At 37.7% G+C, this 208,517-nt stretch overlaps 7 protein-coding genes across 22 annotated transcripts; 3 read left to right on the top strand and 4 right to left on the bottom strand.

The window, feature by feature from the left end:
• Positions 1–39,218: 39,218 nt before the first annotated feature.
• NLN (neurolysin) lies at positions 39,219–78,335 on the bottom strand. Of its 3 annotated transcripts, none has more exons than XM_072860844.1 (13): positions 78,319–78,335; positions 65,388–65,644; positions 62,755–62,903; positions 57,246–57,353; positions 55,642–55,744; positions 54,753–54,913; positions 53,151–53,286; positions 50,592–50,958; positions 49,023–49,224; positions 45,711–45,897; positions 44,270–44,398; positions 43,641–43,777; positions 39,219–40,274 (listed from the first exon to the last, which is right to left on the bottom strand). In XM_072860844.1, the coding sequence occupies exons 1-13, from the start codon at positions 78,324–78,326 to the stop codon at positions 40,140–40,142; spliced, it is 2,079 nt and encodes a 692-aa protein (XP_072716945.1). In that variant the 5' UTR covers positions 78,327–78,335; the 3' UTR covers positions 39,219–40,139. The 3 variants fall into 3 exon arrangements, with proteins under 3 accessions (XP_072716945.1, XP_072716946.1, XP_072716944.1); XM_072860845.1 differs by lacking the exon at positions 78,319–78,335 and adding an exon at positions 78,061–78,274; XM_072860843.1 differs by lacking the exon at positions 78,319–78,335 and adding an exon at positions 78,167–78,312 and having other exon boundaries at positions 39,220–40,274.
• SGTB (small glutamine rich tetratricopeptide repeat co-chaperone beta) lies at positions 78,304–124,367 on the top strand. Of its 2 annotated transcripts, none has more exons than XM_072860855.1 (11): positions 78,304–78,549; positions 79,818–79,944; positions 85,008–85,111; positions 85,890–85,959; positions 89,841–89,940; positions 92,304–92,408; positions 95,289–95,427; positions 95,515–95,577; positions 97,678–97,715; positions 97,962–98,045; positions 123,888–124,367. In XM_072860855.1, the coding sequence occupies exons 2-11, from the start codon at positions 79,845–79,847 to the stop codon at positions 123,901–123,903; spliced, it is 819 nt and encodes a 272-aa protein (XP_072716956.1). In that variant the 5' UTR covers positions 78,304–78,549; positions 79,818–79,844; the 3' UTR covers positions 123,904–124,367. The 2 variants fall into 2 exon arrangements, with proteins under 2 accessions (XP_072716956.1, XP_072716955.1); XM_072860854.1 differs by lacking the exon at positions 123,888–124,367 and adding an exon at positions 99,516–101,302 and having other exon boundaries at positions 78,306–78,549.
• On the bottom strand, positions 102,969–128,227 carry TRAPPC13 (trafficking protein particle complex subunit 13). Of its 6 annotated transcripts, XM_072860852.1 has the most exons (14): positions 128,092–128,211; positions 124,282–124,360; positions 121,294–121,362; positions 120,304–120,403; positions 119,727–119,811; positions 118,860–118,987; positions 118,650–118,722; positions 115,524–115,568; positions 111,933–111,950; positions 109,576–109,709; positions 108,232–108,430; positions 105,627–105,727; positions 104,568–104,718; positions 102,969–104,473 (listed from the first exon to the last, which is right to left on the bottom strand). In XM_072860852.1, the coding sequence occupies exons 3-14, from the start codon at positions 121,358–121,360 to the stop codon at positions 104,369–104,371; spliced, it is 1,206 nt and encodes a 401-aa protein (XP_072716953.1). In that variant the 5' UTR covers positions 121,361–121,362; positions 124,282–124,360; positions 128,092–128,211; the 3' UTR covers positions 102,969–104,368. The 6 variants fall into 6 exon arrangements, with proteins under 6 accessions (XP_072716953.1, XP_072716949.1, XP_072716950.1 ...); XM_072860848.1 differs by lacking the exon at positions 124,282–124,360 and having other exon boundaries at positions 128,092–128,227; XM_072860849.1 differs by lacking the exon at positions 124,282–124,360 and having other exon boundaries at positions 104,568–104,715; positions 128,092–128,227.
• On the bottom strand, positions 124,602–128,232 carry SHLD3 (shieldin complex subunit 3). 2 transcript variants are annotated; one of them, XM_072860857.1, is made up of 2 exons: positions 128,092–128,232; positions 124,602–125,709 (listed from the first exon to the last, which is right to left on the bottom strand). In XM_072860857.1, the coding sequence occupies exon 2, from the start codon at positions 125,681–125,683 to the stop codon at positions 124,934–124,936; it is 750 nt and encodes a 249-aa protein (XP_072716958.1). In that variant the 5' UTR covers positions 125,684–125,709; positions 128,092–128,232; the 3' UTR covers positions 124,602–124,933. The 2 variants fall into 2 exon arrangements, with proteins under 2 accessions (XP_072716958.1, XP_072716957.1); XM_072860856.1 differs by having other exon boundaries at positions 124,606–125,817; positions 128,092–128,228.
• A 312-nt stretch (positions 128,233–128,544) lies between these two features.
• TRIM23 (tripartite motif containing 23) lies at positions 128,545–156,945 on the top strand. 4 transcript variants are annotated; one of them, XM_072860847.1, is made up of 12 exons: positions 128,545–128,750; positions 129,646–129,808; positions 141,858–141,979; positions 142,875–143,153; positions 143,793–143,975; positions 144,518–144,733; positions 145,798–145,932; positions 151,257–151,386; positions 151,504–151,614; positions 153,061–153,185; positions 153,538–153,740; positions 154,937–156,943. In XM_072860847.1, the coding sequence occupies exons 1-11, from the start codon at positions 128,649–128,651 to the stop codon at positions 153,715–153,717; spliced, it is 1,746 nt and encodes a 581-aa protein (XP_072716948.1). In that variant the 5' UTR covers positions 128,545–128,648; the 3' UTR covers positions 153,718–153,740; positions 154,937–156,943. The 4 variants fall into 4 exon arrangements, 2 of the variants coding, with proteins under 2 accessions (XP_072716948.1, XP_072716947.1); XR_012042388.1 differs by lacking the exon at positions 154,937–156,943 and having other exon boundaries at positions 152,861–153,185; positions 153,538–153,562; XR_012042389.1 differs by lacking the exons at positions 153,538–153,740; positions 154,937–156,943 and adding an exon at positions 152,861–152,989 and having other exon boundaries at positions 153,061–153,186.
• Positions 156,946–157,672: 727 nt separating this feature from the next.
• Positions 157,673–172,432, bottom strand: PPWD1 (peptidylprolyl isomerase domain and WD repeat containing 1). The gene is made up of 11 exons (XM_072859783.1): positions 172,090–172,432; positions 170,891–170,993; positions 170,120–170,220; positions 168,716–168,836; positions 165,665–166,112; positions 164,895–165,085; positions 164,210–164,399; positions 162,632–162,813; positions 159,884–159,965; positions 159,113–159,295; positions 157,673–158,042 (listed from the first exon to the last, which is right to left on the bottom strand). The coding sequence occupies exons 1-11, from the start codon at positions 172,415–172,417 to the stop codon at positions 157,899–157,901; spliced, it is 2,073 nt and encodes a 690-aa protein (XP_072715884.1). The 5' UTR covers positions 172,418–172,432; the 3' UTR covers positions 157,673–157,898.
• On the top strand, positions 172,344–197,461 carry CENPK (centromere protein K). Of its 4 annotated transcripts, XM_072859787.1 has the most exons (11): positions 172,454–172,690; positions 175,066–175,167; positions 175,273–175,340; positions 177,217–177,273; positions 181,286–181,358; positions 186,658–186,704; positions 188,150–188,232; positions 188,353–188,451; positions 188,733–188,874; positions 193,229–193,282; positions 196,292–197,460. In XM_072859787.1, exons 4-11 carry the CDS (start codon positions 177,232–177,234, stop codon positions 196,448–196,450), a joined length of 699 nt encoding a protein of 232 aa, XP_072715888.1. In that variant the 5' UTR covers positions 172,454–172,690; positions 175,066–175,167; positions 175,273–175,340; positions 177,217–177,231; the 3' UTR covers positions 196,451–197,460. The 4 variants fall into 4 exon arrangements, with proteins under 4 accessions (XP_072715886.1, XP_072715888.1, XP_072715887.1 ...); XM_072859785.1 differs by lacking the exons at positions 172,454–172,690; positions 175,273–175,340 and adding an exon at positions 172,344–172,418; XM_072859786.1 differs by lacking the exon at positions 175,273–175,340 and having other exon boundaries at positions 196,292–197,459.
• The last annotated feature ends 11,056 nt before the right edge of the window (positions 197,462–208,517 follow it).

Raw genomic sequence — 208,517 nt, 5'->3', positions numbered from 1 at the left:
GGGGGCGGAGCGGGAGCCGGGGCAGGGGCCGGGGCCGGGCGGAGGCGGCCGCCGCGAGAGCGGAGAGGCGCGGCGCTCGCGCCCCGCTGGACGCGACGGGAGGGGGAGGAGGCCAGAGGCGCCCGGCGGCGGCGCTGCCCGCCGTCCCCTCCCCGCACCGGTGTGGGGCTGAGCGCGGGAGGCCCCGGCGCAGCCAATCCCGAGCCGGGGGCGTCGTGAGGGACGGGCCGCCGCGGCCAATGGGGCTCGGCGGGGGGTGGGAGCGGGCTGAGGGGGAGAGGGGCGCGGTGGGGGCCGGGGCGCTGGCGCGGGTCGGGGGCCGGGGGGGGGAAGGGCGCGGGGCGGCCCGGCGCTCCGCGGAGGGGACGTACCCCGCGGCCGCAGAACGGGCCCTCCCGCCTCTGCCCGATCTGCGGCCCGCACCGGGGACCGGGAGGGGGCCTGTCCGCGGGCCGGGCCGGGCGCGGCGGGTGCCTGCGGAGGCCCTTCCTGACCCGGTGAGCGCTGGGGATTGAGACCCCCGCGGTACGTGTAGGTGTCGCTGGTTTTGCCCCGCGGTTTAGGCGTAGTTTGTCTTCTGCAGGGGCACGTCAGTTGCCCAGGCAAATTCGGTCCCGAATGATAAAAGTCTCCTCGGGCGTGAGCAGCTCAGCTTCCTAATTTAATAATTGCACGTTATATCCAAATCGCTGAAACGATTGATCACGTATCAGGCGTTCACTGTCTTAACGTTCATGGCCGTCCCAGCAGCTGCCACTCCATCGCGCCTTACACTCCTTGACTTTCAGTTACCAGGATCTGGGGGAACAAACGCATCTGGGGGAAAAACTAGCAACCTCCACCCAAACATAATGTTTGGAAATGTTATATTAAACTTTGATGCAAACTACAACAGTTAAAATAATGCCGCATATGTAGTCACACTGTTTCACATGAACCCGAGAATACCGTTGTATTTTCTCTTCAAGTATTTCAACACCCTCGGTACAATATGATGGCACTGAAAATGCTGTTAACTGTAACGTAGTCGTATACAAATACGTTTGAAGAGCAGCCAGTGGGTTTACTGTAGGTCACACGCCTTCGATATTGGTGTTTGTTGGACTGCAACAGTACGTTAATGGAAATGTTTTTCTGTTTAATTTCCTTGATTGTTCAAAATGGGTATTTGATAACATGTTGTGTGCACAATATGCCATTTTAACAGTCCTGGAGCCTGGAGTTCTGCTCAGCCACAAAACAGTGCACAAAGCTGACAGCGGGGTGGATGTGTACATGCTGCTCACCTTATGCTCCTTGTGTTCTGCAGAGACCATGTCTAAGGACAGAGGTAGTTTTGTTTTCACGCCCGTTTAATCCCTGGCTTCTCTACTGGGACTGCCACCAACTAAGCTGGGATAGTGTTTTATTGTGATAATCTGTTTACTGAGTAATGGAGAAAATGCTAAAAATGCCATTTCACATGAGCCACTGAACAGCAAAGGAAAATGGTATGTCAGGTTAGGACTGACCTGCCCCTGATTTTAGCATACAACTAGATGTGAAAAGTCCTTTAAAGCCTCACCAGTCCCTGAAAGTAACTCCAGTTGATATGTCCCGTTCAGTATCATTAGTTGCTTCATCCAGTTTCTTACAGGGCTTTGGATGAAGAAGGTTTGATCTTTAGCAACAAAACGTACGGTTGATCACATTTATAAAAGTCCACTATATTTAACAATACTGTTATTTATTTAAAACTTCTTAGCTGTGTATGGGAATTGTATGTTTGAGTATCCAATTTGTATCCAGATATAGAAAATAAGCATGCATTTCTACTAGGGTAATAATACTCGCTTATTGTTTCTTTACTTTTCTGCAAATCCTCTCTCCATCCTTCCAGAGTCTACAGTCCTCTTTGGGGACTACATCTATGCCTAGATTTAAATAATTACACTGAATTAAATACAACTATCAGAGTTTGTAAAAAATAAAATTATATACGTATATAATTTTCCCAAAACATTAAATCACTTCGATTTCTTCTTGTTCAGATAAGCCATTTTCTTCAAATGAGTCAGCTTTGGACTAAGGCCAAACATGAGAACTTCACCCCCCCTGACAACAGATTTAGAATTTCTCACTGTAGTGCACTACACTGGTGCTTTAATAAAATTACTGATTTTTTAATCTCATGTGAACAATTGATCATTCATGTCTAATACCCAATAATGCATCCTTATCATAATTAATATGAATGGCTCTTTGTAACTGGTGCCCTCCATCATGAACTCTTCAAGGCACCTCTTTTATGCATGAATTATCGTAACTTTTTTAATGTGGAAATGTTCTTTGGCAATGTTTACTGCAAATTGCCCAATGCATTTATTAATGCAGCAAGGTAATAGATGGGTGTGGAAAATTTATAGCAACTGTTGCTCCCATGGTGAATCTACCATAGTTGTAACGTTAGTTTCAATGTAAGATACTATTTCACTTACAGTTTTAGCCATCAAAACCAAAAGCCTACGCAAAGTCTGCTGAAACTATGGCTGGCTAGACCACAGCTCCTGAAGACATTTTACATAGACAAGATACAACTATCTATACAAATTAAGAAAATACCAGGAGTTATCCCAGGTATTTAAAAGTGCTATATATATCAAGACGGTATTTAGATTACAGCTTCAACAGAATCCCCAGCAACATTAATTCCCAGAGTTGGTATCCCAGTTACCAAATAATTACAGATTAAGTGCACAAGGTACAAAATACAGAATTACATGAGTCTTTCAAGTGAGACTACATGACTGATCCCACTGGAAGTTTAAACAAACTCTTTACGCACGATTTCACGGTAGACACCAAGCCCAACTCTTCTCATTCAAATTTCTATTTTTATATTTGAACAGGGACACTAGTAAATACTGCAACAACATGCAGCTAAACTGAAAGAACAGTTGGTGAAACAGCCACCTCTATGTTTGTCCCTTTCAAGAGTTCAGTGGTCTGAAAAACGTATACATAGTTTTTCAGGGTAACAGGGTTTAACTGCAGCTTTTCCCTATTCTTACTACTGTTGTTTGTTACGTTCATGCATTTCCACTTTTCCAAGAGCTAGACTGAAAGGCCCCCAAGGTAAGCACTTCTGCTTATTAAATGCTCAGGTAGTGACTTGAACGGTGGATTTTAACTTGATTTGAATTGGGACTTCTGGACATCATTGCAATATAGATATTAAATAATAATTACTGGAAGTAATAACTGCCTGAAAGACATAAGGAGACAATATGTAACCTTTTCTTTAACAAGTATGTATTGAAGTTTATCTTAGACACTCCATAATTTAAATTTCCACATGGTCCATTCAAAATGTCTTACTGTAACATTTTCTGAATTGATCTGATTCACAACTGGATTACACCACATTTGTGCTGGTGAAATCAATACAAAACTGGTATAATTCAGTGGCAATTAAGTCTTAGAAGTATATTGTTTTGAATTCCTAAGTGCATAATGCCTATCTACTGTATTTCAAGAGAAGCTGAGTAAACAACCTCTGTTCAGTCTACTTTGATACAATCCCAAATTTACACTGGTCAAGTATTGCATTTACGCCATACAAAGAAGTTTTCTCTGTATTTGGTTGCATTATTTTTCCAATAGTAAAATCAAACAGAGTGATGAACGTAAATGTATTGTGTGGCTAAGTTTTGGAGTATTATGCAAGTACCAATAGAAAAGCTTGGTAACACCGCAAACTATTTTGTATATGCTGTATTCTAGAAATGGTTAGGAATGTTTTAGAGTTATTTTTAAACATTTTATTGTGACTTTTTGTTTGTATTTCTCTTCCTTGGTTACCATGGGTGAGCTCCTGAATTCTGACTGAGGAACACTTGGCACAGCGTTTCGCATGGAGGAGAAATACAAAAAGGTGGTGTTAAGGCACCTTTACTCTTGCCTGATTGGGACTGCTTTGCTCCCAGACAGTCTCCTTAACACTGACTTTAAGCTATGCTGCAGCCTCTTAGCCTAAGAGCCTGTCTTGACAGCTGATGCCCCCACATAAATCTTGCACTGATCAAAACAAACGGAAAGGAATGAAAATGCAGCCATGCCGTGTGAGGACATGGACATCTGCAGATCATAACCATCAATCTGTTGCTCGCAATGTCCTGCAGAACTCCTTCTGGCCACACTGCAGACAAAGAGTTAAACATGAAGTTGGCAGAAAGAGCCAGCTATGAATGCTGGCATGCCTAAAATAAGCCATGTGCTCAGTATTTTGCCTATGCACGAACAATGGTTTTCGACTGCCTTTGGTAAGGTTCTCAGATCCAAAAAGGGTGACAATGAATGCTGCTGAGGATATTTATGTCCAAAAAGCAATCCTAAAACAATACTGTACCAAATTCTAATCAGATCTGGAATAGCTTTTCTAGAGGAAATCAGTTAACGCTAGCTCTATAGTAGCGCTATAGTAGCTCTGTACTGGTCATATGGCTCTTCAAAGGTCAGTAATTAGTGCTGCACCCTGTAGGAAAACTATCAGTCCTCTATCCCTCCACTGGTAGGAAAGAAGAATTTCTGTGGCAAGTTTGTTTAAAATTAATTATGGTGGGTTTTTTAAGCTGATTAAAACCCATGAGAATGTGTTCTGGAGTAACAAGTTCGTGAATAGGTGATGTGTAAATACACACTGTAAATATATCACAAATAACACTCCAGAATTATTCTATATAGGCACATTTATTATGATACCCATCATGCTAACCATTAAATATATCCAGATTTCTCTAACTCTAGGATGAATTGCATTTATTTTACATTTCATGGCTTCCTTATCTCTATTCTGACTATTAATTTTTCTTAGAAAGGGCTAACGCTGACAATCCAAATATCTTCGTTTTTAGCAACACTGTGGTATATGTGCAGGCTTAACAAATTCCCTACTTTTTTCTTGTCATTTTCTGTGAATAATGTCAGTCATGTAAAAATAAAGACTAACAATATGTGAATTCCTGGCTTCGGTGTTGGCTCAATGATTTTTAAAGTTGAATTTCTTATGGACTACCAGGTTTGGAATCACAGGTTAAATCCTTTTGAAGCAAGGAGATCCAGACAGTCCAGTGAGATGAACTATCCTGTCTCTAGGCCTGTTACACTAGTAGATTGTACCTTAAGTAAAGAGTTTTTGATTTGTAGAAAAGCTACTGTGGAACATTTTTAGGAGAGTTCAAAACCCAATCCTTTCGACTGTCCTCCATCTGCAAAATAGGGTTCACAATAAAAGATTACTTTAGTTTGGGGAAAATAATTACTTTTTTCAGAATCTGTTAAAACAGTTGTAGATTTTTTTCATCATATAAGAAATCCTATTTTAAGTGCAATTAAAAAAGAATCAGTTTGTCTTCCCCGTTTCTCTTCTTCATGAAGTCTTCAGTTCTCCTTTAGTTATTTTTTCCCTTTCTTCTCCCCACTCAACAAATATAAATGACATAGTTCTAACTGCTAAGAAATGTTCTCCTTTTTTAAGTATTTTATCCCTTCTCCTATGAACAAACAAAATATAAAAGATTGTACTTGTATGACTAGCATAACTGAAAACGATTATAGACATCTTCAATTTTCCTTTGACAAGAATGGTCTCAGAGTGGCTTTTTAAAATCTAAAATAGACTTTTTTTTCAGTTATATCTGTCCTAAGTTCTAAGGTATGGTAGTGGCAAAAAATAAAGTAATATTTTTAATGTTTTAATTCACACTTTTCATCTGCTGGTTTCCTCCATCAAAAGGATATTTTAATACAAGCCTGACATGGCAGATATGAGTATTATGCTACATTGGTAAGGAAATAGTGACTTTCCAGGCCACAAAGGTGAAAAAGTTGTGTATTAACTCATTTCCATACCTGCAAACAAGCAAAAGCTCTCAACAGAGAAAGCGGCTTTACCATGTGCTTTGAGAAGTGCACTTTAGTCTAGAGCTGTAATTACTCTTTATTATGATTTCTGTAAATAAAATTTTTAAATATTTTACTTTGTTAAACTAAGGTTGTGAAAATGCATATATTCTGATTAACCATGCTATTAGCAATGTAGCAGAGTTTACAACTGAGCATCATGGCAGCATCAACTCAACACATTTCATGAACATATTTCAAAGTGTTGTGATTAGACAGCATACGTTCAGATCAAACAGACACACAACTTCGGCGAGAAAGCCCCCCTTTGAATTTGCACAGAAAAGATTTAATCAGGACAAAAAATAGCCTTGTTCTTTACTGTTGGTGAGACAAATCCACTTGAATCTAAATGCAGGTGGCACAGAAACCTATCAATTCATGCAAAAACATTCAGTGTAAAATACAGTTGCTCTTATGAGGCCTTTAGGGCACTGTTTTCTGACCTTCATATAGTGGTCTGTCTTTAGCTGAAGTTAAAATTTATTGTATTATTTCCCTCCTCCTCCCATACCCATTCTGTTTGCTGTAAAAGTAGGAGAGAAGTCTTTCAATTAAAAGTTTATCTCACTTCTGTGCATTTTGGGAGTACAGTTATGAGGCCATGGCTATTACACCGTGTGATACAAATGAGACAAGGTTTGTAGAAGAGGTGATATCTTTAATTAGATCAACTGGTAGAACTGGAGAAAGCAAACAAACTTTTTGACTTGACTGACGTCCATTAATCAGACCTGACAAGTAGCAAAATCCAAACTAAATACAAGTGGGACGTGATTGTTCTTGGTATAATAAAATTATTTTAATCAATTCAACCACTGGAGAGAAAACAGTTGCTAACGTGAATGTACAGGGATGAATCAGCAAGAAAACTGTAAGCTTTAAAAACAATGTCATTACTGAGTCCACAATTTGTTCATCCACCGTTAAGAATTTAGTTCCCAGGATTATTTTTTAAACATGACTTGTAGGTCCCCTGTGAGCACCTGGACTGTACAAGAGATGGAATATTTTCTTTATGAAAAAAATATTCTCCTATCCTTTGCTGTGTTTTGTGCTCGATCAGTTATCTGTGTGAGTTCATTGTAGTGAATAATGGTTGACTAGTTTCATGCACGTAATTCTTATGTGGGTATGTGATGTGTTTAGTGTAATAGATCACATTTTTAAAAGTGTATGAAGAAGACCCATGGAAATTAATAGTTCTTTTGGGCACTGACATAAATTATGTTAAATACATTGGTATTCATTAATTTTACATTTGCTGTGCCAGCAAGGTTCGGTTCTAATGAGTGTTTGTTAGTACAGAGGAAATCTGCTTTGGATTGTGTTTAATACTGCATAAGTTTAATACTGGAACTGTTGTTTGAAAAGAGAGGTAGAAAAGGGCTCCAGGAAGAACTCTGCAAGGATGTGTTTTAGTAGATGCTGTAATTATTCAACAGTTATCTGTATATATACCAGCATCGAGTAGTACATAATAGACAGGAAGATACTGTCAGTGAGGGTTTCTTTTTTGCATTATTAGATTCATAGATGGTATTTGGGTCGTTAATTCAAACACAGCGCCTGCTCCTTGCAGAACAGTTCTAGAGACTTTTTTTCTGGTGTTTTTTGCATGCTGGCTGATTTTCTGAAGAGTTTATTGATTTGTGGTTTCCTCTACAGGGTAATTTGTATTGTCACTTTTTGTCAGCCATGTTATATAGAAAGGTGATGTTCATATCCTAGTACAGGAAGGGCAGTAAATATTGAATTAGCAGTGGAAATCGCTGGAGAAGTTCAGGTGATAAAGATGTGTATCTTTTAGATATAGAGTAGGTTTGGTGGCACAGTTCTCTCAAACACCTTCCCATAAGTAGTTCACGAACAGGCTGCCGTTAATGGTGTGAGGGACACGTTTTAAAATATTTTCAAACTTTGGTTGCCCCGCCCTACTGATTTGCACAATTCTTCATGAGTAGCAGCCACCTTCATCTGAAAGACAGCAATTTAAGTGTATCAGCATTGTATTAAATGAGAGAAACAATTGTACTGTTTTTCAGTTATTTCTTTACCTTTGACAGAAACTGTCTTGAATTAAGCCACTGTACAACCAAGTGGCCCTTGGGAGCGAAATCCTCAAAGATGTGAATATTCATAAACTGCTTTTTAAGACATTCACATGGTAAATGGCACTGTCCTTGTCAGGCTGTTTAGCATTTTAGATCTGCACAGATGTTTCCTTATGCCAGCTCTGAAGAAACAGGAAATTGCCAGGGTATGGTTGCGTTCTTTTCCATCACATATCTATTTTTACTGTATGAGCTATTTTGCTTGCAGTTCAGCCATGTATTTATATTTCAATACAACCATTAATAAATAGAGTTCTGGATGTATATACACACACACACACACATACATTAATCTGCTAAAGCCTAAATCTGAAACATGATATATGAGACGTACATGTATATAAATCATATATGTGGCATACATATGCACAAATATTTAAGTGATAAGCATTCACCCTTATAGTGCAAAATGCCCATGGCATAAGTTTAATTACTCTTTCATTATAGGGCAAATAAATGTCAATAAAAATATAAGGACATGAAAGTTATGTGAATCATACATAAGTTTGGAAAAAATGAGTGATGTCCCAGAAAGTTAGGTAATTTAACAGGCATGCTGCTGCCACAGAGATTTAAAACACAAGGATCTGCTTTTTCAAATGCAGAGATATTTTTCATATGAGTAAGCTTATTGCCTTCACTGAGATTGCTAATAGAAATAGAGTTGTACACCTGACTTTAGATCTGTGACCTAAGGGCTTGTTTACACTAAATCAGAAAAGTACACTAAATCTGCGTACATTGAAACACCTTAATTTTATGTGATACAGTTTTAGTACATACTAGCTGTTGAGATAACGTAAAGCCTATGTACCCATTTGAAGCTTATGAAATGAGACACGTGTAATGTTTTACTGCCTTCCCGCCCTTCCCAAACTGAGAATATCCTGGAGGGATTAGGAAGCCCCATTTGCCGCTGAATTCTACTTCCTCATTACAACATCGGAGACTCACGACACAGCACTGCAAGCTCTTTTTTTCATCTCCTTGCTCCACAGAAATCAGATACAGAGCTTCAGAGAACACTTATGGACCCTCATGACAAACACTCCCCTCGTACAGCGCAATGTGGAAGGAGCGCAGACTTTCTTGAAATGAGGACCACATCTGTCTCTGGCTCCATAGACAACTCACCACACTTGTCCTGCTGCTCTATTGCTGTGCCAAATAAAATATCATAATCCACTGAAAGAGAACAAAAAGTAGATAACCAGCAATTCTCCTTTCACCTGGATTTTGTCATGGAAAGACGTATTGCAGTCAGTTTGCTGTAGACAGTGTTGACGCTAGTGTATACAGTGAGCACTCTGAGGCTGACTCACACTGTTGTGGAGAAGGCTCGCATAAAAGCCAGGACCACTGAGTGCCTGACTGAGAGCCTGAGTGTCAGCTGGGTACATCCAAGAGTACCAGGATGGGTGTTCAATTTGCCCATCTTATCGACTACTTGGGCTGGCAATCCTGCAACAGGAACATCAGCCAGTAAATCTCCTTGGTTTGCCTGGTTAATATGCCATTAATGTGAAAAGTTCCACAAGAGGTAGCACTCGTGTAGTTCTCAGGTGAGGGAGTATGACTTGCAGTGTTGCTGTGGGCATTTTACATTTCTCTGCTCCTAACAACAAGCTGCACCTCTGCAGACCTCTTCTTTCCCTAACTGCTCATTTCGGTTGCCTTCATTTGTAAGTTCCAGGCAGTGACCATGCCAGAAGTTTCAAGAGCTAGTTAAAAATAATGATGTCTCAGCAAATGTAATAGTTTACTCACTGTCAGATGTTCAGTGGAAAACACTCCGTTCTTTCCCTTTCTCTCCTTCCCCACCACACACATTTTCTCCTTCCTCACCTCCCCCTCAACTGCTTGGGCTTAGAAGGGAGAAGTCCTGAAAATCGCAGTATTGCAGCAAACAAGTCAATGCTCTCTGCCATCACCCCTCACCAATAAAAAAAGAGGCACAAGCCACTGTTAGCTACTGAAATTTTGAATAACCAAGCTTCACTGGAAACTTGAAGCATTTCTTAGGGGAATAAAAATTGAATTTAAGATGCCAAAATTATTATTTTACAGCTGTCTTGTCCCTCATTCCAACACTGAAAGCGATGCCTTCCCAGTCATATGTGACTATGCTTCCAGAAGAGATTAGACTGCTTCTGTTCCACCATGTACAGGAAACAGCCTATGAATTCTTTCTTCCTATAATGATTGCATGAAGAGGGGAATCACCTGGAGCACAGTGCTGCATTCTGTCTCCTATTTATGGGACTGCAATAAAAAGGAGAGTGTTTAGCCACTACTGAATACTTAAGACCTTCCTCTCTTCCTGGAGCTGAATGAAATAGTTCAGCTGACCTTCAGAGACAGACAGGGTGAAAGGTGTCTGTCTGTCTGTTTGAAGGGTGAAAAATACAGTGATAAACAGAGGTGTTTTGGTCCCAGGTGAAGAAGAGTGCTGCCTTGGGAAGAGCAGAAGGATATCCAGTGGTCTTCTCAAAGCCTTGGGAGAGCAGAGAAGCAGTTGGAAAAGGAAATGAAAGGAGGGGAACTAATTTTCAAAATTAGCATAGTCAGATATGGCGGGGAAAATACAGGCACTCTGCAAAATCATTCAGCAGCATAAGCAGGGAAATGCAATTAGAGTGAACACCATGCTAGGCAGAAAGCTGCCATGTCCATTTTCTTACCGCAGTGGCAACAGTCATACCACCCTTTCATCAACTAGTCTGTCTCTCTCTTCAAAGTAATTTGCCTTTTTCTCTTCTGACTTTATTGAAGAGCAGAAGTGATGGTCTGATGGAAAATGAGGTAAAGACAAACAAAGGATTGGGAGAAGAGAGAAGTCATTACGTCTGTGGGTGAAGACTACAAAGGAGAGGGAGACTAGTAAACGAAGGGATAGAGAGGAGGGAAGGGTAAGGAGTGGACAGAAGACATGGAGAGGTAATAAAATACCCACTCTCAGCCCAGCACATCACTCCAAACAGAAAACCCCAGACCTATACAAATATCATACTCCACTTAATGAAATAAATGCATATGTAACATCAGGTCTCTGGAACTTCTGGCAAAAGATTTAAATGTGATTTCAGTACTTTCCCATTTTCAGCCTTACACTGCTCTGCCAGAGCCTTGTGGTTGTTTACAGCCACTTGAGGATTAAAGACTGAGTATGTATTAGAGACTTTTAAATGAAAGGCTAGAACCTAGATCCAATAAACATATTTTGGCATTTAATTCCATTTGTTTTAGGGGAAGTAAGATTCCTAAATACTTCCTCTGATGTGGGCTGGAGTTCTTGCTCACACAAAGGGCAGTTACAATGGAGGTCCTAGGACTCCGTTAATTTAACTCACTTGGTAATTCTCATCACAGATGCAGGAAAAATCGACTGTGTCAGTGCCGTAGTGCAGCAAACACAACCCATCTAAATTAATGATATTTTGCTTGTAGTTAGTAAGATATACTCAGAATATGCTTTGTTAATCCAGTGCCCAGTTTAAAGAATTAAACTGGGATATATTTTAGTTGTCTCTAATGCTTGAAATTAATTAGTCAGGTAAATATAATTTCTATTTGCTGGAAGTATAAAGCTGAGGCATCCAAATGAATCATATTGCATACAACCATTTTTTTAATGTAACTTGCAGCCTTTTAGATGACTGAAATACTAATCATTTTGTAAGTATATAGATGCTTATACTGGTGACTGAAGTACTAAACATTTTGTAAGTATATATAGATACTTATACTCGTCATTTTTTATGATTTGCATACTTTTTTCATTTCTCCTTACTTGACTACTGAATAATAAAAAATGGAGTTTCAGTTCTTGTGAGCTTTGCTGTCTGATTACTTAAATTTTAAACAGCAAATGATTTTTTTATATATAGGGAGGCATTTATTCACTGTCTGTTTTTAAACACAAAAGTGTGGAAATACTCCTTTTTGTTAGTTTTTTTGGCTGGTTTGTTTTTTAAGGAACATTTTCATATATATTGAAGCTGACTGTTATGCCTTTTTTAAAGAACAATATCTTTTTGAAGAAGGCTGCTAATGCTATGTAGTTGACACCATAGTAAAATCCATCTTTTATGCATACTCTTTGACATACTACTACTACTTGTTAGGCTTTGTTAATAAAAATATTAAAAGAGTGGACAAGTCACACTGCAGTTAAAAAATGACCTGGAACAGTCTACATTTGTCATATAAGTTCGTCATTTCCACTGATGGCAATTTACATAACACAAACCTAAGTTAAAATTAATTCCTTGTGCTGTTTTGGGAATAATAACACACAGAAATCCTTTCCTGTTTCCCTCTCCCACAGTCAAATATTTTTGCATAGATTTCAGATTTCAGTTACAAAAGGACAAAGTAAACACAGCAGTGAAAAAATGAACTCGATTTAATCACGCTTAAATACAGCCTGTCCCCTTCTTTTTTTTCTACAATACACAGCCATTATTTTCCAGGTGGGATGTCCCACAGTAAAGAAACACAAGACAAACATCCTATCTGTGTATTTATAGAATATACCAAGCTAGCTTGAGTAAAAAGATAGCATTTCTAATGGTACTGCGTGAGATCAACCTTCTGTTTATCTACAGCACAGACTGTTCTTTTACAAAAAGTGAAAGAGAAAGCTTTACATGTGTCAAGTGAGTATAGAAAACGGTTACTGCCCTGAAGCAGCTTGACAGCATAGGGAAAGAGAGGCAAAGGCAGAAGTCTAAAAGCTATCAGTTCTGCTAAACACACTAGAACAACAGTCAAAGACAGACTTTTACTGTATGTATACATTTCTGTCTCTTGAAAATGTTCTCAAAAAAAAGTTCTAAAAATGGCAGCCAGATCTCATTAAGAAACAACTACGTCTCCAATGCAGATCGCTTCATATGGGAAAGGTAGTAGAATGGCCTACTCTCTGAACAACATAAAGTCATCAGAAGATTCTCATATTTTCCAAAATCCCGGTTAAAAACGTTTTCAGTTACAAAATAAATTCACTGTTATGAGTATTACATTAGTCTTCATCCAGAAAACACAAACCCAATATGCCTTAAACTATCATTAACTTCGCTTTTTATATCAAATATGAGATTTAAATAATTTTATCTTATGTTTTCCAGCATTTAGGATTTTGTTTCGAAAAAGGTGTGCTGGATTTTCTCATTTAAACCATGCTCCTGAGATTCTGAGCAGCACCTGTTAGTGCTGGGAATTTCCTGCTAACTTAGACCTCAAATTAAATTAAGAATTATAGCAATAAGAGTCTATGCAATAAATAAGACAACTCTCTAAAACCCTATTACTACTGGGAAAAAGATAGACTCATTTAGATCTCGTACTGAAAATGGATGTTTAGGTTGTAAAGAACTCGTTTTCTTCAGGCTAGGATGGAGAAGGAATGTGCTTTTTTAGTGTAATAAAGCTAAGCATAATACAGTGAAAGTATAATTACATTTGTTTAGAGTTCCTTTGTGTGATGCATTTTGACTATAAAATACAGGCTAATCATTCAGAAGTTAGGGGTGCTAAATGATATGCTAAAACAAGCAGAGGCAATTAATTAATTCAATTCCATTTGTTGGTTTTGTTACCCAAGATCCAGTACTATTTTCTCCAGTAAAATATTTTTCTGGATGCATGTACCATTTCAACAATGTTTTATCTGAAGAAATTCAAAGATAATTCTTTCACATTGGCTAAAGTACAGGTTTACGGCGTGTATGCTAATGCAACTTAGATAATATGGTAAGAACAGGAATTCCTTTTTTGATCAGCAGAAGAAAGAAAGCAGAACAAGTAAGGGTTTCTTTTGTAATTACAAGTAATCTGATTTCATAGGTTATTTAGAAAGAAAGGTTTAGGACACAGGAAAGCCGATTTTAAGATTAGAATAAACATACCGTTCTGTTCCAAATCTGAAGCCTGTACAGTAGTCATTCCACGTATCACTTGTGGAAAATGCTTTAAGGACTAGCACTATTATGCTGTGGCATTATCACAGATATAAAAGACATACTAGCATCTTTTTCTTCAATCATTCAGCTCCATTAAAGTACTGAAAGCTCACTTACAAATAAATGCTAATATTTATTGGCTTGAAAAATATCTATCAACAGTTTACTACTTCTCTTGCCTTCAGTTCAGGAAGGACTGCAGCACTAAGGTAGGCAGGTCATCATTACTTTTATTACTCCTCTGTCTTTGGGCACTGAGAATTGTTTTTTCTAAACCATCTTTCTGCTTGCTTAACTGCTAAGTGGGATTGTATCGTTTCCACCATTACCTCCACCAGTGGTGCTGCACTTAGCCTCCAAGAAAAAATTGCAAACTTTTGCAGAGGCCTTAGAAATCAAGCAAAAGACAGTGATAAACACCCAGGATTATTGACCATGTTCTAACCATATTACACATCACTGGTGTATTTTGTTGCTTTTGTTGCTTTTAGCACACCCCTTCTATGAGGGGTGCGCTAAAAATGAGTATTCAATAAGCAAATAGCCAATCAGATGAGAATAGTCTGAATATATAATTAAAATGGGCTGAACCGAAGTGGCTATAAGATTTTCTTGAGTTCATGGAACTCTTAGGCTTGTTGATGTTTTGCTTTTCCTAAATACTCAGGAGGATGCAAATTTTCTGAAGTCAGACTGGTAAATATGTATTTTTAGAGCTCTGCCTATTTGTAATACTCCTACCCTGTTGCTTGTTAACCTCAGTTACTAAACATTCTTGTTGTACGAATTTATTGTGAATGTTGACTGTATATCCATTTGCTAGATAATGTCAGAAACATATTTTAACTTGTTTTAATTTGATAGCTAAGAGTAATATCTTATGAAATTCCCACTGAACTTTGGTCCTGGCATATGTGTTCAGCTCTAAAAATCTCCCATTTTAAATCCCTTATATCTTTAAAATAACTAAGGCTTTTCTCCCCAGCGTTCATGTGCCATTTTCCAGGCAGAGAGAATGTAACAAGTGAACTGAAAGCAAAAAAAGAATGACATTAAGAATGTTTAGACCAAAGCACAATACAGAATTGTCAGACAAACATGTAGGGTAATGTAAGATTCAGTGTTAATACCATGTATAACAATGGTTTGGAAAAGAAGTAAAGAAATTTCATGCCAACGGTTTATCCAGTCATGCAGAATCAAAGTCTCCCCATGCAAATAGTTCTATAATGAGCATAATGAGGCAAGACTTTAAAGGTATATATGCTATATCACAAAATTTGGCACAAAGACTTGGCTACAGTAGCAGAATCTGAATACTCTTGTGTCTGTAGATTCACAGTTTTCAAAGCTAAAACACCCTGTGGAAAAAAAAGGAACCTTTTCCAATCCTCCAGTGCAGGCAGGCTTCATGCACAGAGCGTTGTAATGGCAAGAGGAGCCTCTCGACTCCAGACTTGGAGGAAGACAGCCGTCACCACGATTTACACCCTAGGTTAATTGTGTTCCTGGGACGGAGCTGCCAGGATCGTGAGTGACTCAGTCCCGCCGCACAGTCAGAGCCTCCGGCATCACGGGATAAGGAAAGGAACAGGCGTTTTCTCCCCGCTCCCGACCCAGGCTGTGAGGTTTGCACTTTGGCCTGGCTAAGGCGTGGGCTGCAGCACAGCACACAAGTGACATTTATTCTTGTTGTTAGCCAACAGGCAGTGACAGAGGCATGGAACAGCCCAAGGGGAGGGCTGAGGTTTGACAGCTACTCTGCTGGACCCCGATCCTGCGACATGTGCAGCAATGGGCTGAGGGCAGTAGGATGACTTGCAAATCTATAAAATCCCTTCCCGGAGTAAGGACATTCCTAAGGCAGTCTAGATATTGTATATTTCTGATTTCAACCTACAGTGGATTTCAGACAGCCCAATTACAAACATCAGGAACAATTAATGGAATAATACAATATAAATGTGGTTTAAACACTTAAAAATGGATTTCAATGGGAAAGTGGGAGTTCCTTACTCTGGGACTATGGTAGCATTGGGAGATGGCCATTAACCATCAGTATGGCTCTGCTTTCCCTCATCCTCATTGTCTTCCTGAGTTTTGCTGTAGATGCAAATCCTGCTAATAAGCCAAATGATCCAGAAATGCAGTACCACAGAACTGGGCTAGGATGGATTGTTATTATTTAATTTTACTGGATAGCATGGATGTTCTTTCTCAATGTGACAGATACTGATGGGACTGCAGATCCAGTCCTGCAAACATGTTAGATAGTTTTTCCACTGCTCATATTCTTAACACACAAGCTTCAAGCGAACACATCTACAGTTAGGTCATCTTTTCTCCCCTCCCTCCTCAAGGGTGTGCTATGCAGTCCTGGCAGCTCCTGGGCACAGCCACCCTTGCAGTCAGAAACGGGTGTCTGGAGCTGAGATGAAGCACTCTGAGACCAGGTCAGGCCAGCAGAGCCTTTTAAGGAGACACGGGAGGGACACAAGGACAAAGCTCCTTCCACGGCATGTACTGAATTTAAATCTGAGATGACTAAACCCTTCATAGTCTCCAGCACAAGCTGAGTGCACATCCAGCCATATGACAGGGGACAGTTGCTTTTGGCCCCACAAAGGGTACACAAGTAGTCACATGGCAGGATATGTCCCCCCCTACACACACACCAGGCAACCAGAGGGTATGCTGTTGTATGATATTAACAGATACCCATCCACCATGTTCTGGGGTGAGGAGAGGAGCAGTCTGGGCACTTGCTCCCCCTGACAGCTCTGTCATCACACTGAAGTGCTGCCGTAGTTTGAGCAAAGTGTGTGGGAAGGACCTGGATGGAGGCCAGACCCTATGGGCATCCCCACACCACTCAAAGACATACATGTGCTGCAACTTCTTTACACCTGCAAGAACCTGGTCTCAGGGGGGCCACTCTGTTGCTCCACCCTCAGCAGACCCTAAAAATACAGAGGCTGCAGGTGGCAATATTGCAAGGAGGAAATAAATGGGTCTGTTGGAAAAGGTGGTGAAGGGGAAGGAAGAGGGGAGGACAACCTCTGCTGCAGGAGAAGCCAGGGAAAGTGTGTGGCTGGATTTTTGTGAGAGATCAGCTGAAGTCTCCTTTGGGTGATGGGCTTCTTTGCCAAAGATATATTTTAAACGTAAGGTTTGTCTGTGACTTTTTCTTTCCCTGAGACAATTCATTATTTTGGCCTGGCTTCATCTAGTACTTCTTCATTCACTTCTGCTTGGGCGTAAAGCAATCCTTCACACAGACAGGTTGTAAACTTCAGGAAAGCATTTATAATAGAAATTCGGAGACCAGCCTAAGTGCCCAATGGTGGGAACTGCTCTGCGGTGCTGCATGCACCCAGCCCTTTGTAAGAAACCTGGCCCATTAAAACTCTTGTTTATGGAAGACCCACCTGTTCTGGCTGTCAGTGGCATCTAGGACGTCAGCAGAGCTGCTGATCAGGATGAACTACTGCTTCTAATGCCATTAAGCAGAAGACTTCAGCATGGCAGTGCTGTGTATTTAAGTACCGGGACATCTGCTCTTTCATGGAACAAGTTATTTTAATTATGAAAGTATTCATAATGTCATGGGAGCTATTAAAAATAAAAGACGTGTCAGTAGTATAACTTTCAAACGCCTCGCAACTGGCATGTGACTGTATCTGTACAATTAAGGTGGCACTTTACCATCAGAGTTGTGGGTTTTTTTTTCTTAAGTATACATGCAGTATAAAATCTAAATGTTTTACAGTTTCAGGCAATTTAATGTAACTGCGTTTTTGGGTGGCCTGCCGTTATCAAAATCTCTCTCAATCTTGTTTTCAGAGTGAAAGGATAATCTTGTTAATTCGCTGATCTAGGATTTAGAAGCTCTGAACTCTGCATCCTGGTCTGCCACAGACCACACGTAGCAGGAGTGCCGTAATCCCTCCAGCTTTGGATGGTACACAACCCGGGAGAGGGAACCTCCCTTATTTAGTATTTGCAGCACTTGGTACGCCATTGTAATACAAATAATAGGTGCTGTGGTGTCAGAGGAACCTATCAAAGTCGTTGAACTCTTCTTGGTCGTGTGCCAGTATCTGCTGAACCGCCGCAGGAAATGTGACTGACAGAAGCAGCTCGGTTACCCAGCACGGGGCTAGGCTGCAGCGGCACGCCGAGTCTAGCCACCGCTTCTGTCGGCCGGGCTGTCTGGTGGCCACTGATGTGACTAGCACAGTGTGACCAGCTGCAGGGGGACAGAAATAGCCATACCTTCAGCTTCTGGGACCTGAGGAGCGAGTCGTCCAGAACTGCGGGCCAACAGCGGAGCTGCCGTACTGTCCCCCTCCTCGCTGCTGAAGGCCCCAGGCAAACCACAAACTGCTTACACCTAGCAGGGAAACAAGAAGAGATAAATCAAACCAGAAGGCAGTTCAGCTTGATTAACCAGATAACTTTCTACACTTGCAGGGTCATGGCATCTAAGTATTATGATAATAGCTTACCGGCAGAACAGCAAAAAAATGATCATACATGTTTTCTTTGGCCGTTCAGAACTCCAGGGCTGGCACAGCCCTTGTGTGGACTTGGGCATGCCACTCGCCTTACGGAAGTCTGCGGTGCTGCTCTTCGGTGGTCAGGGGTGGAGAAGGGCACGATATGGTTGTGTTTTGCTGTTTTCTTCCCTGCAAGCCAGCCTCAGGCCTATGAGAAGCAAATATTTTGCCAGTTTAGCCTGCCGATAAGAACAGGTGGTTGCACAGCTTCCTCTAAAAGGTGCAAAAAGCCACGCAGCCAAGGAAGCACAAAGGGAATAAATAAAATTGTGTGGGGACAAACTCAAGGGCAGAAGCAGCCCAGGTGAATGGTTTTGTCATCAGCACAATACAGCTTCAGGGCCTCATTACTGAAGGTACAAATGAAGGCAAATGCAAACATGGGAAATGCATGTCAGTGGGATATGAGCTGCAGCATGGGCAGCGCGGGATCTCTCTCATCTGTGATCAGTCGTAACAGCATTTTTCAGTTTGTTTCCGCAAAGTGGACTTAAACACGAGTGCCAATATATGGAAATGGTTCTCCAAAGTGCTGATTTGAGGCATTTGCATCATGTGCTAGGAACAGGTCCTACCTTCTCCCACCCCCTGTCCCGTAAGCTTTTCCTCTTCACTAAAGCACATCCATATTTGCTTTTCACAGAATTCTCTCTCCTGCTTTACCACTTTTTTCCTTCCGTCTCCTCTACTTCTGCTTCATAAGAGTTCTGCTTTAAACTACAAAGACTTAGAATTAAGTCAGTCAAATTATTAAATATTCTGCATGTAAATTTTAAGTGTCAGACGAACCAGATCAACCATCCATTTCTCCAACCCAGCAGTCTGCAGGCTTGCTGTGTTAGATTCCCCATCTCCAGATGCCAGTTGTTTGCTGCTCTGCAGAATGCAACTGAAGATGAGCAGAGTATGTTATTATATATTCATAACAGCTTTTCTTTCAGTTTTTCAATTTCAGATCATTGTTGTTTCTGTGTAACCCAATTAGGGAAAACATCCTTAACTCTGCTATTTTTTTATGTAGACATGTCTAAGTATGCTATCCCTGGTTTACCCTAGATGCTGGGTCCAAAAGTTCTGTTAAATTTCTCCATGAGGGAAATTCGGATGACAGTCATCGCTCTGCCAGGATGTACAATAACATCATACGCTCTCATTTAGCCTGCTTGTTTTCCAACTGCGGATAACTCTCTGAGTTTTCAGGAGATGGGACATCAGGGTCTGTAGCTGGTCTACTTGGCTGCAGAGGAGCCTTTTTGTCTTTGCAGCTGTGGAGATTTATAAAGAATCAGTTTTCCCATGTTTCTCTTACTGGAAGATTTCTTTAAGGCATTACGACAGAGACGAGCAAGTGAGATACCTCCTCTGCTTCAGTCCAGCTCCTACGGGGCTGGAACATTTGTCAGACAGGCGTGTCCCACGTGACAAAGTAATCTGTAGCTAATGCACAACCACACAGAAAACACAGGAGTAGCACAATGGCCCTTTAACTCCCGGTGTAAGGACTTTAGTAAAATAATAAGAAGCCGAATGAGGACAAGAGAATGGCACAAGATGTCTTAGCCTCATACCGTTGGCTCCATGTAAACACACTATCGAACTTTGACACTCAATAACATGGTTTGTTTCAGTAAGTGGAAGGATCCAAGGAAAGCAGGCGGGCTCTTCAGCATAAGCATCCTGAGAAGAGAGTATGTCTTTCCCTTTCCCAGCACTAGTGTTTTGCTGGGAAACTAGTCCCAGGGACTAGCTGTGGTTAGTAACCATGTCACTTGTCCGTAAAATAACAGCAACACTGTATGAATGTTATTATCAACAATTCTTTCTCCTCCCCCTACCCCCAAGTTTGCTAGCCATCAAACCCACTTTTTGTTTTCTTTCCTGGAAAAGGTAGACCCATCACTTTGAGTTTTATCCCTTGCTAGTACATTAAGGGTTTTGCTGTTCATTCAGTTCCTCCTTAAATTCTAAGGCACCATATATTATTTATGATTTATCTATTGCTCTTATTTCTTTCTTTTAAATAAACAGGATAGGTATAATCTCACTGTAGACAGCAGACTTGCTCAAGAGTGAAATTTGATATCAATTGCAGAATCAAATAAACTTTATTTAGGTTAAATAAATAGAAACGTATTAGCTAACAAAGAATTTTCTTTTAAAATGTGGCAGTGCTAATGACAGAAAAAAAAAATATTTCTAGATGTTAATATTTCCAGAAGCACGGGAAAGGAATTGATACTACAGAATCCTTATGATCCTTATGGCATTATGATGTCATTTTTTTAAAACGCCCTATGGAGGCACCTGTCTGTAAAGCCAAACATTTTGCTCTCCCTGTTGAAGCGCTCTTGTTGGAGCTTGTTCTGAGCTCTGAAGCTCACCCAGGCAGAAGGTAGGATACCTTATGATTTTCTCTCGCTCTGACTCCACTCAGATCACTTCAGAACTTTCACTCCAGAGCATGGAAATATCACGCTTGGCTTTGCTGAGCACGTGAATAACCAGGCACAACAGCCTGGAATCATTGCTGCTTCATAAAGAAAATGTGAATGATTCGCATTTACAAGTGGGGAGATACCACAGTTACGTGCTAAAAGCCTGAATATCTTGGAAGTTGCTGCAGCTGATGGCAGCCTAAGTAGGTTTAATGCTGACTGTAAGTCAGTGACATAAACCACTCCAAATGCTGTCTGTTTACAATTTCAGACACGCTCGAAGTGCTGGTGGGAATGTCTTCTTTGAAATTTGCCTAGCAGACAAGGCCCAAGAGTCAGGAAGTGGCAAAGCTGTTGTTCTCAGCCCAGGAGGCTGCAGAAAAAAAATAGTTGCTGAGTCAGACAGAATTTCCCCTGAGGACTCTGGCTGCAGCCCAGCCTTTAGAAGACCTGCTAGCTCACCTAAGGGTAAAATCAAAGCTTTAGAAAGCCTATACAGCTCACAAAGAGGGAATCTCATTTTTAGGACAGCTTTTTGATATTTTAAGTTAGATCTGTGGCAAAGAAATCTCTGGAGTCTTAGAAAATCTGTACGCGAAGTTTGTGTAGTATCTTTCCAACCTCAGCTACCGTGATGTAGCCAAGAGCTCTGAGCCGCTCGGCTGGATGCTGCTGTACCTGCTCCTGTTACCATGGAAATGGACACTGGCAAAAGTAGGGTAAGAGCTTTAAAGTAATTACCAATATAATTAGCACTTTCACCTTTTTGGAGATTGGATCCCCCAAAAGCCCCCAAATAGTGAAACCGTCCAATCCAGACTCGTCAAAACAGCAATTAGTGTCTAAAGAGGCATCAGTTAACATGATCAATGAGGGAATGACACACAAAAGGAAGGCATTGTTGGAGCAGGGAAACAGTGGGTTCCTGTGGCCTTCTTTGCTTATTACTAATAAGAAACTCTCCTTCTTTGCTATGAGTCACTGTTCCAGTTTCACCCTTAATTAATTCAGAGTCAAGAGAAAGGGCGCTAATGTGAAGGGAAGCTCCCAGTGATGGCTCAATAAAGTTTGCAGAAGAGGAGGAGGGGAAAGAAGTCATTATAGTAACAAATCTCGAGGTAATAGAGGGGAAGAAACCTCCACAGACATGCTGTACAGCAGCCATACTGGGAAATCTAAGTGCCAGTGTTTTTCTTATTACACTGCAAGTGTCTGAACGCAATGCATCAGACAATGAAACGCTCGTCAGAGCAGCGCTACCCAGCCACTACGCACACCTCGAATCTTTCATGCAGGCAGCAAGTGCATGTTAGTACACTGTGATCTGCATCAGTTTCTACATTGCAAAAGCCGTCAAAGGTCTCTCAGCTTTCCCAGCAACATCTCCTTTACCTACAGAGGACTCAGAAGGGAATTTTGGTTTCTGATATATAATTTCACACTTCTTCGCTAAGAACACAATAGCCTGCTTGTATTCAGGTTGAATACAGAACTCACCTTCAGTGCCAGTGAAGTGACTGCTTGCATAATTACTACTGCTTCTAACAACATTAACATTTGGCTGGATGCAGCCTGAAAGGTTTTGGCTATGGTTATTTAGGAGAAAGAGATGCGCTGTCAGAAGAAACTGATGAATGCTCTGAAGAAAGTTAGGGCAAGATAGTAGGTAAAATTTTGTAGTAGATTTCTTGGTTTACTAGTGGATTTTGACAGTCTCTAAACACATATTGTAACGAAAAAATATTGATACTAATTACCTCTGTTCATCTCACACTATTCTTTCAGGGCCTCATGAGACTGTGGGCTGCCTGTGGACAGGGCAGGGCAATGGAGCCAAGCTCCAGGCAGAGCCATCTGAAATGAAGCTGTGTCCCTGGAGATGTCTTTCGTGCAAGTCCTACTCGCTTGTGCATCCCTCCCCCCCAACCTGTTCCCTCTGGAGTGTCTTGTTACTTAAGTGTTGTCACACAGCCTAGTCACTGCACAGCAGAGCAAACAAAGCTTGTTTGTACCTCCCACCCTCATCAAAAGGTAGCAAGATTCAACAGCACTAGGTGATCTTTTACTTTGTTAGCTAAATACTGGGTTTTTTTGCTTTAAGCTATGTATTGTACAGATGTTTCTCATGCACCTGGATTTTCAGGACCCTTTAAGACAACAGGTAATTTTCTCTTTCATACTTAGTGCAGGAATTTTTCTTAAAGACACTGAAATCCAGAGCTGCTGTTATTCCTCGTCAAAATACTGTTGAGATGAAAGATTATATCATCCAGATGCATTTGTCATAGTCTGTCTCCCTGCCTACCGCTGTTAAGTGTTTTCAAATGAGTGTGAGGGTTCGGCCAAGTTCTTCCATTAAGGGCAAAACATTGCTGTGGGTGGAACACTTCTCTGCTTTCACCATGACGACATAGACCTAACTGGCTGGACAGCTTCCTTCCAATAGAGAGCCCTTGAAATGTTTGTGCACAAGACACACATTTTATCATGGTTCTTTTCAGGCGAGACCAAGGGTTTTTCCCACAAAGAAAGGTAGGTAGGGGCAAGAGTGGTGAAGATCATCCAGGTGGAGAGTGCTGGAGGGAACCGCCATGCCACGTGACTCCAGCAGGAGGTGGCTGCTAGGCACTGTGTTTTGCTCCAACACTCAGTTTGGACAATTTCCAAAATGACGCTATCTGCTCCAGATGCTCCGAGAAGCTTCCAAGATTCCTGGGCTCCCTAGCTGCTACCCTAAGCTCTCCTGAACAGCTCTCATTCCCCAGAAAAACGAGCAGCCAAAGCCCTCAGTAACGGCTTTACTTCAAAGTCTACTGCCAAATGCCTTCAATAACTAGCTTTTAAGTTAAGCATATACAGAAAACCCACTGATGCTTGCATTAACCAAGTAACTGTCTTTAGCAGTAAGAGGGGAACAGCTGATGCAACCATGGTGCGTTTTGTAGGCCAGCAGAGCTACACCAGACCGAGTTCCAAGGCAAGCACTCAAAGAGTTAGGAGGTGCTATAATGAAGGTACATAAGGTTAGGAGGTGCATAATTACGTTCAACCATAATTACACCCACTGGTGACTGTGCTTTATGATATAGTCTCCAATTACATGACCACCTCTTTTCTTCTTTTCCCTTGGGGATCTTTGCCTGTGTCAGGACCATCTCCATGGCACAGCACTGCAGGATTGCCCAAACTGCCATTAAACATGCTGTTTAGGGCACTGGAAAGCCCAGTAGCATTTGCATTGCACTGTGTCCAGGAAAATCAGTCTTCGTGTGAAGTTAGGCTTGCAATAGAGATGTCTGAGGCATAAGAAGTCTGAGCTCACAACTTAAAATGTTCTCATGCAGATTTGCCAAAATTTACAGATTTGCATGTCTGGCTTGCATATTATTAAAGTCTGTATTTATAAATCTCTGCTGATATGCAGCATCTTTATGACCTGCTTTCTTAACTATACGATAAGAAGCTACTTACCAGGACTGAACTTTTTCACACAAAAGGCCTTATCCAGCCTCTATTTCTGTGGTAAAATTCTTACTGACTAAAATGGGAGCAGGATCATGCCTCTGGTACCTGCTATCCCGCCCTGCTCCCGACAAAGCATTGTTCAGTTCACCCAAACCAACAGGAAAAACTCTGCAAGAGTCATTTCTCAATTCATAGCGCAAATATATGCACATAGCATGACAGACTGAAAGGCCATTACTGTTGCTTAGACTGAAAAAGTGAGCTGTTTTTTCACAGATATACCTAGCAAATCTTTGTGTGCATGCTGAAAAGCAGAATGGAGGACTCATCTTTTACAGGCACTCACATGTCAGCATCATGAAGAAGTATTTACACTGTGAGCAGCTAATAGCAATCTTTCATAATTGCTGCTTATTAACATCTCCATACTTCTGAAGCATTGTAGAATCACAGTTTCAGTGATACTTTTGAAATAAGTAATGCAATGGCAATACAGAAATTTAACTATTAATTTGGACTTAGGCTGTCTGTCTGAAATGAGTGTAATCTATATAGCAATTACATTGGTGGTACTAAAACACAGTCCCAAATGACAGCTAACCTAAATCTGATTTTTAAAAAGATACCATTAAACTATATATTTCCTTATAATGTAAAACTAGACAACTAAATCATGGAGCTTGGTCTATAATGCAAGTGTACTTCAAAATACAAGAAGATTACATGCACTGGGTGAAGCATATGAAGACCTTATTTTGGTTTAATAAGCAGTGTTTTTAACCTCTGAAATAGGAAGAATTTAAAAAGAAATTTGAAATATGCATCTACCAGACAAATGTGCAAAAGAGGTACACACTTACTAAGGGAGACCAAACAAGAACGGACCACAGATTTCAGAATTAATTTATTTTTAATTTGCTGGGATCAACTTGGGAAACTATTCTATGAAATAACTCAGTGAGGGTACTTGCCTTCCTGCAGCAGACCACTTGGCATGGCATTCTTGATCAGCACCACAAAATCCATCAACAAAATCTCAGCAAGATTTTTTGGCAGCAGGAACAGAACTATTTCTACCTTCCTTTAATCACACTGGACAACCCAGACCTGTTATGATTCAGTGCCCCTGGAACAACTGGAGAAGGTTATCCGATATATTAAATTACACTGGGATAAATAAGATTAAATATCTTATTATATATCTGGAAACAAAACAAGTGTTTCAATAAAGTTGTATTCCCTTCCTCCATCCTCCCACAGTAATAAATATTTTTAACCTCAATCTCTTATTTATATCCTGTTTATACACACAGTTTTCTTACCAACATCTCATTTACTGTAGTTCATATACTCCTGGTGATATCTTTTCATGTTTCCACTTTTAAAAGTTAAAACATCATGATATGAGATTTCACTATCAAAGAAGGATTAACTCTGAAGTTGAAGATTACAGTCACCTTCCTGTTTATTCCTACAATTACTACTCCCTCAAGTGTCATCCCGCTTTTAGTTTCAACACATCTTCCAATGACGTACACATTGTTGTCATTTGGCAAGTTGCTTTCCTGCCGTTGGCTCCTTTCTTAGTGTGTGACATCTACATTTGCATCTGTCAGCCTGACATCCTTTTATCCACATCTCCAAGCGCTAGACATAGAAGAGAAGCCGCATGGATATATAGCCCATTTTACTGGCAGTAGCAGTCTTGTCAATAGTTGTTCTCATCAGTAACTGCCAATTCTGGCTTTAATGTCTTGTGTTGTGGGTTCGCTTCTGGGAGATAGTTCTAACATCTTCATTCAATCTTTGAGCATACCATTGTTTGAAATAACTGCCTTAAGTGTCCTTAGCTGAGACAGAGTATCTCTGTGTCTTTCAGGCTTTTGCTTTACAGCTGTTCCCACAGTGTGAGATTTCAGGTCTAATTGAGAACCTAGAGGTAGTACTAATACATATCAGTTAAATAATATGATGGCTGAAGTAAATCTATCCCTTACACAAAACACAGTATTTTCTCTTTTTAGAGCTAACCAGAAAGTTACCTTAGCAGACATTTACATATTTGATGATCTTCACAGTTCATTTATTCTGTTAATGCAAGCTGACTAGACAGCTCACTTAACATAGCTCCACTGACTTTTAGCAGACCTCTATCAGTGAATCCCTGCTAAAGATTAATTTCCATACAACAGTGACCTGAAAACACATCTTATGCATGTTGGAGTAGAACTTAACTCTAAACCTGACCATTCTATAAAACCTCTGCTTTTTATGGAAAGGAATATTTCTGTAGGCATCTCAAATAAAAAATTAATAATTTTCTCCACTAATATTTTAGTGAAAAGTCTTAGGGAATTTTTCAACAAGTCCTACCACTGACCAAAATCTAAATGATACAAAAACATCTGATGAAATAAATGTTGGGAAAAAAGTCATGTTACTGAAATCCAGAGCTCCAATTAAAAATAGATGTCAACATTAAAAATATTAAAACATTTTAACCAGTACCAACTCTGACAAACTATACCAAGAAACTCTTTCTCCCCCTACTTTTATAAATTATCTTCTTACACTTACAAGTTACTTTCTACATGTGGTAAATTATAGTTTGGGCTTGTAGACCTGCCTGCAATTCAGGTTGCCCAACTCTTCCTATTACAATAACCTGTTTTCAATTGCTTTTAAATTTGCCAAACTATAACTGAGCTGAAACTCTCCATGTTGAATATACTCCCCAGGCTGCTTTTGGTGAGGAAAATTTCAGCTGAATTATTTTGGCTGCTTCTGAAATCAAAGCAAGGTATTATACATATTATTTCAATAATTAAAAACATCTGGTATCCATGCTTTAGAGTAAGATTTGAAATTCAGCAGAGAAAAATTTTGTTTTGAAATGTCCTTTTTGCTGTTCTCCTGAAGATGCACCTACATTTACCCAGGTTACATACCTCTAAGAATATGCTGTTCAGTAAAAACTTGCTGCGGTTATATACCTAAAAATCTCTGAAATTCCTTGAAATGCCTGAATCTCCCACAGCTTAGAGTAGGCTCAACTGCAAATGAGCCATTTTATCCCATGCAAGAGTTCCCTCCAGGCCACAACCACAGGGCTGAAGTTGGGCAGACTATAATAACAACTGCTAACCAGCTCAGGCTACAGCAAGATAAACCAGCGGAACTGTGGAAGTGCAGCTTGTTCCTCATGTGCCCTCAGTGACCGATTTCGTGGCAGCAGATAAGGAGGTGGGAGGGAGCTCCCTGATGCTAATGCAGAAGGAACAATCTGCAAGGGGGCTGACTGAACAATTTTTCTAGATCTTAAATCTAAGACACAAACTGTAGATTGTGAGCTACAGTAACTTGTTGCACATAAATCAGTGTTGTAGAAAAGATTATCTAGATAGTATCTCATTATTTCCTTTATGTTCCAGTGGACTATGCATATATAATTAAAAACAAAATGTACTTTGTGCCCTGTGTTTCCTAGTGTAACTTAATCACCATGCCCTTATGAAATGTATTTGAAACAGATATTATTTCTCTCCATGTCAGGGACATTTTTTTTTCCTGAAACTGATGATCTAGTCCCTCACCGGCACCAGCAGCAGCACCAGCACTTAAGATCTGTGAAACGAATAGCATTAGTGTGTGTATGCCCAGCATAAAGGGCCCCAACTCTTTTCACTCAAGCTCATCAGCTTCTTTGTTATAAGAAAATTCAGTGCCAAAAGCAATGAATTACAAGGCTTAGAATTTAAGGCTCTTTAATCAGCAGAGCATTTGCTCAAGTGCTCTCAAAGTAGGGGTGGACTTGAACACGTGTTGGTGTGCGTGTTGAATCAGGCAGAGAGCATGCAAAGTAAATAATTCTTTTCATAGCAATTCCTTTCGGGCATTTTGGTCACTGAAATTGTACTAGTCAGCATAAAAGAGTCTGAAATATTGGCACTTCCCCCATATGAAAATTACTCCAGTATTTTATATGCCTCTTTTTATAATAGGTACTAAATACTGACCCTATTTTTATATTTTTGTGTATATAATAAATGATGCATTCATATTTGTGTTTTCTGGTGAAAAGTTATAGCTATACAGTTCTTCCAGTGAAGGGAAATTTTATCATCGTGTTACTGATCTCTCCCTATTCATATTCACATCTCCTGCAGTCATACCAAATATCTTCCACTTTTCTGGCTGAACATTATTCACCACTCCCACCCCCCCCCAATTAAATCGTTTACAGCACTTGAATACAGGTTCTCTAAAGAAAATGGAGATGCCATCATCCCCAATAAGTACGGCATAAGGAGACAGGCATCCTTGCTTACATTTTCAAATCTGAGACTCATTGTTTGACAGCTGCCAAAATACTCACCTCAAGGTCTCACTTTTTTACATGTAGAGAAGGATATTCTTATCCTTGTTATCCATTCTGTAAAATGCTGTAGACAAAAAATGGTCAGTAAGAGGAGATAAGAAATTTTAGATGTTGGGCAAGTTACCATAGTATGATTTTTCAGCTCCCTTAACAGTGGCTCTCATTGAGCTCAACAGTTCCTCATTCTCTGAAAATCACCTTCACTTAAATAACTAACCTTGGGCTCTGTATTTTAACATGTAAAATTGTAGCCATAAAATGCTGTTAATAAATACAGGTTACACATATAGGAGTTGTACTTTGTGCTTGGGGAAAAGTCAAGTGGTTATTTAGATTCACTCCCTCCTTTTCTGCCAGCAGAATGAACAAAGTACTTACAAACATAAAACATTTCAAGGTGGAAGTAGCCGCAACACAGATAAAGACACTTCATGGAGGCATAACTGCTACCAGAAGACAAGGCATAGCCAGTACTTATGAAAAAGACATGAGGGGAACTTGTAACCTTCATGCTCAACCTGTATTTGCAATTAAAAAAGATTCAGTTTCTCTAATGACAATCTGATTAAAAGTGAATACAGAAATGTTACTTTAAACTACTCTCCATTCTGAAGGCTCTTTTAGATGTATTAAAGACATATATCAAAAGAATCATAGATTATTCAAAGGTGTGCTGTTGCTTACACTGAGGTATCAATTTGCAAGTCACGTACAGACAGTTTTCAAACACAGGCAGAACCATTTCAGAATTCACTAGCGTGAAGTCATGATATTATCCAATTATTGATAAAACTGTGCACAGCCAAATATAATTAAACGTCAAGAACAAAATTATACTCTCTTGTACTTTCTTTTAAATGAAGGCAATTCTTTTTCATTAAGTCTATAAGAGAAAATTAAGTCTCTGTTATTTTCTTAGACATCTTGTTGATTTTTATTTGTATGACATACAGCAATATTTTACAAATAAAGTCACTATTTGTTTTATATAACAAACTGAACAATCTTCCTCAGCCAAAATTTCTCCTTTGAGGATAACTAGCCTAAATCAGAAAAGAAAAAGCCAATATAAAATGTGTAATGCCTCAAAATTAGGTATCATCATAGCAGTTAGATGCTAAGCTCTGGAATAAAATCCTGAGTAAGACACTCAACACTAGAAATGATTGAGACAGTTATTCTCTTACATCTAAAATTTTCCTTCTGAAAAGTCAGATTCTGCTGCTGCCTAAATTTATTATCCTTTATTTTTATGTTAAAATCTACCCTTCTTATCATAATGCTTCTGCACAAAACAAAAAATGTCTTCTTTTTAATGAAGTCAACAATATCTTTACAGCTTTGATGCCACTTTCCATTTTAATTAATGTTGTACATAATTAAATAACAGGAAAGTTATATCAGCAACTGAAACATCTTTGTTACCACGAGGAAGTAATCTAGAGAGGCATCATTTTTGCTACAGATGTTGGCCAGCAATAAAAAAGTTTCAATACCCATCATTAATGTTCTAGCACCTTTGTTGATAACTAACAAATGCTACTCTAATAGACATATTAGGGATTTATTTGGCAAATCATTCTACAGTGGCATAAGAAGTCATTCTGTGCAGCTTCCCAAACAATGTACTAAGTTACAGAACTGAGCCCATATTAATCAAATACGTGTATCAGGCAAGTAGGATTTCTACTCTCCAAGGCTTTTCCAGCCCAGAAAGCACTTAAAGAAGCTTGAATTGTCTCTTTTCCTCTTTTTGTTTTGAGATAGTCAGTCTCAGTCTCTGCTTTGGGTGTGGACTGTCCAAAGCAAAAAAATTTGAAAACACAAAGCTACTCCGTCACCTTTTCAAGATCGGGGGACCCTATCACCTTTGGATACCAACAAGAAATGTCACCCCTTCTGCTGCAGAACCAATGTGTCTCTTGGATCCTTGTTTGTGATCATCTTCTAATTTCAAGGTGCTTAAGAAGGTGATATGTGAGATAGCAAATGTAACTCTCGCCATTCCAGCCTGGGCAATTGTTATCGTTTGAGAATTTACTATGCCCAGACCCTGTCCCAGGCTTTACACATGCTTTTGCAGAACCCGGGTAGGATTTTCCACTTAAGACTGACTTTTTTGCCTTGAAACCTATGTGTTATAGTATATCTGTGTAACCCTCTGTTATAAGGTTACACAGTTTGTGTGTAACCCTATGTTTATGTTTATGTGTAACCCTGTGTTATAGTATATTTGCTTCTGTCCAGGAGAAAGTCCATGAGACACAGTTATGTGACTTAACTGGCTCGATTTTTCTCTGGTGTGCAGAGAATTCTTTCCCTGTAATCAAGGCCTCTCTCCCTGTGATCCTAGACCATGTCTTGGAATTCTCTACCCAGTGCTCTGTGTTTTTCCAGTGATCACCATTAGTTTTCTGTAAAGACTATTTGAAGGTGGGTTTTGTTTTTGTTTTTTTTTTTTTTTTCCCTTCACAGTTCCTATCTCATAAGGGGTTCTGAATTTTGTTTTCACACACCTCTGGGGAACAACCACTTTAGTAAGATGTCATTCCCTCCCCACAGCAAGCTTACCCTTGTACACCAAATTTGTGTTTTACCTAAGCAAGACTATCACTTCCCATAAGTTCTCTCCTAAAAAACCTGACCCACTGCATTCCAACCCAGACATCATGTTATCTTTCTATATAGGCTGAACAGATCATTTAGGAAGACCTCTTCCCTTTTTGTCTTCATGGCAGACAGGTTCCTAGGTACAGCTCTACTGAGAAGTAATCACACTGGATAGCAGATGGTGTGACAAGAGTGCCAAAATGAAACCAGTGCATAGATTCACGCTTGCTCAATCCTTCCCTTGCTCACTAAGTTCCATAAGAAATGGTGGAGGGGCCTATGGCTGGCCTTACCCAGGGTTTACCATGCTTGATGGGAAAGAGAACGTGCACATCCCTGTACTAATAGATAAGGTATAAGCATACTTGGGCATAAGCACATTCATAATGTGAATATGTATACAGACAATACATCTACAACTCCTTTCAACTTCTGATGATTTTCCTTTCCTGTAGAGAATGTGAGCTTATTTGTATAAAAATAAAATTTCATTCTAAGGGGCAAATGCTATTAATGCCATTAAGTTAAATTGCACTATATTCATTAATATTTTACAGATAGCTGATTTAAACCCTGTAATCTCTATGGGTCTTAATTCTGAATTTTCAATAGGATAAAATTCTCTTACTTCTTGAGTAGGCTTGAAATATAAAAATACACTTTTAAAAAATTATCAAGGTGACTAAAATGCGTTCTTCTCAGTGCATCCTCTCAAAGCACCATGTGCCATATACGTGTGCTTTGCGACACTTCTCATTAATGTTTTAGGCCAAAACTCTTTCATCTTTAGGGTACAGAACTGATTAGTCCTTGTAAAAACCTTCTATTACTGACAATATTCATAACATTTTATATATTATATGGTTGTATAAATCTGACTAGATTTCTGATCTATTGCCAGATTTTGATTGTAACTTATCTTGGATGTTGAGCCACGACTGGTTCTTAGCAAATAAAGAGTTTAATAAAAGAATAAGGAGAAATACAAATTGCTCAGTTCTTTGCCAAGTGCTTCTCCCAAGTTTAAAGCATACATCTCAGCTAATGGGTTGACCAAATTCCTGAAGAGAGCAACACTTTAATGGAGAGGTGAGGGAAAGGGAGGGGGAGAAGGTAAGTTTTTGGTGTGAGAGTGAGTTCAACCAGGAAGTATTAGCTCTGCAAAAAGAAGTAATCTGTTAAAGCCTAACTGAAATCTGGAAATCCAAAGGTGACAACTCAATGAAGAAAAAGCAACTAACTTTTGCTAGGTAAAAGTCCTATTTGTAACGATAACTTGGGAATAGTATTCAGTTCCTACTTTCGACAGAGAAAAATACTGCCTTCTTCAACCAGAAATCAAAGGACAAGTTTATCCTCTATCATGTGAAAAAATATTTGTCTGCTCAGTTTTCTTATAAAAGCTTATAAATCTCACAATTATGCAGCTAAAGAAAACTATTTCAGGTTAAAATGTTTGCTTAATTTAAAAGTACTTTCTCCATTTGTTTTTGCTTTCCATTAGTGGTTTAGAAAGCAAGTCCTTGGCAGTGAATTACATTGGGTAGTTCTACACCACTGCCCTGCATAAACATGCAACAAACTTTTTTGCTAAGATAAGATTTATGGAATTGTAGAGTTTTAAAGGGAAAAAGGCCCACGGAATCAATCTGATTTGTATATCACCAGCCATTCCATTTCACTCAGTTACTCTGAATGAAGCCTAATACATTGTGTTTGGTGAAAGCATATCTCCTAGAAGAGCTTTCACTTGTCTTGATTTGAAGACATTAAGAACTGACAACTCTACCAATCTTCTGAGCAGTTTGGCCCAATAGTTAGTCTCCTTCACTGTTAAAAATGCTGTTATTTTCTCTTTGAAATGACTGGCCTCAGCTTCCATCTGACATTCTCCTAGTAAAGACTAAAGAGCCTTTAATATGTAATGGCAATAACTAGAGACTATAATTAACTCGTCACAGAATCTTTTTCTTTTTTTGCTAAGCTGAAAAGATAAAGCTTTAAAAAATCTTCCTTTGAAAGTTCTCCAGCTCTCAGGTAAGCTCTGTGGCAGCTCTCTTCTGCTCTTTCTCTAGTTTCCATACTGGATCAAATGGCAGGTTGATCTGATACAGTATCATATCTCTAGCAGTCGCTAAAAGCAGATGCATAAAAGAAGTATGAATAGGGCCACCATATATGAAATTTCCTTCAATATTCTTCTGATCTCCACCCTCTACTTTGCAGGGACTTCCTGAGGATGAAAAGGGGTTTATGTATTTAAATACCCTCCATTGGCTTCTCTTCTAAGACTGCAACTTCTTGAGTCTTAATTTGAACTCATGTAAACCCATTGCCCCTACAATATCCTTGGCAAGGAGTTCCACAGCTTAACTCTATTCTACATACAGAACCGCCTGTGTTTATGTGGAATAACAACTCCTACTAGCCCCAGTTAGAAATCAGGACATCAAAATTACATGCAATTGCTGTGCCCATTTTACTGCTATGGTATACAGAAATAGTATCAGTAACCTGCTCTTATGCAATATTCTTGCACTCATCTGTCTTGAGATTGCTTAACCATTTTTGCTATAGCCTCATAACAATTCAGATTGAACTGACTACTATAAACAGCCTGTAGACACTTTCAGAAGTCAGTACTTTCTAGAATACAGTCCACCAAGCTGTAGTTTTAACCTACATTTTTAGTTATGACAGGCATGTTACATGTTACTTTGCCCACGCTACAGAAATTTTTAGGCTGAACGTCCAAAGCTTTCAAACAATCCAAAGAATTCTGTGTGACTGCTTTTTTTGGTCCCTTGCTTACAAATTCTATCACCACTGATTTTATATTACTGGCCTCTACTGATCCCTGAAGCACTTCGATCATGGTACCCTGTTCAATGGTAATTCTATATCAACAAGTACTCTCTGAGAACAGTTAGCTGTTCTTAATCCATTTTACATATTCTCTATTGATAACAGTGTTATCATCAAATGAAAATATACAGCACTAACTCAAATACCCCTTATATAAATCTCTCTACAATCACCTTCATCAGGCTTGTAATGACTATAAATTATTGTATCAGGCTTGTCTGACAAAACTTGTTTTTCATAAAATCATTTGCACTGTATGAATTACACTCATTTTTTAATTCTTCAGCAACAGAACCATATTTATTCTTTCCCACTGTTTTGCTGAAGACTGATTTCAAGCTATGTGAGCAAGTCATCTATTTGGTCTTTTCGAACACTGGAACTCATTAGTACTGTTCTAGTGCAATGGCATATGCCCAGTATCCCAAGATTAAGAGCTCTGGGAAAAAATCCCCCACCACCAATTCTTGTAGGTTTGTAGAGTGCAAGTTATTCAATCCTACTCATGTAAAAATGTTTATTCTTAGAAGGTGTTGCTTAATATCCTCCTCATTTAATAATGGACTGGAAAGTACCCCATTGTTCTCATGATATGATTACATCACGTTGCTTCTTTCTAAATGCAGATGAGAAACAGTAATTAAAAATTGTCTTTTTTGTAATTTTCAATATTAGTATTTCCATCTACTAAAGGGTCTGTAACACAAATGCAACACTAATAGGTCTGTAACACAAATGAATTTATTAGTTCTTAATACATTAAGTTATACATCTTATTGGCTATAATCCTTTCATCCATGTTTTTTTTTCTTGACAGTCTTAGCCTTCTTTATCATTTCTAACACTTTACCATTCCTCATTTTATAACTATTTCCTACTCCTGACCCCCCATTTCTGTTTTGTTTATTTTTAATTGCTGTTTTTACTGCTGAACAGATTGGTTCTTAGTCAGAATTGTTCTCAAAAATTTTTAAGTTGTGAAATTCTGGGATTTTGGCCAACTGAATTTTAAAGACATACCACTTCTCATTCACAATTTTTCTTCCAATAATTTTACTCATTGGTGCTCTTAGTGCTGGTATCTTTAGCCTTTATAATTTATCAGGAGTATAGTGCAAGCAAGTATTGGTTGAGTCTATCCTCTGTTAGTCAATACTGAACAAAATTAGGTCATGATTATTGGTTTCTAGGCAACCACTAACTTCCAATTAATTTAATTAATTTGTCTTTATCTATCCTAATTAGGTCTAAAATAGATTGGTTGGTTTTTTGGTAACATGTCTTTTGTATCATCTACACTTTTTACAATGGCTAATGATGATTGGATTTGATATAATAATATACTATAATATTATATTCTATAATAATATACATATATAATCCTGAATACAGGATTTCCAGCATAGGCCCCACAAACTAAACTTCCCCCTAACATCGCATGTTTTTCCTTCCACCATGGGAAACTATTATTTAAAATATATTCATGAAGAAAATAGTGGTGAAACAAAAATTAATCTCCAGATGTCAGGAAGAAGCACAAGTATTCAAGCAACAAGCTGTTGCATAATCTCATGTTCTTTGGCATGCAAATAAAAAGATAAGAAATCTATTCATAGGCAAGCATGTCTTGTTTTTAATTCATAAAACAATGAAAAGCATTCAGTAGCCTTTCGTAAATCAGTATGCATTCAGCTACTGTCTTTTTCCTGCCATCTGCCTCTGACATCCACTCCAACCCTTCTACAACTATTGTCAAAACACCCTTCTCCAACTTCATCCTTCCACATACTGCTTTCCTTCCTTTTCCTTTGACTTGTGCTACCGCATAACCTCTTGATGTCTAGCCTCTCTAATCATGCAACCAGCTCTACACTTCTGTAAAACCCCTCCAGGAGTCTCCACGTAACTCAACTACCGCCCACTACCTCTGAAGGTATTTGGAAACTCTTTCATTTTTCAGAGAGGAAGCTGAGATGTGGACCTTGTGATTCACTTGTTGCAGTAATTTTACTTCTCCCATACCAAATGACTACAGCCATTAGAATTAGTTGCTGCCTGATTATCTGTTAAAACAGGATTTAACAAAGTTGTCAAACAAGTCAGCAGCTGACTGACCCTGGTTACTGATTAAAATGCGGAAGTTTTTTTCTGCAATGTTCTTATACGAATAATAATAACATACAACAGAGAACTATTTGTATAGGAAAACCAACTGTAGTAGTATTAGAAGCTCAAGCAACAGTCAATACTCCACCTGTCTCTAAAAACACGAACTCCCTACGTCTTAATGCTCTCTTTATTAAGTCAGCATAACAACCGATAGGCACCACAGCTCAGAGAGCAAAGTTTAAACTTTTTTTTCAGACTGCTTTTACCATTTAGGTTTGACCACGTGACTTGCAAGCAGTCCAGAGACAGCCTACATGCTGGACCTATGTCAGACAACCAGCAGCAGGGGCTGCTGAGGCCATCACCCAGTTATCTTGTGACCCAGTTGCATGGCCAACCCGTTCTATCTTTTGCAGCGAAGAGGCAAAATGAGAAAGCCATTGCCTATTATCCACTTACGGAGTGGTTACCGCTCTCTCCCTAGTCTGCCATTTCACACTTTCCCTTTCATTTGAAGCTTTTGTTGTGAAGCCAGACAAAGTCCCATTTGAATTTTTGACAGAGGAAAAAAAATTAATCCTAAATACAGTGAAATTCTAAACAGATACATTACTATCTTGAAAAGGCACCTGTTTGTTACAGACTAAGATTACAAGTTATTTTTTTATTTCTTACAGTGAATACTTAAAGTTGGGTTAGAATAAACACAGGCTTTCACTGTTTTGAAATTTAATTCAGTGGAAGCATGGGTCTAGCAACTCTAGAGTAGGCTGGGTTTTGCCAGATACCTACCTCTTCGCATGTTTGAATGTACGTGATTGCTTCTGTGCAGTGTCAAGGCAATTAACTCATTTCCAAACTCGTTTCCAAAGCAGAAGTGTTCCCTGTTTTCTTGAGGGACTTTATGTCACAGCCTTGGAATAGTGTCAGAATAAGTTGTTTCCTATACAGATGAAGTTTCATGCATATGATAGAGAGCTACAAAAACAGAAAAGATGTCTTTCTCCAGGTTATCTTTTCCATCCCAAGATCAGGTCTTTACAATAAGAAATGTGAACATGAATTTCATAGAATCATAGAATAGTTTGGGTTGGAAGGGACCTTTAAAGATCATCTAGTCTAACGCCAATTTGATTCAGAAGGCTTCATGAAGGCAATATAAAAATTAGCAGACAAGTTTGATATGTTACCACGTTAAGGTGTTTCAGAAGCACTTCAGAACATACCCATTAGTCTTCTGTGTTGAGTGCAGTTTTAGCCATAAGATGATCTGCCTTAATTATTTCCTGATGCAGACTGAGGGAACTGGCTTCTACAAAAACAAATTACAAAAAATCCTATTCTTTGGGACAGGTATAGAACATAACACTTTCATTTGTGGTCGCAATGTGGTTTAGGTTTTTCTCCTCCCTACACACATGGATATCCAGCTGATGCTAACATAATGGAGGCATTTTCACATACATGTAATAGCAGACATTCTCCTGCACTTCAGTATCTTAGTTACTATATACTGTACAACACAAACACTCTAAAGAAAGGAAAATAAACAAGTCAATTAAATTGTCATCATTAGCATCAGTACTGTCCTAAATCTAACTTTTAAATCATCACATAACTTTTTATCATCACATATTTTTGTTTATAATTACTACATTTACAATTATCTAGCTTGATCTGAGACTGCTGGTTTATGCAGAGAAAGGTCTCCCTCATGTGGAAATCTGCCTACCAGCTGTAAAACAAAAACTGCATTTTGCTTCTTAATAAGGGTTCCATTACTTAGATTTGCAGATTCATTTTTGGAAAGTATCACTTTGTATACTTTTTACAACATTTTAGTTCATCGGAGCTATCATTACAGTGTGAAAGGAAAAAACCTTTGATAAGATAGGATCAAAAGAATTTAAACATGTTTAAAAAGAAAGCAAAATACTTCAAAATCCAGTCAGAATGTAAGGGAAATTAATCTTGGCAAAATTCACAGGTTTAGGATAATTTTGCATCCATCAGTTTCCTCAGCTTTCCTTTAGAGCTGTTCTGAATACCATTCAAGTTGTTCTCATACATGTGATTGTCATGTATTGCCTTTTCATGACCCAGCAGAACTGGGGTCTAAAACTGTGACTGTGAGAGTTAATTAGAACTGAGTTAATTATGTGGTCTGGTAAGACTACATAGTTAATATATTTTGGCTACAAATATTTGTGTTTCCTCACATCCGTAACTAGTGTGGCTCAAAAATAAGTCCTGTCAAATTTTCCAGTTCAAAAACTAATTAAGCTGCTTTTCTTCCCCAGTTTAAATGCTTTAAAAGAAAAACACACAGAAATAAAGTTTCAACTGAACATTCACAATTGTGGGTTTTTTCCCCCTGAAACACATAGATTTGACCCAAAGTGAATGCTTTCAGTTTTCTTTTGCTACAAAAAGAAGAAGTCTTTTGAGATGACCAGGCACATCCTCTTACTTTGTGGTTGAACATACAAATAAAAATACCAACCATGTTTACAGCTATGGTTCAAATGTATAAAATATATTAGCTAGTAACCAAAATTAAAGTTTGTTCATATAGGTGTTGTAATACCAAAACCAAAGTAAGGTATGATACCTAAAGACAAGAAAAGTGCACTTGGATTAGCAGTTTTATTTGGATTGTAAGAGTCATTTTTCCTGATCTTGCAGAAAAATTGCAAAATAATTTCTCAATTACTTTCACACTCCCACAGCTGAAATCATTAAATCTATGAAGCTTTTTTGTAGCACCTCTGCATGCCACACCAAAAAGGAATAGAAGAATCTTGGATTGACTTTTACCATTCCCATTGGGGACATCTTGTTCCCTTCCTTCCTTACAGATATCTCAAAATACTTCACAAACCAACTGAAACCATTATAATTGCTCAAGTATAACTTTTCAGTGACAGTGTTGATATACATTTGGAAAACAGAGACCTGATTTGAACATCAACAAAAAAGAAAAAGTGGTGGAAGAACTGTGAAGGTCATAGATTTTGGCTGGTTTTCCTCAATGAAGGGAAGAAAAGTGGTAGCTCAAATGATAGGTTTTTTTTCTTTTTAGTTATACTGCATAAGTTTATAAATGATACAAGAATTTAACATGCATCAGAATGAAGTCTAAAAGTATCACACAAGTAGCTCTGCTGTAAAGCTGTCTGGGGCAGGTTCTCAAGTCTTGAAATTTGTCAGGAAGCTAAACTGAACCCAAACCATGATGAAATCAAACATGCTTCCTCTCCATCAAAGACACTGGTGAGCCATCAAGACAATAGAAGAATGCAGAATAAGAATGAATCTGTTTCTTTTATTGCTGTGAAAAAAGTGTCCTTTTTTTCCCCTCCAGTTTTAAAATTCGTTCACAAGACATAGTTTAAGCGCATCTATGAAAAGAGAAACATGGCATCAACTCCCCATACTGATTAGTATTATTTCATAACAATTCAAAAAAATTACCGTCCAAATTTCTCAGCTTCTGCACGTCTCAGAATTTTTTTCCCTGATGTGTTGAATTTTGTAGTCCTATGCAATTTTAGAAAATCCACATTTTTATTTATATAATTAAAAAAAAATCATCAAAAAGTGACCCTATTTCCCTAGAGTGATACATAGCTAAGATGTGAAATACATTGACATTTCCAGCTCATTCCATACTTATATGCCATTACAAAGGAACCAGCATTTTACTGAACACATAATCCCTTACTCAGTAGGAAAGCTCTCTGGCTTGGTTTACGCTCCAAGAAATTTTGTAGCATTTCCATCCCATCCAAAGATCCTCCAGGTTTCAAAATGAGGTTCCTGTATTTCATCCCAGCCTGATAAAAGGTAAAACAGAATGTTAGTATTTCTTATCTTGCGAACCACCTCTTTTCTGTATTTGTTGCATATTTAAAAACCTGCTCATGATTAAACATCTTCCCTCCTTCCAGCTTTTCTTAATACGAAATCAGGATACACCAGAAGTATAATTTAGATCTGCTGGAAGAACTCAAGAGAGCAGAAATTTAACCTATTCTTGAAGAAATAATTGTTGTTGTGGTTTTACATTGTTTTGGAACCTACAATCGCAACTTGTCTGGAAGACATTCTGTAAAGCGTAACACATGCACAGTCTCCAAACAATCTTCAGTGATGAATTATCCCCATGACTGACTGGCTGGAAAAGGGAACCTAACATCCATTCTCTCTTAATCGATGTTTTCTCTTTCTTTAATCTCTGTTTGGAGAACAGAGATGATAATTCATAGATAGATAGATGTAGCATTGAGGAATGACATGCTGCATACACACATATTATATGCATAGTAGTATATATAATACATACAAACACATCTAACTCCCCTATTAAAGTATCTTAAAGTAACAGAGACTTAACTCGGGTTTTATTTTCAGGAAGAAACATTATTACTTCAGAAGGAATGGACTCCTTTCAAAAGAATGAACCAAGCTTCTGAGACAACAGTAAGTAATGAGGACTTTCTTAACAAGAGGTCACATTTTAAAGAACCTATCTGGAGAATTTTGGGCTTCCGAGACATGACTATCAATGAGAAAATATTATTTTTCATGCAGATGTCCCAGATGCTTCTGATATTGAAGAAAACAATGTTCTTCCTTTTAGTTACTGTATGTACACATATATACTTCCCCCACACGTCAAAGCTATGAGATTACAGGATCAAACCACTTCCTGATAGCTGTACTGAAAAAACAAGCATAGGTCTTTTTAACTGATGGACTTCCATTACTTAATTGCATTACCAATCACATTGTCTGAATTACAGCTGGAAAAAACTAAAATGCAAAAAAAAAAAAAGTATTCACTGAAGCATTACTTATACTTCACTATTTGTGTTAGTTTCCTGAACATCAGCAGCAAATAAAGATATTGTTCCTTGTAGTTTAAAAATGTTATTTGAGTAGACTTGAATCTTTGCTGTTGTCTCTCCAGAGCCAGCACATTTGCTCAGTTCTAGGGAGACCAGAGGTTATTTCAGATAATGTGCAAGAATTGAGGAGTCTGACAACCACTAAGTTAGAGATAAGTGTTTGCTGAAGAATTTTTATAGATACAGTCTCTGAAACCAGTTTCTATAACTGTTGCTCAAAACAGGAAGAGAGGTTTTATTCTAACAGGAAGAGGTAAGCCAAATTTCTAAAAGCCCTAGTCATAATACCATAACCGTTTTCCTTTCCTGCTGTTCTGAGGACTAGTCTAAATCTAGATATAACGAAATATGAGTAACTACAAAAATCATACTGGTATCTATTATTTGTTTATAAAAGATTGTTGGTCCCATCCTGTGGAACTCTATTACACTTACATGGAATGCACATAAGGAAAACAAGTTGAAAGAGAACCAATTTGAGAAGATAGCATTGCTCCGAAGAGGGAAGGAAAAATCTTCACAGAGTTATCCCTGAAGTTATATTGGCATTCAAGCAACATGTGTGTGTGCACACATATGCTAGAGAGCAAGTGACACACACACACACAATAATTTTTCTTCCTCATTTCTTAGCCTGGATAGCAGGCTTCACATTAAAAGAGGCACTAGTTGCCTTTTAGCTGACCCATAGCAAATATTCACTCCTAGCATAATTAATTTATTCTCAAAGCCTCCCATACACAGACAAAGAAAACAAAAATCTCCACAAAAAAATCAGAATAAAAGGCACTTTCATCCCTCAGAAGAAGTAAAGGCCACAGAGCAATTCTGGCAAACTATAGCTTAGGGTTTTGACTATACAATCACTCAGTAAAGAGTTTTGAGAATAGGGAGTAAAGCTAACAGCAAAAAGGTCTGGAGGGCTGTGCACGTGTCAGAACAGAGAACTGATACAAAGTCCCACATGTCTGGCACCAGCACCCTTATCCATCCCTCCAAACTGCTAACAGTTTAAAAAAGTCAGTAAGTCTGACCCCTCCCCAAATGCCACTTTTAAGATCCAATATGAACAGCATTTTATTAAAAAGTTGTTTTATTCTCTCATTTAACTTGCCATTTCTTCTCTCCTGTTCTTCTTTATGAGTGACATTATTCCCATTGAATAAGCAGGTATGCTTATTCTCACATGTACCTGTCATGAATCCCTAGCACTTCAAGATCAGGCTTGACCTCCAAACTTCATCACCTCTCCTCTCAAACTATTCAGTTTGTTGCTTTTCTTCGTAAAACCCCTTTTGGGTTTTTTTAGCCTCTAGCCCATCTCTGCTTTGGACTCCTCTCTTTGTCCAGGTCAAAGTCTAACCTTGTTTACTTTCTCCACCCTCTAGAGGGAGGGACAGTTCTAGAAGTTCTGGTTGCTGTGATAAGGAAAGGGAGGAATGAAGGCAAATTCCAGGAGAGGAACAGGAAAGTCAAGCACTTTCTACTCTCTACTTCTCTCTTGTATACGTTTACTGAAGGGAAGAACTAGTGCTGGCTGCTGAATTCAGAAGACAGATAAGAGGATCAGGAAAACCAAAAACTCTTTCCCACCATAGAACTGCAGCATCTCAACTCAAGTCTAATACTATAATCTCTGAAAAATAAAAAAGGTTGCCAGAATTGGCAGGACTACTAACCACATCACTAACTATAGTTTCTTTCTGCTGGAGGCAGAAGAGGCTGGAGAATGACACAAGGGAAAAAAAGCCCAGTAAATCTAGAACCTGTCAATGATTTGAACTTCAAAAGCCACTTGAGAGAAAAACCAAAGAGGAGAAAATTTGCGAGTTGTGCTGTGAAAGAAAAAGCTCAAAATAAATTCAGTTTTCTAAACAATAACTACATAAAAGTACCACATACTTGACATACTATTAATGGAAATAGAGCACCATTATCATACAAATTTCACAGCAGAAGAATATCCACCTGCTCTTGCAATGGAAGAATATGTTTTTTCAGTCTAAAATTAAAGAGGGAGGCATTAGTCAATGTGACACAATGTCTTAAAAGTGTCATAATTTAATATTAAATCTATGACTATGTAAGAATTGTATTAAAATCCAAGTGCTCTTGGAAATTTTAAGATGATTTTCTAAAGTAATTATGTATACACCTTTTTTTTTTGTTGATCTGAACTTGACGGGTACAGAACTACTTGAGATGTTATACCTATGAATCATGATTGCAATTAATGTAGTTTCAGAGACAAAGAGCAATAAAAGTCTTTAGTAAAAAGTATTCATCACCTACCTTTGGATTCATTATTCCTTCTTGCTTAAAGCAGCTATAAAAAATGTCAATGGAAAACACTTCACTCCACAGGTATCCATAGTACTGACCATCATAACCACCTGCCAGATGTCCAAAAGTAGCTGGCATGTTTGTTCCTTGAAAGGTAGATTTAAATTAATTTATTTAAATCAAATGCAGTTATTTCTTTGATGTATACAGTACTTCAACTTTAAGAATAAATTAATAAGGAATTTATACCAACTACTTTGAAACTTCCAGCATAAAGGGTCTGAGTATGCCTCAAAGTATTGGCCATATTCTGTTGACTACAAAGGAAACTCAATTTCCCATTTTAGGCTAGTTGCACATCCAACACAGATGTTACAGAACATCTAAAGTGGTATTCACATCATGTCACTCTAAAATATAACTTGCAAAAGGTTAAGTTTTATATTTACCTTAATCTTCCTTCAGAAGAGATCATTAAGATCACCCCAAGTTTCAAAGTAATTATTTCAGCTTCATAAAGTAGATTATTTTATAAACAACAACTTGTGATTTTTTGTATGCCAAGCATTACTGGGAAAGAAAGGCATGTTTAATCAAACCATTTGGACATGCTGTATAAAAGCTTCATGCTGGCATACCTGGAGTGGCAGGAATTCCTAGAATCTCCACACAGTATTTACCATATTCATCTGCTGGGTCAACAGATGGCTTTGTATGCAGTGCCTGGTCAACTTTGCTCAAAACAATCTGACGGAGGGTTAAAAGGCCTAATTGGATAAGAACATTTAATTAACTAGCATCAAAGTAGCTGGAGTGTCTTTAGCACCTTTCATTCAAAGATCTCAACATGCATCCTAAATTATCAGAATTTTAACCATGGAAAAAACTTGGAGTTATGTCATTTCCACCTGAATTGCATTGGTTACAAGAAGCTGAGAGGCATATTTTTAATAAAGAAATTGTCATTATAAGCTCCATCTTCTCAGATGTTATTTTCCTCACAGATCAAAACCAGAATAAAGCAGGTATTTTAAAAGCAAATTTCAGTATTTAAAATTATGTTTTCAGCTGTTTTCACTTCCAGTATACCATTTCATTCAGGGCTTGCACAGATGGTATTATCTACTCTAAGACACTTCAAAGAACAACAAGAACTGCTGCTGCAGCTGCTGTAGGCTTTTTTGAAAATGGTAGAAGATATGAACCTTTACTCAGACAAAATGCTTATGTAGGTACAGTACCGGTACAAGCCAGAAGGACAAGGACTTCTTGTTCAGGATAGGGGAGCAGTATGAAATAAACAGCAGTGGCTTAATGACAAATTGTACCATAAATGGGTAAGACTATGATATTGGGGGAGTCCTGATTACAGGGACAGAGGGGTGAGACTGACAGAATAACGAGATGATAGGTAATGACATGAGATTACAGGCTCGGTTTGGAGATACATGTGAGGTGGTACAAGATGTGGAAGGAGAAGAGACCTTAGTTTGGGAAGGCAGTATATCTGCTGGGAAGGTAGAGAACATGGACTTAAGGTTCTGCATTGAGAAGTTAAGAGGCTGTTTGAGCAATACAGGGCTACACCACTTCTGTCTGGGTTATGCTATGTATGTTCAATAAATTTGCAAACAACTTTCATGTCTGTCAAATGTCATGTGCAAATCAAATGTAGACAATACATGTAGAAAATCTGATACTGTATTCGTGCACGGTGCCTGCCCTGGGCTACTGGAAAAAACATGACAGAAAACCCAGGACCTTTCCCTCCCTCCCCCAATTTTAAATGAGCAAAGTTGGTAGGTAAAAAAGTCACAGGGAGAGGAATGCAAAGGTATTTTAGTCCTGTGGGTAACCTGGAAAATCAGAGCTGCCACTGTTCCTGCAAATAGTGGTATCTGTCATCATAGCCTTTATTAATGGTGGTACCCATGCAAATAAACCCAGAAAGACAGTGATAAGTGTACACACAGAAGAAATATAATGGACATCTTATGTTTGTCTTTAATGTTTCCCCACCAATTTTTTAAATTATATATTTTTACACATACACTGTGGGGAGAGAGGGCAGAGAGATACCTGTATTAGCCAGTCTAGAGGCAGCAAGTTTCTCAAGGAGAGTGTCTCCAACATGGCTTTCATCTTTATAATGTCTTGACATTTGCTGTAGTGGTTCTTTTTCCCATACCCAGTTCTCAAACATTTGTGAAGGTACCTCTACAAAGTCTGTTTCCACATTAGTTCCACTAAACCTAGCAAAATCAGTCTGAAAGGAAAAGCCATTGTATTAAATGAAAATAGAAGCCAGGATTTCTAGCAGAATATAAACTTTTAGATGCCAAAATTTCAGAGTTAATCACAGGAAAAGGCATAATTTGAACAGGTCAATAACAATAACAACATCAATAATGGTAATAATAATAATAATGTGAATTTTAAAGAAAGGAGGGCAAAAATTCAGATATAAGACTATCACGAAGCAACAAAATAGATTACTCAGTAGTTATTTACTGCATTCTCTACTGGCGTGAAACAGTACTCCAGTTTTCTTAATATTATTGATTTTTACCTTTTAGCTTATGACAGCAATACAAATGTTTCTGTGCTGTCTTATGACAATGATATAATTTGTAAATTGTTGTAAAATATTGTTATATTACCCCAAAGTAAAATAATAAACTCCAATTATACACTTATAAAATAGTTTATTGTATTACAGTTTACCGCACTGATTCAAAGATTTTACTTGACCAACTTATCCTATTAAGCTTTGTCCTAACTGTCTTCATTCATAAAGTTAATATGGTTAACATACAGCACAATTTTTTGAGCCAGTAATACATGGCATGAAATAAATGAATCCTAGCAACTTTATCCATGAAAGGTCTCAAAATCTGACACTCAATCACTGATAGAAGAATCTTCCTTCTGAAAGCCAAGCACATTAGAGCTTTTTATTTTTTACTTCAGTATCATCAATCACTTCATGTTTAAAAAGCACCCTCCAGATACTAATTTTGAAGAAAATTTTTGTACAGTTAAAAATCTTCATTAAAATATATTCCAAACCCAAAATATTTCTAAAAAGAAACAGTCATTTTTGGAAGACAGTTGTTCAAATGCCAACAGAAATTATTTTGTCTCACTCTACACTTGCCCTGTAATAAGTCTACCTCCTCTTGCCAACCCAATTTTATTGTTCTTCCCTTCTCAGCAACATTCTAACACAACATTTCAAGTGCTAAAAGAAAAAGAGAATTCTCAGTTTCCCAAACGCCCTCTCTAAGAGCTGTAGATATTCTTGGGTTCCATCCTCCACTGGGGAATATATGCCCCAGGAGTACTGGCTTTTGAACTTACTTTTTTGCAGGATTACAACAAAAAAAAAGCATTTATAATATAGGGCATGACAAAGAACTGACAGCTATGTCATGTTCATATATCTTCCTCTCATGTCTTCAGAAGAACAACAGAAAAGGAGAAAAACATTTGCCTTCATTTACACTTGTGGGTTGCTCAAATCCATAGTTGTAACAGGCTGGACCTTCTTACTGTACTTGCTGAATAGCAGCTATGAAGAAAAGCCAGGAAGCATCAGCTGGGAAGAAATGGTGATAGAAGTGGCTAGAGCAAAAGGCAAGAGGAGTGCAAGAGTTTGTTGGCCTCCAGATATCCTCATTTACCCATACACAAGTGCACCATGCAAACAAAAACGCTAACAAAAAAATATTAAGACATTTGGTTGAAGGTTCTTCAATAGCTCTCCTTCCCTAACAGCATAAACAGATCCCCTCCCTGCCCTGATACCTCACTTTCCAGCAGACTCCCACTACATTACAAAGAGTATCACACTCCAAAAGCTGACCTTTACCAGCAGCTCACAGATTCCCACCCAGTCCAATCTCTGCATACCCTTTAAATGTCAAGTTTTAACATGCTTAAACAAATCATCGTATGAAACAAGGTAGTGCTTTGCACACACAAATCCCAGAGGACAGTATGTTCTTATGTGGGACTAGGAAGTTATGTGCAGGTGTGCAAATAACAATTTACATAAAATACAACAGCAGTAAGCACAGTAGCTATGCACACAGAAAACACCTCAGCAGTGGGAGAGACAACTGGAAAGCAGGCCTCCCTGATCTGTGTGCAATTCCACAGCAAGTGAAGTACATATGCATTGGTATTGTTGGCTTGGGCTGCCCAGAAGGGGCTCTGCAACACCCAGGCACATCCTCATTGGTTATCAAAATGTTGCAGTCAATTTTGTACCAATGCTGAACGTGTCTCATTCATAAACACCTTCTAGGTAGTTTAAAAGAAAGAACAGGTTTTATTTCTCAATTTTTGAGCTCAGAAACACCTGTCTTATGGGGAAGATGATCAACTAATCATTGTATTTTTACCTTTGACATGATACAAAAATATCTAAGCAAGTCTAGCTACTTGTTCTGAAGTTTGCTTGAATGTCATTTGTTTAATTCTAGATTTAATATACGGATTTCTATGACTTTGTTTCTTTATTCTGCAGTCCTAGTCCTAGGATCAAGGTCAAGAATTAAAATCTAATGTGTGTCATATTTCTCTGATTTTATTATTTGGTACTTGTTTATAAAGAAGATGAAAGCAGTGCTACACTAAGTCTGGATTTGTGTATTATGTGAATATTTTGGTTAATGAATACTGAGACTTGTCTCTCTCTGAAACATAAAATTTTCATAAGGCCAGTAATAAATTTATAATCTAGCAGAATCAATTTTACATGTAAGTAAAAATGAAACCAGCACTTTTACAACTTTATTGTCATCTTGATGCATAACCTGCAGACTAGCTTCAGTTCCTTCCGGTCACCGTGAGAACCCTGACTGTCAGATAGGAGAGCAGAAAACACAATAGCTCAGGCAAGACCTGTTTTATGCTTTTGATGTAAAGAGTGATAGCTCTCAAGAGTACTAAATGCCAACATGCTGGAAACGATCTGGACTCACAAATCATTTGCATTCATAGGTACAGCAACCTTTTTTTGCTTCTAATACCTAGCATGCTACTAGAAGTAATAAAAAGCCCTCTGACAGCTGTGACAGAAGCCACCACTGATCACCTTCTTTACCTCACACATGGATCTATTTTACTCATCACAGGTACCTGCATGGTGCAAATGCATATGTTCCTATGAAAATGTTTTTCACAAGAAGGTGTATTTATTGCTGTAGTTTTAAATAAAAATTAAAACAACAACAAAAAAACCCCCAACCTGCCACTTTGAAAAATAACCAGAAAAAGTGCATATGTACTTTACTAAAATTAGAAACCACCAAAATAGACTTATACCATGCTTTGAGACAGTGGAGAAAGAAGTAAGTCTTACACTGGAATTGAAACATCACTAACCTGTGCACATATCTGATGCATTACATGACCAAATTCATGGAAGTAAGTCTTTACTTCATCATGTCGCAGCAATGATGGGTGATCTGATGCTGGTTTTGTGAAGTTGGTTACCAGAGCAGCTACAGAGATCATTCTGCTGCCATCAGAGAGAAGACAGCCGGGTTGGAGACCAAAGCATGCTGCATGCCCATACTTTCCCTCTCTGTATGAGAAAAGATATCAGACACTATCTTCAAATCACAAACCTGCTCACCAGAATGGCAAAGCCTATTCAAGAACAGGGACAATCAGTCAGTATCTCTTTAAAGATTTACACAAAGAAATTACATCTTTTCATGATGTCTAAGACTCACTAAGTTTAAGATCCTGTTAAGAACAAAAGGGGAAAAAACCCCAGTGCTTAAACCACATCAGTTTAAGATTCACAGCAGAATTTACAAGAATCTGATTTTTACTTAAATACTGGAAGTATATATACTTTAGATGTCAATTCTATTCTGTAACAGGAAGGACTAGGTTCTGTCCTCTGAAGCTGTATTTTTTCTTTCATTACAGGAGGCAAAAGAATAGTTTACTGCATTTTCAGTGTGATCCAAAAGTTTAAAGAAAAATGATTTTGAAATTTTTTCCCTAAACCCAAGTAGTTAACTGGGTAGTTAAGTCAGAAGAGCCTTACTAACAAATAGCTTCAGCTATTTGCTGCAGCTTCAGCAATTCACATGATATGCAGAAAGGGGGGAGCAGGCAAACAGGTGAAGGAGATAACGTGCCTGTCTTAAAAAGAACAATTTATGTACTATTGTATTGACTAACTTAACTTTCTTGACCCAGAGAAGCCTTAAATCAATTTATATTAAAAAGGGTATCAGCCAGTTTATAAATTGCTAAAGAATAATTAAAAAAACCCCAAAACAACAAACAGTGAGAAACAGTCAAAAAGGACTAGCTAAGAATAAAACCTGTCAAATCAGTCTAGTCTCCTAATCTCTGACAGAACACAGATGAAGCTGTAAATAGCTACAAAGAGAGCTGGAGAACTACAGAGATCAACCAGGAAGTACATTTCAAGGTGTGCTCAACAGGAATCTGTTCTTGGTCCTGATATATTTGATATTTTCTCTAGCAGTCTCAACAACAGGGTACAAAATCCCGATATAAAGTGTACAGAGGAACTGGGAGAAACTAGGAACACTTGGCAGATAGGGTCTAAACAGACTGGAGTAACAGTTCAACATAAATGAAAAGTAAACCACAGTATTACAGTTAAGAAGGAAAAAGGTTCATAGAGGCAAAAAATGATGGACAACTGACTAGATAGCAATACTACAGAAAATAAACAAAGTAGTAATGTTTCATAAACTGAATATAAGCAAGAAACGCAGTAGTACTGCAAAAAAAGAAAAAGTGTAAACAATCTGAAAACAGTCCAGAGGACAATTTAATGAACACAGTCTTGTCAGTGGGACAAATATTTACTTCCAAACGCATTTAATTTCAATGACACCAGCAACCCACTAAGAAGACCAATTCCATTTTAAACACATAAGTAACACACTAAGTCATAATTACCTGGGGTAAAGGTCCAAATAGAACTGCCCTAACATTTCTCCTGTTGAATTATCCTTTACTGTATAAAGAGTAACGCTGTCATGCCAAACATGAGCGCTTTCTACTTGTTCAAATGCAAGTCCCAGCAGCTTCTGGTAAATATTCAGTAAGCCCTCTGTAACAGCCTCAATTGGGAAGTATTCCTTCAGCTTTTCTTGATCTATGGAGTACTTCAGCTCTTCTGTTTTGTTCATATAATAATGAAGATCCCATGCATTGATTCTTCCATCATAATCAAAGTTTCTTTCTTTACACTCCTTTTTCTTCAAATCTAGAATGAATTCTCTTTCTTCCTCAACCAATGGCTTTAGCTTCTTACTCAAATCATCTGAAACAAAGATTGCCTTGGAATCAACTTCTGTGCTTCTTACTATAATGTGTATTCCTATAAAATACTCATAACTTTAAGCACATGCCCCAAGAGTGGATGCTAGTTTTCCATTTGTTGACTAACAGCAAGCAAACTGTCTGCTTTCTTGTCTTAATGAGTTTTAATTGCAGGCATGCTACAAACAATACAGGAATCCATACAGGCCTAGCAGTACTGTGAAGGGTTTTGGTCAATTTAGGCTTTTTCAAAGACATCAGAAATGGAAAGTAACGCTAGACGCTTTTGCTTGAAGCATTTGATTTTACCTCATGTAATCTCATGTTTCTGCAGAAACAGCCGACTGGAAGTGAAACACAAAATTCAAACAGTACTTTTTTTTTCCAAGACTTTTCAAAACAGGCTATGACCTACTTCTAGCTAAAGTCCTATGAAAGAACAAGAGACTAAAGAGTTCTTGCCTATTTGGTGGCTACCTTCTAGACTACTGAAGCCACTGGATATTAATCTCTGTGATCCCAATTTTTTCCAATATAGCTTTTCTTGGACAAGAAAGGGTCATAGCACTATGAATCCAATATGTTGAATATAAAATATTTAAGCTTACTGAAACTCCTATAAAGTACATACTGTATTTATTTTCTTGTAAGTATTTCTGGACTACCAGACACTTTTTTCTTCCTTAAGAATTCAGGTTAATGTTCACTATTGGTATCTAGAGTGTAAAATTTAGGAATTGCGACTCCTGTTTCTATGTAGGCTTAAGGCACTATATGCATTTACATGATTGAAATACTATCTGCAGCTTGTGTTATGCTAAATTCAAAATATGTCATAGGACAGAATGCTTTTCTTTGTAGCCATAAGATTGCCTTATGAACATTGATTTAAAACATGAATATATATGAACAAAGCAAAGCAGATCATACTGTCATGCTTGTAGCTGAGGCTATATCAAAAGAACTAAATTAAAACTGACAATTAATTTGATGAACATTCTCCCTCTACGAGAATTACCATGAAACATGATATTTATGAATAGAAAAGAATATGATCTTGTACTGTAAAAAGTTAAAGTCACAACAATAACTGCTAAGTTATGACGTGTCAGCTTCAAAACAAATGAAAAAATACAGTATTATAAAAACCCATTTAGAATTACAAAAATATAATGGAAATAAAAGAGTCCAAACTACTTTAAGTACACTTAAAATAAATTGGGTAATTCTAACATTTAAATATAAATCAAAATAAAGTGTAAGTTCATTGGCAAATATATGGATAATTGGTATTGCCAAATATGGAGCTGAGCTCACACCATAACAGAAATGTGACAGAATTACAGGTGAAGGAAGAGGCGCATTTGAACTTTATTGATGTAAAAACACAAAAAAACACTACCACCAAACAGAGTTCATTGCTGTATTAAATTATTTTGGAAGGTTTATTTATACAATATACAATCTTAAGTGGTGTTAGGACACATTAATAAACAAACACGTACTATTCTGTAGAACTACATAATTCCAGAAAGTAGAGGTTAACTCTATGCACAAGAGTGGGCCCAGTGAGGTCAACAGGATGACTATAAATTCATAAACTGCTCAGTTTAAAATTTTCAAGATATCTCTGTTTTCAGATCAAATTCCATTAGAGGGCTTTTGAATTCCAGATTTAAACTGTCATTCCAGATCTAAGTTTTTAATTCAGCTCATGGAAGTTGCATCATCACATACTGTAATCTTTCATTATACTTAATGCAGTTGTATCAGAAAAAGACACTAAGGCTGCAGATGCACAAAAAATTGCAGCTAACCTAATTGAATGAAAAGCTGCAACTGTGACGCAGCCTCTTGAACTGATAAAATTGCTTAGGCTGCACATGGTATTCTGGTTCTAAATTAGGATAACTGCATTTTGGGGCAGAGAAAGACATAACTGCTTGCCTACATTGGCTGTCACAAAGCAGTTATTTTCAGATTTTTGTCTTGTGATTCCCTGTTTTGGAGCAATTGCATTTGTACAGCTATGGTCTAAAAAAAAATATATGCCACAACAGAGGCAACAGAGAATTCCTTTTCTGTCTAAACATGATGGACTCTGTGACCCAATTATGCATTTATATTTATCTTGGCTGAGGAGTCATGTTGCCACACCAAATATAGAAGTATTGTTTATAAATAAGAACAAACCTAAGAAGGCTGTTACGTTATCTGTGCTCTTTGCAGTGTTTACCTCCAGCACAAAGTTGGCATGTGTATTATAACCAAGAAGCTCTGCTACTTTTGCCCTTAGTGGAAGCAATTGCTGAAGAATTTTTGTGTTCTCCTAAAAAAAAAAGAGGCGGCAAATTTGTAAAGTGAAACCAGAAAATGCATGTTATCAAAACAATTATCTGAATAATATCTGTAATGATAAGAAACAGCAAACATTTAAAATGAAACACTCTAAGATATAAATATAGAATAATGTAAGTTTAGCTAGATTCCTGTAATTTTTTTGTCACAGCATTTGATTGCAGGTAGCTAGTTTTCTGGTCAATCTGAGTCATGATTCTCCCTTTTTTAATTTATCTGTTTTAACTAACCAAAATTTGATTAACCAAAATTTATCTGTTTTAAGTAACCAAAAGATATCCTTTTAGGATAATAACAAATCTTTGACTGTTGCAAAGAGTTTATTTCCTTTATCAATCATTTAAATGTGAAAGATAACAGGGAAATGGCTGGCAGCAGGCTTAACTGCTTGTTAGTGGTGAAGACAGACTGCAAAACAATTGTACAAATATTCAAAGCTTGTTTGCAAATTTCCCTCTTTTGCCATTCTGACAGTAGCAGTCAGGGAAAGAGAGCTGAAACACAAAAATGCCAGGCCCTGACCTAAATGTGGTGGAAGATCTCTGAGAAGCTCAAAATGTAACTGTTTTAGCCTCCAGTTCTGGAAAAAGTGAGATTTCTCAAGGAAAAAACTTTTTTTCAAGCACTTGGTTCGAATAATGTCCCACAGTTTTAACAGCAAGTCCCTTTAAGTGTGCTGACTTGCAGAGTGTTCAGTTCTTGGTGCCATTTTATCTTACCCTGTACTCTTCACATTTGCCAGCACTTCAAGTACAAAAGCTCAACTCTGCCATTGTTCTCTAATGAATGGTTGGTACAATTGTCTGAATGACACTTCTTCTATCCTTTCTATCCTTTTCATTATTTTTGTACCTGTCTAGGTGCCTGGACTCATCAGTATCAAATAAATTATTTGTGAAATTATTTCTTCTTTTTATAAGGCATGTTTCCAGCTATTTTTCAGATAATGAAATGAAACTTTTATAAAAATTAGGTTTTTAAAAAAATCTAATTAAAATTCTCATCAATATGCAATGTATTAATTTCACATTTAATCACCTGTATTTCATAATTAAAACGTGTGCTTAAATAACCCCTCTCATTCCGAAGAATCCCAAAGTACTACAGAAGCTACAATCAGACGTCCTTCTCTGGGAGGAAAGTGCCAGTAAGCAGCTGCAAAACACTGTAGGGAAATTTGGCAAAAGATCAAAATCCTACTTCTATTTACAGCACCACTGAAACTTTAAGATATGTACACACACACAGGGGGATCATCAACTTCTAAGGTCTTCAGACATCAGAATAAACTGGAGCAAGGAACTGTTAAAGATCACACTGATAAGTTGTGATTTCGTAGTACTAGACAATATATAGAAGTAAAATCTAACATTTAAATGTCCAGCTCCAATTTTCAACTCTGTCATTACCCTGTAGAAAAGTCAATATGCAACATACCTCTTTGCACCTCGAGTTAAAGGCAGATTCCATTTTTCTCCTGGTTTCTGAAATGCAGCACTTCTTCAAGACAGGAAAATAGTGGGGATACTTTAAAGTAATTTTATATTTGTCTTCCTCAGTCTTCTCTAAACTCTTAATAAAGTCATCAGGAAGGCCTTCTATAGAACATAATTGAATAAACAATGTTTACCAGAATTACCTACTCCCCTCTCTTTTTGTGAGATTGTTGCATTTGTTTTGCTGCAATCTAATTTGACATCAGAAATCTCCATGGAAATAACACCCCTCTTTTTAGAACTATTTGCTAAAACTTTTTCAAATCACAACCAAGCAAAATAAAAATTGGAAATGCTTGTGCGCAGAAGAGAAATATATGTAAGGCTACCAGATAAAAACTGAATATGACATAAAAAATGTTCTGGTGTTATTAAAGTACATTTTATGCCATGCCCTTCAGATAATGAATCCCCAAATTCTGTCACATGAAATCTCTAGATCAGTTTAAATGATTGAAGTAGGCAAAATATATTGCAGGACAGAAAAGTTTTTCCAATAATTGCAATGAATATAATACATGGGATTGCCTGATAGTGGAGAACTGAGAAAAGAAGCAGAGGAGAGTAAAGTTATGAAAAAAAAAAGTAGAACAGATATGCCAGCTTGATGGAAGGCAAACACTTCAGGAAGCACAAATCTATTAAGCGATCATAAACACCTGCAAAGCGTAATTCTAAACTGACTTTGGAGAAGGATTAAAAAGGAAGCAGAGAAGATCAGAAAACAGTCAGAATTTCACTTGATCTAACCATCATTCACTGGGCCAAAAACAATTACTCCAGTAAAACTGGAAGGTTGAAGAAATGGAAAGAGCAAGCATACTACTCACCAAGTTCTTCCTTAGAAAATATAAGAAATGTGTTTTCCTCATTCAGGTTTTTGTTAAAGTCTATACACAGCTCACTCAATTTTTTCTTCATCATCTTTATTTCCTGTATGGGGTATAAACTGAACTTAGTGGAAAAACAAAAATCAAACTTGGCAGTTGCTATCCTCCACATGAATAGTATTTAACTTTTTCCAGCTAGGCTCTCTACTAGCTGACAGTGAATACCAGCATTGAGCAAGTAACACACTGCAGGTAGCGTCATACTTCACTCTCCCTCAGCTTCCCTTCTATCTTTCTTTTGGTCCTGAGCAATATTGTTGCCAATGAACCCTGAGTCAGGGCTATCACTCCGACAACATTTCAAATGCGTTCTCAACTCAGGCGCACTGAACACATAAACACATTCTCTGAACAGCATTGTGTGCTAACATTCAATTACTTTCTGCTATTTGAAAAGCCTAAATTACAATTTTAAGTGTAAAAATATCCACTAAAATCAATGAGAATCAAGGGATTAAAAATGCGTGCAACCTACGAAAAAAACACTCCTTTGGAATTGTTCAGGTATGGCAAAAAGAAGAAAATATCCACACAAGACAAGACCATTCCAAAACCTTTTTAAAAATCCTGATATTCACCCATCTGAAACATTTTCTAATATATCTCATAGCATGTCTCTACTCCTTACTGTCAAGTTCACATAAACTTGGTAGTTACCAGTAGAATACACACCAAATACAAAACTTGGCAGAGACTATCATCAGTCAAGTTTTTACTTAAATATAATTCAACTATTGTCTCCTTATAAAGTATTTCAAAATTCCTTTAGAGGCATCCGTTGCCTTTAAGCAATGCAAATACACATGAAACTGTTCCCACTAACTGAAGGATGTGGATGAAGAATGATTATTTTCTACAAAGGGTAAAGTCTATTCAAGAGTCATAACTGAGATTGTTATACAACATCACTTAGAATTTAAAGAGAATTATGTCAGGATCTGAGATGCTGACAATTTTTCTTCACGATTTTCAGAAGTGACAAGTGCTTTTACATGCTTGAGTAAATCCTCCCTTAATGGAGCCAAAATTCTCAGTGTGGCTTGTGCTCCCTTTAAGCTACCTCAAGTTTTTTTAGTCAAAATGCTAAAATCTTGGACACATTTTACCACATTGGTTAGTAATTGAAATTAAAATAGCTGTGTCTTTGTAACAATTACACATACTTCTGAAGCTTGGACTCACAAATAACATTTTTGAGAGGCCTCTTGGCTAGGAATCTATGTAATTTAGGCATTCTCTGTAATCAGAATATATAACAAAGCTCTTCCATATAGGCTTCTTTTACTCTGGAAGGCTAAGAGAGGTGATGCATACCACCTCTATCCACTGAGTACTGTGGGTGTCTAACAGATCAATTTAAAAACCTTAAGGTGATTGAAGTTTAAAGGATGAATCTGGAACTAAGAACAGTTAAGATGAGAGCAGTAATTAAGCAGGTCCAAAAGCACGAAGTTCAAATATATGCTTAGTACAGCTATACAACCATAATATCATCCCTTCAACAGTTCGTCACCTTTGTTTATAAACTAATAGTCCATATTTACATTCTGCACTTCTTTAGGAAGATGGAGTCCGTTTCTTTTTCCCACTTGAACTGATTTCTCTAGATATCGCTTTGTTTCAGGCTTTACATTTTCAAGATCGCAGGTTTGCTGAAATGACAGTATAGAATAATTGAATTTACAACATGGTGTAAGAAACATACCAAGCATTAGAAGGGTCTGAACAAAGTTGTTCTTTAGAACTCCACCACAGTAAAAAAGGAACATCCCAGATTTTAGTGTGAAGGACTTTCCAAAAACAGTTACCTTATACAATAGTATTCTTATGTTGATGTAGCATGGTTTTAAAATAATTTTCTTTTACCAAGTATCTCAGCACATTTACATGCTGTCATAATGGCAAGCCCTTTTATTTTATAGTACAGTGCACTTAAGCTTTTTCTGTAGAGATAGCTTTTTTACACATATTTGAAAATCAGCGCTATAAGGTAACACTGTACCATAAAACTTAGAGGGATTAAAAAAGACCCAAAAGATTAGATGTGTCTCTGAAGGTTATCAGATGGCATAAAATTTGAGCATATACATCATCTCTTTCAGAACAAATCTATCAGTGACAACAAATAAAACAGTATTTCTTTGTCTGGTTATGCCATTACAAAGATCCTTGAATGGTCATTTCCTAAAGCAACCAACATTAAGAGACAAGATACTGGTTGTAACAGAACATAGATCAGTCCTGTGAGGGTCTTCCTTCAAACTGACTACAGCATAACTGTTTAATTCAGAAACTTGCCATTTTGCCCTAAATTGAAAATAATGCTGTACACATTCTAATTTTATCTTCTCATCTAAAAGTGAACATTTAAAAAAAGGTATTAACTTAGAGTCCTTGTTAAAAAGGACATATTCTGTTTAAGTTCACCTTCAAATAAGAGGCTGTTGGAATTAGTTCTGACTTGTCTGCTTACCTACATACAATTAATTCTTGACTAGCACCTCTGAAAAGTAAGGACGTTGAAATATGCAAATTTTATGAAAGAGTTACACAACTGTGTACAGCTGTCAACTAATGACCTGCCAGTGCAAACTACCTCTCTTCCTTAAACAGAAAAAATAAGAGAGAGGAACCTAGTTTGTATTCCAAGAAAAAATAAATAAGAATAAAAACTCCGAAACAGGTATTTTCCCAACTGTCATTTAAAAATAATCCACACAACAACACATAAACAATGTCTACTCCCACCAGTGCCCCATGTTTTGTTTTTACTCTGCTTTGTTTTCACTCTGCAAAGTCACAAGTCCCAGTAGCATTATGCTACAGCAGGACTGCTAAGCATTAGTACAATTGTGTCTAAACTCTTATGCATATACCAATAGTTTATATGCAAGAACTTCTAAGTCCAGTGAAAAAAATTACAACAATCACTTCACTTTGTGATAAACTAACTTTTCTAAAGCAACAGGCAGATTTAACTTAGTTTATGAATAGCGTCATTTGATGAATGATGAATATTTTTTCTGTTTAATACTATCTGTTTACAGGTAATTTTTAAAAGAATCCATACACTCATGAAAGGATGATGTAACTGCTATAGGTCACCACACAGTTAAAGTCAACGATGCTTGAGCCATGTGATTGCATGGTGTACCCTTCACCATGGCTATGATTTTTTTGCAGCACTTGGCCATCACTTTTTTGGTTTTTTGTTTGTTTTTAAATAAGAGGATGTAAATGGTGGAAATATCCTTTTGGGAGGAAAGTAAGTAAAGAAAATCATGCCCTCTGTCCTCTCCAAGTCAAACCTCACATCTCCATCCTCATTTGTGATAAATGCATAAGGCAAGCCACACAGAATATTTCCCAACACAAAGATAAAAAGAATGCTATTACCCTACTCCCTGTGACACTCAGGCTTCCTGCTCTGCTTCTGGCAAAGAATACTCCCTGAAATTCTGCAGCTTCATGAAGATCTTTATGCTACCAAGCACTACATCAAGGATATTGAGTACAAAAATATTTGTAACAATCAGAATTTTCACATATTGTTTTTCCATGGGCAACCCACAACACCAGGGTTCTTTTTTCTGACCTAAGACTAGTGTGATAGAAAAAGCATGACTTCAAAATTATGGAGGTGAAAAATGCAGATACTGTCACTACATTGACATTTATATTGTGCTAACTGTGCTGCAAGGGTCAAAAATAGAAAAGCTGAGAAAAAAAATTGAGTACTCTAATCTCTGTAAAAAGACACTGCTTTTATTACAGTAACAGTTAAGGACAGAGGATTGTGAAAAGTCTCACTGAGTTATTTAGGCATTGTGGGGATGTCCCAGCCCCTCCCATTGAGCATATGGAACTGTCATGCTCCTGAAAATCTCTTGGGCCCAAGCCCAGCAAAAATTTTAGGTAGAAGGGAATTCACAAACACTGATTTTAAGCCTTTAAAGCCAGTGAATATTGGCTCCTTCTAAAGCTAAGGGAAATATTCTTTTGGGAAAAAGGAGGAGAAACCTAAGTTAGTGTTCTTCACCCTTTTCTTGATGACTATACATCTCTCCATACACTTCAAAATAAATCAATGTTAAATAGCTTCTAGTCTTAATATTAGACTTTGTCAAGTTTATCTGCATCACAGACATGCTTAAGATAAACATGATACACACTCAAAAGGTCTTTAAGGGTAAGCAAGCATATAAACGCTCACAGACACAGGAACCAAGGGTGCTCTGTGGTCATCTCTGAACTTCAGTCTGGTCAGGATGGTCTATGTCATCTTGTTCTTCTTTGATGAAGAATTTCCACAACAGAAGTGCTAATTTCAAATATACTACACACATGAAATTTTGGAACTTTCCAGAGGTTTTAGAATGGTCATGGTTGATGATTTTATATACCATTTCATACTTGTTTTGGACAACCATGCTACCTTATTCCATGAAGAAATCTTCAGGCAGAATAAGAAACAAAACCTACTTAGAATATCATGAACAAAAACTGCAGCAGCTGTTTACATCAGGCTGTTTCCTGAGGGCGTGTGGGTGGAGAAGATAGGCAACATTCTTAAGCATGCCTCTGCAAGCCAACATGTGCAGATGTTAGGAGTAATAAAATTTAAAATGATAGTTTCACTACCAAATTCACCTTTATTTCAAGTTTCAGACCCCAAAATAAAAGTTTTCCAAATAATAAGATCTGGAGCATATTCAACAACATGAATTTATGCAGGAATTTTTTCCCCTAATGTGTGGGGAAAAGAAAGATACTAGATTATTTTTAGTTTGTGTTTTTTTTTTTAATTAAACACAAAAACCTCACATATCTTCCACCATCAACAGTTCTTAAATAAAGCAGAATTTAGAAAGAATACTAAACAGTTGTTAACTTAGAAAAGTTTAGTTCTCGTTAAAGGGAGCAAAAACATTCAGGATGTCACTGAGATCAAGCAGATTTACTCATCTTTTAGTGGACTGACTGTACTGTAAATAACATGGCAGTGTGAGGGCCCTCGTTCTCCTCATCGCATTTTAATCCAGCCCCTGCGCAGGATCATGAAACTGAATTCATATACCTGAACTATTAAATCCTCAGTGAGGCCGTGAAAAAGTCTGATTTACTCAAAATGTTTTACTGGCTCATTTAAACTGATAAAATGATTTCAGCAAAACATTTCTGTTTGTGGAAGTCCTGTTTTTTATGTGCTTCTGGAACCTGACTTTTCAACTAGGAGTTTCTAACAGGAGAAGGCATTAGAAATTTAGCAAAAACTAACAAGAACGTTGTGATTTGGAAATAGCGAGACTTGATCAGTCTGGCACTATTGACAATTTCACATCTGTTCTACAGCAAAAACTGCTACAACTTTCGTAGTTATTATGAAGTTGATACATGCTTAGAGACTGCATCTCTGGAAAACTAATATTAAAGCATGCTTGCATGCTGCAGTTAAGCCAAGAAAAATCTCTAAAAAAATTACATGGCAATTTAAGCAACAATTGTAACTGTTATAAAAGCCAAGTATTGCTGCAAAGGAAAATTAAGTAGGAAAGCACCAAATGAAAAAGATTTTTAAAAAAGATTATAAGAAAGTAATACTAGTGAATAACAGCAACTGGTTTTCACTAGCTACTATCAGAAATTCCTGTAAATTAAAAATAGATACACAGGTATGGCAGATTAGGCCTAAATGCATCTGTGTATACTATACTGAAAGGTGGGAAAAATCACAGCAAATAATAAATACATATCAAACCATTTAATTAATAGCAACAGAGCAGGGGAAAAAAAAATCAACATAAGGCATGGGGGGGGGAATCAACATAAGGGACTATCTGCCAACACACAACAGAAGGTCCTCAAAATGGGGCTACTAAATACCTCCACAAACACATAAACAACAATACCCAGCTAGAGGAGAACACTTGATAATGTGCCTAGAAAACACATCCATAGAAGACAATGGTATTGGAAGGCACTTTAATAAGGTGCTGCAAATATTCTGCAAATATTAGTCAATGCTGCAAAAAGCACAAATAATGACTCCAAGAAATAGGGCTCCAATATATTATCAGCATCACAAGAAGATTAAAAATCGGTGGGGTTGAAAGGGAAGATTCACATCTGAAGCATGGACAAATATACATATTTCAGTTTACACATTAGATGGCTTCCTTGCATTATCTTTAAATTACACTTTTGGAAAATTATTAAATGTCACTAGATGCATTTGAACAAAAACAAATGTTCTTCCTGTTTTGAGCTACAAAATAAACAGTACAAAAGAAGAATACAAGATACCTGTACGTGCTCAATTAGAAGGGAACCTAAACAGAAACACAAAAGGGATAGAAACTAGTTCAACAGTAAATGGTTTAATTTAGTTTTATTTTGAGGGTTAAGCAACATATGAGGAGGAGTATACAATGTAGCTGTCTAATTAGCAGATTGAAAGAGGTAATTTTGGAGGTCACTCCCAGTTATGTGTTCTTATTAAATTTCATAACTTAAAACTCAACTTTAAAATTTAAAATGCTCAACAACCTCAGTAAACAACAATTTCGGACACAAATTCAAAAGCAGTATAAAAGCCAACCAAAATCCATTGCTATATTGCCTCTTTTCTTTGTCCCCCTTGGAGATGCTCTGGGCAAACCAGTTCAGGGAGCTCAGCCAGCAGAAAAAAAAAAATAAATTATTTTTCCTGATGGGTTTCCTTCTGCTAGTTTAGCTTCCTTGTACCAGCTCACTGGAAGATTACACAAAAGTCAAAGCTATTGCAATGGAGAGAGAAGGATACGGACCCCTAGACATGAGAGGCAAAGAATGGGAGTGCCAAGTTACACTGGCGTAAGTTTTTGTGGAACCACAGCCTTTTTGTATAGCTGTGTCTTACTGGAAAGATTTGACTGGTACAGACACAGGGGAAACACACACAGTGATGGGGATCTTGAGAAGCGCTGTGGGTACTAACTGCTTTACAGAAAAGCTTTTCACTGCTGGAATTTTATCTACATTTCCACAAGTTACGCAGATGTCATTGTGATTTACCTGCAAATAAACAATCTTCTGAAACACATCTTCTCTCATGCTCATCTCCACATCAAAATTAGAAAGCTTTTTGTCAGCTTCTGTGCTTGCTAAGCGTACCTCTTTGTCAGGTGATACATGCTGGGGAAAATCCAACATGCTTCTTTCCACTGTTTAAATAAAAGACAATGAACAATTACAAAGAAGGCTAGAAAGGCTTTAAGGATAAGTAATTTCCCCCCTTCTGATATTTATAGAAGACGTAAGAAATAAGAACCCAAAGCATTGTGACACTTCAGATCAGGCTTGAAGCAAATAAAGTGATTACACATAATGCAAAAATGAGTAGGTGAAAGGACAAAACCACACACCATTGTGACGAATAAACATGTTACAGAAACTGTCTATTACCCAAGCCTAATTATCTCATCTTACTTCTACAAAATCAACTGAAAGGTATATAAATACGATACATGATTTTTGAAAAATGAACCATTTGTAAGTGAAGACTGACATTGTTTCATGGCTGGCACAGATGCTTCCATGTTAGCATCTGAAGTGAAAATCTCTGAATCTTTCAAACAGGCCCATCTGTCCTGAAGTTATTTTTACATTGTTATGAGAACAGTGTCAAATCCCCATCTTCTCTTCCATGTTTAAGGAGAAAAAATAAGGCAGACACACAAGATGCTGTCTATGTATTCTGAACTTCTAGAGATCAGAAGCTGAGTAATACCACTTTTTTTAGAATGCACCTTTGAGATTAAGTAAATCCTTGCTTATAAAGGAATATTGCATCTTATAATGACATTGAATAGAAATGCTAAAATAGAAAATAATCGTTATGACCAGCTGAATTAACTTAATTCAAAACCAATTATAATTTCACTCTCCTCCACCTCCCCAAAAGCACATTTTAGAGTAACACCATTTTAGGATGATTTAAAGCTTTGTAATTTTATGTAATCTGAAGTTGTTTTATCAAACTCTGAGATACTCTCAGCCCTTCAGAAACCTTTGGAATACAAACATGGGCATATGGTTCTTCTTGAAGTCCAAAGGAAACTTCCCCCCACGCCCTCCTGTCCTCATGCCAAGATGTTTCAAAATGATAAAGTGAGTTTTGGCAATTTCCAAGTGAAATGTAAGGCCTGTTGTCATCTGTGTCTTTTCAGATAACAAGTTCCAGTTACTGGGGTAGTCTTTCATGTACATGTGACAGGGACACACAGGCCTTACAAATCCAAGGTTCTAATGGAAGTCTTGCTGTGGTAATACATCCTTATCATATGCCATGGGCTGTTTCACAGGTAAATCATGCTAACTTCATATACAGCTTTGAAGATTAGCATTAAAAGCTTAAATATGACCCACCACTGCAGTAGCATGTAGAGAAAAAAAGTACATCTTGGAAGATGCAAGTCTTGGTGGCTATGCTGAGGGGCTGGTGGCCACTATTTTCTGAATCAAACATAGATTTTCCTTCTAATTTAATATAAAGCAGAGAGTTTTATACCTTGGTGAAAAGGCTTACAATAATTATACCAAATACATTGGTACAATTAAAACTCAATCTGACAGGAAGCTGTTTGGATGAAGATTACTCAGTCCTGCCAACATCAATTCCAGTCAATTCACTGGATGTGCCTAATCTGTAATTCTAAGTAATGAGAAAGCCAGACTATATTACAGTACAATCATTTGAGCTGCAGGCTGCTCTTTTTTGCTAGGCAAAGATTTTGCTCCAAGCCAGGGTGGCCGTTTTCAGCATTTCTGTTGCTACTGCAGATCTTTTTTAGAGAATTTAAGACAACTTGGTATTTTATTACACTGACTACTTTTTGAGAGTCATGCAGCCACCATCTGATAGGTTTTTCAAAACAAAGCCACCCAAAACACATTTTTATTTTTCCCCATCTCCTCTGATTGACAATTATTAACAAATTAACTGAATGACCTGTGTTTGGCCATTAAACTCCATTCATGTATTGGTATGTCTTCATAACTCATTCAGAACAATCTAGATGTGACTGCATGACCAACACCTCTCCCTGGACTCTTCCAGGCCTTGCAGGCCGTAATATAAAAGTGAGCAAGTAAAGCAGTCTTCTCTCAAAAAAGCATTCAAAAATTCCCCCATTCTCAACCGTCACATTTTCTCCACCAGGAGCTTCAACCTTTCCATTATTCCATTTGACTTGCTTGTCTCAGATTCTGCAGTGTCTGAAAAACGCACTGCTTATCAGATTTGAATGTACTATGCATACCACAGAAGCTGTAGTCTACACTGTTGCACATTGTCCCCTAGCGGTTGTACACAACTGGAAAAGAAAATGTAACTGCGTGGAGCTTCACATGCCAAAAGAAAACAGGTAACCAATGCAGTTCTCTGGATGTGTCAGAGATCAACAGCACAGTTCTGCTAATCCTTATTTTCGTCTCTAGAATAAAGCAGGACAACTTTGTAGCAAATCATGTTACATATTGCTGAGAGGTCCTGAAAGATTATTATGACCAGAGGACCCTTGAGAGGCCTCTACACATTCTACACAAGAACAGCATGGATCAGAATTGTAAGCAACAGTGTTTCTCAGTGTTTCTTTATGTGCAGATGGAATGCCCTACGGAAAGAATCACAAAAAACGTGCACTAACCTGCGTATTCCACTTCTATATTTGCCAAGGCCTGTACAGTATTTTCATGTGTTACTTCTCCAATATCAAGCATCCCGACACTGTCATACACATGCTTTGTCTTCTTGATTAGTTCTTCTGTTCTTGTTCTAATTTGCTCTGGTGACAGGTCCCATCTCAAAAGGTTTTGGCCTGATGCTATGTATGAAGAAACCTTGAGCTGGCTAGTAATTTCTGCTCCTAATGTCATTCTCAACACAAGCCGTGGCCCAACGGACCTGGAAGTATAAAAATGGTCTTTGCATAGCAAGATTCTAGTTCAAGAGGTAGTTTATAGTAAACATTATTAAAGGTCTGTTCCCTTTTTCTTAATTACAGAATATTTTTAGAAGCAAGAACAAAGTCCTTTCTGAAGCCATAGCTTGTCCAGCAGGACCGTACACAGCCTTAATTAGCCTATCAATTAAGGCTAATTTTAAGTAAATCAGAGGTTTGTCTTCTACCTTTTCCATCTAGAGGATGACTAAGCGCGGACAACAGAAAGAGCAGAAAAACAGAATTACAGTTACTGAAACTCTACAGAAACAGACAGTATTTGCATTTTTGAAATAAGGAATAAAACCCACATAGTGATTTGTAGATTATGAAGACCAAGAACTGCAAAGATGCACAAAACAAGACACACACAAAAGTCATTTGGTCATATTCATTACGACAAATAATTTTATATTTATACAGGATGTCTGCCACATAATCAGCCACGGGAGGAAAACTTCTAGTTGTTACTCACTTGAAAATTCATTCCTTTAATTGTTGTGCATTTTAAATAGACAGTTTCACTCTATTGCTGTAATTTATGTACTATTAATCCTGATTATATAAATCAACTATATTTCAGCTTTAGCTAGCAGGAAGGTTTACATATGTAACTGATCTTAGTGTGCTGTGCAATCAATGGCTGCCTTTTCACTAATCTTTTTGACAATATTAAAAAAAAAAGTTACTTGGAGCAATGAATCCAACTTTTTAATCAAGTTAAGAAGATACTGGCTTCAGAAATACAGGTGTCTACCCTCCCACCATAACAAACCAACACTCAACTTGGTTGTATAAAGGAGAAGGATACAGACTCAGGCAACTGACTGAAGTGGGGCTAATAGAAACCCACACAGTCAACAAGATGTCCACCTGGCGACTACATTAATAGCTGAGTTCATATATGAAGTAGTTGCTGAGGAAGATTAATAATTTGATAGTAATTAAAAGCTTTCATTCAAGGAGTAAAACTTGCTGCAGTGTTTCATATCATAGGAGGATCATGGGAGCATCATAGGAGGATCTCTGGCTGGCAGAGACTATCTGCCTCCCTATATCAGTTGCATAATTAAAAAAAATTAAAAATCACATGTTGTTATGGTAATAATGACTACTTAAAATTTTCAGCCATAACTGAAGAATACAAGAACACACACAGAGAGCTTGCTACTAAAACGGATGTTTACTTACCATTATTTTATATTAAATACCTTTTTCTCTTAATGCTAGCCTCTGTACCTGTATTAATTTTATTGCAAAACCAGTCTGGTATGTGCATAAGTGCTCAGACAGGTTTTGGCATACAATGCAGGGAACATACATAAAAGGATAGGCAATTTTAGCCTGAAGGAAAAACAAAGAAGAGTGAAATGCCAACAATCTTAAAAGAGCCGCACACAGGGCTTCTGTTTGAAGGCAAGACTTTTTGTTAAAAGTCTCACTCATCTATAAGAGGAATTCTCCAGAAATGGCCTAGCCAAAATTATTTTTATGCAAGACAAAAATGAAAGACAACATTACTGTCTATACTTTATTTTGAGATATTTTTTTTTCCTTGTTACCACTATTTCTTTAAATTCTCCCATGCCAGTGTAGGCAAGATGTTTACTTTTGCCTTCAACTGGCATACAGAAACATCAATGTCCAGCATATTGATGATGTAACTCTGAAAATGAAGCCTGTATAAAGAATATTCCTTCCACCTCTGTTCTACCTTTCTGATACCAACTCAGTTCTGACATTAATGCCTAGTAGCTTCTTCACTGGACTAATGAAACTTTGAATCTCAGAAGTTTATGATAAATGAAGCTGCTTTCATGAAAGCAAAAGGTTAAGTTTTAACATTCTCAGAATGCATTAGTTTCCCATTCCCCAAAACCACTGAATTCTACTCTGAATCTACAAATCCATTAAAGAACAGTACTTCATTAAGTCATGAACAGCTTCCCACTGGACTGCCCTATGTCTAGTTTTTCACATATTGCTAGTGCAGCTCTGGTACAACCTCATGGGAGCTGAAGGGGAACCTCCTCAAAAGTAGGTTCAAGGCTCTGAACTCTACCTCCTCCTCCCGCCCCGAACATCAGAAAGAATACGAAATGTGCCAAATTAAAGGAAAAATAAAAGTAAAATAGAATCAAAGGAAAATAACAGCCTGAACAATATAAAAGCTGACAACTATGCTAAGGTGCAGGATGTGAAGCAGATACTCTTTTTTAAAGAGAGCATACAGCTTTCTGGCATTCATTACCTTTACCTAGACATGTAGAAAACACAGCCCTGTCACTGACCAACCACGTATTATCAGAAACAAACACTAAAATAGTCACAGCACCAACAGATTATATTAATTTCAGCCTGTCCAACAAGTTTAATTAATAATTAAACTTGGACTGATTTCATGAACTTGAATGCAGGGTCCCTGATTACTGCAGAGCACTACTTTTAAATACCAAAAAAAAAAAAGCCACCTGATTTTCTTCGTATGTTGGCTAGTTGCATTGAGGAATATGCATACAAATTTGACAGCTGCAAAAACGATTGCCATAAATGCCAGCAAGTGTTTATCTACCTGTTAGAGCCAGGAAAACACAGAACTGCCTAGTTTTGAAATGCTGATACCTTGTCTCCTCCTGCTGATACAAGGAAACAGTCATTTACATAGATTAACAAAGGCAGTACAAACTCAGAAAGACCTGTAGGTCTTTCTAACTGACCAAATGAAGGTGGGCCTTAAAAAACTGTAACATAATATTTCACATAAAACCAATCACTGCATGCAACTCTCCAAATAACCACTGACAGACATGTGTTGTTACCTTGCTACCAGTCAATCAGATTGTCCTTAGGGCCAATGTAACCGACATCACAGTAATAAAAAACAATGTGCAAGTAAAAATATATGCAGAGGTGAAATCTTGGCCATTTCTTTCATGGCTTAGTGTTTCATATTCTTTGTCTGCATAAAACTGTAAATATATAAATTCCCCAAACTCCATGTATCATACTGCAATAAAATTGGTAATTTACTAACTTTATCTTATTTGTTCAAGAAAGAAACAATGCCAAAATTCAAGATTAAATAGACTATAAAGAGACAAGAAAGAAGAGTATAGATAAAATAGTATGACTGTTTCAAGAATGCTCTGCAACTACACCTGTCCTGTTATTAGAGAGAAAATATTACAGTAAATGGTATAACTGAGGGAAACTTTAACTTCCCAGATATAAACTGGAAAATAAATTCTATTAATAATGGTAGGAACCAGATGCCACAAACAAACAGCTTTCTTCAAATAGCAACTGAACCAACAAGATGCAATTATTATTTTAGGCTTGCTTTTGGTAAATGGCAACAAGAGCCAACCATTGCTTGGACTAAGCAATCAGAAGTTGATTCAGTTTAAATTAGACAGAAGGATAAACAAATGTAGGTCTGTAAATAATGTAATGTGTATATTGCAATTATTACATGTGGCCATGGGTAGGCTGTTGCTAGTGGCTGAACTGACTAGTTCAAAATTTTTCACATATTACACTCAATTTTCTGCAGTGCAGTGTAGAACAGTAGATGTATCTAAACAAGCCTGGGATAAGAATAAGGTTCATGTCCAGCAGCAGTATTGCCTTAAGATATTCTTCTTCTTTCCCGTTCCTCCCTCAGCTGCTCATTCCTGTCCCTGTACACTACTCTGTCAATGACAGCAGCATAACTGTTGGTAGTGTCATATCTCGAAAAAAGTCAGGGCAGCATACAGGTGAAAAATGAAGTGGACAGAAAAATGCAGGGGGGACAGTGTTTTTTCAGCTTATCAGTTCCATCATCTATTTGATGTGTGACTTCAAAACAGTTGTGCTGGCCTAAATGAAGGATTAAAGGTGTCAATAGCCACCTAAGCCTGCACTACTGCTATTAACATACATGAAATGCATGGATTTAGTCCAGCAAAAAAAGTCTCAAGACGATTGCTGTCATTAAGCATACCATTTAAATGCCCCAAAGTGAAAAGAACTACGGATGCTAAGAGGCAATACTGACATAAGAACAAATGAGAATAAATTGGTCAGGAATACATATAAGCTAGAATTTTAAGCAACGTTTGTAACCATCAGGGCAGTGAGATTCTGAAACAGCTGCCCAATAAGCACCAGGAAGTGAAAACACCTCCATTCATAACATGGAACTTGACCACCTTATAAAATGGATTATATTACTTGGTTACCTAAGGTAGCATAGGACTAGACTTGATCACCCCAATTGTCCCTTCCAGTCCCTATGTTCCTGTGAGGTCCTTCAAAATTAAAGCACCTTTATTTACGTTGCATTTTTACTATGAGTATCTAACTGGCCTCTGTTGGCAACTTGCACTGGCCTTTTTCTTGGGTGAGTCCTGTGGCATCTAATAATGTCAGTGGAATGATGTACAGGGCAGACAAAGACATTATGCATTTGTGCACTGCTTCATCCATCTATGAGAACTTCAGGAGGAAAGGCACAGGTTTGGTTTAAACTTTCAGCTACAACAAAGAGTATTATAGAAGCAGCTGTTTTCACAAATTATGGTATTAATCTGACAGTCCCAAAAGCAGTAAGGATGATAATTTCTACCAAAAGCAGTGTGGGTTGAATAGCCACTTAAAAGCTTAGTAGCTACTTCTAAAAGAGGATTTTTAAGAAGAAAACAAAGCTTCTAAGTTACAGACTGCAATCATTGCTGTTCTTGCTAGAATGCCAGGTAATTTATTTTACCAACAAATCTACAATTTGATTACTTGCTGCTTCTGGAAAACATAAATTTGATTTTATTTTAGAAAGCAGAAGGACCTTTATAATACTCTATTACAGCAACATAGTGGCCAACATAACTGCTGCAAAGACAAACAAAGCAATTGAATTTACAGACTGATTTTTAACTTGTGCGGTAAGTATTTTAAACATATTAAACATTTATGTAAGCCTGGTTTTGTTTAGAAACATTTCCTGTGACTGGAACATGCCAAGCAATCCTTTGTTGGCATGTTCCATTAACGCTATTAAAATAAAACAAGAAAGCCACAATCTGTGAAGCAGAAGCAAAGGGTAGTACCAGCTTTAGAAAATATAAACACAAAAACCTGCAAGTCCACAATGTGCTCCTACTACTGATAATCACTTTATAATATGGTCAAGATTTAAGCCTGCTGTCTCATTTAACTCTGATTACATATGGATAGCTATGACTCCATCGAAGATTCTTTAATGGTACTTCTAGTTTTCAAATTAATTTTCACCTAAGCAGTATTAGTTGCAATGGAAAGTATAATTTTACAGAATAAAGTGTATTAACAAATGTATTTCTGGGAAACATATACAGACCAGTTTATTGTACTTGCTAATAGATCTGACAGTTCCATGTAGCCACACAAAAATCAGAGTATATGGAAAACTATATTCTCTGCTGACAAAAGATCTGGGATAACAGCTTCAGGGGTAAAGTGGGAGACAAGACTTTAAAAAGAAGAGAGAGAAAGACAGAGAGAGAGGGGTCTCAAATTCAGATAATTTAGTCATCTTCTAGTTTTTAAATACGCTAATGGCAAATAAATACAATTAAGTTTTCCTTGCTGCACCTTATGTATACTTCAGGGGACATTTCTACGTATGTAAGTAAGAGCAGATTTGCAAATCACAATGAACACAATGAACAACTTTTTCAATCAGTAATTTACTGTATGAAGCTTTGTAAAAGTGGACAATTTAAAATTAAGAACAACAGTAAGACCATTCTGGTCTTTTTATGTTTTGAAACGGCAGATCTTAAACAACACTTCCTCATCTTACAGGCTGCAGAGAACCAGCGCTGCATGCAGGGAAGCCAGCATTGTGTATGAGAAGACCATACTCATCAGGTACCTGCAATCAACATTCACAGGTCTCAGGGTTGTGATTCCACCTAGTGGCCTTGTTAAAAAAAACCCCTAGACACGTCCCATTAAGGCAATAAAAAAACTGACAGTTTGCCTCAGGACAAATTATTTAATACTTGAATAACATGCCATATGTCAGCATTTCCCTGAAAGTAAGACTCAAGTGCTACCAAACATATATAAATGATAGCAGACAGGCATGGTTTAAGCAAAGCTTTATAACAGTCAAGCCTCATATGGAATGGAATACTTTTTTTTTCTTTATATGAAGAAGATAAAAAGCATTTCAGAAACAAACCACAATGAGTAGCATCTAATATAATGTAAGATACATTGCAGTTGGTCTGTGTTCTCAGGATGGATTTTAAGACAGAAATTTAATAGGCTAAAATCTTTGTATTATTTAGAGATCCTTAATTCTTACTTGAATTTTAAATGTATCTCGATACCATTTCATTTTTGACACACAGCTTCGGACAAGAAGTAATCGTATATTTTATAGTACAGCAAGGACAAATGAAGCAAAGTAAGCATAGGACCGAGTAACCTAAGGCAAAAACAAGATGGGGGGGAGGGAGGGGAGCCCAAGACAGAACAAGCAAAGTATAGTTAAATTGCTCAAAGCTAATGACAGGGCAACATTACTTCAATTGAGCCAAAGGAATGAGACTACAGCCCCACAATATAAGTCATCATTTTTTCCTGCTGGACAAACATATTTGAAGTCCTTGTTACACTTCACTTCTCAGTCCTTTCATCTGTTTGGCTCTTGACAGTGTATAGAGCGGTGAATACATGCCTTGAATTCCTGGGCCATTTTCTTTAGAAAAGTACTTGGCTCTGTGTCATGACTGTGTTTGGCACAGACAGATCTCACTATAGGAAGAGGATAGCATGTTTAGTACTTCCTAATTTAAAGCTCCATAACTGCCATTAGAAACTGTTTGTTTTCTTAAGCTGTATTTGGAGGAATAGAAGAAAGTCTAGCACCTTTTAACACTAAATCATTAATTCTGTCACTACATCTTTCAGAAAAAAAGGATTATCTGCAACTTAATTCACTGTACATGCTACATTGATTATACTCCTGTAATAGATTTACTTTTAGCTCTTTAGACCAATGTGAGCAAGTCAAAAAAGCTGCAAGTTATATAAACCTTTTGAAATCTTTATTGGTACATACATTACCCTCAGTGCTGGTTTTGTGACCTTACTATCTGGCAACAACTGTCTACTGATTTCTCTGACAGAATTAACATCAACAGCAAAGTAACTGAAAAAGGCACTCTGTGGCAACTAACAGAAAATCCAGATCTTAAGTAGGAACTCATACATGTGCACAAAATTACAATTTACTTACATCCTCTCCTTTTCTCCCCAGCCCCCTCCAACAGTCTTTAAACAAAAGGAATTTGGAAACTGGTCTCATTGACTTTCATAAGAGGAGGTGATTTCCACACAGTAGTCTGGAGTGGAACACGTAGAAGCATCACGGTACTGTTTCTACAGAGTGTCTGATGTCTAAAATTATGGTATCCATGGTTCTAGAAAAAAAAACCCCAAATAACCAGGCAAACCCAAACCAAACCCCAAAATTACTAAGACTGCTAAACTAGGCTTCAAGGCCATTCTGTGAACTGAATCCATTCTGTGTCACAGCAAACCTCCATCACAGCACAATTTGCTTGGAGGATCTTAGGAAGGAAGTTGAGAGACTTTTCAACACTTGCATGCAGACAGTAAGTGTGCTACCCTGAATTTGATGCAGAAGGTGCTCATTAAGGTTATCTTATTGTTTGGTTCTACCACCAAGTGAACCAGGGAAACACAGTGGAAAAAATACTGGTTTTAAGGCCCTACAGCTCTGCTGTGTAAGCATCTATCATATGTCTATCATGCCAGCGATACAAACAGCAGGTAAAGTGCATGCTATTTAGTGCAAACACCACACACTAGTACTGCTAGGACACTTCACTACTTGAATGCAATCAGCTAATGCATGAAAAACAGCTTGTTGACTCCAACTAAAAAAGAAGTGGTGCTGCAGGACAGAGAAAACTCTTGAGGAGCATTTGTAAACACAAAAGGTTTCTTTGATTTACACTCACAGTTAATTAGTTCAGCCTGTACCATGGAAATACCCTTTGACTTGCCACTGATCTTAAGTCTCATACAGTCAAAGCGATGAAAAATGTTCTTTGCCATCACTAGTTAGTTGGAAAACTCTATGCCTTCATGGCAGATGATGACCTAGTCTCGCTTACTTGCACCATTTTAAGTCACTGTTCTTCTTGGGAAGACAGTGCATTATAACATGCCATGATTGTTTCAATGCTTGCAAAATCCCAAACAGCACTCTGTGCTACAGAGTGCCTGCTCAACACCATAAACTAGGCAAGCACATGAAGCCTGCCTTCTGCTCTGGCATTTGAGTGAATAGTGACTTAACAACACTGAGTGCTTCCCCGGCTGGTTCCAGGCTATGTGAAAGATTGTTCCAGAATGATAAGTATGGCCAAGAACTTCACTCATTTAGCACTCTACAGTAGAAGTAAAATGTATCTCTGTTAAAGACGGACCTTTCTTAGAGATGGTATGATGAACAAACACACCCAATCATATTTTGCTCAGAGACAAGTGTAATTCCCCCCCATCCTCACCTTGCCTTCCCTAAACTAAATACATATAACATGTACTGGAAAAGAGTCTCCACATAAGGAAATCTTGACTCACAAATCTACTGGAATTCTTTGAAGCAGTCACAATAGACAGAGATCAGTTAATATAATCTATTTGATTTCCAAAGACTGTTGACCAAAAGGTCCTAAAGAAACCACGCTACTGTGTGATGAGAAGGGAGATCCTCTTATGGATAAATGGTTAAAAGCTAGGAAAGAAACAGAAATGGCTGCTCTTTTTTCTGAATGGAACTAGGTGACCAGTGGAACCCTGCAGAGTTCCATGCTAGGTTCGGTATTCTTTTACATATTTATACCTCATCTACAAAAAGGTGGGATTAATGAAGTGACAAAATTTACTGATTATAATGTACTGATGATAATGCAGTATGCTAAAGGCAGTCACAAAAAGATGTGAAAGAATGTCACAACACTGAGTAAAGTTTAAAACCACTAACAAAGTGAATTTCAGTCTTAATAAATGTGAAGTGATACACACTTCTGACTTTATGTCCACAGTGATGAGCTGTGAGCTGATTTAATCATTCTGGAGACATAACAGTTTAATGAAAACATCAGCCAAGAAGCAGCTGAAAAGAAGGAAATGATAGGATTTCGTAGAGGTGGAACAGAGAACAGAACACAGAGATTCATTACACCACTCTGTAATAACATGAAGCACACACGTACTACGTGCAGTTCTGATCCTCTCAACAGTTATAAACTCTCTGATCTTCTGTTCTCCCATTTGCCAAAACCTTTTCCTGTTCTACCAAGTCATCGTGAGTTAGTAACAATCAGCTGCAGTGAGCAATGGACTCCATTCAAAGAACAACTAACTAAACTGGGATTCTTCAGATTGGGGGAGGGGTGGCGAAGGACAACAGAGGAAGTACTTCAGAGATTTACATCAGGAGTCAGGAAGATGGAGAGAATGAACAGGGATCAATTTTTCCCCCATCGCCTCCAACATAACTCAGGAAGAGATCACACACAGTTTTAGGATGCAGTTTCAATGTAAAATGGTATTACTGGGCAAATTTTTGTACAAGATCATATGAAACAACTGTTTTTGTGTTGGGAAGTCCACAGTTCCTAGACTGTTCTGAAAAGATAGTACTGAATGTTCAACCTATCTTACATGCTTTCCAAGGTACCTGACCCTGGCTCCTGTAGAAGAGACAGACTTTTGAACTAACCCGAACCATTTAAAAGAAATCTTTCCAAGACAGGCATTTCTTCCTTTACAGAGAGAATGATAGAACAGGTATGTCCTCAAAAGACATTAATTGCATTGCTTAGTGTGGTCCATGGGTCAAATTCAGTCCACAAAATCTGAGCCCAACATCTTTGTCTCAGCCAGTCCAGGGAACAATTTTGTTCTGGAAACTCTGTCTAACAGACAAATTGTTAGTCTGGAGCATGCTGTGGTTAGAAAGGTGGCAGCTGTTGCTTTTGACCACAGGAAAAAATTGCTGCTGCAGTACACAGAGGAGGTTGTGCAGTCCATGGAGCACAGGGAAAGGGAAAAATGTTCCAAGTGTCCTGTCTGGCCCTTGCCATTGCTGAGGTGTTGGACCTGATAGGTTAATGAAAGCATAGGCACACGCTATGGTGATAAGTATGAAATAAGAAAGTGACCATAAAAGTTCTTCCTGTTTCTTTGCCTTCCAATGTCATTCCTCCTTCTGTCTCTTTGCCCCAGCACCAGTTTCTTGCTGGTTTACTTCCTCATCGAGAGAAAAGCCAGTGTTCAGAATTTCTTTCCAGTGATGGAAATCTAAAATTAGATCTTAAATATAAATTATAGTTTTTCCAGAGTCCATGTACATACATTTTCCTACTAAAAATCCTGATTTTTAAGATTTTCAAAGGAAGTCTCCAGAATTCAAGAATCATAGAGAATTATTTTAGGACACTGCAATTATTTAAATCAGTGTGTCTACTTTCATACAGAATTTTTTTTTTTAATTTCTAAGAATACCCTCAAAAAGTAAACAGGCTACTGTGCTTAATTAATCTACATCTTAGCTTGCCTTTTTCCATGCATTTTGTTGAACTAAATATTAATCTTGGAATCTTTTGGATTCCAATAGGAAAAGTATTTAATTGGAAATAGCCTCCCTCCCAAAAGATGCCTGTTTTAACCAAAAGAATCAAACACTTAATGTAGTTTTTTTCAACGTATGGCATGATACTTGGAACTTGCTAAGAAGTGTCACTTTTATCTCGTTAAGATGCCCTTGGGAAAAATAGAAGCTGAGAATCTTTGCTATTCAACATTTCTGTGACCAATTGATTAACTTCTGAAAGTTAGAGGTCACTATTAGGCATTCAAGATCACTCTCTTTCGTGAAGCAACTATTTGGGCACACACAAATGATGAGTGGGGAAAAAAAAAAATCACAATTAACAAAGTGCAGTGATCATTCCCTGCTGTACTTTCAAGTGATGAAAAAAATAATTTAAATCAATACCCAATCCTTTATTATTACTTAAGAAGGAGGTATCTTTACTTTCCAAATGCAAATTGCAAACAAAGACCTTAATCTTTTAATTTTTTTCTAAAGAAAAAAACTTCCATCCTTCTTTTCCTTTCTTTCCTTTCCTTCCTTTTGTTGGAAAAATCTGTAGGACAAAAAAGGACTGTCAACACAAAATACAGAGAACAGTGAAAATGACTATACAAAAAGAATGTAAACATATATCAGGAAAAGAAAACAGTTGTGCACTTTATTTGACAAAAGTAAATTGGTCAATTAATTTACAACAGCAGAAGACTTATGAAGAGAAAAGATTCTGGATCTTATTTTCTTACTGCTAGTACCCCTCAATCCTAATTCCACCTGAACAAAGGCTGTGAAATACGACAAAATTGGTATGTTTTATGCAGCAAGCACACAACTGTCATTTCACAAAAGTCCACAAGAGGTAACCATCTTCATTTTACACTTGCATTCAGCTCCATTCTCATTGCCACAACGTATTTACGTTGTGACCCTGCTACTATTTCCACATTTCCTATTAAATCTGGTCCTTCGCTTATATTTTTCTGCCCTCTCAATTTCTCCAGTGATGGTCATTTGTCTAGTTCATCTAGAACCGCCTACAAGCCTTCTTCCACACTGGCTTTCTGGGTCCATTTAGAGCTGGTATTCATTAAAGAGAAAATAATTAATCCCTTATTTTAAAACGCTTCAATAATATATTTGTACCCGTCTCACCACTCATATAATGTGAAATAGTAACACACCTTTTTATAAAGCTATCAAAAACACATTGTCCCGTCTCGCTTCACATACACATTGCTGAAGAGCCTCACTGCTATAGCCTTAGTCCTCACTCTATTGTTTTCCTGCCCGTTTCTTCTGCAGTACGTCTGATACTCGGTGCAAGAACTACAAGGCAGAGACCTCGCCTCGCCTCGCCTCAGCCGCCCTGCCCACCTGGAAGTTGTGCATAACGGAGGTTATTTCAGGGAAGGCGGACTGCGGGAAACACGCCAGGAGCTGAGGCAATAAATCCCACAGGCTGCAAAGTTTCCTGCCCTATTGTCTCCCTGGCCCCTCGGAGCACGCCCCGCACACCTGCAGCCCACCGCCCGCCCCGCCCGGCAGGCGAGCGGGCGCTTCTCGCCTCAGAGCTGCCCGGCAGCTCCCCCCTCGGCCCGGCCGCACGGGGGTCAGCCAGACCCCACCGCCGGCGCCACGCCAGGACGCCCGGCCAGAGCCCAGGCCCAGCTCCCCGAGGGACGAGGTCGCCCCCGTCAGCCGCGGGCGGCTCGAGGTTCTCACACCTTCCAGTCAGGCGGCCCCCACACCGGAGACCGCCCGCCGCGGCCGGCCGTGAGGCGCCCCTCTCCCGGGGCGCGCGGCGCCACCTTCTCCCCTCCGCGCCTACCTGCGAGCCGCGCCCGCGCACAGCGCCAGCATGGGGAGGGCGGTGCGGGGGGGGGGGAGGAGGAGGAGGAAGAGGAAGGGCCGGCTTCACTCCCGCTGCCGCCCCACCCTCTTGCCGGTCGCGGGCACAGCCCTCAACCCCGCGCTGCCGACCTGCGCATCCGCTTCCGTCGCCGCCTCTTCACGCCCTTCCCGCCGCTACCGAGCTGAGCGCGCGCCCGCCGCAAGCGCGCGCAGCCACCGCACGCGCCTCCCCCCTCCGCTTTCTTCCTCCCGCCGCGGCGGCGCGCGCGCCCGCCCTCGCGCCCCTTGTCTCTCCCACCCGGCGGCGGCGCTGACAGGGACGGGGACGCGTTTGCCGCGGGGCTCGCCGCGTCTCGCACGGTAAGGGCGATGCCCTGTCTCCGTGGCGAGCACGGCTCTGCGAGGACGAGGAGACTGCGCGCCGCCTCCTCGGAGCCCCTTGTCCCCGGCGCTCGGGGGTGGTGGGGCGGATCGGGCCCCGTCCGGGCGTTCGGTGGGCCCGAGGCGGTGGGAGGGGCCGGGCGGTGCGGCCACTGTCCCGGCGGTGCCGAGGGGGGCCCGCGGGCGGCGGGGCGCCCCGCTTGTGCGGGGCAGACCTGTTCTCCGGGCCACAGCGAGCGGCCCCGGGCCTGCCGCGGGACCGGGAGGTGGGCGGGGGGACCAGGATCGCGGCCCCCGGCCGTGCCGGTGGCGGCGCGCCTCGGCCGGCGGGACCCCGTGCTGCCCGTCCGGTGGGGCGTGTCGGCGGCCGCTTCCTCGGCCATTACGTGCGGGGAGCCCGAATACGGCGGACGCCGCCGCTGTGCAACCTCGGCAGCCGCCCCTCTGGCGAGGAGCCGCCTCTCCCCTGTCCCCGCGGCGGCGGTTGCTCGGTGCGGGTTTGGCTGCACATCGGTTTGCTCGGGGGTTGTGGGGAGAAAATAATTTAGCGAGGGTTGGCCCTAGTCTTGCCATTCATTTAACGTCCTTTTTTAACCTGCTTCCCCTGGCGACAACCCTTTTAAATCGAAATGGTTTAAGGAAAAATAACTTGGAAAGTTGGAACTAAAATTTTCCTCAAAGTTATGTAACTCCCAGCTGATGCTGAATGCAAATCAGACTGAGCCAGTAGTGTCACTAATCACAAGTGTGCACTGAGGTCACAGTGTTCTAGTTTTTTGTCCAAAGTGAATATAAACCATTCAGCAGTACAATGTCAGAGAATAGAGTACCTTTTATTAAAGTGTGTTTCTTTATGTCATTGTATTTATCAATGTGGCTTTTTAATTGATTTTGACTTCAGCATGTGCTTCTGCTTCCAAGTGTGTATGTCTTAGAAATAAAATCCAAACTATTTAAAAAAAAATTAAAAATAAGTTGCTAAATTATTTTTAGCCTCGGTGAACTCTCCCGCAGGAATGAATCTGAGGAAATCTGGGCTCTTTTGCTGATAGTTAGACTAGATGATTGTAGGAGTTCTCCGTAAGCCATGCAATTTAACCACTTGTTTCAAGGCATCACTTTATTGGGCTTTCTGTTGAAGCCAGAAGTTTTTGTCTATTGTGTGTACTTCTTACTAGAGGTCAGCGGGAGGTTGGAATACTCTAGGAATTAATTTTTCTGAAATAAGAGATCCTGTTGTTTTTAAGACATAGGAGAAACTCACCAATTTCAAAATGTCATCAGTCAAACGCTTGGTTTATGCAGTCATCCATTTCTTGAGAGAGCAGAGTCAGATGGATACTTTCACTCCAGATGAACAAGAAAGCTTGGAAGGTAAGTGATAAAGGTGCTAAGAAATCTATATGTATAATACCTACCCATGTGTTAAATTGCTTGATGTATATTATCATAGAAAGTAACTGGAGTGACCTGACTGAAGCTGCCACCAAATATTATCTGTGAATAAGATCATGATCTTAATGTTTCTGAGATTATTAATTTTAAAACATCTCTCATTTAAAAAATGTTCTAAAGTTACATATGTGTACTACCTTAATTTTGAGCAACAGATACTTCGAATCACATCAAGTTAAGCAGTGCTATAATGCAGACTATGGTAATGATTTGTGTATGTGTCCCACAAATTTTTGTCTGCTGATTCTTTTTCTCTTTACTTTTACGTTGGGTTTCTTTCTGTATTTTGTGTCTGATAGTAGCTGTGCTGGCCAGGCCATGGAGGAAGTAAAACAATTGTTGGTTTTGGTATATGGGAAGAAGTCCCGTTTCATACTTGCAAGAATTCCATGCAATTTATGAGGGAAGGCTAAGAGATCCTAAGAATACGGAAAATAAAATAAATGCTTTGCATTTCTTTTTCACTTGAATAGTGATTCCAAAGAGCACATGGCAGTGAATATTTTCAGTATAGTATAGTTTCTGTTATACATCCAAGTCCATCTATCTGTAGACATAGCTACAGAAAGATGGACTTCTGTGTGTATTCCTCTGTTGACAGACATTCATTAAGTCTTTGTAACTTCATAGTATCTGTCTTTCTCCTTCATACTGCTTTTATTCCTTTTCCCTAATTCCTGGAGACTTCATGGCAGGTGGTATCACAATGTGGAAGTAAGCAAGAGAAGAACAAAAAGTCTTAATTCTTCAATGAGCTTGTCATAGCATCTATTTAAAAGACCTGTGCGCTGTTTCAAGCAGTCTTTGGTTGTATCACTCAACCAGAGGAGGAATTTGGAGGTAAGAGGTGGAAGGCTAGGACTGGCAGTGCAATAAACAACATCCAGGCAGTTGATCACTGAGTTACCTGAAATCTGAGGTGTGGAGAGTAGGCTTTCGTGAGGTGCAAAGCAAGTCCTGCTTCTCAGAGGCATAAACTTAAAAAGAGAAACCTGGAGTGTTCTTCCTGCCAGTGTCTTTTGGTTTTACAGTGTAGTTCTTCACTAATGTAAGCAAGAAAGGAACATTTGTATCATGATATTCAAAGGATACTCCCAAAAGAATAAAAGCTGAAAGATCTGGTTTTACATCAGAATCGGGAGCATTTTGTACATTTGAAAAGTGGTAGTCATCTATGAATTTAACCTGTGTCAGGTTATGATGATGTTCAGCTGATGAAAGAAAGCAATGGTTTTGGAAATCATATAATGAGAGAAGAAGAGCATTTCTTTTGTTTTTATAATAAAACTGATAAACATTGGGTTATGACTGAAAGTATACCTGATAACATGTCTTGGAGCAGGCTTAGCCAATGTCTAGATGAAGGAATACATTTTAAGATTCTGTTTTCTGAACAAAAAATATTATAAAACCTCAGTTGTGCTTAAATGCTGATGTAAAACTTACCATTTTAATACAGATATGAAATCCTAATTTTAGAGCTGTACCCTGCCAAAAGCAGGTACCATATGCTATGTGTTAGAAGACAGGAGGCGGGCATTCTGAGTAATTGACTCATTTTAGTTGTGCAAAATATGTTCAGTGCATGTAGAGTAGCAACAGCCCAAGTCCCACCCATTGAAATATTTAATGTTAGGTGGAGACATAAGGGATGAAAAAATTTGACTGATGTTTTTCATTGGGCCCTTATGTACCTACTTGGTGTCTATGAAAAGACAAAACACAGTATGATTAAGTGTCTGTGCCAGGAAGTAATTGAAACAGTTCCCATTCCCCACAAAACAAAAAAAGAGCTAGAACATTACAAATAAAATTGAGACTTTATCAAAATAGAAGTCTAGCATGTATTCCATTTATATTGATAACCTGCATTCTGCATGTTTGAATTATATAGCGATGTCAATGATAGTGTATATTTCCTCTAGGGATTTTGTACTTGCATGATGAAGAAAAATACCTTATTTTGAGAAAGCAGAGTAATCAAAAGGTAGACTGGAGAAATATACTCCCCTACAACCTAGGATCTAGAGCAGTGATATAGATCTCTGGTGGTTAATGCTCAACTGTATTTTATGAAGTAGAAACTTCACTTTTTCCAAGTTATATTTTAGACAGTGTGTTTGAATGGCAGTTATTTCTTTTTCCTGCTTAAGGTTTCTATTTTTTTTTCTTGTCTATAGCACCTATTTCTGTGGGATTAAAGCAGAAACTCTCTACAATGTGCACAAGGCTGTGATTTTTTTTCTTACTTCTAAATAAGAAATGTACCGCAATGAATTTCTCTAAGGCAGTGTTTCCAAAACAGTGGAATGCACCCCTTAAGGCAAGGGACGCATGTAGTTCTTGAGATGTGGAAGGTTATGTGTAAGATGAAGCAAGATGATACCGAGTACTAAAGGAGCCTCAACAGCCCAATTAATATTCATTATTCAGTGATCAATAGCCTGCATGTCTGCTGTGATGCCTTGATGTTGCTTGCAACTTGTGCTTGGACAGCAAAAAATGTTGTCAGGTAGTAGGTGTTTGTTGTGAGCCCCAGCTGTTCAGCAGGGAGGTAGGTATCTGTGCTGGTTTGCAAGGTGGTCATTCAAGCTTCAGCAACTGCCTAGGCCTCTGAAAGTGTGTTTGATGATGGAGATAATAAGGAGAACAGATAACTTTGGCCTTTGAAATCAGTCAGGGGAAAAATCTTAGATTAATAGCTCATGTGGTACAGCAAGTCTATCCCAACTTACTGATGATACCGAGCTTGTGGCAGTTGACAGTGCTTCACTTTGATAATGGGATAGTGAGATGCTGGCAGTCCAGTCTCTTGAGATACTTTTCAGACAAAAACAAGTCTTCACTCCTTTAACTTTACTGAGGTCAGGTTTTTTGTCACATTAAAACAGGGTAGTTATTGATCTTGTCACAACTTAATACGTCTTCTGATTTGGAAAAGCTTCTGTTTTGGCTATGTTTATTTTTACACAGGTTTCTATTGTTGGCTTGCTTGTTAACCAGTGGTTATTATTCTAACCTATGGATTCATCCCATAACTAGTGGGATTCTAAGCCATCCATTCATCCCATTTTGTTATACCTGTGATAGATAGATTGTAAGGATTATAAATTCAATTTTTCAGTTAAAGGAGAAATGTGGGAGTTCACTGTAACAACTGATTATCTAATGGAAATGCTTACTAGTAATAATACTATACTCACGATTATTTTCTTTAAGCATAATTTGCACTGCCGCACATTGCAAAAATCTCCTGTATGATAGAAAGTTGGTGTCACAGACTTAATGCCTTGAGTAAAGAAGAGGGGTGTATTTTAAATTCATGCAAAACTACAAATGAGGTGAGGAATTCAGGAAAGGGAATACCTTTAGGTGAAAGTAAGTTTGAGAGGAAAATTGGTAAGTATACTATGGCAAATGGCTTCCTGTTAAGCCATATAAGGAAAAACGAGATGTAATGCCACTGATTTTATGATAGGCCTGGTAATAAGTACTATTAATATATAATTCAGAATTCAGCATAATGAGTGCTTACTTTACACGAATTAAGTTTTTCCACGTAGCAGGAGACAAAGGAGTTTAATCTGAATCCTTCAGCACTCTTACTGGGTAATTTAGAACACAGCAAATTGATAGACTTTTAGCATTTATACGTTATAGGAGCAAGTTGTATGCATATTTAGCAATGTATTCAACTGTTACATGTTATCAACATTAATTTGGTATCATACTTGACTTTTTCTGAATAATTTATATTGTATGTTATCAGAGTTTTTTAAAAAATTATATCTTCCAGGTTTTACTATTTATTTTACAAATCTACTTTTCCCCTTTTTCTCCTAGCTGTGATGTAGAAAATAGGCTCCTCAAACTGGCCTTGCTGTTGTTAACTTTCAGTAATTTTACTTTTCTGATTTTGGGTCAGTGTGTTCATTATAATGCAAATAAGAATTCAAATTATATTTATTAACATTGGACTGAAACTCAATTTAAATTCTAAGATTCAGTTTTTACTGATACTTAATTTGAATTCAGTTCCTCCTGGTTATCTACAGTTCGAGTTAAAAAAGTAATTTTTCTGTTCAAACCAAGCTTTACAAAGACTTTTGTAAAGTATTCTTTGTTCCTCCTCAGTTTTCAGTCTAAAACATTTAGATGATATACCTTAATAAAAACGTTCTACTAGATTCTCAAGATTATAGGGAAAATAATTATATCATTTGAAATACTATAATTAACAGGATACATATATATACAGAATTGTATATAGCAATTGCCATTGATCTTCTTTTGCCTAAAAATATGTGAGCACATTTAAAACTTCAGGTAGGTATTTGGCTCTACTTTTTTTAGAAATGCTTATTGTGAGTGTATTTGCTTTATTGCAGGTTTGGGAGGGCCATTTCATCCTTACAAAACAGAACATGTGGAAGGATACTGCAGATATATTTTTTAATATATTAAAGGCTTGTGATTAATGAAGCATTTTATTAATAAACAGTGTCTTCGAATGAATATATTTTGTTCCAAAAAAAGATAAGAGTAATAAGTATCTTGTATTTATTCTTTACAGTAAAGATGAGCCATTTTCTTCCAACTATTGTGCCACACAAATATATGGCAGTTGTGGTGTTTTGAGGTGGGGGGTGTGTGTGGGTATGAATTGTGGTGCTTTTGTTAAATACTCATATTTTTATGTTTTAAAAAAAAGATATTAAATGATTGAAAGAATTGAAATAAAAGTTTTAAAGCGGTTTGAGAATAATGGCTGAACTATGTATGGATTCTGTATAGTTATACTATTTTTCAGCAAGTCAATTCTATGGGAATCAGGTAGCCTCTCTTTATTTTGTGTTATGTTCCAAAGAGCTGCTTTTACTAGCTGAATAAGGAAGTGAATCACAGCTTTATAAATAAATTAGTGAAATTACACTTCTACTGAGAAACTGGTGACTTACTTTTTTTTTTTTTTTTCTTGTAAGTTGCAATTCAGTGTCTGGAGACTGTGTTTAAGATTAATCTGGAAGATACTCATCTTGCACCTCCACAGCATTTGATAGAAATGTTCACAAATTCTTTTCACAAGGTAAGAACTTCCTTTAGATTCTAGAGTTATTCTGCCAATATGTGCTTAGATTTCATATTGTATACACAACCTTAAAGTGCTATATAGGTCAGAATGATGTGGAAACTTAAGGAAAATATGAAAAAATTGAAATTTCCATAAAAGCTAGCAGAATGAGAATCTTTTGGGGCAGTGGGAGGAATTAATTTCAGCTAGACAAGGACAATTCCATATAGAATATTACTAAACAGTGGATGTCTCATTTGCACTTGAAAGATTTTGTCCTTCACTTAAGCATTTTGCAATTCCCAGAGATAAATGTCTGCGAAGTGCTTGAGGTCATTCGTAGTTTGCTGATGCTTTTCACTCCCTTCTGGAAATAATTTAGTTGTTCAATTTTAAAAACATCTCCATGAACACTAATCTTAAAATGGGAACTTCAAAAATGTGTACTAATAATATGTGTTATCTGGGATCCCCAGTACAGGAAGCACAGGAACCACCAGGATGGCAAATAGGAGAGTCAGAAGTAAGAAAACCAAGAGTGTAGAGACATATCAGCTCTCTTCCCCTTGACTTCCTTAAAATGTGTGGTGAGCCATAAGGTTTTTTTAGTAGTAGAAAGTAAGTTATCTTTCTCTTTTAAGGATGTTTTAGTGATGTTTAGTTCTTTCATACTTCCTGTGCACTACAGAAAATCTGGTTGCTTGTTGATACAACGCTGCCCAGGATGAAAGAAGTTTTTAACAAAATCAGAGCTTATATTTTCATGAAAAAATCTTGGTTTGTTTGCATACAGAATGACATGCTGCCTCTCTCAGATTCTTTACCAGAGGATGTTGAAAAGGCTGACCAACTGAAGGATGAAGGTTTGTAATAAACATAGGAATAAACATCTTAGGCTTTCATTAAGATTTTAGGTTATCATGAACAGTGATATTATAGCAACTGGGTAACACACACCCCACACAAAAACTTAAGCTTATATTCTCTGGTTATTGTTATGTTGTAAGAGGGCTAAGTGATTTGCTCCATCTGGGGTTCAAGAAAATATAGTCTATTCTCTCCCTTGCTCAGGAGGTTGCTTAAAAACTACGGGATAACATGTTAAGTCCTGGGCAACATTCCTGAGTAGTAGAAGATTTAAAGAATGAACAGTTACTGTTTGGCATATTATAGATTTCTCTGTCCATGGAATTGCTATACAAGTTTCTACTTTATATTGAAAAGGTTATGTGATGTCAGGGATTATGTGCTAGCTGAATATTAAAACATTGGTAAAAAGCTGACCCAGCTGAAGCCAGTGGAAAAGTTCTTGTGAACTTACTAGGGTTAGTATTTCACATATGTGAAATAATTTGTGTGCTCTATAAAAATTGCAGAAAAGCCAGTTGTTTATTTTCCCTTTGATAGATATTTTTGCTGTTATATAAGGAAAAGCAGCTGTACCACAGAAGTCTTCACTAATGCTACCCAAGAAGGAATCCGTTTTATTTCCCCCAAAAAAGAAGGGAGAAAAAAAGGCATGTAGCACTGATAACTGGTATTAATTGTTATCAGGTGGACTGATGCTTTAGAAATCACATTTTTTATGACCTGTTGGATTTTCAGATATTTGAGTTTTACAGAAAAAATAAGTAAGTTTCTAATTGCAAGGCAGATGTAATACTCTGAAAAATTTCAGGATAATGATGTGGAAAAAGTTCTACTGTTTTTGAGAATGAGTTCCATGTCTGTCTTATCTTAAAACTGGTCATCTGTAGTCCTGAATGCAGTCCATTACTGGCTCTGAAAGTAAGTTTTCCTAATTGTTGAAGCTGATCATTAGCTCTTTAATTCTAAGGATAAGAGCTCAAACAAGGTTAGGTCACAAGTGAAAATTAGTTTGTAAGTTGTAACATACCTGCTATGCATGCCAGCTTTTCATTTTGCTGTCAGTTACTGCCAGCTATGGAAAGTGAAGAATATCTGTAACACTCAGTATGGTTATTGGCCTGTAGGGATATTCAGCACTTTCCAGGTGTGGGTGTTATAACAATGCCTGTTTTAATCTGACCCAGCTGAAGCCAGTGGAAAAGTTCTTGTGAACTTACTAGGGTTAGTATTGTGAACTTACTAGGTTAGAAGACAGATGAGTGACTTCTGTCTTCTCATCTGTCAGCCCACAAGGGTTTGTGAAATATACTGAGGAAATGAAATTAAACAGTTTAATTTATGTGTGTTAACTAACACTATGTGTTAGTCTTTGAGTGGTGTTACTAAAGCAATTCCAAGTCTCTACTGAAAAAATTTAAAGGGTCAAACTTCAACAAAGGGCCATTTAAAGTGTCAGCTATCAGGGGCATTAGTAAGCAGTTTGAAACTGCTTGAAATGCCTCTGGTTGATTTCCCACGATAAAATTAAAACTTCGTGTGCTGTTTTCTAATGCTGCTCTGTCATATTAATCCTCCTCATTTTCACACACATAGTATCTATCACCACTATCATGCTTTTCAGTTATGAGTATTTTCTGCCCTGAGTTAGGGAGATAAATTAGATAACTTGGGGAAGTCCATTTGACCCATATCTTCTATAATACTGTAATTCTATAACTGTCATTTCCTCATTTCTATCTATATGTCCTTACCAATGGAACAACTTCCCTCACCTTGTGGCCACCAGCCTGCTCCTCCTCTGCTCTCAATCCAGTCCTAGTACCTGTAGAAACTGGCTAATGAATGGCAAACCAAAATGAGATAGCTGAATTTTCTTTCTTGGTTGTTATAAAACCAGGAAGTAATATACCTTCCAGACTAGTAAATACGTGAATTTACTTGCTTACCCTTGTATATCACTTGACACTTTGGCTTAATGTAAGCTATGTAAGAGCACAGATTATGTGCAGGTTTGTATAGTGTAATAGTGGCTTGATCCTAAAAAGATCTGGGTATTACCATGGTATAAATTATAACAATAGGTAGTATTTTTGTTATAGAGGACACACATTCAAAAGTATACCATTTGTGGGGGGTTTTTTGTCTTAAGAATTTTGGTCTGGCGTTAAAATAAAACATTACAGTTGCTTTTCCTTTTGTCCTGAATTGCTTAATCTCAGCAGAAATAGTAGGTCTCGCTATTTTTCTGTTTCCCTTTAGCCGATTTTGAGCTGGAGAGAGAGAGAGCAAGAAAGGTACCCACTGATACTAGCTCCAACTTAGCACTGTACCCCAGGTCATCTTTAGTTCAGAGCCATATCAGAAATTTCAACTTTGATAGTCATTGATGGCAGGTTTTTTTTAGAGAAATGTTAACTGCTGCAATCTCATTTAGTGCAGCCAACTTGCAAGTCTTTTATCTGACAACAGGATTTAGTGCACAGACCTTTTACTTTAGATCAAAGGAAAGATGTGTAGATGGTGGGCCTGTAGAAATGAGAGAGTTATGGTTACATTCTGTGTATATTTTGAAAGGTATACATGAAATTACAGTTTCAGTTTGCCTTCGCACTGGCAGGGATTGCTGACAGTCTAGTATATCACTATTGGGAAGAGGTGATTTTGTACTACCTTGATGATACTTAGTTACTTAAATTTGGTTTTGTTTATTAAGCGCTCCCTGTTCACAAATAAATGCAAGTATAGTTGTTTTCAGTTAGTACAGGCACCTAGGACTGCTTGCTCCGCAGACTTTTGCCTTCCATCAGAGACAAAATGTTGCACTGACTGAACTTTTCCAGCCTTTGCTTATGCAGTTACCTACATCTGTAGTAACCTGTTGACCTATGCCTTCTCTTGCTTATTTTGGGAGAAGGTTGAAATATTTTGCCAAAATACAAGGAAGTCAGTGGAAGTCTATAATTTTCCTGACAATTTCTTGACATTGCTGGGAAACCAAGGCTTCTGTAGGATCTAGCAGGCCAAAGATCTGTAGTCGCAGGACTAGGGACAACCTTAAGCTTGGGCACTCTGAACTAGGACTTTTTCTCTATTACTCTGTCATCAGGAAAGAAAGAAACTACCAGGACTGCCCTGTGTTGGGGAGGAAGGAATGTGTAAGGTATCTTTTTTTTTGAAAGACCTTACTCCAGAATTTTCTTTCCATAGAAAAGGTATATTTTTCTATTTTTTTTCAGTGGACTTAAAAAATATGAAATGTGAAACTTTGTTATAGAGTAGAAGTTCTGAGCTTTGTTGGTGAGAAATGTTACCTCTGAATCATTTTAGATTGCCTGTGCTATACATACTTTTCATTATCTTAATGAATGAATTATGTGGCATCACAAAAGTGGGGCTTATGTGCTTACTTTTGCTTTTGTTTGATTTTCCATGTTACATGGATTGTTACAAGCAAGTTGTTGGGACATGTGAGAAAATGAGACCAAAGAGGAATTATCATATAGCCTATTGGATTGTGAGGCTTTCAAAGACAGTTAAGACTGATGAATATATATTACAGTGGAACTGCAATTACAGTTACACTTCTCAACAAAGTGATTTTTGTGTAACAGCAGAAACTAGCTGGAAAGTGTGAAATAGCAAGATGAGAAGGGAAAGGTTTATGTGGTGGACTACAATGTACATAATAAACTTTACAGACATAGTACATATTTTTATTTGCATTATTCCATGCCAGTTCTATTTAAAAGAATGTATCTTGAAACAGTGCAGTCATAACTACCCTATATAGATGCTATAATGTGGCTACTCTATTTCTTTCATACATAGCACTGTATCTTTTAACTACTTAATAGCTTTTTATAATTTATTTCAGGTAATAATCATATGAAAGAAGAAAATTATGGTGCTGCAGTGGATTGTTATACTAGGGCTATAGAACTGGATCCAAACAATGCAGTCTATTACTGCAACAGGTAAAACCAAAATAATACACACTTTTCATTCCCGAACTTTATTAACATTATCTTAAAGATAAATTGTGAAGTAGATCAAAACAACATGAGGCTAGAAAACTCCACTATTCAGAAATTTATCATGTTACATTTGTAAAAGATCTAAAGCGAAAGTGAGGTCATTCAGCATATCTGTATCACTTAAAGGTGTAATATGGACTTTAAAATTACTCGTAACACTTGAGATCAGGTTTTTGTGAGTTAGGTTGTCTATATTAAATCATAATGTCGGCTGTGATTCCCAGTCTGTTGAAAGTAGTAAGAGCATTTATTTTTGGTGTCCTTGTGGCTCAGCTGCCATCTCTATCTCCCCTAGTATTGACTTTCCCTGGAAAAAATACCAGCAATGTGGGAATACCATTTTGGAGATTTCAAGCTTTGTATAAATACTCAGCATTTTTATGCATGACCTGTTGAAAAATAACAAGGCTGTTGTTGTAGTTTCGTTGTATAATCTGTTCTTCAGCATAGTGAAGACATAGTGACACGGGAGCAGATGAAGTCTGGAAGTGCACATTAACCCAGCAGCAGAAGTATGCTCTTTCAGTATACTGCCCAGAAGACCAGCAGCAAAGGCAGTACAGTCTATGAGCCCTACTGCAACTAGCCTGCCTCTGGAGCCACTCTGCTCTAAACTCTTTAGTGCCTCCGTTACCAGAAGGATATATTAACTTAAGTGCTGTCAATCTGGCCTTGTGGCACTGTAACCAGTGGATTTTTCTATTTTGGGAGCTACACTTCCATTACTCCAGAGTTTAGTTTGTGATAAATACAAGTGAAAGACTCAGTGTTCCATAGCAAGCATAAAGAGGAAGGAAATACGCAGTTTACTAATATTTTACATCTTTAAGATGGCAGTTCGAAGTGTAAATCATCTATTTTCCTTGAGAAAACAGATAACATAAGTGATTTTAGGTATAAAATGGAAATACAAGACCAGATTCAAAAGCCTCCCAAAATCACTGAAAGTTTCCTCAGTAGAATGGGCTTAAGCACCAAATCTGTAATTTGCAACAGTAGAAATACTTAACTTTGTGTGTTACATCATCACGTATCACATTTGGGAGGACCAAAATGAATCTTGATGTCAGTAAGCACAGTATTGTATGAAGTTATTTAAAAGAAGACAGGCAGTTGCTTGGAGTTTTGTGGGTAATGTGGTATTTGAATAAATGTAGGCCTTATTCTTATCTTTCTTAAGCTAGTTTGGGAGCAATGGAGACATGTTGCCTTCACCAGTATTGCTTTTTACTCACAGCAGTGAGAAAAAGAGAGAGCTGAGATGCCCTCGAAGTTTTAAATGGCCATATAAATTTTTTGTAAACATGGAAAAAACATTTTCTGTTCAAACACATGAGAGACTAAGCATTGTCCCCAGCTTTTATCCATACATTTTCACTGGCATCTGTGGAGTTGGACAACTGTTATGCAGCCTAAATATTTAAAATATATAAGTAGTCCCATTCAGAAGAGATTTTTATCAAAGTCAGAAAAAACATGCAATTTGGAGGTTATCACAGGAGAAAGGATTGAATGTAGTGATGACTGTAGCATCTTGCATTCCTAATAAAAAAGAAGAATGCTTTATGCAATTGAAATACTGTCATTTCTACTGCAGTTTTTTAATCAAGGAAGAACAAATTAGAGTGTTTTGAGACCTTTCAAACTGGGGAAGTTTTGATTATTAATCTGTTGCAATGTCCTTTTTAGTTTGGGCAGGTCTTTAATCTCATTGTACAAACGTCCACAACGTTTAGTATTTCTCTGGTGTAGAGGTGCAATTGTAATTTAGTAATTTAGTGATTATTGAGAAATGTTACCCCGATTTACCTGCAAGCATGAGTTGCCTGCTGAAAAATTGAGCAGGGAAGAATCACAGCATTCCTTTGAATGGCAGTAAAACTATACTTCTTGCTGGAAAACACCAGTTGTATAAAATACTTTTGCTTAAACAATGATTCTATGTAAAATACTACTCGAGAGTTTCACTTCTTGTAATAGGTTTTGTGATGTATTTTGTGCATAGTCATATGCTGGATCTAAAACAGTTCTAGAATTATTTATCCTTTGTGTCCTCAAAGGTGAGTGTGTGTTCTCCAAAACCCTAGTCTAGCAATGCACTTAAGCACATACTTAATTCAGAACATTTGCTTGTCCTACTTAATTGAGGAAAGCTGAGGCATTGCCTGAATAGTGAATGAGAAGTCAGTAAGACCAAACAAGTCTGAAGTTAGTCATGGACATGTGAATATCTAAGCTTGGGTTTTTTTCTTTTATTGTTTTTTTGACAAAGCTCTCTCCCTTCCGTCCCATCTTCTTCTTAGGGCTGCTGCTCAAAGTAAGCTCAACAACTACAGTGAAGCAATAAAGGATTGTGAGAGAGCCATAGCAATAGATCCAAAATACAGCAAAGCATATGGAAGAATGGGGTAAGCTAATACAAATCTGAGTAAACACTGAAGACCCAAGTGTAAATCACCATAGATTTTCTGAAATAAGTGGAGCTAGATTGTTTTACTTAGCTGACATTCTTGTTCTGAAAGTGTAGCAATTTCCTGAAGATGACCCTGTCAGGCTGTCAGCTTCAAGTTTTATATATATGGTTGATCTCAGCATGTTCATATCAGATTTCATCAGTTTGCATTTTTTCTTCTTTCAGTTTATAAACTTTGCAAATTTAGTTTAGAAAGTCATGATGTGGGTTTTTTTCTACCTCCTACCTAGTAATGAGTAATCAAAATTCTGCAGTTGGAACAGTGAATCTGTTAATGATGCTGTTAGAGAACAGAATCCTAAAAATATTGGGGCTTCACACTAGCAGGAATAGTGGCTTAATTCTTCTGTTCAATAGCTCTTTGGAAGCAGATATTTTAGCAAGACTAAGCTATGTCCTTTTAGTAGTCTTTCTCAGTCATGTCTGAGATTAACAGTAGAGCCTTTTTGGGTGGTGGGTCTGATTAAATGCTACCTGAAAAAAATGTCAGGAATGTTCTGAATGGGATATCTGCTTGAGTGAAGGGCCATTCTTCCAAGATGTGTAGCTTTGCATTTTCAATAATCAAACATATTGTGGGTGTGGGCTGAATGCTGCATAAGGCTTTTGAGGTTACATCCATACTAGTAAATTAAAAAATGCTTGGGATTGTTTGTTGGGTCAGCTGGCACAAAATGGCCCTCTCCATGTTATTAAAATCTAGTTTGCAATATGGAGTGGCCACATCCAAACTGCCTATTGCTAAATCAAGTTGGCCTGTGTTAAATTCTGAACCATGCTCCAAAATTGTCTGGGAATAATGCTTGTTGGCCTGGGACAAAACCACGCCAGGGGGCATTTATTTAAGATCAAAGATGATGGAATTCTATCACTTGAAAACTTTCCATGATACAGTTTATTTTACTAATACAAATGTTGCCTGACTGGCTTTTGAGATGATTCGTTCACTTTGAAATTTTAGGGACTGTTGAATTGGTATTGTCCTATTTAACTCTCTTTAGATCATTTCTTCATATAGCACAATCCAAGATCCCCTGATTTCAGTGAGATGGAGGGAAGCTACAGGCTGATTTAATTGGAAGTTGGAGGTTATTTTAGAGTTTTGGATGTAAGACCAGTGTGCCTTTTGATACACAATGTAAGTGGGATCATTCTCGGGCAATCAAGTTTCCCTTTTTTTGATTGTCTTGTTGTTTTGACAGAGGATATATTTTGAGCAATAAGCCATTGCTTAACTTAGGAGATTGATATAATAATACATTTGGCACAGGCTGAATTAGGAAACAGTGCTTGTTTAGTAATAACTGAAAAAAACAAGTGCAGAAACCACCTTCTCAACCAAAAGTCCTTATGAGAAAGCTGTGTTTTCTGACTGCATTATGCAGGCATATCAATTTTTCACAGGATTTGAGAGAAACTCTTTATACGTCACAGAAAGATGCAGAAGTGCCACAGAAATATGCACAGATGGGAGCCCTGTAGGCAGTAAAAGTGATACTTCCAGCATGACCCTGAGAGAGCGCTTGTCTGGGTAGGAATTGTGAGCAAAGAAACTGTTGCCCACTGTTCTGTGTTCCAAGAAGCAGAATTTTACATACTTTCTCTGTAAAAAAACACAATTGCATCACAGAAATACCACATTGCATTTCTTGTCTGTTCAGAAACTATTTTGGCAAGTTAATGGCCCAAAAGGGAGAATGTTTTTTATGGGAGTAACTGTTAAGAGAGAAAACATTAATATTGTGTTGGTTCCTCCAGGAGCATTACTGGAAACTCCTGGAGTTTCATACAGTTATTGAGTTCATCATCACTGAGAGTAATGACTGTGACTGATACATCCAACACACTGACCTCTCTTGCCTGAGATAAAATAACAAGGTCTGTTAGTAGGTGTTAGCACAGGCTTATCAACCCAGTCTGTGTAGCTCAGCAAATACTAAAGGGGGACTGGAATATTAAATAGCTGAATGTGGATTACACAGATCTTTCACAGATTACACAAAATTTGGAAAAGATCCGTTTAGTTTTGTAGTCAGTATAAATTGAAAATACAGTAGAAGATAGAATTGAAACTGCAAGTAGATGGACTTCTGGACAAGTAGATGGAGCTCAAAGAAAGATTATGTTTTAAATGTGGTAGCTAATTGAATTTGAAAACAAATACTCCTTCAAAAGTAGTAGATCTGTCCTGTGCTTTCCTGAGCTGCTGGAGGAGAATGTTTTTCAAAACATTAAGCAGGCTTCCCTGATACAAGGGTTTCTTACAGCATCTTAGAGATGCTACTACTATCCTGTATAACCCATTTGTCAAGCTGTTGAAGTAGATCTGAAAGGAGAACCTTGCACTGATCCCAAGACAAAAATCTATTATGCTGAAACTTGTGGTTCCAGTATTTGGTTTCTTGAAGCTGCAGACCTCGCATTAAGAGTATCTTCACCCTACTTACACCTGAATGATCTTTGGATCAAAAGGACTGAGGAAATGCTTAGAGGAATTCCTGAGCTTATGCAAAGAGTCACGGATGCTGGATCCAGCTTGTGCTCTCAAATACAGACTAAATCACTTGATGATGCCAAGGAGTTGACTTGCGTATATATGGAACAGACAATGCAAGATGAGTTCTTGAGGGATCATCTCTTCTGCAAAAACAAGTGCTTACACTAAGCAATAGTAGCACAATAGCAAAACTTGCTTTAACTTAGTGCTCAAGCTAAAAATTAGTTGTGAGATACTGTTTTACTTAGAACAGAAAATGTATCATTATCTTTTGATGGTCATTTATGTTCTACCCGGGATTTCTTTATTTCACATTAGGTTGGCTCTGACCTCAGTGAATAAATATGAAGAAGCAGTTACCAGTTACCAAAAAGCACTGGATCTTGATCCAGAGAATGACTCTTATAAGTCAAATTTGAAAATAGCAGAACAGAAACTAAGAGACATGTCCAGTCCTGTAAGTTAGCTTTATATCTATTTATTTACAACAGTTTTAACTGGGATTTTCTAGGTAAACTTATCTTCGATTGCAATTTGTTTGTAGACTGGAACTGGACTGAGTTTTGACATGGCAAGCTTGATAAACAATCCTGCCTTCATTAGCATGGTGAGTATACTTCAAGCTTTACATTATAATGTTTATAAAACTGAAGTTTTAAGAACACTTCTTGTTTAATAACACAAGCAATTTTAACGATTATAATGGCAATGGTTTCATTATAGTGAATTTAAACTTTTCTAAGTCATTTTATACTCAAAACAAGAAGTGAAGCATAGATCTCCTATAATGCCTGTCTTATTTCCAGTTGATTCTATCTTACTTATGAACAACAATGTGCTTCGATTAGCTATGCTGTTTTTATAGATGGCATAGTAAAACACTTGTCAACAGCATGGTGAAAATTTATTTTCTATTCTCCACATAGCAGTTAACAATGAATACAAAGAAATAATCTGTCAAGTGAATAGCAGTTGATTCAGATGCAGTCTACCCAAGGCTAAAGTAACTCCACCTGGGGAGACCTATCCAAGAGACCTTTCTGTTCTTACTCTTTCAAATTACCCCTGACATCCTTAAGTGTGCAAAACTTTGTGAGATGTGCAAACAATGAATATAAATAACATGTAGTGCATTCCTTTACTTCCAGTACAATGGCAAATTGTGCTTTTGTCCCTCAGTAGTTTTTCTCCATGCATGGCTTTCTTAGCTAAATGGTATTAATTAACTTTGAAGAATGGAATTTGGAGAAGAAGAGAAAAAAATACTTATTTCCTTTGAGAACTCAGTTAAAACTTTACTGCCCCTCTGGTAGCTTCGTTAGGACAGGACATTTCAACCAGTGCTTCCGTGTGGAAATGCACTGCATGCAAGAGAGCTCAATACATCTGGTCTTATACTATGGTCCAAATAACAGAGATGGTAGGCAAGGAAGAAACGAGTGAGTTCTCCGATGGCGTTAGTGATTAAATAGCACTGGAACCCTGTGTACCACTTTATTGGCCACATGACTTACTCAGTCTGCATCTGTTTAGAGTCAAATATGTACTCTTCAGTATGGAGCTAACTATGAGGAAAGGATTTTTTGCATCATTTCAGAAGATGCCTTGTTGAGTGGATAGAACACAGGGCATTCAGCCAGGAACTAATTAATTATTTTCCTGTGGTGTAGTTTTTTGTTTTGTTTTGAAGGAAAAAAATTGACTCGCTGTCTGACCTTGAGAAAGTTACTTCTAGTCTCCATTTTGGGCCCCTAACCTAGATCAGACTTGTTACTGATGGAAGAAAGAAAAAAAAGAAAAAATCCTGTATTACCCACAGAATTGACCTGAATGTGGCATTTTATATCTAACTGTAGGCTAGAGAAAACAGTTGATGTACTTTTGAGACATATATATGGAGATACACTGATCAATAAAATGAATATTGTATATATCTGGTTTTTGTAGTATGTTTCTTTAATAAGAGATACTGCATTGTGCTTATTGGTCTTGTATTCATACAGACACTGATTTCTGTAGGAATTATATTACTAACTTTAAAACATCACCTGGTTTATTCTATAGTGTCTGTCCATATACACCCTTATACTGTGGTAAACACAATATAATTTTTGAGGTATCTTATGACTGAGAAATTTAGATAACCTCATGCTTACTACAAAGTAAGAAGATATGCAATTACCACAGAAGATGCATGTTACCACAAAACCATGCTACAAAGTAAGTCCACACTCTGGTTTACTCTGCAGTATTTTGTGGCCATAATCTTAACAGTTTATACCCAGTAGTAATAGTAGTTGCAAAGCTGACTGGGAATCAACAAAATACAGACCTTTCTCCAAAAAGCCCAATAGAAAACCTTTGTCCTTGGAAGTCTTAAACTTTTTTTTTTTTTTTTTTTTAAGTTTTCTGGTACTGGGTTTTTTATATTTAATGTCTTCTTGTCATATTTTTCATGTCTGAATCTGAAATCACTATTTTTTATCTAACATGCAACAAATTGTCTCAGCTTCATATCCTTGAAATACGTTCCTGTAATTATTCTGTTTGCTGGGGACCATACATCTCTGTGCACATAAACTTAGCTTAATTTTGTAATACAACATAGAATACAGCATGTGTTTTGTTGGTGTTTTTTCCACATTTTCCTCAGTGATATCTAAGTAGTAAACGTATTATAATTTCAGCTATATATTGTCTATTCTAGGCAGCAAGCTTAATGCAGAATCCTCAAGTTCAACAATTGTAAGTATTAAAATGGAGTACCATTAATGTAAGTGTCTTTAGGGGTTTGAATTAATAAGGAAAAAGGTGGATAGTACTATATTCCTGAAAATGTAATTTTATTTTTGCTTACTGTAAATAAAACTACTGCAGTTTCTTCCTCTTGCAGCTTATTTCCTCACAGCAATTTAAATAAGAACTATTGTTTATTGCTTACTGTAAAGGTCCCTGCATACCCCAATGCCAACACTGTGCTAACTGTTCCAGGATGTCGGGGATGATGTCAAATGCCATTGGTGGCCCTGCTGCAGGTGTTGGTGGCCTGTCAGATTTGTCCAGCCTGATACACGCGTAAGTAAGAATTGCATAGTTTTAACTGTTACATTTGTAGAAGCATCATTGTGCAACATCTATTTAAAAGGGATAGTGTCAGGCCAATTATACTGTGGCCTGTCCCCATTGTATGCCTGATTATTATTAAAACTGAGAACTTGAAGACTTATTTTCCACTATCTTGTTTGTTTGCTTTGTACATTTCCATCAATTGAAATGACTGAACTGGGTGCTCCGTTTCACTTTCAGGTTCTCATACACTGTTTACTTTCTAAATGCCATTTACTAAAAATGCTCCTTTAAATCTTCAAGTACTTCTACATGTGCTTTCAAATTGTGTTGATAAATTTACTGCCTGATATCTCAGACAAGTTAGAAAAACTACAGATTTACATAGCACAGGTTGCAACAAGTTCTGCTCTGGCATCCCTCCATTTAGACTAGGAAGGCTTCAGGGAACTCAGTATAATGAGGAGTAGCTTTTACAAAAACCAGGACCCAAGTCTTTTATAGTATAATAATGATAATCTGTCTGGAAGAGTCTGCACAAAAACATGTCATTTGCTTATATGGCAAGACCTCTTAAAGGGCATACAGTTTTACTTTGTTTCAGCATTCTAGGCTGTTTCAAACTATTTTTAAGTTTTGCCCGTTCTGGGCAAAAGTACTTTATAATTCACATCACAGACAGGAACGTGCCCCCACAAAATCAAGGGCTGTTTTCACAAAAACCACGTACTATACCTAGATCTATGAAAATGGTGGCTTGCCTTCAACCTGCACTGTGGTTTAAAGGAGTCTTAATAATTTGCTACTTGGGCAAAATGCAGATGTTACAGAGAAGCCATGCCAGGCTATTAATGAAGTAATGTTTTACTTACTTGCTTTTTCTAGTAAACCAGTGTTATGCTTATCTTTTACATGGAATTAATCTCACCTCTTAATTTAACTCTTAAGCTACAGCTGTTATGGAGATGGATCTGTCAGTACTTCAGTCATACAAGACATAAAGGTGTAATTGTATGCTTGCTTTCTGCTAATGACGTCTTGCTGACAAGTACAAGTTGGCAGCCGCACACTGTATTTCTGGAAAACCTAATATAAGGTTGCACTTCAACTACAAGAGTAGTTACCTTAAAAAACTAGAATGGATCCTTTCAAAAAGAAGGGAGCAAATCACTGGAGCAGATGTGTTGCTAAATGTTAGTTTTACCAAGTAAGGCAATACATTTTTCTCCATGTTATCAAGTAGAAGTAATAGTCCTGAAGAATGAAAATGAAGATCTGATTGTAATGGTGTTTGGAGAGACTTTAACTAGATAAAGCCATAATACTACAAATATCTTCATTAAGACTATACAGCAAGTTATCTTTAGTTTTAACTTTCATATAATGCACCTTTCAGTTGTATTGGGATATAGTTTTCTTACAAATGCTGCTTGTCAGTTTTTTTCACTTGTTGATTTTACTTAAAACTGTTCAACACAGGGGGCAGCAGTTTGCACAACAGATACAGCAGCAGAATCCAGAGCTCATAGAGCAACTGAGAAATCATGTCCGGAGCAGATCTTTCAGTGGCAGCACTGAAGAACATTCCTGACTTAAAGGAGGCATGTGAATTGGAATGGTATATAACCCCAAAATGCATACCATAGTTAGTGGCAAAAGCACCATTGCAACTCTTCTGCTTGAATAGAAGACAGAAAATTCTTTGTGCGTGTTTGCAAACAAGAACAAATCTGTTAAACAGATCTACTGCACATAACTTGGAACGTATCATTTCTGTATACTTACTCCTCTGAAACTTAATACACTAAATGGGTGGTTTATTAAAATCCCTAAGTACAAGTCATTTTCAGTATGTGCATTAGATTGATCTCCAGGGCTATTCAGTAGGGAGGAGTTTTGTAGTGGGCTGATCTTGCATAACAGCTTAATTCTAAAATCCTAGTGTAAAAGGCACATTATTCTTATGGTGAAAATCATTATGGCTGTACTCCCTGTCAAATATTGAAACAATAGGCCCATCTGATGTACCCTTTTATAATGAGCATAAATCAGTGTTGGAGTATAGAGTGTACTTAAAACTAATGCTTGAAAAGTCTGTTTCTTTAAGCCTGTGGAGGGGCCATCATTAGTAACATGAAATATTTTTCAACTTCATTGGGCAGGTGGGAGGGAGATGATTGCATATGAAGGACTACCACAAACTGTAGAGAAAGAAGACGCTGATCCTGAGTAGGATAATACACAGAAACCAAACCAGAACTTGACTTGGGAAAAAAAAGAGTATAAAGAAGTTTTAGGCTTTTCTACTGCCATGTATACCCTCAGAATATGATGGTAGCCCTGGAGGTCAGCATTATAGCACTGTTTTCCTAGGCATGGCAAACTGTATTACATTCTGAAGTATGCAGTATTTAACATAAGCTTAAAATTCTTAAGTGTAATAAGCTAAAACTGATCCTGTGACTGTACAAATAACTAGTACTAAAAATTTATCAAAAAATAACTGCCTTAGAAAGAAGGATTCTCTTTCTATTCTTGTGTGGCAAATCACTGGACTAAACAATTAAGGATTTTTTTTAAAGTTTCACTACACATATCTATTTTAAGTGATGGTTATAGGGCCAAGTTGAAGATTTTTCCACTCTATAGCATTTCTGTTCCTACCCTGGCTTTTCTTGCTCAGTTAATCTTAGTCTTTCAAAGACCACTGCTTTTGTGTATTCTTATTATGTTAACTTTTTTATTCTGCTTACTGTTCACGCTGCTTTCTGCTACAAGGTACACTTGTTTTTATTCCAGGGAGGTTCTCACCACTCACACTTTCCTCTTTGTGTATCAAAACTAATTTGAGGATCCTGCTTTGATTCCTAAGACAAAGTGATCTCTTAGAACTGGCCAGTTAGGCTGGAGAAGGTATGTGGAAGAATAACAATAGACTGAGAAATACAGAGGAACTCCTGGACCTCAGACATTATATATCTGATTCATCTTGTGGTCAAAAAAGAGCACCTCAAGTAGAAGCAAATGCAAAATTTGAGGCTAAGTCATGTACTTGACTCTAACAAATGCTAGTTTTGCATCTATTGTATGAGTTTTCCCCTGCTAAAATGGGGGGGCAGAAAATGCAGCTGGATCCAAGGAGAAATTAAAAGAACTGGAGAAAATAGGAAATCCATATTACCATCTGTTGAATAAAGAGGTAAAGTGTAATAAAGCAACTTAAACAACTTTAAGACATTTCATACTTTATTCAATAGAGCTTGCCTATACACAGCATTAAAATGCTTTTTAAAATTCTCTGTATGTTGCTGTAGCTGCCTTTTTGAGGCTGTAGATACTTAAGCTTTACATTAAATACATTTCCAAGTAACAGCTTCTAACTTAACATCTGATGACAAAAAAGAAAATCCCTAACAGGATCTTATTTCAGAGGTAGTTCAGATCCTGAATCTAATCTATTCAAGAAAACTGCTACTTAAGTTCAGTTACATCTAATAGGACAGGACGTTTACAAGAAGGATCAACGGAGGCTGTAGGTAGGCTACAACTACTGTACAAACATTGCTTGGAGTAGTGTCTTGTGTCAGGAGAGAAGCATTGCTCCTAGCATATCTCCTGTTAAACTTCACAGTTCCTCTTAGTTCTCCCTTTCATATTTTCAGCTGCTCAAAGTGAGTTTTACTAACTTTGATAGGAGGAACCAATAAATCCAGAGTGGATGGGACAGCACTGCAATATCTCTCACACTTAATTTATCCTTACTTTGTGACAGCAATCTTCATGTGGTCAGTTACCTTTCTACTTTAAGACAGAAAGAGTGTCAAGAACCTCTTGAGAGTTCCTCAAGAACTACAAAATATGAAAATATGCAAAGACTGGCTGTAGAAGTTGTACCATCAAGTAGAAGTTGTACCGTCAAGTAGAAGCCCTATAGCTTACTGGATTTATGGGAGAACTATCCCCAAGGTTAAATGGAATGAAGCATCAGTTAGTTATCTGAAAACTACTCTTGAAGTCATCTTTATAGAGTGGTAACGTTCATGTCACATACTACAATATTGTCATGTTTAGGTTTTACTCCAGTACAGATAATATGTAACCAGAGTATTTAGTAAAACATTTATGGCATTAGCTAACCCTTTAGGAATGTGCTACAACTGGCACAACACTTAACTTGTAAACTTTCTTGTTTCTTGTATACTAAGAGAAAGGGCTTTATAGCCTAAATAAAAAAAGTGAGACCAATAACAGGAGCTGCATTACATGCTTTTCCCTTGAAACCAGGAACAGAGGGATCATTTATGCTAAAGTCTATTTTGCCTTGAACAGGCTAGATTGTTTCACAGAGTCATGCAATATGTCTTAATCACAGGGTGAGGAAGGAATATTTTCCTGTGTAATAACTGCACTTTATTTTGCACTAAAATTTTTCATCCTGCTAGATCAAGTGGTAAACCACAATCCCTGTAAATACAGCTTTAAGGTCAATTGCAGTTTATCATTCAACTGAGCAAATATGCATTTAACACCTAATTGTTTTTGTACCATTACTGTTCCATCAGCATTTTGTAAATGTGATAATTGTTAGAGAAGAACATGTTTTGCACTCAAATTGTAAAATCCTGTAACCTGCTTGCATGGAAGCATATTCTTCTAACTATGCCTGATCATAAAGACACCCAATGAAATAATCAGCTTACAAATTGTTTCAGTTGCACTTTTGGTTTTGTAACAAGTACAAAGTAAAATCCCTCGTGCATATTGAGAAAGAACAAAGTCTGAAGCCTTGGATTCATACACTGTTTCAGGGCTACAGAAAGTCATACTGGCAAAATGCAACTTGTCTACCATTTCTGTATGTCTCCTACCTCTTACTACCATACCGTTACATCTCCTTCAGCTTGTGTCAGTTTAACTTGAGAATAGGTTATAAATAAAGTTATTTACATTTTTTGTCTGGATAGTTGTGGTTTTACTGTTTTAGTTTGTTGATATATCTAGAATAACAGGTAAATTGCATTCTTTAAAATATCTGTTTATGTTGGTTTCTCTGCATTTTATTAGATGTGCAGGATATAGTTTTAATTTATTTTTTTTCCTGTATGGATTCATTCCCTCAATTTAGTAAGCTGGTCCTAAATTTATCCAATATTTAAAAATTGAGTTCTACACTTAAAGATTTTATACACAGGAAGGCCTTAAGTAAAATACTGTCAAAACTAACTGAGGTTGCTAAGTGCCAATATGGTTGCTGAGAAACATGACAAGCCAGAGTAGAATCTTGAACACTAGTTTAAACCAGTGTTAACTAGGAAAGCCAGTCACCATTTTCTGTATTAAATGGCTACCTTTGGGTGACCTTAGATATTTCAAGCCAGAAGTACTTCCATCTTTTGTCACAACAAAGCTAGGGAAAAGTACATTTCAGTGCTTAACCAAGTCCTGAATTCCTTCCTGCATATGCTTTGGAGAACTTGATCTAGGGCAGCCATGCAGGGTTTTTAATCCTCATTTTCCTAAAAATCTACTTAAATGCCTCTGGGATGGGAAGAATAATTTGCACCAGCTCAGTTTAACAATAAAAAACGCCCAAGTTCTGCTATTTTAGTTTTCAATTCCCTACTAATTGGGAAGTAACATGCCTGTTCACAGCATGCCCTGTATTGCAGGTATGCACAACTCTGCACAAGACTGCAGCTAATTGGGATAGATTTGCTGTATTACTCCCTTTCAAAGACTGAGCTGCAACCAGCACACTCTTTGGCTGATACTCTACTTTCTAGCTGCTAGTGCCTCAACAGTGCCAGCTGCACTCTCTCATCTCATGCCGTGATCAGGCTCTCGTTCTTATGGCTATGTGTGTACCGTGCAAATACACTGCCAGGCCAGGTACCCCGAAGTATTCTTTCAGGGGTTTGGATTCCAGGAACTTGTCTGTAAAAGGCCAGTTCCTTCAGACTGAAGCAGTTTTGTCAGAACCACAATTTTAAAACTGTTTAAGTTATAAAAAAAATTTAAAGAACAAAAATAAGTACAAAGTGCTGCTATTTCATATCAATCTCACCCACCCACCCCAAGGTGACATTAATGCAATATAATTTGCTGGAGCTACACTTTTTTCAAAGGCTTTATTTTCAGTAGATAAAATGCATATGCATGTTTTTAAAAGATTTTAAAACATTCCAAAAATGCTCAGAGAAATTAAATAAGCGTAGTTACATTTATAGAGATATAGGGATTCGGGGGTTTTTTTGTACACATTTTGATGTGATTCGGCTGCAAAAAACATCAAGAAGTTGGTCCAAAAAAGCCCAGCAGAAATAGTTTTTTCTTCAGCTTTGTTTGACTTCTGAAGAAACTACACAGACTTGTGCAATATCATCATATTCATATGTTCTCTTCAAAAACGTGTCTGTAAGTCTTAAGCCAGAGACACTCTAGAAAGGGGAAATATTTAGAAGAGTTATTAGAAAAAATTACTAAGCTTATGAAACAGCTATTTTATAACAAAACTATGCTATAAATACTTACTTGCAAGCCCTGCACTGAAGACAACAATGTAAGTGCAAGGTGGAGGGATGAACTTGGGTGCAGCTTTCCAAGTTGCCTTCCTGAAACTCCACACCAATGGATGGCATTAGTATTGCACATTTCTAAAACCAGGTCCATAGTCCTTTCACTGCTAGAGGAAATGGAAAACAAGAATAAACCTGTGGGCTTTTTTTAAGCATTCAATGACAGCAGACATGTAAAAGCTTTATTACTTTATTGTTCAGGTTACTATTAATCAAGCCTTTATAAATAATTATAAGGCGGCAAGCAAGATTTACTGTGATGTGCAGTAATTCAGTTGCATATAGCTTTGTATGACACAAGCATCCTGTCATGGGTTTAGCAATCCTGGATAGCGTAATACTGCTCACATTTTCGATGGAGTATAAGATTTTAATGAGAAGTATCTGCAGACCAGATACATGCTTTAGTCCCTGGTTTCAACTTTTATTTAGAATTACTTTATTTAAATGTCACTCTTGTAACCCTTTTATAAAGAGCTACCATAGATCCTAGTGTAAACACAAATCAAGTCAAAACATGGATAAAGATGTACAAAAGACAACGGTGACAATGTGTAGCAGGCATTCTAGCAGTGGTGCAGAACTAGCGGTAAAATCAGACTGGATACAAACAGCATTATTTATTCTGACAAAACTACTTGTAGTTTACAAAATCCTATATACGCACTCATTTTGTTATTAGATTAACTAACAAGAACTAAGATGATTTGTGCTTTACATATGGGGTGCAATCTTAAATGATATTGCAGCCAGTTCCATGGAATTCCACTACAGATTTTTGGCCACCTCCTCGTTCAAATAGTATTAACAATCATGATAAAAAGTTTTTTTGTTTCTTTGGGTTTTTAAAAATCACTGTAATCCAAAAGATGTGTTTCAAGTAGTTTCATGTTGCTACAACTCACAGTAAAGAGCAGGTTTGAGTTGTTTCAGGAGAAAGTGTTAGAAAATGAAACAAAGACAGCCACAACTTGCCCTCTCAGGAAAAAGCACAAGAATCACATGACATCATTACCTGCAATTTGTTATTTTACATGTAATGTCAAAAGGTTCTTCCAAATTTACGGTGTCTGGTATTGTCTCCAAAGAAAGCCTTACATCGCCGTAGCCAGGAGCCTGAGAAGGTACAAGAATGTATATTCTCAGATGCTGGATAGCAAAGCTGAAGTTTTTACTACTCAACTTTTCATTTACTGCAACAAGCTTGGAATAAGAGGAATTTGAAGAAAGACGACCAACTCTTTGTGCTTTTGATTTGTACCCAAATCACAGCAGTGCTCCATCCACTACTGATGACCACCTTTCTTGATATGTTTAACAGTTCATTAAACAAGGATGATCTTAGATTACTAAGTTTTTCAGATAGTTCATATCCTTAAAGTTTGAACATCCATATACAGTTCCTGAGATCAGCTTTATTCTAAGACCTCCCTGTTAGGCAGATAACAGATACACTATGGACAACGTAAGTATAGTTTTCCTAATTATCCAGCACTGGAAAAGTAATTATCCAGCACTGGAAAAAAGCACACATTTTCAGCTGTATTAGCTGACAGGAAGGAATCTACTGGAAAAATTATACCCAGTTCCCTAAACAACAGGTAGTTTGCAGTAACATTAGACTCTTCTTTTAACAGAGATGCATTAAGAAAAAAAAACAATAAAAGCAGTATTTCATAGAATAAACTTTGCAGCAATTGACCAAATCAAGACAGGATCAGAGCAGATGAGGTGGCCTAAACCAGTACATGTTGGCCTTAATGAGACACCTGCAAGAACTGACGGCTAAAGGTAAAGGCCTTCCAGTAACACCAAAAGGAGGAACATAGTTTTCATCTAGAAATGAAATAATTGCTCAGAGTATGGAATCGACTAGACAATTCCTTGCTTGTGCTACTCAAGAATAATGTTATTTAACTTTGAACTGATTCTAGTCTAGTCCTGGATTGAATGCCTGTGAGCAGGTGGAGCACCCTTGGCATACTGTGGACATGCATCTGTCTGGTTTAATGTCAGCCCAAAAGAATGTAGTTGTGAATTCCAAGACCACTCCACAAAAAAACCCAAATTATGGTATGTGGGGGTGATCCAGGATACTGGTTTCACAAGTGCATTCCTGATCTGAACCAAAACAGTGACAGAGGGGCACAATGCAGGTAAAATTGTGGGCCTGTGGGGGAAACAATGGTTATAGGACTAGTAAATGGATTAGGAGGAAAATTATGGAAGGTGAAAGGAGCCTAGAAATGAAATAATCTAATAGCACTTAAAAGATGAGAACAAGAGAAGGAGTTGCACTGCAACTCAAAGGGGAAAAAAAAAAACCCAAAACCTGTTCGCTGCTTTTCCAAAGACAGATGTTGATCAAAGTACACAAAATACCTCATGTTTGTCTTAATCACCAACACAAAACAATGATGGACAACTAAAACTAATCCTGGAGTGTGGAGGTGTGTTAATCACCACCGTGTTTCAAGTGCAATTCTCAAAGGTTGAACAAGAAGGGATGCAAAGTGAGAGAATACTGATTTAGGGAGGGGGGAAAAAAATCTCTCTAAAGAGAAATTATAGGAAAGGTCAGCTGAAAATGAGCCAGTTTAGTTAAAAAACAAGCAACAAGTTTCAAAATAACAGGAGTAACTAACTTTAGAAAAAAAGGGCAGTTTCTAATTTGATGGAGTTATACAGATACTTAACACCTCAACTAAAAACAAATAAAAGTTTTAGTGACTTAACTGTGAATTGCACACCTAGTTCCAAGTGAATGTGATTTCTCTACAGAATTGCTTGATTTACTAGAAGATGGGGGGCAGCAGGGGGAGAGACAGAGGCAGAAACCCAATTACAAGCTTTGCAAACTCAGACTAAGATTCAATTATTGAAGCTTTTTTTAGTTCTCTCCCATATTACACCATCCTCAATTCAAAAGATGCAAGTCAGGTTTAGGCATTAGACTAGACAGGCTGGGCAGCTGACTTCAGCAAGCTAATAATTACAACCTAAAATTAATGAACAAGTTCTAAATCAACCAGAATAGAATAGATTGAACCAAAACGGTGGACATGAAAGATATATATTATCCTATACATAAAAATTGTTACTTGAAGCTAAAATGTCTGTATGAATTAGGGAGCAGACTTCTGCGTCAACAGTTAGCATACTTAAAGTTCTTTTGCCAGTGCTTTTCGGTTTGTTGCCAAATGGCATCCAAGAAATTAATTTTATTCTAACCAATGTACTTTGCTACATAGGTTACTTGATTCTGGCAGTTGAAGTGCACAATCCATTAAGTTATGTTATTCAGTGCTGTGAAAAAAGAAAGAGGCATGTTACATGCCAGAAAACAAATCCTCAAGAAAACAAAAAATATTGCCATTCACATGACCAAAAGGAAAAAGAATGCTTTTGTTCAGCTACAGTCCCTTGGAATAGTGTTTTTTCCACACTTCACTGACCAAATGTATTAAATAACTTTCTCAAATACATATAGAAACATGTGCATTCAGAACGAGGTCCAGAAAGTAAGCAGCTTGAACTTTTCCTTCGAGTCATTACTAATCATTCATTGAGTTGCCTTAAAAATGGATGCTAAGTTAAATTGATGCTTAAGTTAAACTTACCATTCTTTGGAGCTGGCTAGTTTGCAGCCTTCCTCGTTCACCCAGATTAGTTTTCCATACAATGTCTAGTTTACCAATCACTGTTACACCTTTTATTACTCCAGCTTTCTCTGCAAATTCTTGCTTTGGTTTTAGGCAGTATAAGTATTGACGTGTATCCATAGGTTGTAAATAAGTCCTTGAGCCAAAAGTAGACTCACTAAAAGAAAAAACATTGGGTCTTAATTTAAACAGTTATTTTCAGGAAGGCTTAAGAACCCAACCTTTTTTCCCCATCCCTCACCAGTCTTACTCTGTGTGTGTGTATATTATTCATGGCAAAACACATAGAATTTTTTTGTGTTTTCACAACAGAACACAATTCTAGAATTTATGTAGCATCAAGGACCAAGGAGAAAAAAAAATGCTTCATCTGAGCCAGAGAGAACCAAGGTGGAAATCCACTTTGCTCCATTATAATTTGTTATCTGGCATCTTAGCATTTAAACAATGCTGGTAATTTCACTTCTGCGATTTGGTTCCCTCCCAGTAAATCTCAGTGTCATGAGCCTAAGATTCCCATTCAGGACAAGAACCATTACAGCGGATGCAAACACTTTAAGAACAACACTTCACTACACGGCAGGTGAACACTTCAACAGGCGAGGAGAAGACAGAATTTTAACTTCAGCCCCCACTGCAGAAGCACCCCAACATCACCTCCTCCAAAAACCCAAGCAACTGCAAAGCACAAACAGTCAAAGTTAACTTCTACCCAGATATCACATGCTTTTGTATCCACAACAGTTTACTGAACACAGTAGAAAATTGTTCTAGTATTTGGTGTTTTACTAATTGACACTAAATGACATTTAATTTATTTCAGCATGACAAATTTTTATATTTTAAGATCCTATAAGGGTGTTCCGTCGATTCACCTTGACTGCTGCCTTGCTAGATCTTGATTAGAACAACTGAAAACAGTTACCAGTCTACTAGAAGGAAGCAAGGACAAGTCAGATGGGTCCTGTAAGGCTAAATATGTATCCACAGATCAAGTCAGAACCAGACATGGGCTAAATTTTATATAGGAGATACTGAAGATGCAGTATGGTTTCCTTTTACCATGTCATCCATGTTACCAATTATTTGAGGATTAAGCTGGGCATTTCTGCACTAGGTAGAATTACAAAATTTTAAGAATAGTTTCTATAAAAAGAAAAGAGTAACAACTTTTCTAGCTGCATACATAATAGGAATTTGATCTTTTTAGTCATGCAAAGAACTCACTAACTGTAATGCTTATATCTCATGAAATAGTAATTCAAAGAGTTTCAAAGTCAAATAGCCTGATTCTGAACATACCTTTCCCCTGCTGTGTCAACTGTGTTCAGTTCTGCAACATTGTACATCATAGATGGCTCTAAAGAAACCTTCTCCATAAACATTGGAGAGGTAGTGATATTCTGAATCTGAGCTTCCAGAAACACTTCATCTGTCTGAAAAAAAAAAAAAAACAAAAGTGCAAGTTCATGAAAACATAATTAGTGTTATTAAAAAGAATAGACAGTCCTATTGTTAAAAAAAAAATAGTCACATGTGTTTAGTTCATGCCTGCAAATCAAATTAATTAATGCAAGAAAAAACCTTAATCCCAGTAACAATAGGAGCAAAAGTGTTAGTCAACAGGTATCTTGCCAAACAATGGATGTGGGATAATTTCACTATGTTCTAGCTATTGCTTATTTGTAATGCATCAGATCACCACTTCCCAAGACTTTCATCAACTCAATAGCAACTCAAGTTTTAATCTGTATTATTAAAAAATAAAAAAATAGAATAAATGGTAAGTAATTGCAGTGCACAACACCATGCCATGCCAGGTTACTAGTGCATCAGGCTGTATAAAAAAAATTAAAATAAGTGTGTGTGTTTTTGTTTAACTGAAGTAAAATAATTCAGGTACATGCTCTGAGATTCTATTATTATTCTGAAACATTGACGTACTGGCTAAAAACCAAAACCAGCCTCCTCTCTCTCAGCTGCATCATGCCAATGGTTACCAATATTATATGCATCCAAAATTTAACTGGTGCTCTACCTTCAAAACATCCTATAAGACATATCTGTTAAATGAAGCTAATGCCTGAAGATGGTCTATAAGGACCAATTCTAGTACAGGAATGAAAGCTACAGACTCTAAACTTCAGAAGCTAAAAAACCATGGAACTAGAGGTGGTTTTGCCTCACTGCTTCTGTGGAATTACAGACCAGTGAAGTCACTTTGCAGCTCTAGAAATCTCAGGGTAGAATAATTACGGAAGGCTCAGTCTACTAGAGATATGAGCCCCTGGAGAAGTGAAAAACAAAACCAAAGAATTGCCAATTAAAAAAAAATAGCGGGGGGGAGTGTTACCAAATCTGCATTTACAAGAGAGTTACTGATTCAGGCAGTTGGACTACATGATTGTTGTAGGTCCCTTCCAACTGAAATAATCTATTCTATAAATTCAGTATGAAGCAGTTTAGGTATTTTGTTATGATAAATTTAAAAAAATATGTATTTTTATGGGGAAGGTGGAAGGAAGCTTACAGTTTCTTTTTAATCAGTGTAAATAAATGACTTCATTATACAAATGGAGTCCTGCTTGTAAATTACAAAATAGAAGTGGGACAAAATAGTCAAAATATTTTTAGTCTCAAAAGACATTGCATTAGAAGAAGAAATACAGAATGGTACTGGAACTGTTTGTTTTGCTTTATAAACAGGTTAAACACAGACCAGATGATAGCATATATATAGTAATGAAAACTGTGCAAGCTCCATAGCTTATGGACAGGCCTCACACTTGCAGAAGGAGCTAGAAATAACCCCGACTAAAACATGGCTCTCAGTAATCATTACTACTACCACCTGACTCACTTAAATTGATACTGTTTATATCCCATAAATCCATTGCTCAAAGTGTCCATTTACCCAAATTTTAGTTGTTTTCAATGCAGCAACCATAGGCAGCAATTTAGAAAAAGCTAACTTGAAAGGGAAAAGAAAAGTCAAGCAGCATAATGAAAAAGCAAGTTAGTTGTGTTATTCCTAAGTTGGTTTAATATCACATGGTTTTAAAAAAAATATATCCTTAAGTACTTTAGAAGAATGTTGTTTATTTTAATAAAAGACACACCTTAAAGTGAAATCAGACTGCAGAAGTATCATACTGACTCATCAACTGTTACATGCAGTTAAAAGTTGGAAAGTGCAGTTCCAGCTAGCAAAAGGAAGGAAGAACATCCAACTGCTGCTCTCTCCTCAAACCCACTGTCTCCACCAGCCAGATGTGAAAAGTTCTGTCACAGCTTACACAAGCAGTGCTGTAGTAAAACCTATATTTCTATGGGTCAAAAGCAGGAAAATTTTAGAAGGGATTAACTCCCATTCTCAAATAGTTAATCTAGTCAAATTTTGGTGAGGTATTTTACGGGAGGACCCCCACAAGCAAGAGTCTGTAATAATCAACTTCTAGTTTCAACAATGGGTAATAAAGAAAGAGCTAACCATTTAAATGATTAGCTGCACGTATAAAGATGAGAAAACATCAGTTCATGATATGCAGTACAAACATTGCTTTTCCATTATGTTTTTAAAAGAATGTCAACGACAAGCACAGAGACAGAGAGGCAATTAAAAAAGCATACATATTTATAAAAAAATAAATAAAAGTTACCACAGAACTGAGGTCACTCTAATGGGAAAATAAAAAAAGAACACATTAGAGAAATTAGGGTTAAATGTTAAAGAAAAAGGAGGCTAACTTTCAAACAAAATGCATTTCTGCATTTTTTTGCACCATCTAAACAAGATAGCATTAGTAAGACAGAAACGTAAATAAAAATGGATGCAAACAAAGATGACAACTATATTTCTAGTAAGGTATAGCTAGTATGGTTACATGGTTTACTAACTTTGCTTCAGAACCAATCCAAAGTAGAGCCTAATGCACGCAAGTCACAGATAAGATATGGTAGAACAAACTGACCCAAAAAAAGAGTTAGTTTGGAGCAAGTTTAAAGTTTGTCCTGAATTTAAATCCATGCAATGGGTTATATATGAAATGGAAAAACAATCCTTGTCATTTTATAGATAATTTGAAGTATCCACAGATATAAGGTCTCAAAATAAAAATAATGTGGTAATGTGTTCTAGCAAAGCTACAATACTGTAGCTTATAACAAAATTTGGCATAAAAAATTCTTTTTTGAATATCCATCATTCCAAAAGCCCAACCTTAATTGCAAACTTTGTTTTCTTAAGTGTCTGCATATTTGTCTCCCTATGCACGTTTACAGGAACAGAACCTTTTACAGAGCCTTTTCCAAGGCACACCAAAGCCAGTGAAAGACTTTCTATAGACCAGGGCAGATAATTCAATCTCAGGATTGCAGCAGGTTAGGGCGACAGGGCATGCGTTCTATGCACGAATTTCAGTGATGAACTTGATTTGGATGCTACTGCAGTACGAGCAACAAGCAAGAAAATTAAGGTTCAGCGTCATTCCTTGTCTTAGAAAAAAATTAAATTATGGATTATAATTTCCAGTAGAAAATAATTTTAGTGACAGACTTTATGAATAGATAGCATCATATCTGTAATATTAGTGTAACAGTTTAACTGGTTAGTCAACCTTTAAAGACCTTTATTTAACTAGTAACTGACTGTCGTGGTTTAGCCCCAGCCAGCAACTAAGCACCACGCAGCCGCTCGCTCACTCCCCTGAAACCAGGACACTGACACATACCAATTTTTTTCTCCCCTGCTCCCAAGGATAACAGTCTTAATATTCAGGATGAAGGTCTTGGTGCTTTGACAGCAAAGCAGTATCACATACAACATCTAACCAAAAACTTATTTCTAAGTTTTTTAATTTTGACTTCTGTGGTCATAACACATAGCAGCACTTCATATACTTTCAGAAATGAAATATGAATGGTACGATATCAGTTTGCTAGGCAAATGAAAATTGCTCAGTTAAATCCAAAACCTTAAAAAAAATTTTTTTTCAATCAATGGTAATGGGAGTTGCATAAATTCCTGAACAGGAAGAACAAATGGTATCAAAGCAGCCTTTTAAAACCTTTGCGGGGGTGGGAGGGGGAACCAAACCAAACCAAAACACCATCTCAGACACCAAAGCTTCTCATAGATCTTTGAAAAGCTCATAGATCATGAGGAATTGGTGGCTAATTGAGGAATGGAGTTTAAGTCCCTTATCAAGGCCAGTCAGTAAAACAATTTTGTAAGAAAAGAACACTTCTGACCTATATGAAAAGTTTGCCCAGAATTTACCTTAGAGGTTTTTATTTCCATCTGTTATGAAGTGTTTCAGCACAAAACAAAATTTACACGTGAAGTATAGAGAGAGAGCAACATTTAAGATATCTGTCCCTCTTTCCCCTACCACATATTTTTTATCTGAAACAATAATATAATCCATGCACAAAATGGTGGTTTATTTTGTTCCCAGAGGAATTACCTAGTTTCTTAGGATTACTTTTGTTCTTAAATCACAGCAGGAGACATCTCCAGTCATTCCCATTTATGGGTAACAACAGTTCTATAAAGCTGCTGACCAGTGATATGTGCTTACGTTCTGACCCTACTCAGGTATCATACATCTGGTCAACCTAAGGATTGAAGCCTGTGGCCTAGATACACGTACCAAGATATTTTTAGGAAAATGTTTTTCTCTTTTCTTCTGTACTATGATATTTAAATCACTTATGACCTATGCTTTGATTTATCCTCCCCTCTAAATAAATTAGATGCTATATATTAAATGTCTCATAATTTACATGCTATTCATTCACAACAGAGAGAAAATCTTTATGGAAAGTTTCCTGCACAACTCTGAACAACACAGATCTTTGCATCTGGAATCCTCATTTGTAGAGCAGAAATTCTTATCTGTTATTTCCCCCTTCTGTTTTCCCTATTGATACTGTCAGGAAGGGAAAGAAATATACCTTTCACACCTCTATAGCCATAATCTTGCATGATGAACCCCAGATGTGACTATGATGGAGATTAATTAGAACAATAGACTTGGAGACTCTCTGCTTTTCTACATGCAAATTCATAGCACATATATCTGCTTAGTTAAGAACAAACAGGGGGCAAAATATTTTCTGCTTAGCTTAACACAAGTTATTTTTCAAATTGCCAAAATTCCATGTATTTTCTTCTCCTCTAACTAACACTTTGGTCTTTTTTCTCCTGTCTACTATTCACTGCAACATAAAACACCTACAACTTCACTCTATCTTTTAAACTATTTCAAACAAACTGTTTAAGAATGCTAATGAAGGTTTTCAACTAAATGACTAGCAGTGTAATAGCTGACCATATTTCAGGGGTTATGGAAAAAGTTTAATACTCATAATGGAAGGCCTCAAAGTACTTTACAAGTATCAGTCTGAACTTCATACAAACAATACAGAATACAATGCTCACAAAATTAAGCTAGTTGCTCACTATCACAAAGCAGGTAAGTGATAATGTTGGAAACAAATGTCCTAACTTCCTATGTAATGAGATATCGTGGAAGTTTATACCCTACAACTGACCTATAATACATATATCCACAGGGAATGTCTACAAATAAAAAGAATGCTGTATGTAATTTGTAAGGGTTTCCACTATCTGTGTCACCTTCAGTTAAAATTCTTCCCATAAACAGCCAAAGACAGATACCTAACTATGTCCAAATAAATACACAAGGCATATATAAGGTAATTTAGTTTTTAAGCACTGTGTATAACTGCCCAAAGATTAAATTATTGAACAGAGGGGTCAGATTTACATTGGGGATTTAAATTTTAATTTCCCCAATGTAAATCTGACCCCTCTGTTCAATAATTTAAATTTAAGTTTCTCCAATCTGGTAAATTATTATCTCCTTTGTGAACAATTAAGCGCCCTCACAGTAAGTACTCTATCAGCCTAAATATAAAAGCAATAACTGAAAGTATTTGAGTTCATGGGAAAGCGGAAAATATGCAAAACTGCATTAAGGTCAAATGCATTAAGGTCCTGACAAGTCTGCTTTAGTTACCATCTCTTTACCCCCTTCATCAAAAGTATATCTATTTTTAAACTAAATGATATAAACTCACCACCTAATTTTTTCCCTTTAGAACTGATCATCTTTCTCAGAAACACGTGTACTTAAGAAGCTCTCTGAATTTAATCTAACCACCTAATGTCAAGTAATAAATCCAGCACACCAAAACAGACCCAAATACACACAGCTCTCACTTACCTCAGCATTGTAGAATTTGGTTTTCACATCTAGTGGTTTAAGAACCTGAATGAAATAGAAAAAAGATTGACAATTGATTTATCAGACAACTTCAGCATAAGCTGTTTGTAAGTGTTATTTTTTCTTTTTGATCTTACACAGAACAGGTGCATAATGGAATGTATAATACAATCAACTCAGCTAAAACCTCACAGTTCAGAGAATATACTTGCTGCTTCTTATTTGCACACTTGACTGTTTTGCTACTAAGCAGTTTTCTCAGACTGAAAAAAAATACTTCTCCACCTAAGCACTGGCCTCTTACAAAACTAGACAAATCCAGTGCACTAAGTAGATCTATGTCTTTAAAAATAACGCTACGTCCATCTTGTATCCTGAAGTGGTCTGGATTTGGCTTCAAGAGCAAGCAAGAACAATGTAATATTTACAAGTCCTTCAGTGTTCTGCAGCAAACAAAAGTTGCTGAGGGCTTCTCTAAAAATAAACGAAACAGAGAACTATTCATGTGATTAACTTAAGCAACAAGCCATTACTAGGCTTCACTTCCTTCTTGAAAACTCAACTGTTACAATAAATAAAAAAGCCGATAAATCATTTTAATTGCATGAGATTAAATCAGCAAGAGAAAACAATTTGATTATATAAAAGGTGATACTAAAGTGTTGGTTCTTAAGTGCTTGAATTTTCTGCATAAAGCCACTACAGTTAACACATTCAAATATGAAATGAGTATACACTGATGTAACTGAAAGAAATAAGCTTCTATTATACTTGCAAGGAAACAAATTTAAATTATCTCACTGAAGACATTTATTTCCCTTTACAGCGGGAAATTTTTCTTTTGTTTACATATAAGTGTACTGCATCCTGAGAGACCCCTAAAGTTCCAAGTTGTGAACAAATTTTTTAGCCCTGAAGAATTAAAGATTAAAAAGTAGTCTTCACAGAGATTTTTGTATTATGACAGGCATATTCAAATCTTTCAAATAATTAGAACTATCCCTCTCTAGTCAGAAAAAAAAAATCAAAATTTTAATTTAGGTGTTTGTTGGTTGAGTGTTTTTTTCTGCCAAATATTTTGCTTCAGTGAGCTTCTTATTAATTTCCCTAAACACTGATGTTTTCTCTCTCTTTCTAATAAACAAAGTCTTTCCATTCATTCCAGTAAATTTCAAGTGGCATTCCAGTAAAAATCAAATCATTACTGTGAGGTTCACCCCCGCCTCAAACCAAACAACCACCAAACCCTAGAAAGAATCATTCCTTCTCCATATAAACATAATGGTGTTAATTACGCAGAGAAAGCTGTGGAACAAAAAGGCACTATTCATCAGTATTACACTACATATAATTGTTGAAAAAGCAGCTGTTTAAAACCAACTGTAACACTGGTTCAACATAAAAGATCCTAGAAAACATAACTGAAGAAGTTGAGAACCTGTCAAAGAAAATTTTTTCTTTGTTATAAAATAGCTGATGGCCCCTCGATCACTAGCAGCCATTAATCCCCATTGAAAAGACATTGTTCGGTTTTCTGTAACATTTCTTTTTCTTTGTTCTCAGATTTTCTAGCTGCTGTCTCCGTGTCCAATTTAAAAAATAACAACCAAAATTTCTCAGTGAAGTGTTTCTCATAATGAATCAGAACGTATTTATAGAATGGTGTTAAAGTATATATATACACTTTTGGAGAAGCTCTTATGCTTCCTCCTTTGAAGGAAGGGCTTCAAATTTGACAGCTGGCGTTAGCTATTTTGACATTAAAGTTGCTTGTGTTGGATTCAGTTAAAAAACCACAGAAATTACAATATGCATATAGACCCTTGAAAACTGTGCACAAATAAGTTTACATATCAAATCTGAAGGAGACAAATCGACATGTTGAACAAGGCTCTGGCAAGAACAAGGGTAGGGAAGGGAGAGAAGATGAGAACTGGAAGTCTGCAGATGCATACAGTAGCAATCAAAGAAAGCCTAGAGGGGACAGAATACTGAACTCCTGGGGGACAAAGAATGGAAAAATTGAAACAGTTTCACAAAGATAGCAAGACAAAACACACAAAGATGAAAATCAGCTTCAATAAAGACGAAGAAACACTGCAGAGTTTCTGGGTTCAGAGGAGAGCGTAAACACAAAGATTGATACGGAATCATTTTCCCTAGGATTGTCTGGAAACACCTTAGACTAATCAATACCTGCCATTTCAAGGCCCACAAGTACTAACAGCACTCGGGTGTTCGTTGTCTGTAGCGCATGGCAATTTAGCCTCCTAAAGACTGAAATGCTTTTGTCTGAAGTACCTCGATAGAATACTAGAAAAGAGTAAAATGAAATCACCTGCAACTTGCAAAAGATGCAGGTCTCAATTATCTAATGCTCCTGTATTGCCAGATGTGAGAGTATCTAAAAATGTATTCAGTAATGCATGTCACCTAATCTCCCATTCTGTGGCAAACAGCCCACAATTATCCAAGTCTCAGCATATGTCGCTAAAAAAATAAACATCAATTAAATACACAGCTAAAATAGACTCCTTCCTGCCAGAACCAGTCCACAGAAAACAGTAATTTCCTGCTTTCCTCAGTTACTCTAATCTCAAGTCTTGAAATTTGTGCAGTGGAACAAAAGGTTTCAACTCTATCAATTACTTCTGTGGATATTAGTCAGATCTAACACATTAGACTTTGCTTAGTTTCCTTTAAAAAACAAACCACTAAGTTCCAATTTAAAAAAGGTTACACACGCTAAAAGAAAAATCAGAATTTTACAATCTAAACTCAAAGGTTAGATGTGTCAAAGTCAGAATGAACAATACTTATTCTGTTTAAAAATAATCATAAAACTGGCTGCTATAATAAGGGGTTTTTTTAAAGTAGATTTTTCTTTCTCAATAAATAAATACAAATTGTAAGATGTAATATTTATTATTTCTGAAATGTTTAACTGCACGGTAATTAGAAACCATCAGTTCATGTGAAGTTTGAAGCAACGGTTTTTATCAGTTCACTTAAAAGTCAAACAGATTTTTAGTATGTAAAAGTGCTTCTGAAGTATCAAATGTTTTAAAATGGGTTTTCCAGATTCACCCACTTATTAAAAACAGAGTAGAATACTTCATGCAATACCTGAAATTTGAAGAACTTTCTGAAGTACATCTTCTCTCCTGTCTGCGTAGTGTAACTTACTGCACAAACTAAGCTGAAAGAAACAATTTAAAAAAAATAATTTTGAATTACTTTAAATTTTGTGCCTATATCAAAGCAGCATCAGAATAGCATGCATGTGCTGCAGTTTTATTTAAGCTCAGTTAATCACAGAAAAACATAAAACCTTACATGTGTGTTCCTATTTCCTTTACTTCATGATGGATCACATCATCAATGCAACAGTCAGGTTTAAGTTCTGCCACTGCAGCACTTGAAGCTGAAAGGTTCAAACGCTGAGAACTTGTCTGAAGATCAGCCTGGGGACAGAAAAACAAAGCATTGGTTAGAACTGCAGCTGCTTAAAGCAATCTAAAGAAAAATAACTTATATTATAAAGTACTAGGTTTCACTGAGCATTTTGTACCCTACATGCTTTTATACATGTAACTAAGATATGTTAAGATGACGAGATACCTGTCAAAGCTAAAGACAAGTTCTAAAAAAAAATAAATATATATATATATATAAACAGTCCAATCCTTTAACACGCAGCTTATAAAATCTCTACTTATTTTTTACATTGAGTTCTACAATGACTTCTGGAATTTATTCTCAACATATTATTTGTTCAGCAGAAAAAGCAAAAGAACAATGCACTAGAAAAGAACTAATTTGAAATGTAAGCAAAATACAAGTTAATGCATGCTTTACAGAGACTTGCTTTGATGACCTCATTGAAAGTGTGAGTAAGCAAACATGACTCCAATTTTTTAGCTATGGAAGTTTTGCTACACTGATTCTCTAGAGAAGCTTTATAACATATCCTTTTTTTTATACAAACCTAGTTTTTCATTTTAATCTTTAAAGATTTCTATCATCACTTCTATTTTTATGTCTTATTGTTTCCAATTTCCAGGTATACTTTCTGGATTGGAAAAAGTGATAGATATTTCCTAAAGTTTATATATTAGCATTAAGCATACAAGGTAGTCAGAAAACATACTCAAGATATTTTATTTTTTTATAAATCCAGTAAGTAGATTTATCTTCACATACCTTCACCAGTATGTCCTTGACAACTTGATTACTATCATTGTGTACGCTAATGTAACTGGAAAATGTCTCTCCCAGAAATATATTTCTGTGTTTAAAAAAAATTAAAATAAGTTTAATAACAGTTGTATGTTGGCATTTTCACACCCGTACTTCTAAATGTCATCTTTCTAAGACAAACAACTTCAAAAGAGCACAAACAAATCAGAATCTTTTTCTAGATAAAGATCTCAGAAGAAGAAGAAGATGGCTTACAGTACCCACAAAAATCACTGTAGTAAACTCTGTTAGTATAAGATGTGGGTTATAGTAGTGCATTACATTAGAAATTCACCTACAGTTGCAAATTTCTTTCAACTTTCAATCCTCACTACATTCAGAGTCAGTCTACAGACAAGGAACATCAGGCAGCACATATTTGCATATTATGTCACATTATAAATCAAGCCACAGATTATTTTTAAAATCATTTAACATCTCATTGCATAACAATGATGTTCAAAAAGAAAGAAAAGTAGCAAACACATTGTTAAATGAATCTTAAACCTTGCACATGACAGTTACAATAATTCATTCTTACCCAAAATTTTGAGGCAAAGTCAGCATTTCTCCTAGCATCAAAGTTTCTGCTCCCTTTATAGTAGAAGGATCATCTTTCATGAGCTGGTTAAATAGATAACCTGTAGAAATATCAAATTGCTAGTATCTAAATATTTGCTAAGTCTAAAGCTTTGTCTACATTTAAGTTATGACACTTAATCACTTATTTAGAAGTAATTTATTTTAGACACACTTATTTTACAACCAACTTGTTTAGGGATGAAATACATACCTATAGGCCTGCCTATAAATTATACCTTACTTCCAGGCACTTGTGTCCAATAAATAATTCAGTATACATACTGAAGAGTGCAATCCCAAAGGCATTGCTCAAATTAACTTCAAGGGAAATTCTGCCCAAATAAAGCACATTACATAACAGAACTAATCAACTCCACTTACTTTCTTCCCCTGCTTGCTTTGTATTTCCACGCAATCCTCTTTTCGTGAATCTTTCCTTTGCCTTTCTTATACTTGACTTATAGACTGCAACTGTTACTGGGGAACAACCCAGGGATTTCCAATTTATGACTGTACACCAAGCGTAACAATTCAAAAGTAGTGGTTCTTGCAAAATAGTTTTCCACAGAACATTCACGTGTTGGTTCTTTTCCAGGGCATGTGTTGGTTCTTTAAAAGGGCATTTTCTCCAGATAAAGATAGTAACACCAAACTTTCTACAATTACACATTTCTCTCTCACAACTGCCTTCCGTCTTGTGTGTTAATTGCTCAGACTTTAAGGTCACGTGTTTGCAATATCACCACCAAGCTTTCAAAGCTGTAGGTCAAGAGTTGTAGAGTGCACCTTGGTATTTTCCTATAGCCATTACCAAAGATAAAATATATTGCTCTTTCAGATTACCATCTATAGGAGGTCATAAGACTCCTCTGACATCTAAGCCTCAGATGCTCACATTGCTTAAACCTGCTAATATGTACATAATAACCAGTCAGTAGAAAAGACATACCTGGCAAATCTCTTTCTTCACAAGTCACTGGAATATTAGTGAATAAGGTAGGTTTGGTTAGCCTCATCACTGCAAAAGTCAGAAAATAAACCATAGGTCAATGAAACAAGTATTTTTAAACTTATTTTTTTTAAAGTATAATTTTGCCTTGCTCTCCTTCCACCAAAAAAACCCCACAACCACCAAATCTTAGCCTGAAAAAGGGTAACACCTTTTTGGATCCCCTGGCCTTTTTCAATACAAAAAATTCCCTGCTACTCTGAGACCCAAGAGCACTGGTAATGTTATTGCTTCCTCTTGCTTTATTCTCCTGGTACACTAACATCTACTGCTTTCAATCTTATGTGCTAGAGGTCTTATACCTGTTACAGTGTTAAGTGCTTTGTGGGAGAAGTGTACCAGTTTCACTTTTTTGTGGACTCTAGGCTAAATGCCTGTTCTGTGATCCTGGTTGCTCTGGAATGGGACATCATGACTAGTATGGACCCTTTCAAACTCCAGGCTATAAGGAATGGCATTTATACCCTAATCTCCAACACATATGCAAGACAGAGTTACAAGTCTAAAAGCCTGTGTTATTTATATAATGGCTTTCTCTTTTAGTATCAAACTTTAAACTCAAACCAGCAAAACTGTCACAAAAACCTCAGGAACACACAAAATACCTATTTTATTGATACTGACAAAACCAAAATCATTGAGATTTTGCTATTAAAAAGCCTCTACTTCATGAAAGTGGTATTTTCAAAAGCTATTTTAACTCAGAATACTCAAAATTACATTATTTTTATTTGTATTACAGATTTAAGATGTTGCTTCTTAAAAGAATTCCTCCGTATTCGTATAAACCAATGGCCCTAATCTTGCATATAGCTTCTCATGAAAGCATTCAAATTAAACAAAGTTGAGCATTTGTAACCTTAGGTATTGATCTGAATATGTAAAAATCACTGATTTGCTTTTCTTTGAAACTTAAACATAAAACCATGTAATTTCTGAAGACTAAAACTAAAAAATAACATAAAAGGATTTCTCTTGACTGCAACAAGTTAATCAACATCCTTGCACTGACACATGTATTGTGCTTTTATCTTTACTCTACTTTCGTACATCTTATATGTCTGGTCAGCAGTCATTATTTCCAGTTGTGTAAAATATTCAATTATTTTTATATACATTTGAGTGTAGTGGGCTATAGGGGTTCACAAGAACTTACACTACCATACAGCAGACCTATGCAAGTTAGCATCAACACAAACAAATCTGTTTTCACATAAAAAAGGTAATACATTCTCTTTGTTATGGTGCAAAGTTGAAAAACATGACCTCTGAAGGCTTAGAACCACAAGGTAAATTAAAAGTCCCAAAATATACAAAACAGAGTAAATGGAGAACCAGATTCAACATTGAAGATTAAAGAGATAAATACTGAATTATACATGCATATGCACTAAGCATTTCTGGAACAGTTCAAAATGAAAGTCGGGATTCCAGCTTGCACATTGGTGCTACCCAGGACTGTAATAATTCTGTAGAGAAACCAAAAGTGGTGTTCACTTTTTATTGCATGACAGTTATCCAGCTGAGGTGCTCACAGCTAGCAGTGCATGTATCATTATTCGCATCCAAGCCAACCAATAAATTCGCATCCAAGCCAACAGAAAGCTCACAGCTACCACTGAACAGTGACATTGATCTCTCCTTCTGTTTAGCAAGACATTTGTTTAGCTCTTTTGTCAGTGTATTAAATAAATCTAGTGGGACTGTGCTATTGGCAGTTACCTAATTTCATTCAAATCTACAGTAAGCCCATATAAACTAGTATTTGCTTACTGTTTCTAAAGGAACAGCTACAGATCAAGCTTACTCATGTTTAAGAGAATAAATAGATAGATAGATCATGGAATTAAGTCAAAACACAAATTAAGATATGTAGATTATCATATTTAATAGGACTACTAAATTAATATTAGAAAATATTGCATCTTCGCAATATTTTGCGAAGATGCAATTCGCAAGAGGATGACCTCTCATCTCTTTTCTTCTAAGATCCAAGACACAAAATACAACATTAAATAAAACTCAAATCATGCTGCATTCTACTCCATTATATCTTTAAAAATGCTGATGCGCAAAGAAACTTTGTAACTATTAGTGTTAAGCTCACAAAAAGAATTTCAGTGAAATAACTTAGCTATATAAGCTTTAAAACTAATAATGACCCTCAGTTACTCTAGACAGCATTTTACATCAATTTTGCTAAGTGGTAATATTAAATATCACAAACACCCCAAATGTCAATATAAGACCCCCTTAACATTCAGTCAAAGTTTAGAAATACGTGTCAATGATCCAAACTGGGCAATATCCTTAATTTTAAACTACAAAAATATATGTAATGCCTATAATAAAATATAACTACTCCAACATAAGGATGCCATCAAAAGAAATATGTAAGTAAAAGTCCAAGGGGATTTTATTTAGTTTTTACACAGAGGGATCTCTGCTATGCTTATCTGCACTTTTATTTGATCAGTGTTAATGATAATCTAACAATCTACAAATACCATTCACTTATCTTCTCCCTTTTCCAGATGCCACAGACCTTGACGTCCAGCTACAGCAAAATTACCTGGAGTAGTAGGGGTGCCTAAGAGAAATACATATCCTTGCAGTCATATCAATTCCAGTTTAGCTGCTCTACTGACTCTCCAAACATTGAATTGACTAGGAACAGCATGACCTTGAAACACTTTATTCTTTCAGGTGACAAAAAGTCATCCTGAACTCAGCCTTTTGTCACCATAAGAGGCATTCAAATCCTCAGAGACCTTTACTTTCCATACTGACAACAAATAGAGGTTCACAGATAGAAGTCTGATTTCTTAATTTCCTGACCTATAGCTGTAAGTTAGTGCTTTCTTCTTCCCCAATATAATTAGAGACAAAAGACAAGAAACATCAGGGGGAAAAAAAAAATCTTATTACCAAAGTCATAAAACAGCAAATGCCAAGTTGTTCATTACTTTTCAGCACACAACTTCCACTGAAACTTTCATTAGTATTTCTGGGAAAATATGGATAACGTTACTAAGACAGCATATACATGCAATAGAAAGTAAGCTTGTATTTCATACAAGGGCTGTGCCTTCATTAAAAACCCCCACACACTACTTTCAGGAAATAATCAGATCTTGAAAGTCTGAGTGTCTATAATAATTACAGATCATTATAGAGATTGTAACAACTCAATATTTTTCCTTCTCCTAATTTCAAAGAAGCACAGTGAGGATGTACTTTGCTTGACTGAAAGCATAAATTTTATTATTTGACACAGCTTGCCATAATAGTCTGGAATTTTTATTTTAATTTTTTTCCTTTAGACCACCAAGGTAGAGAAAAGCTACAAAATGCAGTACTAAGGTGAACAGAAACTTACTAATCTTAATAGAACCATTCATAAGTCTCCTGGCAAAACAAAGTTAAATAAATATATGATTACAGTTTAAAAACTGTAGCAAAATAATATTAAGTAGTTTTCTGTTTGTCAATTCATCAGTTCTAAAGTTTGTATATTCTAAGCTGCTTAAAAACTCTAGTACTTCAGACAGCAATTTTATTATGAAACTCTATCTTACAATTATAAACTAAATATAATTCCGAATTTATGTACAAGCAAATTCATTTTATCAGTAAGGCTTAGCTTTTCCCTAAGAATATTTCTAACATATTCACAGTATAATATATCACAGAAAATCCATATCTGTCCCACAGATCTTTGGATAGTAGCATTGCAAGATGGCAATTCATTCTGCTTGATAAGTCTATTCAATTTTATCCAGATGTCCTCCAAATTCTGATTATTACAAATAGACTGTTCAATTGTCCACTTTGCTCTATAAAATGCATGCAGTTTTAGTCTTTCCAAATTATTTTGCAGTTCTTGAGATAAAGGAAGAATCTTTTCTTTAAGCCTAGGGCTAGGGAGAGAGACACTCCATGACCTTTTCAATTTTTGTTTTCCATTAGGTGGCGGTTCTCCTTGATTCTCCAAGTTAATTGGTCTGTGAACAGTTTGTGCTTGGATTAAAGTCTGCCCATGTTTCACATTAGACTGAAACTCAAGGAGATTTTTTGTGCAGTCATAATCAGGAGATCCTGTAACATATTCTGAAGGTGTAGAAAGCTGTTTCAATTCTTCTGCTTCCTCACAAGAAATAACAGGTGGCTGCTTTTTTGGTTTGAGGGGAAGTCTGCATAAATCATTTGGAAACCAGGGTGTAAATCTTGGTAACTGACGAATGGGAAACTCCTTCACTGCTGCTTCTGCAAATTTCTGCAGGTTTATTAGGTCTCTCTGATGTGGTCGATAATGCAAGACCACTTCCATGCTTGTACAGTAGGAATCCAGTTATTCTTAAGAAAAGGAACAGTGTCTTGATTAGGATTCTCAATCTAGACTGAAACATCTTATTTACAAGAACTTCCTTGCCCCGTGCTGCAAAGATCAGTGGAAAACAGGACCTAAAGCAGAAGTATTATAAAAAATAAGATACTACCATATTAAGAAAAACATTGCTAGGATATTTTACAAAAAAGCAACATGTAGTAAAAATAAGCGAGATATGTCAGAACATTCTACTTTATCCAGGCTGAACATTAGTGACTGTATTCTATCATTACCAGCATAACTTCAGTATGCTGAACATTATCCATATGCACACAGTTGACTCAACACTGTCCATCCCAAAATTATTCTTTTACTGTCACCATCTCATATCTGCCATCCATCATTATTCTTGCTATATTGTTGTGATGCATATTAAAAGACATACAATTACTACTGCCTATTTTCTCAAATTTACTAGATATATCTTTTTCTTTTTTTGAAGTGTTTTCCTCCTACACTTCAACATTTCAAGCCAGGGCATATAAAGCAACTAGAAAACACGTGTCTTACAGAAACCCTTCCTGAAATAGTACTGATTGATACAGCAGTTTTTAAAGTCACGGGTTAAAAGGGAAGAGCTATAGGCAAATTAAAGTTGTCTGCTTCCATTTCATATCAGAACTACACATTTAGCTTTAGTCTCAGAGCCTCTGAGCAATACAGGCAGCCATCCTTTTAGTCCTTAACTTAAGGAGCTGATATTTCCTTAATTTATTAGACTTTTAGAATAACTAAAAGACTCATTAAGTCCTTAAAGACTTTATACTTTCACAGATCGTTGCTTTCTTTCATACAAAGATTATATTAAATGCAGGGAGGGAGGGAGGGAGGACTACAAACACTACTATGAAACATAACATAACATGCACTCTCTTGCTCTCCTGTTTTCCCCCCCTAACAAGTTTGCAATTATTTCGGGTTCCCTGCCAGAGATCAGCAATATACAATGATATTAAAATCAATAAAATCGAGGATTGCTTAATCATTACACTGTCAAGATTTTGTTTAAAATAGTCACAATGCAAAGAAACCGTGACACCTTTCTCACTTCTGCAAAATCTACAGCCTGGACACTGCACCAAATTCAGTACAAGCCCAAGGATTATACTGGTCCCTTACAAAAGCAAAATGATCCATCACAAAACATTTTGCTTTGAATTAATTACTATCAAAATGCGTTTGTAATGTCACCTGATGATGTTTTGTGTTCTCAGGTTTTTGGCTTTATTTTGTGTATGTACATATCTGAAAAAGAGCTTCTTGATCTTGGAGTTATCATTAACAGATTTTACTGTGACAGGCAGACACCATTAAAAACTCTCCCCAGGAGTGCTGTAAAACTAGTAAATGGGCAGAAGATAGGCTCTGAAATCATCTACACACCTGCACTATTTTATCCATCTGAACAGCCTCGATGATTCAGAATGCTTGCAGAACTGAGATTTTAACCAACTATTTATTACTCCTACTAAACTAGCACCATTTATTTTTATAAACAAGCACGGTTAGAAAAAAAAAGAAAGCAAGTAATATGTCTGTTGACCAAAATAAGGTGAAAGTAGGTTCAGGCTTTTCAGTGTTTCAATTGCTGACTTAGTGGCACCCAACTGCCAGCAGAAATGATCAAATTATTTGCAGGGCTCTCTTGATTTCTGCTTTAATTCTGCAAGGTATGCAAGAGACTTACACATTTTTCTTTTCACTATTCGTGATTCCTGAAACACGGATGTAAGCCACGTAGCTATGCATTAAGCATAAGGTTAAACGGGCAAAAACCATGAAAAGGGGAAAAACCAAACAAACAAAAGAGACAGCAGGCAACTGGAAAGGAAACAACAACAAAAAAATTCTGATAACTGCTGAAAGCCTTGTGCAAAATGCAAATACATCGAACAGCCTCGACGGCCCCATGAAGCAAGGCCCGTGTGCAGGCCCTCTCACTACGCATAGCTCGCCGCCCCCCCCCCCCCCCCCCCAGCCTCCTTTCGCGCTCGGGCACCCCCCGCCTTGCGCCCCACCGCCAGGCGCTCCTGCCGGGCCGCTCCCTATCCGACCTTCTTCTAAAACGGAGGAAAGAAACGGCCTCGCCCCCGGAACGGACACGGTGTTTCACGACCAGTTCGCAACCCGGAGCCCGCGCCGCCTCTACGTCCTCCCTAACCGCGGCGCCCGGCCCGGCCGCAGCGCCCCGCCTCGCCCGCGTGCCTGGCCCGCCTCGCCCCTCGGGGCTGGCCGCAGGACAGGGAGGGGGGTGAGGGCAGGGCCGGCGGAGACGCTGCTGCCGCAGTACGAGCGGCCTGGGAGGGCGGGCGGGCATCGGCGGGCCCAGCGGGCCGCACTGCCGGTACCTTTCAGAGCCAGCAGGTGCTCCTGCTTGGGCTGGTTAACGTCCATAGCTGCAGCCTTCACCCCTTCGGGAGGGCAGACGGGCCAAAACGCCGCCGGTGGCGGAAAACGCTCGGCCGGGATGAACCTGCGCGCAAATCCCGGGCGCGGTAAATACTGCCGAGCCCGGAAACAGCTGTCCCAGGATGCAACTCGTCACCGTCACGGCACGGCACCAGCACGGCGAGCGAAACTACAGCCCCCAGAAGGCACTGCCTCCCGCTCCCCCGCTGGAGGGCAGGGCGGACGAGTGCTCCGTGGGCGTTCTCAGGGGCCACCACCCCCTCCTTTGCATGCTGGGATATGTAGTCCCGCAGAAGCCACGGGGGCAGCGGTACGGAGCGGCGCGGCGCGATGGGAACCGTAGTTCTCTGGTGCGAGTCAAAGGAGGTGGGCGCAGACCAGCCCGGTGCGGCGGTGGGGGAGCGCATGCGCCTATCGGGGCGGTGCCTGAGGCGGGGGCAGCTGCCGGTTCCTGGCTCCTTCCTGCCGGTAGCCGCTCTGCTCTGCCCTCCCCAAGATGGCGGCCCTAAGTGTAAACAAGGTCGGGGCTGGTGCCGGGCTGGATAGCAGCCGGGGGTCTGGTGGCAGCGGCCGCGGCCCGGCTGGCGCCGCAGTGAAGGTGAGACAGGCTGCTCGGCCCTTCGCGCCGTCTGGCTCGGCCGCCTTCTGCGGCAAGGCAGGCTGTGGCGGCCGGAGTTGCGCCGTCGCTGCCCCAGTTGGGGGAAGGAGTAGCGCGGGAGCGAGGGGGTCCCCGGGGCAGGAGGCGTCCCCTGAGGCGGTGGGGCTCGGCTCGGGCCGGGCCGGGAGGCCCCTTCGGAAGGCGCTTTGTCTGCGCAGAGCTGCGCTGCCGTGGGGTGCCTGGGAACGGGCTGCGAGGCGGGAGGCCTCTGTGGGAGGGGAAGGGTGACTGCCTCAAGGCGGGGTGTTGTCTCGGGGAAAACGTAACTCCTGGGCTCCCTAAGGTGGTTAGCTAACGCGATTGTCTTATGGGTTGTCGGGTGTTTGGATTTTTTTTCCTAAATGACGATCAATTTTGCTTTTTATTAACGGTATAAGACGTTCTAGTCCCCTGCCATTTGTTATTGCTACCTTGGTACTGCGTTTGTACCTTCATAAATGGCTAACTTGGTATGACTGACCTTTTTATGTGCATCAGCTATGAATGGAAACATTCTCCACTGGCTGATAGTCTGCTTTGGCAGGGTCTTGCCCTCCGTTTTCCTGCGAGGACGTTTCTGCTTCCTTAGTTGTTCTGCTTGGCCAGTGAGCTTTTCTTGTGGCAGTGCATTAAATGAAGTGGGCAAGAACGAGTGGCGATCAGGTGGGACGCTGAAGAGCTAAAATGTTCTGTTTGTGTTTATTTTTTAAATATCATTCATATGATTGTTATTTGTGTGTACAAATTCTGTGATTGCAGGAACTTCTGTAAAATAAACTGTGTCATATGGTTCGCTGTATGAAGTTCTGCTTTTTTATCAGCTCAAAACCAAATACGGTCTCTTTTTAAATTATAGGTTCTTGAGTGTGGAGTCTGTGAAGATGTATTTTCTTTGCAAGGTGACAAAGTTCCCCGGCTGCTTTTGTGTGGCCATACTGTCTGCCATGACTGTCTTACCCGGCTTCCCCTTCACGGCAGAGCAGTTCGTTGTCCTTTTGATCGACAAGTTACTGAACTAGGTAAGAAAATGTAAGTCTAAAGTTCTTAAAACCTGTCAGTCAAGGATATCTAGGAAGTAATGCTAGATATAGGTTCTTAACTATATCCACTTAGTGGTATTTCCAAGTAATGAATGTGCTTTGTTCCTTTTCCTTTGGAGAAGCTCATAGCACTGTTAAGCACTAGTAAAATAGGTGTCTTAGGAAAAGTAAGTCAAGATTTTGTCTTTATCTTCTTGAACCTGGACTTGCAAGCTTTATACCTTAAAGTCTTTTTGTACACCTGTATTTGCAAAGGGACTACTCCATTTTAAATTAGAGTCTAAGGGTTCCTGAATGGGTATTATTTTCCTGTTGTCCTAAACACTAAATAAACCACGCAATTAAATGGGTAGTTTCTTTGACAAACAGATTTGTCTGGATTCGTGATGAAGTGATATAGAGGGAAGTATTAGTGATAACAAACCTGTTTTTTAAAATGTAAAGTAATTCTGTACATGCAGTAACTGATAGTGGCAGGCTATCAACAGGAATTCCCTTACTGTAGGAGTGTCTGCAGATAGTATTTGAAAGGGTAAGATACAGCTTTTATCCAACAGTGGAAGTTTATTTTAGGCAAAAGATGACACATGCTTATAATTCCTTCAGAATAGGAACTGCCTATTCAACATAGGGTTACAGAGAAGACGAGTTACCAGAAGAATTTGTACCAAGAAGAACTTGTTAATAGAACTGACTCCAGCAGCTTTGAATAGCATGGGGGAAAAAAGCTGTTGAAAGGAGGAGAATCCTCAGAGAAGAAGCTCTCTAATCTAGTAATCCATGAAATAAATGTTTAAATATCAAATTTAGTCAAATAAGAATTTACTTCGCAGTAAGAGAGTCTGCTAGATTGTAGACCAAACTGAGAGGAATATTAAGGCACTCTACGGGATGTTTTCATGGAAATAGGAGTCAGGAAAAGATATATCAGTCTCTCATGAAAGAGGAGTTTATTTTCTGCGGGGAGGGAGGTGGTAAGTATGAGCATCATGAATGATTGCCAATCTAGAAGATGTGGTTAAAAGAGTCACGATTTGTTTTACTCCTTATATATAACTGTACAGCTGCATGAGATTTCTTAAAGTATGCTTTTAAGGGGGAGAATGTTAGAGCACAAGACTCAGTCCTGCTGTTGTGAAACATTTCTGTCCAAGACCACTGCTTGCGTCTTGTAAAGTAAAAGTAGCATTTTTATTATGATAGGGAACTTGTCACTTCTTAGTTTTTATTGTACTTTTTTTCCCCAGGCATCTGAAAGTATCCTATCATAATTTTTTGTGGGTTTCAGGTTTAACAAAAATTAAGCTTTATAAAAACATGTAAAGTTTTTTCATCTTCCATAATACTGAGGAGCTTCTGATGAAACACAGTGAAATGTTATTAAACGTGTAAGGCTCCTACGGATAGGATGAGGGAAGAAAAGTTTCAGCATTTGTGTCTAGAATAGTAGACTTTCATCCTCACTGGCTAGTACTGGAAAGAAGGATGATGTGCTATGACCAGCAGTTGCTGAAAAAACTGATAGGTAGAAAACTTTAGCAAAACAGCTTAAAAGTAAAAATACTTCTGTGAATAAAAAAGTTCTGCCTGGTGATTTGGGGCAGAAGAGGGTCATAGCCACTTTTAGTTAGCTTTAACAAAAATAAGTCTTATCAGGTCCATAATAAATATTATTGCTTCCAACATGTAAAAATGGGGTGTTTTGTGGAGTGCAGCCCGTCATGGCCCCTCTTTGAGGCATCTGTGCGTTTGTTGTCTTGCTCTAATCACCTGGTAGTTACTGCTCTTGGCTAAATCTGCTGCACTTGTAATTCTGTTTCCCCCTGAGAGCTTAGGAGTGGAGCTGAGAGGGAGGCATGGCAACTCTGGGCCCAGGGAACTTCTCATCCTTCCCTCCCCTCCATTTGAGGGCATGTGAGAAAGCAAGCTCTATTTTCACCCATCTCTGCAATTGCCGTTCTGCCATTTAATGAAGTGGTGTCAGGAAGCTGTTTAGTATCTAAATCTAGATTATAGGGTCGCTGCCAAGAGAAAGTTCTGTTGAAAGAGAAGCTGCATAATCAGGGCGTAAAGCTACCTGTGTTGAACAAAGTTCCTTAATCAGTAACTGTGGATTTTACAGATGCTTTTAGTTAGTCATTTAACCTATACAGTTGAGCAGATAAATTTGCTTGTTTTCCTTTGCTCTTGTTACTAAATCACTTAATCCTATATTTGCCCAAGCTTTCCCAGGGAATCTTGGGAACTTTTTCAATGAAATATTCTGGGATCTGTATATGTATAGATATAGCTGTATTTTCTGCCTGCTGAAGTGGACACTTGGTTTAAATTTACAGGCCTGTCTCTTATATATATTATATATATAACTGTATGCGAAGGCAGAGTTAGAAATACTTTGTCAGTCAGGATTTCTGGAAATATGGAGTCTGCAAGTGAAAATTTACAACACGTTATTTACATGCTTAGCAAAATATTCTAGTAGTTCATAAAATCTTGCTATGAGAGAAAATATTTAGTAATGAACTGGTAGGACTAAAGCCTGCCCAAACCATATTACTTTGCAAAGTAGACTAAACATAGATTTTTTGGGGTTTTTTGAGAGTTCTTTAATGAATTTGCCTGTGAATAATCTTCTAGTGGAGAATTTTAAATAAGTGTGTATATGTTGAAGATATATGAGCTGTCTAGTGGTTATCTTCAACTGGATTAACATTCTTCAACCAAAAAGATGTAATGGAAAAGCTTTTTCCATTTTCAAAATTTTGAAGCCATATATTCTGGAGATTATGTTGACTCAGGCAATATATTTTGGGAAAAATCTATAAAATGGTCTTTGTAGAAGAAGAGACTCCTCTTAAAGCCTTTTATTTAAAGTATCTTGATTTTGGAGAAGAGGTGAATCATTTCTTGCAATGTGCTTTCTTTCTTCTTCCTGTGTTGGATTAGTGGGTTGTTTTTTTTTTAAAAAATACATGGACCAGGGAACTGTTGGGAAGGATGTGCTTATGTAACAGCTTTGGAGGCTCTGGCTTTTGACTTTAGCTGAGCAGCTCTGCTAAGGAAGCCTTTAACAGTCTATGGCTCAGGTAAACTTTCCCTACCATCATCACATTACAGGGCTGAAACTATTTTCTATCATTAGAACTTGCTGAACTGATGTATGCAGGTGTTGGCATCCTTCATGGAATCCATCCCATTGGTATTGTTTGCATTTATATATTCCTTTGCTAGTGTTTGAGTGCTGAGATAAAACTTCAAAACATTGTGCAAGAAAATGGGGCTATAACATAACATTCTCTCGGCTTTATTCAGACATTTAGACAAAAGTTGCTCCTTTATTCCTTGCATTATTTATAACCCTTTGGCAGACAAGCTTCATGCTTTTGAAAATGACATTTGTATTGTTGGCTGGAGTTGTTCTTAATATCTTCACTCTGTCACTATCTCATTCCTGGCTGACACACTTCCTGCTATTCATGTCTTATTCTTCTTTTGAGAAGAGACAGTCAGATTGTGTACTGGTTTTGTAATGGACACAAACATCCCTTGTAGGCACAAGGATGAGATCACTAGACTCTTTCCACATTTGTGACCAAAGCAGAATTTGAGCTAAAGTCCAAGAGATTAAATAGATGTATTTACATGACTCATCTTTTAGTGTTTTTAAATATAAAATAAACACTTGATCAGATATTTTGAAAATGTGTATGTTGAGTATGTAGTAATTTTGTAGTAGGTTTAGTGTAGAAAGAAGCTGTCATGGTTTAACCCCAGCCAGCAACTAAGCCCCACACAGCCGCTCGCTCACTCCCCCCTGGTGGGATGGGGGAGAGAATCAGAACAGTAAAAGTGAGAAAACTCATGGGTTGAGATAAAGACAGTTTAATAGGGAAAGCAAAAGCCGCACGCGCAAGCAAAGCAAAACAAGGAATTCATTGACTACTTCCCATGGGCAGGCAGGTGTTCAGCCATCTCCAGGAAAGCAGGGCTCCATCACGTGTAATGGTCACTTGGGAAGACAAACGCCGTCACTCCGAACGTCCCTTCCTTCTTCTTCTTCTTCCCCCAGTTTATATACTGAGCATGATGTCATATGGTATGGAATAGCCCTTTGGTCAGTTTGGATCAACTATCCTGGCTGTGCCCCCTCCCAACTTCTGCACCTGGCAGAGCATGGGAAGCTGAAAAGTCCTTGACTAGTGCAGCAACAACTAGAACATCAGTGTGTTATCAACACTGTTTTCAGCACAAATCCAAAACATAGCCCCATACTAGCTACTATAAAGAAAATTAACTCTATCCCAGCCAAAACCAGCACAAAAGCAAAGTGGCTTTTTCCCAAATACGTAAACTTTGTGGTAGATACCAGTGAAATGAGACATGACTTTCTGTTTGATAATGCATATTTTTATAGGGTGCTTACTGGTTATAAATTCTGTTTTAGTAGATCAATAGTTGATATGTAATGTTTGCCTGTTTTTCCATCTGTGTCCAAGATGGACAGCGCACTGGCAATGTATAACATGTATTGGCAAATCTCAGGATATAGAATAAAAAGTTAAAGAAAGAATGTAAAAGCAGTGTAACTTTATTTCTCCTGACAGCATTAAGTTATGAACTAGAAAATAAACACAGAATAGCTACAGTCGTATCTTTTCTGATCTTTTCTGTTGGTTATATTTCAGTAAATTAGTTCTGCTTTGACTTTTCTGGCTTGTCTTTTTCTTCATGCTAGACATGGAACAGAGCTAACATGATTAAAGTCAGATACAAGAATGTAAACTGAGGAGAGTACTTCTTTGGGTTTTTTTAATAAATGTATTAAAACCTGTGAAAGAAAATACTTTTGTGAGAAACTATAATGATTGAACAGCTTCTTCCTCTCTCAGCCTTATCCAGTGTTTGCTTAAAGGCTAAGACAATGTTTGCTTAAAGGCTAATTTGCTATAATCTGTTTCATAAGCAGGCTTATCCTTTTGGTGCGTGCACATCCATATATACTCTGCTATTAATGGCTATCTGCATTAGTGGCTAATCTGGAGATACGAGGTCCACGTTAGTATCAGCAGTCATTATACTGGTGCGTTGTTAATGTAAGTGTTTTATATACTGTAGTAACTGAACGTTGTGCGCAGTCAGTTTACTGCGGGACAGTGCTGTTCTAAACACTGTAGAAGGGAACCATCTAGCCACTTTTCTGTGCTTTGATTTCTGGGAGTTAGTGTCTAGAAATCTGTCTGGATACAATTTAGCAAATCCAGACTCCGTTTACAAACTGGTTTGACGTAATTTAGATTCTAAAAGTGGATATTGCGCTCTGTATTTCTTCAACTTGTAATAAGAGGTGACTCTTCCTTGCTCTGTGTTATGAAAAATGCTGTGATCCTGCTAGGAATGCTAGAGCTAAAAAATATAACTAAGCTCTGAAATCAGAATATATCAAGGCAGATGACTGTGCTGGTGCTAACTGTAATTGTGGGGGACTAGAACATAACTTCTGTAAAATCCTTCAAGATCTGTGGCAAACAAAAGTTAAAATACTTGGGGTTTTGTTTGCAGTTTATTTTGTGGAGTGCACTGAGCTTAGATTGGGTGCTGGTGATGCTATCTGTGCCGGAGAAGGCTTCCACCTTGGAACTGGTAACTGCAGAGAGCACTGACATGCCCTTGCTTTATACCTAACTTCAAAGTTACTAACCAGTACCTTTATTGGCCCATTTCCAGAAACAGCAGATTTGCTAAAATGAATGGTCTTTTACTGGTAAGCATTTTTTAAAACAGATAGTCAATGTTGTTTTGTACTAGTTGAGGGTATTGGAAGGGAGAATAGCTTATATGTGCTCCCATTTGTAGCTATAGAAAAAACAGTATTCATCCATTTATCTGTTCTCTGAACCCTACCTTTTATCTGTGAGGCACATAACTTCTATTTTGAGTTTGGCCACTGAGAATATTGTGGTCGATGGTTTAAACTGTGGGGAAAAATGCCTAGGAAAGAAAGTGTCATGTAGCAAAACTGTAAGCTACACAAAACTATAAGCTATACAGTGTGGATATTTTGATTCCTGTTTACATCCCTCTTCAGAGGTGCTGTAGCATTGTTGCCCTCACTTGGGCCAGATGAGGCATGCACCTCATGAAACTACTTGTTCTGCTCCCCTTGCTGTTGTTGGCATATGAGCATTCCGGTCTTCCACATGATTGTGCCTAGCGGCGTAATGGAGCTCTGCTCTTTGAAACAATACTGCAGGAAAAATGTCAGGTAGTAAAAGCACTTATATGTATTTCAAACAAGCTTTGAAGTCTTAAGATTGAAAGGCAGTCTTTTTTTTCTTGTTTCATAGCTCTTGAAGTAAAAGAGAATGTTGTGGTTTAACCCTGGTGGGCAGCTCAGCCCCACACAGCTACTCCCTCACTCCCCTGCAGTGGGAGAGGGGAGAGAATCAGAAGGACAAAAGTGGGTTGAGATAAAGGTGTTTAATAGGGAAACCAAAAGCTGTGCACACCAGCAAAGCAAAACAAGGAATTCATTCACTACTTGCCATGGGCAGGCAGGTGTTCAGCCATCTCCAAGAAAGCAGGACTCCATCACATGTAATAGTTACTTGGGAAGACAAACGCCATCACTCCGAATGTCCCCCCCTTCCCTTCTTCTTCCCCAGCTTTATATACTGAGCATGAAGTCATATGGTATGGAATAGCCCTTTGGCCAGTTGGGGTCCGCTGTCCCAGCTGTGTCCCCTCCCAGCTCCTTGTGCACCCCCAGCCTACTTGCTGGTGGGGCTGCATGAGAAACAAAAGGCCTGGATACTGTGTAAGCACTGCTCAGCAATAGCTAAAATACAGGTGTGTTATCATCACTGTTTTGGTCACAAATCCAAAACATAGCCCCATACTAGAAGAAAATACTTACTATGATAGTAAGTATAGAAGTATAGGTAGAAGTGATATATAGAAGTGATAGTATAGAAGATACTTACTATGAAGAAAATTAACTCAATCCCAGCCAAAACCAGTACAGAGAATAATTCTTAACAAGCAGAAGCTGAAGACAGGAGAACTTGCAGATCTGTTTGGTTTTGGGGGGTTTTTTTGCTTTTGTGTACGCTTCCTTACAAACAATATTGTAACATATCTAGCTCTTAGAAGCATTGCCTTTTATGCAGTAACTATATTTTAACAGTGTTTGTGTAATTCTACAAAGAACCTTTATAGCAGTATATACTCTCTGTGTGCTGCAAATCCAGACTCCTGTGGGAGCTGAAGATCTATGTTCTTAGAATCATGGAAATGTTGATTATTCTCTGGCCATGTGTACCAAGCTGAGAAGCAATGAAACATGAGTATTTGGGATGGGTACTTCATTTTACTGGTTCTCATGACTGCCTGCTAATCATAGTAGTTGGTGTCTGTCTGTTCATTTGGAACAGCGCTTCCACTCTAATGGTACATCAAAACCTATGGAGTGTTTGATAAATCTCAGTAATGAAGAATGAAGACTTAATATCTGTATAGGATCAATGGAATGACATCTGAATCCCAGAAGGATGCAGAGGTCATATGCCTACCAGACCACCACAGGGCAGCATAACTTAGGAGTTATAAAACGACACTGAAGAGAACCAGACAACTCAAGTAGCCTGGGCTTTCTCTTTGGGAAAATGTGTGAGATGCAGTTTCTGTGAATTCACGTCAGATGCAGACTTCTGTCAGAAACCAGATACGTGGACTGAAAATGTCAAGAGTTTTTAGGCATCATCTGGAACCAACCTCAGGCTCCAGTTGCTGTTCTGCTAGTCTTTGCATCTGGATTATGAGAGGCAGCCCAACTGTTTTCTGGATCTGGCATTGTTTTCAAAACCCACGTTTTCCAGATCATGCTTGAAGCAAAGCATAAATCGAATAAAGAAGTAACTTGAATTTAATAAAGAACTGTAGTTGTTTTTGTTTTTTTTTTTTACAGTGAATAGCAGAAGTTCACTAAAAGTTTGGCTCATATTCTTAAGATGGGTATGTTTGCATGAAGTACAAAACAAGTATTTGAATTACAAAAGCAGCATGCATATGCAGTTTTGTCCAGACAGTGGTGTTCCACACTCTAAAAAGTAACTGCAGCAGCCTTTTCTTGTCTTACAAACACAGTTCAAAAGTTCCATCATGAAACAGATGAGTCAATTTCAGGTCCTACAGATTCTGTTTAAATACAAGGTGGCATTTCAAGGCACCTTCTTAGCTACATAAATGTACATCTGTCACTACCCAGGGCACTACCGGTAATGTTGTGCCTTCTGTCATTCTACTCAAAGCTAGCAAACCCTCCCCTATTTCTTTTCCTGAAGTTAGTAGCTTTTGTATACTTATGTAAACATCTGACAAAGAGATAAGGGCAATGTTATGTGATGAAACTAATGTCCACATCTTGCCTTCCTTTCAGTGCACCAAAGAAGTGCTCTGTTAGTATTCAGCACTAATGTTGGATATAATTAAGTAATTTATTGAGCTTGTCTTTGTTCTCAGATATGTTGTTTCACGAGCTAGTAAAAATAATGTTGCAAGATCATAGGCATTCATGGGTTAACTCTGTGATATTTGTTAGGAAAACAGGATGTTTGGAGGTTTTAATGAGGATTGGTTTATATATCTGTGTTCTACCAATTTTGGTGAACTGATCATAATAAAATCCCTGTGACAACAGCAGGAGAGCTCATCATAGCATTGAGGCTGGAGGAAAAGCAGATACGTTTCTTTACTTGTCCCTTCCAAGTTAGGAATTGTTAGCAAGTAATTACACCCTCTACCTGGATTGGCATGTATTGATAGTATACATGAACAGCCTTGTTACTGTCAATTAGGAGTTAAACTGATTCTAAACTGTGCGGTAATAAGGGTTTAGTTTGGGCAGTAAACAACTTCAAAACTTGATCTGCCCCTGATTTTAAAGAAGAAAAAACCCCAACCCTACACACAGAAGTGACACTCATTCTGGAAATTCATGGTGAATTCAACACTAAGCTCCATTAAAAACACCTCTCTGTTCTCAGGTCATCCATCTGTAATTGGTCCTTCCTGATTTCCAAAACTATATAGTTGTGATTCAGCGATGGTAGTCAGCCTATTGCAGTTAATCAAATATAACTTTCTAGATGTTGTATATTGAGGAGAACCTCAGATTCTGTGTACTCAGTCCTTAAAAATGGCAAACATCCCATTTGAAGAATGTCTGATAGCACACTACTAAAATATGGGGTTTTTCTTTCATATATAACAGCTCTGCTGAGAGGAAGGTGCTAGGTGCTTTCTGCATTAGATGTAAATCACTTTTTAAGAGCCATTTCTTAAGAGTGCAGGAGCAGGCAACTCCAAAGTGTCGGAAGTCAAGCATGCAGGGCAGAAGGCCAGCTGGACTGAACAGGCATCTTCTTCTAGAAATTAAGTGGAAAAGGAAAGTGTATGGACGTTGGAAGCAGGGGCAGGTGACACAGGAGGACTACAGAGATACTGTTCGCCTCTGTAGGGAGAAAATTCGTGTGGCCAAAGCTTGGTTAGAGTTCAAGCTGGCCAGCACTGTGAAAGACAACAAAAAGGGCTTTTTAAAATATGTTAACAGCAAAAGGAGGATCAGAGGTAACATTGGTCAGTTGCTTGATGTGGTCAGTCACCTCACAAATAAGGATGCAGACAAAGCGGAGACATTTAATCCTGGGGTAATCCTGGTTATATGTACAAACTGGGGGACAAGAGGCTGGAGAGCAGCCCCGCAGAAAGAGATCTGGAGGTTTGGGTCGATGGCAAGTTGAATATGAGTCAACAGTGTGCCCTGGCAGCCAAAAGGGCGACCCGTGTCCTGGGGTGCATCAAGCACATCATAGCTAGCCAGTTGAGGGAGGTGACTGTCCCACTCTATGGTACACTGGTGCGGCCCCACCTCAAGTACTGTGTGCAGTTCTGGGCACCTCAGTATAAGGAGGACATCAGACTATTAGAGTGTGTCCAGAGGAGGGTGACCAAGATGGTGAAAGGTCTTGAGGACAAGACTTGGGATGAGCAGCTGAGGTCACTTGGCTTGTTCAGCTTGGAGAAGAGAAGGCTGAGGGGTGACCTCATCACAGCCTGCAACTTCCTCACGGGGGGCAGCAGAGGGGGAGGTGCTGATCTCCTCTCTGGTGACCAGCGATAGGACACAAGGAGATGGAATGAAGCTGCATCAGGAGAAGTTCAGAATGGGCATTAGGAAAAGGTTCTTCACGGAGAGCGTGGTCAGTCACTGGAACAGGCTCCCCAGGGAAGTGGTCACAGCACCAAGCCTGTCAGAGTTCAAGGAGTGTCTGGATGATGCTCTTAGTCATATGGTTTAGTTTTAGGTAGTCCTATGAGGAGCAGGGAGTTGGACTCAATGATCCTTATGGGTTTCTTCCAACTTGAGATATTCTATGATTCTAATTCTCTCATTTGGGAAGAGAATGAGAGAAGAGAATGGGCCAACCAGCTAGAGGGCTGCTTTGCAGAAAAGGACCTGGAGGTCCTGGTTTGCCTGGTATGCTGTTGTGGCAAAGGAGGCTAATGGTATCCTGGGCTACACTAGGAGGAGTGTCGCCAGCAAGGCCAGGATGGTGATCCTTCCCCTGTCCTCAGCACTGGTGAGGCCGCACCAGGAGTAGTGTGTCCAGTTTTGGGCTCCCCAGCACCAGGAGTAGTGTGTCCTGTTTTGGGCTCCCCAGCACGAGAGAGATGTGGAGGTACTGGAGCAAAAGGGCAGTAAGATAATTAAGGGACTGGAGCATCTCTCATATGAGGAAAGGCTGAGAGATATTTTACAAATATCTAAAGGGAGAGTGTAAAGAAGACAGAGCCAGGCTTTTTTCAGTGTGTCTAGTGACAGAACTAGAGGCAGTGTGCACAAACTGAAACACAGGAAGTTCTGACTACACAAAAAGGAAACAATTTTGACTGTGAGGATAACCAAGCTCTGGCACAGGTTGCCCAGAGAGGTGATGGAATCTCCTTCCTTTGAGATCTTCAAAAGCTGCCTGGGCATGGTCCTGGGCAAGCAGCTCTAGGTGACCCTTTTTGAGCAGGGGGACTGGGCAAGGTGATGTCCAGAGGTCCCTTCCAACCTCAACCATTCTGTGATTTTCTACTGACTAAAAAGTAATGACCCAGTGCTCAAAGATGATGCTTTATCTCTCGAGGCACCTTTACCTTGCAACAGAGAAAATGTCTTTAAATTTATGACAATGAAGCTGAAAAACGTCAAAGAACGATACATTCTTGGAGAAGCAATCACTAGGGTTCTCATATGCTACATAGCCTATGCAGGTAGCATTTAGCAGTAGCCATTGGGCTGCAATTCTGGTTTTGCTTCTCATTACGTTGCTTCATGTTAACCTCTACAAAATGAGGATGATACAGGAGGACATGGACTTTTGCTTTGCTCGAGGGAGTATGAGATATCTTCTTTTTTGCTATATCAAATAGTGTTGTATGTGGGTCTTTCATTCTGAATATTGTTTTGACTCCTACTCAGGTTTTTACTGGACTAAGATCTGCAATAGGTGTTGCATCTTGTGGTTCAGGAAATACGAGGTTTGTCAGTGTGAATTCTTTACAGCTTTTGTTAGTGCAGTAGAAATGTTCACTGTACATAGTTACGCAAAATATTAATTTTTATGATACACATTAGAGTTTGTGTTCCTTGTAGTCTTTAGTTGGTAGCTATTACGGATTATTTTACAAGTGTTTTTACTAAGTTTTTGTAAATTTTTAATAATCTTGGCGTCTTTTAAGTAGGGGAAATCTGCATAAACATGAAATAGTTCCATGATGGGAGGAAGGAAGAGGATGGAAAGGTAGTGTGAGCTTACATAGAAAAAGTAGTAGTTGTATCTCACTCTAGTTAATATCACTGTAGTTAATGTGCTCTTAATATTTGTTGGAATCTCTACTGCGGTTTGTGGAACTTCTCATAATGGTATTTGTTTGAGGTTTTTCTTCCTCTCCTCCCCTTCATTTAACTCTTCCTCAAAAATAGGAGATTCTGGTGTCTGGGGCTTGAAAAAGAATTTTGCTTTGTTGGAACTCTTGGAACGGTTGCAGAATGGACCTGCTGGGCAGTGTGGGACAGCAGAAGAAGCCATTGGTCTATCTGGAGAGGTACTGAGTTTTAAAAAAAGCAAAAAGTTTGTTACATTTACTTAAACTTATCTCTAGATAGAAAAAAAAAAAGAAAATAAGTTCTTTGCCAAATGTAATTTCACTAATAATGCTGTTGTTTTCTTTCAGTATCTAGTATTAAGGCTTCAGTTAATTGCTTTATAATTAAATGCTAATCTGTACTGACTAAAGCAGAAAATAAAAAGGTATGGCCAAGCATGTATGTTCTTTTCCCCCTTTTTAGGCTTTTAAGATTTTTAGAAAAGGTTACTCATTTGGATACTTTAGTTACAGTGATTTAAGGACAGTTTTCTAAAACTTCTTAGAAACTCTTCCTAAGGACTTCAACTCTTCTTCTTGAGTAGTTGCCTTTTCTAGTAATTTGATATCACTACATCATGTGATAGTACTTCATTATGAAAACTAGCTGCTTTAATCATTTCAGTATTAACAACTGGTATGCAAAAACTATAATGCAATGCCATTCTAGGAATAGATAACTGTCCTAAGTGCCTATTTGTTCCTTGTTTTTTTTGTCTGTCTGTAACTTTGCAATTCTTTGTTCTGTAACGACTGCTTTGGAGGAGATGACTGGAGCCTAAATTGTTTTATCCTCCAAACCTTCACAACTTCCACTGAAGTTTGGATTTATTAAATCACTGAACATCTCTAGAATAATTTATTGGAGTTGACTGTAAAGGAAACTGACTTTTATTTTTTTAAAATGTATTGATAACTTAAAATCAAGTCTTCAAAGTAGTCCAAATATTTGTTAGTGTGTAACTTTCAAAGAAAGTCTGTTTTCAGGCTTATGTTGGTGGCAGGTCTTCTGATTTTCCTCAGTTATTGGAATTAAATGTTAACAACTTCAGTTTTGTCTTTCTTTTGTTGTTAGAGTATAATTCGTTGCGACGAAGATGAAGCCCATGTTGCATCTGTATATTGCACTGTTTGTGCCACTCACCTGTGCGCAGACTGTTCCCAGCTTACTCACTCTACAAAGACACTAGCGAAACACAGGCGTGTACCTCTTGCTGATAAGCCTCATGAGAAGACCATGTGCTCCCAACACCAAGTGCATGCTATTGAGTTTGTTTGTTTAGAAGAGGGCTGTCAGGCGAGTCCTCTTATGTGTTGTGTCTGCAAAGAATACGGGAAGCATCAAGGCCATAAGGTACTGCTAATAATCCGTTTCTAGTCATGCCATGGGGTGGCTTGCATAAATATTTATCCAATTAAAGTACAAAAGATTATCAAGAAAGGAGGGTAGATTCTTGATATGTCTTTGTAGAAGTAGCTTCATACTGTTTCATTTTCCCTTCATTTCAGATAACTGCCATGGTAAAATTACAAGAAAAAACCCATTATTTCTAAGACCACAAGTTATTTATATATTAAGATGGACAGTCCCTTCCTCTGATGCTTTTCTGAACTTCTCACAACATTGAGTCACCAGTTGTGAAAGTTGTTTTCATCATGTAAACACTAGGCTCATCCAACCTGATGCAGTCTAACCACCCTTCTTTTTTTATAATTGGTTATGGTAAACAGGCAAATTTGTATTTTTACTTGTGTAATTGCTAGATGCCTATCTTAGTCTCTGCATAATCTGTAACTCCTGATTGCATTTTAAATTGCAAGATGGTTTTAAATTCTTACTTGCCTTTCCTATATATCTCTCTATATATACACACACACACACACATATACATATGCATATATATATATATTTAAAAAATACGTAGTAAAATAGAAAAGATTATTAGGGAAGATATTTATGATTGGTCTTTGATATGTTGCTTTTAATTAATAGCATTCTGTCTTGGAACCAGAAGCAAACCAGATTCGTGCATCCATTTTAGACATGGCCCACTGTATAAGAACTTTCACAGAAGAAATCTCAGATTATTCCAGAAAACTAGTTGGAATTGTTCAGCATATAGAAGGAGGAGAACAAATAGTTGAAGACGGAGTTGGAATGGCCCATACTGAACACGTATGCTTTTTTTTTTCCCCACGTGCACAGAATATTTGCTATTTGTAATAGCCAAGATAAGGAATTTCTTTGAAAATTGTACATAGTTTTTTTATAAGACAAGACCTTAAGTTCTTGTCTCTACCAAGTTGGTATTGAGGCTTAAGACAGCAGATAGATGGGAACTTGTAGTCTGTTACAATGTTTTTAAGCTACATGAAAATAGGAAGGCAGTAGGGAAAGCTGTATAACTCCTAGTACAGTACTGAAGTACTATGACAGATTGCATCTGTTCTCAGGTGCTGCGATACTATTGAGGCTTTTTTCCTTTGTAATTTTTAGTAAGGTGTGTATACATACAAATAAACTACTTGATTATTGGAGTAACTTCTTGGAGGATCTTGGTCTTAGTGCTGATAAGACTTTCTGTATAACTGGGACTTGAACTGTGATGTAGCCAAGCAGACGTGAGCATAAGTTAGAACTGGAATAAAATGAAAAATGTACTTCTGGAATCAACTGGTGTCCTTAATCCTCTGGATCTCCTGACTGCAACATTGTAGGTACCAGGGACTGCAGAGAACGCTCGCTCATGTGTCCGCGCCTATTTTTCTGATCTTCATGAAACCCTTTGTCGTCAGGAGGAAATGGCTCTTAGTGTTGTTGATGCTCATGTGAGAGAGAAGTTGATTTGGCTTAGGCAACAGCAAGAAGACATGACCATCCTCTTGTCACAGGTTTCAACAGCTTGCCTTCATTGTGAAAAGACTTTACAACAGGTAGGTTGGCAAGTGAGCTGTAACATATTGGCAAGATATGTGGAACTGCAAATTAAGTCTAGGCTACAAACGAAAAGGTTAGATGGTGCTCAGCATTTTTATTTCCTTTACAATGTTAAAACAATAATGATATAACATGAGATTGAAGTATTCATTACAAGGGGGTATTAGGCAAGGATAATCAGTACAAAAGCATCAAGTCCTCCAGTTGCTGGAAATCCTGTGGCCTGATTCTCTTGTCAGGAATAATTTCTGGTTATTTGTGAGGTTAGTGGCAAGGAGAGATGAAACTGAAGCAAAAAACCTGCAAGATTTATGGGAATGATTTTTACAGTTGCAGTTACCAGTATAGGTGTTTGAAGATAGTTGTCATATGAGGCTGGTAGGAAAAAATGTTTTAGGACTAAATAACTTTCAGTAGCACTTGTAATATGGGTAATTCAACATATTAAATGTGTGAAGAAAGTGTCTATATGAGAGTATCTGGTTGGTCCATTATTCACTTAGTTTAGTGATGGTAAGAAGTAAATAGTATATGTAGTGAACAGTAAACTGAGTGTGAGAAATTACTTCATTAATGTGTTCTTTGTACTTTTTTTAAAATTTGTTTAGAGCTAGAGCTAAAAGTAAGATGTACTTTTAGTTATGCAAGTGTTCCCATCATTAATGGGTGGATACTAATCTTTTTGTTAAGTGTGTTCTTGTATGCTGCAAAGCAGCTGCTCTATTCCAGCTGCTGGAATGATATATGAATGATATAAATATTCTTTATATATTATATTACTGTCTGTTATGATCTATATTCTTATGCCTACAGGACTACGAGAGGTCAAAGAAAAAGTTTTTTTAAAACTGCAGAACTATTTAGTATCTATTAGTATTAAGGAAGAATGACAAGGCCTTCACATTTGTGTTGCAATTTTAAAGAAACCTATTTTGTAAATGTGAATTTCTTTAACTAGAGTATTTCAGATGCTTTATTTTCAGCCATCATATTTACATTGTGTCTGGTTATTTTAAGTAAGTTACTAAAGGAAAGGCATGCCTTTATTTTCTTTGTTCAGGATGACTGCAGAGTAGTGTTGGCCAAACAGGAAATTACAAGATTGCTAGAGACATTACAGAAACAGCAGCAGCAGTTTACAGAACTTGCAGATCACGTACAGCTGGATGCTAGCATACCTGTCACTTTTACAAAGGTATTCCTAATCTCATGAAAGTACAGCTATCCACTTTATGAAGTCCCAAAAGTAATTTAAAAGAAAGCAGGAATAATATACGTTTATTATGATGCTGTATTTGTTGCAGCAAATTTAGGCAGTTCGGTATCAGTTAGAGCCACAGTGTCTTATCATATGATGAGTGCCATCTAGTATTTGAGCAATAAAACCACTGTGCTGTTATAATTAGTGTGAGAAACATTCGTTTGAGATTGACTACATCAGTAGCTTTGTTTGAACACTAGCTGCTTTCTTTTAAATATGTAAGATAGTATTTATGAATTCTAGAAACATCTTTGGAAACATCCCTGATTTGTTGTACATTCAACTCAGAGCAGGAATGTACTCTTGGTTTTTCCATGTGTTTTTGGCTTTTTCATGAGGACAGCATAACTTCTGCAGAATGTTTATTATTTTATTTCCTGAAAATTGCACACCTACCTATTTTTAAATGCAATAATGCTGTTATAACTTCCAGTTTATAATATTAAAAATAATGTATTTCTTTCAATTTGTTAAATGATAATTTGTCTCATAGTTGCTTTGTATTCACAGATAGTTTAGACACAGTTAATCTTCTAAGTAGTTTTTTTTAATTGCTTTAATATCATTTCAATACCACCTATCCTTTGAAAGGGATGAAATTATTTGGAGTTTGATAATGGTGATACTTTTCATGTAGGAGAGTAAACAAGTTTGAAACTCTAAAGAACAAGAAGTACTTTCATTTATGGGTTTTTTTGGTTCTGAATGGGTGAAAGAGGAATAGGATCTATTGCTGCTGAGGTGAAATTGAGGATTTAACTGTTGCTATTGAAGCTTTTACGATAAGGAAATGGATGCTTCCATGGGGATTCTGTCCCAGTTCTTGTTGATGTCAGAAATTCAATTTCTTCCAAATAATTTGTTTTGTAACTTCAGTGTATTTGAATTTCCATGTAATAACTGCTTTGTCAGATCAATAAATACAACATTTTCACTTCTGCTCCTCCCTTCCCTGTTCAGCAGAGACCAGAGTTAGTAGGGTCAGGGAGAGCTCTTCTGCAAACCCCCATTGTTCCATGAATGAAGCAGCATTCACATTTCACAAATTATGAATTGCATTCTGTGTATTCAGAGTTGATTGACGCTGCCATCTCACAGGGCTGAGTCAGAGGGGCATTTTGGATGTCTGGTTTTGCCTTTAGGAGCTGTTAATCTGACTCGGAAAATTGTGACTGTGAATTTCTGAGCATTTGGAAGGAGAATGGTTGCAGCCAGCTAAGCTGTAATAGGAGATCTGAAATAAGTCTTGGCTTGGGGGACCCAGAAGTCTTCCAGTGTCTCTCTACACCTCAGCTTTCTTTAGAAAGAAATGGGGCTCCTATTGTTTTTTCTCCTGTGACAAATTGGTATTTTTATGAAAACTTCTGAAGCTTAGTTTCTGAATTTCAAAGGTGCCAAAGCAAATGTCGTTTTTCACAAAAACAACAGCAGCCATGAAAAAGTAAGGTGAAAATTATTTCTTCGCTCTCACTTTTTATGTTTCCTCACTTCTGACAAAGTTTAAAGCTCTCTTCTATGCAATGTTTTTTTAGAATACTGTCATGCTGATGGCCACTGTTGTGACTTGTAGTGAGGCTTGTTGTACCTGAAAGGTCTGTGCCTGGCAACAGATTTCAGACAGAAATAAAATCTTCAGATCAAAAACTGTAAACTGTTATTATATCACTGAAACGATCTTTCTCAGGAACTCTCATGTGCTGAAGGCTGCATCCATTATAAAACTAAAAAAGCATTTCAAACAGTACCAGATCAGAGGAACATTCCGTATCCAGTGAAGGTTGTGGAGATTTAAGGAGGGGAGGGAGAAGTCCTTTTTGCTATTGAAAGTGAGTGGGCTTTATCCACATTTTTTGTTTCACCGATGACAAGAAAAACATGGATAGTGCTGTTTCCTCCTCCTAAACCATCAAGGGAAATGCCACATATAAAGCTCTGAAAGGAGGATTTGGAGAATTCCGGGGCAAGATGCTGAAAATTTTTCAAGAAATACGTTCGTATATAATAATTTTTTCCCGCATGTTGTTAATATATTGCTTCCAGTGGATCCTTCTTTACCAATGTATTTATGAGGACATTGACCAAATAAGGTTGAGGTGTCTTCATGTACTTAGCTTGTTGGCAAGGAAATGGGTCCTCACCCAGGAATGTGGTCCTTATTTGAAGAGAGGGAGTGATGTTTTGTCCTGGTCGAATGAGAGCAGTGGCTGCAGAGTGTTATATACAGGAATAGCAATTGGTCATCCTAAATATTTGTGTGTACATACTGCAGAGAGGGAAAATTATTAAGAAAACAGTACCTGAGATAGTAAAGAGCACTTACCCGTCAATGTTGAAGGAAGTATGGGAAACTGCTAACTGTTACCAACACCAAGGGTACTAAAGACAATAGTAGTCTGTCAGAGGAAAAGCACTTAATGCTGTCTTTAAACCTATATACAGCTTTTGTCATGTCAACAAATTTCTTAACAAAGGACAAGGACGAAAAAACAAGAGATCACTGTTGTTGTGTGGGTTTTTCTTTTGCACTTTCTGTGCTGAGATTTAAGAAAACATCAAGTTTTACTTGAACAGAAGTCACAGGTTACCTGTTTTTAAGTATTCTATCAAGTTATGCACCTGCCAGAAATGCAGACACAAAGGGGTTTTCCTGGCCAGATTTTTTTAAATAACGTTTTTGATTGAAGGTGCTGATATCGTTGATGCAGAGATATTTTTTTTCCTCTGTCAGTTTCTAGCTGTGATCATCAATAGTCAATTATTTCTGACTTGTATTACAGGTGCTATACATTGTTTTCTGAGTAGGATCTTTTCTTGCAAGGTTCTTCCCGAAGTGACAGAACTACTCACACAAAAAGTGGAAATTTGATGTCCGTCACAGATTGCATTTTGATTCCTTCTGGGAGAGTACAAACATACTGAGAACAACCTGTTTTCACTCTAAACTTTACAGAAACCAAACTGCAACAGGATGGCTGAATTCGACAGAATCATTCATCTCCCCCACTTCCCTGATGCTTTCAGTTGCACAGGCCAGCACTGCCTCTGCCCTCCAGCCATGGAGGCTATAGAGGTGACTGGTGCTTCTGGTGGAGCCCTGAGAGCATGGCCAGGCTGGCTCACTGTCAGCAAGCTGTGGCTATAGCCAGGGTGCTGCCTCCAGCAAGAAACCTATAAACTTAACAGCTCTATCCAGAGCTGCCTCTTTTCCTTCCTCCTTCCTTTCAGGCACAAAGAACTGGGGACATTCATCCCCAGAAATTTTAGACGAAATCAGAACTGAGGCTTGAGTGTGAAAAAGGTGCTGGAGGCATGGCATTTTTTACTCTTCAGTGCCTTGTGCATACTTCTTTGTGTTCTTTCTCTTTGCCTGCACCTTTCCTGCTGACATGCTTGTCAAGAATCTGCCCACAGGTTTTTCTTCTCTGGAAGGAGATAACCCTTTCCTTTAACATGCTGTGTTGCAATGTTGTCACTGAATTTAGCAACTTCAGCTCTGAATCCAAAAATCTAGAACTTAGAGGAAATTTATTAAAAAGCAAATAAGTCTCAATGTTTTATTTTCCAAATCTCAAATATTCAGTTAGTCTTTTGGTTTTGGAGCATCTGCCTTGTGTAGTATCAAAGCTGTAGCGCTAAAACTGCTCAGTGTGTACAAGTTTATTTCACAGACTCAAATAAAGTCATTTTTTGGTAACAAATAATTAGCCTGTGGAGTTCTGTGCCAAGGATCTTCTGGGCCCTAAATGTCTGTGGTTTCAAGAAGCAGACAGACAGATTCATAGATTAATAATACGTCAAGATCTGTTAGTTGCAGAAACCTCACTGTTGGCTCAGTAAGTCCATGAGCTGCAAGCTGTTAGACATGGGGACGATATTTAGAGGAGTTACCACTATGTGCTTTCCCTGTTCCTTACTTTCACATATATCCATCTTTACCTAGTTTCAGACAACATGCTAGATTAGATGGACCTTTGATCTGACTCTTACACTTAACATCATGATGTTGCTGACCTTTGCATTGTGGTATTTGCATAATTTTTTTTTTTTTTTTTTTTTAGAAAGCAGTTTCTTGAAGTGTTTTTACTTTCTTCACAGATTGCAATAGCATACGGTCATTGAATTAACCTGTATCAATTATTCTGGCAGTATCCTACTTCATCTGTGACGGGGGAGAATGGAGGTGCATGTCATGATGACATATATCCAGCTATACAATGAATCCTCTGTGTGTACATATATCTATCTCAAGTCACATGATGTAGCTGTTTATATATCCAGTCACACTGCTGCATGTTGGTCTTGCACCAGGAGAGGTTGTAGCATTTGTGCACTCAAATAGCATTTCTAATGCAAGAAGAAATAAAAAGCTGTGTGAGGTAGACACAGGTTTTTGTGTATTGCTTGCCCAGCACAGTGCTGTCTGGATTTTGCAAGAAAACAAATGTATTGCCACATAGTTCTGATGATTGAAACTCTGGTGTTTCATCAAGATACCATTTCTAAGTACTTCAAAATATGTTTCAGGGATACATAGTAATCTTAGAGTATGTTGTTTATTTTGCAATTTATGGTTTCCTGCTTTATATTAGTAATACCACTTGATCGCGTTGTTATTGTCAGCTCGTTCAATACTCATGGTAGCTTGGTCTAAACTACAAATAGGAAGTTGATTCTCTTTCCTTGCCTCCAAGCAAGACTTGGGGTTTTTTTGTTTGGTTTTCTTCACTATTTCAGTTTACTGCTTAATGCTAATAATGTTGCTGTTGTAATGTGGTAAAGGACTGGAAGTGGCTTGAGGTGAAGAGGCATAACTATGGAGCCTCCAGCAAGGAAATAGTTCTGTAGGTGGGGGCATTAATAATGTGACAAAACTTAGTGGAAAAACTACAAAACCAACAGAGAGTTCTCTGGTCAGAGAATTCTAACTAATTGCTACAAACAACTCCTTGTGTGGTTTGAGCCAAGAATTATGGAAGAATTTGAAATTTTATCAAGTACAGACGTACTAGCATGAGATTGGCTATCTTTCTAAAAGGCATATGATAACTCAGGCAGAAGTTACAGGTTCACAACAGAGATTATTGGATATTTTCATTTGTATTATTGCTGGAGGTGATTGGTGATTGTGCCTTGTATTTTTGGAGTCTATCCATTTAATCACTTTACAAATAGTGACAAGATAAGTATCTTAAACATAAGGGGTTTCTAATTTGAATTTCCTAAACTTGCTCTTGTTTTGTGTATGCTGTTTGTTTCAGGACAACAGGGTACATATTGGACCAAAAATGGAAATTCGGGTTGTCACTCTAGGATTAGATGGAGCTGGCAAAACAACTATTTTGTTTAAGTTAAAGCAAGATGAATTCATGCAGCCAATTCCAACAATAGGTTAGTAGCAACAATTTAAATGTAAAGATTTTTCTGAATGTTTGACTTGTCTGTAGAATTTGGTTATTTTATATTCATACAGAACAAGACTATAAAACTTTAATATTTTTATTGTAGGTTTTAATGTTGAAACAGTAGAATACAAGAATTTGAAGTTTACTATTTGGGATGTAGGAGGGAAGCACAAATTGAGGCCCTTGTGGAAACATTATTATCTCAATACACAAGGTGAGAGTAATACAACTTTTAAACTGTATTTTGTCTTCTAGCTTGTATTTCAGAGCCAAAAAGATCATTAATACAAATAATTTATAACTATAGAAAATTATTCATCTAATGCAAAGTACAGCTGCTAGATTCATGAGCTAAGAAATTTTAATCCAGTTGGTCATAGTGTCTGCTGCATGATAAAGGTGCATTCTCCATAAATCCATCATACAGTTCACGGAGCCAAACAAAATTAGAATCTCTGTTAAACTGATTTTAGCTGACAACAGACAAGGTGCAGCGTTCCAAAGTTTGCATAGTGAGAAGTAGTACTTGCCAGGTATGAAATTTAAATAGCACTTGAAATGAAAATACTCAGCCTTTAGGAGCCTTTAGTTGGCAACTTAAAAGATTCTGCAGAGTTCTGTAACTTCTGACTTGGTATTGCAGTGTAATATCTGGTCATAGACTAGATTACTGATTCTGAAAAAATTGATCTAAATGGTGCCCACTTAGAAATTCATGCTGTCCTTCTGTAAATCCTCCATGGTCATTTTCCAATTTAGAAAGGGGTTCGTCTTCATTAATTAATTCAGAATTATCTGAAATACTTAGGAATAACAAACATCAGTTTATGTGCTGCACTTTGTGCATTATTTCAGCCTGCATTGCAAACTTTAACATTTTAAATTGTTCACTTTTCAAACTTTTAAAAATTGTATCTTGGGATTTCTGTTGTCCTCTTAAAACTTACCATGTAAACACCAGTAGCATGGAATCATGTCTGCCTTGAAGAATTTTATGTTGGAGAGAAAGTCTAAGCAGTTAGCCTGGTGCATACCTGCAGTAAGTTTTGTTTAGTTTTGGTGTTGGGGGTTTTTTCATTGCAAAAACCATGAGTTTAAATTCTGTCCTCTAGCTGTGCCTCCCTGACCCTCCAGTCTTTCTGGCATCTTGGTTACTCTCTGTAGTGGATAGTAAAATCTACTGCTGCTGTCGGGTCCATGGCAATCTTCTCTGGATTGTGTAGTCTGTAGCTGAAGGAAGCTGTGCCGATTTGGCTGAACCTGTAGATTTTACAGCCAATTGAAGGGAAACTGGAACAGTCGTGTGGGAGTTGATTGAGTATAAATGAATCAAGAAATGGTTTAAACTGAGATACTCAATCCACACATAGTAAATCTGGTTTTAGACCTAAGTAATTAAAATATCACAGCCTCTGTGTTAGACTAGGCAAAAAACTTCAGACTTTTTTTCCCTGTTTTAGGATGAATTCTAGATTTTTGTCAAAAGTATAGAGGTATGTAAGGCATTTCTCAGTCCTCCTGGATTTGAAATTGAAGTTACACACTGCTGAGAAACTTCACATAGAAGACTGCTGGAAAAAAAGAATTGTGTAAGTTGAAAGCTAATTTTACAGAGTTTATATTTGAATGTGTGTAAAACATTTCTCTCTTTCTTTCATAGCGGTGGTGTTTGTTGTTGATAGCAGTCACAGAGACAGGGTCAGTGAAGCACACAGTGAACTTGCAAAATTATTAACAGAGAAGGAATTGCGGGATGCCTTGCTCTTGATCTTTGCTAATAAACAGGTACTTGTGATTTTTTTTCACTGTGTTACTTTTTTCCTCAGTTGTGTATCAGATTCCAACTTTATGAACCCTCTGCTACGGGTAGGGAATGGTAATACGGAAAGCATAAAATGTAGATGTTTTCCTTCTGTTTAATGCTGGTAAAATAAGTGATGCTAGAGTGCTTAGTAGATTCAACCACCAGTTTTTGTTTCATGGTAACAAGTAGTAAATGCGTAACTTGTATTTGGCTTTTGTGTTTGAAAAGCTTTTAAGCAATCTGTAGCTTCAGTCTAAGCCATCAGTTAAAAATAAAATGCTTCAAACATAATACAGAAGAATAATTGAGTCTTTGTATCTGATTCTGTTGCAGGATGTAGCAGGTGCGCTTTCAGTGGAAGAAATCACAGAACTGCTGAGTCTCCACAAACTCTGCTGTGGCCGTAGCTGGTATATTCAGGGTTGCGATGCCCGAAGTGGTACAGGACTTTATGAAGGATTGGACTGGCTTTCGAGGCAGTTAGTGGCTGCTGGTGTCCTGGATGTTGCTTAATTTTACAGCAGCTGCAATTCAAGGTTGTAGTTTACTGTTTTGTTTTGTTTGCACGATTTAGGATGTTGTAGCCAGGTCTGCTGTCTGAAGAGGGGACTTTATTTGACTTGGTGGTTACAGCAAAAATATAAGCCTTTATCCTAGATTGGGTAATTGGTTCAGTAAACTTATTCTGTTACAGTGTTTTTGAAACTTGATACATTTACAAGTAATGGAACAGGCTGGTTGCAAGGGTGCCTTGAAATTCTTTTTGGTGAAATTAGGCTGTTACAATTTAAAATTCTTCCCTGATAAAATATGCATTGGAGTTCATCTAATAATTATAACAAGGTTACAGTAGTTAATTGGTGTCAGAAAAATTTTGAGTGGTTTAGAAATACTTTCCCAGGAAACTATTCCAAAATCCATCTCAAGTTATTAGAATAGCCAGCTCTGTGTATTAGTCAGAAATAAATGGTGCTACTCTTTAGTATCTAAAGAATGCATTCATCTAAAGGTGGCATTGAAAATGACATGCCAATACACCACCAAAATAAAATGTTTCCCCCGTTACTTATTAGCTTCCCTGTTTGTTACCAGAAGGCAGCATAACTAGGCAAAGAGAACTGAGAATGGGGAACAGTGTTGCAGGGCTCAGGGGCTGTGGTGGTGTTTAGCTAGTCGTTTTCTAGTTGGGGGAGGAGGGGGTTAGTTGGATTTTTTGTTAATTGTACACGTGCTAAATTATTTACGGACAGACTATAGTGATATTGAGGCAAAAGTGTTTTGTGCATACTTGAGGACATAATCTGCCTTTAGAGATTAAGCTTATTCCTCAAGAAGTCAAATGAAGTTTAAAAAAAAAAACTTCTTAAAGAAGTAGGGTGGTGTAATGTCAATCCAGCTATGTACTCTTATGTAGAAGTCATGCTTCCAGATTAAGGTAGTGGCCTTAAAATATTAAATAACTCAAGGTAAAAGCAGTCTACACTAATTATAACTTTTACTTAGAAGAGCAGATGGTAAAATGTGATATAAAACTTTTATAATTAGATTTTCAATTCTTACTGTATCTTCCACATGGAACTGTCACCGATGCCTCTATTTTCAAAGATTACTCATTCACAAACCCATGAAATATGGGTGTAGTGCTGTTTAAATTTAGAGAAGGTTGCAAAGACTTAGTGCTGTCTCTTTTTCCGCTGCACATGCAACTCTGCTAACAATTTTATCTGTCTAGTATGCGCACCAGAATCTTCTGCCCTCCTCTTTAAGCGCACGGCCATTGCCAACTGAAGAAGCCATGCCATGGACCTCTTCATGTCGGTAGAGGAGCTACGAACAGCATGGCCCAATAGATCAAGACTTGCATACCATCACTTTTCTTACTGGAGTAGAGGTGAATTGGGAGAACCAGACAGTGGAATTGAGCAGGGTTGTTTCACAGATGGGTAGATATTTTTGCCACACTGAAAAGCATGTTTACCTGTGAGAGCTCTGAACCTCACCTGGCAAAGAAAATGTAGCCCATTATCTGTGGCTATGGCTTTTATTGTAACATTATCAATTTTATGATGTTTTCCCACTACATACCTTAGGTAAAACCAAGAATGTATAAACAAATAATTTAGTACATTTGCACTTTTCATCAAAAGGAAGCAGTTAAGGTAACTACTTCCTCATAATGACACTTATTTGTAGTTTTCTCATTACTTAAATTTCATGTAAATGGTGTTAAATGCAGCTTCAGTAAGATTCAGTAAGTCTAATGACTTGAATAGTAGCTGAAAGAACACTAAGCTTTAAAGTAGTTAAATGTTTGTGAAATGGGCTTCAATGCCTACATATGTACATAGGTACTGAGAAAGGGGTATTTATGCTTTCATCAGACAACCTGATAAATTTGGAAATAGTTTACAACGGAGTGAAAGGTGTTTTCTTGCACCTACCAAACTAAAAATTGTTCATCCTTCCCAGCCTGTAACTTCTTGCACAATAGACAGTTAGCTGCTCTGACTTGAGCATCTGCTTAGTCCATACTGCAGAGCAGTCCCAGACCTAGTTAGGGCTGACTCTTCCTTCTTAGCTCTTTTTAAAATATGAACAATTTCTGCTAAGCATCATAGATTATACCTTTTCCTGGAATATTTTTAACAGAGAAGACACGCGTTCTTTAGAAAAATCCTGATTCTGTAATTTTATTTTAGCTGTTTTATGCTTCAGTTATACATGCCTCTCAGTATAGTTCTACTTCAAAATGTTCAAGGTGACCAGTTTGGATTTTTTGTAACATTACATTTGAGGGCAGAGAAAAAATTCTCTCTCGTGCCTATTTTTGAGTACAAAGGATTGCTTGTGACACATGGAATGCTACCATAAAAGTGTTTTTAAATTGAATATATTTAAGATGACTTGAAGTAACTGTGAAAGTGTTGCATTTGTCTGTGAACTCTTCAGTGTAAACAGGTACACTAAGAGGTTTATTTGTATTATAAATTAATACCACATATAAACTGCTTCAGTTATAAATTTAAGCTTGTTTCACCGGTTTTACTGAACTTTAGTTTTTAGTGTACTGACTTACACAATATGTAATTGGAATATTTCCTCAACTAGAACTCACTCAAGCATTACTAACTCTGAGGATTATTTGAAAAGACTGAGTAACTTTTCATAGGATTTTGACTTAATTGTGAAATTGAGTAAATATAACATCCAGTAACTGTGTTGTGGCTTTCTTTAAAGAATCTCAGCTCAAAAATAGTATTTCTAGGCTCACTGAAAAATAATGTTTTATCACTCTATGGTCTTAGTGTATGCTACCTTCAAATTTATTGTGGACTATGTGGTACATGAGGGTTTTATTCTGAGATAGTTCTTATTCTCAGCTGTTGGAGTAGGTGTGGCTGTTATGTAAAAATTTATTGAAAAGAAAGGGCTGTTTTAGTGGAAACAGTTCATGAGCTGCTGCAATTGAATTGCCCAGAAAATTAATTCTTTTCAATAAAAGTATCTAAAACTTTGCAAATGAATTTTAATAAACTTGCCTTTTTTTTTGTTACGGTCATCTCAGAGGAGACGTGCTACATTTAACTTACTGTAGAATTTTTCTTATTGATCCCTGAAGATATCCCCTTTATCTCACTGAAGATAAGCTTCCTAGTGGTAGCAGCTTTTGAGGGACTGAATTGGATTAGCATGCATCACTTCTCATTTCATGAATTATGCCACCGGACCTGTAAACTCCTGTCTTGTATGAGTGCAGTGGTGTTATGTGAACATAAACAGCTGAAGTTAATGTTACTGTATTTAGAACAGACTTAACTATCCAACACAGTAGCAGTATCTATCTACATAGGACTGTATCTAGCTACAGGTTCACAACAGCTTGAGAAGTTGTCTAAGCTTTCACTGAAGACTGCATCAGAAACATCTGATGTAAGCTTAGTTTAAAACACATGATGGCAAGCATCTCAACTAAGTATTTCAGTAGAAGTAGTAATGTTTGGGTAAAAATGAAGCCAGAAACAGACTCCCTAGGCTAAAATAATGAGAAAGCAAACATTGAAAGAAAAAAATATTATTGGCAATGCCGAACAAGTTGCACAGGACTTTATACACTGGCATTCCAAGAGTTGATCAAGTCCAAGAGTTGGACACAGAAGACACACACAACCATTTTTAAAGGACAGAGGTAGATTACATACTTTGTCATAGCAAACAGTATCATAACTTCATCTAATTTTTGATGCATGTACATATGATTGAAGAGTTTATGCAGCTTAGGATTTCTGACCTTTTCCTCTGTGAAGGATTTCAATACTGTGAAAAGGATTAATTGGATATGAAAGATGCAAATAAACATATGAAAGTTACAAACTATACCCTGATCCTATTTTATAAACACTATTATTAGACATGGTGTGAGTTTTTATCTTCAGTTTTGCATAAAAGAAATGCAAGAAAAACAGTAGGCTTTGTACGAAATGTGCAGATGTTTTTACTTTAAAATACAAAGTTACCAGAAATACAGACTTAGGGCACTTTAGGTACATGAAAAATAGTAGAACTGGTGATTGCTCTGTCCTGGCACTTTTTGATAGTTCCTAGCTATAAGAACATTTCTGTTCTTTCTAGATCCCTTTTTTGGGTCCCACTGTGCTGAGTTTTCTCTGCTTAAGCTGGAACCTTCAACTCCTAGCTTACTTCACTGTGATATTAATGATGCTGATATCCTCGTAGGGTTTGTCAGTTTTGGGATTGACTTTTACATTTGAGATTCTCTGAACAACTTCCATTCCTTTAGTCACCCGTCCAAACACACTGTGCTTGTTGTCGAGCCATGGCTGTTTGAAGGCACAGAAGGAGAAAGAAAACGCATATTAAAATAGAAAGCAGCATGTAGGTTAGGTACCAAAGCAGAAAGAGACTGACCTAGAATAAGTGAACACGGATACACTTTATATGTTTAGACTACGACACTTAACACCATGTAAATATTAGCATGTAAGTAAATATTAAAGTGCAGCTAAATACATATGCATATGCATTTAAACTCACATTTTCAACTTTTCTTAAAGTACTACAGAGGTCAAGTTCTAGCAATGCACTAGCATTTCATAGTTTATTTTAACGTGTATTCTCATTCACAGAAATGCTGTTTCAGTCTCTATTTCATGGTATTTTCGCAGCTGAATTGTAAGTACCAGTCCAGAATACTACTTAATTCAAAGTCATATTCATACAGTATGCCCAATTAGCAATCTGAATATAGGCACTGATATAACTTAGTAAGCCTCAAAATTATAGTAGATGGGTGCTTTTTAAAAAAAGACACATGATTTTGAAGTAAGTGCATTAAGAATGCAGTTTCTCTAAGTGTTACCTTTAAGGATTTTGTTTGTATCTGTTAGATTCACATACCAAAATTTCTTTTTTTGGCTCTGAAATTGTACACAGATCAAAGGAAATCTTCAAACCTGAACATTGGCTTCTTTGTGTAGCTATAATTAGGCAATATTAAGGAGGTAATCCTGGCACCATATCCAGAAACTTCAAACAATCTAAGCAATAGCTAGATTTCCATCAAGTTTAAAACAGTATATTAATATAAAATACTCTAGTAATACACAATTGCAAACATGTCTGATTTACTAAGACTTTGATATCGCTTTTACTCCAATTAAAGGCAAAAAGCCTCTATGATCACAACTGACAAAATACTTCTCTATTTCTTAAAGGACAGTTTCAGTGAAGCCTGCACAGTATACATCATTGTGTGCAGCATTTGTTTGCAAAGTAACAAGAAAAGATTATTTAGATAGTACTAGGGTGTTCCTTTTTCCATCAGAAAAAAAGTATTTTTACTATCTAGTTAACATCTCAGGCCTTAAATTGAGCTTTTAATATTACTTACAGTTGGCACTACTGTTATAAAAAACTGGGATCCATTGGTATTTGGTCCTGCATTAGCCATGCTGAGTGTGTATGGTCTGTCATGTCTTAAAGTTGAATGAAACTCATCTTCAAATTCTCCTCCCCAAATACTTTCACCTCCCATTCCTGTACCAGTTGGGTCACCAGTCTGAATCATGAAACCCTGCATAGAAATTAAATGTTATTACATCATCACATAGAATAAATAAGCAAAAATGTTTTATGCCAGGTGACTTTTTTTTAAACTTACTTCAAACCTTTCAACAAAATATAAGTGTTAAAATACTGTGGATAAGGGACAAAGCATTCAGGGCTTCCTGAAGTGATAATTGAGTACTTGTGAAAAAACAAGCTTACTCGCTGTTCCTGATTGATAGTGAATGACAGAAACCTGACTATCTGTACCTTCTGCAAACACTTAGGCTGTATCAGCTCGATTCTGGTGCAACAGAAATAAGAAGCTTTATAAGAAATGCCTTCTGACATGAAACAAAGTCTTAGTTCAAGCAGGATTGCTGAATTGATCTTTCAATTTTCAGATTTCTTCCACCTTGTCAGCTGTAGAACAACTATTAAACAACTTCAGTAAGTGATAAAGCTGTTTAGAACCTCAGAATTGTTCAAACTTTACAGGGAACTCTGAAGCCATTCCAGAAATCCTTTGTGCAAAAGGGAAATGAAAGGGTTAGAGAGGACTGACCACAAAGGTACATTATCTAAACCAACAAAAAATTAACTTTTTACAAGTTACCTTGATGATACGGTGAAATATGTGTCCATTATAATAACCATTTCTGCTGTGCACACAGAAGTTTTCCACTGTTTTGGGGCACCTAAGATCATGTAACAGAAAATACAGGCTACAATAAATATTTAATTGTATGGTGGCAAGGCTATAAAGATTTCAGCTGAGACCAAGATCCTGTTGTACTGAGCAGTGTTTCAGCACACTGTAGAAAGGGCTTTCATCAAATAAGGAAAAAACCACAAATCCCCACCTCTTCAAACCCAGAGCTGGGAGCAAAAAAAACCTTGAGAGGAGTATGAAGTTACATGATTACACAGGAAAGCAGCAGCAGTGTTGAGAACACAGGGATGTTTTAGTTACTGCTGAGCAGTGCTTACACAGAGTCAAGACCTTTTCTGCTCCTCACCCCACCAGCAAGGAGGCTGGGGGTGCACAAGAAGCTGGGAGGGGACACAGCTGGGACAGCTGACCCCAACTGGCCAAAGGGCTATTCCATACCATATGGCGTCATGCTCAGTATATAAAGCTGGGGAAGAAGAAGGAAGGGGGGGACATTCGGAGTGATGGCATTTGTCTTCCCAAGTAACTGTTAGGCGTGATGGTGCCCTGCTTTCCTGGAGATGGCTGAACACCTGCCTGCCCATGGGAAGTAGTCAATGAATTCCTTGTTTTGCTTTGCTTGTGCGCGCAGCTTTTGCTTTCCCTGTTGAACTGTCTTTATCTCAACCCAGGAGTTCTCTCACTTTTACCCTTCTGATTCTGTCCCCCATCCCACCAGGGGGGAGCGAGCGAGCGAGCAGCTGTGTGGGGCTTAGTTGCCGGCTGGCGTTAAACCATGACAGTCAGGAATCAAATCAATTTCCTCAAAGCCTAGTTCCTGATTAGATGTTCCTTCCCCAGCCTTCTACTTAGATAGTTTATTTACAAAAACAAATAAGGAACGTATGCTCCCTAAGCAGAAAGTTGTTCACGCTTTTACATCTATAATTCTATTAAGCTATACATGTAAGGTGTCCAGTGTTGCATACAAGAAGTAAAATCTAAAAGTACTATGTTTTAATATTATTGAACTTGCAGTCAGCAGAGTCAGTTATCCTCCTCTGAAACTACTCACAGACATTGTTTGGAAGCAGGATGAAGAGGTGGAATATTACTGTTGATGGAATAAAAAGGGAAAAAAAACAAAACAAACAACCCCTTCACCTTTGTGACTTGATTTTTTACTTCTGAGAGATTTGCTACTAGAGTGAAAATTCTTTGCGATAGCTCTTCCACTAGTTTTGGATTAGTAGCCAGAGTAGATCTACATTGACAGGTTTACACAGTCACACACATTTTCCCAGCAAATGAGAAAATAGCCAAGTTGAGTCCATAGCTGTAGAGTTACTTTAGCTGTGACAAGGAACATTAGCTTGGGCTTAGTGATACTCTAAACCATCTTGTAAAACAGACCACCAATGGCATAACTAATGGAACAGACAAGATTATAGTCCCAGTTCCTGCTGAGTAGTACGTAGTCATTCACAGCTTCATTCCGCGAGCACATCGCCAAAGATCTAAAGGGCATACAAAGCCACATCCTATATGCTCTTCTTTACATTTTTCATCACATTCACCTTAAAGAGGTTTTAAATTCAAAGTTCAGCTAGGAGAAAATACTAGAACAAGAACGGACAAACCTAACAATAACCAAGCCTAGTAATACTGTATTTAATTTAAAATTGCATACAAAACATTGCAGTGAAGCACCTAGCAATACTGTGCATGCAAATATAGTGACACACTGGCATGAGAATTAAACAAAAAAGTCAGAAATAATGTAGCTTGGCCTGTCGCTCACCGGCAAGGGCTCTACCATTACTGCAACCTATATGCTAGAATTATGAATTTCAGAAACTGCGGCCTGATGCACGGAGACATTGGTGAAGACAGCAATAAAAGACTAGCAGCCCTACATGGTAGAATTGAGGTTGTGTTGCCTTACCTGTGCTTATGACAAAACATGAACTTGTTTTGGAGAAGCATGGACTACACTTAAATAGTTTAAGTTTCAATGTATAGCAATATATTATATAAATTTACTGTTTCATAACAAAACCTTTGCATATATTAGCACCACAAAGGAGAGATGCTGACACAATAACTTCAGCAATTGTCATGCATAAAACTCTTTTTCAATTATATGCCTGGTTTTGGATATACACAGCACTAATATTATATGCTGGTATAAATTTTATGTTGCTCTTGAAGGAACTGCAATAACATAAAGTGTAGTGCAATGGCCACATTTGGAAGTCACAAACTACTATTCCTCTGGCTTACACAGACCTACTGCTGCTGCCAACACCATCATGCTTTTTCAAGATGGAATCAAAGAGCACTGCCTTACTGTAATATGTAGCTTACACAGAAGAGCATCATGACCTATCCACATCTGCAGTTTAGAGAAAGAATAAAAGTTAAGAAAGGAATAACCCCCCTGAACCAATAATTAAATAAAAGCAAAAATCATTTTAAAAAACCCCTGTGCCCCCAACTGTTTTTTAGACCTATTTTTACCCTACTTTTTTGTGTTTGTGAAGAGTCACATTCCTAGCTTGATGTAGTAAGAAACTGTTCAGGAAACAAGGATAGTAGAAAAAGGGGAAGAAAATAATTATTCGTAGCTTGAAATGTAACTCTTGGATACTGCCACCAAAAAGCACAGAAGGAAGGAAAAATGAAATAACAGAAAAACTACCAAATACATACTCAACAGGGAATAGCTTGATATGGATATCTCCCATGCTTGTGTGGATGATGGCACTGTCTGAAACTCTTTTGGGACCCTCTGCCTGAGTGGCTGCCATGACCTCTTCTTTAGAAGGCTTCTCATTAAATACATCTCTGTCAGAATCTGCACTCTTCGTATCTTCTGGTTCACGTTTAGTAAACTGAAGAACAAAAGAACGGAAGGTTAACTGTTTGGTTTTCTCTTTTTTTCCCTTATCTTACACACTGCTCTGCACCCAAGACGTCAGTGTGATTATTCAACCTGCTAAACACCCAACTAGATTTGAAATGTAGGAAGAGAATTCATAGACAGTCTACCCTTGCATTTCAGTGTTGTGCATTGCCAGCATTTCCACAGTCACAAATTCCAGTACAACTACGTGCAAATCCAAGTAACTTTTTATAATCTGTTATCTTTAAACCTCCTCCCCTTTTCAACAGAAAGTCCACAGTAGTTCAGCATCTTTTATTTAAAAAAAGAGTGGAGAATATCAAGTTGTTCTGTTATATTCAAACAAAACTGGCATGTTTAATCACAAAACTTTTAGTTTCACTACAAAGTCAAACTAAATCTTCTTATTCCAATACTGCACTAATACAAAGCTATAGAAAAACAGCAAATTTAACTTGAAACAGAAGAAATCTCAGAAATGTAGTTTTTATAGTACTTACAGGAAAACACAGAATAAATATAGGAGTACACAAGGATCTGCTTAAGTGAGTAGTACACTTACATATCAAATGACAATCACTAATCTTTCTGCATGCATACAGTCATGTTTTCTCTAACAGCAAGAAACGTTTCCAGATTTTGTCTAACTTTTCCTCCTCACTTGTCACATCGTTCAGAGTAGTATATTCCATCATATACTACATACACATTAACCACACAAAGCTTTAGAAAGTATACTATCTTGTTCCAACGGAAAACACGATCAAATTCAAGCACAAGTAATAACAGACAGACCGATCTCTCACCTCTATGGTGATCACATCCCAGATCAACTACTCTGGAATTGCTTGTCTATTTGGCTTATTGCCTCTCACCTAAAATCTAAATTGTGAACAGGAAGATGACTCCTGTCTTAGTTAGTTGTCCATAATGTCCTTGGTGCTACCCAGTCCTGATGCTGCTCTGAATTTAATTATTTTTTATTACGTATTTTATACATACAGTTAATTATTGTTTCTTTATCAGTATAAGATCTGCTTAGGTTTTTAAAATGTTTTGGTTTTTGTTTTTTTTTTTTTTTTTAACTAGAACAAAAGCATATAACCTTCTCTGAGAACTATAATTTAGAGAGCCAAAACCATCCAAGTTTATTTAACTGCTTGAGCAATAATGAAAAAATTAAAGCTATTTCTAGTCAATTTATAGCTAGTTCAAGCTAAAAATTCTAGCATATACTTGCAATATAAAGGGACTCCTCTGCAAAAGTTGTGTTCGCAAATACTGAAGACAAAAAGCACTGGAAAGGTGCAAGGAGAAAAATAAAAAATAATGCAAAGAAAACATCAATACAGGAATGGAGTTATTTAAATAGAAACCACACACACCATGTAAAACCTATTTTTTTTAAAAGCTGTGCAGATTACTGTCGGATCTGCCTGGATATTCTGGAGAACAGGATTTTCAGATGCCTTCATCTCTATAGTGATTGCAGCACGATGTTTCTTTGCTACTCCTTGGAACAAAGCTAGTTGCATCATTCTGATGTTCTCTTGTTTTCCCAAGATACGAATACACCTGAAGTACAAGACATAAAAAGGTGTAACTACTGTTAGCTGCTCACAGAGAACGTCTCCTTTCTGACTGCAAGACTCAAAGCAAAATTCCAAAACCCTCTCAATATAATTTTTTACTAATTGTTTTTATGATGCTTCGCTATTCAAACTTGCTACATGATTTACTAGTCAGCCCCCTTACACAATAAAATCCCAACTGCATGATCCACATTTACTTTGTGTCATCACATCCAGTTAGCCAGAGATTAATTGATTACACATTTTTAATATAAATTGCCATGTTTTCTCCTCATTTTACTAAGCTTTAAACTGCAGTGACTCATTATGAAGCATGGAAGTATCTTCTCTACAGTCGAATGTAAGGCTTCCAAATAACAACAGCAAAAAAAGATTAGAACCCCCCCAGTCATATCAAGTTTTAAATATACTATAAATTTGACTGAATATAGACTTCGAAACAAACATATTTATCTTACTGTGAGTCATTAGAACTTACCTGTTAGTCTCTACATTTATGACCTTAATGCCCAACATTGTTCCATAGAGAACGAAGTGTCCAGTTTCATCAAAAATTATATTAATTAATCTTACTGCATCCACTTTCTCCAGCTCGCGCTCAACTGCCATACGTCGGCCAAACTCCATGTCTGGTAGTTGCTGTCTCATCTGCTGAAGTTCAGTAAACATCTACAGAAAAAAAGAAAAAAAAAGTCACTATTATATGAACATATTTTAAACTTTTGACCCAGCAAAACACTGATCCACATGCTTAGAAAATACAGAATTCAATGGAGACTACTCTACTCAAACTTAACTGAAGAATTAAAATAAAGAGCTGCAATACTCTCTTTATTTTAATGACCCAATAAGCATGTTGTAGTACTAGGCTTCAGCAAAGAAAGAGAAGGGTGTAGCTGTCTAACAAATTTCTTAGAAGATGACAAATTTAATTAATTATTATGGTGTTATCTGAAATGGGCATTTTCCATAATTGCTTCCTAGTAAAAAGTAATCTAGCAGTATGAAAACAGATGAAAATCAACAACTCAGTTTCACTATGTAACCAACATAAATCAGTAAGAATTAATTTTGGGGCAAAGCAATACAAGAGGCAAGGAAGAGAACATGGAAAACCTTTTCTGCAAGAAAAATATAGCAAGGAAGCTCAGCTTTAGAAACAGATGTTAACTTAGGTAAATGTGCTGGTAAATAAATTCAAGTAAGTAGAGAAAAGGCCTCAAAAAAGAGAAGCAAGACCAAACTCACACTCAGAGATTCATCGAAGACTCTCATGAGCTTCCCCGTCAAAAAACGGAAAATTCTAACTTTTCTGTCAGACCCAAGAGTGGCCATTTTCTTGCCATCAGGTGAAAAACTTATACTGGATGGGTAAGCCTTGCATTTAGCAAATTCATAGAGATCAGTATCTGTTTTATAATCCCAGTTCACATTCTTGGGAAACTTATATTCATGAGGAGTACCAGTCCAGTACTCAATCATTCCAGATTTGTCAGAAGACACTACTACTTTGTAGACAGGGTTCAACCGTATCTGGGTAAGAGAGGATGTATGGAGTTTATCAAAAACATGAAGTGGCTGGTTATTTCCTCGTCCATCATATATGAATATTTTTCCTGTGCTCTTCTCAGATGTTGCAACAGAAGATATGGCATCTCCAGGGCAATATACCCATTCGCATTGACCAGGGTAGTAGCTGCAACAAAGAGTGGAAGGGGGAAAAAAAAAAAAAAAAGAAAAAAAAGAAAAAAGAAAAAAAAAGAAGAAAAAAAAGAAAAAAAAAAAAAGGACTGGTGTTACTTAGATAAGAATCGAGTTATGCTATAAACTTGAAATCAACTACCAGAAGCAAATTTTAAACTTTATTTACTAGTCTTGCTAATATTTGTCTTGCTAAAATTCAACAGTGTTATGACCAAGCTTTTCCAAGCAACACAATTCAGTGGATGGCTCGGCCAATTTCTGTTGCTCCCATATTGTTTTATAAGAGGCTGTGATAAAAAGCAAAGGTAGAAGGTGGGTATAAAAGAAGAATAAGGATGGAAATCCAGCTAAATAGCACAAGTGGCATTAATGATTACTACTCAACTTCTATGACTTAATAGCATTTCTCTTCCATCTGTTAAGTGATTAACACTTCAGTGGAAATGAAGACAACTGCACCTCTGTCATACACTTACAGAAAAGTTCAACTAGGTCTTGCCAAAAAAAAACAAACACAAAAAGCAATATAAGTAAAATTAAGATTAATCACCCTATACTCAATAAGTGTTCTGAATGCACTTAAGAAGGAACTCATTTGCTACTAGCAAAAACATACTCCACAAACAAAACAAGCCAGAGATATGGTCAATAATATAAGTTACATCTGTTTTTAAAAAAGCCTGTAAGCAAAGATTTTGAGAACCAGAACTCAGAAACTAAACGACAGACCACAAAGACATGATACAGTCTCCATAGGAAACTCATATTTAATATCCTTTCACAAATCAAACTAACAGACACTGAAGGACTGACAAGTGACAGACACTAATAATTTGGATTTTCAATGCCTGTCTGGTAAAGATTCTCATAAAGAGAAACATAACCAGAACTTCGTCTCAGGTTCACTACAAAGAATAGGATCAAATAAATACATAAATAAATAAATATGTCCCATTGATCTACGCATCATTATCCAAAGTTTCTGCAGAAACAGCCGCCCTTCTCCAGATCATTGATTGAAGCATTAAGCATGGGGATTTGCAGATAGCTACACTTTGTAGATTAGTTAGAACTGAAAGGATGTGAAGAATTTGAGATGAAGTTAATCAACCCTGCGATATACCAGCATATACCTAATCAAAGCAGCCAATGCAAGATAATGTGAGCTGAAAAGACCGCACAGAACTTATGATTCTAGATTAACCATTGCAAGCCTGAGCAAACAGCCATGAAAAAATTTTCAGGCAGGTCAACAGAAACTATCTGCTCAATAAACAGTAATGCAGAAGATAGAGCAACACACATTAAGTTTTAAAATGCTATTCAGGACAATGCTTCTATTAGCTGTACACTGTTCTCTTCTTCATTAAAGAGTTCACTTCAGGTAAAACTCAATTATCTCTGAAAAAAAATATATGGGGAGAGTAGGGTCTTGATTACTGAGGTTGAAAAAAATCTATTTAAAGATAAATCAGGGAACATACTATATAAAAGTGTTATAGGGAGCATTCTCAGGATATCCCTGAAGCAAAATTGATTTCAGTTCTACCTCAGTTTTCCCTGAATTCTTGAACAGAAAAAGCGCACCTTCTATTGTAACATCAAATTAAGTTTTTCTTAATATTAAATTAATTTTATTTCATCCTATAATTTTACCAATTTTGTAGTTACAATACAGGGCTTCTAAGTAGAAAAGACCAGCAAAACCAAAGGACTAAGGCTAAATGGAATTTTTCCACAGCAGACAGCCAAGCGGGAAATCAGTTCCTATAGGCTAAGTACGTTATCTGGAGGATGATACTAAAACTATAATCAGCAAAGCAGATAACTTAAGCTTTTATATAGGCATTCTGAAAAGCTTTTTTTTTTATTCTCCCCTGAGTTTATACTTCTATTCAGTTTCATGATTAACCAACAAACAGTATACTACGAGGAATAAGTTTTTCAATTTGAAAAGGCTTGTGGAAAAATCAGTATTTCTACCATTCTTGGTACAGCATTCATTGATGCTCTAAGCCTCCAAACCCACCCTTGTAAAAATGTGGGCCTTGTTTTCCTCTGCTATTGTTATAATTCCAATAACATCCATTCCTATTTCTCCCAGATTCTTTAGCTACGCACTGTATAACTACACAAATTCTACAACAGCAAGACTAAGGAAAACAACAACATTCATTCTAACAGAAGAAGGAAATTTCTATCCCTATGACAACAAATAAGACAACACATACAGGCCAAATTCCTACTGCAACTATTAGTTGGCTATAATTTCTAAATTCAGTGCCAAATAACAAAAAAAAATATGCCTAGCTAAGTATTTTGAGAAACACCGCATCTTTGTGCATAATATTTGACACTGAGGAAAGGCACAGAACTACTCCACTCATGTACTGTTGCATAGAGCGTCATAAATTTTTCTATTCAGTCAAGCGGTCTCCAGCCACTGGACACATTTTGGATAATGCAACTTACTAAGCGTCACCTGATTGGGGGAAAAAAAACACCTCCAAAAAACCAAATTATTGACTTACCTCTTAGCAAAATAACCCCCATTTATAATGTCAAGCAAACATTTTCAAGAACTAAGTAACTTACCCAAGTTTCAGCATGTTGATCATATCAAAGTTGACTACGTCAAACACCTTCATTGCTTTGTCATCTCCAACTGAACAGAATAACGCCCCCTCTGAACTAACAGCAATACTCTCAATAACACCTATTAAAAAAGTTAACATACTATTAAGACACAGGAAAGGGACATCCTTCATTTCAATATTCCACAGGAAAAAACGTACAGAGGTTTAAACTTGGTTTTCAGCTGTTTCTCCACCTTAAAAACTACCTGACTTTTAATTAAAAACAAACAAACAACCCCCCCCCCCCACAAAAAACACTTTGTATCCTATCACTGTTCAGAATCAGGTACACGATAATGAACTACTTGCCATACACATAAATGAAAGATTAGAATGGCAATTATTTTCATTCAAAAAATTGAGAACATTATGATATGGTAAAAAATTATGTGCTCTTCAGCTTGCATCTCTCAAAAGAGAAAAAGCAGCAGAACTCTATAGACTATTACAGTCCTGCTATTAACACTCATAGTACTCAAAATTAGTCTGCAATTGAGCCTTCCATAAGTTTTTCACAACACTTACTTTTGCTTGGTAGCCTTTGTTCTCACATATTGTTTCTGTACATAATGAGAAGCTGATAGTTAAGATCAAGAACCCACCATAACATTTTTTTTCTAACTCTAAAAAGAAACAGTACTTTTACTACCTATTATTAAATATTTTCTTATTGTAACAGTCTGCATATCAAACTGTTTTTTTTCCATCAGGCATATCATCATTTCTAATAGCAATGAAAACTTCATTTTCTGTCCAGCCTATTTAAGGTGTGGCATAGTATAGAAGAGCTATGTGTACTTACTAACTCAGAAAATTGGGTTAAAATTATTAATTCTGAATTGCAATCCAGCTGATAATCATGACAATGATACAGAATTTACTCTACAGTTGCAATAATTGCAGATGAAAATAACCATTTTTTCCATATTGCAGGGGGAAAAAAGAAAAAAAAAAGATAAGGGATGAAAGTAACCTTACTTAAAGTAACATCTTTTTAAACTTCTCTGGATTTTATGAACCCTGTTATGTACCTTGTTTGCTTATTTTTAAATAGTTTCTTCATGTCCTGGACGTCCTCCCCACAGGCAGGGCACAAGGCAATACAAAGGATGTAGGGAATCTGTGCAGGAGGACTCCCACATCCCATAGGGTTTTATTCTCACCCTATCCCTCCTGCAGTTTGGGAGCAAAATGTAACAGGACAGGGGAATGAAGGAAAACAGCTAGATATCATTTAATCCCTGACTGCAGTAAATGAATCCCGGAACCCCTCTCCTCTTTACTTGCACTCCTTATTCAAATGAGTAAGAGCAAGGGGGAGAAAAAAGTCAGGTCCTTTAGAGAAGAAAAAGCAACTTCTCACCCAGGTGACTCCGGAAGTGTTTAACAAACTCAATCCCTTCTTCTATTTTCTTCCAGAATTTTACATGTCCATCGTGACTGGCTGTTATTATAAAATCTGTCCTACAATTACAAAAGAAAAATAACAAAAAGAAAAAAAAAAAGATACACATATTACGCACTTTCACACCACTCTGGGGCAGTAATTTGCACTATAATTAACACTGTGTAGAGAATGAACTTTAAACAAATTACTGGGACAATCTGTCTGAATGGGTACTACCACCCCCGGAAAAGCAAACAAGCATTTTAATGCACTCTGGATGAATCTATGAAAAGTCAACAGCCTGAATTGAAGAAATATATAATGCTATCCCTTTTGACTGTGTAAATTTTACTCCTATTTTAGGTCTGTTTTCACAGTAGTTACTATTTACTAATGTATGTGTGTATATATATATATATATACGTAAAAGAGAAGAAAGCTATCTCCTCAATCTGTGCAGTTCTGCTGAATCATATTGTGTTCAGATGCAGTCAGTTGCTCTTATTCCGGTATATACTGCACATTGCAATAAGGATTTTAAGATGCTCTTTTAGTCTATTTACACAATTTTTATCTTACTTCTCAGTAAGCCCTTTCCATTGCACTTAGTTTTCAAAAAAAACTTAAAATACCACCTCTGGACACAGTAACTTTCCATTATTAAACTTCTACAATGAAAACCTCCTAGCATATACAAAAATACATCTCTGACAATGAGATACAGTGGAAAAAAAAAAAGACACTTACTTAGTACATGCTACGTGTGTAATGACATCTCTGTGCATGTAACTGCGTTCATACATCGAAGCACATGGTAGATTTTCAAGATAAACATGTTCAAATTCAAGAACTAAATAAAACAAAAAGAAAAATCAGGAAATTTTTTTCTGTTAAAGGTACATCTATCTTCTGTTCTTCCTTACTTACCCTTAAACAGCTTACTCCCATTTTAGTCAAGAATATGCTAGGATTTTGTGCAAACATAATAAAAGGGGTTTCCATTGTGGCTTTGTACTCAGACTTATTGATTCTTGGTAGACTAATGCCACTCAAACTCTGCTCTAACCCATACAAGTGCTGCCTTTTAAAGCAACTCTTACTTTGTCTGTCTGAATGTACCGAAAAAAAATTCAATACAACAATTTTTATGTTACTGCCAGAAAACAGAAGGTCATCTGCACCTCATTTTCTTGCAAAACCATGTATCCCTGTTGCTGTTAAGAGATTCAAGGTCCCATGCACGTATTGAACCTTAAATTCTAAGTGCTAGCACCTACCTATTTCATTGTTCAACTGGCCCACCTAAAATAATTTGATTTTCTGCTTTTGTCTCTGATTTTTACATCCTAACCGTTAATATCTGCGCAATGGCATTTGCTACTGAACCGGCAGGTTTGCCTCTGTTGAACATTGTTAAACTCGCATTTACTTTACAGTGATACCCAGAAAGCTGTAAGTTGCCGGACACATCAACAGCACATGCCAAAACACAGCCTAGAGGCTTCTCCTACTCCTCCAGCTTCGGGCAGCGGTCCGGAAGACAGTGAACTCGGCAGCTGTAAGCACCACGGCTTCAGCAACGCAGACGCTGCAAAGCAGGGCTTCTCAGCCTGAGGGTGCCTTCCAGATGAAGCAGAAACGTGGTGTCCCCGGCCTATAATTCTGCACCCGAGGGGTCCCTCCGCAGCCCGGTCGTTTTACGTACGAGACATAGCTTCAGGCAACGGACTTACGGCCGCCCGCCGGCCCCCCGCCCCGGGGCGCAGGAGAACTGCCCTGCCAGGCACCCCCACCCCGGCGCCAGGGCCGCCCCCGTCCCGGCGGGGCCTGCGGCCCGCAGGCGACCCCACTGCTCCGGATCCAGCCCAGGGCAGCGCCGCGGACGCCTCCCGGGCCGCTCCCCAGGGAAGGGGCAGGCGGGCGAAGGCTCCGCTCCCCGCCGTTACCTCTCCTCTTTTTCGCCTGCGCGGCCTCCCCCGGGAGCGGCCCGACCCAGCGCTCCTCCTCATCCTCCTCGTCTGCCGCCGCCACCGCCACCACCACCGCTGCCGCCACCTCCTCGCTGCCGCCCGCCATCTCAGGCTGCTTTCGCTTACGCTCCGAGTCGGACGACGCCATGCTGCCGAACGCCACTTCTCCGCGACACTTCCCGCCCGCGCCACACCCCGTGCCGGGCGCTTTGCAGGTGACGCCGCGGGGCGCAGCCAGTGAGCGCGGAGCGCGCGCAGAGGAGGACGCGGGCCGGGCAGAGCGAGCGGAGCGCGGAGCCGCCATGGTAACGGGTGGGAGGGGGGCGGCCGCCGGCCTCTGCCCCGCGGGCCACCGGGCTGCCCTCAGCGCCGCCGCCACCGGCCCGGCCCGACGGGGGCTCCCGGATTCCGGCGGCCGGGCGGAGCAGCTCCTCGGCCGTGCAGCCGGGGCAGCCGCGGCGCCCTGGGGGGCTCGCGGCCGTTAGGGCCGCGGGGCTGCTGGGAAGGGAGCGGGCTGGCTCCTGCGGCCGGGCGGGTCTGCTCCCGCGTGGGAGAAGGCTGCGTTCAGCCCTAGCCCGTGAGGAGTAACCTTCTTTCTCATCTTTTCCTGTCGCTAGTGTAGTTCTGGGGTTTATGTCAGGGGGCATGAGAGCTCCCTGTCTGACCCCTTCTGTGATGTTGTTTGTATCTTGCTTTTATTCTTCTCCTTCCTAAGGTGAACTCCCGGTTTTTTGTCTCTTCTTTTTCCTATCAGTTTTCCCAGGGCTGCTCTTACTTTCCTTTCTCATCTCTGAATTTCTTCCAGGAGTTGGTCGTTTTGTATTTGTTGACATGAAACATTTCCCATAAAGCTTGCCTGTGCGCCTGGCTGGTATAGAGCCTGCCATGCGCACTTGTCCCTGGGTGTATTTTTTACCTAATTTTGTAGTTCTAAAATGAGGTAAGAAGGAATAACATGTTGAAACTGGAATGCATTAATATTAATGACATGCAAAAAAAGTCTTCAGTTTTCAGGTATGGTGTACAAATAGAAACCTAATTTTGCCATACAGAAATAGGGAAAACTGCAAGCTACAAGGAAAAACATCTGAACATGGCACTTCGATGCATTTTCTTTAGAAGTTAATTAACAGCACAGTATTAGGGACCAAAAGTCAGTTTGGCTTGTGCCACAGAGGCCTGTAGTATCTCCTCATAATAGGTATATTTTGCAACTTTGTGTGAAATCAGTTATGGAAATTTTGAAGGTCAACAATAATAAAATCATTATAATCATTTAAACATTATGGGGGGATTGGCTATGTACTCAGAGATTTATTTCATATAATGTTCTCGTGCTGATGGGTTGTATTATTGTGGGGGGACACAGAGATAGGACTTTTTATTCCACCCCAAGATTCCTTTCAAATTTCCAAAGGTTATACCTTCTTTTTTTTTTTTCCCCTCCCTCCTTTTGCTTTTTTTCATTCAAGCCCTCTTATGTCTGCTGCTGAGCCTTTTTGCCATGATGAAAATTATCTGTTCAGGCTTTGTTTATTTGTCTCCTTGACAGTTTTTGGTCTGAGAAAAAAGTACATTGCATCTCAAGACTGCTTAGTTTATTAGCCTTCTGGGGGGGACTTTGCTGGAGGCATTTCAGAAGTCTTAATAAATTATGTTAACTAGTTCTCTTTTATGCTATGGAGACATTCCAAGACTCTTAAGAAGATAATGATTTTCCTTTACAAAAACTGTGCTCGTTAGATCTTATCAGATCATGGCAATCCACATTTTCTAGTGTTCTGTTTTTAATTATTGATGCAACAAATTTGCCAGGAAGGCTTAGTAAAAATATTGCTACCTTTCAGTTCTCTAGAATACTTCCAGCATTTAGTGAGACATTCTGATTTTTTTCTTAGCCGCTCTGCTATGGCATACTTGAACTTTGGAGGTACTAGTTGAATGTTTCACTCCTTTTAAATTATTCGGGTTTTCAACATAATTTTCTCTGATGCTGTGTTTTTGTTCTGAAAATGAACAAAAGTTTGAGTTAGGAATTTGTGCATCATTAAGAAGGCAGAGATATTGATTTCTTCTTTAGATCTTTATCTTTTTTAATGTCTCTTTTTAATCTCTACGTATTTGGTGGTCTTAGTGATCCATTTAAGTATTTTTAGAGGCTTCCTGCATCTTGTACATCTAGGAATTTCCTGGTGGTTGTTTTACCTTAAAAAAAAATTCCCTTTGAGTGCCATTTTGGCCCTTCTTGTTTTTCCCTCTTAATTGCTGTTGTTCATGTATCACTTTATAGATTTAACTAGCATTAAATTTCTGAATTTGTATGTTTTCTATCTGACCCAACAGTTTCTTAAACTCTTGAATTTAACTTGGGTTGATTTTTCTCTTGGCTGTCATGGCGCCCTCTTTCCTTGGTTGCCTGCATATCTTTCAGTTTCTTTTGTTTGTTTTTGTGGTAACCTCCAGGACACTTTAATTTGTTAATCAAAAAGATTCTGAATTCAAGTTGTCATAAGGAGAAATACATTAGGACATTTACTGGAAGACAGAGCAGAAGTAAACTATGCTTAAGAACTTTGCAGATATATGGAAGCAAAGTGTGGCTTTGTAGATGTGAGATTCTCTTATTGTTTCTTTATTACAGTTGTCAGAGAATAAAAAAACGCCATTGCAAATAATCAAAGCAGTTTTGAAAATTTAGGACTTTGTGATTCAATTTTAAAAAACATTTCTTCAATGTTTCACTATAGTCTTCAAATTCACTATAGTAAATAGTTAGCTGATTTTACTGAATGATTGGGTGCTGTCTAGAAATATATGGGAGTTAACTGAAAGCTTTGGATTCAGAGGGATTGCTCTGTTAAGTATTTGACCTAAAGCAGCAGGTATGATTCAGTAACCTGTTAATAATTATTGTAGATCTACATGATAACTGTTCTATTTGCTTGTTAATAGGCTGAATATCTACCAGAAATCACCAGTGACTCAGTTTGTCCTGTAGATGCCAAGGAGGAACTCTTGGATGAATGTGAGAGTATTTGGAAGCAGATGGAAGAGGTATGCAAATCACAAGTGACAGACTAGACTTGTTGTAAACTTTCCTCAGCATTTTTTGTTCATCTCCCCATCCTTCACTGCATGCTTACCTGACCCCCTCCAAAGAAACCACTGCGACAAAACAAGAAAAAAAAGAGGGAGGGAAGAAGAAAAGATCTGCAGAAAGGCCCAAGGTAGGAGTGGTGGCAGGGTGAAGAATTGCCTTGCAGTGTCAAACTTTGCTTACAGTGTGCTGATGTTATGATTTAGTTAAATAGAATAGGAGTATATATTAAAACTAGGGAAAATTAAACAAGTTACTTGTGTTCTGGTAGTACAAGCACACTGAGACCTGAGATCCTTCTCTTTAGCCTCATACAAGATTGGATTCAACTGCTGTTCACAAGTACTTTCAATCTTAAAGGAGAGAGAGAATTGGAGGAGAAAGAGGCGAAAGAAGGATGATTATGTTAGCATATGCTCATGCAAACTGACAGTTACAGGCTCAAGAATAAAATTTATCTCTCTACATATATGGTCCAATATGCTAATAATAACATTTTAGAGCGAGTTATTTTTATTTATGGAAATCCCAGGAAAGACACTTTTAGCAGTTCTGAGGGAATGTTATGCATTCTATAAGATTCTGCTGAGTCTGATGAAAAGTCATGCTCTAAATTATATTTTGAGAGTCTTAATTGCTTCACTCAATTTTATGTGGTATTTATGTGCTGTTTGCTTGAGTTCTGAGTTGTAGATTCAAAGCATTAAAAGTATCAGGAACTGAAGTAAAAATACTTCCAAACTTAAAGTAGAACAAAGTGTAGACAACCCACAGTGCAATAATTTTACAGAATTAGATTTAAAAAGACTAATGTGATTTTATGTGTTGTTACATGTAATTTTATCTTAATATTGAAAAAGTGACAGGGAATCCTGTGTCTAGGTTTCTGAAGCACTGTAATAAGTTATCAACAGAAGTTTTGTTTGGCACCACTTAAGAGGATGTGAACTTTCTTTGAAATTTTTAGATTAGAAGGGAAGTTAGAATGTTTATTATTTTGAATTTAATTGAAAATCTTTGATATCTTGTATCTCATTCCCAGCATCCCCAAAACAATACAGGAAGTGACAATGTGCGTTATTTTTGGAAGTTGATAAAAACAGTAGAATTTTTATAACTTTGTGATTGTTGCATCCTGGATGCGCGCATGTTTAAGCAAAAAGTTTACACAACTAACAGTCATTGAATTAGCTCCTAGGTTATATGGTTTATGGTGTAATCTTCCAATGATTGTGTGTCAGCGTTAACAGTTTTTATTGGAGAAATCCTATATTGTGTTTTGGTTCCAAAACATTAACAGCAAGGTTTCCAAAGTACTGCTTAGTAGTTTTACTGCTTAGTAGAATACATCTTGCCCTGTCATGGAGCAGATTAAATTGCTGACAGTTATAAAACAAGAAAGAGTTTAGCAGGTGTCTCCTCTTGAAGCCTTGGATATCTGTGGTGGCCTGAATTTCAGCCTTGATATACATCACATTGCAGTAATTGGAGCTGATGTAGTGCACTTGAAAAATCAGACCATTTCTGAAGTGTACAGTATATTGCCCTAAATGAGTTAAAACTAAAAATGTGTATTATAATGTGATTGCTCTGTTTGGAGAGCCAGAATAGTAGCAGCAAGTATGTTAACTTCTCAGCAGCTTCCCTATTCAGCCTTGTCCATGACTTTCTCTTCCCAGTTTCTCATGTTCTTCATCTGTTCAGTGTCTTTCCCCATATCAACTTTTCCCTTGTAATGTACCTTTTTCCTCAAATCATTTATCTTTTGCTAGCTGCTACTTTTCTACTTTTCAACTAATTGAAGTTCTACTTTTTTACTGTGGTATGATTTTAAAATATTTCTTAATTTGCTGTTCTGGGTCAGGCTCTGAGGGATGTGGTAGGAGCGAAGTCAAAAGTCTTTTTCCTATATTAAACAACTTTTGTTGGAATTTCTAAGCATTGTGTTTGTTTCTTACAAAAGGGAAGAGTAAGTAAACATTGTGTTTTGTTTGTTTTCTACCAAGTGTCAGGGCAAGCTAATGCTTCTAGGAACGGAAACACTGTTAAAATCAGATGCCAAGGTAAGTATTTTAATTTTATTTTAATTCTCCACAAAATACTTAGTTTTCTGTAAAGATGTGGTGTGTTTTCAAAAGAAGGAAACTATCTTCACTTATTCTCTAAAGCTGACAGTTTTATTAACTTTGAAACTGTATTCTGAAGTATGTGTCTAGCAAATACTGAAAAGTTGCATTTATGTATAGCAAAAAGGTTACATGCAGTCCTGCCCCACAACTGATAAATGACTAACATAGGCAGCAAAATGGAGGGATGTGTAATTTCAATACCCATTTGGACTATTTCCTAATTGGTGTATACGTAATTTGTGAAACTCTATATGGTTCCCTTTAGTTTTACTCTGGAACTTTGTATTTGCAACTTACAGTTCTTCTCCATTTGTGGATATCATTAGGAAATTGATGTGCTTGAGTTAGAAATGAACTGGGTGATGCTGAGTGCATGAACGTGAGCTCCTGTATCCCTCAAATTTTGGGGAACATGCAAAAAGGCAATGCTGGCTCACTGTTTAGTTGTTTGTAAATTCTAAATAGGAACCTTTAAAATAGAATTTATATGAAGACCCCAAATTTGGAAAGTGTAAATAGTTAAACGTTGGGTTGGTTGGGTGAAATATGTAGGTCTTATAAATCTCCATCTTGTGTGACTTCAGTAAGAGTATTCAGATGGTCAATTCAATACACTTAACTGAATAATTAACAAAAAGAGGACTTTTCTTTAGAGATGTATCTATTCAATATATTCAGATATTTACTATGTAATTACTAACATTAATCTCTTGCTAGTAATAAACTATATTCTAAATGATTATTTAATTAGAATAAATAAATGAAGATGCATATTCAAATGCATAAAATACAGTCTTTTTCTCCTTTTAGGACTGGATAAAATCCTATAAGTAGAAATAAATTTTGTATAATCTTAACTGGCTGTATACTGAGGTTTTTATGCTTCTTTGCAGCTTTACCGAAGCACATCATACTCTTGTAATTAATACTTAAATCTCAAGATATGCTTTTCTTGAAAACTGTCATAACGACAATGATTAAATGGAGTTGCAAAAATGGAGATTCAATTAAGATTGCATTTCATGATAGAACGTAGGGAGGAAAGGAAAGGTCATGTTATATCCTCTGTCAGCAACTTTCATGGGGTCTTATTGGAGCCCTAACATGGGTACCCAGGAAACTACAGACCTGTTAGTCTAACCTCAGTTCCTGGAAAACTTATGGAGAAGATTATATTGGGTACTATTGAAAGGCTTTTAAAGAGCAATGCAATCATCAGGCACAGTCAATGCAGGTTCACAAAGGGAAAGTCCTGTTTAACTATTTTGATATCCTTCTATGATAAAGTCACCTGCCTAGTGGATGAAGGGAAGGTGGTGGATGTAGTTTTTCTGGATTTTATTAAGGCTTTTGATACTGTCCCTCACAGCATCCTTCTGGACAAGTTGTCCAGCTGTGGGATGAGCAGGTACACGGTGTGCTGGGTGAAAATTGGCTCAAAGGGTTATAGTGAATGGGGCTACATCTGGCTGGCAACCAGTCTGGGGCCAGTTCTGTTCAATATATTTATCAATGATCTGGATGCAGGAGTTGAATGCACCATTAGAAAGTTTGCTGACGATACCAAACTGGGAGGTGCGGTTGGCTCTCTTGAGGGACAAGAGGCCTTGCAGAGGGATCTAGATAGATTGCAGCATTGGGCAATCATCAATGGCATTACATTTAACAAGAACAAATATTGGATTCTGCACCTAGCATGGAGTAACACCAGGCACAAGTATAAAGTGGGAGAGGAGTGGCTGGAGAGCAGCCCTGCAGAAAGGGACCTGGGGGTGCTGGTCGACAGCAGGCTCAACAGGAGTCAGCAGTGTGCCCTGGCAGCCAAGAGGGCGAACCGCATCCTGGGGTGCATCAAACACAGCATAACCAGCTGGTCAAGAGAGGTGATTATCCCGCTGCATTCAGCGTTGGTGCGGCCTCACCTTGAGCACTGCGTGCAGTTCTGGGCCCCACCATTTAAGGAGGATGTGAAGGTCCTGGAATGTGTCCATGAAGGCCCTTGAATTTGTCCAGCAACAAAGGTGGTGACAGGGCTGGAAGGCATGTCCTATGAGGAGCGGCTGAGGACTCTGGGCTTGTCTAGTCTGGAGAAAAGGAGGCTGAGGGGTGACCTCCTTGCTCTCTGCAGCTTCCTGAGGAGGGGAAGTGGAGAGGGAGGTGCTGAGCTCTTCTCCCGGATATCCAGTGACAGGATGCATGGGAATGGTTCAAAACTGTGTCAGGGGAGGTTCAGACTTGACATTAGGAAGCATTTCTTTACCAAGAGGATGGTCAAACCCTGGAACAGGCTTCCTGGAGAGGTGATTGATGCCCCAAGCCTGTCAGTGTTCAAGAAACGTTTGAACAATGCCCTCAGTAACATGCTTTAACTTTTGGTCAGCCCTGAATTGGTCAGGCAGTTGGACTAGATGATTGTTGTAGGTCCCTTCCAGCTGCAACCATTCTATTCTATTTTCATTGTAGCTGGCAAAGAAGCTACACAGGTTTTTTTCCCTTGCTGTTGACCTTGTCGCTAATGTTCATTCCTTAATCACCTCAAGACAGTAATCTTACAATGTACTCTGTGGTTTTATCCTTTAAGTTTGGGGACTGATTCTGGTCTACAATGTAATGGTTTACTTACTGAGCAGCATATTTTGCTAGGCATGTACATAGGGCATGAGAGAGAGACATCTGATGTACATATCTGCTGTATGTATTTGTCTGTTGAAAAGATGGTCCTTGATTTAAGGTTGCTGAATGGTAGTGTTAATTTATTTGAAAGTCTTTTTTGTCCAGTTACTGGAATATCCAGAACATTTTGTACATCCTTTTTTATCAAGTTTAAAGGAACAAAGAATGAGCTGATGGTATTGTCAAGAGTAGTGTTCATTATGAAAGAGATGACACCATCTGATCTAGAAAATAAGAAATGTTTGTATGGTGATAATTTCTTTTGGTTTGGGTTTGTTTTCTTTTCCTTTATTTTAAAAGGCTGTCTTTTGAAGATGCACTTTAGAAAGTTATTTTGAGTAGTGAAAAGCTAAGCTCAAGGTGACAATTCTTGATATTTTTATTATAAGAACTTGGCTGATGATTCTTAGCATATTTTTCTCTTTTTAGTTGATGTAAAGCGAAATGCTATCTGTAGTGATTTTATGGAATGCTTGACCATATCAGCAATACCTTTTGTATTTAAATGTATGCTTAATTTCTTACTAGATTACTCATCATATGATATCTATATGTAATTTACAATGTATTTGAAGAAAAGTTATAGGTGTAGTCCTGAGTTTCAGGAAGTAGAATAGTAATAATGAATATATTATTTCTCCAAAACATAGTATGATATTAAAATAAGTAAATTTTTAAAAATCTATGGCTGTTTAGTTTGGGTTTTTAAGTAAACTTTTCTGAACTGGTGTTTTTTCTTATTGCTCCTATATTTTCAGTGATAACAGTGAGCTAGAGCACTAGTTCTAAAACATTTTTTTGTTGAGTCCACAGATGTAGTTTTGAGACATCTTGATAGAAGATTTATTTGACTGCTGGTTTTTTGGAAGCCAATCTTTTGTTTAGTCATCACACATATCAAGCACAGTCCATTTAACATTAAATGTGTATCATCCATGCATCTAAGGAGGAATGGGGATGTGAAGTATTGTAATTGCTTCTAGCAGCTCATCTTCAGTTGTGCTCATTGTCTGATATTGCAGAGGAAATTAGGGGAAAAATTCCAACTCTGACTACTTCTGATTTCCTCCATTTGAAAAAGGAATAAAAATGTTTCTTGATCCCTGCAGGTGGCTTTTTAAATCTTTCGAAGGACTAAGTGGTCTATTGTAATAGATGCTCTTTTGTTTCCTGCTGTATAAACTAAATAATTGAATTTCCATCCCATTCTATCTCATTTTACTCCAATGCAACTCAACACCCTTCAAGAGATGCTTCTTTTCTTGTTATACAGCTTTCCTTGTTAATGATGCGAGTGAAAGCTTTAACAGCGGAATATAACCAATGGCAAAAAAGAAGTCCTGAAAGTAAGTAACTGTCTCCATGTAAGGTATACTCATATAAACTTCTGCAAAGTCTCTTTCATCTAGGCATCTTGAACTGTGTATATATTGAATGTCTGCTGATTGTATTTTCATACTATGACTACTTAAATACTTCCCACAGTAGCATGTATGTTTCATTTCTGTATTCTTTTTGTACTTCAGTTCGAAGTGAACTTAGAATTCAAAGTGAATTCTACTATAACTTAATGTTATGATTCTGGACAAAGAAATGCATGATTCATATCTCCATTCATCAGTCAGTTAAATGGAAAAATAACTGTTAGCAGATCTCCTAACAAAATAGCAGAATTTCATTATGCTGTTACCCTCCTTCAGGTCTCTCCTTTCATCTTCTAAGAAGTTACCCTCCTTTCATGCCTTCCTTTCAGCTTCTAAGAAACTGATACTTTTTTTTATCTTTGCAAGTATTGCTAGTGAACTAACAATAATTTACCTAGACATATTTTTAACCATACCTCCTTTGATTATTTTTTTTATTAATACTTCACAAAAGTGTGTTGTATTATGATGCACTAGCTGAAACTCTGAAGTAAACCTTTAGCAGTAAGCCCATTACACCATAATAAAATATCTAGCTTGGATTTAACAGAAAAGGTGGTAAAAGACACGTCAGTTTATTTCAGCAACACAGGAATCCAGATCACTTATCGATCCCGAGAAGCACAAAGCACTGAGACAAGTGGTAGCTCTTATATTTGTTAGGCATTATCAGTCAAAAGGTATAAATTCCTCACTTCTTCAAAATTCTTTTTGTACATAAGCATCAGTGCTGACTGATTTTAGTCTGTTGCAAGGCTGATGTGGCCAGACACTGAAAATAAAACCAATCAGAATCTCAATGTGAGTAAAGTAATTTGGTTTTTCAGATGTCCCATTTGGAGACTCCTAAAACAGTTCACACTACACGATCATTAGTATTCTGATAGCACTCACTGTTATGTCTCCTGTCAAAGAACTGTTAGCACCTTTCAACCCAGTAAAACTTACTAGTTAATCTTTAAATGGACACATTGACTCATTTTAATGTTTTTATGCCAGAAGAGTCTTGGGTTTTTTTATGCTTACAAAATGATAGCAATGTGTTTTAGACAGCAAGGGTGATTGCCAATATTTTGTCATTTGGCCAAATTGTAATGCTTTTTCAGATGAACATTAAAGTCACTTCGCCAGCTTTTTTCAAAGTTCATGTACTTGCTGCATATTGTGATCAAATAATAGGAGCTGGAAAAAAATAAATATTTCTTCTTTCTTATAAATATATATTGCTGCTCTATTAGAATAAATTCATAGTTCATGTGCTTTGTAAGCCCATCTCTAAGAATGGTCAGCTTCAAATGCTTCTGAGAGGTATGTAGACCAAAAGTATGACATTGAATGAATTTGGGAAATACTGGTTCTTGGCTGCTGCTCATGAATAAGCTGCTGGCTTAAAGCAAATGCATTGAAAGCACTTACAGTTTTTATCTGGGTAACATACCTGGAGATGTTAGGTTTCCTTAGGAAAATATGTAATTATTTTAAACTTCAATCTATTTGCTTAAAAATATTCTAGGGACTTGACCTATTTTTATTGGCTTGCTGACTTGCTTCATTCAACCATTCTTACTTGCTCCCAAGTGATAAGATTTATCATTAGAAATCTTAATTTTGGAGTAGAGAAATGATATATGCATATTATAATGCAAATAATATTTTGCAGCTAAAGCTTTGCCTTTCTGGCTACCTTTCTGAGTGAAGAAAAAACAGGTTGCTGCTAATAATTTGAAGAGAGTTATAGTGCTTGTATGAAAATGAAGTCTACTGGGCTTACATCTTCTCTGTCCATCTTGGCTCCTTTCTACCTACTGTTTGTTTTGAAGGAGGAATTACTTAATTGAAAACATTGTCTGATTTTTATCTAAATAGGAATAGCAGAAATACTAATTTCATACAATTTACTAATAGAGCATGAATGTCAGGCTGTCTTGTTGTTTTGGTTTCTGCTTTCAGTAATGGCCAGTTCATTTATTGTAAATGAGGGCCTGTCAGCATTTCAATTTTAAGCCTTATTCTCAGAGGTTATAACTTGGCAGTTCTACATTTCTTTGGGCATAATATTGGCAAACAGACTTGAATCCACAATGCAAATTTTATTTTTGCAAAGCTTTTACTTTAGTGTCTTGTTCTTTCTCAATTTCTGGTATTATTTATGTAGCTCTAGAGCTGCTAAATCAGCTGAATTAAAACTTTTTAACAAGCATTTGGCTCAAAAATAGAATTTAACTTTTACCTTTGCAAAATAAAGAACTGGAAGCAACCATATTTTAAACCATATAAAACAGTTGTGGTGTCTGCATAATTTCTATTTTTCTTTGCAAAATATCAGTATTCTGCCAAATTCCTCTTAATAGGGGTTTCTGTATAAACATGTGCATAGTAGTTGCTTTTACATTCTTAGCATCTGGTAGTATTTTGCTTAGTAATTGTACTATGTATCACTAGGCAATTATCTTTGATCTTTGATTTTTGCAAGTGTAGTTCATAACTGAAAAAGCTTTAACTGAGAGTAGGTAGAGCAACCTGTGTTCTTTACATGTGTTGTCCCAGTGTCTTAGATCTGCACTGTTCCTTCACTAAATCAGGGTTAGTGATTTCTTTCCTAGGAAGATGTGGCCTTCTCCTAGAGAAACTGGTGGCTCCTGGCTTAGGCAGGTGTAGTCTTCGCTGCGTAAAAAACTGTCTGGATGGCTGAGCCCAGAGAGTTGTGGTGAACGGAGTTAATTCCAGTTGGCGGCCGGTCACAAGTGGTGTCCCCCAGGGCTCTGTGTTGGGGCCAGTCTTGTTAAATAAGACTTTTATCAATGATCTGGAAGAGGGGATTGAGTGCACCCTCAGTAAGTTTGCAGGTAACACCAAATTGGGTGGGAGCGTTGGTCTGCTTGAGGGTAGGACGGCTCTGCAGAGGGATCTGGACAGGCTGGATTCATGGGCCAAGGCCAATTTTATGAGGTTTAGGCCAAGTGCTGGGTCCTGCACTTGGGTCACAACAACCCCATGTAACACTACAGGCTTGGGGAAGAGTGGCTGGAAAGCTGCCCAGTGGAAAAGGACCTGGGGGTGCTGGTTAAGAGCCAGCTGAACATGAGCCGGCAGTGTGCCCAGGTGGCCAAGAAAGCCAACAGCATGCTGGCTTGTATCAGGAATAGTGTGGCCAGCAGGAGTAGGGAAGTGATCGTGCCCCTGTACTCAGCACTGGTGAGGCTGCACCTTGAATACTGTGCTCAGTTTTGGGCCCCTCACTACAAGAGAGACATGGAGTTGCTGGAGCGTGTCCGGAGAAGGGCAACAAAGCTGGTGAAGGGTCTGGAGAACAAGTCTTACAAGGAGCGGCTGAGGGAACTGGGATTGTTTAGTCTGGAGAAGCAAAGGCTGAGGGGAGACCTTATCGCTCTCTACAACTACCTGAAAGGAGGTTGTAGTGAAGTGGGTGTCAGTCTCTTCTCCCAAGTAACAAGTGACAGGACGAGAGGAAATGGCCTCAAGTTGGGTCAGGAGAGGTATAGATTGGATATTAGGAGAAATTTCTTTACTGAAAGGGTGGTCAAGCATTGGAACAGGCTGCCCAGGGAAGTGATGGAGTCGCCATCCCTGGAGGAGTTCAAAAAACATGTAGATGGGGCACTTCAGGACATGGTTTAGTAGGCATGGAGGTGTTGGGTTGACAGTTGGACTAAATGATTTTAGAGGTCTTTTCCAACCTTAATGATTCTATGATTCTATTCTGATACTCACACAATATGAATATTGAATGGGAAGCACATACTCAGGATTAGGTATCTAAAAATGAAGAAGTGCTAGAAACCAATAGTAGAAATTGATAATTCCAGGTAGTGAGGGCTCATGATAATCATGGTGGGGGGGTGGCGGCAGGGGGAAGAGTTGTATGGGTTTCTTCAAATATGCCAGTGAACGTGAATAAAAGCCCACCAATGAATTTTATCATGTGTGTGTAGGATATTAATTTCATTAAAGAAATCTTGCTCTAATCTAAGCACAGACCACTACCTCCCACAGCTCTTAAACATAAGCTTAATTTGGGAGCATTCTACTCAAATTTTGTGTCAAGATTTAGAGACAGTAATTCTCTAAGTAAAAGGGGTTTTATTGTGATATGTAATTTAATGCATTTTGAACTCAGTAGTTTTGCTGATTTTCATCTCAGGACAAACACTGCTTTTAAAACTACTAATCTAAGGCTTCTCAGAATTTGTGGAGATAAAAACTATAAAATCACTTTGCCAAAAAAAAGTACTTTTATAAATTTATGAAATCAACTGTATTGTATTTAGGAGATATTTAGTGCTTTTATGAGAGGGTTAAGGGTTTTCCTTTTTGTTAAAGGAAAAGCTTTTGTTTAAATAATTATTTTTAAGATTAGAGATTTGGAGCCCAAGCTTGGACAAAAAATATCCCTGTCATATTAAGATTTAAATCTGTTAGAGAAGCTTTCATTTCTCCTGTTAATAGATTCAAATGCTTCACTTTTGAAAAAGTCGTATGTTTATGCAGATGCTGCAAGTTGACATGGAACTGAGAACTGATTGGAGTCCATTGAAGGCTTTCAAATACAACAATTCACTTTTTATTCAGAAAATCCATGAGCCACAAATCACTGCATTTTGCAGAAGCATTCTGGGGAAACATTACCACATCCTTGCATACTACCGTGCTTTCCCTTAAGTACTGCTGTTGCTCAGGGTTGGAGTTAGGATATTGGCCTTGCTTGGCCTTTCATTTCCCTACAAGTGGCTGTTCTTTTGAACGGTAAGGATGGTGACATCCTTTTTAATTTCTTTAAATCTGATAGGTTTTACAATCCTGATCAAGCATTTGGGAGGCTGTTTAACAATTAATTGGAAGACTGGAAGAATTTGACCATATTGGTAATGTTGATGGAATCCCTTACACTGAAAAAAATCAGGCTTGCTTATCTTGAAGCATAACTGTACTTCACATTGCAGTATTATGTACCTAAGCTAGTTCAGATACAAAAAAAATAACGCAGAAGCATTACTACCACACTTTTTTCAGTCTAATTTAACTTGCTGAAAAGTGACAGTAGGTTAGCCCAGCAGGACACCACAAAATGTGGTTAAACTGCTGCTGATAGCCAATCTAGCTTTTTAGAGGCTACACAAGTTTCTCTCTAGCCAGGCTGCTATTCAGTATAAAAAAGTCTGTATCATCCAATGCACAAACCCCAATTCATTTTATTTTTCAGTACTTTCTACCAATCCAGATGTACTGTTAGCATTAGGAAAAGAAGAGGTAAGTTTTTTTGTTTGTTAAGAGATAATAAAATTCCATTGAAAAACATGAAAAAAGTATATATACAATTGCTGCATTTTTTAATGACTACTCCTATGGTGAACTACTGCTAAGATATTATGTATGTTTCTTTGGGCATTTTTGTTCTAATGTTTTTTTCTTCCCCTGTATTATAACTACGAAAACTTCCTAGTTGTAATGAATGACCTTTTAAACAAAAAGTTTTTATATATTGCATTTCATACTTTATATAAAATAATGTAACATTATGTGTTACACAGAGTCAGTATTCTTAGATCTAGAGTTCTGTGGCAATAATTTGCAAATATTTTGTTGTGTTCTTCCAGCCATGGAAGAAAGAGCGAATCAAGAATGTCTTAGGGGTAGCATTATACTATATTGATTGGACATTTGTATGCAACATGACCTGAGAATATTCCTGTGGCTATGGCTTAAAAATAAAAAAATACTCTTTGGTTTTCTTCTTCCTAGCAGCTCTCCTTCCTCTAGTATCACTCACAACAGGGAACCCAGCTGTTGTTAAGAGTCACTATCATATCAAATGAGTACACTTTCATTTGACTGTATTGCTATGGCATGTTTAATCTGATACCCATTTTGTGGCCTATTTTGTTGAGGATTCAAATTTTTTTTTTCAGATGTTGCATATACAGAGCATATTTGCTTCTGTAGAATTTCTTCACAATTTTTATTTCTTTGAGCTAAATATAAAAGTTCTCATAGTTTGTATGGAAGGAGACAAAATAATTCCAAATCATATGTTTATATTTAAAAAAAAACAAAACTATTAGGAATACTACTTTGTAGAACATAATGCACTAATGAAAGACCCAGTCCACTGAGAGTCCACTGTTCCCCATCTTCAGCAGCACATATAACTTCTGGCTGCAGTAGTTTTATTTCTGCCTCTTTCCTCTCCCAAATATGTCCATATCACTGAGGACCATTTAATTCATGGATGCAATTAGTCTTTCTTTGCAGCATCTTTGTTTTCTGAGTGCTATACATTTTATGTTGATGAAACGTAAAATGCAAAATTCATTCTTAAAATTCATTCATAAAATTCATTCTTGCAACAGCTGCAATTATTTAGACAATGCAGCTCTGGTGCTGTAGATGTTTTCTCCTCAGTCTTTCATCTGACAAGCAGTTCGTGTGCATGCTCCATAATCTGCTTCATGTAAAATCAACTGTGTTGTTTTACAGAGCTTCAATAAGACACTAATGAGCAACTGGTCACAGTAACATTTTAAATGGCTCCAACTGGATTTTTAAAAAGTGTGTCACTCTATAGCCATATTTCTGAAGAAATTACAGATAATTTTGGCCCTCCTTACCAGACTTACAGATGTAACCTTACATAGAACAAATACTACAGACTGGACTATCTGAAAACTGTAGGTATATTTTTACTTTTTTTATAGCTGCAGAAAGTAAAGAATGACCTTGAAATGGTGCTGTCAACAGTTCAGTCAAAGAATAAACAACTGGAAGAGGATCTGAAAAGGTAATACAATAATTTGGACTTATGAATGCTGTAAGCTTTTTTTACCACACATTATTCTTTTTGACTGTCCAGGAAAACTACTTACCTGTTATGCCACTTTCTACTTTTCATGTTTCAAAGAGAACAGCAGTGGCATAAGGAACAGGAGCAGATACTAGATGCACTTAATGGGATTGAAGGAGAGACAAAAACCCAAGTTGAACAACTTTCCAAAAAAAGGTATTTCTACAGTGTTGAGTTTTATATTGAAGAATTTGGATATCAACAAGAGCAAATGAGCAAACAAACTCTTAAAACATACTCTTTGTTTTGTTAAATAGATCAAATAATAACTCAATAATCCATATTTGAAACATGGAAAATATTGCTACTCTCTGCTTATATCCTGTGATTCAAGATGTTGAACTTAACAACAGTAGAAAATAAGGGATTTTTTTACTTAAGAACTTTTAAATTATTTTATTGAATTTCATATTCTATTGCTATGTTTTTACTATTAGTCTGAATACTAGAACATTTCATGAGCTGCACAATAAAATGTTGAAACTAAAGATATATAAGGAGGACCTCTTGAATGCTCTGGGTGCATTCCTAGAAGAACATTTTCCCCTTCCAGAGAAAGGTGGAAGTGCTAAAAAGGAGGTAAGATTTTCTTAATAACTATTAAATTTGGAATGTTCAATTTCTATTTAATTAGATGCAATATCTTTTTCAAGTTACTAGCATAGAACGTGCATTTATATTTTGAAATAAGTATAGTTCTTACAGCTGATCTTTTAGGTTTAGTTGATATTTTTCAGGTTGGTTTATATTATTTAAGGCTGTTCCCAGCTGGATATTTTCTTTTTTAATGCATATATCCTTTACCCAATGAGATGCATAGCAATGTATTGTATTTCTTACTGAACTGCAAGCTGTGCCAAATTTGGAAATGGTGAGGGGTTCACTCCAAATTATTCCATTTTCTTTTTTACTGGACTAGGCAAGTGGATTCATATTTTCCTTGGCAAAGCAAATTTTAATTGTCTAACAATGTTTTTGGAACAGTAAGAAGGACAAGTGTTTATAATTACAGTGTAGTTTGGAATGTTAACCATCAGTTTCTGTTCAGGCAAACTGGGCCAAAAATTATCTTAAAACTTTAGGGAAAATAGTCAGTCAGGGAGTATTTTGCATAATAAATTCAAAGTCTGCAGTAAAAATAAACCTTTTACCATTACTATTTGAAAGAATAGTTACAAAAAAGCTACAAAAAAGGCAGGGGTTGATTTTTTATTTCAGACACACTTAAGAATACAGAAATAGAAAGGATTTCTTTAATCCAGTTTCCTGTTATTTCAGACAACTACATAATATTTCTTTCATATTATCATTGAGCTCCATTTTAAAACTAATTATTTTTGTTACTACTGTTTCTATTGGGGTTTGTTCTAGTACCTCAGTACTCTGGTCAGAAACTATCTCCTAACTTCCAGTCTAAATTTATTAATGTCCATTCAGATCCATGTATTCTTACGACAGTATTGTCCTTAGAATAGCTCTTTTTCTTTCTTGTGTTTATTCTTCCTAATATATTTATAGACAGCAATCTTATATATTCTCTTTCTTTGTTTCACGAATTGAACTAGAAAAGCTTTCTTGTTCTTCTGTAAGATACTTTTTTTTTTTTTTCCCAATTCCCTGGCTTACCCTCATAATATCCATTTTCTATATTTGCTTCCACTTGGATTAATCTTTTTTAGAACCTGGTAAAACCCAATATTATAAACAAAACTACTATCTCACAATCATCACAAAAGCAACTGATTATACCCTTGTTTTTTTCTTCCTGTTATTTCCAACTGATGAACGCATAGCCTTTAATTCAAATTTTGTTTTTGCACAGAAGTACATATTTGGCACATAAAAATACCAAATGGAGCCTTCAAGGCATGATGTCCATTTTCAAAGTCTTATTCAACCATCTTCAAACATTTTATTCTATTATATCTTAGTTCTTCTGCATATTAATGCCTTCCAGTTTCCTGCTGTTTCTAAATATGATACATTTTGTTCCAACATTAAGAAATTAAAGCTTCAGGGATTTAATTAACAGTTGTTTTTCAATCATATATTTTCTGATTTCAGCCTGATATGTCATCTCCCTGTCTGCTGGTTCTTATTCATCTTACAGTTTTTCTAGGACATACCTCTTCAAACTAATGACTTGCCCAGATGCATTTTAAGCGATTGTCCATTTTTCCCATACATATTGTTATTATTTCCTTAAATATATTTCCTGTAATGAGATACACCAATTTATTTGCTCCCATTTATGTGATGTCATAGAAAAATATAGGCTGGAAGTGACCTCTGAAGATCTTCCATTCCAACACCATCATCAAGGTAGTGCCAATGTCAAAGTTGGATCGAGTTGCTCATGGTCATATCCAGCTGTGTTTTAAATGTAAGAAACAGGGAATTCATGTGTGCATTTTGGAATTCTGAGGAAGATTTTATATAAAATCTCTTGCCCCAGGGCAAAATCAACTGCTTGAATTTTCTCAGCCTCTGTAATACTGACTGTCAGAAATTCTTATTAGCTATCCTGCCTTCATCTCTCTTCCATGCAATTTTTCTCAAAATCTAAAGAAAAGACAAACCACCCAAGGTGTTTGGGATTAATCAACCCTTCCCCTGCTCACAGAAGCTCACCTTCTACCTTTTTTTTAATTTTATGTAAATGTAAAATTTATTTTGATAAATTTCCAAGCAAGATATTATCTTAAGTTTTAATTTTATTTATGCTTTTCCTGAACTCTTAAACAGAGTTTGTTTTCTGACAAGTCTTTTTCTTTTCACTCCTTGTGAATTCATAGCTTCTTCTACATCTTTTTACTTAGTTGGATCACTGCAGCTCAACTGCAGGTCGCCCATAATCCTCATCTAAGTGATTAACTGTGAAGGCAGGAGAGACAGCCTTTTTCACCTATATTGTTTTCTTTATTGTGTCAGAATACAAATTGATGACATCAGCAATGAAATTTCCTGCTACATTGATTCGGGGGAACATGTTATTCACATCTATTATCAGCTTGGTTCAACACTCTGGAAGCACTGAACTCTTAACTCCGTACATCAGTAATTTTGCTTCACTTTGTGGAAGCTTCTTGTGTTCTCAGTAGTTCTGCATGAGGGCAAATGTCCAGGGCTGACGTCTGTAGGGCACTGCTTCAGAGTAGTGTGAATTACTCCAAGCCTCTCTGTTCTGGTTCCACTCTCCTTTCACCAGGCACCTGTGTCTGGGATTGGGAGTGGGAGGGAAGACTGAATCACAGCAGCACAGGTTAGCTTCTGTTGCCATGGCCCAACACCTTTAGTATAGGCAGTGACTGAGGTAAGAATTATCTTGCATTTTAAATCTCAGATTTTAAAAAAACACCTTTTTTTTTTTTTTCAAGATAAAAAATATGATAAGTCATACATTGAGGAATATTCTTTATGCCAATCTGTCTCATGGAAGGGAGAAGAAGGTGCCTTTCAGGTTAAATAAATAAATGCTGAACATCCTGCTTAAAAGTGACTTTTATAAGCATTAATTAATTAGAGGTACTTATTATATTGGTGACACTTAAAATATGTAAGTAATATAATTTTACAAAACAATATACACAATGTATATTATAAACTTAGCAAAATAAGTTTGCTAGTTCTGTGAGAGTGCAAACGTCTTTACATTAATATCCTTAGGATTTTATTCTTTGTGTATCAGTTTTAGTAATTACTGAAGTCATAACCTAATTTCAACTTTGAAACATGAATATTGAACCCACTATTTAAGCTACAAAGTAATATTTTTGGCCAGGGAAACACAACAGTCGAGGCTATGAAGTATCTTAATGATTGCTCCAAGGAAGCTTTTGCAGCTTCTTAGTGTAGATTCTATTTCCTCGGCCTAGTGTCAAGATAAAGTCACAAAGATAGGCATTACTGAGCCCTAGCTCCATGGTTTGCAGGATTTCCATGGAGCAGGCAGTATATCCCCCTTGTGGCTTTCTGAAGGTGAGAATATTAAGACCTGTGACTGGAAAAAAGGAGCCAGAACTTGCCTTTCACAGATTCTTCTTTATTGCTTGTATTCTTCTGCTCCAGAAGTGGAGTTTGTATAAGGTCCTGCACATCTTTTAATATCTTAGGAGTTAAGTTGACATATTCAACAGCAGTGCTGAGTAAGCAGCCACCAGTGCTGTATTATCTCCTTTATTTTGTGGAATGTGAAGTGGAAGGGGAAAAAGGATAAAATTGAAAAATAAAAGAATCAGGTTCACCCTGCAACAGCACAAGCAGTTTTGTTGGCATTGCTGCCTAAGGAATCCATATCAATTTATAGACGAATGGCTTAATTTGCTTGCTACAAATGAAAACAAGTAATTTTCTAATGGATTCCTGTATAAATGATATTTTATTAAGGACCTTCCCCCCCCCCCCCCCAGATTTTTAATTATTCTGTTTCTTGAGCTTGACCAATTTTTTTAATTGAAGTGAGAGTAAAAGTAAACATTCATCGTCAAATCATGAAAAAAATATTAAGGCACTATGAACTCAAGTCTTGAGCTGCATCAAATTTGCATTGTAAACATTTTTCTAAAGTTCAAGAAAAACATTATTTTTTCCTAACAGATCATATTCATAGAATGTTTTGCACTGCACTACATTTATAAATATGATGTACTTGCTTTTATTTAAATGTAAACCCAGGTAGATAATACTATGATCACTTAAGATTTTTTTTTTAATAATTAATTTAAAAAATATTACATTTAAAGTGTATAATATTGAACTGGTAGATTAATTATTTAAATACTAACAAGGTACTTTTTGTCATGACTAAATCTAAGTAAAAGTCCTCATCTGTTGTATACTATCCAGTCAAATAATTGTGTGATTATTTCTCATTTTTCCTGACTATTTAGTTTTGGTTTCTGTTAATTTGGCTGGGGGGTGGTTATCTTTGCAGAATTCTTCTGAAAAGCCAGCTGTAGAACTTATAACACTGCATGAAATTTTAGAGGTAAGATGGTTTTGTCACATAGATTTGGGGGATTTTCCAATACTCAGATCAGATCTGATCATAATGTATTAATAAGATAAATAACAGTATATGTCATACAGTTAAGATAGTTAATTGAAAAGTAGACTGTGTAAGAATGTTATGTCAGATTTCTATCTTAATTCCTATCAAATTAAAAGCCCAATTTTTTACAAGAGGTATGGCAATAATTTAGATAACTAAATCTCTGGTTTAAGCTGGAGAATGGTTATCCTTTATTTCTTAGTTTTATAATGATTATTTTAAAGAAGTTTTATGAGCCTTAGTGGCTCATATTAGGGGAGACAAATGCTTTGCTTAACAAAAATATCAATTATTCCATTTCATGCGATATTTTGTACTGTTTTAATAAAAGTATTTCTGAAATATAATACAATAACAGTTATAGAAGGACCAATTAATGTGTAGTCTCATGTAGTAACTGGATTATCTTCTCATATGAGGAAATCAATTAATCTGATTCATGCATGTCTAATTGATTTTATAAGTATGCCAGTATTGTTTAGTGTGTATTTTTATTCACAGTGAAATTTATGAATTTGAATTGCAAAGCATAATTTTGAAGGAGCATTAAAAATCTTTTCACTAGCATTGTTCCTTCTTGTCTTAAATGTAGCATTTGAAGCGAAATTTCCTATTCCTTCTCCATCCTCACTGTTCAGGCAGTTGTAAGCATCTATGTATAAGACCTCCCTGGCGGAGAAAAAGTTTTTTTTCCTGAGGCAAAACTTGATTAATAACAACTTTCTGGTATTAAGATGCTATGACCTGGTCACTATGACATTGTTGTGCTTTAGTTTAAAGCCCAGACTTTGGGCTTACATCATCAGAATCATTTTACATGCTTCAAGTATCTCAGCATGCCTATTAATGCCAAATTAGACAGAGCTCGAAAACAGATCAGAATTTAAAATAGCCACATTCCCTATGGAATTAAAATTTTAAAGGTCTTCTAATGCTTTAAAATTGCTCTTCATATTTTTCTGACTTTGTTAATTTCCTCAAAATGTGAACACATCCGAGTAATGTCTGATTTACATTTGGAAGAACGTACTGCTTCCAAAAATTCAGACTTATTTTTAATTGTAACTATCTTGGCGTAAACTGTCAATGTCCCTTATCTTTGTTTTATGGGGTTTTTTTGTTGAGCAACTTGGTTCTAGCTTCAAATGCCTGTTAAATTTCAAAAGTGTTTTCTTAGATACAGATAATAGTTTCTTAAAGAGACAAATGCAAAGTAATCTTTGTATTATAATTACAGATTTAGGATTTACTGTTGTGAAAATGTAATTCATTCACAGAATTACAATCAGTACATGTGTTCCTAACCATGTCTCCTCAATCTCCACGTGTTTTGTTAAATAATGAAAGTGTACCTTTTTAATAAATCCACTTTGACGACCTAGGTATTTACATTTATATTATTTAGGTATATCAGTACCTACTTCATTAAATTAGCATAAGTAGTAAGCAAGCAGGAAACTCTTTCCTGATGCAAACCTCAGAATTTTTGTTATACCACTTTTTATTCTAGTAACGAGCTGTAATTTTTTTACAAATGTAGTAATTCTTTTCCTTTTAAACAGTTTGAGGATTATTCCTTTCTGATTGAGAATTTAGTGAACTAGTTTTAAGATTTGAAAGACTGTTTACAATACAAATGTATGTACAGTTACAGCCATAAAGGCTATTTTGGAATATCAGATGTCAGAAAAGACTAAGTAACAATTAATATAAAATAATGCATTTGAAGTAAATACTCAGAATTGGGGCAGAGAAGTACAGAAGACATAAACTGGAATAATTCTTTGGAATGTTTGGAAAAAGAAGAGCAGTTGGTTTTTTTTTTTAATAGCAATGGATGAAAAGAGTAAAGTCTGGTAGTGAAGATTTCGAGTTTTTCTTTAGCAGTAAAGATGCAGACAGAATATTTTATACCTACTGAAATGAGGAAAGCTATAACATTTAGAAGCTCTGAGTAGAAAGATGAAATATCTGGGATTAATAGAGAGCACCATGGGATGGGTAAGATTAAATAATCTGTAATGTCTGCAGTATTCCCCATGAGCAATATTTTGAGGGCATAAACATGGTCTCCAAGAACAGAAAAAGAATGTCAAAACTGATCTTTGTTTTTAACACCATTAACTAATTCTATATTTAGATAAGGAACAAAGGAGAAGTAAGGAAATATCAAGAGGTGGTGAATTATTGTAAGGGGCTTGTCATGCCCAGACAAGAAGTAATATTAAGAATTTGGATAATCCATTTATGAAATGAGCAAAAAGATTTGATGTGCAAATGTAGTGAAGTTAAACTAGGATTATGATGTTTAACTTTTCACAGATGCAAACATTTATTTCTAACACTACCTACAGAAGGACCAATAATACAAGAAAAAGAATTCTTCCCAATCTAAGAAGACAGATTATTTTATCTTACTAGTGAGATGAAATTTAAAAAACTGTAAGATGGACACTCTTCTCTGCTAAAATCTGAAAGAGTGAGGGACAGTGATTTGTTGACAGTAAGTCATTATGGTTTTGAGGCAAGTGATTCCCAGAAATTTAGCTTTCCTTCTTATTTAATGCTTTTAATCTTAAATTAACAGATACTGATTTAAAGATTAATTATATAAGGATTTACCACCTTCATGTTCAGATTTTTTAGGCATTTACAGTTACACTATCTAAAATCCAGTAAGAATTTTTGACAGATGGTGAAAAACTTAGTCTGGATAAAAGGAGAATTCTGGTTCTAATTTTTACGTCAAAAAAGATGTAATGAAGTTATTGGAAGTTCTTAGTTTTACTTCTACCTTGAACAGGTCTTATATTTGTCCTATAGTCTTGTATTTTTATATTGCCTACATAAGTGTCTCATTACAATCACTTGTATAAATTTGGTTAAAGGAGATAAAAATCTAGCTGTTTTGTTCATTTTCTAAATCTTATCCTTTTGGTCTTCCAGATTCTTATAAACAAGTTAATGAGCACACCACATGAACCCTATGTAACAATCAATGACTCATTTTGGCCACCTTATATTGAGCTGCTGCTGCGATATGGAATTGCCCTGAGACATCCGGAAGATCCAAACAGAATACGCCTAGAAGCCTTTCACATGTAGCGTGACCGACATGTTTACTTTAAAACAGAACAAAGCACCAGTACTCGTAGATGGGGGCTAAGACATACTTCTGTGTTATGATAAGCTTTTTTCATATCAGCAACCTCTTCTTGTTGGATGGATGGATTAGTCTTTTTCTTATTTAACAAAGTGTATATTTGGTCAGAGTGTGAAATATGAAAAAAGACAAAAATTTCTACTTTAACTGCTCACAGTGACAGTTGGCTTTAAGTTTTATGGCAAGGGATGCCAAGTTTTGCATTGTCAAGGGTTTTTCCAGCTGCTTTAAGATGCAAATTCAGGTAATAGACAAAGATGTTTAACAGTCCTTTTTACTTTAAAAATCATACTTTATACATGACTTTTCTCTTTTATATTAATTTCTTAGGTTATTTTATCTCTTCTCAATTTCCTTTAGTATTTTGTTGCACTTTGTAGAGGCAAAATTCGAAACAACTCGGCTCCTCTGTACATGGCCTTGCAGACATTTGGAACTAATAGTGAAGTATCATCTCAAGAATGTGTTTGGGTTTTTTTCCAGAGCCTTTGCAAACAAATCTTATTGGGCTTTAAGATAAACACTTAGGAAAGCTGACACATCTTTGTGTGCAAAGGGCTGCAGATGTTGAGTGTGCAACTCTACAACTGCATGCTTCCTAAACACATCGTATTGTGTTATGCTATATTGCCTAACAGTATCTGTCTTCAGTCTTTCAGATCTAGTTTATAAGGCTTATAACAGATCTCTGTTCTGTTTAGTTCTACAGTTTCTAAGTTACATCAATTGACAGTTGCCTTCTGAATAAATGCTGGCCTTCTGTGTCAGCCTAATCTGCTTTCTATAGCCCTTGTTATTGTAATCCCTGAGTGCAATTTTATACAAATAGTCTGAAATTAACCTCAGAATTGAAGCTGGAAATTCTACTCTTGCATATTTGTAGTGACTATAACCATGGGAAATAAAATATGCCTTTTATTAACCAGATTTCAGTTTACTGAGGTCAGAACTCTAATGATTTTTCAGTTCACAGAAAAATAAAGGGTTGTATAGAATCATAGAACGGTTTGGGCTGAAAGGGACCTTGAAGATCATCTAGTTCCAGCCCCCCTGCCATGGGCAGGGACACCTTCCACTAGACTAGGTTGCTCAAAGCCCCATCCAACCTGGCCTTGAATACTTCCAGGGATGGGGCATCCACAACTTCTCTGGGCAACCTGTTCCTGTGTCTCACCACCCTCATTGTAAATAATTTCTTCCTAATATCTAATCTAAATCTACCCTCTTTCAGTTTAAAACCGTTACTCCTCATCCTATCACTACAGTCCCTGATAAAGAGTCCCTCCTATCTTTGTTGTAGGCCCCCTTTAAGTACTAGAAGGCTGCTATAAGGTCTCCCTGGAGCCTTCTCTTCTCCACGCTAAACAACCCCAACTCTTTCAGCCTGTCCTCATAGGGGAGGTGCTCCAGCCCCTTGATCATCTTTGTGGCCCTCCTCTTTCTTATGCTGAGGGCTCCAGAGCTGGATGCAGTACTCCAGGTGGGGTCTCACCAGAGCAGAGGAGAGGGGCAGAATCACCTCCCTCGACCTGCTGGCCACACTTCTTTTGATGCAGCCCAGGATATGATTGGCTTTCTGGGCTGCGAGCACACGTTACCAGCTGCTGTCCAGCTTTTCATCCACCAGTAACCCCAAGTCCTTCTCCACAGGGCTGCTCTCAATCCACTCATTGCCCAGCCTGTATCCATGTTTGGGATCGCCCTGACCCAGGTGCAGGACCTTGCACTTGGCCTTGTTGAACTTCATGAGGTTTGCACAGGCCCTCTGGATGCAGCTCCCTAGCCTGTCAAGGTCCCTCTGGATGGCATCCCTTCCCTCTAGAGTATCAACTGCACTACTCAGCTTGGTGTCATCTACAAACTTGCTGAGGGTGCACTCAATCCCACTGTCCATGTCCCTCACAAATATGTTAAATAATAATGGTCCCATTACAGACCCCTGGGGGACACCACTCATCACTGGTGTCCCCCCGGACATCGAGATGTTGACCGCAACTTTAGTGTGACCATCCAGCCAATTCCTTATCCACCAAGTGGTCCACCTGTCAAATCCACATCTCTCTATTTTAGAGACAAGGATGTTGTGCGGGACAATATCAAATGCTTTGCACAAGTATAGGTAATGATGTCAGTTGCTCTTCCCTTATCCACCAATGCTGTAACTCTGTCATAGAAGGCCACCAGATTTGTCAGACATGATTTCCCCTTAGTGAAGCCATGTTGCCTGTCACCACCTACTTCTCTGCTTTCCCTATGCCTTAGTATAGTTTCCAGGAGGATTTGCTCCATGATCTTGCTGGGCACAGAGGTGAGACTGACTGGCCTGTAGTTCCCCAGATCTTCCTCTTTACACTTTTTAAAAATTGAGGTTATGTTTCCCCTTTTCCAGTCACTGGGAACTTCACCAGTCTGCCAGGACTTTTCAAATATGATGTATAGTGGCTTAGCAACTTCATCTGCCAGTTCCCTCAGGCCCCTCAGATGCATCTCATCAGGTCCCATGGACTTGTGCACATTCAGGTTCCTTAGATGATCTAAAACCTGATCTCCTACAGTGGCCTGTACCTCATTCTCCCAGTCCCTGCCTTTGGATTCTGTGAATTGGGCGGCATGGCTAGGGCACTTGCTGGTGAATACCGAGGCAAAAAAGTTATTGAGTACCTCAGCCTTCTCCATGTCAGTTGTAGCCAGGTCTCCTGTTTCGCTCATCACAGGGGTACAGTTTCTTTCATCTTCCTTTGTTGTCCTATGTACCTGAAGAAACCCTTCTTGTTATTTTTCATGTCCCTAGCCAAGTTCAGCTCCAGCTGTGCCTTGGCTTTCCTGATCCCCTTCCTGCACTCCTGGGCCATATCCCTATAATCTCCCCAGGATGTGCATCCCTGCCTCCACTGCCTATGCATTTTGGTTTTGTGTTTTAGTTTGGCTAAGAGGTCTTGACTTAGCCAAGCTGGAGGCTTACCCTGCCTCCCCTGCCCAGCTTCTTGCACATTGGGATTGAAAGCTCTTGCGCCCTAAGAAAAAGTCTTTAAATATCTCCCAGCTCTCATTTGGTCCTTTGCCTCTGAGGGCAGTTTCCCAAGGGATCCCATGCACTAGTGCCCTAAGCAGCCGAAAGTTTGCCTTTCTGAGGTTTAGGGTCCTGACTGTAGTTTTTACCGTGTACCTCTCAAGATTGAGAATTCCACCAGAGCATGATCACTGCAGCCCAGGCTACCTCCAGTCTTGAACCCTCCAATAAGTTCTTCCACATTAGTGAGCAACAGGTCCAGCAGTGCCTCTCCTCTGGTCAGGCTCTCTATCACCTGTACTAGGAAGTTGTCTTCAACTTCCTAGATAAAGAAACTAAATGCAATGACTGAAATCAGGCTATTTTTTGCAGTTAGGTCTTGCAGCTACTAAAAATTATGAAAGTCCTGAACAGGACTCAACAGAGTATTTCATATGGCAACTTTACAAGATGATATAAGGATGCATTGGGGAGGAAGGGGGGACCAATCCAATATAAGTTCTAGTATAATTTCCTTTTTTAGCCCTACTAAATATTAGGCAAAAAAATCATTACGTCCTGTGTGGTTTTGAGTGAATGCTCTTCATTTTACCTACACAACTGGTGATTAGGCATGAGTATACATCCCAGTATGTGCTGTTGTGCATGAACATTGACTGTTTTTTGTTCGATACTGCTTGCTCAACTGCCCTCCATTATTCAAAGTCCAGCTCTAATATCTGACTAATCTATATACATTTACCTTACAGTATTTTTAATTAATTATTCAAATAGCTACTTTTCTTGGCTTTGTTTTCTAGCATTGTCTCATTAGATTTTTTTCTTCATTTTTAAATACTTTGGATTCTGCTATCCTTATTACTAATATTACAAAGCTTAAATACTTCATTGACCCTGGATGCCTGCTTCTGTGGTGACATTGGTAAGTTGAAGAAAAAATGTTAAACACTAAAACACTAAGTAGCTTCTCTAGTTTTAAAAAGAAAAATAACCCAACCCACACAACCCCCCCCCCAAAAAAAAATCCCCAAACCCCTGAGAAGGAGATAGGATAGTCTATAAATGAGTGCTCTAGAGAAGACGCAATATTCAAATCTCATCCAAGTGAATTATCGGAATAGATTTAAAAGAAAGCACTTTGTATAAAGCTTTATATTAAATTATGGAACTCACTGCCATAAAATGTGTTGTACAGGCTAAGTACAAATTTTCAAAAAATGCAAGTTTATAGAATTTAGATTAATGAATGATTACTAAAGAAAATTGGCAGTCAACTGTTTCAGAAATCCCTATCCTGCTAATTGTTGGACCCTGAGAAGATATACATAGATATTCCTTGAGACCTTCCTGCAGATCTACAATATCTTATTGCATTCCAGAAAGCCTTTCTGCTTAGGCTTGGGACATGCTCAGAACTGAAAACTTCAAGGTAGAGCTTTTTCCTTAGGCTCAAGTCACTTACTACAGCAAAAGAAAAGCTGTAGAAAGAGGTAATCCATTTTCTCTCGTGGCATTATCAGTTTTTAAGGGAAACTGGTTCAGACTGAAACAGCTAGCTGGAAGCTGTGGCGCCTAGAAAAATCCTGGCAAGTAAATGGAAGAAGTTCAAGGCAGTAATGAAGAACAGATCTTCCATATGAAAAAAGCCTGGAATAGGATCTTCCATCAGTAGTATCAACAATCAGGAAGGTTGGGGAGTACATCTAAAGACAGAGTAGGGTAACTTCTCCATTCATTTTTTTTCTCCATGCATGGCTAAGTGACAGTTGTTTAATTGGAATTAACACTTCTGCAAATGCTAATATTGGGACTCTACCTATGTGCATTCTATGAAATAAGGATTTGTTTAGCTTAATGTCAATTTTTAACTCCACAAAGCTAAAATTAAAAAAATCTGGGAAGTTCAATGAACATTCAGAGCTACCAGCCTGAGTAAGACAAAAATTTGATCTAACCCACACTCATCCATTCTTTGATTGTGACCTTTTAGTGGATAGTGTGAGCATGGATAGTTATTAATTTCCTTAGAGTAGAGATACTGACAGGTTCAATTAGCTGGACCCCTCTGTCATTTCACAATAATAATTTTGTGCCTGGTCCCAATCAAAGGCGAACAATGAGCAACCTGCATTTACTTTCTTTAGATAAGTATATCAAGTACCTTTGCTAGTGTATAAATTAATATACAGTTACAAAACACTTCATAAAGGATCAGAGGAAAGAGGTGAGCCTTCTACCTATGGTAAAGCTATGGCACTAGAACAGCTTAACAGGTGCTTAGCATCCAGCGTGTTGTTGAGTTTTCAAAATGAGCCTGTGTGTACCATTTCAGCTGCATGGGCCAGGAAGAGAGCCAAGTCTTTTCATAATCACCAATGTGAAGTCCTTAACTGCAATTCCTATACATTTCTGTAATCACTTTTTGAATCCATGTACTTTTTTTAATAACCAGAATGTCCTGTGGCAAATAGTTTCACAGGTTAACTACCTATGATGGGAAGTAGAATATCTAGTTGTTTACCAGACATGAGACTGACCTGTCCTGGATAATATCAATAGACATTTCTGTTAGGACACATTTTCACATAGATTAATTACACTGAGCAACTTGAAGTATAGAGGTCTACAAAGTAGATCTGCTTTAGAGTGCATTTTGATACCCCTCTGTTCCTGCCTTATACTGCTGGTACTGAAGGCCATGTACCCTGTTCCTCCCTACTCACTGTTCTGCAGGCTTCCTTTGTCATTTCCTGCTACTTAGGATAAATTGTCTGGGTGATGAGAAACCCCAGTAGAAAAGAGCAGACCTGTACAGTGGGTTTAAATCTAACACTGAGTATTAAATCTGCCACTTGAGTATGCTGTCCCGCTTCATAGAAAAAAATTCTATTTTGCATGTGGTTCAGTGTAGATTCCATTGTACATACCTTTGTACCTTAAGTATGCAAGTTCATAAACTCCTGAATAGCTTTTTCTTAGAGCTATATATACACACCTTGTACGTTAGTGTGAGCGAAAGGTCAGGATGGCATTGAAACTTTCCCTCTTACTGCTCATGGCAAGAAGACTCAGTCTGGATCAGTATAAGTTCATATCCTATCTTTGAAGGAAAAAAGTACTGTTTCTTTCATAAACATTTTTTTCTGGGTATGTTAGACCCTTGCTCCCCCAAACAAGTTAGAGACCGCTCAAGCATAGATACAGATATTCCACCCCGGCCCCTGCCTTTGGCTATTGATAATGGCTGGAATTAGTCTGTCATAAATGTTTCTCGTCATTAATCAACAAATATAGCAGGTAAATCTTCTGCCCAAAAAGAGCACACATCCCTGACAAATGCTACAGCCATTGCTCTTGCTCTCTTTCGTCCCGCACCTGAATACTCAGATACAGCACTTGAGCTATTCTTATCTGTTACTATCCTTCAGCCAAAATTTAAGAAGCTTTAACAGTTACCCTTACTTCAAAATAAGACATTTGTAATTCCAGCAGGAAGATATATAAGAAGCATTGTGACCATTGATACCAGCATGTTTATAATCAGCTGCGCTTTGGAGTCTATGACTTTGACATTAATTTCATCAGCATCAGCTCTGTGACCAAGAGATAACATTTTCAGCTTCACATGCTTGTTGCCATATTTATAAATTAGTACAAACGCATCCAACTTACAATGAAAAGTCAAGCAAAGCCGATTCATTAAAACATTGTGGAGTAATAACAAAAAAGGGTTCACTGCTGAAACCAAGTATACCAGCCTAGAGAAGCAAGTTCTTCCTGGTACAAAAATATGCCTTTGAAAAAACTGTCCATCTTGACATACCAGATACAGTGGTAGTAATCACAAAACTAAAATCCAGAAAGCATCCTATAGTGAGGTCCGACACATGAGTGATGGCAAACAGACCACCTATGGATTGCTGTAACTGTTGTCATCCTTGAGATTTCACTTTTTTAATGTCTTGAACTGAAGCTCTGACACGCATCTTGGAAAAAAACAATGTGTTTCCCACCACCTACAGGTGACATTTATTCAGACAATTTCTATTGTATTTAGAGGAGTCTCTTGCTAGACAGAAGTGTGGCTCAGGAAAAAATTCATTCCTTCCCATCTTTTTAGGAAGTTTAGTCTGTCAGGCTGTGATAACCTACAGATCTTCTAAAAGCAGCTCTTGAAAATAATTTAGAGCTTAAAATTAAGGCAACAGTGATCCAAGAGAATGTACCCATGTTATTCATATCTTTATCGTCAGCTCTTTAGTGTTTAAATGGATCATCTGTGTAATGAAAGAGTTTTTAGCATGCTTGATCCATGGCCACAGGAGTCACAATTCAGACACCTATTTAAAGGTGTCTGGGATTCCAGCTGAGGACAGTATCTTATCTGTCTGTTCTTAAAAGAATTGATTGCCTAGTCTGCAGTTTCATGACATGAGCATGAATCACATTAAAACCATCCTGGAGCTGACTTTTGGAAACCTGGGTTCCACTGGACACGGTCAGGGACTACAGTTGATATCTGAACTATGTCGGGAGTAACTATGACTCTCTTAAGATGGGATCATAGTTACTAACTAGGCATAGCTGCAGAGGTCACACCTCCCTGTAGTCCCGCTCAATACCCTTTGGGGTAACTAAGATGAGCTCTGCCCCAGTGTGAGGGAATTATAGTTCCTTCCTCCCTGTCAACTGGCTTCAGCGATCACTCGATAGTATTCAAGGTGAAACAAATTTCTGGCATCGAGTTTGTACCATTGCCCAAAACCTGTGCCCACAGGTATTAGTTGGGTGCAGTCTGCCAGCCTTGGAGGGTGGTGCTGTCTGGCTTTAGCTCACCCTCATACCAAATTTGGCACAATGGGCCAGCCGATGCAGGTTATGTTTGTATCAGTGGCCACACAAACATGTCCTATGGACTTGCGTGATAAAGTGGTCACTAAAAACATCAAAGACCATGAAAAATTGGTGGAAGAGGGATTCAGTTTGAAGGGACTGGAGTTTATTAACTCAAATATTGAGGGGTTAGAATGGTGGCATCCTTCCACCTGGGCTGATAGGTTGGCCGTGTTTCCAGAGGTGTATGAGGTACCTACCTCTCTGAGTCTCAAAGGCATTAACATCAGCCATGCCTGGGAGAGGCAGAGAACGAAGAGGAGGGGGAACTCTCACCCTAGGGGCCATGGCCCCACCTTCTCCATTGCCATCAACACCTATCCTGGGTTCTAACATCGACCTGCCAACCAAGGGCACGCTGGTGGTGAAGGTCCCAGACAAGAATCCATCATGTCCATGTTGCAGCAACCGGATAGGAAAATGACGAGACTGACCGAACATCTGAAGATAGACCATGGAAAGAGAAAGATCCTGTTTCAGTGTGCCAGAGGTGGGAAAACAAATGTGAAACATCATAGTGTCGCCTGCCATTTTGTGAAGTGCAAGGGAGCTATGGAAGCTGCCCCGGTGGAGGGCTTGATTTGTGGGGAATGCGGGAGAGTATTAAAAAATTGGCCTGCAACAGCATAAATGCTTGGCCCATCCAGCTATCAGGATTATTGAGTGGATCACCGCCTCCTGCCCAAAGGAGAGTACTGAAAGTGGAGTACATTGGCAGTGCTGGACAGAGAAAGAAGTGGACTTGTTGCAGAAACTGGATAAGCAGTATGAGGGAAGTAAGAACATCAACAAGCTGACTGCGGAACATATTCCATTGAAAACGACCAAACAGATAAGTGACAAGAGAAGAGGACTTCATAAGAGTCCTGTGAAAAGAAGGGAAAAAGATCAAGAGTGGAGGAAACACCTTGAAAGAGAAGGAGAACATCCTGCGGACACTGGATCGAGTGTAGAAGGAGGACTGTGATCCCATTATCGAAGAGTGATTTTAGGTTGGATAACATCTGAAAAACTGCCCATTCTTCGGGAAACCTTTGAAAAGGTGATTGAAGAGAAGGGAGATCCATCAACATTAATTGATTAGATGGTAGAGGACCTCTATTCATGCCTGTTTATGAAGTCTGCCGAGTTGAAAGCAAGCCAAGGTCAGAAGCACCAAGGGGCCCGTGGGGCTGCTCCTTCGGAACCACTGAAGGAGGGCATGAAGAAAACGGCCAAGAAGTGGGGGCAATTCCTACAATTCCAGCGGCTGTTTTACCTGGATAGAGGTAAACTTGCCAGTATCATCCTGGATGATGTGGAATCCCTGAGGTGCGGTATACCACTGGACGAGGTACATAAGGTGTTCAAGTCGAGATGAGAATAGCTGGGAACATTCAAGGGCCTAGGTGCTTTTAGAACTGTTGGCCAAGTGGACAACTCTGCACTTGAAGCCATGATCATGGCAAAAGAAGTCTCTAAAAACATCAAGGAGATGAGTAAGAACATGGTGCCAGAACCAGATGGGCTTAGTTTGAGAGACCTTATTAAGATAGATCCTCACTATACCCAAATAATGGAACTTCTCAATTGATGGTTGGTATCTGGTACTATACCGGACATGGTAAGAGAATGTAGGACTGTATTAATATCAAAGTCTGCATTGCTGGAGCACCAGAATAACATCAATAATTGGCAGTCAATTACCATTGGATCGACCATTTTAAGGTTGTTCTCAAGGATTTCAACAGCAAGGTTGACTAAGGCATGTCCCATTAATCCACGACAAAGAGGATTCATTAAGTCATCAGGATGTGCAGAAAATCTGAAACTATTACAGTTCTTAGTTCATTGATTTAGGGAAAGCCTTTAGGGGGTAGTCTTCATTGATTTAGCAAAAGCCTTTGACACTGTGAGCCATTCTCACATCATTTCAGCTCTTAAACAGAAGGACATGGACAACCAAATTACTGCCCTGGTTACAAATCTGTATCATAACATCAGTACTCATATTGATCTGAAGATGAACAGTCAGATCCCATCAGGATTCGGATTGGTGTAAAACACGGTGATCCAATGTCCCCAATTTTATTAAACTTATCTGTGGACCCCCTACTGTGTAAGTTGGAGGAGGAAGTGGGTTCCAACACTGTTCAAAAAATATAACAACTATGGCTTTCGCAGACAACTTGGTACTGTTGAGCAGATCATGGGAAGGAATGCAGAAAAACATTGACATTTCGGATGTCTTTTGCGAACTAACTGGCCTCAAGACACAAGGGGAGAAATGCCATGGCTTTTATATCCAGCCGATGAAAGACTCATATACGATCAATGACTGTCCTTCATGGACAATTAACAGCACCCCCCTCAATATGATAGAACCCAGTAGCTCTGAGAAGCACCTGGGCTTATGTATTGACGCATGGACTGGAATATCAAAACCGGAACTACTGGAGAAAGTGAAGGGATTATTATAATTAGTTGGGAATGCTGCATTAAAGCCACCTCAGAAAGTTGACATCTTGAAAGGATGTACTATTCCATGATTGATCTACTTGGCAGACCAGGCCAATGTGAAAGCTACATACCTAGAAACCCTTGATTTGGCAATTTGAGTGGAGGTCGAGGAAGGGTTACATCTTCCAGTAAGTACTTGTGATGCTATCCTGTATTCCAGCACTTGGGATGGAGGTTTAGGTTTGATTCCCAGTGTACAAGCTCAAAGACTACACAGAATTGCACAGTCTTCAGACAAGACAATAAGAGCAGTGGTTTGGCACAAAGGTATCAAAAAAGAATTTGAAAGATTGTGGATTGCAGCAGGAGGAGATAAGGATAAAATTCCATCTATATGGGACCCATCTATATGGTGATATCAGAGGAACTAGGTGGTAAGGAACCAGTCTTGGAATGGGAGATGCCCGCTCCAAAAGTCTTCTTTCTGAGAGCGTGTAATTGGTGAAGACAGGAATTTGTGAACTGGACCAAGTTGGTATCCCAGGGCCGTGGAATTTCCGACTTTGAGAAGGATAAAATCAGTAACAACTGGCTGGAATTTTATAGAGGTATTCCCCACAGAAAGCTCATCACACCGTTACAGCTGAGAGCTAATGTCTACCCCACACGATAATTTTTAGGAAGGGGAAGACAAGAGACTCAAATTAAATCGTGCTGACATTGTCAGGCAAAGAACGAGATCTGTTTGCATATTATTGGATATTGTCCGACGGTACAGGACGCTAGCCTCAAAAGACACAATCAACTATGTAAATGATGGGCAGATGAGGCCAAAAAGAAAGAATGGATTGTATTCCAGGAACTGCTGTTGAAAGGTGAACAAAATGAATTATATAAGCTTGACTTTGTATTTGTTAAAGAAGATCAGTCCCTAGTAGTCGACGTCACAGTTAGCTATGAGAGTAAATTATCATCGTTCTCTGATGCAGCAGCAGAGGAAGTTAAGAAATGTCAACACCTAAAAGATCAAATTCAAGAACTGACAAGTACCAACACTATCAAATCTATAGCATTTCCTTTAGGTGCATGTGCAAAATGGTATTAAGGCTAACACAAGGTGTTAGCAGAATTAGGACTCTCTACTTCCTGACAGAAGTAGGTCGCTTGTTGTTTATCGAATTGGGCACTATTTTTCTTCATTGGACATTGTACATATATTTCCTAGTCAAGCACGGACTATTTTAAGATCCTAATGAATTACTGAATTGTAATTCTATCAATTAATGAATTGTTAATAAACTGATTCTTTCTATCTATGTATTTAAGGCGGGAGCCAGACCCCCCCCAGGAGTGTTAATGGTGACAAAAGCTGCTGAGTGTGACAAAAGCTTGTGTTAGGGTATTGATAGTATGTAGGGATGTTATGGGCTCAGAATCATGATGAGTCATCTATCCTGCCAAAAGACATTAATTACTGGTCTTGTCTTAGGTGGACAGGCCACCTTTACGCAACCCAGAAAAGGAATATGTATAATTTTATATATGTTCAATAAATAGACATTGTCAGCAATGGCAAACATCTCATTTTATGAGATGGCACTATGGCATCGTATGGCAATTTCTGCACCTCACTCTTCAGTAACTCTTATAAAAAGTGGTTGCTTTGA

This window comes from Ciconia boyciana, chromosome 4 (assembly GCF_034638445.1).
Source record: "Ciconia boyciana chromosome 4, ASM3463844v1, whole genome shotgun sequence".
Taxonomy (NCBI): Eukaryota; Metazoa; Chordata; class Aves; order Ciconiiformes; family Ciconiidae; genus Ciconia; species Ciconia boyciana.
Note: the sequence above shows the minus strand (reverse complement) of the source record. Positions and strands in the feature narration are given on the sequence as shown.

Excerpts from the sequence above, each read along its gene's own strand:
- TRAPPC13 (XM_072860848.1), bottom strand. The coding sequence starts at position 128,137 with ATGGACGTTAACCAGCCCAAGCAGGAGCACCTGCTGGCTCTGAAAG. Across the intron at positions 115,569-118,649 it reads GAAAGTTCTTCAAATTTCAG|GTTCTTAAACCACTAGATGT; the intron begins GTATTGCATGAA and ends TATTTCATTCAG. Across the intron at positions 108,431-109,575 it reads GTTGACACAGCAGGGGAAAG|TGAGTCTACTTTTGGCTCAA; the intron begins GTATGTTCAGAA and ends TTTTTCTTTTAG.
- CENPK (XM_072859784.1), top strand. The coding sequence starts at position 174,697 with ATGGAAGCAAAGTGTGGCTTTGTAGAT. Across the intron at positions 174,724-175,065 it reads CAAAGTGTGGCTTTGTAGAT|GCTGAATATCTACCAGAAAT; the intron begins GTGAGATTCTCT and ends GCTTGTTAATAG. Across the intron at positions 188,233-188,352 it reads CTGGAAGAGGATCTGAAAAG|AGAACAGCAGTGGCATAAGG; the intron begins GTAATACAATAA and ends CATGTTTCAAAG.
- SGTB (XM_072860854.1), top strand. The coding sequence starts at position 79,845 with ATGTCATCAGTCAAACGCTTGGTTTATGCAGTCATCCATTTCTTGAGA. Across the intron at positions 95,428-95,514 it reads TAAGAGACATGTCCAGTCCT|ACTGGAACTGGACTGAGTTT; the intron begins GTAAGTTAGCTT and ends ATTTGTTTGTAG. Across the intron at positions 97,716-97,961 it reads AATCCTCAAGTTCAACAATT|GATGTCGGGGATGATGTCAA; the intron begins GTAAGTATTAAA and ends TAACTGTTCCAG.
- NLN (XM_072860843.1), bottom strand. The coding sequence starts at position 78,198 with ATGCTGGCGCTGTGCGCGGGCGCGGCTCGCAG. Across the intron at positions 65,645-78,166 it reads TGCGCGGGCGCGGCTCGCAG|GTCCGTTGGGCCACGGCTTG; the intron begins GTAGGCGCGGAG and ends TTATACTTCCAG. Across the intron at positions 54,914-55,641 it reads ATTTTCTAAGGAAGAACTTG|AAGGCCTTCCTGATGACTTT; the intron begins GTGAGTAGTATG and ends TATGTTCTATAG.
- SHLD3 (XM_072860857.1), bottom strand. The coding sequence starts at position 125,683 with ATGGAAGTGGTCTTGCATTATCGACCACATCAGAGAGACCTAATAAAC.
- TRIM23 (XM_072860846.1), top strand. The coding sequence starts at position 128,649 with ATGGCGGCCCTAAGTGTAAACAAGGTCGGGGCTGGTGCCGGGCTGGAT. Across the intron at positions 145,933-151,256 it reads TACCTGTCACTTTTACAAAG|GACAACAGGGTACATATTGG; the intron begins GTATTCCTAATC and ends TGTTTGTTTCAG. Across the intron at positions 151,387-151,503 it reads GCAGCCAATTCCAACAATAG|GTTTTAATGTTGAAACAGTA; the intron begins GTTAGTAGCAAC and ends TTTTTATTGTAG.
- PPWD1 (XM_072859783.1), bottom strand. The coding sequence starts at position 172,417 with ATGGCGGCTCCGCGCTCCGCTCGCTCTGCCCGGCCCGCGTCCTCCTCT. Across the intron at positions 168,837-170,119 it reads ACACTTCCGGAGTCACCTGG|GTGTTATTGAGAGTATTGCT; the intron begins GTGAGAAGTTGC and ends CTTTTTTAATAG. Across the intron at positions 166,113-168,715 it reads ATCAACATGCTGAAACTTGG|CTACTACCCTGGTCAATGCG; the intron begins GTAAGTTACTTA and ends TCTTTGTTGCAG.